The following is a 288,358-nucleotide window of genomic DNA, read 5'->3' on the forward strand; positions in this document are numbered from 1 at the left end:
TTTGTATTTTTTTTTTTTTTTTGATAACGAATCAATACAATACCATAAGTGAAAAAAAAAACGTGAATATCAAAATAAATCGTTTCAGTTAGTTAAATCGTATTAAGGTTTTAGTGTTTTTGCATTCTATTATTATTTATTATGAAATGGCCAACTATATACAGCAATATATTATATTATATTATATTAATGACGTACCACCACCGTCATGCGCCATTATAATTTATAATAATAATATATTGCGTATTGTACTAAATTTCTATTGTACATAGTATTATTACAATATTATATGGTCCATATTCCGTGCAGGTAACCTTATAACATATTATTTAGATACTTATGCATATTATTATAAGTTTTCACAGAAATACTTTAGCACCATTAGGAAAATTTTGCAGTTATCAAATCTTTTGAAAAAAATCTCAACTCCAATTAGGTATACAAGTCTTCCCTTAAACATTATACCAGCTACTTCGTTGCCATATTTATATACATATATAGGTATTAAGACGATTATATGCATATTGTACATTTATATATTTAATGAAAAACTAGAATATCAAAAGAGGATAATTTAATAATATTCTCGTCAAAGGGACTTTGCTCGAGTAGTTTGCAAACATCTTTACACACAGGCGCTGGAATAGGAACGAAAAAAAACCGTAATAATAATAATAATAATTATAACAACGATGACAAGAAGTCGAAACAAATTTCGTTGGAGCTTTTTCCGATTTCGACAAAGTTGTTTTGCGGAATGTTACAAGAATTCCGAAACGGCGTGGAGCAGCTGCAGATGCGATCACGAAGATACCATGCCATAATAATATAATAATATATAGGTATAAATCGGCGGAAATAAAATTCTCGCGGGAGAGCGGATAGTTTTGCAGAAATGCGCCAAAAGGGGTGAACACGAGAAAAAAATACGTGCAGATAATATATAAAATTATAGAACTTTACGGGAACCGTGAATGCGGGAGATGACGCGTGTGGTATAGGTACAACAGCGACGAAAAACGGATAAAACCTACAGGATTATACCATAGCTGGTATCTAATTTTAATAATATTGCGAGGAAACTGCACGTTTGGTCGGACAGGTGGTATTGTTGTTATAATAATAATATTATTGTACGAAGCTCGTAAAATAATTTTTTAAAAAAAAGTAGGTAAACACTATAAATTATAATTATTTATTATGCAATATTATTATTATACATTGCGGATGAGCGGAATAAAAGGCAAGGGGGAACCGTGTAAACATTGCGCAGTGATCCACTATATGCAACTCGTCCGTTCATCTAAATAGTAAATTTTAAATGTTTACAAAAGTATTCTTACGGGGGAATTAGAAAATGTAGATACCTATAGGTAGTCATAAAAAATAAACTAAAAAACCACTGTGATAAAAATTGAGAAAAAATCATATCATATTATTTTTGCAAAAATATATAAATAAATTGATGGAAACAAAAAAAAAAAAAACAAAAATTAACTTAAAAATTTGTCGTACATCTAAATGAATTAATCACCCCAGTGCAGTTATGGTAATATATAGATAGTACGTACCTATGGTCGTCCGCGCTGCAGAAGATATGGACCGTCTGAGCAATTTGTCACTATATCGCGATACCCACTACCGCGTGTCTGGACAATTATTCCCGAATGGTATATAATATTATTATAATATTATGGTGATTGGCTGTTATTTTATTATATAGTAGTTACACTATTTTACAATAAATGCAGTTTTTGTGCAGGCAAAGACGGACCAGTTTTGGCAACCATGGAAAAAGTTGATGATTAAAATCTTGAAAACATATCGTTTTTTTTTTTTTTTGCTATATACTAGTTTTTATAATATGTTTTACTGCAGTGACATTTAACTTTTTTTGACTCATGGCCCATTTTGGTAATAATACTTTTTTTGCAACCAATGTCGCGGGTTTATTGATGAGCAAAAAAATTGCTATTGAAATAAATTTTACATTGGTTTTATTGGAAGACAAATGTGCAAAAAATAAGTCAGAGGAGTGGTTGTCTTCAGCAATTAAGAGTTTATCGAATTGACACACGATTTTCTAAAAATAATTATTTTTAAATTTTTATTGTAGCTTAAAGCAAACTACAATCGTACAATATTATATAAACTGAAACAACATTAATTTATAACAAAATCAACAATTTAACATAAAATAATTAGCAAATTATTAATGACGTCAATGGACTAAATATGTGTATTGTCGAACACACAATTCATCATCAAAATAACATAAACAAAGATTATTAATCAAACACAATGTTTGATACGTTTATTACTTTATTGGTTTAACATTTATTTATATAATTCAACGCTATATAATATTTTGTAAATATGGCAACAATAGACAATTATTAACATATTTTCACAAAATAACTTTGGTTGTATAATTATTGAATAATATGTCCCTTTATTTTTACCCACTGTTTTTTGTTAGTAAAAAAGTACAATATGGCAATACAATTAAATAAATACAAATTTCATATTTTATAAGTATAAACTATCGTAGGTATAATATTTCGATTTTATTTTAAAATGTTTTTTGCATTCAATAGTTTTATTGATATCACAATATCTTTGTATCATTGTAATTTTAAGAATATTTTTTTTTCAATTGATAATAATATTAGGTTTATTGCGACCCGTCGCAGTTGAACACCGCGCATACTGTCATTTGTTATTGTTGTATCGCTGATCTTCTGCGGTGCAATATGTATTATTTTAATATATTATCTTCCTATATACTATACTGCAGTGTCTCCGTAAATAAATTGTTTCCCGTAGCTCATCGTTGGAATTACGGATATTTGTGTTTATTATACAACATCATCATTTATATTATGTATTATAATTTATATATAATTATATTTTACATTTAATATTCGGCGTATCGGTTTGGGCAATAATTTAATTAACATTTGGTGACGTGCAAATAATTTTCTGTTAAAAATCGAAAATGTATTATAATATTATGAATATGTAAATAAAATTCGACCTGCAGAACTCGCATTATTGTGTAATAATAATAATAATAATATAATCAACCGAAATGTACGGAAACCAATTGTGATGATGTGTCATGTATATACACGCCCGGGTGCAGTATGACAAAGACAATACGCTGTGTTGCGGTGTCCTATTAATTTTCTACGTCTTGCGGAATATACTTGAAAATGCGCGATATCAACGTGTCACCGTTGAAGACGTCCTGTAAAATAATTGTCTGTCTCCGAACAACAGCCTATACACAGCAGCAGAATATTATTATTATTATAGTCGTCCACAATTCTATCAGCTAAAGACGGTCGTCGTCACAGTATACTGCTTTTTGATTTCGAATGTCACGCGTATCGTATAATAGTACCTATTATGTTTTCCGTGCAAAAACAATAAACATAATGCAAATTCTGTATCTTCCACCGTATACATAGCTTTTATCGAAGGTACCTAAGGCATATTCGTCGCTGTTTTTTTTTTTGTTTTATTCGTTCAGATTTCTTTAAAACGAGTGGCGGAATGATAATATTGCCAAAATATTATTGTTATTTTTATATTTTATGACAATAATAATAGCCATTTACAATAATTGTGGGCATTAGTCATACTATCCACAATACCGTTTACAGCGGCGATAAGCGAGCGTTCATTTTTCACACTACGCTGACTCGAGAACACTATACAATTGGAAAAATAGGTTAAATATATACATATATATAAATGTGTCAATCTGATGAACATTCATTGGGACATACCGGTGAGTAACTGTTGAAGAAACAATCAACGGCCTAGCTAATAGTTGTCGAGCCTAAAACGGGGCCGTTACACCCACACGTGCTATTACCTATCTCCATCTTACAAACGCACAATATTATATACCAATTTTGCGTCAGCTTATCCGTGTTTCAGTGTTTGGTACATTTATTTTTTACAATATTTCAATCTTTATACGAGTTATCTTCATTTTTAACTTGTAATATTACCACCCATATACATAGGTATAGGTACAACTCATAACTCGCTTAAAACCAAAATGTCGTAAAAAACCAATACGTCTATATTACGTATAATAGATATGCGTTCTTAGTTTCTTACAGTCTTACCATTAAGTTAGACAGGTAAATAATTCACTTTAATAGTTAGGTAATATATATAGCTTACAAAATTGGTTCTGCAGCCTATGTTGTACGTCTGTAAGGAGACAATGTATATACGGGTGAAACACCCTTTGTAGTTCGTTATATAATATTGTGATGATAATTTTTAAAAATGAATGTTAACAAATAATATTTAACAAAAGAAATCTGTATTTAAATGTGAAAGTTCTGTGATGGTTGTTTGGTGGTGTGTGTGTGTGATGGGTTGCGCACGACCTAGTGTGGATCCCTCCTACCTGTACGATAATAATTAATCTTTAAAACACCCTCTTAAAATGATATTCCTAGATATACACGCCTATATAGTATGTTTGCCGTGGTGGTGAGTCGCGCGGTAATGAGACTGTGGCCGAGAGCTATATAATACGTATAAGGGTAGTTGTAGTGCCATATTATAGGAGAATGTCGTACATGGTTAGAGTAAAGGAAAAATGGAAAAAAATAACTCATTTTTACCGGGGGTATCGGTCGGGGGGGGGGGGGGGCGAATGTGGAGCTGTGGCGGTGAAATGAAAAAGAAGAGAAAACGCGTAACGAAAACTGGCTGACGCGAAATGGATGGGCGAAGCGCGCGCGAGGGAGGAAGCGAGACCGTGCAGTCGGTGCGGTTTTCGGGCGTCGCGTCGGCGGCGGCGATAGGCGCCAGTCGAGTCGTCCACGATCCTCTGGCGGCCGGCCGGCACACTACGGCGGCGATGTCGTCGGTGCGACTGCCGGGCTGGCGGGCGAGCGGTCGGCAAGTTATCGCCGGCGATGCGTCGGCGGCGGGTGGCGGGCGCGCCGGCGACGGTGGCGCTCGGCCCGGCGGCGATACCAACCACGGCGGCGGCCGCGTCTCCGCGCCACCGCCCACGCTATACCGCGCGCGCCCGCGACGTCCGCGGCGGCATAATATCGTTTCGTCTGCCCGTCTGCCGCCGCCGTCGTCCGTCCCTCGCCCGCCCGACGCCGATCGCCACGCTCGCTCTATCGCTCCGGCCCTCCCCCCCCGCCGCCGCCATCGCCACAGCCGAAACAACCGCCGCCGCCGCCGCCGCGCCACTCGACGGCGTCGCAACCCGTACACGAGCGCGGACCCGCCACGCAGACCGCGCGACAGTCCGTCGTACGACTACAACTGCAGTAGACCATTGCCACGAGCATTATACCAAGCGCGGTATAACACTGCAGCTCGACGCCGTCGCCGCCGCCGCCGCCGCCGCCACCACCACCACCACACACACACACACACACACACGCCGCCCGTCGCGAGACACCTAGACCGCCGTCGTCCCCACCGCTCCTGGAAGCCCGCCGAATTTGACAGTCATAATTAAAAAAAAAATTTTTTTCCCCGAATAAAATTCGAGTTATCGAAAATTTTGAGAAAATTTTTTTTTTCTCTCAGCTTAAATTTCTTCGACGTCGTTTTTTTTTAGTACGTATATTTTTCATTCCTTCGTCCGCCCGCGAGAACCGGTCCCATTCAGCCGCTGCGGTACTGCATCCCACCGCCGCCACTTTACGACTGCACCGAGCTCGCCCGCACAAGTTATAACATTATATAGGTAAGTACGAAAAGACAATATTTTATTGCATTGTATTAATTATTACGTTATTATTCGTATAATGTAATATTATGAGAAATTTACCTGCACCTAAGACAATATTATTATTCGTTTATTACTGTACACAATATATTATAATCCTATAAACTTGACACGATAGGAGGCACAGCAACCGTGCATAAAATATAATAATTATACGTCTATATTGACTTGTTGTGTAATAACTAATAACCATTATAATAGAATTCAAATTTCCGTCTTATCGCGCGGCACGCTTTGCGTGGGTGTGGGTATGTGTGTATTTGTTTTTATAACATGGATTCTGATAAAAATAAAAAAAATTCCATAATAGTTCTCACGAAACAAACATTAATACCATTTAGAGTCTTAGATAACGCCGCTTCCGATTAGATGAAAAATTGTAGCTTTTTTCGATTTTTCATATCGCTTATTTTTTTTAACGTCTGCAAGTCTATAATTAATTTTTTTATGTGCCAATCGTGGGCCCACGTACGAGTTGACGTGCGCTACTCCACTGTAATAGTCCATCATGGTTATAATGTTACCATACGCACACTGTTCTAATGAGACAAACCGTAAGTCGTTAAAAAATACTGCCTATTTAATTTGAAAATTAAGTCGATAAGAAAATGTATATTGGCACTATTCGAGGGGTCCCTGACTTGTAGATTAGGTATATAGGTAGTGTTTTACTGCATTGGATATAGTGGAATCCTGTACTAATAATATATAACTATTTTAAACCGTGCATAATTTCATCATACACCTTATTAACTTTTATTAGAATATCCCCGTGCAATCCGGTCCACTCATACGCGAATGCGTTTAATGTTACATCCGTATAATCTCAAATATCTAGCTGTGTGAGGTAAAAAATTATTATTTGGTAGTTTTTTTTATTTTAGTGCTAGATTTGGTGCAATCTGTTAAAACATTGTACGCGTATTACACGTTTGTAGTTTAATGTTAACTCGCCAAAATTGTCACTCTCGGCAACTGCATATATATACATTTAGGACACGCACCGTATGCAGCCGAGCACAGCAAATTATTTAGGTACTGCTGCATACAGTCGTACGGTTTGTATGGTCGAGTTTAAAATAGCAGTTAAAAGTTTGAAAAATTACCGGTGACCTATATAGTATTTTATTATTATTAAACATTGGCCGAGTATAGGAAGTTAAGCTCCAGAATATCTATATATACATATAAACTTTATATATCGAGTAATATACATAATGCACAGTGCACACACATACAAACAAACTTATATATAATATGTGTATAGAAAATTATTTAGGCCATTTCAATGCCGGGTGGAGTAACCCCATTTTTTTCTCTTGGTTTTGGCAGTATTAAAAAAGAAACGTTTTAAGAGCGTTCTCAAAATGACGAATTACCATGTTATACCGTAGTAAAATAATTTTTGCGATCTAACTGCGCTTTTTGTGGCACTACGAACATTTAATTATCAAATAATTTATAGAAACACTATTATATGATTATACACTGCAGGGGTTGTTGGTTTTGCTGAATCAGTCGAGTGTACGGTAAAGCTAAAATGTTATAAAATATATAATTGATTGAAATCGTATTGATTAAGATAAAATGTTGACATATTAGATATTATGCATTATTTAAAAATACAGTTTAAAGTCGAGTTTAAAGAGGTTTAATGATAACTAAACAGTCTAGGTAGGTAATTGTATGTTTAATAGGTGGAGGAAACATTTGTTAGTCACTTCATCGCCGTCGCCGCAGCCGGTCTTCGTTTTTACTTCCATCTCTGTATATTCTACCCCCGAAACATTCGCCCCAATTCAAAATTTTGATAATTTAGTATCGCTCACTCCCTCATCAATGTGGTCCCGCGATCCACTTTTCTGATTAATTTCTGAATGGCTGAATTGTCTTAACCGATATCAATCAACAGAATTGATTATGTTGTTAACCCTCGCGGATATTATTGGATGACCAATCGTATTTCGAAGGCGGTTGTGTGTGCATTTAATATGGGAAGGTTATCAGTTTAATGAAACGTGAGCACAAGCTTTTAGCCTCCGCCGATCACCGAATATTTTAACTGTAAAAAAAGAATGAAGCATAATTTATGCGGGTATTAAAATAAATGACACATATGTATACTACAGCAAGACCTGACAATCGTTTTTTTTATTGACCATACTAATAAAGATATCAAATTTAAGTATAGATATAGGTATTTTATAAGATGCCTACCTATATAATTAATGTCAAAAGATAATATTTTTTATACGATAGCTTTAAAATATATAAGTATATATAGGTACTATAGGGCGTGTTTATATAGGAGACCATTGTTTGCTATTTGGTAATTATAATGATACTATAACGAATGATATAATGAATTAATTATAGGTAAAGAATTTGTATGTTATACATTATTATTTCATATTTGTGTGTTCGAACATGAAGAGTGTGTTATTAAAATAAGCTAAGTACCTGTGTTTCATATAATTATATCTAGTCATTTTTAATTCTTTAAACGCATTTGTCGAATAATAACCGTTTTCGTATTATTGTAATACCTAGACTGTGAGTGTTACCGTCATAATTAAATTATTTTTAACATTTTTGGGATGCCATAAGTGTACGTTTTCTGCAGATACTTATTGACTTGTATTTAATATAAACTATACAAGATTTAATCAAATGTATAAATATCTATACATAACTGTATTATGTAAATACCCGAATAATTCAGCCCTTAAAATTCCTTTTTTATCATCCAAGGGCTGGTGGAATTAAAACACTTGATAATATATTAATATATACACAATCATGGAATACGTATATTAAGTAATAAGTATATTATATGAACACAATATTAAGTATAGCTATTTCAAATTGTATACTGAAACATAATATTATATACTATATATGATACCCAGATACCATTTACCAAAATTCACATTAAGTTCTATTATATTATAATGAGTCATCAGTTGTTATCATAATAATATATTATAGACATTTTTTTTTCGATATTAGTATATTAATGCTAACGTGAAACGGAAATTTTAATTATATATAATTTATCACTTATAATTAACTACTTTATAATGATTTGTTATTTAGGATTATTATTTTTTAATGCGGTGATTTAAAACTGATTGGTAAAACGCATAAATTTCCAATAATTGTTTACAAATATTTAAAATAATAGAAACAGTTAAACATCAATTAAGAAACGTATATTTTAGTATTTTTATAGTATTTTAATCATGAAATTCGTTTTATAGCTTACAAAAAGTTGATTTTAAATTTAATTTACTCCGGAATTTACCGAGTGCTTAAACTTCTAATTATATTCGTCAAAGAGAAATCTTTTACTTTATCTTGTCAAACGAAACAGTTGTAAGATAATATTTTAAATTATTTACTAGCTTTTTTAATTAATACTTAACAAACTTGTTATATTATAAAAATACTTATTGGTTTAGTATAACAATATATTATACTAAATATTAATACACCTATGACCTAATATGTGATAAATGGTTGGAAATTTATTAAAGTGTATGTAATATGTATAAATCATCAATAAATGCCAATAACCAGTAGTACAGTAACAGGACGTAAACGTTTACCATATTGTTCCTTAAAAATAAACATTTTAACATGATATGCGGTATACAATTTTATTGATTTAAATTTTAAAAAATTGAACGTTTTTTCATCAGTCTTTGCTTTTTGATTAATTCGAACAATTTACCATACAAATAACTTGAGCACAAAAACCGAAAACTCCATTAGGAAGAACGCAGTAAAACCAAACTTTCCAGTAATATATGTACATAATAATAATATTATTTACGACGTATTTCCAGTGCCGTATAGTTTCATCGTGACTCATAATATAATACATACTCGGCACACACACACACACAATTGTATATTATATTTTGTGTATTTACTATGTATTTTATGCATCGCGTACGCAATGATACGAACAAAATATTATTAAATCGTTTTTAAATCTCTTAAACGGCAGAAATAGAGTTGTCAGCGGCAACCGTCCGCGTCTTATAGCACGATGGGCGTCTGTCCGTCCGTTCTATTCATCGAGGAAAACCATAATTCCTATTGTCCTTGATGAAAGAAATGTTTTATGCGAAACGTTCGAGCGATTTTTAAAATGTAAAATCAAGTCGAACCGTACATTCATATATATATATATATCGGTATAATCGCAGGGCATAGAATAAAATATGGTTAGGCTTCGTTGCCAAGACTGCGCTTCAGTTTAATATGGCATATAATATTACAGCCGAATGCAGTAAAAATAAGCAACGTATCCCGTTTTTGCAAACATTTGCGTTTTATTTATTTCTCCGGTCGTAACCATTTTCCTCCAAATTATAGATACCATTTTCTTACACGGTCGTTTCCTTCTAAAAATCAATAAGACTCGCTTTCGTTTTACCTTCGTGGTTGACGTCCTCCCCCCTCCATTCAAAAAAAAAAAAAAAAAAAAAAAAAAAAACATTGGTAAATTCGGTTTTGCCCAATTTACATAAACTATTTTTCGAATCCTTTAACGATGATTACAAATAATGTCAGAATTTGGAATTTTAATATTTTAGACGTTTCTTTTTTTTTTTGTTTTCCACTCTTGTTTTGAATAATATTATATGATCTCCTGCTGCAGTTGTTGTGTGTAGATAGATATATACAACACGCTGCAGTGTTATAAGACGTATTTAAAACTGCTCTTCATGGGCACCGAATGTAAAGCACATAACGTGAAGACAGTGCTGCATGCGATTATGACGCCCGGCACAGCAGCTGTTGAACACCTAATAATGCCCATTAATGTGAGCGAGAGTCGATAAATAATAATAATGTCATTATTCAATGCTTCTATCGCACGGCGGTAATGGTGAATACGATAAACCCGGTGGCAGGCTGATATAACGGGTGGAGGGGGGGGGGAGAAATACAAAAGCATTTGCTGTTCTTCTCCTTCTCCGCGAAACCATATAAATTACAGTATTCCGTTTTATCGTTTAAATTCTAATAATGTCCTTAACGGCGTTATATTATTATACCGACGCATCTTTAGAGGGAAAAAAAATTCATGAAACACTCGGTTTGTCGGATCGTATGCATACGCTGCGGGATTTATAATATATACCTATGGCTTTGTTTTTCGAGTTAAAAGATTCCGCTGGAGCGGGATGATGCGGTTCGAAAGAGATAGATGGAGAGACAGAGAGAGAGAGAGAGAGAGAGAGAGAGAGAGAAATAACTGACTACTGTGCGTTGCAGTGACACAGAAGGATAAAAAAAAAAAATAAATAAACGACAATAGACCATTTAAAATTCACGAATGTAAAAAAAAAACCTTTATTCAGATTCGAATGGTTGAGGACCGGCTGACCGTCGGTCCGTGGAACGACTCGCGTAAAAAAAAAAAAAGAAAAAAGTAATAATGTATATGTGAAAAAAAAATAAATGAAAAAATAAGTATGCATAAACAAGTTTAATACCTATATTGAGATTGTTACTTATTATGTTATATGTAATATATTATTACACGGAATGCAAATAAAACAAGCGCATATTATTGGAACAAATAAAATAATGTCTTTCGCATCCATATCCGCATTATTACTGTAATATTGCGCTGTTTCCGTTGATGTAGTTTTCTTAGAACAAAATACAATATAAGTAGGTACTTACTAGCTCCTGTAGGTACCTATTGTTTGTTTGAATTACTGCGGTTGTCATTAAAGTCAAAACCGATCAATACTGTCCAAAAAAAAAAAAAAAACAACTATTATACAATATTATTATATTATGTTCGATCGCAGCAGCGAATTGCGACAGTCGTAATGATATGCTTAAATGCCTATATCGTGTTTTCGCGGTAAAGTTTCAAAATACGGCCAATTTAGGTAACCGAGCTTTTTTGCGCGCGCTAATACAGCAGTCGCACGTGATTATTATTTATTATTTATCTCTCTCTCTCTCCCACACCCTCTCTGTATGACTTACCCGTATATATCCAACCCCAATTAATTAACTCGTAGATTCGAATCTGCTTTTGATTCATGAGGCTCGGTGTCGAGATTAAACAACGCTCGCGTTTAATATGATAATAATGATATGATATCTGTTCATCGATTTTGAATAACGGTAAACACGGGAATAATAATAACCCGTTGTTGCACAATTACTGCTACTACTATATATACGATTATTATTATTATTATTATTCGACGTCATCTGCACTTTTACTATAGGTACGTGACATTAGTTTGAAATGAAAATATAAACATTTACACTCATATTATCAATCGTGGTACGTTGTAATTTATATTTGTATTATAATCGTATTATATATATATATATTATAATACACGCCTCGCAAACGACTTGCACCACTCGGCCTTCTCGTTATGTATTGAAAATAATAATATTATGCTTATATTATGATATACATAATATGTATAATATAGACAATAGTCTTTCTTTTTTATTCGCTTCTGTTGTTGTTGTTGATATTATATTATGTTTATTATAGGTAGTACGGTAGTAGATAAGAAACGATATTATGTACATGACTACACGATATAGTTTAATAACAATAAATAATAATGGAACAATATTATAATATGTGTGAAACACATTTTATTGTTTTTTATTAACTCGTTTATCGTACTTTACTGTTGTACACTTTTGTACTACGTTTTGATTTTTAATGATATAATATTGTGCATGACGGTTAAAACATAATACAGTACCGTGTACATTATTGTAAATATTTTAAAACTCGATCGACTTGATAATACCGCCCCCGAGAATTCTTTTAAATTTCCTATTAAATATTGAACCTCTCCGCAAAATCTTCAACTAAATCATTCAAGTACACGTTTTAGCGGATGAAAAAAAATTGTATCGGAAGTTTCAAGTTTGTAGTGCTTTGAGAAGCGTCCTTAACGAGGCGCTCGCGCTGCCTCGTCGATAACAATATAATATAATGCGAAACGGATTATTATTGTATTATTGCCATCACGGTACAGAAGCTTTCCAATCGAACGCTGCACACACACACAATACTCGCATTTATTTAACCGAACGGGATAGGAACTGCATGCACCATCACGGAAATACGACCGATTTCGTACATTATTATTATTATTATTATTATAATGTGACTAAGAAAATATTATATTATGCATTGCCTTTTTTTTCCGTTAGAAAAAATGATAAGAAAAAAAAAACAAACAAACAAAAGTTGAAAAATAATCCGAGAAAACCGTGGGAAATGGCAGTATAGTGAAAATAATATAATGATAAAGACCATACCATTATAATATTGTAGTCTCGCGTTTATTGAATATTATATTATATTTCATATATATATTATACCGCGTACGTATATGTGTGCGCATACCTACTCAATACTTAAGTGCGCGCATAGAATAACACGCGTACCTCCTATATGAGACGGTGTCGTTTGTGTGTTGGCGTTCGAGTGAAACAAAAACGAGCTTAGTGCAAAATGAATTTTATATCTGTACCTTATAATATTATTATATATAATAATACGATATCACACGAACGGGATATAATAGTTAAAAACGACTTTGCCGCGTGCGAAACAGCATTGTACTTTAAGCCTTTTGCGGCGCCGGGATCGTCATAAATCGACGAACGCCGCCCCGGGAGGAGGCGGTTTCGGATTTTTTTTTCATCTCATTTATTTATTCTCTCTTTTCCCCCGACTCCTATTTCTTATCTCTACCGCTGTCTGCGCTAAAATACCGCGCCGCGAGTTGGATAATAATATTATTATGGCCGTGGCGGCGGCGTCATTTCAGCATTTTTCGCCAGAAAATGATATAATATATTATATAAAGTATACATACCACACATTGAGTATACGGTTATACGGTTTTTTTCTCACCGATTGCTTGGCGCAGGGCGATCATTTTGATTGTGATAACATATTGATTTGGTCCGAATACGACCACAACCGTAGACGAGTGGTGCACTGTCGGGTCCGTCATATTATTATATAGGGTGAATAATAAAAAAAATAAATAAAAAATCATCCCCAGTGTGTAAGGGTGAAAAAAGATTTTTCGTTATATATTTTCAATGCCCTGCAAGAAGATATTTTATAATAATTACAACATTATACACGAAGAGATAATATATTTTTGGCTGTTGAAAACAACATCGCACGTGTTGGCTGGTGAAAAAAATTGAAAATTGAAAAATGCGACGTTCGACGAAAATAATATGCTATTCACAACGCGCAATTTGTCAACGGTAAAAAAATAAATGAGTTAAATGTTCCGGAAAAACGAAAACTCTTATCGATTCGGCCAGATATTGATGACGCTAGTAATGAGGAAGAGTAGACGAGAGGACTATAATAGTATTATCGATGAACAGTGTTTATAGTGAATATTATGTAAAATTGTATACAGTTTTTATCATCACGGTTTATAATAATGTTATGGCACTTATTGAAATGACGCGGTGGTCGAGATGATTTTGGGTGCATATGGCCATAGATTTTACGTAGAATTATAACAATTTTGAGTTTCGACCGCACATAATATTATATATACCAACAACGTTGAGAATAATATACACGTGACGACCGTATAAAATGTATATTAGACAACCTGATCAATATCACAAGACGATTAAAAAAAAAAATTCACCATTTAGATAGGCCGCGCGAATGACATCTGAGATGGCCAGATTGGTCGTTCTTTGGGCCATGGTATTTTTACTTCATGAGATTATAGTCTTGATAGTGGAATATATTTTGAATTTTAGATTGGCCGCATGATAACAAACGGTTTTTGATACATGATGGCATTTTGATATTTTACTGCACAGAAAACATGTCGTTCCGACTTCCAAACTTATAACATGGTCTCACACGTCTTAAAAACACGAATCCGTCGATATATTAATTTAAAATTTAAAGTTCAAATTTCTATTGGCTTGACCATTCTTATAGGCATAATTATAATTATTATGTTGTCTTATTGCTCAGTCACGTGGTGTCGTGTATAGTCACATCCTCTTAATCCGTTAGCCTTAGCGCTCACGTTGTTATTATATTATTTTATTATAATGCCTATGATAATAATATCATAATGTGTGTACGTACGGCGTGACGGGTTAGTCAAGAATGAAGTCGTGGTCAACATCGCCACTGTATAGCCTTATACTTGATGATGACTTGGTAGCATTGATACCTGCAGTGGCGTATTCTGAGGGCTGAGAGAGAGAGAGAGAGAAAGAGAGCGATGTGCTCAGATTTAGAGCTATACACGTCGTTATATACACGTTAGGTATATTATATGTGCGTTACATGTAAACGAGCCATAAGCTATTTACCTACCGTTCCATGTCGTTGTCGCCGCCAACGTTGTAGATAGAATAAATGATAACCGTTGATCATAGAGATGATGCTTATATTTTATATAAAACCTTAGTTTACTCACCGTCGCTAACCGACGACAAAAGTGATGTTACTGCAGTAAATTATTTATTTTATCTTTCGGAATCCTTCTCGCTGTTTTTACATGCGTGGTAGACTGAAAACACGGTTAAGGTCATTAATGGGATCAAGAGAGTCGTATAATAAGTGCAGAATCAGCTTTGTCGCACGTATAAAAATCGACAGCAAAAAAAGAGTAGGAAGAGGTTGCAGACTGTATAGGTAGGTATTGTTGTATTAATTGGAATTTAATTCCATTAATGTTATGTTGTTCGGCAGTTAAACATAATATGTTTTCAATTATTGATTAATTAACACTGTCTATTTACCGTCTATTATTAAACATAATAGTAAACAGTGTTCCATTATAGATGTGGCTGACAGAAAAACAGCTAAAGAGGGGTAAGTTTTTACGCTCCCCCCCCCCCCCCGAGAAATTAAGTCCAAATATACTACGCCACACCTACTGATATCTGTATAATATTATATACGCGTAATATGTTTATGTTTTAATGTTATATTGCGATTTAGGATTTCTTTGTACTTGTACCTACGATACCTAAGCCGACGCGACGATTATAATAAAGTAATAATATAATATTATGATAAAGCCACCGTCATAAAATAAAACGCAGTTAACGTCATTTGAATTTCTGACCAATACTTAATTTTTAGTTTATTAAAAAAACACTGCTTTATTTGAAATTTTACCCAATGTGTAATAATTCTTATTTTTAGTTTATATTAATATCGTAAATGTGGTGAAACATAATATTTTACTCTCGAGTAAAATATAATACAATATGTTTAATATCTATGATAATATTGTAATGGACAAATTTATCGAATTCAATTTTTCGGAACACTGCGGCGCAACTTGTGTAAACTTATCTTTATCGTCGTCAGGACAAAATACTGTCGTGTATCTCTCAAAAATCTACCGGAATGAACTCGCGTGGTACGCAACTTGATAAAAAAAAAAAAAAAACCGAGGAACACATTTCCGTGTTTGGACAACAGCTTACTTCGTTTTGCGGTCAAAATATGAAAACCGTCCGCCACGGCGAGCGCAAATGCCAGCTGCAAATGTCGTACCGTTTTTAACGGCGGCGTCGGCGGTCTTGGCACCCGGTGCGAGCAGCCATCGCGTATCCACCGCGCGAGCCGACGATGACGACGAACGTCCTCCTCCCGCTGCGACGACGGTTAAACTGGCGGGGAGGGTAGGTAGGTAGATAGGTAGGTAGGAACTAGGAACATTACTACTGACGGGCGAGCACAAAGGAAGAATATTATTCTATTATCGTGTGCAGAAAAGTTACGACTGCCGAGTACAATGTTACATTATTATTATTGTTGTTGTTGTACTTTCGTCTATTCACAGCTATTATACTATAGTAGTTACTATAATATAATAGTGGTTATCGTGTACCTATATGTTTGACGTAAGACGTTGCGTATATTGTAATTTGTATTTAACGTATAAATATTATGGGATTATTTGTTATTGTTTAACACGTTTTATAAGTGCCGCGGTCGCGACTCGAGTGTTTAATGAAATTCATACACATAATTAAATGAAATTCGGTGTAGGTACCTTATAATAATATTATAAAATAATGGTATATATTATTATAAAACGGCAGGCGGAAAAAAATCGGTACGGTTTCTGGGCGGGGGGGGGGGCTAACGTTTCTTACACCTATAACAGCATCGCGAATAAAACCCAAGAGATTATTAATTAATCATCAAATTATTGATATTTTGGGAGCCTTAGCCCACGCCCCACTCAATTACGCGTAGTATAAACTGTAATAACCGGTGTACGCGTATACTATGTACCTATATAATATATATATATATTTATATGCGTAGGAATATAATATTATTAAAAATGTAAAACCCCGAAGCAGGCTGGGTACCTAAATTATGAATAATTATAACTCGATTAAGTCGAGGCAAAAGGAAATAAACTTAAACAAGTCAAAGAGACAAAGAATAATATTTGATTATATATTTGAAATAATATTGGGTAAGAGTTAATAAATTATGGAATAAAACTTAAATTTACTGAAACGGAGTAATATATTTTGTTCACACTGCATAAATGTTACTATAGTGGGCAGTGATGTTGGGCGGACGGTTACCCCGTCAACACAAACTAAATAAAACATTATTACATTAACACAATACTTAATGCGATAAGCAGAAAATATTTAATTTCTGATTTGTATATACACAATAGTATTTTGTTTAAAACTGTTAAACTTAATAATTTACGCTCTACGGAAGTTTAAAAGTTCTAAAACTCTTTAGAATAATAATTAAACATATGCGTATTATTGATGATAATTTTTTTTTGAAAATTGAATTTAGTCTATAAGAACCGAAAGTTAGGTATACTCATCGTCATAAAAAAGTACGTAAAAAAGTTAAAATTAACAACGTTTCAAGTTGAAATCTCCAACTCGTCGTTTTGTGTGATGAGGATGTATTATAATATATATAATATTCTATTATAAATGGCTATATGAACATGGAGGTAAAAACTATTTTGTTCTTTTTAGGTTAAGTTTTTTTTGGAGTCAACCTCCCTTACTGAAGTATTATAATATAATCGTGCAATACAATGGACATCAACAAAATGATAGACCATGGTGGTGGCTTTAATAGTGTTTCGTTGACTATATAGGCGGAAAGAGTAATAATATTATATTATTTTATTGTACTGGAAAGACAGTCACACAGATTGTATAAACGAGGCTACAGCTGAGCACCGCCACCACCGCTGCCGCCCAGTGACACGTCTTTTTTACGCCGCATTTATTCATAAAGAATACCAAAAGAGGGTATATATTTCGGGATATAAACTCAATTTCAAGGGTGGATTTGAACCTAAAAATTATCCCTAAAATATGACCTTTGTTTTGCACGGCAGCACCTCTGCGGCAGTGTGAATTACGTTATCCTTTGAAACGAGACATTTTTTTTTTCCGTATTCGCTTCACCACTTCTCGTCCCTTTCATTATAACGTAATACTATATATTATGTACATCATAGGTATAAGCACCGTACTGTACCGTGTTTATAGTTTATACCTTCTGACGTATAGAAGAAAAAGCTCCGAAACGCATTAGATATTTACATAATATTGTAATTTATGGTGTATCGATGCAAAAACATTAGTCTTACGTTTTTCCGTCGTGAGTTTAGCGAAATGAATAATATTAGCGAATAGGATTTGGCCGGGGAGTGGGTTAACTTTTTTATTTCAGGTTAAAAAATATATTATAGGAGTCTACCACATTGTATACAACAAAATAACAATATTATATTAATAGAAATGTAGGCACTACTTTTTTTTATAGTTACATAATATAATACATATAAGTAACTAATATTTACAATTTTAATCCTATTTGCCAATTTCCTTTTAATAATATTTACAAAAGATATAGTAAGTGTTTCAGTGTCTGACAGTTTCTGTCAGTTAATGCGTAGACAATGGTCACTCTAGTGTCTAGTGGTTGTCACTATATATTATTCGCGAGTAAAGTTACAAATAGTTGTAAAAGGACAAGTAGATAACAATAATTATTGATCGATACGATTTTGTCTGCTTATAAATTCGAACGTAAAAAATAAATTTGGTATCGATCACAGTGGCACATTTAACGGCCGTTTACTCGACAAATGTACACTTGTAGAAGGGGGGGGGGGGGGTATCAACCAATATTTTGTTTTGGAGCCCACCTAAATTAGAGCGAAAAAGCCAAAGGTTTTGTGATATGCCATGAGCCACGCATAAGTGTTGCGTGAGGCACATCTTATGTTTTTGCCGGCCATCATTTCAATCTCAAATCCAACGCTGATCGATCATAACAATAATACGTCACACTCTTAACAACAACCTAATATTAAACATAAACAATAATAAAATTATTTATTATTATTAATTATTATGTGCAAAAACGTGAAAACAGTGTAATATTATATAATACCGCGTCCACACTCGGACGTTTTAAAATGTGCTCATTATAATTTGTTTGATCGAAGGGACGTCCGTGTGTGGTGTTGGTGTACACATAAAATATATAATATTATATGTTTTCCACCTGCTGTTATTATTATTCTCCCCTGTTATTCGATACTTCAACGCGACTAATTAATCATGAAATTTAATACAATAAGGTACTTTGAGGTCAGACAAAGACTGCTTTTTTTTTCTACATAAATATAAATTAGATAACAGTTCAATACCGTCAAATACCCGTTTCAGACATTAAACGCTCGCACCACGGGATTCATAATTAAATTATTTCCATTCACGACCTCGCGCACCGTTTGAAAGCGAATTGTCAGTATTAATTTGGTGTAATTCCGACCGGCAAAACCGATCAAATTCTCGTTTGACAGAATTTGTCGCCATTTTATTTTATTTTTTTTTTTACAAAATATTTATTAACTATTTCCCGATTAGTCACGTACTTACATCAATTAAAGGGAACGGATGAATATATAATTATACGAAATGTGGCGTGTATAAAAAGATAGCTGCTTCCTGCGTAGGTTTACTTATTCCGAACTCTGTAATTCTGGAATAATAAATAGAAAATTATCCACGTCGATCATTATCTCCTCTGCTCTGTTATTTCATTTTAAACACACAGACAATTCTTCGGCTCTAAAAACTATAAAGTTCGAAGGCACTGCGATATTATTATACATCAGGTATATGTTTAATATTGTTTTCAAAGTTCTCTTTTCGGGGCTGTTTCTATGCAAACAAAAAGAGAGACGCATATTTTAATCTCTGAACGATTTTAATATCTATTGTACTGGAAAAGTTGAAACCATTATTATGTTCTATATATTATTATATACTATATTATACATATATATATGTAATTCAAAACAATATAGATCCTCGAACGTTTGATCTTGGCAGAAGTTTTTTTTTTTTTTAAGAACTATTAAACAAAACACAATGATGTTATATTTGTTAAAATACAATGATTAAAAAAGTATAACTAACTATTCAATATTAGTTATTATACCATGAACTAATGGTTATTAAGATTTTATTGTAGACTTGTACCCGCAGCCATAATCTGGGAGTTTATCAACGGCACACCATAATTTCCAAAACTTTTTGACTCGACAGTAGGTTTTAATTTTTGTTTTTTTAACTTTTATTTTCAGAAATCAGACCTAAACCGTTTTTATATTTTAATTTTAATTTTATTCAACTCGATCATGAATACAAATATATTTTTGTTTCTAAATGCAACTCTTTTTTGTTTGGTAGAACAATAGTCGTGCAAAGTTAAATGCCATTGAAATTACAGAACTTTCGACTTAAAATCACTGTGATGAAAATGAAAAGAAACCCAGATAAAACCTTAAAATTAATTATATAGCGTTAAGGACTATAATTATAGACAGTGTTATAATGTTTATGGCGTTATTATATACAAGCACAAAACAAATGCTCAAGAGATTAAAAAAAAAAAAATGTTTATTTGTAAATTGAAACTTTATATAGCTAGCAGGTGATGTATTTCAATAACGGAAACGTAAATTAAGTTGATATAATAACAATAATATACAGAACCGTATCGGTATAGATGTACAAATAAGTAGAAAAAGGAATTCATTAAATCGCTCTCGTCTCGTGCGATGTAGGTACCTAATAAAAAGCGTGCATAAAAAAAAAATTAAACGTCTCTATATTAGATGATGCGGAGACGGAAACTCGGAAAAGCATCATATAGAACAAAAATATATAATTCAACGCCCTGGCATGGGGCCCTGGATAATAATAGTGTATGCTGTGTGGGTTATAATATTGTGACCCTCGTGCTATGCAAAGGTAGTGAAAAGTGTGCATAAAAAAAATAAAACTATATTAGATGATGGGGACGCGGAAAAGCATCTTATAGAACAAAAATATATAAGTCAACGCCCTGGCTAATAAAGTGTATGCTGCGCGGGTTATAATATTGTAACCCTCGTGCGATGTATAGATAGTGAAAAGTGTGCATAAAAAATAATAAAACTATACTAGACGACGGAGACACGGAAAAGAATCATAAAATAGAACAAAATATACAGAATGATCCATTTAACGTAAGATACTTTATCGCTTAACCATCTACTTTTTGTATAATTATAAGCGTCTTGCGTTAAATGGATCACCCTGTATAAGTCAACGCCCTGGCATGGGGCCCTGGATAATATATTATATGCTACGTGGGTTATATTGTGACCCTCGTTCGATGTATAGGTAATGAAAAGTGTGCATAAAATAGATAAAACTATATTAGATGACGGGGATACGGAATAACATCATATAGAACAAAAATATATAAGTCAACGCCCTGGTGTGGGGCCCTGGCTAATAAAGTATATGCTACGTGGGTTATATTGTGACCCTCGTTCGATGTATAGGTAATGAAAAGTGTGCATAAAAAAATAATCAAACTGTATTAGACGACGGAGACACGGAAAAGCATTTTAATATAGAAAAAAAAAAACAGGATGATCCATTTAACGTAAGATACTTTGTCGCTTAACCATCTACTTTTCGTATAAGTGTCTTGCGTTAAATGGATCACCCTGTATAAGTCAACGCCCTGGCATGGGGCCCTGGATAATATATTATATGCTACGTGGGTTATATTGTGATCCTCGTTCGATGTATAGGTAATGAAAAGTGTGCATAAAAGAATAATCAAACTGTATTAGACGACGGAGACACGGAAAAGAATCTTAATATAGAACAAAATATACAGGGTGATCCATTTAACGTAAGATACTTTATCGCTAACCATCTACTTTTCGTATAAGTGTCTTGCGTTAAATGGATCACACTGTATAGGTAAGTCAACGCCCTGGCGTGGGGCCCTGGCTAATAAAGTATATGCTACGTGAGTTATATTGTGACCCTCGTGCGTTAGATAGGTAGTGAAAAGTGTGCATAGAAAAATAATCAAACTGTATTAGACGACGGAGACACGGGAAAGCATCTTAATATAGAACAAAATATACAGGGTGATCCATTTAACGTAAGATACTTTATCGCTTAACCATCTACTTTTCGTATAAGTGTCTTGCGTTAAATGGATCACCCTGTATAAGTCAACGCCCCGGCGCCTGGGCCCTGGATAATATATTATATGCTGCGCGGGTTGTATCGTGACCCGTAAGTCATCACAAGCATGTATTATGACACATGCCACCTATACATATATATTGAACGCAAAACGTATATAAACGCTATGTCGTTTCCGTCTCACGTAAGGCGAACGAAATTCGATCAACCGAAATAAAACCGCAACAGAGCGGTATTACTGCAGACTCCGCCACGGGGGGGGGGGGGGGGGGCGGTACCTCCCGCGTAAGTCCCGAGTATGTACGACGATCTCGTATAGGTACCCGTGATATGTGTATTTTGTTTTTTTGACCACCGACCACCGTCCAATCATTATTATTTTTACATTAGATTGATTTGAGTTTACATTTTTCTTTTTTTTTGAAAACGCCATATTATACTACTACGTTATAATACGCATTCCCTGTATATTTTTGAAAACGGTCAGTTATATTTTTCTGGTAAGCACCCGCTCGCGATGTGTGGAATTCGTCTCTGGCCTCGCAGTAAAAATTTACAGGAAAGTCGTGCAGGACGACGGCAACGTGTTTATCTCTGACCATATTTTTACACGCTAGAGGTTTAGCCTTTTGATTGGTACATGACGTGTGTGCGTATAATTTAAGCATTTCCGCGCGTATGAGCCCATAATCCTCGTGTGACCATCGAATTCAGAGCATATTTAAAATTTCTTCTTTCTAACCAGCGCGATGTTTGATCGGCCGGGATGGACTATTTTATTTCTCATCTTCGTCCGCAACAGTTTTCCGGTACCCGTGTATTATCATAATAATATCGTTGCTGCAGCGTGCAGCGTATAATATTAGGTACTGTGTTATATTGTATTAAATATATAATTGCATTAACATCATAATAATAATAATAATATATTCACCGCAGACGCGTTCGCATATTTTATACTTTTAACCCCCCCCCCCTCCCCCCCACTTCGCCACCAAACACTCGGACGACTTCCATAAACCATACAATATTATCGTTTTGATTTATGCGCGTACGTCGTATTAAACAATCATCATCCGAACTTAACCGCGTAGAGGAAGCGCGTACGTATAACGTTACTTATATTATATTATACATTACACCGGCGCAGGCAATCGCGTCTATAGCGGGACGAGTATAATAATAATAATATTATAACACTGCGCGGGCATAACTTTTCGTATAATAATTTCCATCCGACTTCGCCTCCGATATGATTTACGGCCACGCTACTATACCTATAGTAATAATATAATGTGTGTCCTCTTATTTCTATATATATATGTAACACGCGTGCGTTACGATATCGTACTCTTTTGGTCTGTGTATAATACCGCTGTATTAGGTAAACCTGTTTGATTAATTCGGGTCTATGTTTTCTGCGTAGTATATTGTACGTATATCGGGGGGAGGGGGGGGGGTGGTGATCGTTGGGACAAAACTGTTACCCGTGGTGTTTACCCGCGATTTAAGCAATTTTATTGTTGGGTCGAAATCGATGATTTTAGACCTCTCTGACAAAAAAGTTTCACGAAAAAAAATCTTTGTAAAAAAAAAAAATTAATTTCGCTATTAATTAATATATTGTGGTTCGATCATGTTCTCGCAAAAAAAATACATTTTTTCAATCAGTTTGTTATTTTAATATAATGATTTTTGCTCAACCATAATTTATATTATAATCGATCTTGTCCCGCTTTCTGCCCTATATATACCTATTATAATGGTATATTATACTCAGCGTCTGAGTCTCATAACCCTGTCGTGTCCGACATCTATGTCGGTCCACTAATCGATTATATCATATTGTACTGTATTTATTTATTTTTCGTGATATACTTTCGTCGTTACCAAGCTTGATTATTATTCGACGGATAAAGTTTATTCCGATTTATTGGTAGATAACATCGTGTTCATTGTGGGTATTCTAATCACTGACTTCAATATGTTTGTAAAATTATTATTAGAGATACGATATATTATTTTTCTTTACATAAGTTAACCGGAAACTTCTTGCTCCAAATGTTTGTTCGTTAACTTGTTTATAATACAATTTTATGTCCACCCGTCTTTACAATTTTAGTTTCGGTACGCTATATAATATATAGTATTTATTATTTACCAATACTGATAAATCAGCAGTATTCGTTTATTTATTTTACATATATTATATTATGCATATACAGCACACTCGCTATTATATTGATAAAAACACATTTTATGTAATAATAATAGTTGATAAGAAATCTGTGCATGAATTCTTTCCATCGAGTTGGTTTCTACTTTGCAATTCGTTATAACATACCTTTAAGTTTTTCCATCTTCAAACGAACTATAATTCTTTTCATGAAAACAGATACATAAAACTGTGAACTGTTTTGAAAAACTTATTTCCTTTACTGAATATGTTAGTAATAATTCTCCTTTACTGAAGGCGACTACAATTTTGTATGCGACTCTTTTTCATTTGATTTATATATCACTATATACCTATTATAAGTATCGACTAAGGTGATTGTATATCCATTGTTAATTATATAGAACGATGTATTATATTCAGATCAACTGCAATAAATAATATGTATAGATGGAAACGAACAAATAAATTTGCAAAAATAAGTTACGCGTAACTATATAATATAGTAGATATACAAGGTATGTATTGACCGGACATTAATATCCTATAGTGCCCAATAAACAAACAACTTTTGTTGAAGCTTCACTAAAACAATATAAGTATAGGTATTATTATTACTATTTATTGGTGACATGCCTCTACGTATAATTCTGTTTAATCAAACACAACTGCACTGGTCACGTACACACTTCCCGAATCAAATCAATATCCGAGATAAAATAAATCAAAAATAATTGAATTATTAATCTATAAAATGCATTATGTTTATTGAAATAATTGAATATTATGGTATACGCACGTTAAATTATATAATATTATAACTAAAGACAATAAATTATTAAAATCGCTAGTTATTGTACCATTTTAATTTAGGTAGGCAACCTATAGTCGCTTACAATTTTCGTTACATAATCTGGAAATCTGACACGCCCAAAGTGTTTATTTTCGTTTCTATACCAAACCCGCGCCGAACAAAGCTCATATCGTGGACGTATTGTCATTTGTCGGTGAATCTATACTACTGTGCAGCAGTCGGCTGTATACAGAAATAATAATAATAATAATAATAATAATGATGGCATTATTTTATGATGGATCAAAAAATGTCAAACACACGCGATTCGAAAAAATCTAATATATAAATCTAATAATATATTGCGCGTGTGTGAACCGGGTATTTCGACCATATTATATTAATGCACGTTGAAATATGTATGAGCTGCGAGAGTTGGCCGATTTGAAATCGTCTAATATAATCCTTTGCGTGGCATAATACCGTTGGTAAACATATGTAGGTACAGGGTGATTTGCCAAACATGCTCACCCCCGTTTAATAACGAGTTTACTCTTTTTGACATTTTTAAATATATACCTATATACTTAGAAAGACCATATATTTTGAATTTCTTGTCATTTTTTAGACTACTTAACAAGTGTGCTGCTGCGGCTGTACAAACTTCAGTTGTTTTCCAGATGAAAACTCCCCTTTTTTACTGAACATTATTTAGTGGATGTGCTTTTTAAAAATGTTGATGTACCTATCTACTTAATTAAAAATTCAAACGAGTATAGTTTCTCAGTTTACATAGGTACTAACACATATTATATTAAAACAGATATGCTTAATATTTGATCGATACAACCTATTTATTATACTTGGGCCATTTTAAAAATTGTAAATATTGAGAGATTAATAATAGTTTTTTGATATTTAATAAATAAAGTTGCTGTAATAGTATTTGACTAAAAGCTAATATAATTAAAAAAAAATAAATAAATAAATAAAGTCTAAATGCTGATTTTTATACGCAGACATATTCAGAAAATTTATCTGCCGAATAATTTATATAATGGAACAGAAGTTTGTATCTCCGCAGGACACTTCTGAAACGGTACAAAAAAATCTCAAGAATTTGAAAATACGTTTTCAAAGTAGGATGTATTAAAATTCCGCAGGTCGAGTTTTGAACAACTGAATTTTTAAAGAAAAAAAAACAGGTGAGCGTGTTTGATGAATCACCCTGTATATTATATATCACGCAAAGCCGTGTAGTAGTCGGCAGGAGTCGGATACAAAACGGTTTCGGTTTTTTGTTTTTATGAATTTATAATATTTAATCTCGCCGGCCGCCGCGTGTGCCGTGCAAATTGTTTTAAAAATGCATCGGTTAAAGCGAAAACGACAAACGGGGTGGGGGGAGGGGGGGGGGGGGAAACAATTCACGTGCTGCCGGTACCTACCTATATTATATTAAAGCGTGCGACCCGTATTGTATGCGATGGTCCATGTGCTGAGATCAATATGTGAATATTATAATAATATGGTCGTAGCGAAACGAAACAGACTTCCACGGACGGGGGTATGCATGATATGTGACGGATGAAGATGACGTGTTGCCGACTGCGACGGTTCTAATAATAAATGTGTAGTCATTAGTTACTGCTCATTACAATATATTATTTACAAACCGCAATAGTGTGTTATTATTATAATAGTTATTAGGTATCAAGAAACGCCGACGGTCGAGTAGAATTTTTTTCCCCGCCCACGCAATATGTTGACAATTTTTTTCATGCGCGTCAAAAGTGTGTTGCCCACTGCTGCAGGCACGGTCACCTATCCTGCGAACACGTCATCGTCGTAGTTGTTTTTTTTTTTTTTCATTTTATTATTATCGTGTATTATTACTGATACTGTCGCTTTATTAAAAAACGTATTTGTGAAAAAAAATATTATCACTGATATAATTATGTGTTTTTCCATGTGGGGATACGTTATAATACATTTCAACGGGCTTAGATAAAGATAGAAAGAATAAACGGATATAAATATTTACATATATTTTACACACGCTTTACGGTCGTCGTCGTTGGGCTCGTCACCATAGGACTGCTATGAAAGTTACAAACAAAATTAGGAAAATTAATGTATGCTTAAAATTATGTATTTTTTTATAATCCTAAAACAGCGAAAACCTTTTCGATTGTAAATTTAAAAACACTATTTTGAACATTTAAACTGATTTTACAATAGTAATAGTCGATAGGTTAAATGGCATAGTATAATATTAAAATATGTAAATATATAATAACATACATCGTTTTTAGTGTTTTTACGGTGTAATAATTATTACTATCATGATATAAATCATTAAATTATTATTTTTACTAAACTATACTATTTTACTATATTATTACTTAACCTATATCATGAATAAATTATTTCCCAAAGAAATATATTGTATCACATGAAAATTTTGAAATACAAATCGAAATTAACTGCATTAAAAACCTTGAAGTTTGATTAAAACAAAAAGTGCAAATTAAAATTGGAGGTATATAATATACACTCGGTAAAAAAATACATAAAACCAATTTGTAACAAATCGAGCATTATGACGTAATTAGTTTTGAAAATCAATGATAACGCGTTTCGATAGAGGTTAAAATTCAATTGACCATATTTAATCTCAGCGTCTAGAAATCGCATCAAACGTTCGGCCATTTCAGTAACTTTCAACTCATAATCGGTCCCCGTAAAACAATATTCGTTCGGTACCAGTTCGGATGACGTTTAAAATTCAATGCAGGGCAATTTAATATTTAATTGTGTAAATTTCTAGTTGAATTTAATTAAGAGAACGCCCGCAAAGTGTAACCACTAAAATGCGTGCAAACAAGTGAAGGTCGGTATTTTCGCTGTATAACCACGTCCGAAATAATAGGCGGTATTCACTTCGCGGATATTTCATCCAAAACACCACGATCGTCGGTCTGTGCATGCACACAATTTGACTCTTCCAATTAAGATTATTATTTTCAATTTACGAAATTACCACCCCTGCCATATTTGCAGTGTACCGCACGCGTGTATGCATGAGAGGAATTCATACAAAACAGATCATAACAATGTGATATAATATAGGGACTATATACCTATAATTTTAGATACAATTATATTTCACTAGTTTTCCAAGTAAACTGATGTTTTTTTGAAAAAAAAAAATAAATATTTTTATACATTTTTCTTCAATACACTAAATATCATATTATATTATCATGCGTAATATGCTTGTGTACTAAAAAATATGGATCAATAATTAGAAACCTACTAAAAATTCAAAAATATGCGAAATTATACAAAATAAACTTTATTTGCAGCTTATGTTTATGACTTGAAAAGTACACAACATTCGTGAACATTTGTAAACAAAATTTATGATGACTGATTAAAAAATTTCGATGTATAAAATACAACTATTAAGATATTGAATAAATAGATTTTTATGGTAAACGTTTAAATAGTTTAGGTGAGTGGAGTAAAATTACCATGAGTCACCCCGGAAAGGCCATGGGTTATCTAAAACTTAAAATGCTTTCAAACAAAGAGCAATCTATTTTCAATAATCTATTTATTAAATATAGGTATATAAAAAAATGTCTTCAAAAGTACAAAAACTGACTTGGACAATTTACAATATTATAAAGTAGCTAGTTAAATGGATCACCCCGTATATACCATACACGCATTGACTACACGTGATATATACATATTATATATTATGTACAGAGTACCTAATTCACAAAGCATGCTCAACCCTATTTTCTCTTTCATAATGAATTTATTCAAATTCTGATTCTTTGAATTTTTTAATACCTATACTGACTTAAAAATTATAATATTTTAAACCCTCGGGATTTTTCGTATCACTAATCACCATAATCCTATATCTCCCAAATACTTAGTATACTAAGTTAAACCACTCAAAAACTACTCGTTTGAATTTTGATTTTGATCCGCGTCAACATTTCCAGAACATCAATAATTTCCGTTAAATAATCTAAAGTATAATTATGGGGGGGGGGGGATCTCATTTGATAAACATGAGTTCGCATCATATCCACAGGCCATTCATCCATAAAACGTACACTTACGGTACGAAAAAATCTCAAGAAATGATTTGGTCTTACTAAGACGTATACATAATATACATATATAAAATAATCGGATTTCGAATATTTGCATTATTGGAGGAGGAAATGGGGGGGGAGGAGCGAACGTGTTTCGTGTATCACCCTGTATGCTTAATCAATTCCATTAGTATATGAGGTTATATACTTATATAGTTTATACGTATATCGATGCGTGTGCGTGCGCATAGCGTGTAATACTCGCCTGTTGTGAGTAACATAATATATCCCTGCCCGGAAGCCTCCCCGCACCACCGTATTCGGGCGCGAGAAACGATCGTAACGTTTTATCACACTCTGCAGCAGCAGGGATACAACAACGCCGCACTGTCGGTGAGTACATAAACGACATAATATATATTATATTATGTGTAGCGTGTGCGCCGTACGTGTTTGCGGGGCGGGTACAGAGTTTTCCCTCGAAAGTCCACAGGGGGTGTTCAACCTACGCCCCTAGGGCCGGTTCCGAGCTCATTCGAACCGGCCCGCCAAGCTGACTGATGTTTTTTTTATTTTTCAGCTCCGAGATCCCATGCGCGCAGTGCTCTATATTTACATAATATTGTATTATTATCCGAGTTGTTGTTGCATTGAGGAAAACGCAGTTAATGTGAAAAGAAAATCATTTACTATGAAATATCGCGTAGTATACGGTGCGGTGAAATAAAACGAGTGTAATAGTTCATCTATCTTTTCAATCTCATTCCGTCTTCCTACATACCGTCTCCCAATACAATTATTTGATCCGCAATTCACTATGTCTCAGGTTCGGTTCACCGTAAAAAAAAAGTCTCCGACCCATGGTCTATGTAACATTATAATACATTGTACAATATAATATATAAATAAGACTCCATTAGAATCTAGAAATACAATTTTTTAATTTGAAAAAATAAAATGGCCTAAAAATGATAGAAATGCTATTGAAAATGGAAATAATTGCATTTAAAAACCATAAGTTCCGATAGAAAATAAAACTCGATGGATCCATATACGACGTGACACGTGAATAAACAGATTTGTAACAAAACGTACACGACGACCACTATAGAGGAAAATGCAAAGTGCATCGAAATCTCAGCCCTAATTTTATGTATATTATATGCCATGTATGTACATGCTGCTGCACACACATTACACGTACCTATATCCGATACCTGTGGAATATTTATATTTTTTTGATAATACGTATTGGACACGTCATTACCTACAATATTATGTCCGTCTATTGCGCAGGTTCTATGGCGGCTGCAGTGCAATGATAATTATTATATAATACGTATAAAACGTATATTTCGTGTTTTCCCTTCAAGAAAAATAACAATATAGTACGCACAACATATGTACACAACAATATATATTAGATACACTATCGCATACCACAATAAATTTATATGCACTCCGAACGACAAGTGACGTGACTATTTTTATATTGTCTCGGGAGATCGTGGTCGAGTACTAACACATATATATATATGTGAGTGGTGTACGTGTATATAAGTCTCGTGTACACGTACAACAACACAATATATATTATTATTATATAGCGAATTCGTATTCTTGTATCCGGAAATTTTAATTTAAAGTTCGATCAAAAAAATATATACTCGGGGGTTTCATATATATATATATATATATAGGTATTACATTATGTACGTACCAGAGATACGTCTTTTGTCGTCCGCAGACCACCACCCACACTCACGCGAGCTTAAAATATATCTGTATACTGTTAGGTATATAATATGTATTGTATCTCGGCGCACTTTTCGCTTGGTTTGATGTGCACGAACCGTATATATTATATTTACTGCGGTGGATCCGAGTCAATCTCCCCTTTGGACACGACGAGATCGACCTACACAGACACACACACAGACATTCCCTCGCTGGTCGCTGTGGCCTACTACACGCGTATAATACCATGTATGTATATATATAATAATATAATAATATAATAGTATAATAGTATAATATTATGTTGCACGGCGACGGTCGTGGACATAATAAGCGACGGGACGAAAACGATTACGAAATAATATTATTATCATAGAGTTCGGCTCGTCGCAATAATTATTAGAACTATGCGGCAGTCCTCCGATCGTCGTACTGTTATTATCATGACCATCGTACCTACATAATATATCATTATTCATTATCGACGTCGTAGCAATTATTTTTTTTATTCGTTTAATTGTTTATTAATTTTCGTTATTTATTATACACCGCTTTCGCCCTCGTGTCTACACCCGCGCCCACCCCCCTTCCAAAACCCTCATCACCCAGTTCGTGACCACCCCTCGCCGCCGCCCCCGTGCACTGTATGATGTGAACCACGCGCGTATTACTCGTCAGTGCTTCGCGAGTGATTTCCGACGATTTTTCTATGGTATTTTTACAGCCCGTCAGTTATTATATACGTTCAGAAATAATATATATAATATATATTATGATTTCAAGAAAGCCTTTTACTCGTTCGCATCCCGTTGGACCGGAAACCCTTTCACACACTTGGCTTTCAATAGAACCCTATGGCGGTCGCCCGCGCGACGGTCCCGTTTTCTTCGCGTAAAACTATTCCGTCTGGAAGGGAAAAAAAAAATGTTACGGCCTCCGTACCGATATAGTATACGCGCGCGGCCTTTGATTTTTTTTCCATCTTTTATTTCGGTCGCACATAATACATCACAAAACGCGACCGTCATTAATAAACGCTTCTTGTATTTCTGCGGGGGAGGAAAAAAAGACCCCCTAGGCCAGAAACAAATCGTCGATTCGAGGTTGCCGTTATTATATATATATATATGCGGTATCGTATATATTATGATTATTATTATTAGTAAATTTTAATAAGTACAACGCGTACCGAAAACGTCACAGCGGCGTAATGGCACTACAATATGGAAAACGTATGTTAAAAAAATGTCATCCGATGGCGACCGATTATGATTCATTTTTTAATTGGATCGAACTAAAGATCAAAAACTTGACGGGTTAAATGTTAATTGTTAACATATTAATGTATTATGAATTACAGTCGATTATCGTGTTTGAACAACTCACCATGGTTGAATGTTGATTGAAAAAAAAAAATTAAACACGTCATCTAAGGTTGAGTTGATTATTTTTGCAAAAAAAAAAAAACACACGACTAAATTGCATTACAGCGGTACGACTTCTTGCGGTAGACGGCCGTCAACACAAATGTAATAATAAAAAAAAAATTCACTTAAGCATAATATTATATTAAAATGATTGATTTTACGTGTCATATATAACGGGGTACCTAACTTGTATAGTTATTTGCACCTTAAGAATTTGTTATTGCCTGTATTAATGATGGCGTCTCACCTGTTCCGTTACCACATAAAATGTCAAATAACCAAATAAATGACACAATGATTGATGATAAAACAGTATCAGTGTGACCGTCTATAATTAAAAGCAAATATCCCTAAAATTCATAATCAAACGACAAACATAATATATAACTACCTATACTATAGTATATATACGACCTACCCTGAAATATTAAATGTTATAAAAAGATGAATTTGAGGCTACGTGAGCAGTACGATTTCTGGCTATGATATAGGTGCCTATAACTTATTTGACATTAAATAATAACTTAAATCGAAATGCGGCATAGCCCGAGTGGAATATAATAACATATAGTTTTTGTTATTGACCATTGATCCCAGCAACTATGGCCATTCGCTGTTTGTTTGTTTGTAGGGGAGGATACTGTTGGTAGATAAACACGTGTGTGTAGTTTTGGCAAATTTTCAAGTGGGCACCCGTAGGTATCTGCCATGCCCGGGTGGGGCATGGTGGCATTTGTTCTCCGGACACCGCGACTTGCCCGAAGAAAAATGCCACCCGTGAACCGAGGTTTGAACCAGCTCCGGCGTGCGTCACAACCGACGCCTTAGTCCTCTCGGCCACTCCGTACCCCTAACATATAGTTTGTTTGCAGCATAATAATATCATAACATAGTCTGGTCGCAGCATAATATTATCATATAGTTTGTAGCTGTTATAACATTACATAATAATAATATAATCAACAGACAGAACGACGGTGTGCCCCCGTGACATACCTACTGCCACGCGTTCTCGCGGTTTGCGGCACGAAAAACTTGCCATCCCCGAAACGACGTCCCCTCTAGAAATGCGACGTGGTCCGACGACAAACATATTATTATACCCTAAAATATTAAATGTTATAAAAATGCGAATTTAAGGCTATGATATAATATAGGTAGGTATAACTCATTCGATTTGCAGATTGACATTAAATAATAATTGTAACCGTAATGCGAGCGTGGAATATAATAACATATAGTTCGTTTGCAGCATAATTATATCATATTATATAGTTTGTAGCTGTTATAACATTATAATATAATATAATCAGCAGACACAACGGCGGCGGTGCGCCCCCGTGACGATGAAATACTGCCGCGCGTTCTCGTGGTTTGCGCCACGGAAGGCCTACCCCGAAACGACGTCCCCTCTAGAAATGCGACGTGGTCCGAGTCGGGTATGAGTTATGTACGTGTATAATACGTCGTCGTCGGCCGGGACGAGTGGCGTGCACGTACGCCACTTTCGGACGGGTGGCTGAAAAAAATGCGGTCTTCTATAGAATTTCCAATTTACCTTTTTAAACTTAATATTATATAGATAGTGGACGGGCGGACCTCACGGGAATTTCCTTTTGTCAGGAGCGCAACGCTCGCCTATACATATAATATATATATATATAAACACACACGTATATTATATTATACTGCAGACGCCTACGACCAACGCCCCTCGAAAGTGGTCCGGGCTCGAATTACGACGTCCCGTGAGCCATACTTATACGCGTTTATTCGTATAATATATTATTATATCGTGCCCTCTAAACATAAATAAAATATACATATTATATACAATTTGTATATATGATGGGTATAGAGGTACATGGCTGATTTTTTTTAACCATTATTTCATTTGCTCGCCGCTAACATTATAATATTAAATATAATCGGCAGTTACGGCCGTTTCCGCCGATTCACTTTTCCGCCTTATGAAAAAATATGTTGGACAGCATTTGAACAATATCCAATGATTAGAGGAGAACAAAAATTCAATACTGTTGTTGTCTACGCATTTTTTATGATTTTTGAAATTTTTAATATACTTAAATTCTATATTTTCAAAATTTAGATTTTTATGACATTTAAAGAATTGGGTGACACACACTTATTTTTATTTTCTCAAATGAAGACCTCCATTTTTTTTTTTTTACTGTAATCAGCTAAGGAGAGCTATTTAGTTAAATAACTCCGATATAATATTTGTCGTCATTTTTATTCGAATGTACTTATGAACATTTTCAAAAAAATTATGTACCTAACAATTATTACAAAAATGAAGGACGGTTCTCGTTTGATAACATAATCGGTTTGTATTGCTACAGCATTCTGCCTGAACTGTACGGAACAAATTCGATTATTTAAAAGTGCGGTCCTTAAGTACATTTGAAAATTCCAAAAATTGGAATTTGAATAAATTCATTACTATACTAAAGGAAAATTGTCCCGTCTCACTACCACATCTTTCGTTCGCTGTGATATGATGAAATAGGATCTCATCGGAGTGGGTACCTAACCATATTGTGCCGGGTTTTCATCGTATTATAATATTGTACAATATAGGTAGAACCTATACCAATACGCTGCAGTGTGCACAAAATATATAACAATATATTATATTGTGCAAATCGATTTTCGCGAATAGACGTACAATGTGTGGCGTACAATACCGGTATTATAATACATATCCCGTTCTGTATCTCAATATATTAATATAACTAACTATACGCGACGATCGACATTGTCAAGAACAGAAGGTTTGCACCGGGCGAAGGCGTGCAATTGTTTTCATACCCGTCAGTCGTCGCATTTTTAGTAGGAATTGGTATAACTACGGGGTCATCAATTTACACATAAAACACGCTGCAAATTATTTCAGAAAACACTAATGATTTTGAAAATATTTATTTTACACGATTTGAAATCGTTACTTATCAATGTCTTTGGACAAAATGATATTTTTTTAAATTTTTTATCGTTATTATTTTTTGAGCGTTTTACACTTTTGAAAGATACCGTCAGACATTTTTAATTTCCTAAGCAGAATATTCGAAAAGATCTGTAAAATCGAATTTTGGACAAATGGTTATTAGTTTTAACTCGCATAGCCTATATATTATGTACTTAAAGTTTTGACGAACGAAGTAGTGGACTTTACATTTTGCGGTGTACCCATCCCTCACTGTAACACTCCAATCGATAAACTTTTAATACTTATATAACTCACAAACTATTCGAAGGAATTTGATAATTATATATCGAAGCACTCGTAAAAATATTCTGCTTTAGAATAAAGACTTTTAAATGCACGATGCCATTATAAACATCTTTTAAGATAATAAAAGTTTTTGAAACACCTAATAAAATATGTCTCGAGTTGAATCATTCCCAACACATGCAGATACAATATAGGTATATTATCTCATCGACGACGATCCGACCGCGGCACGAAACCATATTTAATTCGAGTATAATAATATATATTAAACTTTGACAACTTACACGAAAATCCCGAAACGAAATTTCGATGAACTCTGAATGTGTTTTCATTCTTCTTCCTTATTTTTATCTGCGCTCAAAAATCCGACTGTTTTTTGTCGATAACGCTCGTCCGCTCGCTCTGTAAGTTTTCATATTTTTTTTTCCGTCTCTCGTCAACCCCGCCCCGACGGCCGCATTACCCCGCCAAATATGTGTGCAGCCGCTTAGCACCGTGAAATCTATTCGGTACACACATAAAGTGCATCATACATGTACCCTGGTTGATGTATTATAATAGTATAATAATATATAACCGCCGCCGATTTATATGTTCCGAGTGTGCACACCAACGGATGATCACTAAATATTTCACTTGTAACGTGCGCGCGGGAACTTTAACACTTTTTCGCGTTCACGATCAATGACGGACTTGAAGTACTCGTAACATAAATTTAAAAAAAAAAAAAACGGAAAATACACCAAACGCTTTATAAGGGTTTATTTTCCGTAAAACACATTCGAATGAATATTGAAACAGGGGCGGACGTGCCGCGCGATAAGTCCTGTAAAAATATTGAGGGAAAAAAAACTATGCTCGTAACGCCATTGTGATAAATATATATATATATATAGGCAACGAGGTAGGTGGTAGGCAGGTACTTGGTATAGGTGGTATACATATACGAAGGGCGATTATGCGAATCGCCGGTGTTCGTCGTGCGACCGATACGCGCAGTTTGGAATTGTTATTTTTTACGTCTCTGTATAATATAATGATTATAATAATAATAATAATAATACAAATATAATATATTATACGATATTGTATTACCTACGTATATATTATATATATCGCAGTGCGACTATATACGCGTGTGTGCTACATTATGACTATTTACTGTTGTACCTATACACAAGACCGACGACGATACCGAAAACGGTTTAGGAAAAGTGTTCTGCACAGTAGCAGACACGAACCAAATGGCGCGATAAAAAAAAAAAAAGAAAACACGTGAATTATTGTTTCGTGTAAATACTATATTGTTGTAGGTAGACGTCATAATATTATTTTTACTGCGAGTGCATTATTATATAATATGTTATACGTATGCTATGCAGGCTGCAGGTGACCTATTTCAACTATAAATCTTTTGAGAAAAATGTATACGGATGAACGATGATGCTCATCGGTCGCAGTTCTATTGTCTCGCTCGCTTTGGCGCCATTCAAACTTAGCAGTAGTGTTATATGTTTTTATAGTAATTATATATTATTATCATCGTTATCAATATAAATGCTTTCGAAAAATCAATACACCTACACTGGCATTATTATACTATACACTAGTTATTAAAAAAACCTATTATTTTTTGTGATTCCAAGATGAACCGATTAACTTATCTACCAGTTGGAAAAAATTCGAAATCAAACCAAAAACAAGCACATAATATATTATACACATTGGAAAGTTTAAAAATACCGTCAAAACAATTGTAAAAAGGTTTGAAAACTATAATAATATATTATGATATCACGCCGACTGGAATTAATCAGTTTAATCGATAGAAATGAGTTGTTTTATTTTTAAATTGTAAGATTTAAAATACGTTTTCCCCGCCGGTGGGAAAAAGTCGAACCCTGGACCACCTGCAGCGAATGTGGTTCATCGGGTTTTCGCAATTTTCCGTAAAACTACCGATCGCAGTGATGCTCACTAAAGTACCTACCTACCGCATCTGTGTACGATTTGTTGTATCTGCATTAGAAGGGCTACTTAATGAAACTTTCGGAGCGCTCCTTATTCTACCGGAAGAAAACCGATTACATTCAAAAATGAAAAATAAAACGCATCACTATACCGCGAAACCAATAGATTGCTCCTTTCGCTTTGGATCCAATATATATCCTGTAGCCCGCGGGTGTATATAAACCACATACATATATACATATATACATACATATACTACATATATACATGCATACATACAAACATACATACAGAGGTACGTACGTACACACACATATATTTTTATATTGGGGTCGCGTTCTCCGAGTCCTTTTATTAAAACTACGAATTATTTTTATTACGTCATGCGCAAAACAATAATACGGATACTGGATAGGTATATAACTATGTAAACACGACTCCGAGTATACGCCATATGCCTATAGCCCACATAATATTTGTATAAAATACATTTTAAGACGTGTATGGGCGAAACGCAGCGATATTATTACAAATGCACTTTGCACAATGCACGTCATATAATATCATATTTTCAATAATATATTAATATGTAACAAACTCGTACACGACGATTTACCGATATATTATTATAATATTGTTCCCGCCTATATACCACGGTTACCTATACACGCGACGTGCATCGTAACAATATGCGTACACCATTGTATTACACTGGTTTCGCAAACACTGCGGGCCATAAGTATACATTAATGATATTACATTATGTACCTGCACGCGCGGCGTGTACCTAGGTATATACTTGCTACCGTGGTACACATACATAATATACACGCGTAATACGATTTGTATCGCGTTAATGGCCGAGATGATACTCTCTGCGGAGAGAGCCGAAATTAAATACCGTCAGAAGCGGTGATTCGTGTCCTTTATGGGTACAATTATACCCCGAGATGAACTATAACTCACACGCCGCTCACGTGTACCCACGCGCTTGCAGCGTTTACCCGTAAGCCTTTTAGCTCCGCGTTTACGAACCTCTGCGAAACGGAATAACGCGTATATATACCTACACAATTGTATGTAATGTGATATCAAATGGTCTGGAGGACGGCCGTCTTCTAAAACCGTAATTAAATCCTACGGAATCGAAACTCTTTCCTCACAATAACGCATATTATTGGACCTGACCAACAGTTATTGTTATTTTCCTTTTAAACGGGTTCTTCATATGCTATATATATTATGTCTTGGAAGAGTCTCGTTTTGAGTTCCCTCTTACTCTGTACCCGAAAATAGCTTTCTTTCTCTGTCCCAAGTCCCACTACCATTCATAAGGACATATATATATAACTACACCCTCTACCGCGTGCAAAAACATATATACTAACTGAACAATCTGGATTTTATCATATTGTAACTGCCGATTCCCATTAATTCATCTCCACCCACCCTCACAAAAGAAAAAATGTTATAAAAATAAAAGCTCTAGATATCCCTCCCAAGTCAAATAGCCCCATGCTTTACCCCAAATCAAATCATCAGTGGGAGTAACCAGAAACAACAGTATACATTTATCTTTACACAGTGTCGTATTTTAAAGGGAAACAATAAGGGCATCACCCCTCGGGATATTTTTTTTACTCCTCCGTGCATGATGTATTATAAATTATAAATATACAGTCACAGCATAAGTTTCTTAAACATATTTTTAATAAATAAATGTAAATTTAATCAATTATGTTTGAAAAAATGTTGCCCCCGCCCCCATCACGAAAATAATAGTCAAACTCTCTAATTTTTACATAACTATTATCAATATTGTATCTAGTTTTATTTCCTCCCCTATTGAATTACATCATCAGCCCTCTAATGACACCACATTACCACAGTACTGATAATTAATCTCTTGCCAAATTTCATTGTTCACACTTAATAACCAGTCGAGTAAAGCATTATAATCTCACTTATCGTACGATAATAATAATATTATTATCTTTCTCGGTTTCTTTGCTATTTATCATTTATGTCTTAAGTTGTATATAATTTTATAGTCATAAACATTGTTTTAAATTATATATACTGTATTGTGTTTTATTGTTCCTATTATTTTAATTTTTGGGGGTGAAATAAGCCCCGACGATGAAGTCGCAATAATCAAAAAAAAGTTTGAACCGAATCGCGACATAATACAATGCACCGTCATATTAGCCTTGTTCGCCGTTTTCCGAGGGGATACGATAATTTTCTTTTTCTCGTAACAATTAGCACCGCCACTCGCGCCAATTTCCCGCGATCATATAATAATTAACGCCGTCGGGTCTTAAGTAATGGAAAGGTATATAATATTATATTATATATAGATATAAACACCCGAGTGGATGGATCATGGATTTACGAAATTTCCGGCCGCTTGCGTCCGTCGGCTAATCATAACGCCTGACGACCCGCCTTTCCGGCGTAATCCGTCATCAATTTTCTTCGTCTGTAATTTGTCGACACCCTCTTTTCGGAGGCGGCGGCGGCGGAACTCGTTAGAACAATGGTTTTCATTCGATTTTTTATTTCATTTTTTTACCGAATATTCGCGCCGTTTATGTTTTATACCGTGTTTACGTGCCTCCGCGTCCGCTTACGAACAATATAATATTATTATTACCCGTGTAAACTTCCGCGGAGAGGTGAATTTTTTATTTCGTCGTTTTCGTCCGGTCTCGCACTGTGGCCGGTTCACCCCCAATTTCCCTCCTCCCTTCCACCGATAGTTGACTACGGTATGTTACGCAATAGGGGGGGGGATGGGGGATAACCTCTCCGGTAACTATAGGTATATACCGCGCAGTACAGCGAAGGTAATTCCAACCAATTAACCGAAATCCATTCGTACGGGATTTCTCTCCGAAAATCTGATGGTTTTGTTCTCCCCAGTCTCGAGGCCCCGGTGAGCATTGGACCACACCAAATCCGACACTGTAAGTATAGTGCTACAAGATAGTGCCACCGCCCCGACGAGGCGTCGGACTTACTGTGGATAACCGAATTACTACACGAGCAGCACTCACGCTATATATTGTATAATATTATTGTATATACATACTCGTACCTACGGTCCGTTGCCTTATGTGTCCATACATGTTGATAGTAATATACTCGTGCAACGCAGAGTGGGGCTGTGAAGCGAGAAGCGATTTTAAAATAACTATATATGGCCCGTATAAATCGCTCGTTTCGCTGACCCGCCCTGTATATTTTTGTGCACTGTGGTGCTGTACACTTAATATATTTAGTTACGGCCTCCAGGAAAAGTGGACTATCGGGCAATGTAAACTATGCATACAATCGTTTTAAGATTTATTCAATAAATATATCGTTTATGTAATTATGGCCAAAGAGCTCATTCGGATTATCGTTCTTTATATTTAAATAATCGAAGATACATTTTAACCGTTATATTATAATCAGTGATGAGCCACCTGGAGGACTTTGATTTTCCAGACCTACTCATAATATTATAAAATTACATTTTGCTCATGTATAAGAAATCCCCGCCTCTGCAATTATGCGTGAAAGAATCGTATATACACTCTAAAACACCACCTTTTATTTTCTTTAGGTGGTAAATACATTTCGAAGAATTCAGTCATTATAATCAAACGATTTTTGTATAAACTTATACATTTTAACTGTTTTTTCAAATTTTTACCCAAACATACTATTCAGTTTTACAAATCAAGTACCCGATAAGTGTATGAAATTACCCATACGTTTTATAAAAAAAAATGTCAAAATTACCTAACAAAAACCTAACCTAACCTACGGCGGTATTCTCCCCGACATTATCCATAACATGTGCAAATGTTATATACGCGGATGACAACTCGTACCTTAAGTCCCTACAACGGCCGTGTACTTCGCCACTATACAATGCGCCGCATATAATGTAATGTATATAATATGAAGGTAGCAGCTGAAGCTGTTTATTGCGAATACTTGTTATACATAAATCGGGGCCCGGGGGTGGCAAACGAGTATAATATAAGAGTTTTTCGAGCCGATAAGTGCAATGCGCGAGTGCGGGAGTGCCGAGAAAAATATAAAAACCTCTCTGGAAAATATTAATATTACAGATTGCATGATTTCGTTACATACAACTCACGTCTGTAAATATAGGTCGTCTAACGCGTAACGTAGACGCTTACAACTGCGTGTAACGTGGTGTTGTTTTATACATAATATTATAATGTCGGAAGGAGGAAAGAAAATATTAAATATAGGGAGACGTGCAGATTTACGAATAAAAAAATGATATTGCGGTCGAATCGAACGTTTCGCAGGGTGCGCAGGAATGTCTCCTGTGTATATCTGGAAAGTCAACACAATAATATTGTATGGTTTCCTTCTGTTTGGTTGTCTGTCGACAGTCGACGAGAATAATAAAAAAAAAATTGTCTTATACTAATGAAACGGCCGATTATAATATTATGTTTAAAAAAGATTCGTTCGTCGGTGTGCGTGTGGAGTGTATGAGATGTAACTATGCGGCTGCGAGCGACCGAGAACAAAAGCAATTATGGAAAGGGCCCTGAGAAATTTGTCATTTTCTTGAAGGATACATATTGTATCGTTCTGTGAACTCACTCGTATATATATATATATATAATATGTACGAGAAACATATCGCGTCGTGTACTCGCGTATTTATTATAGACGGTTTGGCGCGGGAGAAAGTTTCGGAAAATCGTGTCGGCGCAGGAGGAAAGGAGAGAAAAAACCGACGAGTGGCGGCCGCGGCAGCTGTCAGTTATATTATATTGTATACGCGTATGCCCGCCTATATATATATATATATATATGCGTGTACACTGTGTTCTAATGAAGTTTTGAAAAATATTATTAAAAAAAAACATTCGGAGCGCCCATATTGTGTTTACGCTGTATAATAATATCATGCGCAGAAAGTTTTTTCGCCCTCCCGAGATGGACCGCACTGTCGGTATATATACCGCGATGCAGATCTGCTGCACCGGGTTAACAGTCCGATTTTATAATGATAAATTACTATCGTAGGTACCTATGTTTAGCCTGACATTCAAGTCATATTATATATTTTTCAAATATTGTTAAACCACGCACATTCAGCAAATTCAGGTAGGATTAGGTATGCCAGGATGACTATTATTATTTCGAGAGATTTTGTTGATTTTTCGTACTATAATTTTATTATGAATTGCGATCTGATAAACGGGTATGATAGAAAATTTATAACGATTATATTATCATAAATATTGTTAACGACATGCTAACTGTACTTTTCTGTTTACCCCGCGGGTTACTGTTTCTTAAAGATCTTTGGATTTGGATTTTTCTAAGAAGGCGGAGATGATCAATGTTTGCCAACCTCCATCATCTTAGAAGAATTATCTTAGATACCTTTCTAGCTAAAAACATGTTTCAATATATCTGATGAATCTAAATGACTGATTTTAGTTTTATATTTTTTAATATTTGTACGACTATGTACCTGCCAGCCATAGGTAGCTATAAGTTTTTAACCATTTTCCATTTGAGAAATGAATGACTTTTAAATTAATCCTTTTACATTTAAGATTTATGTCATAATTATTTACAATATTCAACATTCGTGCGCATTTTATAATCTCATAAATGGTAGGCGTTAGCACAAACTAAAGTTTTTGACAACTTTAGAGGAATATTGAGAAAAACAATTTACGGCGATTTTGAGTTTATAAAGTATGCTTTTTTAGTGCATTATTGTGGGCTTTTCGGACGCAGACATCCTTGTCCTAATTTTCAATACTGCGCATAAACGAGTCAATAAGTAAAACTTAACTTTTTTTTATATTTAATCGTATTAACTCAATTAATTCGCATCAATATTAACATAGCAAACTAGCGATTGTCTTTCAATCAAAGCTTGGTTACGTTCATTTATAAATAATTAAATACTTAATAAATATTATAAAATAACTATATATTATGATATACATAATGGGAAGGTAAACATTTAATTCTTAATAATGTACTTGTTAGTGTTGCCATTCTGCAGGCTAACCCTTCAACAAAAATAAATTACTTTTTGTCGGTGCCTTTTTATTTTCCAAATTTAGTTTACTATATATTATAAGTGTTACAACAAATGCGTACCTATTGCCTGCGTTCATTGATATTTATTATTTCAAACCATCTAAATTATAATGGCAGTTCATAATATATTATTTAAAAAAATGTACTTGACTAATATTGTTAAGTAATATTGTTCATATACATGTTAGGGTTAAAAAAAAAAAGTGAACTATTGACCTCTGTAAACGTTTTATTTATAATAATTTGGTTCTGTCGGCTTAATATTGAACTCGGTTAAAAAAATATCGTTATCTTGCAGCCCAACCTTGCTTATATTTTTACTATGAGCTATCACTCGGTGTCCTGCGAACATTATAACCGTGTATGTCTACTGCAGCGTATCTAGCCCACTCATCGTAGTCGCGTGACGGACTAGCGTATAGGTACACACGATAATACACACATTGGACTTATAATATCATAATATGCAAGTACACTAAGCATATTATTATTATATTGGTGCAAAATACGCCTATGCACAGCCCAAGTCGGAAGTACTCGTTTAATAATATTAATCGTGTGTGTGTGTGATGTGCGTCTGTCGGAATCAGCCCAATAATAATAATAATAATAATAGTGTACCCGACTATGTGGACGTCAAACAACAATAATACTCTGGCAAACACCGTCGCCACGTCCTCACCTCACCACCATTAGCTTTTCAAAACTACAAACGGTTATACGACGCGGGTGAGCTGCACCGGTAACGATGATGATGATAATAATAATAATACATTATCGGACTATAATACCTAAGGCTACTTCAAACAGTTCAAACTGCCACTGCGACGGTGTGCATTATCTATGATTAGCGCGTGTATTATTTGAACGGCGTGTTAGGTACTATACAAACACCATGACTGGTACTGCGTATATAGGTAACCAGCAGCTACCGCGACCACAGATTTACTACCATACTCGTTCTAATATCCCAGCTATTACACTACTATAAACCGGTATACCTATAATATGGATGCTACTCGGCGCCAGAGTTCAAACGGCCGGTGCATGCGTAATACCATCCCAAAACGATTCACTAAAAAATGTATTAATTTTTATACGCACTACCCGCGGCCACCACTATAATACGTATATTATATAACGAAGCAAATATACGTAATTTAAAAAACCGAATTTTAATCATTGAAACAAATTCAAATTTAATAGAAAATTTACTACGCATATCGTATACGAAACACTACTTTGAATTTAATTCACATTTTCCTAGATTAATTACATATTTACGCTCAAAATAAACCAACCATTTTTAATACCTACTCGGTTGTAAAAACATGAAATTAAATTTTATAATAGTGCTTCGCACGATCTATTACACTGTGACACAGCGACTTATTCTATCGACTCTAAATCTTTTTTTCTAATTACAATCGAGCCATAACTTATGACTAACCTGAAAATCGTGCCAAAACTTTAGGCATTTTAGGTTGAACATTTATAGAAATCAGAGAACCCTCCTCAAAGGCTTGAACAATAAAAATGTATTATTACTGTGTACTGGTATTAAAATAATAATAATAACATTTCTACAATGTGATGTACAAATTTGAAAAATCACTATTTTTACGTGATTATTATGATCATCGAAAATAAAATATGTCATGGCCTATAATAATCGTGCGTGTACCGATCCTATACGTTGCACGTTCTGATTTTAAAAAAAAAAACGTATTTAGATGTTCGTCCTGCAACCGCGAACACTAACGTCGTCCCTGATAACTAAGTCGAATTTTAATATTGTCCTTTTATCCTATTATTCCTTTCTCTCGCAATTCCTCGCTCGCTAACGTCGTGAGTTTGAGACGTCTCCAAGTGCAGCAAAATACGCAGCGAAAAAAAAACTGCATTATTTTTACTGCAATACTGCGTCGCAGCAATATATTATTAATTCTCATCACTATTATACTCGTAGGTTTTTATAGTTAATTTTTATTCAGTTCGTTTTGCAGGTTTCCTGTAATTAGTTTGCGGCACAATTATTATTATTATTATCGTATTCACCGTACGGCCATTCATCTGTATCCTGTTCACTGCGGGTGGTTCAAGTGTTTATTTAACTTCCATTCAAATATATTATGTGAATACACGACTGAAATAATTCGCGTCGAACACTCGGCTCTAACGATTTTTTAATAACAGACGCGTTAGTGTCGGCGTATTTGGCAAACAATGCCGTCAGATGCAGCGCCGCAGTGTTTTTTTCGAGTGCCGGCCAGTCGTCCTATTTTGCACACACATTATTGTAAATCGTCTGATAAGAAGCCAAACTCGCTGCACGTCCTGCAATTTTTATCGAAGTCGTTTTACGAGTCCATCGGTGGGTCTTATAACTATTTCAAATGTTATGAACAAAAAATATATTATTCAAGTCTGTAACCGCTGTTTTTCCACCATTTAAAATATCAAATGTTTTCGAATTCAATGAATAAATTGGAAAATGTAAAACTGCTATTATATGCGCGTACGATTTGATGTGTGTGAACGGAAAATACTTAAAGCATCTATTATAATATTGCCGCATCGATATAGTATTATATAAAATATATAATAAATTACGCATAAAATACGATACTCGAGTTCTTTGGATTTGTTTAGGGATAACGTCGCCCAAACGCACAGAGTAAGCCGCGATATTGCCTCGCGGGACACTCGAGAGGTGGAAAAAAATAACAGCAAATCGCGAAATACTTGCTTTGGTTACTTACGAGTACCCGCTGACGAGCTGAGCACACATCGCCTATATATTCATGAATATTCATGTATATAATATGTGGTACTCATCGGTTGACTTTAAACGGTAAACGGTTTTTTTTTCATCCCCCGTGAGGTGGACCCACTCGAGTAGGTATATTTTCCTTTACTTTTTCACACGATTAAACCTATATACACCAGGGGTGGTCAAACTCTTTTCCGGGATAAAGATCTACAGAGAGTATAATATTTTTCCAACGCAGAGATCGGATTCGCGTGTAATTAGAATAAAATAATAAACGCATTCGATCGTAAGAATAAGGGTGCCTTCCATACTACAATTAAGTAAAACGTATTACTGCTCGTTCGAATTTCGAATTAGGTAAATAAAAATTTAAAAATAATGTCTGATTAAAATATTAGCATAAAAGCTTAAATAAAAAAGGGTTTCTCGTTTGAAAAACATAAGTTTTTATTGTACCACCATCACAGGACACTGCAGATTCAATAGTACAAACATATTATTATCTTATGAATTTGAAATCGCGTGGTCTTTATAAGACGTATTATAAATAGATGCGAGTACAATTAAAAATTCCAAAAATCAGAATCCGAATAAATTTCGTTAAACAAAACGGAAAACGGGGGTGAACACTTTGGCTCGGCGAATCGCCCTGTACATATGCCACCTTACACGGAACACACGCGAGTTGTGGGTATACACAATATTAAATAGTGTCACATCCGCCGCGTTTACACTTATCCTATCCGAACCGCCTTTTGTGTTCGCCGGCTCTTTTCGTCGCGTGTTATACGCAAAGGCGTGTGTGTAAATCACATTTTGTACGAGCAAGTTACATTGCAGGTACCCGTTGCATAATATACACTCGCATTGTAATGCGCCAGTAAAGCGATTGACACTTTGCAGGAGTGTGTGTATAGGGTACATACATAATATCATATTATAATACGCGTACGTCGTGACAATGAGAATACCTACGACGTTCTCGCTCCATTCCATTATAATAAATAATCGTCGCCCGGGAATGAAATGAAATGTATTTTTTCAAGTCAGTCACTATTTTCCAAGACATAAATACCGATATGTACAAAAAAAACGACGACGACGAAACTCTGAACGAAAAAGCAACAGAAAAACGCGAAAAAAAAATTCAACCATGTTGTTCACGCAAAAAGATTCGGGGATTGTTTTCAAAATGTAATCCTAATATTGTTGTATAGATACATCGATTTGTGAGAAATTCAAGTAATTATTATAGTTACCTACCTAACATTGATAGTTTAAAAAAAAAAACCGAAATCTTGGTTGATGCGATAATAACGGAATCGGTAGTGTCGTAAATTATATTGAAACGGATTTTTCTTACCTACGCAATAAGCACGAAAACGTGAGAAAATCAAAAAAAAAAAATGGCCTATGCATTATTTTAGCGTATAATCTATAAAGAATTTCCTTATCGAAACGTTGTACTTATACGCCTCTGAGTGGTACAGTCCGTGGACCATTCCTTCTAACCTCTTCCTAACCCCCCCCCCCCCCCTCACCACTCCCCGAAAAACCTCCCTTCCCAGATATCACGGACAAGTGAAAATAAACAAAACAGATCGCGTAGTTGAGCTGTGCACGCGATATTATACGTTCACCGCTTTCGTTGGAAATCTAAAAACAAAATATGCAATCTAATACAATCTCTGCAGATTCGGCAGTCGTGCGCGAGTATCGTATCACAGTAATATTATAATATTATATATATTATATTATATAGGTACGGTGGTACGTTTGCAGGAGTAGAACGTCAGTATAACTTTACTATACGTATAGGTACCTACTGCTCTGCAGAATTGTTTTCATCTTTTTTTTCCATTTTTCCGCACAGTATCGTATCGCATCGTGTTATTATTATTATTATTATTATTATATTATAACAATATGTGTGCGTCGTATATATATATATAAACGTTTTCATCGCGTCTCCGCCCGCTGTCAGCCGCCACAAGTAGCGAGGTATATATACGCGCTGCACCCTCGTCATTTCGTCCGAACTCAGATATAATATTATCATATTATATCATTCTCGCGTAGGTAAATATATATATATATATATATATATATATATATATACTATATAAATTCTAATAAGTCTCCGCGCATATAATATTTATACAATTCGCAGCGAGTTGCAACTGGCGAGCCGAGCTGTATATTATGATAATAATACGCGCGTTGGATATAATATTATTGTATTATACGAAAGTAGCTATAATGTATATACGAACAACGGTTTTTGCGGATTTTTTCCGCACCGTTTACGTCCTATGTATACTTTCGTGTATCATAACCGACGCGCGTAAGAGCACACACTCGTGCATAATAATACAACAATAATAATAATAATAATAATACAATATAAGTATATATATAGGTACACACACACACACATATATATATATGGTTTTGAAAATAAAAACTGGTGCACTCGTACACTGTTGAAAATCAATAGGATTCGTCCGCACTGCGCTGGCGTAAAATACACATGTATATGCTTATGAGTGAGTGTGTGGGTATGTGGGTGTGTGTGTGTGTGTATGTGTGTGTGTGTGTGTGTGTGTGTGTGCACCGTCGGATTCGAGTACCGACGTGAATTTTTTAAAACGCGTCTTAACTCGCGGGCGGGCTTAACGGCCGACGCACGCCCGCCCGAGGATCCACGGGATGAAGAAATTGCGCTTTTTTTTTTATTAGTTTTTTTCATTTTTTTTTTTTTTTTAAACTCACCGCCAGCTTCTCGAAATGAATATTTCAATAATACAAACAATGCGCCACCGTACACGCACCGTGCATAATATGTTGCGCACGTTTGGTCGTTTGTACGCGTGTATGTGGGTGAGTGGGTATGGCTACCTATATTATAATATGCGCAATCTTCGTACAGCGATTTTAGGTTTATTTTTCGATTCGTATATGATGCCTACAACTATTGTACGGCTAAATAGCGGCCGGCGCTATACACATTTCAATTATGTAAAACTATATTACAATACATATAGGTATACCAGCTGGTATATAGATCCATTTAAGTGTCTATAATAACATAATCGTAATTAATCGTAATATAAAAGATATTTCGAAAATCCTCCACCTTTTCGAAAACATTTTTTTCACATAATATATTCGATGTCAGTTCAACACGTATCACGATCTAGGTACCAAAAAAAAAATAAATATTTTCATCGTTATCATTATTGATGTTTTGTCACTTTTTTGAAGACACATATTATTAATATCAGATTCTAAACATTATTCGGAGTATTTCAATCTATAAAAAACAAACTTCGGACAAATAGTTCATTATGGTTTACAAGTGTATAAGTATTTTAAGTTTAGATGAGCGGGATAGAGTGATACACGCAAAATGTTGTCCACTACTCATCTTAACTTTAAATACAATTACAACGATAAAAAAATAGTTACAAAATAAAATCTTTTCTTCCCAGAAATGTTGTTTTGATGTGACATATAATTATATAAAAAAAAACTTTCAAAAAAGTTTAAACTTTTCGAAATAATGAGTGTAGACACTTCAATGGATCACCGGCACATATATAAGTATAATATTACAATGATTTTATTATTATTTATTGACGAATAAAATACGTTGATCGATTAACTTTCGCGAACCTACTTACCTAAGCCGAAAACTTTTTCAATTTTCGAATTCATTTTTGCCGATTTCATTCAACCGTCAATATTGTACTAAAAATACATTCGACTGGAAGAGATTATATAATATATATATATATATATATTGTATTTGAAGAAGATAACAACAATGGTATTATGTAATATCATATATGTTTATTTTGACCCATGTTTTCAAAAAGTTTCTCAGTCCGTATTATATTATATAATATTTATGCCGAATTCAAAACGACTAAAAATTGTTAAAATGGCCAATCGTATTTCATACTTGACAAGGTTTAAGATTGAAATAAATGTATATAATAAATAATGCATATACTACGTATGTCAGTCTGTAGAATATTTAATAAAATAATAATGGTTCGAGAAGTTCGAGTTGTACGAAATTCGTGAGCACCGATATTTAATATTAAAGAAACAGATACGATTGCCACCGAACACACGATTTTATGCACATATCATATTATATATGGCACGGCGTATACCTAAAACACCTTTGGTAACATAATTGTAATATAACAATAATAATACCTATCGGTACGACATGATATCTGTATACCTTCCCAACCTTTTTATGCATTGCATAAAGAATATTTTTTGAGCTGTACTATATTATTATGGCTTGAAGTGTTCGAAGATAATTTTGTAACACGCGAGATTATTGCAATACCATCATAGATTGTGAATCAAAATAAGCGATAATCTATGTACCAGCTATACCTAAGCATCGCGTCGCCAAGGAGAAACCCAACTCTGTAGGATATGTTTACCAGTTTGGTATTGATACAAAAGTTGTAGTGTCATGATTTAATATTATAAATTTGTTTTCGTCCAATAATATATATTATTATTTCAACTGCACCGACAACAATAAAAAATAATCATTATAAACACAAACATTTTGCATCTCACGTGATTTTAACAAGACCAATTTATTCAAATACGTCTTAAAAAACGTAGCTGGTATAGTCTGTAACAATTTATTTTCTCCGAAAGGCAGAAGTTTGAAATTTTTATGTAGTTGCCTTAACGTTGGCACAAGTTTTTGGCACGGCGTCTTTATGACAAAGTTTAAAGGCCAACTTCGCGCATGTATTATTTAACAATATTAAATGCTCGACACTGCAGTTTTCTAACGTAACTAAATGTCAAAAGTTTGATACCCATTTCTAAAATGTATTACAAAGTGTCAATACTAGACAATTTACCTTTTCCGGGGTTCTGGAAAAACGTAACCGAATCTTATTCTAATAATAGCGAATTTGTAGAAAAATGTCGATAACCATTCCAAGACGTATTTGAACAAAGTGCCGGTGCTACGTCATGATAAGTGTATCAATAAACCAACTGCAAGCATATAATATAGCAAAATTTAGCAAATTCGTAGCAAAATATTTATGCATACGCATTGAGGTTGCCAACTTGACGAACGATAATGGAATATGAATGGCCAACTACCTATATAGGTATACATTCAAACGTGGTTAACTCGAACTTCTTCCCCGGTCCCTAGAATTTCCTATGGTTGCATTATCCTTGGATAACTCGAATTCTTGAATAACTCGAACTTTCTGGTCGGTCCCTCCCACTTCGAGTCGATCACGTTCGGCTGTATTATAATATACTACACACGAGATCGGTGTGTACGTCTACGTAGGGAATCGATTGAGCACGGTACAGCTGCTGGCGGGTGACTTCGGTTATATTGCAGCTGCAGAAGACGACTGCAGTCGCCGCCTAGTACAAAAGCACATTATATATATATATTATTATTACTTTACCGTTGCTCTGCAGCGCGTTTCGCAATAATATATTATATTGTCCACGTCTAACGTTAGGTGTGTGTGTGTACACTTATCATATATCATACGGTACGAGCACCGAAGTTAAACGGCGAGACACGCGCGATTCGAGTCGGCTCCGCGAGCCGTCGTATTATTATTATTATTATTATTATATACGATACATTATGTGTGTGTATATATATATGATGTACAATGTATATAGGTACTATATATATACATTATATACACATATTAATATATATTATACAGACGATCGCGTCGGAGAAGAGTATTCTACTGACACGACTATGATACAAAGTATATTGCGCGCGTATACACGTTATACCGTATATGATATTATGTATATATAGGCACGAGACGATGATAAATCAACATCGTCGCGTGATGTACGACGCGGACAATGGAAGGCGACGACATATTGACACTTTATGCGTCTATAATCTATATAGGTATACATAATAGTATATTGTGATATACATTTTGTGGTGCATACTATATAATACTGCGCTGCTGCAGAAGAGCGACGAAAAACGATGTGTACAACGATCGATTTTGGCGACGATGAAGAAAAGGATAATATATATCCTCGGCTTATTTCCTTATGTACGCGTGTCGCGTATACATCCTGCAGGACTCGCCGCCACCCCTGCGCCCGTACTGCACCCCCTCGCACACCCACCGCCGACTTCATCACGTCATCACCGGCTCCCTTAAGGAGGGATGTGCTACTCCTCATCAACCCCCCTCCCCCCGCACCACGAACAAAGCTGTCTACGGACGCACGTATGTAATTTTGAACTCCGCGAATTCGGCGGCATCGTCGTAGTCGGTGGTGGTTAAGGCCGATCAATTCGCGACGACAATCCTCCACTAATAATACGGAGATTAAGTTTTTGCCACCACGCCCGTGCGGTTATTACAGTTTTTCGCTCTTATAATATCCCCGAAAGTCGTATGTCACAAATTTCAAATTTGACAGCGGGATGTTTAAAGTTTTTCATTTTTTTTTAAAACATTATAAATCGTGTTTGACATTTTTTTCCATCGTTATCCGAACTGATTTGTTTATAAAACAACTTCTGAGCTGTCGATACACGTGATATTATAATACATCATTATTATATTAATCATATTGTTATACGAATAATGTTACGATATCACATCGTAACCCATCACGCTCGCGCACGCACTTTCCCGAGACTCTGCTGTGTATATAACCATCGCACGGCATAACAATTTATCAAATTCAAAACGGCGTAAGAACCCATATATACCTATGAGGCAAAATGGTTGAGATATTTTGCGTCTGCATTACTGGTAGTTTTTTTCGTTTATTTATTTATTATTTTTCTGTTGTTGTTGTTGTTGTTGTTGCCCCGCATATAAAACGCTCAACTCAGCCGGTCTGTCCGTCCGTCGCTCGCACGCTTTAAAAACGACTACGCGGCGCGGAAACTTTCGAATACGCGCGGACCACCAGCATAGTTGCCGAAGTAAAAAGTTTAGGAAAATAAAAAATGTGTACACAGTATAGTAAACGACGAGGCTTAAAAAATAAATAAATAAATAAACCATTTTCTGACGGACAAAAAATTAGTGATGCCTATCTATACCTATACAATTTATTATATTATAATAGGATATGGGCTATTGATCGGATATCAACAATTTCCCTCGATATAATATAGGTAATATGTGATATAAAGTTGTTGCCAGATCCGTTTAGTTCGTACGCTAATATAGACTTTACCGCGTGAAATTGGCCAACAGAATTAAGTCACATCCTCCCCCAGAGCCAAGACACGCATTTAGATAGTCGTCGATAGTTCTTTTTTTGAATACAGCGCATCAATTAACAAAAACACAGTGCGGTCCTATCTTATTTTATCAATTATTATAATAATATAATATCAACCGGGCCAGTATTAAAATTGCCAAATTGGGTATGGATGTCGCCGTGTCATAATGATAATAATATTGTATTTTGCTCTTCCCGTTAAGTTTGACCCAATTTTTTGCATTGTAAAATAATAACCGAATATAATATTACTATTATAATCATTACTACCTGGTTACATATTAATTCTTTCGTTGAAACATATACAATAATGACTGCTATAAACGAAACCGCCGACGGTCGTGAAAATAATAAAACGAAACGCGTTTTGCAAATCCCCTGCAGCAATTAATAATATTATATATTATAATAGCAATGCCTACATTGATGCAGTGATATTATTATGAAATATACATCATCCATGATTAAAAAAGCAGCTTTGTCCACATACGCATCGTACGCACATTTGTTATATTATATATTATAACGTGACGTTATCATCTAGGACGTGAATTTCGAAAAGCGAGTTTATTCAAACTGCAAATTTGAATAAACGTTTTATTCGGTGTAAACAATATTATTATATACACTACACTATATAGTACAAGTTGAATAAAACTTTTGATTTCAATTTTAGTACAATCATATTTAACAAATTGCACGCCCACAATAAATGTGAAACGAACGCGGCCTGTATGTGTGTGTATGCGGAAAAAAACAGTGTATTAAAATCGTGATTTATTTCATTAAAACGTCTAAACTTATTTCATCTGAACCTAAAATGTCAGCCATTTTTTTATGTCATATACATAATATATAAGATACATTTTATATATATATATATATATAACGACACAACTGAGCATTTTTTGCGATAGGTGTGACGTCGAAAGTTTTACCCTAATGATCGGAATATATATTTTTTTTCCATCGTCGCGTACGATTTATCATCCGAAGAAACGGATGTTTTTAGACCTTTTTATTCAACGCCTACCTATCGTGTACAATACCTATATATATATACAAGAAGTTACAAAGTTTTTTTTTTGAGGGGGTGTCCTGTTGAGAGTTTTTAAGCCAATTTCCCCTATTGTATAGTAGTTGTCTGTGTCTTTTTATCTTGTACCGCCGCTTTTCTTTATCACTATACTTGATAGGAAAAAAATATGAAAAAAAGGTCAATCATTAAGAATACATTTTTTTTTTATCTACCCATGTATAGTTTAACGAGCTTTTTTTTCTACACTTAACGCGTATATAGTTACCTGACATTATACATTTTCCGTTTGTATATGCTACCTATATATAGCCTTCGTAATATTTATGACGATTTTCAGCGCGCGCAATTATACTGCAGCGACCTACTCATCGTACAATCCATAATAATTAACAATACTACATTATCATCACGTAAAAGATTGCATCAGTGGCAATGTTATATAAATACGGTGGCACATCGCGTGCTGAAAGGGTTTTGGGGTCACTGTAAACATACCCCACAAAAAATAAACCCCCAGGCCATGCTGTACATAATAATATGATCGTATTTATATCGATGTTCGAATTTTTATTCGGCGATAATTTAAATCGTGTAATATATATATACGTATATCCGACCAATTACAATAATCCCCACATAAATCGGTGATTTATCGTTTTGGAACCATCCTGCGCACCACCCCTCCCTCTCGCTATATTTTCTAGTCGTACGTGATATAAAGATATACATTTTTCGACAATCGGTCGGAAAATTATTGTGTTTTGCAGTACGCTCCAGCATACGTCAACCGATGTTGAAAACGTAAATGATAAATATAGGTAATACAATATATACTTTGTATATTACTATATCCCAGACAGCATTTTATAATGATAATATTATAATGACGTTATACTAATATTATTCGTTATTATAATGTTATAATAATATTACTAAACAAAAAATTGCTGTGATAGGGTGATTCACCAACCATGAGCACAACATGTTTTCTTTAATAATGCAATCGTTAAAAATCTAATTTTTGGAATTTTAAAATTTTCTCAAGCTTAATTTTGAAAAAAAATGTGTTATGTGCATCTACATCAATGAATATCAATCAATACATATTATCTTTTCTAGGAGTTTGGATGTAGGACCTTATATCATAAATACACTTCTCATAAAAGGTACAAAATCTCAACTGTTCGATAAAAAAAATTGGTCTTTAAATGTATTTAAAAATTCCAAAAATCAGATTTTGAATAACTGCAGTATTATTATCAACAGGAAAAAGGGTGACCGTGAATCATTCTGTATAATAAATGCGACAATGATGATAATAATAATTATCATTATTACTTCTATAGTGGTTCGGCATGTACCAATCACATAATATTATGATATTACATTATATTCAGCAATGCACTGAAACTTGCGCTCGTATATAATATACGTACTATGCAAACAAGCGAAATGAAATATAAACGGTGCACATTGTACAAATACATGTATAGTCGTATATAGATCAATACACGTGTTTTAGCAGCAAACACTTAATATAACATATTGTGTAGCGCAGTGCTCGTGTGAGTGTTCATTCGATTTTGTGTACCTATGTGCGGAATAATTTAAATTCAAATCGTATTTTAATCCGTTTTCACTTTCGCTCTCCAACGTTTTACCAGTGCAGTGTTGACACTGCGTAGATTGTAGATACTCTTACTCATAATCATTTAATAGGCATTATAACGTGATACATATCATCATTAAACGGGGACAGGCGTGTTATTAGGTTTATTATTATAAACTGCACAGCAAAATCAACTGCACCGCTAGACCGATTCGGAACCGGAACCGAGTGCAATTTATTATTGGTGGCGCTTCTACGGAAGTCTGAACAAAACGCGACCGGAACAGACGAACAATAATCGTTTTTGTGCCCTCGGAGTTGGGCGATTTTAAGACGGACGTCTGGAACTATAATATAATATATTATAAAGTCACGAATGGAACCAAAAAAAAATGCTGTATCTTCCGGTTTATCATCATCGTACTTGCAGTATCAAGTGATAATAAATTGGTAAAGTTAAGATTGTTGATCAATTGTATTGAATCATAATATAATACGTAATATTTTTAACGAATCGGTTGCCCACAATATTGTTATGACGTGTATACGCGTGTCAATTATGTATCTACCTAGGTATATATAGATGTAATGCTTGGCTGACTACAACTATACCATGTTTGCAGTTTTTACTATCGCACATCAATATTATATTGTGGTACTATAATATTATTATGCAGATATTAAAATAGTTCTTAAAAAATGTCGTAAGTGGGACGTCTATGCATACGTACGTTGTTTTTTTTCAAATAATGTAGATAATTATTGTTCGACTTTATTGCTTTCGCACGCAAACTTCCACGAGATGACAATAATAATTACTGTCATCCCGTGGCATGGAATACTGTACCTGTAATAAGTATCAATTGACAGTCGATACATTTTTAACAATTAGAAATAGGTACCTACCTACCTCCTACGTACAAATCGAATTTGAAACCAGAAATAATAATAATTATTATACTTGTTATGAGTAGGTATATTAAAAGTTTAAAATTGATACGAGTGTTGCCTTTATATCGCGTGTATACAAGTGTACAATATATTATACTTTCGATCGAAAAAGTCCGCCGAGAATCTGGCCAATTGCGTTAAGCGAAAAAAGAACCGCCCTGTATACAATTGACAACACAACAATATAGGAATACGACAAAATGCACACAGCGATAACAATAATAAGAATACAATAATAACAGTATAACGACGGTCGTCGTCGGCCACTCGTAATTTTTTCAACGCGTCTTGCGAAGTATTAAACACTATATACGCGTTCCGTTTGTTTGCCCGTAAGCGCCAAACAAACACGACCCCCCGACCACAATATAATATAATAATATGATATCCGCACTATTTATATTGTGTGTGTGTGTGTGTGTGTGTGGCTTATAATATAGTATTATAGTGTAATGTAAATAAATGTGTCCCGGAGAAAAGAGAGTGCGTTTCCTCGTCATATTATATTATTATTACACGGTTGTTTGCGCGGTATAAGTTGTACCGACAACGGCGGCGGCGGCGGCGGCTTCGGCTTTTATATAATATGCTGCGAATAATATTATATTATGTCGTTTCATCGCCGTAATAAAAACAAACGGTCGGCGCGCGCAGCTATTTTATATCGCGGATATTGGCTTTTCGCGAGGGCCGGTCCGGCGGATATCTATATAGTACCTATATATTATATACAGTGTGCATATGTACATAATATATAATATAAATTATAAATTATACACGTTATACACACGCAAACATTTTTTATATGATACATCATTATTGATATTATTAGGTATTATTGTATGTTGGCGGTGGCGGCAAAAGACCCGGGAACGAGACCAGCGATATTTCGGCCCGTCGCCTATTCCGTTCAAATCTCGCGAAAAAATTAATATAGATAAAGACACTCATTACACATACTATATAATGGGGACGGCAGCGCATTGTCCGAAATGTAAAAGATTTATGGTTGGACAAAGCGTAGCGTTCCGTGTTTGTTAACTGTAATTTGTTAATACCACTGCAGGATTTTACTTCTCTACTTTACTAAAAATTGTAATTTTATTTAACTTTAGATTGCTATGATTTTTAAAAAATGTTGATGGTATTAGACGTTTTTTTTTCGTTACTTATTTGACTATTGACACAATAATAAATGCGATCAATGTAATAATAATAATAAACATTATGAATTACGTTTCCAATTTAATAAATATATCTGGCTCTGCGAGAGCAATAATCGTATTTTATTAACGAAAGTGGACAAATCGCGTGCAATATATTATAACGTATCATACCTCTGGAACAGAATTTCCACTCACGGCTGAGTAAACTAAATTGTGATTATATATTTACTGATAATATTGACATATTATACGCATAATATTATCAATTATTCACCTATCTATTATAATATTATATCATACGCAACACTCTTTTATACGGTTGATCCAACATCAATATACTTACGTCATATTATTATTATATTATACCTAATAACTAAAAACTTGGATGTATCCAATATATAATATACTTGTTTAGTTTCGTTTGTTTTTCGGTCCACATGCACCTTCCCCCCTCCTCCCCAATGAGCAAAAGGTCAAGCATATATATAGCCGCCTAATCCAGACAAGGCCGCGGTGCCTCCATTTCACCCCCATTCGCACCAGTGCACGAGAAAAGCGACAACGACCTTACGGGTGTGCACTAAATGTCTAAATAGGAAATACTCTATAATTATATATTATCATCAAGCCTTAAGAATACATAAGCCGTTCTAATAATATATGATACCGGTCCACCTGAAAATTATACCTGAACAGATACTAATACTCCTACGACACGTTATATTACCATTATTCGTTGATGCGAAGCTGCTAGTTCGAAATGTCTGAATCAAGTTAATCTCAACTTTTTAACTCGACCGTTTGGATTTAATTGTTATCAGTTTAAAATTTTTTACTTAGATTATTTTTTATTGCTTTTGACGTATTATAAATAACGAGTTACTTTCAATAATTAAATTATAATTATATGATTATTGATTATCGTCATAATAGAAAATGAAAAATGTAATCCTTAAATTAAGTTTAAACCCAGTTATGGTTTGATATTTAGGGAAAACAAAAATTTTGGTTAAAGATTTTCAAAATTAAATAGGTTATACGTTGCAGTAGCAAATAAGTACCTAGCTCTGTCTCGGTTGATTCCGATTTCCAATATTCACCGGCTCTGATACAATTTATACGCATGACTCGACAAAAATAAAGAAATAGAAAATCGAAACGATTATTGTCGTTGATGTGGAATTAATACTATCAAAATATCGGTTCCGGTTTCTAATATATTTGAACAAGAGTTCCGCTGATTTTCAGACTACAGAACCGGTTCTTTTCGATATATGGTTCCAGTCCCTGTGACCATAACCCCGGTTAATACACTGTGTCTTTAGATGGTCGTCATTCCAGTTTTTCGACCAGAAGCAATCGGCAGGCGTCATAATAATAATTTAGCAGCCCGCGAGGCCGTTGTAACTAATATAGGTAACATCAGCTCTTCTCATCACACGCAACTTGTAATAATAATAATAATAATAATAATAATAATATTTTGTTTCTCTCCAAACTCGTGTCGTGTGGTGGGCGGAGAGTAACGTGGCGTAGGTACCTATTTAATATCAATATTACTCCCGGACGACAACAATAATATTATAAATTCTACTACAAGACCGAATTTCGACATAGCTTGCGCATCTATATTCATCCGAGTTCCATATATAATGGGTATTACAATACTTATAATATAACTACCTACGCGTTCCGGCCCGCGCTGTCTTTCGTTCGTTTAGGTCTAAATTATCATTACTATTATTACTATGTCACTGCAGTATTATTATAGTAGTACGCTCGTCGTAAGTCGTCGTCGTCGATCACTAATATAAACAGACGTTTATGATTGATATAATTATTATTTAAACGACAGTACTATAATAATTGTGTGTGTGTGGTATAATACGATGCGGGCCAATGATCTTACGTGCACTAGAAAATAATAATAACAATATTATTATGCAGGCAAGCTGATGTATATTATTAATAATTTATAATAATATTATTAGGACGATGATACTATACATTATGCGTAATGCACATAATATACTTTACATAATGCGTAATGCGCATGATATAGGTATACGGTGGTGTGCAGATGCAGATCTGCTCTCGGAAAACATGGTATTTCCTGAACGACGATTGATAGTTTCTCGATGGTAATTTTATCGACATTATTGCCGTAAAATATTATTATAAAACCACATCTCGCGTGTTTGAAAGGCAAGTGAAATACGTGTAGTCGTACACCCACCGAGATTCGTCGAGGCCTCTCGGAGGCGGCGGCAGCTGCGGGCCTGTAGCGGGAGCTCGCCCGCGAGTTTAAAAATACTCGACGGCGCCGCCACCGCGAAACGCTAATGTGCGGTGCGTGGCAGCGGGCAGACTCGACAACTTAAATAAATCCCGAGCTTGTGGTGCCAACGCTTCCAAACGAGGTCTGCGTGCAAAATGTGTTGCTGCTGCTGCTGCTGCTGTATCTCCCGTTATGGCCCATAATAGACGTGTGCCGACGGCTCCAGGGAAATATAAAAAAATATATGCGTGCGTAGAAAATTATTATCGCGGCCCTAAAAATAAATATTCTCGCAGAGTCGTTATAATATAATAATATATACATAGGTTAACATAGTGGAGCACCCGAATTGCACACCGATCCTTTGATAATAATATAATATTGTTTTTATAATATTATATATGCCACCGAATGGAAACACGCGGATTCGCGCTATATATAAAACGAAGAATGTATTTAATTTTGTGTAGTAGTTGTGGTCCACGCCGTTGTACAATAATATTATTGTAATGACATCGTACTCGTATTAATTTATATTTTTCGAAACGGTAAACCGAACGCTTAGGGTTTTTGAAATCACTGTCCTACTCCTCGTCCCCAACAATCATTTGCGGAGTAACGATTCACACTGCACTGCGACCGCGGCATGTCAAAAGGGTCGGCCAACACTCGGTGTTGTACCTACCTACCGGTAAAATCCGATTGAGCATATTATTATTATTTATTATATTATATTGTGTTTTTAGCGACGTGATTGGGCATGGAATATTAATTGATGCGACGTTGCCACATTCAAACGAAATTTTGAACAGAAACTAAGACTAGAATATTAATTTAACTCAACACAATTCCATATAATTACAAACAGCTAAATATAATTAAAATATATAAAAGTTTTCAACCAATATTCAAATGGTAAAAATACCGAATCCTTAATATTATGAAACAAAATATATACCAAGGTATAACAATATCGTAATGCATAATATGACCATGAAATCGCGTTAATTTTTTTAACTCATACCATACTTGTAAGTTGTATTATTTTAATATTTATTTAAATTAATATTTGTTGTATAAAACAGCTCATATTATTTTCTAACGCGGCAAATGGCAACACCACATAATTTTTTATCGTGAAGGTTTTATTTGTATTTCTATATCCTTTGATGCGCGCAAAAAGTTTCTCAATCGTGTCGTAAAAAGAGTGTTTTATGCTATATCGTGTGATATCGCCGTAGGTACACGACGTATAGAATATAAAATAAAATCGTACATGCCTTTATTTTTTCTCCGATTTGATTGTGCGGCGACCACACTGACTAATCCCTTGACACCGCCCACGGGCGTAAAGCTTTTAGCCATTCTGTCGCGATTTCTGACGCTAACCCTCCTCACCCCACCCCCCACAAACCCACAACCGCCCAACACCGCGTAAGACTACGCGTTTCTCGGATTTTTATATTAAACCCGAAGCGAGAAAGTTATACTGAGTTCTGTACACACGTAATGAATATTTCGTTGTTCGGAGCAAAGATAATAATAATATATACTTATATAATTTTAGAAGAAACTTTTTCACTTCAAAGTCGCGTATTATATTACATTTAATTCGCGGACGACGTCGATGTCGCGAAACGATCGAAAAGGACCATAAGCGAACAACTCGACGACGATTCACACGTTGCAGTGTAGATTTTCTTTTGAAATCGATTTCCCGGTCACCTTCTGCTGTGCAGCTGCGATCGGCTATAACTCGTATTTTTACGATTTTATCGATACGCGTCCAAAGTTAATAGATATCTACTGCCTCCTAATTAATTTGAAAGAGCGATTTTCCGCGTTTCATTTTATCGAAATATCCGATATCTGTTGGTATTTACTTTCTTTTTGATTTATCAGCCATATAATGTCACTGTAGCGACACAGCGCCTAAAATTAAAACCTTTTCTTACCCGTTGAGATTCGTATGATAAAGACACATCGTCGCCTCAGAATGGGTCGCAAGCGTCGGACGGTAATGTTAATAATATTAAATATTATTATGATATAGATACACGTCATATTTTATTAATAATTATGGTAATAATTCACTTGTTTGCCTTTTTCATACAATCGGCGTACAAATTATTATAATATAGGTAAAGATGCCGCTGTCGACTTAATATTTATAAATTTATTATTTGTAAATTTAGTTTTACGCTTCGACGAAATTCTGATTTGTTTTTTTCCCACATTTAGTTATGTGAATAGTAATACTGGTATAACATCATCATGACATGTATATAATATATGATTATGGTTATTTATTCCAAGACTTTATTCCGTTTTTGTATAATAATGATTATTAATCGCGTCAACTGGCTTATACTAATATTAATTTAATTGTAATACACACTATCGCACATAGAGTTAACAATTTATTTAATTCGTTCGTATGTGCAGGCGTTATGTCTGATCCGTAAAAATGCGCGTTCATAAAGCGGTAAAAGCAATTTAAATATTTGGCAGACAAGTCGCCTCACAGTATAATAATAATATATAAATAAATGTAAATGTACCTACGTTAGTGTGTGTGTTGCGATGTTCAATGTCAACGACGACAAAAAAATAAAAATAATCGTTTCGCGTAAAAACAAGGGAAATCGTATTGTAAAAAATAAGAGTTGCGTTAAATTAAATACGTCTCGACGTCGAGAACAAGAAATGAGAAAAAAAATAAATAGTGAACGATAACAAAATGCTCGTCTCTCTTTACCTACCTACGGTGAAAAGCCCGCTGCTTGTTTTGTGACGTGCGCTGCAATGCACATTATTGTCATTGATATTTTTAAATAATATTTACTAATCACGTGCCTATCTGCCCGCTATTTAGTTTATGTAAAAGAGGTTAAAAACTTAAATTATTTTAATTTGTAAATTGTCAAGGAAGGTAGGTTAGGGTTAGGTATTCGATTAAACCTTCAACAATTGTTGAAAAATTACTTTTGAAATTCAGGCTCTATGATTATACATTTATAATCAATGACATAATATTGGTATAAAAGTTCAAAATTCGAGCGTTTCTTCAGACCCATCATTTTGTAATATTATATTATAGTGTTATCATGTGAAAACAAATTGTTTTACAACATTTTCAACAATGATAATAACGAGGTTTATTAATTTATTATATATACATTATAAATTATAATAATAATATGTAGGTACTACGTCGACGATTTCCTCGATTTATATCAGAGCAAAAAAAAATATCGTCCCACTTACGTTTCAATGATAATGTCACTTATATCATATCATAAAATTACGCAACAGACGAATAATTACCACCTGTAATAATTAGTCCTTTCCATATTAGTTTTATACTTTTATATTATGCTTGAGCGATAAAATATTTTACACACGCGTTACTATAATATTGTCGACGCTATCGTAGGGAAATTTATGATTTTTGAACGGTTGACTACGACAAACGTACCGTACGAATGTAATATGTTATTCACAAACATAATTTACGAACCATAGCTATATAGGGTAGATTGTAATGTTTTTTCTATACGTCACGTCATCGCTCGACCGGAATTTTCTTGCTATCGTTATAATCATGTCCGTTGAATCCAAATCGATTCCCGCGAATTTTCCCGAACCCGGCAATACGTTTCGCTGCGATTGGACGATTTAAATAAACAGGCTATAAATATTGTTTGTATATACGCAATCCAACTAGGACCGGGTGAATGTGAGACCACCCTGCCATCGTAGTCGGCTGTTAGAAAACACTCGACTTAAAATTTTTCCCATTTACTTTAAACATTTTTGTTTTATCTGCAGTATTATCGTGGGATAAGGTCATTACGCAATTTTATTTTAGATTGAAACGTTCAAAACTATTTTGTATGGGCATCATTATAAATATTAAATAGATTAAAAATAATAACATTAAAAATGTTTTCTCTTTATCGAACATAATAATGTTGGAAATATTGAAAATCAATTTATTTTATATTAGATTATACTAAGTGCAAGTTCAATGAAACACATTTTTTTATCTTCACTACACTCTTGCATTAACTTTCTATGTTATTTAAACGGAATATTATGGTTAAATGTCATACCTACATAGTACATAATATATTGAAATGGTCTTATATTTACATAGTATGTTGCTAAATATTAATTCACTAATAATATAAGTAGATATCAGTGCCATAGCTATGATTTTATTTCGAGAGTGCTTCAAAATATTTTTTGTATTTAAGGTTTACATAAAATGTTATTACATTAAATAATTAAATAATGTTAAATATTTAAAAATTGAGTTATTTACCTTTACAAAAGTATTTATGACAGTGACGGTCAAACGGCAGAATGATTCGCTACTACTACGAGTGTGGCAAAAAATATTTTGCATCAATTTATCTGAACAAATAAAATAATAGTATATGATAGTAAGGGAGGGACCGGAAACATGATACAATGGAGAAAAAATATATTTCCTCGTGTAAACGTTTGTTTGTTAATATAATATATATATTATTTACTATATACGAAAAAATTGTTAAAATGTCACCGAAAGAAATCGCACGTCAACTGAAACAATACTTGCATCGATCCTTATCATAATACGCACATAAATACATTAAACATTATCAATATTCTCATTATGGGCTTGTATAATATATAAACAGTTGTAGCTTGAAAACATTTTGGTTCCCTGCAGGAATTTCGGAAATATATGCCTTCACGAGCCGCAACCGATATACACACACACGCACACTATATATATAGTAAACGAAAACATTGCGGTTAAAAAAAAATGGCACTGTTCCAGTTGACGTGATCGCCAGTGAACTGTACCTCATAACCCCTTGCATTGCTCACATCGCGATCGCATTTCGAAAAAAAAAAAAATAGAGATTACCCATTGACAGCTTGCACTCTTCGCGCCCCTCGTCTGCGGTATGTTCGGGCACGCGCTAAGTCCACGAAACGGCAATTGTCACTCTCAAATCTCAAATCTCTCTCTGATCGTCTGCTGCAGCACGCCGAGCATATAGTTACTCCCTCTGCAGCACTTAATATCATATAGAAGACAGCGTTTTTTTCTCAATATATTATACTTTATGAATTGAAACATTTGATTTTCACTGCTTTCATGCGTATAGTGTATACCGAGAGATCCATTTAACCAGACACTAATTATTTCAAGAAATATTGACATTTTTGAAAATATATTTTCACAACATTTTAAGTCGTTAAAGAATAAAATTTTTCTAAAAATAATTATTTTTTTATTATTACAACTCTAACATTTTTTTTTAAGTATTTAACGACAACATGCATTTTTATAATTCTTTATTCCAATGCGAAATATTTTTCGTTGCACTTCGAGTATATATTAATGTAAATAATTATACTTATAAAAATGTAAAATAGCTCTAATATTTCCACCATTGCAGCATATTTAAATTGAAAAAATAAAAAAGCTATTAAAATTCTAGAAATAATAAAACTTAAATTAATCATACTTGTGACTTAATAGTTTTTATTAGTTACAATATATAATATAATTTCGGATTTTCATGAAAAAAATGTTTTAATTATACATATTATATTTAAATGGAATAATATAGCAATTTTATTAAAGAAGTTCGAATAATTTTCAATATTAGTGTTTTTTCTCACCATCAATATTATTAATATAGGTTTTAGGTAATATGATATAATAATAATATGTCTTATAAGTTTTATTATACATTACTTATGTTATTAAATATTAATGTCACAGCACGTGATAAAATAAATTGCACACAAAATATTATAATACCTATAAATACGCATATAAATGATAAACATAATATTATTGTATTAAATAATACTCACTGTTTACCTATTTAATTTGAATTTATTCATTTCCTCGAGATATTAATTTATTCTGAAAATCGATCTAAACGATAAAATCAATCAGGTTTAAAAATATTGCGGGTACTGAGTATATATTTATACTGTTTATATTATATTAGTAAATAATATTATATTATACTTAAGTATAATATAATATTGCACATATTATATTATTGTGCAGTATGCATAAATAATAAATATTTGTATAATACAGTATTAATATATAGTTGTATTACTCAAGACTATACGTTTGAATGATTCTTGGAATGGTTTATTCCTGATAGGATTATATTGGCAAATTTAATTTTATTCTTCCATTGGAAATAAAATTATTTAAAATAAGTAATAAGGTAAATTAAAAAATTATACAAAATATCTATTTTTTTTATACCGTTTTATAGTTTGATGACTATATTTTTAAGAGGACGCTATATACTCATGTATTTAATGTCTCTGCCTTACTCACGTACGACATACCAAATTTTCTTTCCCTAGTTTCAATAGTGTGCTGTTAGTTTTGATATATTACTATATTAGACAGAATTTACTTACTATAAAACTTTTAGGTAAGAATAAGTTATATATTTTATTATATATTTGTGTGTTTAAGCGACGGATTGTATTCGATATTTCAATAATTTTCAAGCAAGATATGAACATATTTAATTTTTGATATTCCCGCATAAGTACCTATCTATATTTTGCTTAAAAATTAAAATATCAAAAATCGTCAGAGCTTATGCATGGATGGTATTCTTACCTAAAAGTTTTATAATAGGTCATTTCACTCTAATATAAAAACTAACGGCACACTATTCAAACCATTGAACGAACATTTGCTGTGTCGTAGGTTCATAAGACGGAGATAACAAATCACGGGTAGCATCCTCTTATATTGCAATTTAAACAAACCAAGTTAATTTGAAGATATGCATTTTATAATCAATTAATAATTTATAATATGTGCAGTCGTTATTATCAATATCGTAGCGTAGGTACATAAAAATATACCTTTAATACAATATATAATATATTTGATAATATGGCGTATTGGCGTTATGCCGTATTGGCAAATGTAACAAAACAATGTTAATGGTTACTAACTTATAAATTTCCAATCTATAAAATTAAAAAACAAAATTCAGCGTTGGACTTGCTCTTTAAATACACGCCAGTCAAAATTAGACTCTCCACCCTTTCTCTGCGTAAGACGTTAGAAACTCGATTTATTGCTTTACATTTTTTAAAGAGCGAACTCTCTTTACCTATAAATTTCATTATTTTAAAACTAACCTAACGGGACTCGATTAACCAAACCTTGCCCAGACATCGAGGATAGTACCTAACGTATATATATTATATAAACCTAGACAGCCACATATTGTTAATTATTGATTACAAATCTTAATAGAACTTAAGATGATGTCAGCGTAGTATAATATCTCTCTCTCTATCACACACGCGAAACATAGCACATTTTACGTTCACAATAATGATTATAACCATATAAAATTCACAAATTAAAGTGAAATGACGTCTTATAAAATGTAAAGGTAAGATTATTATGTAATGCATATCATAGGCATTTTATTATATTTTAATTTTAAAGCGAGTTAAGTTTTACAAACAATTTACAATTTTAAAATAATCATAACTCGCTTTAAAATTAAAATACAGTAAAACGCCCATTCCTAGATAATTATCTTTTCTTTATATTTCATAAGAGGTCAGTTCACTCTAATTTGAGAAATTAATATGATTATAACCATTATTGAGAACTTACAATTTGCTATGTTGCGCGTGGGTTAGAGAAAGAATACAAATAGTTCGCTAACATCTTCTTAACAGATCAATATCTAATAACTTAATCCAAATTTTCTTATTAACCCGTGACTTGGTGTCCGGTTCTAGTTCTTGTCTATCCATAATCACGATATATATACAGAGGGATATACGTAATAGTGATTGGCGCACCAAGAAAATGTTGTCGGTTTAGGTACGCTTAACGGAATAAAAGGTCAGACGATACTCCACGAGACATACTTCATAATTGTTATAAATTGTAACAATACTACTTACCTTTATTATATAAACGTACATAAGTATAATAGTATAATATTATATTATACTCGCGGTGTCCGGTGTGGCACAAAAGCGTCGAATCGGGACAACCGACCGTAAGTGTGCAGTAGGTATACACGACCACAACAATACAATATATTACATTATACACATTGTACAAATTATATAATACGTCATATCATATTAATTTACCCTTTGTAGGTACACCACACGCCTATAGATGACTGTAAGTCAAATTATTACAATACATATTATTATTATAGTTTGTTTTTACACAGCTACGTGTACATAATATTATATATATATTAATTATTATATAAAATTATTTTGCGCGTGCGTGTAAGGCGCAGCTATTATACTAAAAATATACATCAAGCGAACGAAATTAAAACGTTTAGGTTGTCACACACAAGTTCAGAGTTAAATCTAACTAAAAAAAAAAATGTAATTACATGGTGTACGCAGTTTTAAACAAGAGTCCGTACTTATAAGTTATAGTTAGAAACCAGAGGACGGAATCGGCACAATTTTCCGAGCACATCGAATAGAATCGAATAGAATAATATTTTGACGTGTTTCGATGCGTATTAGTGCGTACATTTTCAAAGCATGTGCTTCTAACCAGGGACTGGAACTTTGATGATTTTTACGAGTCCGGTACCTGTTTGGTTCCCAGAAGAACTAAAATTTAGGTTTTGGTTCTTAAAAAATAAAAAAACTGTTACCTGTTTTGGTTTAAAACTTATGTAAAAAAATTTGTAAAGTAAAAGTATTGGTTCCGGTTTTTAAATTAATTGAAATAAGGGCTCTGCTTCCGAAACCGGTTTTTTTTTTTGGTAAGGTTCCAGTCCCTGCTTCCAAACTACAGTTGAACTTTCTGTTATTTACCATAATATACCGAGCAGCGCATATCACTGGAAGACAGACGGTTATTTGAAAATAATTTTTATTGCAATAATTAATTACAAAAATATCGATTACTTACTTATAACTCGAGGCCGATCGTATCCCAGGTATTTATTTATTTTTTCCTTCACCTAAAAATTCTGAATTTCTTATGTTGAAAAATCCATGTTAAGATAAAGACAAGTGTCGATATTTTAAAAAAGTGTGACGATCGATCTCGAATTCACTTCTGAAGAATTTTTTGATATTATTTCGTTTCACATTACTATACCTACAACAGACGACAGTGCGTGTCGGTATGACGAGCGAAATTTAGCTATTTTCTAGACAAAAATACGTTCCGTATTGAAATACTTCGTTTTGTACGTTGGTGTTCTTCGGTTGGTAACACGGCTTCACCTTCTGGACGACAAATAATAATTCAACTCGAATGACCGCGCATTCGTTGCACCTCGCACAAAGCACTATTATGATATAGGCCACAGATTGTATTTTTCCAACAGCGTCGTCGATATCCAAAAAAAGAATGAAAAGCCTATAGTCTAGGTTAGGTAAGAGAGCTGATACATAATAATATAACAATGTATGGGTAACGCTGCGTAGTTTTGTCTCTTTCGAACGGGGGTCAAGTCGTCGTAGCATAGTTTATAAATATTGTAAAAATAAAATATTCAGCAGGTTATTTTTATTCGAATGCCTACCTACCTGCCTTCCGAAAACTACCGTGTCGAGATATTGACATTCTTATTACACACTATTATAAATGTATTTTTTGTCACGAACAGTCGAGTGTTATTATATGAACGATGATTTATGTTATTTTCAGATAAGCGCCGAAAACCGCGTGTGGTGGTCATCTTTGTCGCCTTCACTCGTCTTTACTGCAGGTAAAAATACACTTTAATTCATAAACTAGCTATATATACGTATAATATAATAATAATGTGTGTGTGTGTGTGTATGTGTATACATTCGGCATTGTACTTTTATTACAATATATTACAATATATTATTATGTTTTTTTATTGTACCTTGGTCTACCGGACACCACACGACTCCGTGTTTGTATGCTATTATTGTGTCTGCCGACCACCGAAACGAATTGAAATCCCTCAGTTTTGTATCCACTATAACTGTATAGGCAGTGTACTGTTACAGTGTTACTGCTTCCGCACCTAGTTCGGTCAGTAGTATATAATTATTTGTAGTTTGTACCTAAAATTTAAATCGAATATTTACTCGTTTAGTCTAGTAAACGCGTACCATTCGCGGTAGCTGCAACGGACGCAGGTTTTTTGTTCCACGCATATACACGGCACGCCGGTGGCTTTAAAATTCGAGCAGGCCAATTTATCTTTATCATACACGTGTTATTTGATTATGATTATGGTCGAAGTAATATCTATATTTATTTTGTAATATTTTCATGAATTAAGCAATTGGAAATTTAGAAATAGATTTGTCATAATACATATTGGTGATGACTAGGTGAAAAATGAAATGATTATTGATTACTGCTTATTCAAATACTGGTATAATCAGAATGAATAATAATAATATCAATATGTTTTTTTTTAATAATAGTTAGGTTAGGTTAATACTTCAAAAACAGTGGTAATATGCCTACTTTTAGATTATATAATATAGGTTTATAAGGAAAACAAAATAACTTTTTTTACAATTTTTTTACTTAAGTTTATATTATGGAATAATAAATATAATATTGCTTCCGTGTTTTCTTTGTTAAGTGCGTATTGGAGTGAGGTTGGGTTAATAAAGATTTCTCGTGTATTTTGGGCATTAGGTCACAATATGATTGATCGTATAAGGTATTCCTTACACGTGTCACATATGCTGGGGCCAGTTGTTTGAGAATATGAGGAATATGAATGGGTTAAATGCATAGATCCTATATTCTGACTAGGTTGATTATTATTATATCCATCTCTTTTTTTTTTTTTAAATAATGGGAAATTTCCATTTTTCTAATGGATGGTTTTATATTTTTTTTAATTTGTTTGAAGGTAGTGCATTATTCCAATTGTTCAGCTTTGCTTCCTTTGTTTTGTCATTTTGTAGTTTATAGTATTGAGTGTCTCTGAGAAAGTTGTTAGGTTTATTTGTATAAAATATTTATGGCTTCGTTTGCAACTAAGTTATATCAATAATATACATCTATTAAGAATAAAATAATAACATACATTACCTTCATGTATAATAATATTATATTATATTATACGCATTATGCTTATCATAATATATTTTCATTTTTATGCACCTGAGCCATCGGTGCCTTTGAACTCTATTTTATGACAGGCCAATAAGATTTGCTTATCAGTGGGTAGTTGTTTAGTGAAACAGTCAGACCTGCAAGATTAGTGTGGTATCGATTTTAATTAATTTTGTTGATTCAAATTATATATTTCACCAATTTTGGTCACTACTGTTTTTTACTTGCGTTCAAAATGATGGTGTTAAAATCCATCTGCATGTCCGCATAATGCTTGAAGCCCTTTCCGCGAAGAATCTCAAATAGTTCCGATCATATTATTATTATTATATCACTGGGCGACCGATTCGAGAACGTTCCTAAATTATAAATATATGCATATTATATTCGTTATTAATATCATCAATATTGTCATTATTATTATACATCTTTGCAATTTCCCAATAATATTATTATTATACGCTGCGAATACCAGAGTGATTAATATATAATGAGGTCTCCATGCAGACACGCATTTGGTATAGGTATCATATATTTATACATAACACCTAAATCTATTCAATATGTATTATATTATTAAAACCACGATGTTTTACGAACGGTAAAATCGGTTTGCAACACACAAAGAATATTATATTGTCGTATGTCTGCGGGATAAAGGAACGCGAACGACCGGATAAACACTGCGTGAGCGTCTCGAAAAAATCAAAATATTCGAGGAAACGCACACTTTATCCCCGACGCAGCGCAGAGACAGATATCCGGGCGATTATACTATACACATAGGTATATTATACCATACGTATATTATAATATTATATATATGTAAAAAAAAAAAATAGAGGAAGTCTCCGTGTGTTGTTACATTATATTTATTTTATTTTTTTGCTCCCCCGCGGATAAATCAAATAATATATATACCTACGACGTGTCTACATTGTATTGTATTCTACACGACGTTATTCTTTTCCTCCGTCATAAACGTTGAAAATATTTACTATCGTGAAGTATATAATATACATGTTCAATATTCCGTTGTGAATACCCGTGTTTCTTCGTCCAAACATAATAATTAATAATAATATTGTTTTATTACTTATCAAAACGTCCGTATATATAGGTACTATATCTTACTTATCGAAAGACACGCGGCATTGGTCAACGAATTGGGATTTTTCTTCTCCATATCCTGCGGGATTCGAAAGTTTTTTTTCAATGTCACTAAAGTTGGCCCCCCAACTTTATCATTATTATTATTAAACCACATGTCGTGTTCCATGAGTTTGGTTAATAAGTGAAAAACAATAAAATTAACCTCTACCATATGGTAGCTATTGTTATAACTTGACGTGGTCTTTAATATCCGATTAATAATTCCATATTTTATATAGGTACCTTGAGCGTAATAATGATTTTATTCCCGGCCAACAGACTTTTATTTAATCTTCGCAATTATTGTCGTGTACAAGTTTTCGGGTGGGCTATGAAATTATATTCTGATATCGGAAATTGATTTATAGACCGTAACCAGCTGCAATATATAGCTGGGGGAAAAATAAATTATGTTCGGTCATTTTATATTGTTACCAAAAATATGTTTAACCTATATATATATTATATTATATACACACACGGTGAGTGAGCGAGCGAGAGGAAGTGTGTGTGTGTGCGAAAGAGAGAGAGAGAGAGAGAGAGAGAGAGAGAGAATGAATGAATGATAGAGTGACGAGTATGGTATTATATTATTGTTTATTATCATTGTTGTACAACTAAATGAAAATACTGTCGACAAAGTTTATTATTATTTGTATTTTATTTATATTGGAAACGAAGAAACTGTATTATATTCTATCCTTGCGCACTCAAACAAGGTTTTCATTTGAAGTTATTATAGAAGGTTATTTCCCCTTTCCCCACCACTCATCCCTACGAATTTTGCAACTTACAGATTTCTAGAAAACAACTTAAACTATAATTATTTAAGATCGGAGTACCGTGAAATTTTTTATTCAATTTACTTGGCCCGAGTGTATATTATATATTATTATATCTCATACATATAATATTGTTTATGTGCTGTATGCACTCACATCAGATGACTGTGTAATGAGCATTTAATATTTGAGTCTTTAAATAAAGCTAGTATACTCGCCCATTGAATAAATACGAAAAATTGTATTATTAATCAGTGATTCGCCGTTTAATGATATGATACGAAAATTAATTACATGAGTAATATTATTTACACACGCAAAATGGTATTTCGTTTTTCCCGTTATTATATTATGCATAGGCATATAATATAATATTATTATTATTTCATCACCATAACGTACATCATAACATAATTATTATTCGTCGCCAAACGTTTTCGATTCGTCCGTTCAAGATGTGCAAAAGACACAAAATTTGTGTGCCAGCCTCAGCCACCAATATCATGCGTAAAATGTATAATAATCTATAGTTGGATCTTAAATTCCAAAAATGTCATTATTTGGGTCCCGACCTATTTACTGCAGTCTAGTACGCCTCTAGGGCTAGTGCTTTAAACTATCGGCGTTATCTATCGCGTATAATATACTAACATTACGCCAGTCACTATAAGACCGCGTTTGTTTCAATTATTTAATTGGGTGTATATTATGTGTATGTAACGAGACATTTGGGGTGTGCCACATAATGGGGCGGAGATCAGTCATAAACGGAAAAAACGCTGCCCTCTGAACAAACGCCTCGAAAATCATTTATGTATAATATTATGTGCGATAGTGAGGAGTATCAAAATAATTGTATTATCAAGTGTAATGTAACTAACGTCAAAACGATGCTCAGAGACCTCGAAACCTTCATAGTGTTTGGTTTCATAATTTAATTTTCTTTTTAGATTGTCGATTTTGTTTCTTAAACTTATACAGTTAAAATAATTTCTTGTATATTTACAATATTATATAAACCATACCATTCACCAAAACATCAAAATCTAATATCGCCTAAGACCTGTTTTGATTTTGGTACAGGGAGATAATTAAATATATAAGGGTTCCGTTCAGGTTAGGGTTTCTGAATTATCGGTAATCTTGACTACGGTGCCAATAGCCTCGAATTCGGATAGCGTGTGCAAAAAGCACTTTGTCGAGAATAAAAATAATTCACTACTGTATTAGTTCACTTCACACAGTATGGCGAAAACGGTCTTCAACGGTTTAGCCTTAGAATTGTATATATTATAAACGTAGCATACTGAATGTACGATGTGCATTGTATTTTTGTCTGTCTTCATCGTCTTATTGTATCCCTCGGCCGTAAAATTTAGTCATCGAAACGTTTTAAATATATAATATTAACAGATCGACACATCTCATGATATTAAGTAATTCATTGCAACAATGTAATAACTATATAGGTACTATAATATATCATACGTGTGGTAGTCCCCAAAAACGATCTGTCCGCCTCTTCCGCCCTCCTAATAGAATAAAACCAAAAGGGTTAATTCTACCTACCCTTTATTATACGAAATACCCGGGCCATGGTCATAATATAAAATCACTAAAAATAAATTATTTATTAGCTGTGAAATTTCAATCATATAGTCCTATCTCCATGTAATTTTGTTAGTTGAAAATTTATGATTTTCAAAAGTGGGGCCATTCTCATAATGTCCATGACACGTGTGATCTATATACGGCGTGCACTTGCCCACTCATATCCTCGAAACTATATATAAATGTATTTTATACCTATATAAGCTGTTTGTATACGATGAGTTGTACTTCGACCGTAAAGATAAACACTGATGTGTGTCCTTCGAATCGAGGATTTTAGTATACTAAACGATATAGGTCGATAGTCGATACGGTATATAATTCTCAGATCCACGAGTGGTACGACATGGCCTGGCGTAAAATGTATATAGTATAATATACGTCATTATACGAAACCACGTAAATCCTCTCTAATCACTGCAGGACATACGTATGGAAAAAAAATATTCCGAAAGACCTAAACAATAGTCACTAAGTAACGACTACAAAAAAAAAAAATAATAATAGGCGACGGTGCCGTGACAGGCTTACACAATGCGTAAGCAATAATCATATTATTCGTGTCGTATTCCAACCCGAATCCGTTACTCAATTATTATTATTATCGTCGTCGTTGTTCGTTATACAGAGTTCGTGTAGGTACACTGTTGTAGGTACCTATCTGTACACGCGCACATCACGTTGGATATTTCGTTCAAATTTATTGTCGCTATAATATATTATTGTAACAAATTGTGAAAACTGAAAATAAAAACCGAGTAAAAAATGTATAATAATATTGTAACGCGCGTAATGTCATTTTTGGTCCGCTGGATCACGCCCATTCACCCCCTCCAACCCACCAACCCACCAACAGCGCATGCAAACTGCGGTTCAAAGGACACGGCAATAACAATTTGATATTATTATTATTATTGCAAAACGGCTAGCCCAGCACGTACTTTTTGTCGGTAATGCCGTTTGAATTCGTTAACGTTTTCACGTAAGCTCCCGCTGCATTTGGCCGTTCCTATAGTCGGCCGTACTCTAAACGAATGGTAATTTCCGCGAACTACACTTCATATTATTACTACAATACACAAGTGTGTTCGAGACTTGAATTAAAGAGACATTGAAATAAATCGATTTTAAACGGCACACTAGACGATTCTACCGACGTACACAAATAATATTATGATTATTGTATAATATTAGGTACCCATGATTATAAAATATAATAATAATAATATTATGTATTTGAAAATTTGAATGATATAAAAATTAAAAAGGAAATATATGAAACAACCCGTCTTCGACATAATTACATTTATTATGTACCTAACGATTTGACGTTAAACCTATACCTATATATATATTATATATCGTCATATCGATTGCTGTCGAATTCGCCTGTTTTCGCCTGTTTTATTATTCATTATACGTCTCATCACTGTGTACAGCGCTCGCCTGCCCACCACCGATTATGTAGATTGAGATCATCGGTTGTATAGAAATCCGTTTCTGATAATATAAAATGTCTGGGAAAGCGAGTTGTCGTGCAAGGTTACGGAAATGCTGCTATTTTAGTCAGTTTTTATCGAATTTGTGTATGGCAAAATGCAAAAAGGTCACGAAGCTTATGTGTGTGAAGACGTTAAGTTGTCCCTCCCGTTGTACAAGCACATATGTTACTGGACAAATTCTAAGTATAACCAATTTTGTAGTTTGTACAAAATGAGAGGGGGGGGGGGGGGGTACAAATACTTTATTAAATTAAATTCATATCAATTTGAAAATATTTGTTTTTCTATTTACATTAAAACATTGTTCATGGATGTGTTTAGATTTGGAAAAAAAAGTCGTATAAGTGCGGTTGATGGTGAGACAAATGGCTATTGCAAAAATACAGGGCAGCAGGGAGAGAGTTATACTTACTTTTTTTACCTAATTAGGTAAAGTTATTCTAAAATAAATGTTAACTTGATTAAGCTTTAAAGTTACTATTCAATGTTAATGAAAAAGTAACATAAATTAAATCATTAGTTAAAAGTTTATGTATATATTTTTTAAACTCAATCAAAAACGAAATTAAGCAAATTTGCATTATTTTATAGTTTCCATCACAAACAAAATCTTGCATTAATTCTATATACAAATTCGCTACATGACATTGAATTAATTTGAGTAGGTACCTATATAGAAGAAAATACTTCCTACGTAGCAGGTTAAATTTTAGTAATAAATCAACTTTTTTGAGTAATTTTGTCATCACATTAAAAATAAGTTTACGCCACAAACGGTAATAATTAACTCATCACATAACCGAGTTATAGTGAATTATAGTTGTATTAGTTATAGTGGATCGTAGAAGTAAAAGTCGTTGAAAAATAAAATAACTTTCAACTAAAGCACCTACATTTTGTAATAGGTAATTAAATTTACTCTATAGAAAACGTTCATCCTTACAGAAAATTGTTTTCAACCGTTAGATCATACGACTGTTAAAATAGCTATACAATATAATATATTTTTAATCGGAATAAACGGCAGTGCAGGTATGGCTTAGCGCCATAAAAAAAATAATAATTTGAGTTAATTAAGTTAAGTCTGTGGCTATAAAGTTTATTTATAAATTAATATTTAACAAACAATATATTATTTAACTCTAAAAGTTTTAAGTTCAAAATATGCAGAAAAATATTAACTCAACTGAGTTAAAAAGAAGTTCATTATTTTGTTTTTTTAATTAACACTTGGTGCACAGTGATTATGCTACTTTGAATTTTTTTTTAATAGTAACTAAACATTTTATAAACAATGCATTCTACTATTATTTTTTATTACAAACTAACTGTATATTTGTAGCAGGCTATGTCAATTATTATTATGTGCATTTGTGCCAATTCAATTATTAAATCACGGAATATGTAAATTTGTTTATTTGTATTTAAAATCATTGTGTACAGTGTGATTAAATAAAAAATAACATTAGTTTAATAGTCCGAATTATACATATAACACGTGTTTGACTTGACGTATTTTTTTTCAAATCAACTGGATAAGCCAAGATGGATATAACTTAAATTACATGGTTAAGTTTTTAAGCTAATTAGACAATTAACTAATTATACCTGTAGTATAGTAAATTCAAAATGTTGAAACGTAATCTTTTTAACTATATAGTTGACGATGTCCACTTTTGGAAAGTTTTAGATATCTATCAGAGACATAATATGTAAATATAAATGTCCACTGCGATCGACAGAGTTCGGATTGCCGACGAGTCGTCGGGAACGGTGGTGGAAAAAAGGGGAAAATTTATCGTCGCGCTTACTGTAGATTCCCCTTGGACGGCCATGTGTACGCCGATATTAAAATATTATTTGTTATTAATATTATTGCCAGGTATGTGCGTAAGAGTAAGATATAGAATTTTATTTTTTTTACATGTCACACGGGCGCGGCTCCTTTGCGCACACTTGCTCGTATTTTTTTATAAAATAAAAAACCGCGCGATCAATATAATATGTACGCGCGTGGTGCGCCGCAGCTGCAAGTGGCGCCGATCTATATGTACAACGATTTCGCTTGTAATACGAATTAAATTTTATTATTTCTTCGATTATTTTTCCCCGAACCACTTTCGCATCCGACGTTTTTATTTACATTTTGTCTGCCCCGGCCCATAATAAGATATTGTACATAATATTATATCGGATGTGCAGTCAGCGATTTTTCGGACAAACAACACTGCACCAGTCGTCTGTCTAACTCTATTCTCTCTTTCGGATCCGACGGGTTGTTTATATTTATTATTATTGTTATTATTATTATTATTTTTATTATTATTATTGTTAAGCGGACCGATGCAATAAAATCTAATCGCACACATGCGTACAATAAAACATAATATTTCGAAGGCGCACACGATAAGTACCTAGCTATACACAAACAAAATAAGATAATATATTACTTTCGTCATATATATATATATAATATTATTGTATACATGATGTCATTACCAGCTGTAATAGTAATAATAACATACAGGGTGATTCCGATTTGTTATTTTAACGTGGAATTTTATTTTTATTTTTGGAATTTTTAATTGTATTTAAAGACCATAATACTATATGTTTTCAAAATACTTAGATTTGTTCATACCATTGAGACAAATATTCTGTGGCGACACAAATTTTTTTTTCAAATTTGATTCCCCCTCCTGTTTTTGGAAATTGTTAAACAGATGCTTTTTATGTAAATTTCGATGTATCTAAAAATCTAAATTCAAAAGAGAATAGCTACCAATCTATAATTTTAGTGTCATTCAACTTTTTATACTTTTGTAGGACTAGTATACCTATACATTTCAATAATATAGAATCTACTCGTTCTAATTTAATGAAAGATACTTTGAAAAAATATAATTTGCATAGTAAAAAAAGATTGGTTCTCATTTGAAAAAAAAGTGGTATTCTTAAGTGGTCTTAAAATATATTACAGTCTTAAGTATGTACTTGGAAATTCTAAAACCCAGAATTTGAATAAATTCATTATTATAAAGGGAACATGGGGCAATTCCGCATGGTGAAACATCCTGTATAATATTAATATATATTATATTGTATCGTATCGTATCGTGTCGTATCGCTGTACTCGCGTGCGTATAATATTATCGTGTGTCATCTGTCTGTCCATGTGATAGAAATCTAACGCGAAACAGTTTTCGAATAAATTCTGCGGCAGAGCTGTTGCCGTAGTTCAGCTGACTACAGTCAGATTCCTCTGTACAGACGAGAGAAGTAAAAAAAAAGTTATCCAATCTGTATAATATTATAATGTTATTACACATTTAAATTTTAACGACAAACATCTGCGCCCGTCTAGACCATGATTTAGATGTCATGATACGTGTGACCTACTATTATTACAGCCACTCCGATCCCGTAATTTTTTTTTATTTTTTATTTGAAATAAGCCTCGGCAGCGATGGCCATTGGTTGACATTTGATAATAATTTTCTAGTTATTGCAATAATTTTTGTTTTTACATATTATATATTATATATTAATTGTTTACGATAAATTTTCAATTTGTATTAATTCGAACCCGTCGTCATTCGTCCACAAATCGATGATAAATTCGCGATCACCAAAATACGTTGTTAAAATATTTTGTTGTGTATTATTATAGACCCGTTGTCGCGGTAAATCGACGGTCGAAGAACCAAAAGTTAGACAAGTTTTTTCGTAAGAATATCGTTTTGTGTTCATCGTTGCAGGGGGACGTTTTAAACATCACGGCAAATAATCTGCAACTAATAATTTCTACATTTTTATCTATTCAGTTTACAGGTGCACGTATTTTTTAGTGCAAAATTATAATATTATCCTTGTCGTAAAAAAATATATAAACGGACGCATATATAATGTACATTAAAAAAACAATATAAGAAGTAAACAGCTATATTATAAAGCGCATACACACAACGTCTGCGGACTTGTTAGTTACATCAAAAGCGAAACAACCAATTTTGGGCTTTTTACATAATAATTTACATCATTTGGCGTTGTTGTCGCGAACGTGTTATCGTTATATCATACTAATAATATTATCCTGCATTTATTCATTTGTATTAAAAATATGATATTATTATGTTAGACGTTAGTATAATTTAAATTTATTTGTAGTATGACCATCAACTCATTGTAAGTTGATATCGACTTGGATGACAAAAAATGCACACTTATCACAAATACATTTTATAATTAAAGACAACAAACTTCTAAAAATATTTAAAACGTATTCGGTACCTACCAATAATACACTAATGGTACCTAGTAAATTATATAATCAGTAGTAGGTATATTATGTATTATAGCCGAATCAGTTCGAATAACGAAGTAAAGAAACATTTATACACAAATAGCAATATTACTACTAAATTTCAAATATTTTTAGAATTTTGATTTCTGTAATTTAACTGTAGGTAACTGTACTGGGGTCATAAGCGGGTAGTTTAAATAAAATCATAATTCATTATGATTTCAAAAAAAAAATATGAAATTTTAAATCACTTTACTGTAAAAACTTACGGTTTTCCAATAACATCTTAAATTCTTAACTATCGATATAATGATATATATCTGCCTACATAATAGTATGCACAAAATTTATAATAATATAGCAAGTATAGCAAGTATGCATGTGGACTGTTATATATTATTATTTTTCACTTTGTTCGTCAAGTATTCACGTAGACACCTTTACATATTATTATATATTTCGACGCTTAAGAGTTTTACTTTTAGCCGAGATTTTTAAATACTTTTATATACGTTTTATACTCTTATATACAGTGTTTGTATTCAAAAACACACTGTGAATATAATATGCAATAAATACATATAATATATTGTATCGAATTCCATATAATGCGTTTCCATTGTTCTCCAACAGTAGGCACCACTATATACGTGCGCCGTATTTTTATTTTGGGCGCATTTAATGCGAAGTAGGTAGCATCAATACAATATTATAAAACCATGGAATATTAAAATACTGTAATCGCTGTAGAGCAGTGGCGTGACCCGACTCGGACAGACACTCGAGGATTTTTTTTTTAAATTGTGTACACGTTAATCCCGCCCTCGAAGTGTGTAGGTATACTGCTGATACAATATTATGTGGCCCGTCGTAGATGATCATACGCAATGCATATTTTATTATTACACACGTAGGTACGATATATGTATAATAATACAATATAATGTCCGTTTAACTGGAATCACTATATACAATACTAAGTGTATTGTATAGTCTGAACTCTGAAGTAATATTGCATATATTATTATATCGAATAAATCATTTTTAAATAATTTTTCTGTTTATATATGGGGTACACTTTGATAGGAAAAAAATATACTTTATTGTTTACAATTAAATTCGATATTATGTTACAAATATATACTTTTTTTTCCAAAATCATAAAAACCTACGCAGGCAATATTATTAACGTAGGCTTTGAAATGTCGAACATCCCTACGTCTTGAAATTATTTAATTGATACCAAGAGTACATTATCTGCAATAATATTGCTCGGAAAACTTTTGTATATATCATAGTCAAATGAAACTGTATTAAACCCGATGGGATTTCAAAAAAATTCCAAGCCATGAAAAGACTGCAGTTTTTCGACAGTGTGCATAACGCGTGCTTTGTGAAAAACACATTCGATGTTATATTATATTATATAGTCATACGCGTATAACATAATTTAAGTATATATTTTACAAATACTGCACCAAAGGAGCGTTGTACCCCCTTTTTTCCCCTTCCTGCCATAGGGGTCTGGCTGCATAATATGGCGTTTGCGTGCATATAATAATATTTCGACTGTATAGTGGGTACCTACAACTATTATTAATATTATTATTTTAATGGTTATAGTAATATTATTATTCATTTTTAATAATTAGATCGATATCGGCCCGTGCTGAAATGCGCAAGCGCACTGCCCGTTAACAATAAAATAATTATTATCGTTCGGATGGTGCAGCCCCCCGGGATAATGAAGCTAGTATATTATAGGTACCTACCTACGTTTAATATTATGTATACCTACCTACTAACTACGAACATTGCGTGAGGGTTTGACGATAGCCGTCGGTTCTCTATACACAAATATCGTACCACATATTATATTATAAGTAGATCATTTTATATCAAAAATCTAAATCCATGTGTGTGTGTGTGTGTGTGTGTGTGTGTGTGTGTGTGTGTGTGTGTGTGTGGTGGTGTGTGTGTGTGTGTGTGTGTGTGTGTGTGTGTGTGTGTGTGTGTGATACCAGCCCGCGCAAAGTGCAAAAAAATGGACTTTAAAAATATCTTGCTCTACATGATCGACACGTAATTGATTTATTATTATAGAAATATTAAAATTATCAATTTCAGTAAGTTATAATTATAAGGTAGCATAATATTATTCATAAAGTTTTGGTTTAAGTGATAAATTCTCCTAATATACCTAATATCCTCACAAATAATTTTCTCTTTGGACATCAATGTTGTAAGTATACTTTTTTTTATAAAGTACAATACCGCTGACACAATATTATATAAAGTACCTACCAGGCCGACCCTTGTTGTGCAGTTTACGAGTATTTTTAATTTATGGTATCTATTAACATCATATCACAATAAACTAAATTTAAAGTAGTTTAAGTTTGAGGCTACTATTATAATAGATAGGATGCTTGTAGATATATGTATATATATTAAAAAGTCGTGTAGAGGTATGTTTTTGTCATGACTGCATTATATTATGTTGACACAAGGTTTGATTCGCCGTACATTTCGCAAAATTAATAATATTATCGACCGAGCTTGACTGGTTCAGTTGAATCGTTTAATATTTGTGCACAATAATTATAGCGCACGAAGAGAAGTAGTTGACTGCGGGTATTTTGTTTTTTATTAAATAAAACTTTTAAAAAACTGTATAGTGTATATTATATTAATTGATTAATTAATTGTATACCATTATACGCGGTTCGTATACATACCTGTATCTAATAGGTGTACCCAATGCGCGTGTAATACCCCTGAACTGCTAAAGTGATATAGAATGGATTATAATATTATATTATATTGTGCGTGTCTCGGCCAGAATAAAATAAAAAAATGAAACATCTGTCAATAAAAAAATAATATAATTTATTAAACGCGAGTCGTCGCCGCAGTTTTTCCGATGTATTTTGTTTTTTATATAATATAAACTACCTATAATAACATAGGTACCAATATAGGCGCGCACATCGCAGACGAAATTATCGATTCGGTATTTTATTGTTATATGCAGCACATATATTATGTATATGATATGTATGTAATGATAACGTTATTATTACATGTTGTATATCGATCGCCATATGTTTAGAGTTGTATATAATATTATATACACACTGTACAGAGTGATCAGTTTTCACGGTTACACTAATTTTGTAGAGTAGATAGGTTTACATTAATTTCATATTTGTTTAAGTTTTTGAATTTTTAATGGCAACTCGAATTTATACTTACTTAATCAGATGCAGAATACTTTTTAAAAAAATTTTTTGAGTATGTTGGATAAATATTATTTTTATTTTTGGCAAGCGGCGTTTAAAGTTTGGAAGAGCGTATATCAAAATGGTAAGGTTTATAACCCAAAAAAGTTCTTGTGCTCCACAGTTATTCATATTATTCGATATTAATGCACCAACACTTTTAGAATTCTTAGTTTTTCTTTTAAAAATTCCTATATACGTTGTCATTAAACAAAATATAGTCAACAAAAATAATCGCTATATGATAAGCAATTGTTAGCTGTTAAACATTTTGTTTTTTTGTAAAAATGTAATGTTTAATATTACTATGAATAAAATGGTGACTGTGTAGCTGTGTAAATGCATCACTCCGTATAGTATAATATTGTACAACGCCGCTGTAGACGCCAAGCGCAAGCATAAATCGTTTTGTTTCGTTATTTTTAATAACGCACGCGAGACGAAAAGTTTTCTTTATTTATAGCGCCGATCCTATATATAATAATAATAATAATAATAATAATGTTCTCTAACCCTATATATATATATACACCGGTGCAGTTGTACGTATGTGTGCAAGATAACCGACGCTGCAGAGTGTGTCGCGTCTTCTTTCCCGCGTGGGCGAGATGGTTGTGCAGTATAGCTTTTTAGTTTTTTACGGATTCCTAGTGTCTATAACATCGTTTGTCCGGAAAAGTTTTTTTTTGTTTTCTGTTCGCCGCGGTGGTTGTTTTTTATGGCCAACTCTCTTTTGATGTCCACCTCGCTATATTATTTTTACGCTCACCAGAGATATATACACACACACACTGTACACACATATATATATAATGTATATTGTACGTGTATATAAGTATTATATCTTGTGACCACGTTTGTGGTGTGGTTATAGTCTGATAACGTTGGGATTTGAAAAGAAAACGAAAACTTTACAAAGCATTATTTAATATATATACACACACACATTAGTCGGTTCTTGTTTTTCGCACGCGAAACACCACTGGGGTGTGGTGTTATATTTGAAGTTTTTGTCGTCGTCGTCCGCTGCAGAGTTATAATATAGAGGGATATAGGTAGAATAATACGCGGACGGTATACTCGTATATATATATATTATATGCACCTAGTCGAGCAGAGGTTAAGTACATTATACAGTATATAATATATATATATTACCGAAAATATAAGAACCGCAACGTCTTGTGTGGTTTTCGGCTACTTTCCCACACGCCAACTGCACCCTGCACCGACTCACTTTTCACGCACTATACATATCCCCATACCTACCTACCGTATTATAGGTACCACGCGGTAGGACATATAATAATAATAATAATAATAATAATAATAATATTATACGCAGCGGGTGTATTGTATATTTGTATATATATATATATATATATATTATTCATATACGACGTGCGTAAAATATGTTAGTGCGGTCTATGTGTTGTACGGAATGAGCGGTCATCCCGTAATACATAATATTATTATGTATATAGGTGCACGGGACTACACTATGTGAGTATGTGGTCCTTCTCGGCATATTATAATATATATATTATAGTTTGCCAACCCGGTGGGTCGACAGGTACGGTTTTATATATTATAATATAAAATGTTATATAATATTATGTTTTGCGACTGGATAATAAATATTATTATGGCGTTTTGAGGTTTAGATACGGCACGATGGGTACGGGATGATTTTGTATTTATTGATATTTGTCAATTAGATAAGTTTTGTTTTTCGGTGTGGGGTCGTGGTGTATCGTGTATACTTTTATTTTTATTTTTTTGGTGAATAGATTGTAAATAATATTATGAAGGTGCATCAGCTTTTGAGGAAAAATTAACAAATAAAATTAATAATTTGTTCAAATACATTTTTTAATTCACCTCTTGTTATTCCCATGGGCCATAGCTGTTGGACGGAATCAAAAAACTAATTTTCAAACAAGTTTAAAGGGTTTTTACCTTTGTGCAGTGAACAGTACAAACTGTTTTTAAATTTATAACAAAAAAACCAAAACAAATCATTATTTAACGCATATTAACCTAACCTAACCATTATGGTTCGAATGTGTAAGCCACTTGGGTATAGGACATAGTCACATAGCCCATAAGTAATTGTTTTCATTATCCGAGTTTCTAACAAAAAACTTGTCTCTTTGTAGTATACATAAATAATAACCATATTTAGTTAATAATAAAAACATTCAAGTATTTTATATTATAGCAATAAAATGTGCTTGTTTAAATAACTATTTAGAAAAATATATATTTTGTTTGAAAATTTTAAACAGAACTGACTTTTGGAATAACTTTTGTTCTAATCAATATTTAATTTTTTATATATATATATATAGTTTATAGTCACTTGCGCTACACATATACAATATAAAAAATTATTTTTATTTTTTAACACTGAAAATAAAAATTTAAAATTTGATTTAAATTTTTTGGATACATTCAAAATAGTCAATTTGTGAATCTGATTATAAGAAAAATTTTGATGGTCAAACATTTATCTAAGTCAAGTAGTTTATATTTTAGAATTTTTTTTAAATATCAATATTTTTTTGATTTTATAAATGTGGAACGTAATAATTACTTTTTTCAAAATATTTTTTTGGGGAATTTACTCTCATGAGTATATTTCTTAAATTATTTACTAATCATATAATTTTAACAATTCTTGTTATACGTTTAAGTAGAATCATTTTTTTTTTCGTCAATTCTTTCTGTTACACCTTGTATAGTACCTATATTTTCTAAAATGTTGAATATTGTATTTGGAGTAAACATTAATGTTTTTTTCAAGTATCTTGCCCATCCTGATTTTATGAAAATCGAAAACTTATAATAGGTAATAGTCAGGTATTGGACAATTTCTGTATGTACTAATATAATGAGCTTCGGGGTTGTTGGATGAGTAGGAATACAATTTTTAATTCTTTCGGTTATCAGAATAGCGACGATTATTATATTACTGAAAAAAAAAAGTATCAGTAAGTAAAAATTAATTGCAAACATACATCTGTCGCCAATAATAAAATATACTGCTGCAGTTCAACAAGAAATGTTGTGGAAAAATTTACATATGTGATTATAATATTATTATACCCACTTGCCACCTACCTACCTGCTGCAGCGGTCTACTTTCATACGTATAATGTGTTTTATTATAACATGTACAACCGAATACACGTATACAGTAGTAGCCAGTACAATATAACATAATAATAATAATTTTATGAAGATCATATTATTATTAGATGCTATATGTATGCGAACATTATTAAATTTACATAATATATGATGTTAGTTTATTCTTTGATTCGCGTAAAATGTTATCGTTAAGCCCATACGACGGTATATCATTATTATTATTATTATTATTATTATTCATATACGCGTAGTATATATAATCATACGTATAATACTGTAACAGCTGCGTTGTACACGAAACAATATCTTTTCCGCGTGCAATCCCTCGTATACGCGTGCTTCGCACCACCGCCACCGCAGCCCTCGGTTTTCGTTTCGTCGTAAATATAATATTCAAATGAAATCGTCGTGTATACCGGGTGTTTCCGAATGACATGACATAATAATACCTAAATGAAATTTCAGAGTAATTTGTCCAGACACACTCTGTATATGATGTGTACCCATTTTGTGGGTACCTATGTATAGGCTCACATTTTACAGGTGACGGTATTTGAAACGCCGATCCATACCATAGTACGATTAAAGGTATCAGTGGCGGGGGGAAGGGTGAGAGACACGGAATTCCAATGTCCACCCTCATTGCTACAAGTTTTGAGTTCTACTTTCGTTGGGTGACTAAAACTATATTAAAACTATAATATTATTAACCTAGGTCCCTGTCTATAAAGTAATCATATTATGCGATTTGCAGCTCAAATACAAATTATAAAGATTATACACATTCATTACCTTAAGGAAAACAAGAAAAACGCACAGTTTATATTTTGGACGAAAACAAAACATTTATTTAACAACACATTGATTTATTTATATAATATACCTTAACCTTATAATAATATGATCTTTTGTAGTTCTTGTACGCTTATAGTATAACTATAATTGTTATAGTTGTACTATATTAATATAATATTATTATTTGAAAAACGATTAATTTCTGTAATATTGGAAAAAAAAATCGAAATTCGTCTCAGTCCACGCGGGTATAATATTAAATCGACCGGTCGGCCAATACAATTTTATTACCTACCTACATTTTAATATTGTATGCATCACTCTACAGTATACAAAATAATATATAGCATAATACTGTGACTACGAAAACTCCCACGGCACCAACACGTCATAAGCTCGCGAACAATCATAATTCATACAATATTTTCAGGGATTTATACAGCGATCGTCGGGATGTTGATTGTGAATGATTACGAAACTTTTCTCCCGGCGAAGCGAATAACGCGCACGAGCTATGATTGCACGGGGGTTTGCGACGACTGCGGGATATTTTCACTCGGTTATAGTTATTTGATCATCGCATACTTTTTGGGGGCCACGAAAAACCTTCGTCATGCAGCCCCAGCTCTGCCTTCCCACAGACTGGAATTCGGACACAGATGTCACACGCATAGCACCCGGCTGTAATGGGTTTCGGGAAAATAGAAAAAAACGAGGACAAAAATAATGTTGGCAGAGCCCACCTGCAGCAGTGTCTAACGAAAAGTCAGGCGTGGATATACTGTAAGGGGCGATCGTGCGGGAGCAATAATACCATCATCCCAACGGATTCAAAAAAAAAAATAAATCACCATAGTATATGTTAGACATTTCGGTACAGGACTTATAATATAATTATATAAAATAATATGTCTGAAAGTATTGCGAGAGGAAGATCGCCGCGTATAGTACAATAATGTCTCGTTCGTATACCTATTATTGTTTTTCTGTTGTTGGTATATTATATTCTGAACGTCTTGGATAGATACAATACCTATACCTATGCAATATCATGATATTCAACTATTTATAATTTATTTATACGTATTATGTAGGTATATAATATGTTACGCACATCCGAAACGATTCGATAGAAATATAATATCACTTCGCGTATATAATTGCAGCTTATTAACATACATAATATATTGTATATACGTGGATTCGTTTTAGATTACGACCAGAAGAGGAAACTGTACGAGAATAAAAAAATACCGAAATAAAAAATAAGTATAACGTTATTGGCGCATAAATATATCGATTTCATAAATGAAGCGATTCATTTAAAGGTAACACTCGTATTCTTGAAAATGATTTCGATAAAGTCTTTTAGTCCTTATTTTTGTAAAAAAATATTGTTCACAATTTTTTATCGTTATCATTTTTTTAATGTTTTATTTATTTGAGTGACAGCATATATTTTTAATTTCACATTCCCAAGTGGCATTTTTTCTAAAAATGTCAATGTGTAAAAGTGTTTAAAGTTTAGATGAGTGGAGTGGAATTGCACAGGGAATTGGGACACCACGCAAAATGTCGCTCCACTACAATCGCTTACCTAAACTTTAAATTCTTATAAGTTATAACTTATAACTACCTCATTAACTCTATACACGTTCGTAGTTCGATTTTGATTCATTAAAACTGTAATAAAAATATTTTGCTTTTGAATAGGAATGAAAAATATATGTTGTTGTTCAAAAAATTTAAAAATACACAAATTTAAAATTAGTCAAAATATGTTTTTTTTAAAAATATTTTACTCATTGTTATGACCAAATTATGTAAAAATAATAATTTAATATCAATAAAAACGTTAATATTTGTTGAGAAGATGAGCATCTACCTTTAAAATAATCACCTTTTACCCAACCCGATCTAATAGGTTATCGAAAATAGGTATAAGGCAATCGTTTTATCTGGACCCTCGGAAACGCATCTAATAGTGAAATACAAATATTTTTTTTTATTTATCATTATCAAATACTGATGTCAAGAAAAATGTAAAATAGTACTCGTGTTACTGTTTGAAGTTAAAAAATTCAAAAAATCCCTTATGCTACCCGATAATATTCCGTTGTCAGTCGTGGCAACGACGACAAAAGAATCATCCTTCAGTATATGCTAATATTAAAATATTATATTATATTATTTGAAGCGAGTACGCCGCAGTGGACAACAAACCTACTATAGATGACGTGTAGTATCCACATATCCGCATACGACGACGTGTCCTACAAAGAAAAACGGAAATCGGAAATCGAATGCCTTCAGTGCATATGTGTGTATAGGTTAGGCGGTATACTTCGTATATTACGTTTATCATTGGTATATATACCTATATGACCGTATACCGCGCGCGTCTTGTTATTTTCCTGTATACAGTCGGCGTTCAACCAACCACGGATAGGAACTGATTATCGATTCCTTTGAGTGATACTCGCCTATTTATGTATATATATAATACCTATATATAATATATACACGTGCATTTGAAGGGTATATCTTTTCGACTTGGAATCTCACGCGGCCGCCGTCACAAATAAACGCGTAGGTATATAGTAAAGACACGAGAATACACATCACTGCAACTGTAGGCCGATGTAAGTATTTCGTTCGAGTCGGATAACATGTGGACCGTGAAAGTTATAAGTAAAGCAAATATAAACATAACATGTTTAAACGTGTCTGCGGCCGCGAAACGCTCAAAGCGGCGAAACGGCCGCGCACCTCTCCCGAACATAATATGTCTGTATGTTATAATATAGGTAATATAAAAGATTTCCTGAGCCTGCAGACTTACTAATCAGCCAAAACTAAATGATAACTGCTTTGGAATTTTTATGGTACCTTCATACCACCATTGTATACAGAGGTGCACTAGGAAAGGATTTTTAAAAATTAGAATTTTAAAGATGGACTCACGCAGGGATTTTTTTTAAAAAAAAAGAATAATATTATAATATAATTAGTACAAAATATTAGGGACACGCGTATAATATTATAATCATATACAGTTCGAGTGAATAATACGTAGTCAAACTGAAAAAACCTGCATCGATTTTGAGTTATTTTTAGAGCGTTTTTTTTCGTAAGTCATTTTGGTAAGACTTCTTTATGATAATATTATGTTGTACGTCATCGTGTTTTGGTTTATATGCATATTACGTTAGTCCTACATTGGCGTATTTACGGTTTTATATTTTTATTTAGGTAAAGAGGGTGGTGAGGGGGTGACACAAAAACACAGAATAGTATAGTATAGTAAATCTTAAGTTAAACTTAACAAATAAACTATTTCTATAAAAATCTCGTCACTTATCACGGTCTAAAAAAATTAAAAATTTAGAAATACAAATGACCAGACATTATTACATAATAATAATATATTATTATATGTATTAAATAAATTATTGAACAATAAAAAAGTAAAAATATGAAAGCTCTAGGGAGTGATATATTATTATCACCCTGGTCACCCATTTCGGTACGTCATGGAGCATAATATTATTATCGACAGTAATATATACTTATAGGCTGTACCTGCTATTTTATATATATTATTAATATACCGAATAGTAACTCAGCGTGTTTGATACGATGTTATAGAACGAGCCGATTGCAGAATAAATATTCAATACAATTATTATTTTAAGGGTATACAATGAATGATGACAACAAATAAGTCATGATGATATTATACATTAAATAAAAGAATAATATTTCAAATGTTGTTTAATGGTATATCTGTAAAATTATAAAAATACATTATAATATGTTTTACATGGCTTCCCTTGGTCACACGGACAATATCCGTTCGGAACTCTAATTCATTCCATGCTTATCCGTTTTAATTGACTCGCTAAGTCATTGCTATGGCTACTCCGCAGTTGAAGATAATGGTGATTTCGTATACACAGTATCTACCTATATCTTTAACATAATATCCTAAAAGAAAACGTGTATACCTACTATGGTATATAGTCACTCGGCGTAAGGTCAGGTTTTTCATCATTTCGAGTAACCATACGCACGCGCACTCTGCTATTATATTATATGACTCCGTATAAATCCTGTAATTTGTGCTTGTTCGGCGTGTTTTGCAAAGTCCTTAAAAAATAGACGTGTGCGTGTGGAGGCTCGCGGCTTACACGGACTTCTCCCGTTGTTGCAACCGCTGCAGGACCCTATTTATCCTCCGGTCGAGGGATTTTTATTTTAATTATAATCGTATATTATTATGTCGGTATAATAGATGCATATTCCAGAAGAGCGGGAGGCGGGGGGAGAAAAACGGTCGAGCGTGGCCCATAAACTTTGCAGGAATTTATTCTTTGACGATTTTGTGCTGCAGCGTATTTTTTTTTTCACTGTCCCAACTTCTCCTCCACCTAAGCCGCCGTGAGACAGTTCGCGCACAAAAAATATATACATGAAATATTATATAAACTACGTGCCTGTGCAGCCGGTTGTATAGCTATAGTAAGTACGTATTTCGTGTTAATAATAATATTATTATTATATTTATAGGCCTATACACGAGCCCCCCGGAGAAAAGTTTTTCGATAAACAACAATAGACGATATATTATACACGTATACAATATATTATATTATTATGGTCTGTGATAGGTACCTATACTACCTATATTGTCCATTTCGGCGGACGTTCGATAAATTAAATTGTATACCTTTCGCGCGCGTCCGTTCGCCGCCGGTGATTTGTACTTATTTGCGGGTGGTATATAATATAACTATATTATTGCTATTATAACTTATACGCCCACTCGTGTTAGGTAAGGTACCGCCGTAAATAGTTTTCAATATAATTTTATTGTTTTCTGAACAACTTTGGTAAATAAATAAACAATAATAATAATGTATACATATTAATGTGCATGTGCCTATAGATACATTATAGTTTATAACTATGGCTGGGGATTTAATGGCCTAAAAAAAATGCATTTATGCCTCAAAAATTCAAAATATAGTACTTGAATAATAAAGTTGATACAGTTATTAGCTTCCTAATATATTTTATTATTTTCAACAATTATTGAACCAAATAATATTTCTAATTAAATTCAAATAGAAGTTTTGCCGGACTGCACATTTTCAAGTCTCTTTTACGCGAAAATCTTTTAATACGAAAACAGAATTTATTATTCTATTTCAATTTGTCATCGCTGCTATATCGTATAACCTCGATTTTTATTATCGTTCAAAAAAATACGATTACCTTGTTAACACGTTTCAAAGTCACTTATTTAAGTACAAATCTTAAAATAATCAGATTTTAGTGTCAGACGCCATAAAAACCTACAAAATGCATTAAGTAATGAAAAAAATCACTTTAAAATATAAATTTGTCAATAAACAAAAACTTCTTATTCTGATTAAAAAAATACACGAAGCGCGTGTTATGAGCAAACGAGCATTGTGACCTAACTAGCTTCGTGAAATAACGCAAAGTGCATCATCCCGGCGACTAACTATAACTATAACTATAACCTATAATTATGACATTATGGCAGGCAACCGAAAAACCGACATGACTTTATCAAGTTGATCACAATAATAATTAATAGTAAAATCAATAGGTATGACACAATACAAGTACTCAAAATCGCGCTTACATTATTCTTGGATAGTTGGATATGATGTTATATAGAATATATGTACTCGTTGATGACGGATGATAGACGGAGGTCCAGTGATGGTGGTCGCGGATACAATTCCCCGGTGGGCGCGAGCGTGCAATAAATATTATACAACTGTACCCGTGGAAAAAACGTAATTTAATTTTTCAAACTCAAAGAAAAAAAAAAGAAAATCCATTTATATGTAAAAAAATAATTTCGATTTATTCATTATCGGAACAACGCGAAACAAACGTATGTGAAGCGAATAGGGAATGACCTAACATAATATATAGGTACACTAGTGTTATTAAATAACAATAGTAATAATAAAAATCGTTTTCTGCAAAACCTTAACCCTATATAGAACAATGATACTATTTTATCGCTATAATAATTTATACTCTCTGCAGAACAGATGACTGTCGGCGACCATAATGTTATTTCTATATAATATTATTATATTACCGTCATCGGTGACTCGAAAAAGCCCGTTTGAAACAATTACCTTTACCTATATATATATATATATATATTATACACACCGACAACGGTCGGACGGTACGTTTTTTCATTTTTTTGTGCGTTTTCATCATTGTTTTTATTCATCTCATTTTCGTTTTGTCGCGCTCACATCAATCGCGAATCGGCCGAGCGAGTTGATATAATTATTGTAATAAACCTGCAGCACTTTATATATGTATAATATTGTACGTAGTACCCGGAAAAATTCGGTCGCGGACACTCCGGAAAACGTATTTTTTTTATTCACGGCGAATATTAGGTATACAATGCCTTTACGGCCACCGCGTAGACTATGTAATAATATTATATTTTACACATAAATTTCATCGCCCTAAAACAACAACTACTGCGCTTTTTTTTTTAAATTCCAAACTTTAGGACTTAGGGGTACTGCAGAATATTGGTTGTCGTGTTTTTTGTCCACACAAAAGTTGACCTTGGCTAAAATTATTGGGCTTAGTGCTTTGAAGCTTTTTGTTTTAAGCTCGGTACAACACGGACTATACAGGTCTATACTCTATAGAAATATAATTTAATTGCTGTCAATAGGAGTCGGTAATATTATCATATGGAATAATATCACAATACACTTGTAAACAAATATTATTACAAATACTACTTTATAATACATTGCCTGCAACTGTCAACTATTTTAGCACCCTCGACTTTGTATGCCTACGGTTGCGTCCATTTCATAGTCAGATTATTATGTATTTTACGTGTGTATACAAGTCGGGACTCAAATAATATTATAGTGAAATAGCTCTCATTTTTCAAAGTACACGACTACTTTCAAAAACTTATCTGTGTCGCGAAAATAACGTTACTTAATTAACCAACTTCGTCTTTGGACAGGATTTTCTATCCTTTCGAGAATTTTATGAAACGAATATAACGACTTCGACCACATTTGAATAACAGATTGAGAGGATCAGCGTATACCTATTATATAGGTACGTTTTTTAATGTCATGTTTGAGAGTTATAGTGTTATAGTTAGGAAAATATAGAAATGCGCAGTACAACACGGCATTGATCCAGAAGACTGGACAATATATTTTATGGCTGTCCTGGAAAAAAAATATATAATTACTTTGTGTAACCGTGTCGGTGTGGATTAGGGGCGCAGCATTCAGGGCAAACTACGGTGCAGGTAATGAATGCAAATGATTTTTTTTCCACCCGAAGCGGTACGACCCAGAGGTCGTCGACTCATCGACGGGTGCACCGTGCACATTATCATAATTTGGAAGCGAGCGTCGGTGTACGACACGTCAGATATTATCCCCGGAAAATCAGATTATCGGGTGTATTTCGTTTTCGAAAAACCTAATAATGGGTCCAGGTAATAGGTATTATATTCAACCCGACAGTTCTCGGAACTTTAAAGCTCGTGTATTGCTGAAATACTGCAGGCTGTCCGGATATGATCTGTACTGATACATAATATAAACGCATTACACCGATGTAATCGTCTATAATGGTTTTGGGTGTGTTTTCGTTTGTTTTTTTATCAAAAGGTATTTGCTCAACTTTGCTGTCATTATTTTTATACTTCGGGATGAACATCAAACGATATAATATCTTCTTTAAATTAAATTTCGGGCTTACATGCGCGCAAACAAACATGAACGTTTTGGTTATGATCGTCTTGCACAAAAAAATCTATGGTGTATAGTTATCCACATGCAGGGTTACTTAAACCGTAAGGGTGGAACTAAGAATGAAAAAGAACCGGGACAATGCTAGACACTTCTTATTATAAAAATGATTTAAATTAAATATGTGCGTGGCTGTTAACAAATAGGTGACAAGGCATAACCGCTTTGATGGGGCAGTAGATGTCGAGTATACCTCGTAATTGATTAAGTCACTGTAATATATGTGTTAAATTTGAAGTCAGTGACAACAATATATTATAACAATAGTTATATAACAATCTTCATATCAGCTCTCATATAGCCCACCCCTCGTTGAACGTATAGTATTATATGAGAATATGTTATTAATTACCTACGATATAGTTTTAAATTGTGTAGGTGTACATTTGTCGGTGTCGCGTCTACGTCTCGTTAGGAGTCATTCTTGGAAATCGGAAATATAATTCGGGAATCGCGGACTTTGCGGCACAAACGAGTTATATAATATTATTATTTTGTTTTCGGCGCGTCACGCGGCATATTATCTATCCCCTCGCCCCCTTTCCCACCTTATTACATTACACCGCCGACTTTCGGTGTACTTTACACTATAGACGACTTGCATGTGTGGCTCCCTCTCACGTGCGTACGCACACACACGTATTCGGGCGGCTCTTAATAATTCTCGAGCACGCTTCGCCGCCGCCGACGACGACGACGACGACGCGACCACCACGTCCCTTTTGTAATGATTATATTCTCGTACACACGTTTTCGCCGCAATCTTATAATTCGCGTCACGCTCCTCCCGGTGTGCCACCGACCGCGGTCGCAGCAGTATCCTTCTTCTCCTTCCGTTCCCGCCGTCCCGCGGCGAAGGTCCTTTTCTCGCGGAAAAAAAAAACCCCCGTCGTCACGGTCCGACGCCACCGTCGAAGTTGCTTTTATATATATATACATACTTAGGTATGCGCCGGGGACGGCCAGACCTACCACGTTCCGACTATACACAGGACCGTTTTCAAAACTTAAAAGACTCGTGGGTTGGCGTGAAAAAAAAATGTTCTTTTACCATGTAAAATTAATGAATTATAATATTATTATTATTATTATGCGGACGTATGCATAATACGAGTACCCCCTATAAATTACCAACTTATAATATTATATATGAGACAGTTGTGGTAGGTGTTTCCTAAATGCATAAATACATATTATTTAAATGTCTAAATAACTTTTCGCATAATAAACTTTGTAATAGCCCCGAAGGCGGACGGCGGAAAAATGTGTCCAGTAACTTTTTAATAATAATAATAATAATAGTATTTTTGAATCGAAATTAAGTCCGGACGAAAATGATCGGTTCATATTATAATTTTATGAAGTATACTGTATACCTATCAGCTGCTATTATAATCTGCGCGTGGTGACGATTCGCCACGTCGGTGGACTTCGGTTGCCGCAGCTTTCATCGCAATATAATAATATATAACAACACACCATTGTGATAATAATGAAACGTTTTCTGAGATCTACACAGATGCAGCTGCGTCTCCGAAACAATTTACTCGCCAAAGTGACGATTTGAATCTCGTACAATATTATACATAAGGACACTCGGGAATTCTCGTAAGATCGAAAACTCTGTACAATGCGCATTCGTGCGGTACATTTCGGTCGACTCGGGGGCGAGATCAAGTTTTTATAGCGTTATAATACACGCCACTCGATCTGCGGGGAATAATAAAAACAATGGAAACTTAATGCAAACATTTACGACAGACGATAATTAAAAAAAAGAGATGTTTTATACAGTCAATCGGTATAATAATATATTCTATGGAATCAAAATGACCCGCATAAACGCGAACACGTCATATTAAACGGAACTCGCTTTATATTATACATTATTAGGTAGTCATTATACGATGTTTTAGTAGTTACTTCTACTGCAGTCAAATGGCTTAATTACATCATGGAATATAGACACGAATTATACCTATATATTATATTATACATAGCATGTGCCAGTAATAAGCACGTCCAGCAACAATGTAATAAAAATTAGTGGGGGGATTGTGTATTAGCGTCTTTTTTTATTTATCATAATAATTGACATTAATAGTAAGTTATGGGAGTAAAAAATTACAACGAGTTGTAATTTATAATAGGCACTACTAAGAATCTAAATAAAAACAATATTGTAGAGCACATAATATATTATTATTATAAATTACATAAATGTTATAGTTTCACTAAGATAATTAGTCAACTTATAAAATATCGTTGACATATTATTATACCAATTACCTGGAGTGGTCTTGTCGATGGTGTATACTGCGAAAATCGTTCCAGAGGGTAGTTTAATGGTGTTTTTTAAAAAACAATATATTATTATAATATAGCATAAATAATGTATAAATATGTCTAGAATTCAAATTAATTACACAATTATAATATATTAATATGATATGTTTATAATCTAATCCATATACGAATCGCATAACTTATACTATATCGATATGTTTTGTTGTGTTTTGCAGATCGCGCACGCAGCAGAAGCTACTCGCCGTGTCCATTATAATAATATTATTATTGTACTTACTCGAAGGTTTTTGAGCCTCATCGCATTGTGTACCTACCTGCAGTATAGGTACGACGCCCAGTGAACCGAAAAACCGACGGAGAAAACATCAGACCGGAGAGGGAGGAATCGTAGTTGCCGCTACCACAATACACTGCACCGTTGTCGGCCCAAACGGAGATAAACTACTCATAACGTCCGGCGCGCACAGCAGTCGACATTGTGTGTGCGTACACCGTACACGCGTCGTGTGATCACACCTCATTCATTGCGAGTCTTGCACTGTTCGCGGCAGGTAGTTCCGTCGACCGGATTTTCTTCGTCCGTCCAATAATCGTGCACGTGAAATACACTGCAATACTTATATAATAATTATAATATATTATTATATACGGACGTCCCCGCGGTCCCGATAATCGAATAGATTTTTGTTCCGATCGTACGAAAACCGCGATAACATGGCCGTGGTAAACATGAACAATCTGCTGAACGGCAAAGATTCCAGATGGCTGCAGTTGGAGGTGTGCAGGGAATACCAGCGAAACAAGTGCTCCAGACCCGACACGGATTGCAAGTTTGCGCACCCGGCCGCCAATGTGGAGGTTCAAAACGGCCGCGTTACCGCCTGCTACGACAGCATAAAGGTACTTGAACGTGTGTGTGTGTGTTATTTGTGATAATAGCTAGCGTCTTATTATTATTATTATTATTATCTTTTTTGGGGAAAGAGGAGACTGGGCAGTTTTCTCTCAGGCACGTTGACGTCACTCGAGATCACCTGCATGCTTACTTAATAATATTACGCCTTTTCCATATAATATTATGTATGAAAATTGATCGCGTTATCACAGGCCCATCGGTTTTACCAAAGTTAGGTTAGATATTATTAGAACATCGAGACGTGTTGCGCAAAAAAAATCACCCCGTATGTATTACTCCTACCTACGCATAGGCCCAAACTGCTTTTTTTGCGATCATATTATACAATAGTAGTTTCGTTAATATGCTCGTCCAGGCGCAGCGGCAAATACGTGTCCAGACGATGCGGCATTTTATTTTTGTTTAATATGATTTTAAAAATAATTAAAATGTTAAAAAATATTACTGATACCGAGCGGCTTTGCCGAAAATACGCCTGCTTCGGACGTGCTTCTATCCGTTACGTTTTATGCCGACAACATTATTGCGGGTGACTTGAAAACGGGTATAGAGCGGGACGCCGCCGCAATTGCGCATTTGTACATAAAATATAATATTATACGGTGTTTGATAAGGGAGTTGGAAATGATTATATACGCTATGGAAGGGACCCCGCAATAAATAATATAGTTTTGAAACAGTAATATTGTGTGTTGGGTACAACCATGGCTTAAGATACCTTATACCGTGCCGGGTACAACGCCGTAGTAGAGTATACCTACAAAATACAAATACTGTTTTTGGGCGACACGTGATTAGAAAAAGTAAACCTTATTCCGAATAACTCAGAGTTATATTTCCGGAGCACATGTGCTTGTTTTCCACATCGGGTTTTTTCACTTCTGTTTTTTTGTGGTATAAAGTTTCCAATCCTATGATACGACGTACTATCAGAAACGCATTTCTCGTGAGCGACATTCGTAAATAACCACTAAACGGTTTTATTCAAATCAATATATTGTATATTAATAATATATATATAATTAAATCAAACAAAACGATGTGTGCAGTGAAAACGCTGTGAAAATCCCGATCAATCGATAATGATGTGTGATGGACACTGAACATAGATCGCAATGTTGTATCGGTTCATGGTTGATAAACATAATTTTACAAACAATACACGCATATAGCTATTATCCAGACTATTATTATTTAAACTCCGCGAAAATTCGCACGAAACGCGATAACGCGGGATAACTCGACCAGATCTTGCTGACATTTGTGTACCTACATTATTTTATACTCGTATATGCATACGAAATTACGAATCGTGTGAATCTTTTCACCATAATAGATAGGATTATGTTGTCGATAAATGTGACTGTAAAATACTAATATAAAAGACCGTGCGACACGCGTTAGGGTCAAGCACTCACGTGTCATAACTTAAGCCATATTATATAGCTGTGATGTGTACGGTGCATGTGTATATTATTATGGAATATGGATAGGTACACCACCACTTGGTCTCCACAATGTTCGGCTTTCCTCTGAAAATATATATGTAAAATCCGTCCAGGGTCCCGAAGATTTTAGCACCACCATCGCCAAAAACCCTGTACAATCCGCATTTTTCTCAAAATTTCATGTCAACTCATCGCCCATCTGTCGTATATAATAATATGTAGGTATGTGCAGGTATCAGAAAGGCGTAAAAAATATATAGCATCTATTGTTTTTTTAACAACGAACATTCACAATTTAATTGAGTGAAGTGAAATGGCTATAAGTATTAGATATTAGCTAGTATATTAAACATTTAAAATGTATGTTTAAAAACTCTATAGACTGTATATTGTGCCGAAAATACTGTTAGTTCTAATTGAAATACAAATTAAAAATTAAAGTGTTGTTAACGTTTAGTAAAAACTTAATTTATAATAGTTATTTATTCAGAATTAGTTAGCGAAAATAGTGTAAGTTTATAAATGCAAACTTCAATCAAATTATTTCAAAGTTTTATTTACATTTTCATACGTACTATGTACATGTTAATTAATTGTATTTTTTAATGCTTAAAGTTTAGCACTTTTAACAATTACCTGCAGTACGGATATAATCATATTGCATAAACACAGGGTTGATACACTCAGCCCAAGGCATACTCAAAGGTTTAAGTGACTCAAAATAATTGGAGAGGGAATAATAAAATCCTATTTAAAAAACCATATTTAAAGTCAACTATATATAGGTAAATCCTGATTTTTATATATGCATTTTTTCAAGAAAACCATAATATTAAATTATTAGTTATTTAAAATCACAATTTTTCAGAGAGATATGCGTTGTTTTTTGAAAAATTAGAACCGGCGGAGATAATGACAAATGGGAGCAAAAAAAGTGTAGCTGCGCTGTGCCCATCCCCAACCCCCACTACTCCCCACCACCAAAATTTTATTTCACTGGGCGCTCATTTATGCTTTATATACATATGTGCCCTTATGTATATTTATTATTTATTATAATACCGCTGCGGTATATGATTACACATTCACCATACACACGTACCTATATAATATAATATAATATAATATATACGTAATATGAGTGCGATCGTGTCGTGCAATATATCACATACCTACGTACATATATATATACGTACTCGCACACGTGTATGCGGGTGTACGATAAACCCGCTGTATGTATATATACCGTATTTGGGTGGGTGAACGCACGACGTATATATCCCACAAAAATTTAGTATGCAATAGACGATCCAACCCGCTAATTTATCCGCGAGTCCGCGCCGCAGTTCCAATATACATATATATATATATATATATATTCGGAGCGCGTGTAATCCAATTTTCGAAATTAAAGGCACTGCGACAGGCGAATGGCTTTGGAAAGGAGAGACTTAATGATTAACCAACTAGCTAGGTTATTCGATACCTTTGTAGCGGCGTTTTAATCAGGCGCTTTATTCAGACGGTTTGAATGAGCGTATATATCTTATAATATATACCTATATATACATAATGAAATAAATAAATATATATATATATATATTATATATTATATTGCGGTGGCGAACTGGTGGCAAAGAGTTCAAAAACCATCGACCGACCTTTTTATGTATATTATGTAAACGACATTATTATAATATTATCACAGCGCCGCGGGAAATGGGCGTGCCTATATAGTGGACGAGATCCCATAATATTATATAGCGATCCTATACCGATGGTGGTTTACTTTGAGTTTCGTCCGAAGAAAGATTTAACGTTTTCCGATTTTATAATATTACTGTCACTACACGTCATAATATTATCCGTGCATACACCTTGCACGTGTCGTAGACGCCACACGTGTGAAGGTCGTACGTTTCGTCCAACAACAACTACTATTGGTCCGTAAAATATATTACAGGTACCTATTATTAGGATATTCGGTATGCCGACTACTGAACTATTGAAAATTATATTATTTTATTATATTCCAACACGCTAATATCACGATATTGCCTTTCCTGTATATTCCTATTTTGAATATTGAAAAAAATTTAAATTTAAAAATGTAAATTTGTTGGATACATCATTAACGCGTTCTCATATTGTACAAAGGATAGTGGTATTTTTTTTACATCTTTTTTCGATTAATTTAAACGCAGTAAAAAAAACAAAAGAGTTATCCTTACGTTTATTTTTATTTTTTTTTAATTGACAGTGACTTATTTCCATTTCAAACATATGTGGAATATTAATCATGTTCAGAACGATAATAAATGTAGTGTAGTGTGTTGCCTACACGTTATATAGCTTTGATCATTAATACTCATAAAAATTCTTTTACACGTTATTAATAATAAAAAATGAAATGTATCATAGATATTTTTTTAATTTGAATCGGAATGTTGAATCTTATACCTATTATTATGATTATACAAATACAAGTTGGCATTTTTCATAACTCTATGGGTGGATACAATTAATAAATAACGCCATACAATTTTATCTGCAACGTATTATTTTAAAAACAACCCATATTTTGATGAATAATTGAAGAAACATTAATTTCAATTTCTAGAGCAACTCGGTGATACAATCAGTTATAATGTCCATGATGTATTTTGTATACCCACTTGATTAACATTTTAATGACATTAAAGTCTCATAATAATTTATTGTTTAAGGTTGTTATAAAATCACTGTTAACCCTCGTATATAATCTTCACCTTTTTAAATGCTTTTTTTTCAGAGCGATGGCTTATAATTTAAAATGTTTGCCCAATAGCAAAGTTAACATATCACTTATCAGGTATACAACGCCAGTAAAAAAAATAATTTTTGTATTAGTTTGAGAAATAAGTGAACTAACGATTTATGAAATTATTAAAAAAAATATTATTTTGGTCTGTAGAAAAAATTACCAATTTACTGTTATAATACAAAATTTAATTTAAAGTATATATGTATAGTTTTTAGTTCTTGAAATAATAATGCAGTTACGTATGCAATTAATATAATAAATTATATTATCATTAAATAGCCCATTTGATGGTCATAATTCGCATATTATGCAATTCAAACAGACCCTTTTAAGAGATGGTATGCAATTTGGACTGACCCTTTCAAGGGATGGCATGCTAATCGAATGCAGTCATAACACTGTACTATGTGCAAAATAAACTCGTATTTGTGGATATGTGCATGTCGTGTGAGTGTTTTTGACGTCGAGTTCGTTGAGTTCGTCGTGAACTTTTGTTTTCGAAATATAATAATTAATAAAGCGCAAAAACAGTTGATAATTATTTCAGCGTATAATATTATTATTATTTTTATCATTTTTTTTTTTTTTTAACTAAAATCAGTTGTTCGTTTTGCACGCATCATATAAATATTATATTAAAATAATATGACAAAACTACTTACGTTTTATCAGGAACGTCAGTGATAGACATAATTATTGTAATTTATGGATACTGCAGTTTTCAAAACAATTAGTGGATATACGTCAACTGATCATAAATAATTCATCGCACGACAATCATACGCAATCATTTCATCGAACGACAATAAATTGATCGCAAAATTATTGATGGTAAATCGCCAATCTTGATATATCTCATCTGAGAAAGGCTTTCGCTATCTTTCGTTGTTCGTATACAGATTGCCATAAGTATGCACAAAACCTATTTTTGTGATCTTATGACATGACAAAGGTAGACATCATATATTATTGGCATCGCAAAGCATTTTCAATATAATATTGCAAGCTTAATTGCAAATATAAAATATAGCTGATATTATATTATGCGTGATAACTTATAATAATATAGTAATATTAGTCCAATTGTTTTTATCATTATTATTATTTTTATTCGTGTAATAAGTTATGCTTAATTTTCGTATTGATTATTTATTTATTGATAGTAATGCCTCCTAGGGCAAAGAGTACAGAAGATACATTATATTACATAGGTTAGGGATAACATAATAGTCAACAATGTGTTTAATGTCGTACAACTATCGTCAAAAAAAAAATCAAAGTTGAATAGATGTTCTTTACAGTAGGTAGTGTGAAATTCTATTAATGGGACTATGAGTAACAAAATTACGTCCACTCGGTGCAATATGAAATAGGATGTTGTGTCTGATATTAACCGGTGTGGGGCTCTAATGCCAATAGGACATGATTATATACATATTTTGACTTTTCATACCTAACATCAAAATTAAAATACCTATACTAATATACTATACGATGTAATAAATTGTGTTGAATATAATATAGTTTTGATAAATGTTTATTGGCGGCAAACCTTCATGCGGTAAAATACAATTCACGATGAAATGACGGGACACCGTTTGTGTTATTTTTCGATTTTCGTTTGATTTTTGATTTTCTTTGTAGAGTCGTGGTTACTGCGCAGAATATAGTCACTGCAGTGCGCAGTTTGCCTCGAGAGTTATAATAATATACCTAGCTGATGCTTTTCGTATTCCATTTTTTCCCGATCAAAAACATGTGTTGCACTTATAATTGAATCAATCATATAATATTTCGTTAACTGTTGTTGTTGTTGTTACTTACACCACGCGTTTCATTGACGTTTCGGACACATATTTTGAGTTTTTATCCGTCCGGCGGAGTTCGAAACGGACACGAGTGGAAAGTTTCTATATTGATATCCACTACGTTTAATAAGGAAATTAAAACTAATTTATATAAACGTGGATCTTTCACCACTGCGTCAGTGACATGTTAATACGTTTTTCCGCCACTGTGGTGTTCATTGACGCGATGATAAAATATAATATCATCGCACCACGTGACAGTGTAATTAGGTCAAGGTGTAATTTATTTAAATTATTATTAGGTTCCTGATGCGACACACTTGACGTATAATATTATAAATATATAAATATATATATATATATATGTATATAAACACAATATACGCGATGTTCGCCAAGCGTATATTTATTCCATCAAACATTATTATAATGTTATATATACTGCGTGCGTTATAGGCGGAGGTATGTTATATCTATCAAACCTATACTATATGGTCGTGCGTTTAAATATTCATGACAAAAGTTTCAACATAACCGTAATATTTCTCTTCAGATTCTCTCGATTATCACAATCGCTTACTATGATAATTATTATGATAATGCCTTATTCTCGCGAGCATATATTATTATTATTATTATAATGTAGGTATAGCCGCTGCGGGTACGCGCCGTCAACAGAGACTGATGTAGCTGCGGTAATGTAGGGTAAGGTACCTAACCTATATATATGCGTATATTATTATAATAATATCACTTTTATTATCCAGCGAGGTATTGCTAAACATATTCGTAGGTATACGCCTTACGCAGTTAGGTGACAATGGTAAAAACCTTATCATTAAGTAAAAAAAAAAAAAAAAAATTTTTTCTCGCAACCCTTATTATATTATATATGACTGCAGAGTACGTGCACGTAATACTTTTGCGAAGATATTCCTTTGTGGATATTTATTGTAGTTCTTTTCCAAACTAAAATCGTGAAAACCCAATGAAAAACTTGAAAGAAAAGAAGCCTGCACACATTGATGACACTTTCTAATTTTGGAAACTTATAAATTCAGAAAAACTAAATAAAATTCAATACACTTATAAATAAGTTTATGCAATATACCCCCACGGTAAGAAGTAGATAAGAGGTCTTTCATTCTCAAAATATTTTTTGATTATCACCCAGTATCTACTAAAAACCATTCTTGAGAATATACTATTGAATATTACAAATAATTATAGAATATTTTGTTTTCGTCACTAAAATTCTAATAGCCGTATGTACCAATACCACTGATTTCATTGCTATATTATAATATACGCGTATATATTATATGCTCGGGGTATATCCATCAAGCGCCGCCATTTTATCCTTTAATTATCTCGAGAGTTTACTATGATTTTGACATTCGGGGAGCATTACTAACTTTTTATCACTTTTTTTTTTTACTATAAATTGGTAAGTCGATAATTTTGTAATGTTTGTTGAAAATGTTAACGTTTTTAAATCGTAAATATTCATACGAGTAGATCCCCCGAGCTATTAAAAATTCGCATATACCTACAAATTATATTATTATATTACACTGCATCGATCCGTGTCCGGCCGACGCACTGCAAACGGCAACGTATAACAGAACGTATCACACTACAATAATAATAATAATAGTAATAGAGAACATAATATTATATTGTTCGAAACGGACCGAAAGCCCATCGTTTACGTTGCGCTCCCGTTTGGATTCTATTTTATTACTTATAACTGTCGATTTCTTAACGTTACGTAATAATTGGTGGGTATAATAACATATTATGTATACCGACTAAATCGGATTAGCGGTCGAACACATTGCGCTTCGCGACGACCCTTCTACCGTATATTACTTACACACATACACGTAATAATATATATATATATATAATATAATAGTTTTACGAACCGCGTAATTTGAGTACGGTGACTCGTTTTAAACGCCTACCCGACCGCGCACTGCACTACAAACAGACTTCGTGATAAGAGAATGGGCCTCTTATCACGAAGTCATTTTCCCGGCGAATATGCTGCTGCCCGGAAAACATTTTTTTTCCTTATTTGAAATTATTATTAACACATTATTTCCTTATTTGAATTTGAAATCATTATTAACATGATATTTTTATAGAAAAAAAGTATGTAATGTTTTGCTCTTTTATTATCGCGTTTAAGTTTTTTAATTTTTTACAGTGAACATTTTCGATTTTATATTCTCAGAGACAGAATATTTTTCCGTGGATAACACGACCGTCTTTTAATAATCTGTCTAATCGGTATCAGAAATATTATCTTGTACACAGCTGCTGTTCACCTTCGAAAATGTTGATAGGAACATCATCGTAATATAATACATCACAATAAATATTATTATCATATACCTATTACAATTTACAACAAAACAATACGTCGTATACATATATTTATGTCCAATGTGTCAATCCATACTATTTGCGAATGCAAACATATTTATTCTGAACACATTGATGATATAATTTTATTTTATCCTTTGAAACTAAATCTTCCGGAAACACGATAAATTTGTTCCGTTTACAGTGGGACATTGTTTTATTCGAATTGAAGACTATACATCACAATAAATATTATTATCATATACCTATTACAATTTACAACAAAACAATACGTCGTATACATATATTTATGTCCAATGTGTCAATCCATACTATTTGCGAATGCAAACATATTTATTCTGAACACATTGATGATATAATTTTATTTTATCCTTTGAAACTAAATCTTCCGGAAACACGATAAATTTGTTCCGTTTACAGTGGGACATTGTTTTATTCGAATTGAAGACTATACGTCGTCTGCAGCTACTGATTCATTTACCATTAAGCCATCGAAGTCTGAAAAAAGTGTTACGTCCTCAATCAATATAAATTATCAAATAATGACTCATCCGATTTCAAAAGTTAATATATATTTCGTTTTTTGGTTTAAAGTTTTATACGATACATTAATTAGGTAATAAAAGAAAAATATTTCAAATTTATTTGATGGTACCCATAAAATATTATGTTCTATTTGGCTTCACTTGGTCATACGAACAACATAATCTATATACTATATTATAGTTGGAACTCAAATTATTCATTCCATGCATATCCGTTGTAATTGACTTGGCTATTTTTTAGCTCCTCTGCGGGGTCGATGGTAATGGTGGTACGTACACACAGTATTTTTAATATAGTCCCCAAAAGAAGACGGCATAAGATTGGGAAATATAGGAAGCCAGGTGAAAGAATCGGATGATTCATTTTTAATAACCCTATATCATGTAGTTATACCTATTTCACATAATTAATTGAACAATAAAATTAGAACGAAAACAATTTTATCGCGTGTACACAAATAAAAATAATAGTATAATATATTAGTACTTATGATACAGTATCGTTTGATTGCGAAATAACTCGGGACGTCGAATATATATTATTGCGGTCGTACATTTATAACATTATGGTAGAAGAAAATTGCACGTCAAGTCAAAAGCTAGATAATAATAATTAATCAAAATAGTAAAACTGCTCGTGACGACCTCGACTGGAATTGACTTTGACTCTTATTTACTCGTTATACATTGACCGTCATTGCGCAAGCGCGTTTAATAATATTATTATTATGCGTTCGTATATAATATACTGCAGGAGATAATAACGATCGCGATTGTAATATATTATAATATACATTAAAATAATTATGTGTGGTTGTCGCAAATAAATAAAACGCGCCATCTCACACAACTCGCGTGTACCTACATATTATATAACATAATTTAAAATATAATATGCTAGTGCATACCGAATTGGTTGCAGTTTGGTCGTGGCTGTTTGTCAGCAGTCTACACGACCCGTAATAACCGAACGAAGGGACCAATGAAGATGGATCGCGTTTAAAGTGTACGACGGCAAAAATTATTACAATAATTATACAATATAAATATTACGATGACGATCGTTATATATTATTATTATTATTATATAATTTTTTTTTTCTTTCCGTGCTCCCACGACGGCGTACTCCGCAGCTCTTCTATTATTTGCCGTCGCCATCGCATTGTCGTGCGTTTAAGACATAACAATCGCAAATAGCATAATGATATATTAATACCGTCGTTGTATTGTTGCACTTGACGACGGGAAGAGAACAAACAAAAAATCTTAATGATCTAATCAACTTTTGGGTTCCTCGCTCTACGCACTTTTATTATTTCAATTACTGTCGTCATAGTCTTGTAAGTAGGTACTTGTTGTCACAGTACCTATATAGTATATTGTGTGTGAGTGCGCGTGCGCGTGCGCCTCAATCACCCTGCAGTGCATATCAGGGTTTGAAATCGGAACCAAAATCAATTTTAAATATCTATAGAAAATTGTTAAAAATCTTCTAGAAAATCAAAACTAATATCAAAATCAAATTATTTTAACGATATTATAATTTGTATATACAAATCAATTTACAATTAAAAATATTGCATTTAAATTTAAAACTGATAGCCAACTAGATTATAATATTGTTAATCAGTAGGTTAAAATTTAAAACTAATATATTATTTTATCAAGCCCGTATGTATATTTAATTAAAAATCAACAAACAATTAAATCGATATTGTGCAACGATATAAAAATCCTAAAATTATAAATCAATGTATTTTTTTATATGTATATTAGGTAAAAAACTATAATTATCAATAATCAAAAATTTTCATTTAGATTTTAAACCCTGGTGCATAATATGTTTATACAGTGAAACCTATCTAAATACCGGACACTCTCAGTCGCTGACATTTTGTCCATTATTCAGAAGGATGAGTTTGTATAGTATGTTAAAAAAAATAGCTCTAATTTAAATTATACTATAAGTATACGAAAATATTTGAATCGAATTTATATATATTTTTTAAATCTGTCACATATAACTTCGGTCAGATGTCCATTTTAATACCTATAGCGAAACCAGCACCGACACATCACTGCCGCGTGACGCGTCGAGGCGTATTATTATTCCCATGCGCGTTTTATCCGTTTTCGTATTATTTTATTTTATTATAAAAAAATAATAATGCCTATACATACTTACCCATGTATTATACATTCGCATTCACTTTTAAACATAAATTCCGTAATGTAGGTACTTGCTCAACGAGAGAAAATTCAAAGGCTTTTAGCCTTACTGCACTTATTTAGTTATAACGGTATACCAGATATTATCGGAGGTGTCCGCTACTTAGAGGTGTCCTACTTTAAGGTTTTGCTGTAATAATATTACACACGCGTATAATATAAGTATCTGTATAGAGCACACACGTAAAAGATTTTTTACAATGTTTACCGTCTCTGTTCCCCGCCATCGCCAACTGTGTACGCACATGGGTACTTTGTACGTGTAATAAATGTATTGCCACCTAAAAAAACCCACAGCTAATGTTGGAAAATATTATAAAAAATAATAGCTAAACTTTTAAATGTTAGATTCATATAGTAATATTATATACGCCGATAATTTAAAACCCGAACGAGATCGATATCATACTATTCTTTATGCATTATCGTCATGGAGCTTATTACTGCTGCGAGGAAAAAAAATGTTTAAATAAAAACACGAAACATAATATTTGGTGTGCAAAAGCACGCGTTGAGTTTTACTTTATAATAATGTTTCCTTATTCTGCGCGTAATCAAAGTTTAGGTTTTTTTTAATAAATAGAACACATGTATACTGCTTGGTATGCCGTGGAGGTTTTCTTTTAATAATAAATTCAAAAATAGTTTTCGAAAATAAGTTAATTTTGCTTTACTTTAATTTAACACAATATCTTGTTGCTGGTTAGCGAGTGGGTAGGCGTATATTATAATATAGCTATACTACGACTGCGGACGAAAGAATTGCTTATTTCTGTCACCCCTGCCGTAAAGTTTTGAATAATATTAAAATTTGTGTCTTTCAAAGTTCACACCCGGTGAAAAAACCAATGGTTCTTTTTCGTAAAAAAAACATTTATTTTTTTTTCACAACACATAATATAAATTATACTAGGTAATACGCACACTTGTTGTAGGTATATACGGTGTAATATTTGAAACGAATTTATATATTTATTTTTTAAATCTGTCACATAACTCCGGTCAGATATCCATTTTAGAATAATGAAAACCCGCACCGTCACGTCACTGCCGCGTGACTCGTCGAGGCGTATTATATTATATTATTCCCATGCGCGTTTTATCCGTTTTCGTATATTATTTTATATTATTTTATTACGAAAAAAAAATAATAATATATACGTAGGTTGGTATTCACTTCTATACATAAATTCCGTAATGTACTTACGCCACGAGAGAAAATATAACGCTTTTAGCCTTAAATTTACTTAGCTAACGATATATATATATATACCTGCAGTAATGGTATATGCGGACGTCTGCGCATAGCCGTAGTGTGGCGTGTTAGTGAGTAGTTTGGCTGTCGTTGAGCTAGAAAATATGAGAAAAAATATTATCGATAATAGTAATATAATTGTGTTTACCTGTATGTAATGTTTTTTTATTATTATTATTATTATTATTTTCCCTGCCGGGCACTGTATGGATTTTTTGCAGTGCTGAACGCTATACAGCAACAGTTTTTGTAGGCACGAAAATTCTCGCATTGCGTGTCAGCTGTAATGTATGGTTTACCGTAAAACGGAATATTCAAAAATAATATAAAACTATATTTACGATGACCGTTTGCCCCGCAGCCGCACAAATCATTATTCGACGTGATTGGGTGGTGGTGAAATCAACATGCTCGATTTTTTTTTTCAACACTTAACAGCAGTTTTAATAAAATAGTAATACGCTATGATGTGGTGGTGGTAGCTGTATTATGGCAATATTAATATGATGCATAGATAGATAGTGTATAATACTCTATATTAACTTATAAGTGCATAATGCATAGTAAAATATGTATTATTTATATATTATTAAGTATTTTTTATGGATATTTTTTGGTTCATGTTCATCCTGTATTTATACATGTTTTGAAGAATAGGTTGAACAACGACTATTGATTTATTTTAAACGTTACCGTAATTATTTATTTAGATGATTTTATAGGTGTATCATTTATAGATATAATAATATATAATATTATAACCTACATATTAAATGTGTTGTATATTTTAGTCTAACCTCAAAGTTACGACATACGTGCGCAAACTCATTTATCCTGTGCCACCACTCGTATAACGTTTAACGCAGAGCTCGATAGAAATACGTTTCGTTATAGGTAAGTTTGTAGGTACAAACCTTTCATATTATTTAATAAATGCGAATCGTGATTTTCCATAATTTTTCACAATATTTTGGATATTTCTGTGCAAATGTTTTTTCTTGTTTTTGCATAAAAGTTTACATTATTATTATCAAACAAATGTTTTTCCAAACTTATCTTTATAATCTATTTAGTCGATAAATATAAACGTTTATTTTTCGTTGATTAGTTGCAACTTGTAATGTTTCCAAACAAATGTTATGAACAATTTATAAGGATATTAAAAATAATCCTTTTACATTTTGTCAGAACAAAAATAATCCGATTCTAGAGGATTCTAGCTTATTGAATATAGTTATCATTATAAACCACTAATCATAATTTATTCATAAACATATGATAGGGTTATTCAATTTAACCATAATAGGTAGCTAGGTGAGGCGTATAGTGTATGTCAAGTTGACGTAAACGTATGAATGACGACACGAAAAATCTAACACAACAATATTATTATTATTATTATTATTATTATTATACAGTTAATTATCATATCTCTACTTGTGAAAAATATTTGATGATTATTTATTTTAGGATCATTTATGTATACAATTATATTATGTTCTAATGATTTTCAGGCAACAGATATTGTAGTATGCTTATAATGGTGAATTTCCTCGGTGGTAAATGTAGAGTGTAACCGAGCCCCGAGTGAACGAATAAACATATGTCTACGATGCAATAACAACATGAGTGTAAATATTCCCCTTAATCTGACGTTTTGGTTATTATCAGGCCGCCGAAAACAACTGGCAACCGGGTATAGAGTATGGTAACCTGGGCCGTGTGTTTAAAATATTTATAAACAATCTTAAGACGTAGGTACACACACGGCAACGAGATAAGGCAGCCGCTAATCGTCATAAGCCCTGGCGCTGCAGCCCGTGCATGATTTTCTCATTGATTAATTATTATTATTATTATTTTATTCGCACATACAGCCGTAGTCAAATATTTGAATAGAAAGATAAACATAAAACGTTATAAAAGCTACTCGAAAACGTGTTTTAAACTTGTACCGCGCAGAGCACTTCACACGAGAACCGCCAGCATCGCGATCTGACGGTTTTAGTTAAAAATAGATAAGTGCAGAACGCGTATACATTATAATATATATATTATTATTATTATTATAATTTATAATGTACTAATTTATACTCTTCAGTCTTCGGTCTTCGCCACCCGTATAATATATAGAACGCGTGCACACCGCATATTTTCCCAAAACAAAGTTATTTCAGAGTAGAACTTCTATATTATTATACACCTAACCTATCCCTTTTGCGTGTAAAAGTTAATATATTTTGTTATAAGAAATTTAAAGAGAAAAAGTCGCGCAAAGACATTGTCGCGAAATTGAAAACGCCAAGAAAAAAAAGGTTATAAGAAGGCCGTTTCTTTTTTCTTTTTTTTTTGTACGTATATGCAACGCCTATAGGAAGTTCCTTTACTGGTGTTAGGTAGCTATCTTCCTAATCTCAGTGAAATTGCTTGTGCCATTCATCTTAAAATAAATAAAACGTGAAAATGTATGTCTGTGTCCGCCACTGTGCGTGGTTGTTTTTTCCTTTTCGTTTTATTTTTATTTTTAGAGGGGTAGATATATATGCAATTGACTCAGGTCGACGTTTCTCGTGGGACTTCTGAGAGCACTATGTCCACGTTGACCTTTACAGAATTTCGGATAAATTGGTTTTTGGTCTACACCGAACAATCGCATGTAGTGTGGGCTCACATATATATATAATAAATATCATGTTTTTTTTCAATAAGGGCATATAAAAAATAATAATATACCAACGGAAATAATGCCAATGCTTCTATTTTGATGTACCTACAAAAGGAAATCTTGACGTATATATTTAAGCGGATTTTTCGTCAAAGCATCCATCGAGGTTTTTTTGTTGATATTATTATTAAATTCCCAAATAACATGACGTTGTGCAGTCACTTTAATTTAACGATACTACAAAGTAAGCAATACCTCGAGAAATTTTTGTACGAAATAATAATCTTCTATTCTAAATTTCACCCATTTGATGGATAATAAAGCGTATAAAAATAATATTCTCTTGGCAAAGAATGAACATTATTTTTAGCAATTATTTAAAACTTTACCTTAAACAATACAACGATCAGGGCGAGGTTAACATACATTTATTATATTGCAAGCGAGTACATAATTATTTTCACTTTTAACCATTTCCATATGACCAATTACACGGAAAACATTAAACGTTTGTATCAAATAATAATATATTATAATGTTTATTTTTCTTATCGTTTTAACCTTTTTTTTAATGAGTTAATCGACAATAATATTATATTGATTCATCTTTTAAACTGTATTGTATTATTATTCTTTTCTTATTCGCCAATTACATTATGACGTTATGCACTTGACATTCATTTTCATTGGAAATAATTATAAAAGTAACGATGACGTGTATTTATATATTTGACATTGAACAAAGTTCTTACTTTTTTAATAATCAAAATTAAACTTACTTGGGCCCGAATTACTGTATAAATATTATATGTATTATATTGTGTACTTACAAAATTATTTCACACTCATTCTGCAGGATTTCGATTTGTTTTCATTTCGTCGCATTCATTCCGCTGTTATCTCTTGTTCTCTTATTTAATTCGCTTTATATTTCTACATTTAAACACATACCTCGATATTACGTACACACCCCCAGTGCCTTAATAATGGAGGTATATGTATAACAGCAGCTGATAGGTGAACCATAAAATATTTAAAAAAGTTATATTTTTGTTGTGCGTATAAATAAGTAGAACGTGAATTTGAAAAAATTGTAAATGTTTCGACAAATGCGACAATGGAAATAAATAAACTCCAATTAATGAACAGTTCTGTCTGTTGAAAATACATATAATACGCAGTATATTATTATATAGTATTAAGGGCGGCGAAGTCGAAGAGACAAAAAAATGTATAAGGAAAATATTATTATGTTCGCAGACATACTTTTTATGGTTAGCGCATGAATACATTATTATCATCATCATCGTTGTTATTATTGTAATATTATTGCGCGGGTATGTGTGTGTGGGTATATCATTACGGCGTTGTATTTTTTCTTTTATTTCGGAAAATATTGGTTTCGTCTTTTACTTTTATGGAAATATAAATTTATTCCAGTGCATCGTTAGTTCAGCAGGTATGAAACTCATAATAGGTCTCAAGAGCCCAAATATGATAAGTGTGCGCTGCGGTCCGCACGAGTCACCCCCCGCCCCCACGGCCTCATCTTGTGTTTTTTCTTCTTTTTTTTTTTTTTTGAAATTGGAGAATTCACATTGAATAACATCCCTCGTGAGATGATGATAATAATAATAATAGGTATATATTATAATACATAATATGGTAACCTAACCTGTATACATTATATATTATATATATTATAATATATTTATCGTATCATGCGCACTCGCATCTTATTATAATATCGTCTCTCGCGTCGTCCCTTAATGATACATGCATATTGTGTTTGTATTATTTCCGTTGTTATTATAAAGAGCAGCACTTCTCGTACTCAAAAAATAAATAATTACATCGTCCGTATAATTATTTTCCGGTTTACCGTTAATCGCATTCGACATGCGGCTACGACATTGCACTGCATACAAAATTTCACGTATAATACAATATAATACAAAAGTTTAGGTTATAATATAACGTGCGTATTATATAGTAATCGGGACGCGCAAGAGGAGTCATTATACAAGTATTTACGTATTCAAAGGAGTTTAAAAAAAAATATATTGCGGGTCGTCCTTGTTTAAAAAGTCCTTTTATTTTTTAATATACCTACGTGTATTATACCGCACACAGAATTTATAATATCGTATTCCGCCACGCTTCCAACTTTTCGATTCCTACCTACGGGTTTTCGCCATTCTTTTTCCAAACTTCTGTTGCACGCATTCACATATATTATGTTATATACTTTAATACATATACATATATATATTTTGTATATAAGTTATGTTGAAAATCCAGTAGGTAGTTTTATATTGTATATCTTATAATCGAAAAAAATAATATATAAGGAAATGGGTAGGTAATACATTTGAGTATTTTACATTATATTTCATTTCCAAATTTCCAACGGCATAAAGTTTATGCTTACCGTTAGGCGCAAATCAACTACAAATATTATACTATATTCATATTATTTATATTATTGTATACTATTAATATACAGAGTGTTTCAAAAGTATTCATCCGATTACGAACTGATATAGTTCGGCAACGGTTAATCGCAAGTTAGCAACGCATGTATTAATGCTTGACTGATTAATAAAACTTACCTATTTTAAAAATATATTTTTTTTATTTCACCCTTATATCTTCATTTTTAAAATAAATATAAATTTTTGAAATTGGATGAAGACTTTTGATTTACTCTGTACTATTAATATAGTATAAAGAATACTTAATATGTACATCATGCAACATTGTTTAGGGTATGTGGGTACATATAGGTAAACTTTAATTATTTATTAATGAAAAACAAAACTTTATTAGTCCAATTGTATATTATATTTAATATATTATTTAGAGTGATTCCCCAAGCATGCTCAGTGCTCATATAGTCACATCAAGTTTTTCCTTTCATAATAAATTTATTCAAATTCTGATTTTTGGAGTTTTTAAATACACGTAAAATGTTTCACAAATAATATCCACTGCATACACTCCTTAACTAGTACAAAAAATCTCAAGAACTTGAAAGATATGGCCTTTAAGTAAATTTTAAAATTTAAAACATCAGATTTTAAATAACTGCATTATCAAAGAAACAGGAGGAGAGCATGCTAGGAATTCATCCTGTATAACAATCATATAGTTAAATATTCTGATTCAACCTTTAATGCTATAATATTATATGCGACCAGAAATATTGGATGTGACGTAAAAATTAAGAGCCGATAGGTCGGGATTAACACATATTATTATTACATAACATAATATACCTACGCCATTATATGATTGATCGATAAAACAAAGACAGTATGAAATATTAGAATTGATTGTAACTCACATATATCAAAATAAAAGTTTAAAAAAAAGTAATACTTCCACTGTTAAAATAATTATACTCAATGTATATTATATAGTAAGTACTAAGGATATTTTATAAATATATTTTCTTGAGTAAACCGAAGCCATATTATATATTATGCAAGAATTATTCGAGACAATAATACGCCAAATGTGTATTATACTGTTATATGGTACTCGTGGTAGTTCTGGTTGAGGGAGGTGCAAGTTCTAGAATATTGCTGGTGCAATAACTTTAATGGCACTATGATTACTTGTAACTCGTCACGAAACCACAGGGTATAAAATACGCGGAAATGAGGAAAGTACGGAGAAGTGCAATACAATCAGCACAATTTCAACATAATATTAAAACATAAGCCACAAACGGAAGTGTTCCAGGACATAGGTACTGCGAACTGGGACTTGAGTTGTATTAGCTTTAGTTTTTGCTGTTGCAGGGTGTGCACAATGGGCCTTTAGATAGGCTGAGTGTTAGTGTCTTAGAGCCTCTAGTGGACCCGTCCTAAAACAACAAAAACTAGTACAAATACGACTCGTAGTTTATATAGATATAATAGCAACAAACGGCAAACATCCGCGAAAAGTAACTTTAAGCGTTACCTATTTGTCGCATTTCCCTCTTATTCGATTATTCGCATAATGACGCTTTGAAGTATAATGTTTTAAACATTGCGAAGACGCTTTTCAATCTCGTATTATAATATTATAATATATTGCACCGACACAATACGGTGCGCTATTGTGACGAGATGCAAATAATAATAATAATAATAATATATTTCGTCTGTAAACGGTTTTGCGATCACGTCTCTTCGTATTTCCATTAACGCGATTATTATTATTTTCTCATTTTCGAATGCCACTCGTAACCGGTGACGCATATTATATACTATTAATTCATGCTTCAGTCAGCGATGATCGACGAAACTAGCATACATTTTAGCCCAACTGTCGTGCCCGAATGTGGCTACAATGATTTGACTTGATTTGGTTATTCATTTCGACCTTGAACTGTTCATAAAAGTATAATATTTTATCCAAATTCCAAAGTAAATTCATCGATCGTCCACCATATCTATGAGTTATAACTAGGGTTAGGACATTTATGACCACAATAGTTCTGAAAAATGCTTGCAAACATGTATTCAATTCCTGTTAAGGTTTTCAAAATTTAAGTTTTCGATTTTAAAATGAGTAAAAAATGGTTCTATAGGTTTAGTGTGCAGGTAACAGTGCCACACCCAGGGGGGGGGAGGCTTTGAGGCTGAAGTCTCGGGTATAAGTAACGGGTATCAACATTTCTTTTTGGTTACCGCTAAAGCTAAAGCAGTAATCTATAATTTCGATAACGGTCTCAAGCCCTGATAAAAATAATAATAAAAATTTGAATTTATAAAAACTGAAAACAATAGATCGGTAACGATTTGGAATTCGTAACTACCATAAAATCAAATGCTGGTTAGGTCAGGTTCTGAGTCCCAGATTCCAGTATTTTGAATTACGGTTCCAAGCCCTGACGCAGAAACTACCGGTATAAAACAGTAACAACTGTTATTATTAACTCAAACACACACGGCAAATTAATAATATGCGTTTATTCTTAGACAACGGAATATTATATTATTTTTACGTACCTAGGACAACAATATAATATTGTTGTACGCGATTTCCTTCCCCCCCCCCCTGTAAACCGTTTAAAATCACGTAAACGAATTTGGCCCACGTCTCGGCGTGGGCGTAGTGAGTGCACGCGTGTGTGTGTGTGTCTGAGACCTGAGTGTAATCAAGACGATAGGAGTGCAAAAGTTGCATAAAAAAAAATAAAAACTAGCTAATAGCAGTTGACAGTCGTTGCCAATTATCGCGCAAACTGCACACACCACACGCTCGTTCGCGTTGATGTGTGTAGAATTTCGTTTGAACTGGCACGACTTCTTGCGGGTACGAAAACAAAGAAATAATAACACCTAACGATCGTTGTATAATATTATACGGTGTCTTTTCACAAACGAAATTCCACAAGTATGCCGGCTAATGTGGCGAACGCATAATATATAATGGCATACATTTAGGTGGGTATGCCTTCACGCGAGCAGCGTAAGTTCTTAAGGATCCATTCGTCTTTTAAAGAGCACCGCGGGAAGGGACGGCGGGTTCCATTGTTTTTCAAAAGAATGGCGGCGTGAATTATTATTTCCTTATTTTTACGCAAATATTGTAATTCTTTTTTCCGCTTGAAAATATGTTTTCAAAACGTTGCGATTGACAGCAGAGTATTACGTCTTGCAAGTTTTTGTTCGAAATTTCCAGTCATTTATCTCACCAATCTCATACGATTATCGGTAGATATTTACTAAATTTTAAATAAATACTGATTTAGAATTAGTATTATTTTTACAACGATCTTAATATTTTATTATTTCTTATATTGTTATAAGACGTATTCTATCTCGAATCGAGATAATATAATAAACGCCAGCAATGAATATCCAATAGACCGGAGACGATGACAATGACTGATGATGATATAAAATAGTTACAATTATACCAATATTTACATTTGTATACTTTAAAAATCTCTTTTCACTACTCTTTAATCTTTTATACGAATGTTATGTTCGTATACCTAACAGTTTACACACAAGACGTGATACGAGAATTAATGTAAATTATTTTATTTATTTCATTAGGTTAAATAACATATCAATAATCTATACTTCACCATTTTTTTATGGGGGGGGGGGGGATTAGTAAGGGACGAGAAATAAAACGAGTTCCTTTTAATATTAAAGGGATGGTGAATTGAAAATTTACATTTCTTAGATAAAAATGAACGTTAACGACACTCTGCCTATACACGCGTGATATCGTCTACTGTTGTCGCATTATACGGAATAAAATATAATAGCAGTTACCAGTTTCCACTCGTCAGTTTTTTTTGTCAATGATATTATTTAAAAAAAAAAAATTCTTCTCATCGGTTAAACGCGTGTAGACCAATAAACTATTTTCCTCGACGCCGACCCGACCGGCGTAATATAATAACAATAATAATATGTCACCACCAACGATGATTTGATTTTTTTCATACGCTCTCGGCGGATCAGAAATATACATATGGGAATCGAAACGAAATACGTTAATAAAAAGATCAGTGCAGTACCTATGTTCAAAATATCTAAAGCTCCAAAACCCAAAATTACCTTTTTCATTATTATCATTATCGTTTTCTTTTCTACATACAAATATGAAAACTAGGCAATTTGTAATATGCCTATGTAGTTTGTAACAAGAATAGCTTTGGAGTGAACGCTTCGACGCGAGTATATCTCAAAAATAGGTAAACGGATCTGTTCATAATAACGTGCCTAGAACCTTTTGTGAAAAGTATCGTACTCTCGCCACTATAATATAGTATAATACTAGCTTAATGTGCACTAAAAAAAATTTTTTATTTTTACTATAAACTGAACTCCATAATATTATATATAGGTACGTACACCCAATACCATTCCATTTCCGGTGGAATATGTGAACTTTGATCGGTTAAGAGATTATTCTGTCATCCAGTAGCTGCCAATGGCCGCTTGACCGATCATCTCTGTAAAGCTTAGGTACCTACACGACTCGTAAACGGTTACACCATGAATTACATGTATGTAACTAATCGGAATTGAGTTTAGTTCGTATATGGGGTGCGAATATTATACACCGTGTGATTCAACAACCACTAAATATATTAGCTCTGGGTTGGATGACCTACTTAGATTAAAATAGGGTTTTGGGGAGGTGAAAGAGCTGAGATTGAATCATTTATTTTCAAATTATGTAAAATATTGAACTGTTTTAGTACAATTATGTGAAATATAAACTTACTTTTTTTTAAATGGCAACGGTTATTTTTTTTCTACAGATTGGGATAGGATATTTTTTATAATTCATTACAAAATTAACTAAGTTAAAGTAGATGAGTTGACATTTACGAATAATCACTTTTAACAACATTTTAACCACCTTTATCTTATGCTCACATGTAACGAAAGATTTTGCAAAGTGTTAATATTATCTATTTTTTCTTTCTTACTTTATTTAAGCTTCACTTGTACATACTCGTATTAATGGAAACACGGAGTACCGGACAGGGTCTCACACGCAATCGTGTCTTATAGTATTTTATAAACGTTCCGAGTGGAAAATATCCATCGAATTGTCATAAAACCCAAATGCCATGATAGGTCGGTTCTTGCGGTTCTCTATATATTAAAGTTATATGCTTTCTAATCGATGCCCTCCCCCCTCCGAATATTTTTCCCACGTTCGCCACTATAGGTCCGATATAATTTTTTCGACTAATGAAATTATTTTCATCTTCATTCGTATTTTAAAACTATACAATATACTTTCGAATAAATTTTGGTTAACAAAATCTATTTTTATTAATTTTACATTATAATAGCGATCATTATATACAATTATTGTTGCATGTCTATAATAAAAAGTGTGTGTCACGTCGTTCACGAACAATCTTATAATTTATTCAGTCCGTTCGGGTTTTTTTTTCTACTTTGGGAGATATCGTCTCGAAGGCGTTCACACCATACAACCCGTAAAACAAAAGCTGAAAACTAAAACATAGGTACACATCTATCCTCGGCCTCGGCGTAATTAATATAATGACTGTTTACCTGTGTATAATATTGTAATACGTATTATACGTATAATGATATGCTATATAACCGTATATTATATTGTTTGTACATGAACAAAATAACGAAAAATGCCTTCGCTGTAGAAATGAAATAATAATAATATATTAGAAATGTACAGAATCGTGTTGTCGTGCGGCGTTACCTACATAACCTACTCGTACACATTACACATATTATAATTTAATATTATGTCAGACACGCGGTTTTTATCGAACTCTAAATAAATTCCACACGATAATAATAATATTATAATGTGTAATAATTATTATTGTCCGAAAATATATGACCTGACTGGGCTGACTGCAGTCAGCAACTATCGTGGTGTGTGTTTGTGTCACTGTAACAAGTGTGTGCTGATGATGGGGAGGGGGCAGTGGGGAACTGAGGTTTACTCCGATACATAATATTATAATAGTGGTGCATATCATTACAACCATTTGTAAAAATTCCACTTGAGGCATTACACCAGCAACAGAATATAACTATCATTTTTTTTTTAATTTAAAAAAACGTGTTTTCTTACGGGATATGTATGTAGGAATTTAGTGGGAAAGCCCTAAATTTTAGAACAATTTCGTTTGACTTTTTTAAAAAAAACATATAATTAGATATTTTTTAGTACCGTATCCTTTTTAAAAATGTGTTACTTCATAGTAAAACACGCTTTTCGCGCACTGATTGAATACTGAATAAATGTGAACAGTTCAGAGTTTAAACAATACGATTACAATTAGTAATTTGGTACATTGACACAGAGACGCAATCGTGACATTTATCGTTTTTAGTCTAATTATTATTAAATGTGTATGCGTAGTACAATTGCATAATAATATATTACAATTTAATGACAACATTGGAAAGCGTTTACATTATATTATTCGACAATGTGTTTGATAGTAAATTTTAATGAAAAATGAAAACATTGATCAGTACTCAATGGTCACCCGTGTACAATAATAATTGCACCTATCGTTGATCTGCTCCAAATCAACTCATTATTTTGGAATCATATAGGCGATAAGTAATATCTATACTCGGCGAGCTGATCAATTGCGAACGTACAACAATGTTTTGATTATTGCCAATGTAAGTTATTAGTCTTCTTTCACAGTGTGTAATTCGAATGGAATTCGAAACGTCTACTGTCTTACTCGAATACAACAGAAATTGGATTGTTTTGTGTTTATATTTTTTAGGTGACAGTTGTCTATCATAAGTTAAATTTCCTATTTCCGTTTACTATGTAAGAACGTTTTGATAATAATTCCGAGTCACAAGTTTCGTGCTCATTTCTCTCGTTTGGTTGCAGAAATTGGTTGAATATTTATTTTTAAAATTAATTAATATTGGAAGAAGGAAGTTTCACCCATTTATTCGCTATAATAAATCTCACGCTGACGGTGGACTTTTATTTTATTTTCAAGAAAATATTTATACTTTTAATTTATTTATATTTATGAACATGTTTGGTGAAAAATGTAGGCAGTAAGTTGAAGTTTGAGTCTAATTAGAATTTTGGTAATGGATAAAATGTCAAGTCCCACCCAACGCACACATTAGACCGAATATTAGGGCCAATGATGATCAGAAGGAATGTTAAAGACATCCCAGTTGATAGGTATAGATTTAAATCACCGCACCAATATGTTCAATACAAATGTTTATAATTAGTTTGATGCGTTTTAGTGTTCAAGAAACTTTGTTTTAACTAACACAATACAATTTCATGATAACAATTATGTACAAATTGTTAATACATTTAGTTTGCAGTGGTGCCAGTATTTCACTATACAAATTACAAAGTGAAGAGATCGTTTCGCTTAATAAATTTGGTCAAGATCCTTTAGAACACTTTATCAGATCGATTTGCTTCAAAATATTTTCATTATTTCCGTCTCGATACAATGCCTGTATTTAATCTAACCTAACCTGGGTTTAACAAGGGGCAATCATATCAAGTAACCACTGTGGTGAATGGTTATTTTCACAAATTGTAATTATGGTCACAACTACTATTACAAACATTTTTCACCACAAGTTTTAACTCACCGGGGGCATCAGGTGTGTGATGCTTCCGAGCAGCCTATATTATATAATTGGGTGGGCGACAGAATTCTGAGCTGAGTGGTACTTTATGCAGGCGCTTTACCTAATCAAAATTAAATTCGTTGTTCGTAAGGAACCCGGGTCCGTTAATTTCGTTTGTGTTTGGGGTCGGGGGGAATAATTTGAGGTCACTTGTCGAGCCACTCAACTGAAGTGAACGCCGCGACGTCGGTGGTTTTTTTCATTTATTATTCTAGTACGTACTTATAATATTTAGAATGGCAATCCGTCGAGCGCTACTGTAATAACGTATAATCGGGAAAAAATGTATAATATACACATTCATCGTCTCGGCGATGAAACATAGGACAAGACGTATAAGTGGTATAACATTACGCCAAACCCGAAATTAATGTTGTCGAGAAATCGAGAACTATAAAGAGAGTTTTTTTAACTTTATATTTTTTGTTCATACACTAAAAAATAATGTAGCAATTTTTTCGAGTAACGTAATTCCACGTTACCCGGTAGAAGTGTATCATCTTAAATTTACGTAAATCTGTAACTCAAGGTCACAGATATAGGCCAAAGGGCAAACCTTTTTCTTAATCACTATCATTCCACCACATCATTGCAGGCTTTTTAAACAGTTATTTATTGAACTATTATTATTTATCTATTAATTATTGAACTGTTATTGTGAACTGCATATGTGTTTCCTTGTCAGGTTAGGTCAAGTTCATCGTTCATGATATTACATTTTGTGTTTTTGTTAATCCATTCAAACTCTTGAGTTTATTAAAACATTATTTTCCCAACTTTTCAGAAGGACAATTAAAGTAAAAGTGTGCAGACAAAAACAGCACTTATACGCTAGTAACTAGCTAGTATAACTGTTATACTGTATACTGTATAGGTACCAATAAAAAATATTTTTAATTTATACTTTTTCTAAATGACAGCGCAGACAGATATAAGGACAACAGCAGTAAAAACGATAGATATTATAATAATATTAATCATGATAATTTTTATCCATGTTTATTGTTTATACACAGTTTACGTTGAATTTACAGAAAAACGTATTTATTAATTGTGAACATAATTTCTGGAATATTTTTTAAATATTCCATTTTTGTCAACACGCACTATTAATAAATTTATTTAATTAGGTATTTAATATATTTTTTTATATTGTCCATAACACGAGCTTTGTATCCATATACAAAATCGCTGATGGATCAAAAATTCAAGTGGCCATTTGAACATCGATACAACATCAAATGGACTCAGGAGCGTGCTTAATAAAAATGGGGAGGGGTTCATAGGGTTTGAAATCTATAGGTACATTATCTGTTAAAAAAATATATACATATTTATTTAGCCAAGCACATCGTTTTTAGTCAACTGAAATATTTTTCTAAAAAATCTGAATATTTGATAATAAACACAGCATTATTTAAAATCTTAATTGTATTGAGTTAAATGTAAGTGGAAAGAATTTGTTTGCGTTTTTTTCAGTCAATTAGGCTGGTCAAAACTTTTGCTTCCCTTTTTTAAAACTATAATGTCACCGCTGTGCCACACCCCTCAATAACAAAATATTTAACACACACACTCTCCCAAAGTCCTACCCGGCACCATAGAATATTCCTGAGAACTCGCCTGAATGGGCTACTCAAAATTATAATTATTAATTATAGAGGTCCAAAAGATATCGCGTTCAGGGATCCATGCAAGTTTAATCTTTAATTATGTAACTTGGCATAGTAGTTTAAATAGTTAAATAGTTTTAATATTATTATACCTCCCAAGGAATTCTCGTAGACAGCTCGCCGAGTACCTCTATATACAACCATAGGTATATTAATTTTGATAGCGGCCTTCAGTCCATATATTATAATTTATAATAATATAATAATTAGGTACTTGATATAAATTTATCATCCGAATTTTCTGGAATGAACGTGAAATAAGTAATAACAATGAGATGATGAACACATAGTCACTAGGTATTATAAAAAATTAAAAATATACTATCGTTATATTTTGTATAATGTCGTATTTGTTTGTGTCGATCGTAGGTAGGTAGGTAGGTAGGTAGGTATAATAGTTTTACGTTGACGGGCAAAACCCGTCGCGCCGCGTCGTCGCCGTCATAGATTATTATTATTATAAAATATATTGACGCATTTGATTGGTTTGCTGTGCGTGCAGACTGTCATCGCCGCCGCGACAGTGGCTTAACTTGTCATGCTCACGCGATCATTATTACTATTATTAGTGATATTACCTCTGAGTATTATTTTTTTTTTTTTTTTTTATTCATGGTACAGCATCAACTACTAGGTTATTAGCTTGCAACAAAATTGGTAGTTAGTACATAATAGAGTATAGTTTTACAATAAATTCTTAAATTAAATTATACATGTTAATTTGTTTTAGAAATATGATTATTTTGTTGGTGTTGTCATGTGTAGGGCTGAGGGCTTCAAAGAGGTTGTCGGGCATTTTTAGATTTTTTCTGGTATCTATATGGATGCGGCAGTGGATGAGGAGGTGTTTGACTGTGAGAAGTTCTCCACAGGTTAGGCACATTGCTGGTTCTTCTCTGCGCATAAGATGACCATGGGACATCTTTGAGTGACCTATACGTAATCTATTGATAACTACTTCATCTTTACGATTTGATGTATGGGGTTTAGGCCAGTATTCGGTAGTATTTTTTATTTCTCTCAGTTTGTTATTGGGTGTACGACGCCATTCAGATTCCCATAGATTGGTACAATAGGTGTTGACATTTCTATGGATGTCGATGAGTGAGGAGTACGTGCGTATTTCAGTCAGAGGGTTATTTACTGCTTCACGAGCTGCTTTGTCAGCTTTCTCGTTGCCATCAATTCCGCTGTGGCCAGGTGTCCATATGAACCGTATGTTTTTGTTGGCATTTTCAATGATGTTGCTTATTTTGATTGCTAGGATGCTTGAGTGTAAATTGTATTTCAGATTGTTTAGAGCGCTGAGCGAATCTGTACAAATGTTAATGGTGGAATCGGGTAGTTGAATGGCTAGGTGGACTCCTTCCAGGAGTGCAAAGTATTCCGCCGTATATATACTGTTATGGTCTGGTAATTTGTACGATATGGATTGCTCTCCGTTTATGATAGCGATCGTAACACCTGAGTTTGTTTTTGAGGCATCTGTATAGATTTGTGGTTCAGATGGAAAAGAGTCCATGATTTCATTGAATAAATTTTTATATATAACATTTAACGTTTCTTTTTTACTATGATCCGCTAGGCTGGTGTCCACAAGAAATGTTGGAACCCTCCAAGGGGGCACCACACTGCATTCTCGTTTGATAATTAAATTTGGATCAATATTGGTGTGTGACATTTCATATAACATCCTTTGACCCAGTGGTTTTTTTTAGATTGGGATTGGAGCAAAATGTATTTGCAAAACGATTATGTGTTAAGAATGGTAATGTTGAATTTTCTGGGGAGGATAGGATGCGAGCAATATAATTTAGAGCTAATTTGATTCTACGAATGTGAAGGGGTGGTTCTCCAGAGATAGATAATATACTTGGAATGGGGCTGCTTCGAAAAGCTCCAGTTGCAACTCTTAGACCACTGTTGTGAATTATATCAATTGTTTTAAGAACATTGGGGTTTGCATTGGTATAGCAGATGGACCCATAGTCTAATTTGGACCTAACGAGAGATCTATATAAGTTGATTAATATATTACTTTCAGCTCCCCATTCAGCATGGCTCAACGTTTTTAAGATATTGATACTTTTGGTCGTGGTTGTTTTGGTCTTACTTATATGAGGTTTCCAAGTAAGCTTGCTATCAAACATCAAACCTAGAATTTTTATGTTGTTTACAAAGGGTAAGGGTGTGTTTCCCAAAAATAACTTTGGTTTTGAACTTTGTTTCTTTTTGGTAAACATTATACATTTGGTTTTTTCTGGTGAGAAAATAAAACCTGAGTGGAAGCACCACTTGGACAGATCGTTTAGGCAATCTTGGAGTTGACGTGTCATTGATTTAATGTTTTTCCCTTTGAGATAAATATGTGTGTCATCGGCAAACATAATTGATTTGACAGGATGTGAAATTTCATCAGGTAGATTGTTGATTGCAGCTTGAAAAAGTAGAATGCTCAGGGGGGAACCTTGTGGTACTCCGTTCTCAAGATCAAATTTATCTGACATGTGTTCGTTAATTCTTACATGGAAAGAACGTTCTTTAAGAAAACTTATTATAAATTGTAACATTAGCCCATTAATGTGCCATTTCCTCAGTATATTTAAGACTCTATGTCGCCAGACTGTGTCATAAGCTTTCTGAAGGTCTAGACTAATGAGAATCATGGTTTGTTTGTTGGCATAAGATTCTAGTATTTCTGTTTCAATTTTAACATGACAATCTGAAGTGGAGTGTGATTTCCTGAATCCGTGCTGGTTTGGAGATAACAGATTGAATCTTTGAACATACCAATTAAGCCTGTTAGAAATTATTTTTTCAAGTGTTTTGCTCAGGTTACATAAGACAGAAATAGGGCGATATCCTGAAGGTTTGTGTTTGTCTTGCTCTTTCTTAGGAATAGGGGTAATGCTAGCATTTTTCCATAACGATGGTATAATACCGGATGACCAAACATTGTTATACAACTCGAGGAGTAGAATTTTACCTTTAATGGAGAGGTTCTGGAGAAATAAGAACGGTATGTTGTCTGGTCCGCAACTGTTACTTTTTTTTCCTTCAAGACTAGAGTTAAGTTCTGACATTGTGATAGGATCGTTGAGAATTGAACCTTGACTTGTTGTTGTTGTGGGGCTCGGTAAGGTAATCAATTCCTGCGTTTCTTTAAATTTCAAAAAGTCTGGATTCAAACTAGAGTTACTACTGTTAGAGTAAAAATACTGTCCTATTTGGTTGGTTATCTCTTTAGGATCTGTAAAAACGGTTTGCCCTACCAACAGTGTTTTTATTTGTGTAAAAGGGACTCCTTTTAATGTTTTAATTTTATTCCACATTATGGTTGGGGAAATATGACTGTTTAAACTGGATGTAAAATTTATCCATGACTTTTTTTTTTCACTTTTAATAAGGTATCTGACTAGCGCTTTGTTTTTTTTAAATTGTATAAAATCTTGTAGGTCTAAAGTTCGTTTGTATCTGTTAAAGGCAGACTTTTTTTTCCGTATAGCTTGTTTAATTGTTTTATTCCACCAAGGGACTGGAGGTCTCTTTCCAGAGTAACTGGTTGATTCGAAAACGTCAGAGGCTGTATTTATAATGAGGTCGGTGAATAGTTTTATCTTATCTTCTACATTATTAGTATAAGTCCAAGGAGTTGAATCAATATTTTTATCAATTTCCGTTTGATATATATTCCAGTCGACATTTTTTAATTTCCATTTTTTTTTCCTTGTATAATGATTATAGGAGTTTGTGTGATTTAGCGTCATAATGATAGGAAAGTGATCACTGCTTGATAATTCTGGTATGACATCCCAATCTATGTAGGGAGTGATTGTAGCTGATGAGAATGAAAGGTCGATGGCTGAAAAGTGTCCCGTGCTTGCGCTAACTCTTGTCGCTTGGCCACTGTTTAGTATATTGAGGTCATTATTGCTGTATAGTGTTTGCTCGATTTTTGTTCCTCGTGAGTCAAGAGTGGAGCAGCCCCACAAAGGACTGTGGCTGTTGAAGTCTCCTAAGAGAATATATGGGGAGGGGAGTTGATTAATAATGTTTTGAATATCGGATTGCTCAAAATGTTGAGAGTTTGGTAGATATAAATTGCAGATTGTTATTGAATTTTTGATTAAAACATTTACTGCGACCACTTCTAGATTGGTATTAATGATAATTTCTTCGGAGTGATAATTTGAATTTACATAGATTGCCACACCACCACTGGCTCTGCCAGCATTGGTTCTATTTTTGTAGTATGTTGTGTAGTTTTTTAGGGAGCAGACCTTGTCGTTGATAAAATTAGTTTCTTGTAGACATATTGAGATTGGACAGTATTTGTTTAATAGTAAATTGATTTCGCCTAATTTGGAGTAGAATCCATTTGGATTCCATTGAAGTATTTTAAGACCGTTATTGATTGTCATGATAGGTTTGATATTTAGTTTATTTGGTATGTAGTAGATGAATGGATATCGTACAAGTTAGTAGGTTTCGTCATCATTGCTGTCAGAATAGAAAGTCTGACTAGGATTTATGTTTCGAACTTTTTCGAGTGCTTTTGACAATCTGGTTAGACGGTTTTTAATACTTTTGATTGTTACGACAGGGTAGATGTTTGAAATGATTTGGATTATATTATCTGGAGTAGTATTGTGCTCCATACATAAACTCTCGAGATCGGTGCAACCTTGCGAGTTTTCGAAGAAATCTTTGAATTGATTGAGTGATAGGGACATATTTTGAGGGTTGGAGTTGAACAGATCTTTGGTTGGATTTAACCCTACATCGATATTTGAATAGAAGCTATCATTAGAACTGGTGCTGGTTCTAACTTTCGGTTTTTTGTGTACATTTCCATTTGGGTTTTTTGATGGCTGGGTTTTTCCTTCAGATGCGTTGGGAGGCTTCATTGTTAAAGGCGGGTTGGATGAGTGCGGAGATTTTGGAGATAGTGGTTGAGACGTGGTTGACGGGGCAGGACGTTTAACTTGGTTTGGAGAAGATACGTTGACAATTTTGTTGGATGATGATTTGAGTTTTTCGGCTAGCGAGTTTTTTTTTGGGTTGATCGATAGTGATTAGATCAACATAATCATTTGTTTGGTTTGGTGTTAAAGGAACGTTATTTTGAGTGGAATAAATATTTTGAGCATTAACATTAGCAGGTGGTGAGTGAGATACATTTTTTCCTACATTTGGGGTTGGTGGTAGGTCATTTGTTTCTTCCATGTTGGTTTCGGTCATGTCGGAGATATTGATTTGTTCCGGTATATTTTTACATTGGCTTGAAAAATGACCGGTTTTATGACATTGAAAACAAGTTACGGTGTCATCGGTAATAAATATTCTAAAGGTAGTGTTTTCTAATGTTACTGTGATTGAACTGGGTAGTTTGGATGCACTGTCTTGATTAATGTATACTTGTCTTCTGAAACTTAATATATGCGCGAATTGTTCTGTTGCAAAACCAGCTTTCATATGAGAGATTTGGGAAGTGGTTTTAATTCCTATTTCATGGAGAGCGTTCAGTATAAGGTGATTTGGGATAGTTGGGTAAACATTGGATAGAATGATTCTTTTGGACGCATTTATAAGTCTACGAATTGGGATTTCTATTTCATTGACATAAATTGAAGAGTGGGTTTTGAGTAGATTTTCCATGACGGCTTGACTATTGAAAAATATGCAGAATCTATTGTTTGAAATACGTGATACAAATTGTATATTTTCTGCAGGTATAATTTTACTGATAGCGGTGACGTACTCAATTTGTTTGATATTGTTAATGGAGTTAAATACAATTGCTTGGTTCATTTTTGGTAAAGTAACCTTGGAGGTTATCTCTGCGAATGTTGTAGTATTACGTATATGTTGGGAACCACTGTCAGTGATATTCATATCGTCAGATATGGTGACGGGCTTATCGTCCATCGTTATAGATTTGGGTATTTATTTAATTGGAGTAATTAGGGCGATAATTATAATCGTAATCATATTACCTGCAACGCTGTAGTTTGAACAAACTGGTGTGTTACTGCTATCGATAGCTATAAATGCGATACTATAAGAAACACACGTGTGTCACGGTCGGGCGTTGAACACGAACTGCTGAGTATTATTATAATATATTGTATACTCAATAGTATTACTATTTATATTATTAATATCCGTGCAAGCTGCAAACGCTGTGGCCACGGCGCCAGGTGGTGTGGCGAAAACACAATTAGGTTTTCGTGTTTTTTGCGTTTTCGGTATATAGTTCTGATTATTGGCTTCAAAACGTCTGGGTCGGTATTCCCGGTTAGAACTTAATAATGTGATTTACCCTTTTGAATATCTTATAGGTTTCTCTAATAATTAAAAAAAAAACAATTAATTTTAATATTATAAATACCTAATAATTGCAGTCTAACGCTAATATTCTAAACAGGTTTTTTAGTTATAAACAGCTTAGTAAAAACGTTTATGTTTGAACATATTATCATATCTTATTTTTGTTTGCTTGAAAAAAATTATTTAGTTTATCGTACATATTATATAATTATTATATTATAAGTAGTATAAGACATTTATTTTTAACCGGTGATGTATTATAATAATATTGGGTTTAAGCTGGGTTTAATACCTGACAATTTTCTTTCACTCTACATGGACATCATTATATTCGGGGGCGTGTCATCGAGAGGAAGAAATAGGTATTAGGTAGTCGTGACCAAAATTCATACATTTTGTTCTGTAATTTTTTTTCAAATGTTATTTTCGTTATTTACCAGTATTTACTGATTTATTGATTTGATGTCGTTGTTATGGAATAGGTAATCAATAAGCTAACGAGTTTACTTGTTTTAATTAATGTAAATAACTCTATTACACTATTTTTTTGTGTATTTGAGACATTAAACTAAACTATAAATTAAACTAATAATGATACAATGAGATGTTTAACGTGGATAATAAGTACCTAATAATGATTTTTTTTTATGTTTTGCCAAAAATCGATCAAATATTACAATGTTGAAACAATTCATACATATTTGGTATTTGTGATATTAATTATTTATTTAATTTCGTTATTTTTAATGTGTGGCAAAATCGTAATATTATACCAAAAAGATCACTTTCAAATATACGCTGGGTGCTACTATTCTATACCCATTTTGTGGAAACTTAACCTGTGGGCCGAACACAAGTTATTCACAAAAAGGTATATGTGATGCAATTAGTATTCTCCCCCAAGAGGATTATCGTGTATTTCGTCTGCTCTTTCGATTTTGTTCACAAAATATTAGCCTTCAATGCTGACCGTGCCGCTGTAGTGCTGGATCCGAATGCTATAGATATAAAAGTTGGTTAGCTTCAATTAAATACCCAACAGATATGCCTAATCGATATAAAGTTAACATGGTTACGCGTATTTGCAGGTATCTAACGGTTACTTGAAATGTATCCATACAAAACGCAAGCGATTAAAACAAAGTTTCCTTTGTCCATCATCATTTTTTAATATTAATCGAAACCTCGTAGATTTGTCAATGTTATAACAAATAATTACAATTTCTATATTTCGTATGCATCTTGCGTATTATTATTCAAGTTAATCGAAAATTATATCACCATATATTATAATCCAGATTGCGTGAGTGCCATTGTAAAACTGGAAACTGAAAATAATAATAATTGTTCCAGGTACTTCGCTAATGTTGGCGGACAAATATCCACATGGTATAGCGTGTACCTACCTAGTTTTTTTTATTCTTTATTAAAATTCAATCGTGCATACAATATAAAACTTATACTGTACACTTTTTTATTACATAAATGTTATTCCATAAACTTCAAAATATGTGATGTCGTGAACTTGGTGGAATATAATATATTGTAGGTAACAACTAACCAGTCGTTTAATAATAATGAAATCAAAATAAATGTCACTAACGCGCGCATACATTTCGTCTCATCGAAGACATATTAATATATTTTGCATTTATTTCAATAACCAATCTCTTTGAACAAACTGTATGAATAAAAATACCAGATGAAAGTAGTTATAACACGAAAAACGCTTAATATTGTGTAAGTATTTCTGGAACGACGAAGCCCCCCTGTGTATGATAAGGTAGGTACCCAGGTATAGAGATACCTGTATAACCGGGTTACCTCCTTACAAATTAATATTAAACGTTCGGTTACTCGTTTTTCTCCTCATAACGTTATAATCATCAATCACCATTGTCAACTACACTCATCAAAAGAAATCTCCGTTTTTTTTCCACTTTCGAAAATTTCCGCTCGGCGAATCCATCATCGTACTTACAACGCATATTTGAAAAATCCGGAGGTCTTGAGTGAAGTCTTGAGGAAGTCGAGTGTGTAGAAACCGTGGTGTTTACCTTCGTTTATTATAAGACACGCAATATTTTGCACTGATCTAACTGCTGCTAGATCACGATACGTACAATAATTCTTATCTGTTATGCAGCCTGCAGCGGCGATGTGACGAGATGGTCGGATTTATATTATTATTACAATATAGTTTTGTTGAAACGCGACTGAAATCGTGGTAGATGATACGTATCCCGTTGCGTAAGAACCAGCACGGTTAATTAATATTGATTTAAATTTCTTCGATATAGGTAGTAATGTACCTGGTATACGTACTAGATTGGTAGACAGTATCTTCTTTATTTTTCCTCGCACACTCAAAGAAAAACTACTGAGGAAATCGCTACCGCTTGAAAATATTATTTGGTCACACGATTTTCAACCGATCGATTGTGAGTGGGGGAAGTTGGGTGTCCTCAAATACCCGAAAATTACAGAGTACGCACAGAACATGTTGTATCTTAAAATCAAAATTATACCTCAAACCATGTATAATTATTATTTTAAAACAGTAGGTACCATCGTTCTTGTATAATTTATTGGTGTTTGATGCGGAATCGGGTGTGATTAGTCTTCGGGGCAAAATTATTATTACCCATACCTGTTGCTGTAGGTACATAGTCCGGCGGCGCCACTATACATATAATTTTACATTTACTCATGGCTGGTGATTTTAAAATACATTATATAGACTTGGAGCGGAACGATGAAACAGTTTTAGAGCGAAATCGATTTTCTTTGTTGTAATTAAAAAACGAATAATCATAGATACTTGAAATATTCATCGAATATTTAAACTGTTCACTATTTTTTAGACATGATATAATTTTCAATTTTGGATGTTTTGAGACTCCTACCTATTTACCGTCATTTATAGTTAAAAGTTCATAAAATGGTCAACTAAGTCTAATACGCAAGTCTTGAAAAAATAATAAAATAAGTTTTTAATGTGTTGTTGTATATAGCAACCTAAAAATATCAAAAATACATAGTCACAATTGTTTTTATATAATTAAGTTCATAACTTTTATGAAATTGAATATTCAAACGAAAGGTAACGACTTTAATTATTTTTATGTTATTTAAACAATATTATTCAAAGAAATATGAAACTTTTTGCCATTCCGTTTATTAATATTTTCTATAAATAATGTTATTTTCAACGTATTTAGATTAATATTTTAAGCTTTTTATACCACGAACCTATTTATTCTGTACTACGGTGCGTCGGTATCGACTTAAAAGTTAACAGCAGCTAGGAATATTATATAAAATTATATTATTATTACTATAGAATTTATGCGATTTGTTTTTGGCGAAAGTTAGTCCAAACTACCGTATTAGGTACTAATGAGTAATGGGAATATATTAAATAACTAATAGCAATGTAAATATATAATTAAACATCCTTAGAAATATAGGCTGCCGTTTATCTTGCTTCACCCTACAACATACGCTTATAAATTTTTTTCTTCCGTAATATTACACTATGCCGAGTCGATAAGGTTAGCAGTTAAAATCAGAGGTCGAACTGACATTTTTGTGGAGGTCCCCAGTGGAATAATTGAGATGGAGCTCTTCTAATATTTATTTTTTTTCAAACCCTTACCTACTATAATAGGTATTTTGAAAAACACAATAAACGTCCGCATTACACTAGCAGTATTACCCGACTTAGGTCGGGTTTAAACTAATCTATATTGCATTAAATATATTTGTAAACATTTGTGTGTGCCATATTTTTGCTAATTATTATAGTCATCAGATCTGTGACAAATGGCAACCATTTAAATAACCAAACAAATATTCGATTTCCATGGAAACAAGCTGAATTCATGTGTGAAAGCTACCTAATAGTAATCTGTAAGGTTGTAAAAATAAGCTATGAACACCCTCAGAGTCTCGAGGAATTTATTGAAAAGTACAACTTTTATGGAAATCAGTCCAGTATTTTTTGAGTCTATAGAGGGCAAACAAAGAAACATACATTTTTTAATATATAGATAAGATTATGTTTAGCTTATAATATAATATTATATACATGTAGACGGAATGATACGTGCCTATCTAAAAATTAGGTACAACCTTAGCTGTAGATAACACGTTTAGTTACCTATACAACATATAATAAAATGTGGGAGCGAACATGTAGGTATTATACTATCATCGGTTGCTTAACAACATTACGTATACTTATGATTATTTTTCAAACCGTATAGTGCGTCACCTGTAATATAATAATATAATAAATGTGTTAAAATCGTCTGAAATTATATCACTACAGGTATGAGAGAGTGCAGAGGCCAGAAGACCACTAGCTGCTGTGTATTTCGTCAGTGTTTGCTAGTGGAGGTCTCGATAACGCCTAATAATGTCGATAAATCATATTGCCATAGACTTTATTTTTAGTTCTGCATGTAAAAGTAGGTGGTGATAATTGATCACCCGGTTAACGGTAATCGGTGGTAGGCGCATTGTAAGAAATTAATATTAGGTATCAGTTCTAGACTTCTATAGTTTCGGGAAAGCTGCAAAGGGACTAAGTACCTTTTTTCGAATATTTTAGCGTACTTTAACTTTTGTTTTTTTAAAGTAGATAATGCGTTGGACGGTATGCTATATTCATCTACGAGCTATACTCCTCTCAGATCCAATTATAAAATATTTAAAAAAAAGCTTTTTCCGTTAATTGGTTTATAGAGTTATTAGTTGAATGAACAGGTATAGTATTTAAGTTGTAAGACATATTTTCAAAAAAATTTAATCAACAATTAACTCACTGTTTATTACCAAATACTGCTGTAATATTCTATAGATAAGTATAATTCTGTTACCAACAGAATATAGATAGTGAGAGTAACGTATAGATAACAAATATTATAATAATTAAATAATTTTATATTTTAATAATTTAACGTGGGCGCGTTTGACAATCTTTATTCCGACGGGTCAGACGTTTGTACACGCACCCCGAATACGAATGGGGTTCTTAGTTGCACTGAATTTTCCGAGATATCCCCATAATATTATACGATTGTCGGTGTAGTGCGGTGGAAGGGGAGTTATTGTGAATCGAAACGGTTCAAATTGTCGCAATGTGACTTTTTAGGTTCCGGTCCAAATTTATTACGCGTACTCGTATATAGGCCTTTTTGATCTCGGTTCGAATTCCGTGTGAATCGCATAAACATAATAATATATTACTATTATCATATGCGTAAGTACGTATATGTTTTGATGTAAATCGCGAGCTGCCTCATTTCCATATCATACTGCACCGCCACCAACGTGATCGTCGATGTGAGCAAACATATATGACAATAATAATAATAGTAACAATAATAGTTTTCTCAATATATTCTAGCAGTCGTATATAATTATAATGACTACTAGAGCGTATAATATTATCGTGTCGCATCCACAACCGCCGCAGTTGTTGCAGCAATATTGCATACATCAAGTTCTTCTATACCGTGGATGTTCGTCAACAGCCGTTAAGTTTACGTAAACCTATAGTTTCAAGGAATACCTACGCCACAGTGCGAACTATGTCGAAAAAACGACAAAAAAGTAATGTTTCTTACACAATTTTATATGGGCGGTTTTGGTAGCAGTGACCGGCGGAACAACGCAACAAAATATAATATTTGAAACGGGTTTCGATTTTACCTAAAATTATTATTGTTATCAATTCGTTAATATCCGTGTTAGTGCGTTGAGATTCTGACCATGGTATTAAAATATTCTCGGCCCAGTGTTTCGCATCGGATCAAAGGGTATGCGGGTACTGTGCGTGAGTGGTTTTAAGGGGCACTAAAAAAAAAAAAAAATCGATAATTTTATCATAAACACACGCGTGGATAAAAAAATAGACGTCGTGTTCGAAAAAAGTAGGATACAAATCGTACCTATATATAATAAAGTCACCGGTTTTTATTTTATGGTTCATACGAAATTCAGATTACTGCAGAGATAAGGCTGGGTATATAAAACCGAAAGAATGAAGGAAACGGGTAATTTGTGCTCATGCGATATAATATTGTGTAGTAAAATAATATAATAGTAATAATCGAATCAGATTCGAACGGAATCGTCGAACGAGGTGCAGGGTATGTGGCATCGGTGTGTCTGGAAAGTTTTTAAACAAACCCTATAACCCGACGACCATAAAAACAACCATAACCGATAACTGTCATCGTGTCGTTGTACAGGTACATACTGTTATTATAATGATAACTTGTATTACATTTTTATGAAAATATTAACCGTTTGATTTCTTCTTTAAGATAAAGAAAGTTTTTCTTTTCAGTTTAAATCGTTGCGCTTTGGCACGCGGGTATTATATTATGCTCTATATAATATCGATATAGGTATACGCACAATTATATTCAGGATTTGCAAACTTTCTAGACACGCTCAACTCTGTATCATGTTGTTGCGTTTTGACATAATATTTATATTTTTGTCACAATAATGAAATAATATATATATATGTATGGTATGTACGCGGATGGCGGTTGAAAACTGCATATTTTACCATGACACCGCGTTTGTACTGCAGCAGAGATCGCGATGTTTAAATTTAGAACCAGTAGGATCCAATTTTAATGTAATAGTTAATGTATATTTTTAATACCATTTTTTTTATCTCTGTGTTAAGTTTTATATATAATATAATATAGGATCATTCACCCACCTCTCACTACCGACCAATTATCCTTTAATAATGCATTTATTCAAATTCTGATTTTAGGAATATAATTGTTGAGTATACATTAAGACTATAATTTATTATTTGAGAAGTGTCATCATACATTACCCCCCCATATTATATTTCATGGACTATAATATTATTGTCCTTAACTCAAAAAGTACATAAGAATTACTTACTCCAAAATTTAAAGTAGAAAAGGTCGATTCTTTTTTCATAAAAATAGAAATTTGTATCTCTTCAACGTGCTTTTTAAGTCCTTAAAATATTTGAGAATAGGTATAATAATATTCAATTTTCAGTATGATTAAAAATTCCGAAAATCAAAATTTGAATAAATGCATAGTTATAAGAAAAATCGAGGGTGAGCATACTTGATGAATCACCCAGTACACTGTACATATATTATACAGGGTGGCCACCGAGTTTTCCCGTTAGACGGACGCAATAAAACGGGAAAACGGGCCCACTCTGCAGAATATATTATAATGACGTAGTGTACGAGAACGACGATATGACTAGCGGTTTTTGGGTTGTTTGACTTGAGCGATTTCAATTCGAAAACATCATATCCCCGGTGAATATTGTAATTTATTATAATGTTCAGCTGCAATACTGTACAGTTATTGTGGCTTGTGTATATGGCCGCATAATTTTGTACTTAGATTTCGACACGTTATCATGTGCGCATCGTTTTGTATGCAGAAAAAAAGGTGATAAACGCGCTCGCTGTTAGAAATCGTTTACCATCTGATTACATATGTAATGATATTTAAAATACGGCAGCCATCCAGGACATTAATATATTGGATAATATTATGTTAAACGAATCGGAATCTATTAAAATTGTTGCAAGTTGACCGCTGCTCGAAAAGTGTCCGGTGAGTTCAGCGACGTGTGAATAGAGCTTTTGTGACAGGCGCCGTTTAAACATCTGGCCAAGGACCAGCACAATATACTGCACCTATAATATATTATAATAGCATTTACACGAAACTGAAGTTTATCCGAGTTTTTTTCTTAAACAGCAGACGTGATTCAATTCTTCGTCGAACATTATAATAAGTCATACGGTGCCGACGATCTATATAACTACCCCGTATTATACACGTAAATGTACAAAAAATATATACTTGCATAACATTTTTCCTAAATTTGAATTGATGTACTATTTTACTATTTTAATTTTCATTTGAATTAGGTAGGAAGTTCAAAAAATCATTATTTGGAATACATAATTTGTGATTTTATTTTTAAAAATATAAAAAACCTCAATTTTATTTTCATGCTTAATTATCTACATTTAAGTCTCCACCGAAAAAGATATATTTTATGTACCATATTTCATAGACACATGTTCAAGTATTTTCAAGTATATTTCAATATATTTTTACTTAAATATTTTTTCATTCAAATCTTAAATTACTATTTTAAAATATATATTTTAAAAGTCTTTTGAAAAGCTACAGTTTTTTATAATGATGTTTTAAATACAAAATAGGTAAAAAATTAACAATTATTAAATATTTTATTGAATAGTTATATTCAAAAAGTTATATTATAAAAAATAATAATTAAATGTATTCTTCTATAGAAATGTATGCATACCTATATTTATATTTTGATTAGTGAATTATTGTCTCTATTATTATGTTGTACTTATAACTTATAACTTATAAGAATATGTGCATTTTGACCGTAACGCAGATAGAAGAATTTTTAGAAGAATATGGTTAAAAGTGAATATGAAAATGTATGCTATACAAACCCAGTGATATAGTGTTGCCTGTACCCCGGAAGTAAACTATATACAGTATACACAAAGTTATATATTGTAATAGTTGAACAACTACCGAATACTTTTATCATTTACGAGCACAGTGGCGCCGATCTATATATATATATAACTATAAAATGGGCCGATATAACTTTTTATTCTACTAATATTCCAATGTAAATATTATGCTACTCATATAAAACCGATAACCGATATTATCTTAAAAAACGAACATTTTTGGCAAAAACCATGAACCTATACCTACAGAATATAATATGTGATAACAAGTATATATCAAGTCTATGAACCTTATCAATAAACAATTTGTACACATATATGCGTGCAATGTGCATATAATATATATATACATATATATATATAGAGAGAGAGGGTAAAATGTAATAAATGTTTTAAAATAGTGTATAAAGAGTGATTCACCAAGCATAATCACAAACATTTTCAGTGGGGCCCATTATCTTCTTGAATAATAATTAAAAAAAAAAAAAAAAAATCACCCCTTTATATTCTTCAATGCAGTTATGCAAAATCTGATTTTTGAAATTTAAAAAAATATATACTTAAAGATACATCATATTTTTAAATTCCTGAGATTGTTTGTGCTACTTAAGATTTTTAAATATTACAGCATTTTTGAAATATATCGCGTAGGTATATCTTATAAAAATGTTAGTATATTGATACCATAATATAATAGTGATCACTATATAAGCAATTTCTAAGCACATCGCAAAATCCAATCGACCCTTTAATATAATATATAAACAAACCAGGAAGCTATCAATCCTCAACCAGTGGCAATGAGGAGGGGCATTTTATAAGACATTAAATTGTAGACTTCGTCTTGTATTATAGTTCTTTTTAGCTTCTTACCAAAGTTATTTTTCCTTAGATATATTTTCAAAGCCATAATACTTCATGGCGATTGATTGGTCGTCCTAATATATACCGCCTACGCCGCGCCGCAATTATCATTAGGTATGTTTTTTTTACCGGTCGACAAACGCAAAATTAGTATTCTATATATAATTTCCTTTCGACGCCACACAATTATCGTAAAAGTTTATTATTTGGGTGTGTTTTTTTATTTTTTTTTTTATTTGATCGAAATAGATAAAAATCGTAAATCCCGACACGAATGTCCACCCCTCCTCCACCGCCACTGCAACCACCTGACCCACGCCCTCTCACCGTGTACACGGTGACCCACCCTACACCCCGCTAGGCACTAACCCTTTGAATAATTGTATTTAATCAGTAATCTAACTTTTAAACTATATACACTGCTAATGTTGCCATGGTTATAGACAGCGATATACTGTTTGCCAACGCACTGGCGCCATCAATTCGTTTCCCCTACGTCGTCGTCGCCGGCGCCGCGTCGCCTTTTTCTAGAGAGACCACTCCCTAAGAACAACAGGCATGCGACGACCTTTTGTACTTGTTTTTAACAATCACGTCTAATAAATTGTATATCTTTATTTGGTTTCGTAAATGGAAAAGGAAAAAACTTTGTTAACGGGAAAAGCCCGCCGTGCATGCGACCCACGGGAATTTGTAAAGTGCATTTTCGTATATTATTCGTATACACTACTTACGTATATCCCGAAGGTCCATTTTGCCCCGCCCGTTCTCTAAATATCGACTCGGGTACATTATACGAATTATTACAGTAGGTATAACGGGAGAAAATACGATAACTTTTGATAATAAAATATAATATATTATATTATAATACAAAAAGCCTCACTACCTCAGTAAATTCAACAAATTAACTGTAAGGTACCAGCAAACAAACTATAATCGTTAACATAGGGCCTACAGGGAGGTTTGTCAATTATAGAAAGTTAGTTTATAGATTAACCATCATCGTCATAATAATAATATGACGTTTTTAGTTGTAATAATTTATGTATTTCGCCAGTGCTCTGGCATTTCGTTTAGCGACAAGGCATTTATCGCGGAACATTATAATATTATTATGCATTTATATACCGAGATCGCGACGGTATAGGGCGGTGAGTGAAAATCGGCGCGGATACGGCGGTTATCCGGTAAAAAATTATCCTATATTTGCCTCTGACAATTTTTTTTGAAATTCGACATAATAACATAATGTAGGTAGCACCCCGCCGCTGCAGGACTGTAGAACGGCGGCGGTAATAACAATAATGTATGCACCGAATTGCAGTGTGCGCGTTGTCCAGTGACCGCGTCAAAAAAGGGCCGATAATGTATGAAATATTATGCGTGCGAAACACAATATACTGCATTATTATAGGTAGGTGAATTATTATATATTATTGTCACACTCGATATACGATGTCGTGCGTTTTGCTCTTTTCCGTCCCTCGCCCCCCCCCCCACCCTCTCCCCGATCAATGGTCACACGCGCCACCGGTGCAGTACATCGGCGCCACGTTGCAGTCCGGCGGCAGATGGTGACGAAGCCGCCGCTGCATCTCGTATAATTGAATTTATTACAATACGTCAAAGTTTAATCGCGATCCGAATTATTATTACTATACGATTGCACATGGCACGCTCTTGGCTAATTTATTCGCCACGTACACGCGCTGTGCCAGTCGCAATAATATATTATAAATTATAATAATATATATTATATTATATAATATCGCGCATAAATACCGCATATTATTATACTCTCGTCGGTCATTATTTCACATACGTATATTATATTAGGCTAGCGCGAATTGTATAAACAATAATAATAATAATATGCGCCATGTACGGGTTTGAGGCCGATAGTAGGGCGTCGAGGAATTCGTGTGGAATGGTGTGAACATAATGTCATATAATATATTATTATATTATTGTAATATTACAACGCGCCGGCCGATTATCGTGCGATTGTATTTTTTTTTTTGTTTCTGGATTTTCGTCATAGTCATAATCTTTACGAATCATAATTGTATAGTTATCGAAACTGATGCCAAATTTTTTCTGCGGATAACTACAACAGCGATTACTATAGGTAGTTATAAAGTGATTTTAAAGGAGTAACATCATTTTAAATAGGTAAACGATATTTTGGAGATAATGGCATACCCGTTTTGTTTTAAATTTCAACACGCAGTGTAAAATATTTTGATGGAGATTCAATTTAAATTATTTTGATGTCTATATAAATACTAATCGTATGGGTACAGTTATAATTATTATTACTGAGCACTAAAAATTATCGACATTCGACATAATATGCATTTTTCCAAACAAATTCTTTATGACTATTTTATTATGATTATTTTTGTGTGCTTAGTAATAAGAAATGGTTATAAGAAATATAGGTAAAAATTATGATTAATATTATTTCGTTCGTTAAATTATTTTTAATGATAGTAAGACTAAGACTATACTTTAACTAAGTCAAAAAAAAAAAAAAACGCCGGGACGCAAATTTTTTTTGACCTTTTCTGTACCTTTTTTTTAATTCTAGGACAACTTACTTACTGATTTTAATTTCAAGTAAGTTGTACAACGCCCCACGATGTTCGTATTGAATATTTCCATTGGCAGTTAAAAATGGTAATTTTTTTTATCGATGAAATATTTTTTGAATGCTCTGTTGTCTCTGTTGTCGTATGACTAGTTTCGTGCAAAACGAAAATAGTACTATCTTTTATCACACGTCTTAACTAAAGCATGAATGTGAATAATATTGTGAACTCAACATCGAATTAAATATGCGTGAATTTAATATTTAACAATGATTAATGAAAATAGCTGATAAAATACAGTTGTTTGTGGCATTGAGCCAAAATGTAATATCGTTTTTTTATAAACGCCGAATGACTGTACAGACATTTAAAGTAAAGAGCCACGATTAGTTTACGTATATTATGATGAAATATTTTTATATTTTAAACTTAGGTAATTTTCAACTATAGCATTAATCTACTTTAAATATGATATTTTTTCCCAGCAAAAATGAAATATTTCATAAAATGCATTCTATTTAAATCTCTGTATCGTGGCCGGAGGTGACCTAGTTTACGTATATATATTACGTTTGGGCATGGCAACACACGCCTTAAAAAAAAGTTTAGTGTGGTTAATGGGGTTGTAGCGTGAACTGAACTAAAAGGATTTTAAAAATTGTTCAAATAAAAAGACATTATTTAAATTAGTATTTAGTACGTCGTAGGTATATAATTATACAGGTAGGAATACGGTGCAAAAATTGTTGTAATATATATAATATTATATAATATTGTTAAAGTTTAATTTTTCCAATTAAATAATTAATATAATATAGAGTCTAATACCGCCGAAGACTGAGGTCATGGAAATAGTATAATACAGGTAGTATACGAGATGACGTACCTATACAATTTTCGTATAGACTCAATAGTTAGAGAAAATCGATTTTTTTTTTTTTACATGAACGACGAAGGTTTTTGTTTGTACGGTACCGTTTGGCCACAGAAGAGGTTCTTGATAGTAAAAATAAAAAATACCGATCGCGTCACCAGTGTTTATCCCATTATGTTCCGTCTAGAACGCACTAAAACCGCAGTCTGCTGCAGTGGCGGCGGCTGCTATTCGACGAATTCGATCGTCTCGGTTAACCACCGGCGCCGCACTACAACATAATATACTAAAATATATTATTTTCGACGCAATTCGTTGGGAAAAAATAAACGAAAAAAAAAAAATTGAAAAAAGTCTGTAACATTGTGCGGCTAAATATACAGTAAACAAAAAATAGACGCGCGTGTATTAGTATAGCACGTGTATTAGTGTAGCACGGTGGCGAAAGACAGTGGAGATCCTGCAGCGAGACCGAATCACTTTTTTAATCGAATGCGTCGTCATAAAAATAATATAATACCATGATGATACTCGTCTTAAGGGCCACGGTATAATAATATTATTACCGTAGGTGTCAAAACTTAAAAAAAAATCATTGGGTGGTCTAGGAGAAACCCCTCCCTGCCATCAAAACATAGTGTGTAGAGGCTTTAACCGCCAAGGTAGGCTTTAATATCGCCACTTACATTCTGACCGCAGTCTGTTATTGATGGTTTAAATTCAGTTGGAAATCAGAAATCAAGGTAAATACAGTCAGAGAATTGAATCAATCCCGTCCCTATCGATAATAACAGTCTTCGGGTGCATCCAAATAGTTACCATTTACAATACGTCTTGCTCTGGACATGAGCTTTCAGTTGTTTCGTCCATCATAATATTATCCATTGATCTATTAAATTTGTTTGTAAAACGAAAATATTTTTTTTAAGAAGAAAATTGTCAACATTTTATCACAATTTGATGTGTTGTTTAGGCGCCCCAAACAAATTTCGTTGCGCTCCGTGTACGCGTGGTGCTTATAATTATTTTTGTTCATATTTAATTATTATTATCTTTCATTATATTTTCATTTCATCACGGTATATAATAAACGCGCCGCTTTGATCGTACCCATATGCAATATCCACGCTAGAATATAGTAATTAATTGAGACTTATTTTGAACCGAGTTCGAATCGCACAGCATCAGCGGCGGTAACCGCGGTCGTTCGGTCGCGGGAACCACTCCGGTGGTCGATAATCGCGAGCAGGGCAGCGAAAACGAAACAAACGAGATATAAATTGAACACCCGGCGGAGACGACTTTGTGGTCGGCAATTTAAAAAAATTAAATAACCATTAGACGCAGTGTGTACATTAGAAAAAAAAATGAAAGAAAGAAAAAGAATACCAAAAGCTCCGGTTTGTCGTGGTGGATGTGAGAGGGGGTGGGGGGTGGGGAGGAGAGAGAGCAAACATATTATTTTATATTCATTCGTATATAATATTATAACGATTTTGTACAAATATTTTCTTTTGTATTAAACGATGAATTTTTTTTCCGCTCTAACTTTGCGCCGCTGCAGCTGCGGCTGCGGAAATAATATACAGACAATGACTACTTTTTGTTCACACACAGTATATAATAATAATAATAGTAATAATAATGTTATCATCGACCGCCGACAAATAATTCTAATTGCAACCAGCAAATACGAGCGCGAGAATCCAAATAACACCAAGTATAGGTAGGTATTAACGGTGAAAATATTTAGAAAATAAAATATTTTTTATATTGGCGCCCACACGATTTCAAGTGAACGCACAAGTTCATACAACTGCAGTTATTTTATGGTGGATTTTATAAAATTTCGAGGAGCGAGTGGAAATATTATTGCAGAAGATTAATTTATTATTATCATTTCGATGGTCTGTGCACATAATATTACATTATCACCTACTCCCAAAATTACCAAAAAAAAAAAATTTAAAAAGTTAGATTGTGAACTTTAAAATACGAAAACAGCTCGTAAAATATTATTTTTATTGAATTTTACAATATGACTCGCAGCTATATTTATACAATACCTATACCTATGTTTTACACGACACAATCTATAGACAATTATTTACAACGCAATGTTTGATGGTGGTGCGAATTGCCATTCCGGTCGGATAAAAATGGCGCGACACACACAATGTACCACAGTATTGTTATTTACTTTGTAAGTGGCGCAAATGATCGTCATCGGTCTGATATCATATATTATAATATATTATTATAATAGAGAATATTACAATTTAAACGTACACCATACAGTTACGATGACTATTAAATTATTCATAGGTCTCATTTTGTGATATTATTATAGTTCTATGGTAATGGCGGTTATTTTCAGGGGAAACGTGTAGGCAGATGTTGTTATACTGTTATACGACTTTTTACATATTATTACGTATTTTATAGGCTTTAATACCATAATATATAATACTTTAATATTATTGTTTTAGATTTTGGTACACAATATATATTTATAATCTCCCTATTCGTATATGCATCACGTCACTACATTTTATGTTAAACAATATACTGGCACCGTATACAGGATGATTCACCGAGCATGCTCTCCTCCTTTTTGTCATCAATAATGGCTACTCAAAATTTGATATTTTTAAATATACTTAAAGTGCCTATAAGACCATAATATTTACTAATTCTTGAAATTGTTTGTACTACTCAACGACTGTTGCGATGAAAATGAATCGGTGAATACTTTTCGGGCATGATGTTAGTGAAATATGTACCTATATAAGTATAGTGCTTTATATACCTTGATCAAATGCTGGCCTTACTTGATCATTGTTGAGTATAACGTGTACTTGTTCTGAGAAAAAAAATAGAAAAAGATTTTCTATGGAAAAATAAATGAACGCCGCCTTGTTAGACCTTGTTTCTTTATTGAAACACCGACGCCCTAGATTTCCTATTCGATAACTCCAGGCTAATGGTGCTGTTTATTGAATCATAATGTTTCGAGTGTCACAATACAGTTTTTTATTATTATTTATTTCGTATATATGTACATTTTTGTTTGGACCGAACAATATCAATAAGAACCAAACATTGTGTCAATACTTTTACTCGAATAGGGCAAATCCGAAATAATTTACGTGGTATCGCGTTTTAAACGTAAAAATAAAATATATAAACAAATTTTAGCAAGTATATAGTCGGAATACGAATATGTATATTTTACGGAAAACCAACTAACAGAGTAAGAGAGAAAAAAAAGAGCGAAATATAAATTAAACATATTATTACTATCTTCAATGACATAAACGCATAAAAGCGTTAAATCCATTACAGAATTGCTTATAAAATATTTATAGCTGATGCGACGTCATCTGCAGGTAACTACATAATAATAGATTACCGTATAATTCCGTTCGGGTCGTTTTAGAGCGAACCAGATGCAAATTGCAGGTCGCTTGTTGTGCAAGCCCACAGTAATAATATAATTTAAAATTTATAAAATCTCATGCCAGATATTATTTTGTACTGCTGCAGTTGTTATACGAACTCGCAATCAAAAATCATGGCGTCCGGCGTCCATGCAACCGTAAATATTAGACTTTTATGTTGTGGATGCGAGTGGGTCATTACATTATTATGGGGTTACAAAAGTGAACTTGGCCTGATTATAATTTATTATTTTGATTATAATATTATTATAATAATATATTAATAGTTTATTATTATATTATAGCCTCACATATTATAATCGCATCGGCGCGAATCGCCTAATCCTATAGGCCGATCAGAAGAATCATATATTTTTTTTTTAATCCAACTCCACTATAATTAGGTACCTATTCAATTTATTTATAGGAACTCCGTCAAATATTTGAATTTAATACAATATAATATGTATTACATACTCATTTTTATGCTCCCTTAAATATTGTTTTTATAAGATTTTATTTTACTATTATTTTACCTACTACTAAGTAGGTACAGTACTCACGCGTTCCTTGCTCATGTATATTATTGTTCAGCCCCATAAAATAGGCGTCCACTGATATTTCTATCAAAATATTATATACATATAGTTACATACATTATGCATAAAATATTATGATGAATCGGACTTCTACCGACTCGACGGCCAAATTACATATTTCACACCACTATTTCTGGGCTGAATAAAGCTCATGTGGTATTCATCAGATCACTCTCAATATTCCGCACACGCACGTGCTCGACATAATATATTATACTAAAATGAACTAAAATAATATTCAATACGCCTATTAGTGGAAAATTATTGATGTTAAAGATCCCGAGTGCAGATAGGTAAAGATCATACAGTGTTTTTTTTTTCATGTTTTTGGAAACACTAATATCGTATAGGTACCATAGAAATCATTTAAATAGTTGAGTCATTTTATATTGTGTTTGATGAATAATTCATAAAATCTAAATACAGTTATCCGTAAATGGTAATAATAATAATAATATATTGTTATGACAGTAAAATCTGAATTTTGGAATTAAAAGTAATAAGTTAATAATCATATAACATACGGTAGGCCTATGTAGGTACCTATACCACTGTGAATATATTTTTAAAGTGCAAAAAACCCTACGGTATAACCATTACCAATTTCACTGAGTTTATCCACATTATGCATTTATGCGTTTCGTGTATCATGGCGTACAAAATATAAGTACCTATCTACAATTAATAGTATAATATTGTTTACAATAATATGTACCTACCTCGCAGAGGCGGTTTCAGGATAAAAATGCAGGACAAGCCCGGTTATAAGAAAAATTTGTACCAAATACACATTCTTTTTAAGGGAATTTTTAATGTATTTTTAAAATCTACAGTCAATCATAGTATTAACGGGAATTGTTAGTTTTTTTTTTAAATGTAGGTACAGTCAATCATAATATTATTAACTAATAATTTATATTTTTATATTAATCATTTTTAATTATTTCATATAATATTATGGTTTTTGATAGATCGCGAATACAATGTATGTTTTTCCTAGAAGCGCTTGAGGATCGCCAATTAATTTTATTTACGGATAAATCACACAATATAATCGATTCTCGGCCACCGAAATACGCCGATGTATTCATATTTCACATTCAATGTTCGGTGTGTTAATATAAAAAAATAAATTTTTAATTTCTTGTTTTTAATTTAAAAATGCATATTTTTCTTGCATATTATAAGGGTTCAAAATCGGGGTAGACTGGGGCCTACCAGGCCTACCCGCTGGACACGCCACTGCAGCTACCTAGATAAGTATTTTAAGTTTGGAACAGAACTCGGACGGGCGTCTTTATAATGTGAAAAACGGTGATAAATCATTTCACTCGAAAAGCGGTACCATGTGGATATCAGCAGAGTTAACTAAAAAAAAAAAAACATTAAAAAAACGGTTGATATAATATTACTTTAATGTCTGTTCGCTCTCTTGTCGTGATTTGAAAAAAAAACCATTGGGAAATCCTAAACACGCATGACCCCATTGATGAGTGATAATGTGCGTTCGGTTCTCTGCAATAGTGTGGCTCACAACTAGTGGAACTTAAGTGAATTGCCCGAAAAAAATATGTTATCTCGAGAAATCCGTTAAAATTAAGACGAGAAAATTGTATTGTACAACCGTGCAATAAATGCCGATAATAGCAAAAACACCAACGCACTCGGCTCGATAAACTGCAGATTACAGAAACAATAATTCATAGATGACGCCTTAGGTTTTCTATAATTAATATAATTAATAGTCAGTAGATGTAAGAAACAGATATGTACAAGTAAAATAACCTATACGATGGTATCATAATAATGCCGAAGACCAGCGTGTTGTACAAAATACTTTTGTTTGTTAGGTTACAAGACAAAATGTATTAGCAAATTACTATTTTTTGTTCAACAATCAGTTAATTCTATTTAATTCAGATGTGACTTTTTATTGTTAATTTTATACTATTTGTAATTTTAATATTTTAAATAATTATTTTAAAATGATAAATATTTTTATTGAAAGTCGAAAAACCGAAGTTTGAGGAAAGTATATTGAATACTCCAATACTTACTTATAATATTCAGTATGATCAAATATAGTATTTAAAATGTACACAACTATACTATTGTCAATGGACAGTATTTAAAATATGTATTTAATACCTAAAAAAATATTTGAACTCCTACCTGAACTCGACCTATACTGAATACCTACTTCACAACACTGCCGGGTCGACAAGTTATTGCTATAAATAATATATTATATATTATGGTACCATTATATTATTATGGCAACGGTTTAAATGGTTTTATTAACACTAAATATACCTACCACGGCCAAAATTTGATTAAACACATATCTCTGCACTCGGGCGTTATCTATGTTTTCGACAGATTTTTTTTCCTCGTGTCATTGATCCTCATTTTATCACATTATTATTATCATTGCAGTTGTGTACATGTCCGAACATGTTAACCGACTCCCATAGTAATATATAGGTACGTGACATGGATCACGCATATACTTAGGTTTAAGAAAACGTACAACGATCAGAGATTAATTTTATTATAATATATTATTATGATAATATGTATAAATGTATAATATTACTATATTTATAGTTATATTATTTCAGTTCAGTGCGTCATTGGTCACGTATTACAATCCCCCCCCCCCCCGATTAACGGCTGTAAATTTAACGTTATCAAGCTTTCTAGAGAAACGTTCTACACACAATACTTAAGGTACATGCGTAAATTATGCACTTAAACCATAGTATGGTGATGGATGACGACGATTACCATTTATAATATTTAATACGGTATGATATGACGAATTTTTTGTACAAATAGAGGAAGGTATCAGTTTTGTCATGAATCATGATTTTATGGACGAACCGGAGAGGAAACGACACTGCAGCATTCTTCCTAACAATTATAGTTACATTTTATTCGTATTTTGGCCATCGGATTCAGTATTAATTTTAAGTTTATTGATTTCATTTTTTGACAGAACTATTAGGCTATTTGGCACTATAAATTTGAATCATTTCGGTTTAAAAGAAAAAAGTAGGTACCTACCTATACTATAATTACCCATCAATCTTATTTACTGAGATATTTTGATTATAGCTAGGAATACATACTTGTAAAAATATAACTACAAATGATATTGAAACATTTTGAAAATAATATGTTGAACACGGAAAATTTTAATATACTATGACATAAATTTGTAAACTATATAAATTAGAGGTTTCTCTTTACTTTTTTTAAAAATTGATTATGTAGGTATAATACTGTGCATGCCAGTGTGTATACATCAATTTTTATGCGCATAAGCCTTATAATCCGGTGAGCCTTTGCTGTGCCATTTAACCAATCAACCGTGATTTTGATCTAATAAGACGTAACAAACGTTGGTACGCATTACGCCATAACAAAAAAAAAAAACGTTACAAACAATTAACATTATAACATATTATATTATTAATCATGCAGTAAAGTTGTAATAGGCACACATCAAAGAATTATAGGACTATTATTGTATTATAATATTATCGTAAAAAAATAATATGCCTCAACTCGGGCTGCCCTTTTTAAGGGGTTGGATATAGGCATTTTATAGGAAATTAAAAAAATATCATAAGTTTAAAATTATGAAATAGAATCTCAAAATATTTTACAGGTGGTCCCGTGTCATTGCCGTGGTTCATTGTTGCGTGATTTCCGAAATTATGTAGAGATTCAATAAAAATACTTCGACTCTGGTCGGCCATTATCATATTATATTACTGATTATAGACTAAGATTAGCTAAACACGTCTTATTAGGTGTACATTTGAAAGAAGATAATATTTTGGAAAAAAAATAAATAACATTAATTCGAATATAATAATAATATACACGTACGAATTGAATTTTTAATATAATAATATTATAATACTAATATGCGTCAGGGTATTGTTGTAGCAGACTTGTAACGAATAAATTGTCGAGAAAAAGCAAACCACAAAATAATTGCATTCATAGTCGCACGTGAATCCGATTGATATCTGCTCCAGGTCATTTGCTTGGTTTAGTGTCGTAGATCTCTATATTTAGGTAAATGCTGAAACCGAATTTAAAAAAAAATCATAAAACTATATTCACAACGTAGATACTGCGTCCGCAGTTGATCAGAGTTAGGTACGAAATGCGTTCGGGTATATAATTGTATTGTGTAAAAATATAGTCTTGTGATTGCTTGTGCTGGGCATATTATGAGACATTTTATTATCGTATACAATCTGCAGTTACGAGTTAACTACTAAAGTGATTACACTATTTTAACTTATCTACTAAAATATGTTAAAAGACAAAAAATAAAAGATTGCGTTTTAATAACAACTATTAAATAGATACCTACATACATTTTATATTTTAAAAATATTTTAAATGATTTAGAAGATAATATTCTTAATAAATTAGTCCATGCAATGATTATAATAATTATTAGCACTTTTATTATATTACAAAATCTCGCAAAATATTCGCGTTTCACGCGTTATTATAATGTTTTCTTCATAAACGAAACATACTATTTTACTCAATTACAATGGCAATGATCTATATAGATGGTTTTTTGTGGTCGCGAAATTTTAATAGAAGGAGCCCAATAATTTAACGCCAAATGAAAAAGTATTGTTTAGTATATTATCATATTATATGAAGGGTAATTTTGGTAGGGGGTTGCCCCGTAGAAATAAATAAATTCGGGGGTCGTAGATCAAAAAAAGTCGCACACTCCTGGTCTATGTGATCCAATCAAGAACGTATTCCTATTTTGTCGAATAAATGTCCAAAATGTTCCACATCGGTCGCTTGTGTAGTTGTGTAGAAACCGGTGACCCCGGGGACATTAATAGTGCCTTATTTTTGGAATGAATACAATATCACATGCGCGCCTGCATAATATGTTGCTAAACGCGTGTAAACTGTGTTGCCTACCTTCTTTGATGAAACAGACAAATTATGTGTACACCGTTAAATGTTTTATGTTTACCTCTGTTTAACACAATAAGCGAATGTTCAATACTTAATTTATTTATGTTAATGAATTACAGGGCAGGTGTAACCGAGAGAAACCACCGTGCAAATATTTCCATCCACCACAGCATCTCAAGGACCAGCTGTTGATAAATGGTCGTAACCACTTGGCCCTAAAGAATGCATTAATGCAGCAAATGACTATGGCTGCTAGTCAACAGATAGTACCGGGGCAAGTTCCTACAGCAGTGGTGAGTTCATTAAACTTGTATATTACTTACGTCCTAAACGCATAAATATAATTTCAGTTAAAGTACACGAATTAATTTATACAGGTGTAATAATGACGCCATATAAAATAATATGTCCACGGGGGGCACATTCGCTTTATTAGATCAGAAAATGTTTCTCTTCTCACTTTGTACACACACACACACACACACACACACGCACACACATAACTATAATATGTCCTACATGATATACGAGCACCCTTCAGAAGGATTTACGATTTATTTAATTACATTTTGGTAGTATAAACATTTTTTTATGTAAAACGAACGATTTAACGATAATATCATATAATCTACATAATCCTTCGCTGATTCAGGTGTATAACGACGTATAATCGCAATTTAACGTGCATTAATAATTTAGCTATTATTATTATTATTATTATTGGTGCTTGTAAACGTTCGGAATAAATAACATTTGTTTTCAAATATCCACTAATCGGTTTAACTGTCAATAAATATTATGATGATATTTAGTGAATCGATGCACTGTATGAAATTATTTTTATAGTTACTTGCGTGGCAACTGAGATATATATATACCTATTTGCGTTCATTTTTGTTCTTGCGGATGGTTTGAAATCGAAATTTCGTCGTTGATAATTTAATTGGTCGGTGGTTTTGTGATATAGATAAAACGTACTTTTAGCAATAATAAAAATAACAGTTAGTAGCAGCTGGTGCACGTTAATGCATCATGGAATAAAAAACCAAGGAAAAAATCACAACAAAATCACGGAAAATAAAAACCAAATTTGTATATTTTTCTATTTGGACATACTTTATTATACATTAGATCTAATTTAAATTAGATCTATTGATTAATTATAATTACAAATTATTTAGATCAATAATTATCCAAATGACCTGATTCTCTGGTTATGTATAGGTACTCGTGCTTATATCACAAAGTTAAAAAATAATAGGCAAATTAATGAAATACAGCTAAGGCATAATATGATTATATTATGCTCCAAAACAATTGTATAAAAATTAAATTAAATGTTTCAAGTAGATTTTTGGTAGACAATTGTCAAATAAAAATTTGGTTAATCCAATGAAGTAAAACAATTCAAATAACAAATAAAAATTTGGTCATATAGGTATATAATACATATAACCTATATGTCAACATTTTAATAAAAAAAGACATATTTTTTTAATTATTTAAATGCAACTTTAGAAAAACATAACTTTAATAACAATTATTATCGATCTGAATATTTTTGTTATCAGAACTAGTGTCTAATAAAATATACAAATTTGGTTTGTATTTTCGTGGCTTTTTTGGTTTTTTTTTACGTTTGCCGTGTTGATATTAAGTTGATTTTGTACAATAAGGGTGACAACATTAATACAGCATAATATTACTATCGTATTATCGTGGACGGTTATCAAAAATAATATTGACGGAAACTTTGGGTAGAGCAGAGGACACGGATTTATGACGTCGGGTGCAGGTATAATACCCATGATGTGGGTGGAGTGAAACACCCTGACGTTTAATATTCAATACTATTGTTCGTTTTTTTTCCGTCGCGCGATTGTCGTACATCCAGAGGGTGAAGTATTACAATAATTTTACGTTGGAAATAGTATAAAGGCAACCCCGCTTTGATTTTTAATTAATCAATGACATTTGTTATAAATTATTATCCTGCGTGGTTGCATAATGCATATTGTGCTTCTACATATTATTACTATCGTATGGTTTCAGTACGTGCAGTTTACGGTTCCGAACGCTATAATATTATTATATAGGTAGCACCGATGGTAATAATATATTTTAGTTTTTTCTCGTTCGACATGTCCCAGTTAAATTAATTATTATTCCGTGCGTTTCAGTGGCCATAATTTCATATTTCCCGCTTAAATTTTCAATGTTTTTATTCCATCACTCAGCCTCAAATCATAATACGTTGCCACTCCCGCCGAAATAAAAACATAAATTCGAGTACCTATATTATACTGATACAGCAAAACATTCCTGGGAAATCACACAACCCCTGACCGACAGTTTACCTGCACACCCACAAAAATATTTATTGTGTACAATACTTTTAGTAGGCAACACATTATTTTCTTAAATCGAGAGGATCACGCCCATCGTGCGTTCTATGGCTGTACTTTAAAAGTAGGTTAAGTACTTACTACTTACATAAAAATGCTTGGAAATAATTTTAAATTTCTATTAAGTATCTAAATAGTTGAGTTTAGACAGGTCTACAAAAGATGGGTAGATAAGTATGCACATAGTAGTGGCGGGCGGTTGTGCACGAGTACAATATTAATAAGCTGCATTTATATTAGGATTGTGGGCTCGATCATTTTCCTCCAAAAATTAGGTGCCGATTTCCCCCACTGTTTATTTTTGTCAAAACAAAGAAAAAGAAAGGTAATTTCTACTTTCCTTCACTCATTTGTTTAGACTAGAAACATGTCTATTTTCCTTCAAATATTAAAATCATAATACATTTGTTTTGTAACTATTACATTTATTTATTTTATTGTTATTATGTATAAAGTTAAAACATTTTTATTCTTCTGCATAATATAAGACTCTTATTATTAATTAAATGTTAACTAAAAAAATGTACGATAATTTGTACATTATAATTTAAATTTATTACAAAATATTTAATGTTTGCATAAAAATATGTATAACGCAATATTATTCTTGGCCAGAAAATGACGGGTAACCTATTCAAAGTAATAAGTGGATGCGACATTTTTTTATTTTAATAATGGAGGAAAACGGTCTCGATTTGTCACGGGTTTTTTTTTCCGGAGAAGGAAAATGAACAGTGGAGGAATTTAAGACGCGGCCGCCGCGATGGTGGTTTAGCGATTTATCGTTTTTCGCAGGAACACCGAGTACGATTTATATCGCTATGAATAATACAAAAATAAAGGCGAAATGAAAAATAATATTATATTATAATATTACATTTTACGAGAAGCCTCTGTAGTTCTTCTGTCTGTTCCGGCCAGTACGCGTAATATCAACCGACGTTAATGCGAGTTTGTTGGCGTCCGAGACGAAGGCACGGGGCGACCGATGAGACGTCTTGTCGTTCCGAATCGATGCAAACAAATAACTCGCCAAAATAAGATGAGACGCGCAATCGATATTTTATTTATTTTTTATTATTATTTGTCCCGAAAATTTTGCACCAGCGCCAACCAACTTTGTAAATAATAAAATATATGGGCAGATCGCGAACGTCCAATACGCGTCCTACCGCACTTTACATTTTTCCAGACTTTTTATTCGAGAAAACGTCATACTTCGTGCTTTATTGTTCATAATATAGTCATATGGATGACGTTTGTACACTACAGAAGTGAAACAACAGATTTTTTTTTTAAATTTCGTTTAGTTCGGTCATCCGTATAATATTATAATATATTGTCTTTTAATTGAACTCCCACGGCGTCGTGAAAGTGTGTATTCAATTATTGAATTGTATCGAAGCGTTTAGCTATTGGTGTCAATAATATTAAATTGAATTAAATAAAAAAAAAAAAATTAACAATCATTATATCAATCAATTATTGTTTAATGGCTATGGCATACAACCAATTTCTGAAAAATATTATATATTATTTATTTTAATTATTATAAAAAATAAAAATGAATTGATTGTATTTCTTATAGAGCAACATAAAAGAAATTAAATTTGTAAGAATATATGTATTTTGTGATCTACAAAGTTTAAAACAGTAAACACAATAATCTCAATATTATATTCCATCTGTGTAACTTAAACTCAGAAAATGTTCAATGTATGTTGATATTATCATATTCGACCTATCCATGCCTCCGCTTGAAAAAACAAATGCCAGGACCAATGAGGGGGAGACTTGACCTCTTGGCTATTCCACTGCAGGTTAAAAAAGCAATGAGAACCTCCCTCTTTTTCTGCGAGTTGATAAACAGATGATTTGTTTGAAAATTCTGATGTATTGAAATCGAAATTCAAACGAATAGTTCCTGAATTATTCTGCTACGCGTGTATACTTATAAGATCTAAAGTTTATGGTTTATTGAATATTTGAATATAATATTATAATGTATAGCTTGGTACCTATGAGTAATACATAAAACATAAAATGGATGTTGATCAGTAATTTTTACTCTGCATCAGTATTTGTTTTTTTTTTCAAATAATATGTTTTATGTATAACCCATGTCTGGCTGCGGTCTTGGTGGACGATAATAACAATAGTTATATAAATATAACAATAAATATGGTAACAAAAGCTCAAAAGCTGCCGTATGTGCACGCTTTCCAATATCTCGTCGGTCCAGTCGTGGTATATAGAGGAGGTACTTCTGTCTCACAGCTCATGTTTATTTTATTACAATATGTATTTGAATAGTTGGCATTACGTTATCTTTTTAATGAATATTTTGTCAAATAAACAATAAACAGCTCTAAGTTAATCTTATACGAATTATCTGCTTCATTATAGTCCCGCAGTGTCCAATAAATTCCAGTATACGAAACAAAATGTATTATACATATTAAGTGCACAGGTACTTATCTGACTAAGTAGTCATTATCCCACATATAAATTGAATAAAGTGAAATTCGGAATCTACTCTTCTTGATTTTATTAAGTTTTTACATCAGCGTTTTCAAAAAAAAAAAAAATAAAAATACCCGCCTAATGATTCACAGACAAAAATGAGATCTACATATTTTGGAAAAATGCCACTACAGTTATGTTATACATTTATACCTATGCGGTCTTTTGATGCCGTCACAAATTTAAGTACCTATTTGAAAATCCTGTCTTTGAGTAATTTATATTAGTACCTACCCACTTTATTTGGTCTTTTTATGCGTTGGTACCCACCTACTTAAAATGTCCAAAAATCAGAATTATAATAAATAACGCACAATATTCAAGCATGAGAATGGGGTGAGCTGAATGGTGAGACAAATCACCTCTTATATATACCTACTTGCTACAGAATAAATTATTATAATACATATTACTATACGGCGTCTGATGATAATAATAAATTCGAGTGATGTTTCGCCGGTGGTGGGGGGGGGTGGACCCCGCGGTATATGTACATAATAATAATATGACGAATGTTCGATGAACGCGACTTACGAGGGATCGCCGAATACAAAATACACACCCACACACACACTCACACACCCACACACACACACACACACACACATATATAGGTAATTCACGAAGGAGCTCGTCGAGGAAACGGTCTCCTCGCGCCCGCCGAATCAGACTCCGCCGTCGTACGTGAACAAAATACCGATTTTATTATTACTATTTTTTTTCTTTTACAACGAATAAAACAAACCGGACGTGAGATTCGCCCTTATCGTGGACCGCAATACATAGACGAGCACTGATTACATGATTTTTCACAGACGTCGAACGGGGCGGCGGCGGCGGGATTATACACCCCACGCGCGCCCCATCATCCCGTATAAAATAAAAATTTATCGAATTGTTTGTTTCCGTCTATCGATCCGGCACGTGAAATGAAATGCCAGTATTCAGCGGCACGCCAAACGGGTGTTTCGTGGCTATCTATAGTAGTTGGTCGGTGGCACTATCTGTCTCTTCTTCGTCGCCATCGCCGTAGTCGTTATTCTATATTATTTATTATATTATGTACCTATGACCCGTCCTTTATAATTTGCAACTCGGGAAAATGTTTTATTTCGTTTTTCCATTGTTCCAATATGATTATTTTCATTATTATTTTAGTCGTTTCACAAGACAATAATAATATTCAATGTATAATAATATAATAAAAATACAATATACATTATTATACTCGTGTGACATGGGTATTGCTTGCTGGACACGTATCATCGATGACGATGATATCGGAGCGACGGGCGCGCGTGCCGTGTCACTATAAAATTATTTTTTCTGTTGTCCAAGACAATAATAATGATATTAAAATATTGTCGTTGTCGTTAAAATAATATTATTATTATTGTACCTACGTATAAACAATACTAAAACTTGGCTTATCAAACGTCATCATTATTTCCTCGCTATTTTATTCCTCGATTCATTTTTTTCTGTTTTAAATACAACCTTATGAGATTGGTATAATTTATGTACTGTCTCATACAATCGGTTTGAGCTAAATGTACCTACATGGCGTTTCGAGATCGATCTACAATGGCGTGGGTGGTAAAAAAACGTAGAAATTTATATTGGTGTATAAAGAAAAACAAACGTCCCCTTAGACCCTTTTGCTGCCAAGTTAATATATCGCACGATAAACCTATAACTATAATATTATACGAAACGATGTACGCGTAGTTCATAAACCAAGATTAACCATAGATATCTAGTTTATCTCAATTCGTGACGTAGATTTATTATTTTTCGTCACAGATATACAAACATTGCGTGCATATATAGACACACCATTGTTATGACCGCACAAATGGTGGTTAAGACCATAATAATATTATAGACCATGTACCAGCCTTGTGAATTCAAATCGGATCGACGATATATGGTGGTAGTATAAACTATAAATAACTATATGATAATAATATAATATATAATATCATATAACTCTCCGTGCGTGCATCGGTTAGATTTCGGTCTCTCATCACTTATCCTCCATTCTATCTCGACACATATTATAATGTTAGTAACAGGAACTGGTAATTTTTACGTTTCCGGTTTCTTTTTGGTTCTTAAAAAATAAAAATGTATTACCTGTTTTGGTTTTATATTTATATGTAAAAAATGTGTAAAGTGAAAGTATCGGTTCCAGTAAGGCTCAGGTTTTTAAATTAATTTAAATAAGGATTTCGGTGAGGTTTTGGTTCTCAATATTCAAAGGGTTCTTTTCGGTGAGGTTCCAGTCCCTGGTTAGTAATATAGGCAGGGCTAGTCTTTGAGTCTATAATATGGTCATAGATGGCGTATCTAGAATTTTTTTCTCATGTCGTGCAGCACAAGCTTAATAATACATGGATGTGAAACCAAGTGGGGATTTATGCTATTGAACACAAAGATTTGGAAAAAAATTATTACTCAAAAGAAACCGCCGTCGCAACATCATTGATATCACATTTACACGTCGTCGTGTCTTGTCAAATTTCGCTGCAGGTTGTGCGTGTGCATGATAGATACGACCTGTAGTATAGACACTACACCTATATATATATATGACTATATTAATATGATTATGAGTAATGACTATTATCGTTATTACATTATAATATTTCCTATACGATAGTATTTCTCGTTGAAATTTTAACGACAGTCAAATCGAATGCCATCGTACCTAATAATAATAGTAATAATAATACAGCTCTCGTCGTTTATAGTTTTACGTCGTATGTCGCGGCGATATATCCGGCGATTTCCGTTCACGCATAATTGCACAAAATGTCCTCGCGAATAATAATAATAATAATAATAATTGTATGCGGCTCGTAATCACCGGAGAAGGAATGTGAAGTGAAAGTGTGTGTGTGTGTGTGTGCGTGAGAGAGAGATAGAGACAATGGTCGATGATTTATACGTCCGCCGCGTCACGTGACACGCGACCTTTTAAGCAATGCGTTTTCTGCGCTCGATTTCAGCCGAGTTGGTATTAATTATTTTCGGTTTTAGGTGCTCGGAATGTGTGCACAGTGCACTACCGTATGCACACAGAGGCATACACGCACGCACACTCACATCAATTTCATTATTAAAGTCGGCATACCGTCGCGTTTGTTATTATATTTTTTTTTATATAGACCGTCCGTTGTCGCAGTGGCGCCAGTGGCGGCGCCCGCCGGGTCCACCTTGATAAAATATATTGCATGACTGTATGAAAAATAAAAATAAATGTTGGTTTAGTTAGGTATTATACAAACTATATACCTACTAACATATCAGTTTTAAAATATTATTATATTGTACCTATTCGAAAAGAGCATTTATATGTCAAAGTTCAAAAAAAAAAAATAACTTCAACAACTTCGGGTGCGGCGTTAATAAATTATTACGCAGTGTCGACGGGATATAGACTAAACTAATAACATAATATGAATATAATTCGATGTATCTGTCAACCACCGTTATTGCACTGCGACTCGCTGGTCGCTAAATGCTGAAAATCTGAACAAAATAATATAAAAACGGCGGCGGACGCCTCGAAAAAATAATAAATCGGCCACGGACAAGCGGCCCGCCGCTGCAACTAGGTTACTGCAATAGTTCTGGCGCCGCCACCGACTCCGCCGACGGAGTAATGTATTATTATTATTATTATTATACGATTAAATTGTAACGATTTACGATATAATATTTTATAGTATCACGACACATTCGGCATTGTGTGGCCATAAAAAAATTTATATAAAAAAAATACGCAAAAAACGCACCCGAATCGATTTTCCACCGCAGTACAACGAACGATGGCCGATAACAAACACGATCGTATAATGTAATATTCGCACGCATGTGGGTGTTTTGGGTGGGGTGTGGTTGGGTGGGTGTGTGTATGTTCCTTAACCGGTATTTGAAAAGTTCCTTCTAAAGTGAAACTCATTCCTACCGTAGTAGTGCACTACGCGCGGCATTGTTCACAGGCAGAAAAAAATAGCTAGGTACCTATTCGTCTTTTCGATCCTGTAAATTAAGTTACCGCCGAGACTCGGTATACATATAGCTATTGTACCTACCTACTTTAGGTATATTACATTATGTTGTTTTCGACTGTATAGACGGTCTCGGTGTCTGGGATAGGTTTTTTTCCCCCGATGCAAATCATAAGTATCAACCTACCTATATAGTATTATTATCTATATCCCCGGAAAGCTTGGCGAATTTTCGATAAGACCATTTAAGCTATTCTATATACATCGTTATATACGTCCGTGCAAACAAAACGTTTCTCCGGCATTATTATATAGGTAATACCTACACATTTTTCAGCAGAGTAAAAAAACAGCATTTTTCATCATTCATGAATGTTTTTGGTAAATATATTTTATAAGGTACAATCGAATTTTGATTTGGGAACAAATTTAATTTGCTATCAACTCGAAATGAATCCATGTAACCCCCCACGGAGACTAAAAATGATGTTACTGACTTATAAGATGTATAATAATACATTCAATTCAAAATAGATTCAGACTGTACGTTTTTTATTAAGTAAACATGTATTTGAGTCAATATTTTTTCGATGTAGATATCCTGTAATTTACTATATCGATATTTGAAATAATTATGTCGTTGGCCTCACTAAATCCAACGAAAATACTTAGATATCATTCTGAATATCTACTTTTAAATGTTATTCATAATAAGTATTCATTTTAATACTGAATTATTCTCTAAAATCCTTTCAAATTCAATAAAAATCATATTTAAATTATTATGTTTAGAATAATTGTGATTGATTAATTTACAATGAACTGAATGAAAATACAAGGCTGGACATTAACGAGTTAAAAAGTTAAAGTTAAGTTAAAAAGTTAATTTAATTTTAACTTTTTAACTTAAATACCTAGTTACTTTTGGCTTTTTATTAACTTAACTGTTAACTTACTAAATTTCTTTCCTAACTAACGTGAAATTAACGAGTTAATTTTTCACTTTAAGAAGTAATAGTTAAGTAAATTAATTTTGTTTTGAATTTTATCATATTTCACTATTTTAGTCTATTTCGTTTTCATGTCAAAAAATATGTATCGTAAATTGTTTCAAGTCAAAAATTAATATCATTCGAATCTAACTTATATGGAAATACTGTATGAAGTATAAACACTATATCTTATAATTTAGTTTTGGGTTGGAAAAAATTAAGTACGCTAGCGTTGTATAAACAAATTAACTTTTCTTTAATTTAATAAAAAGTTAACAAAAAGTGTGTATTAACTTTCAACTTAACTGAGTTAAAAAAAATCATTAACTTGCCCAGCCTTGTGAAAATATAATAAATAACTTTATAGATATTAATTTTGTGACTATTTTTGCAGGATAGACCTTAATTGTCTTCCTCATAAAAGATTATATTAAATTATTCTTTTATAAATAGTATGCATTAATACTTATCAATAGTCTTAAAATATGTGTGGTGTATAAAATGTAGTACATAATATACAGTTTAAGTATTTTTATTTGAGCTTTGTTAAATTATATTATTGTTTACTAGTACCTACTTATAAGTACCTACCTACCTTAGCATTTTGATTATTGACTTTTGTCCATTTGTGATCGATTAATTTTAGACAGTGTGGTACTTTCATTAAAATAACAATCGTAATTCACATATTATAGAATATATTATGACGATAAAAGTTCACACTGTCAAAGCTTTATCGAACAGGATTATAATAAATAACAGCTGGTGCGTGTACTTATTAAAAATGAATCAAAGTCTATCGTTTAATATTTTATAACCTATAATACAGTATTTTAAACATATTCACTTATTAAGGATTACCTACCTACTTTACTACAATCATAAAATCAATAAAGCATTTTAAATAATTATTCAGTATATAAACCGCCGCGGCTCAGAATACGATCTCGTGCGCGGTCGAGTCTTATCATTGAATCCGATTTGCAGAAATCCTATTATCATAATAATATTATGTGTACACAATAATATTATACCCAGCCAATAATAATATAATAATATATTGTACCTACATGAGTATAATATTATATTTTATTGTTTTAAACACTTTATAGCGTCGTCCAACAATAACATATTATATTATTTTATAACTTAACCTTAAACATAATACTAATTCGGTTTTTTTTTCATCGTTGTGTTTTTCTCATTCGCAGGCAACGCCAACAGCATATTTGACCGGAATCCCTGGCGCGAGTACCCAGGTCGGCAACACTTACACGCCATACTTTAGCGCCGCCGGCCCGTTGATTGGACCGACCACGATAATCACGTCAGACCCGAACAATCCGCTGGCCATGGCCGTGCAGCAGACAATGGTTACACAACAGAAAATGCCTAGGAACGACCGTCTAGACGTTAGTAAAATATAAAAAGCAAAACCCTTTTTCACATTGCCTACCTACCTAGTCCTATACCTTAGTGACGTCTTTATTAATAATTATTTAGGTTGTAATTACACTACTTTTGGTTTTCCGTCCGATTAACAAAAAAAAAAAAAAAAGCATGACCGCGGGATCAAACTATAATATTATCATTATTATAACTGATCTATTTTAGCTAAACATTTTTTTTTATTTTCGATTCTTACATCTTTTATTAGCTAATACGTTTTCTCACAGTACGTGACGTTGATTTTGTTATTTTGTTATATTATATTTATTAGACTTTAAAATTAATTATTATTACTATATACATATTATTATTATACCGTTATTATTACCTATTATACAGGTACCTATATACTATAATATATTATTATATAGAAGCTTTTTATATATAATATAATATAATTATGTGCATACTTATAATACTTACATACCACTTCTATAGTACGTAGGTACACATAGGTACCTTATATTGATAATTAACACTATATATAGATATTTTCATCGTGCCGCGTGATTGTTGATTATGAAAATTAATAACTTTTGTATCGCTAAACAAACTCGCATCAGCCGATGAACATTTAATTTGTTTGATTATTTTTAATATTATTATTATTATTATTATTATTATTATCATTATCATTATTTTTCAACTTTTAACGTCCACGTAGATTTGTACGATGCCGTTGGCAAAGTTATGTTTCTATTGCTTATCTGATAAAAATCGCATTATCGTTAATGCGACAAAAGTTTTTATATTTAGCGCACACCTTTTTATTTCTTTGTTGTACTACTTTAGAGGTGCATAATATTATTATGACTATACCTACTATTGTTACTGCGACTGTCGTGTGGCTTTTATCTAATTAATTTTTACTTTAACTTACATAATATCACGAGGATCAGAGAAATGTATCATAGACATACAGATTTTATACAATATCAACTTAACTTAACTCTGTGCAATAATCTAATACCATAGTAGGTAATCGTACCAACATCTAAAGTGCGTCTCGATGACTCGATCCTGTTGTTTATTCTTTACACCAATTGTGTCAAAATGATAGGTCCATCCAAAATTCAATAATTTTTCGTTTAGTAATATAATATTGTGTTTTACCTATAGACTATATTATACTGTAATAGATAACAACCTTCATTACTATAATACTATACATGTTTATTTTTTAAGTAAATCTTATCCCGAAAAGCATTTGTGAGGTTATTGTTCTATTTTTATTTTAGTAGAAATATTAATTATCGACATACTTATCCTATTACTTAGATACTATTCTGCACATTAATAATTGTTCATATAAGTTCCATATTTATTCCCCTCTCTTATTTGTCCAAACTTCATAGGAAATTGTTTTCCAACTACAACAATTATTTTAATCTATAAAATATATTCAATAGAGAACATTTTAATATGAACTATACCTAATCGAAGAATATCGAACGTGTTATCCATTAATATTACAGTTACTTGAAGTCACACTATTTGATGACAAGTTGTAGTCCAAAAAATAACTCTGTATATAAAAGTAAATCGATATTTTTCTCATCAAATGACTCGTACGGCGTCATCAAAATGCATTTCCTGTTGACTGCTTTCTCGCCAAAATTTAATTTATTCAATGATCCTGAAATGTATTTCCCCATTTCTAATTATAAATCTCTATACCTATTGTATATTTATCGATAATTAATATAATGCTTATACATAATCAAACGAATTTTGATAAATTTGTAAACCATCATAAACAACAATAACTAAAAATTATTATAAATTGGATCGGTAAATACGAACTAAAATCAATTGCCGTTCTTAAAAAATATCAATATTTTACATTATACAAACAATTTTTAAATGAGTAAATAACGTTATATTGTAGGAAATACCAAAAAAATCAATATTCAATCGCTGTTATCCCCGTGTCGTCACAAAAAACATTATTTTAAAAACACACCATCATCAGTTATATTCGATTAAGCTCGTGAAAATATTTTTAAATATATTACGCCCAATCGTATTACATAATAGGTGACAATAATATAACCGACAACCGTAAATTTGTTTTTTTTTTATCACTTAAACCTAATCGATATCGAACAGAACAAAAAAATAAATTATTAAAAATAATCACAAACGACACGCAATAATATACCTAACGTTTCACACAATATTATATGAAGTTGGCGTTTTGAAATTGTTCGGAGTGTAATATAAAATATATATATTTAATATTATAATACCGCGGAACGGAACAATTTGTAAATTGAAGCCAACAACAATGCAAAAAGTTACTCGCACTTTATATATTATTAATATAGGTAAACCTACACCGACACATCGCGTAACACCCTCCGGCGGCATGAACTCCGGTCCGGCTTATTTACGTGACCCTGGGTATGCCGACTCGATACACGTGATATATAACCCACCAATTTATTTTGGCATTAGTAACTTTTCCCACCCGTAACGTTTGAACTGCACTGCAGCAGATAGGGAGGGTCACGCCGTCGTGGCTGAATCTGTTGCCCGGGCCAACGTCGAGCCACATATAGATATTATTCGTATTGTTATCACCACGTGCTCTTATACCGACCAGAAATCCTATTCCCACCATGCCCGAGTACCAACAACTAATAGTAATTAATCGAAAAACCTCTACGCGCTGATACCTGTGTGTGTGTGTGTGCGTGTGTGTGTGTGTGTGTAGGGGGGAGGGTTATTTTTAAAGCCTCCTCGACACGATTCCTTTCCATTTGGTCGGCTTATAGAATTGTTTCGACCGTGGATTTTCCGATCGCTATAATTGGGCTCGAAAAGGATTTATAAAAACGACTTTTATTATTTTTCTCCTATTAAAAATCAGACATGTGCGTTACTCATATATAAATAAACACCGGGGAAGTCGCGCTGCCGTACAGTCGGTTTGAAATTAATATTGTGTTAAATTTGTATTCGATTTAAAATCTCCCGTTACTTGATGTAATTAGGCTATAAAAAACATTTACAAAACATTAATTTAATCTTATAATTTTTTCAAAAAACATTTTTACGGAAACTTTATTATATTACGATATTTTGTTATAATGAGAAGAAAATATTTCTAAAATATTATTAGTCAAATATTCATTATTCAAACACTTTGAAATATTCACAAAATATTATAAATTCCCGAATGCCGTGTAAGTGAATCTGGTGATCTTATAATAAATATATTTTTTAATTACGGTGATTGATCGAGTGATGAACGTTTTGACCAGAATTTCCATATTAATTATATTTCATATTATTATTATTTAACCACGGTTATCCATTATTCAGTGACCACAATATTATGGTCGTGCTAGGTTAAAGTATAACATTGTAAAAACCTGTCACGCGTTATAAGTTTTCGGCCTTAGCTTGTACATGCAGTGTAATATACAATAGGTATGCCTACCCACGATGTATAAATATATAATATATATATCCATTCACCGTGCAGATGTACAAAATATTATATTATGTTCAATAAACTATAGATAACCGAGTTAACTGATGAGATATTGATCCGTTAAACGATGCAATGTAAAAGGTATAAACGCAAAGCCAATACTGAAAAAAAATATGACAAATCATTAGTGGTGAGTGTCAGTGCGCAAGATGAAATCATAAATTTGGAAACCGAAATGTGAAACGCTATTATTATTAAGTATTTATCGGCTTACATTAATAATAATAATTGGAGAGGGGAAGTTTATAAAATTGAAATAAGAATATATTATATATATATATATATCAGTATAAGAAACATGCGGGGCGGTTAAGGAGCAGGTTAAGGACAAGGACGAGATTTAGTGCACGCGAGTGAGTCGTTGAGGTTTGTAAATAATATATACGAATAATATATCAAAATTAATGGTGGCTTATTGAGATAGTAGGTAACTATACGAAAAAGAAATCCTTCAAAACCTATAGCTCGTGCCGTTGATGACCTAACTTATTTCTGAATCTCGTCCAACCGATTTATCGCTCCGTTACATAAATTTTGTAAAATATAATATTGTATTGTGTATACCATATGACGTGTTAATCGCGTGAGTTCACACCTTCGTATCTGGGCTGAACCGCAGCTGTATATTGTCGTCGTTCTCTCGGCAATTATATTTTTTTCTCGTCCACATAATATATAATACTCACTGCACACGGCGCGGCGTCCATAACACCTACAGCCGCCACATCGGAAAACGCACCGAAATAATATTTTCAAAGCGATTCTATAGTAATAATAATATAATGTGTGCTTGACGTTCGAGTTCAAAATCAACCCTCGACCGCGGAGGTCCTTTGATTTCAGTGGTATAGGCCGAACAAGTGTTGCTGCGCCATAAGTATAATTATGCAATACGCACATAACAAATATAATATTCGCCCAGTGTGGTGCCACATCAAAAATTATCGCACCAAGAGCAAAATACCGTTAAAATAAATATGTATACATACGCACTTGGAGCACTTCCTTTCGTCATTATTATAACACGTGCCTGGCGTTGCATAAACCGTTTAGGTTATAAGAATATTAATAACAAATTAAAAATACCGACGACCATACATAACGCATTATGCGGAAGAACCGTCAACGTCGAGGGTTCCAGAATGTATACACACATACATATAATGTATGAGATGACCAATTAACCCGGGTTTAATTAAAATGCCATCAGATCCTATCCTGAACAAACAACGACAAAAACGACGACGACGACGACGACGACGTACATTGTGTATATACGAACAGACTTGCATAAATCAAATGCGAGTTTAAACTTTAAACCAAAGTGATATTGCTCATACTCACGGTGACGTATTGCAAACACTGAAATAATAGTTTGGGAGTGTCTTAAAAGATATTGTACCTAAATCGTGTATAGGTAGATACAATTAATAAATAATATTATAATACTGACTGTAGACCAATATTATTCAAATCAACCGCAAATGTACCGCCGGAGTCGAGATTTTTAAAAATATAATAAACTAATTATCCTAATACCTAACCATCAGCAATCAATAAGCAAAAGATGATAATATTTTGTTTAAAGAAAAAATTGCAATCTACATAATATTGATTATAGGCTCAAATCTGGCACCTCGAGTTTAACAGTCGAATACAAGAATATTACAATTTTCGTGGTATATGGGGTTAAAAATTATTTAAAATTAAAAGTATAAAAACTTTTAAAACTCATCTTATATAATAATTGTTATATTATAATGTAAATGTAACATTTTATATCTACATCAAAAAAATTGTATCTCGTATACTTAAGTTGAAATGAAGGTTTTCATTTCTCGAAAATCGTATTTAAGAGCCCCTTGTGCCAATAACTCGATAAGTGGAATAAAACAAAAAAATTATAAACCATAGTGATAAGTGGGAAAAATACTTGACACTAAATAAACGCACAGATATACTTTCTCGGAACTGTCGATCCCTCGGAATATTTATTGGTCCGGAACCAGGAGCTTATAATTTGCAATATAAAAACACTATTACGGGGAACTGTTATAATATATTATATATATTATTTTTTTTGGTAAAAATGTCGCTTCTCCTTCATTAGATTAATAATAATTGCAGGAATAATGGAGAAATATCCTGTAGACGTAACTGTAACCGACAACTTCTGAACAGGCATGGAGGATATTTTTTTTTTCGTTACAGAAAAGAGCGAGACAAATAATATTATTGACTATAATTCTAAAATGTTGAAGATTCAGTTTTATCGAGAATTCAGTTTTATATCTATATAGGTCCCCTACCTGATTTTAATTTAAAATAATGTTTTTAAAACATTGATGATTCGGTCGCTCAACAGAGTGAATCTTATTTACCCAATGCTGAAGCATATATTTTCAGCTGTGAAGTATTTCTTACCGAGAACATAAGTATATACACAATACACCTATGGTTGTGTGGCAATAATTCATCACTCGAAAGTAAAATATTATATATTTTGTCACATATATAGGTGTGTGATCTGCGGGTTCACTGTAGCTAATAATAATGTATATAGTGTGGTTATAATGGTATATAATATTATATGTATCCTAAATGAAAATTAATTTAATTCAAACAATTTTGAATGACGTTTAGGAAATTACGAACTCTTAAATACACCAACCGACTATGTTCGTTATAGGTATACAAATAATAATAATAATAATAATAATAATAATATTCAAAAATGTATCAGATACGCGCCTATAGCCATTTCAAATAATAATTTAATATATAACATAAGATATATAGGTACAGTACACTGCAGCAATCAATACTAATAATAATGAATCTGCAGCACAACACGCGGGTTGGAAGTTGGAACCATCAATTTCGTTTTGCGTTCGTAAACTAAATAATTATACGTTTGTATAGGTATAGGTAGTATAATAAAATAATATAATATGCTCAGAAATTCGTAATGATAATAATAATAATAATAATTGTCACCTGCAAAATAACGACTGGTACGAAAATTATTTCAACGATATATAATAATAATAATATTTAGACCTTATACCTTATATAATATAATATACGAAATTAGTATATTATTACGACGTGCAATCCTAAAGTTTTCTCGAGCTTTACATAGAATTTCCGTCTATGTCCAAAGGCCATAAATTAAGCGTGGCCCGCTCTAAGATAGCAATTTTAATATTCAAATGTATTACTCATAAATGTTGATTAGCTAAGTGTATTTTGCGAGGCATCTACTTTTGATTTATAGCATTAATACATTCGAACGAACAATTTTCGGGTTTTCGTGTCCCGTAGCTATTTGAAAAACGAAAATGATCATAAAGCGAATAAAAAAAAATGCAACGAATAACACTGCACACGCGCATAAAGTATAATATAGTTAACGAACGAATCAACTACACATTTTTTTTTCGAGTTTCCTTCAATTTAAATTCTTTATAATTAAAAATTATTAAAAACGAGTAGTTTTTTACAATTAAGAGAATTGAAAAGCGCACGATACGTAGGTAGTCTTTATAAACAACGGCACGTTATATTATATTAGGTAAAGTAGTTCATTCAATAAAATATATATTTGATCGTTGAACATCACTCGGAAGAAAACTATACCGAAAAAATTCAAAAGAAATATGCAGAAAGGAAAAAAATTATCGATTTTATAATATGGAATATTGAAACGCTATGTGCATATTATACGGTGTATCAAAAACAAAGAATTATTGAGAGGTTTTTTTTGTTCAATATTGTTTATTAATTTATTATACAGCTCTGCGTGCTAATACTGTGGCTGAAAAATACGTATATGGGATGCCATATACCATTATCGAGGTACTTAACTCGTGAAAAATATGGTATATACCTAGGTTAGGTTTAAAACTGCAAATGTCGGATTTGTGGTAAAATGATTTTTTTTTGTCACTAAGAGCAGTAATTTTATCAGATAATTTATGTGTTGTTGAAAACATTTTTATTTTTTTTACATAATTTATTATTTAAAGTTATTACAACACAACGTTTTTGAAAAAATATTTCATATTAGAACTATAATATATTTATTGTTTTTATCTTTAGGGTTTTTACTTTTTCATATGATAACAATTAATTTTCCTATTCTTAAGTATAATATTATTTTGAGAATACCAATATCTAAAAACTTTTTTTCGAACCGCAGCAGTTATAATTAGTTAAGACCAAACGTTTCTGTGGTACCCCTACAACACCACTCCATTGCAATAACAAGTATAGCAAGTCTTCAAAAACGTTGTGTTTAAATGACTTCAAATCGTGTAAAAAATAAAAACCAACAAAATTTAGGAAATGTTAACAGTTTTAACATAATTGGTGATCGTGAAAATAATCAGTCTCTATAATATGATGTAGGTACTATATATTATATTATAATACAGCTGAACTTGGTTAACTCATCAATCTACTTTAACTCAAAATAATCATAACCTCATACTTTTTCCAGGTTCTAGAATTTCCTATTATTGTATTTATATACTTACCTATTGGATAACTTGAACTATTTGGCCGGTCTATTCATAACTTCGAGTTACCCAAGCCCGACTGTATTAAATTATAATATTATAGTTCACTGTAGCGGCGTCGTGCGATTTTAATGTTATTCTTAATTTGATCGAAAATAAAATAATCTATGTATTAATCACCTGGATTATATAGGGAATAATTATTACTGTACATAAAAGTGTGAAAATATTAATAATAATTTTTTTTTCATTGAATATTATTATCACCTCCCATTTCCCAGCTCAATGTGTTAAGGTTTACAAATAGTTTATCAACGAGTTATGTGTTTCAGATGGATATGAAAGCCGTTGGAACATTTTATTACGAGAATTTTGTAAGTAAATAACTTGTAAATACTGTTGATATTGTTAATGTGCAATTTTTTTGGTTTCGTAATGACGAAATGCGTTCACGTTCCAATAATATATGCTCTGAAAATGTGTTGTATGCAAAATAACGAAAGATATTAAAATTATCTAACAACGCATTATAGAAATAAAAGGCATTCCGTGCAGCAATAATCAGTCCAAGCTAATTTATTTCATTGCAAATAAAAATTGTATATACGTACCAATTGTTATCGTATGGACTGTTCACACATTAATAATGATAGCTCAATGCAAACATGCGACCATTTTTGTTGCTGTCTATAAATTATAATATTATTATTTATATGCGACTCATCCATTTGCAATCACATCATAGCCATTTTGGAAATCGATACAATGAAAATGCTGCTTAACGTGCCTTATTTATTTTGTTAATTGCTACCATTTGCTTATCTGCTTGAAGCTTACTAACTCGGGGTGGTTGATTTATGTGTTAATAATGTAGTGCAAAAACCACAGTATAACAACGGCTATTTTGGACCTTAATAAATTAACCCTTTCGCCGCCGGACGTTTCCAGCGAAGGAGAGACTCATATTTTTGAAATTTCGGAAAGCGTAATTTTCCACGTTTGACCCCGAGAACCGTTAAAATTTATAGAACTCGGTGCTCAGATGATGAATTCATGAAATACATTTCAAAATAGTCTTGATTACTGCAGTAATCAAATGAGACATTTCATTTTCGTACAGAACTATTTTAGCTTAATACGAACAGCGGTAATTTGTTTACCACACCGTTAAAGAGAGATTAATTCTCATAACTCAAAAGTAATTTTTGTCTCGCAAGTTCGTTTCCATATAAAAGTTTAATATATGTACTACTAAAACCATCATTGATTTACAAATCGATGTTAATATAATAATGAACTTAATGAACTGCTATATACGTAAGATTATATTATATTATATTTATGGATCTTAAGCACAATTGTTGTATATATTCATGGCGATTCACCAATCATCAACTCGCCTCGTTTTGTTTTTCTTTATTAGCAAATATTTTTAAATTGTCCATTTTTGTCATTTTTAAGTGTACATAAGAATCATATTATTTTCAAATCTTTTGATTTATGTAATTTAAGGAGTCATATGTGGTGATACAAACTTTTTTTTTCAAATGAGAATCACCCATTGGTATTCTAATTTGTATCATCACAGAATACCCTCTAAATGTTGAAACATCTAAGTATTTAAATATAATATGGTCTTCAAGTACCTACACTTAAAAATACCAAAAAACATAATTTGAATAAATTCACCGTTAAAGAATAAAAGTGGGGTAAAAGTGGGGTAAAAATGAAAGCTTTGCGAATCCCCTTGTAAATTGTTATATATTATTTTTTCTATATTTTCTCAAGTCCACCTCAGCTGTTTCAGTCCGTCATTAGGAAGTTATTTTCCAAACAACTAGATAGTCACAAATTATTTCAAACAAATCAGTGACGTAGCAATACATTTTAATCGTAGGAAAGCTACTCTCAAGATTTGATTAGATCTCACATGATTGTATATATTTTATCATAGTTAAATGTATTGGTTTCACTGATCATTCAAACAACTGTCATGTAGTTATTTTAATTTATAGAGCAAACCGGGAAGTAGGTTTTAAGCAAAATTTAAATTCAGTATATCCTGTATCCCGAAAATTGAACGGTGAAGTAGGAATAAATCCGTGGCGCCATCTGTCGGGGTTTTCACAGTGATTTTGTAAAATCTTTTTTCACTCACTTGCTGAGTTGTTTACATTTTTTTGTTCATTTTTCCCCGACCACAAGCCTAAACCGATTTGCTCGTGAAGTTATAACGCTTAAACCGAAATACACACAAGCCTGCAGCTGTACCCAATCTACCGCAGGTGAGTTGACCTGCGTCTCGGTCGGATTTGTACCCATCGACTTACCCGTGAACTTAGGTACCTACTCTCAAACTGAAATACAGAGTGTCGTATTTTATGTTGGTTCATTTTTTTCTCGGCCAAAGTCAGGTACCTAATACAGCAGTTACCCATGTATAAATACCTAAGTTTTTTGGTACCTAAAACATATTTTAGTATACATATAAGTAAAAATAAAAGACATAAAAAGGAATTATTAAACAGGTAGGTACTTAACAATTATAACTAATAACTGTGTAATCAGCCAGTACCTATGTATACTATTGTACCTATGTATATATGAGTTTGTAAAATTATAATCAACTGAAAACAATCAAATATATTTTTAAGCACAGCTGTTGGTACTTTAACATTATCCTAATAGATGGGTTTTCCGTTTAAAAGTAAGAATTGTTATGTAGTTAAATTTGTTAACATATTGTAATCTGCAATAATCTTTATTCAAACCATCAATACAATAATTATAAGTAAAGATAAAATGGAGGTCAAAGTTTCTTGGGATTTACAATTAAAACTTCAATTTTGATCAATTTATAATACCATTACATTTAAATACCTTGAAAACAAAGTTTCATAATAATAATTATTAATTGCCTACTATTTCATAAGAAAGACTTAACAAATATTTATTATTTTATACCTGCACTATTCATGACAAAAAAAATCCATGAATTTTTATTTAAACAATCTTGCAAAATATCTGACGGACTTATGTACAATTTACCCTTTTCAAAGCTTAATCTTACATTTGCTTTGTTCGCGTATAGTTTCATCGCTTTTAATAGGCCACAAAAAAACATCACATGTACATGACGTAGGTACAAGCTTATACCACTCTCATATTAAATTCTAAAACCAACAGTTATTTTACAATTTTATAATACTCAATGTAAAAACTTTGAACATAATACTTACTGTTGAATATGTATCTAAAGTTATCAAAAATAAAAAAAACATTTCAACAAATGCGAAACAACGCAATAACATACACCCCACCCAGAAAAGTTGCAGTTATTTACGCGTATACTGCACCCTTTGTTTAAAGTTATCTCCGTTGCTTTAATTTGGAAAGTAGCAAACTATAATACTCCTTCTTTTTTAAAAACATTTCAACGCACCCCTTCTAATTTATCTTAATGACACACAAGTCGATAAATCTTTTGGAAAACAAATTATCAGTACCTATCTATAGGTACAAAAAGTCATTTAACTACTTTTTTTTTCCAATTCAAGCACAGGTCGTCGTGTCTTCAATTTTCAATATATTATAATATAGATGTACCGAATGTAATACAACAATATAGTTCGTACACAATACTGTAGTTATTTGGATGATTTTAACTACATTTCTGCCATGGTTTGAGCTGACTAAACTATGTCATACCAAAAAAAAAATTATACGCATGCTATTAATTTTAAATATTATATTTTCTCGTTTTGTTTAACTACCTAATTTTATAATACTAATATTATATTTTAAAATAGAACTTATATTATAATATTAGGATTATATTTGTTTTGCGTAAAATGTAGACTGCACTGTGTTGTATCAGATCACAATACAAATCTGATACTTCCCTACAAAATTATATAATTTAAACATTTATAATTAGCTTTGTACACTAGAGGTGCTTGATTAAGCCATACTGAGTAAAAATCGTAAAAACGATTGTTTACATTTCGTGTGATGTGATTTAACTTTTCAATAAATTACAGAATGGTTTATATCGACTGTAATTTATAAATAATAATAATCATACTTAAAAATATTTACATAATATTATTATTAATGCAAATATTATATACGTGCGTATGGTGGAACGGTGGGAGGGGAACTATTAAAAATTAATTTTTTTCTTCAAATAAATTATTCATACGTTTCGAAAAATATTCAACAATAATCGATAACAGTAAGTTAATAAAACATATCAATGATCAATACATATGTATATTATCTATAAAAATGTATCAATACAACAGTAGGTGCATTAGTGTTCTTGGTTCTTTATTGTTCTTATAATTAATTATATACATTATACATATATTAGATAGTAAATTTATTTATTCTTATTTATAATTTTTGGTTGAGGATAAACAATTATTTTTTAATTTATGTAAAGTTATTTTCAGTAGGTACTTTTCTCGAAAAATTACATTTTAAAGTAATCTGTATCTATAAAGGGGTTTAACGCAATTTTAATCTTTTTCAACTGGCCTTAAAAGTATAAACTGAAAATAAAAAGTAGGCACACACTTTTTAAAAGCGTTTGAATAATAAACTCATCAAATAAAAGTTTTTAAGTATTTAAAATAAAATTTAATAGTGTTTTCATAAAACGAAAATATTTTTTAATTTCTCCAAAAGAAGCCAGAATTAAAAAAAAAGATCTGAAAATAATTTTTTGACTTAGAAAATAGTGTTTTTTAATTCACTATTCCAAAACACTTATGCTGTATTGTATTTTATAATATATTTAATTTAACAAGTAAATAAATATAAAAAAAAAATTTTATTTAAAGCCAACCAATAATGAACTGACAAATATAAACAGGTTTATTATATTTTTGATTTATTGTTATGGTGATATGAAGGATATATTATTTTAGAGTTGGGTCCCAACTTGTTCACCGAAGCTATATGCGCACGTTTATGAACGCAATGCCATAATAATAATATTATGCACCATCAGCAGAATAATGGCGGCTTAATTTACTAAAAATTAAAAATGAATTTGTATACATTCAGTAATAATATTATGCTAACCTATTTTTCGTTTATTCAGACATCAACCAATTTACATTGTGTGGGTAATAACGACAATATACGAACGACATTTTTTTCAATTATTGTTGTCATTATCTAGCAGTCCTTTAAGTATTGATTATTATTATAAATTGTCGTTATTAATAAATTATAATAAATGTATACATCATACGCGTATACGCGGCGTATCTGGACGGATTATCTAGTCTGACTGCAAGCAAGGCCGTATCCAGGAATTTTTTCAGGGGGGGGGGGTAATTCCCCCTAGACCCCCTGCCCCCCTCAGATACGGCCCTGACTGCAAGTACCTATATACGACTCCCCGTCACATAGCTATTCAAAGTGCAGAAATTCAGTGTTTTATTTTGTTATACAAGACAAATATTAATGGTTTCTAGGCATTTCCGGGAATGATGCAGTACAAACGAGCTGCGGGCGACAAGTCTGGAATGCCGGTGTTTCAACAGAACACGGGAGCTTACCAACAATTGCTTCAGCCGTTCGTGCCAACAGTATCTTGTAAGTCTCTCGTTAAATATTTACGAAACCCGCGATAGGTAGTCTATATACGACGTATATCCTCGTGAATTATCCTCGCCAATATCGTGGAAGATTTGATTAAATCAACAAAGTATAATCTCGGCAAATAAATGAAGGATGTTGGCTGTAAGTCGTGTGTAAGTACAATAATGGTACAGGAAACAGATGTTCCGGAGAGCCGATTTACTACTAAAATATTATTATCCAGTTGCACACGATCACCACGATATCGGAGGCTATTTAAAATTCCACATCGAAAACAATATAATTCAAACCTTTAAATCGTTTTTACAAATATATTCGTATACTATACACCAGATTGGACTACCATAATATTACAATAATATTATTACACAGAACCTGTTTACATTTTACGGCATAATATAATGTATCTACTGCTAAAATCATACTTTTTACTATTTTTTTTATCGAGATAAAGTACTTTTAAGTTTTCAACTTTTTCAAAAGACTGGAAACATTTTAAATGAGTGCATATTCTAGGATGTTGTTTTGAAAATTTAAATGTATAATAATCTAATAGAAAGAAGCAATCACAGAAGTGGACCAACTTTGGCGTGTACCATTAATACTTTAAAATATACTTACAAATAATTAACTAGCAGTTTGAAAATATTATTTTATGCATTGCAATTGTTAAAATAAATATATTCTTATATATATTATATATATGCCAGGCATCGGAACGTAAGATTAAAAATGTATGTTTTAAAAAAGTAAGGAAACTTATTGATGAATTAACGATATAAAAAATAGTAAAAATATAATTTATTTCTTCAAGCATTTCGTTTAGTAGTGACTTTAAAATATTGTGTAAGAAAAATATTTTTAAAAAAAACATTTATACTTTTTGAGATAATAATAGCGTTTACTGTTAAATTAAAGAATCACTGTACAGCGTTTAACGTGGTACATTATAGCTATACATATTATGTGGTTACAGTGGTGGACGGTGGGCAATTTGGGGTTATTATTTTGTTGCCATCATCCCTTCAGTTGTTTACAATGAAATATTATCTCATATTTCTACTCTTAATTATTTTTAAGAATGCAACTCCCCTCTCTCTCAGTAATAATAAACTATAGATATTGTACCGTATAATGTATAATCTTCTTATCACGCTTAAATGTATAATTCAATTAAAAATTCTATTTATTATTATTTTTTTCCCCTGAATATTTGGTTATAATTCATACTTATGGTATTTTAAAAAATGTAATGCCGAGAATTTCCTCCGCGGTCTGGGAGATATTTTTTTGATACTCAAATATCTTTATTCACTTACTATAAATATAATATTATACAATCCCTGGGCATCACTTCCTGACTGGCGCCTGCACGCTAAGCGTCTTTGATCACTTTATGACAAAAGATGGGTAGGTGCACTATATAGTATACGAGCACGTGGGATTATATTTTATAAAAATAACATAATTCACTATTGTAACCTATATGAAATATCGTCGAAGGAAAATAATATTTTTAGTATTGCAACGCCATATATTATATACGACCACCTTGACGATAACTGTAAGTTGTATGATTCGATAGGTACTAATATTACTGTTTATTTTGTATTAGTTGCTGCACCACCGGGCATCCCGAGGTATTAACATAACGACTGCAATCCAGAAATCAACCTGTGGTACAACATGCATCCATTGTAAGTAACTAGTATATACATAAAAGTTGTATTCTCAATATTAAATTACCGTTCAAATTTTTAAAGTTTTTGGTGACAAAAAGCATTTTTCTTTCATTCGAACACGCAAACGACAATATTGTTCGAGAAACTTTTATGATAAATTCAAATTTGACAAACAATAAGGTTATAATGTAGGTAACGAAGATTCTACTGTAATTTTAAATTTAAATCAAATTAAATGTTCACATTGTGCTTTTTACACAATACGCGTGATATACCTACCTAACTAATATAAGTATAGTATTATTCAGGTTAAATTATTCTAATAATCACGTCTGATGGTAACAAGTAAAATAGATAACTCGTCAACTTTTATTTTGTTTTATCGACGTCCGATATGTTTCGACACGGATACGTACACTCGGGTAGACATGGGATTTTTTGTATTATACAATAATAATCAATAGTTTCATATCACGTTTGAGTTTTCCTCTTTTTGGTTGTTCTGATAAAATACAAGAGTGGATTTTACTTATTACCATTCTGGCGTTTCTAAAAAAAAAAAATAAGGTCAAATGATGTTCATAAACAAATAAAAATTAACGATAAAAAAAATTACAAACCAATTTTATAAGTAGATATCCACTGACTAGTATTGTTTTTTAAAGATCTTTTATAAATTTAATGTTTTTTTTTTTTTTTTGTTCACAGGAATGTATGGTTGTGGCCTAATAATTATTAACAAAATCACGTTCGATTCAAGTCATCAGTTAAATACACAGTACATTTTTTTTTTATAGTGTATTACATTACATATATAATTCATAAATAATATTGTAGAATACGAATTGAATAATATTGAACAATTAAATTAGATTGTTTAAGTTTCCTTTATCCAATATTTAAAATAGGTCGGAAACTAATGTCAATGATAATTTATTAATCTTACTAGAGACGATGCACTTTGTATTTTGTTAACAAAAGTAAACTATTTTACTTAGAGAAATGTTAAAATACTATTGGACTATTTGAATTGTATACAATCAGGTTGGTTACTCACTATATGTAAAACCCTTCATATTATTTAAAGTCATTATTTTACTCAAAATATAACTAATTATATTACCAACATATAATATATAAATATTAATCTTGTTATTATATTTTAACGCACCAATGATTTTTTTTTTGATTTTTTTTTTATGCTATTTGATTGTAGGTAGCTATTATACATTATATTATTATATATTTAACAATATTTTTAGATTAGGTACTTAAAATTAAGTTAAGGAAAATTTTATAGGTACTCTTAATTTATGTACTAATAATAATAAAAATGTATGACATCGAGTATAGATTAGAAAACAAAATTCGAAATATAAGTAATTTATAAAATTAAAATAATCCTTCTCCTATATACAATAATAAATATGATATAACATGTATGTTTATATATATATATATTTATATATATATATTATATATTATCTATGCATACAATAAGATATTATTAATCAAATACTTGACATGATATAAATACGTTTTCAATAAATTGTTATATAAAAAAAAAAATACAAGATTTAACATGTTATGACTAATTGTGTGAAATATTATAATAACAATAATATTATATGTGTTCAAATGTTTAACCTCAGTATAAACGTATATATATATATATATTATATATTAATATATTATCTATCCAATTATATATATATCCAACGATTGACCGGCGTAATAATACAAAACGATTGACATCGGCGAACGTCCGTACGGTAAAAACTATAATATTATTATTATTCGGATGGTTTTGGTCGCATATATTATATACCTATACAATAATATATATATATATAGGTACGAATTTCGCATTATGAACCCGAAGGGATATAATTTACCTGGTGATATTTATTATTATGGTATACTATTATAGGTTATCATAATATATATATATATTATAGATGCACCGAGTGCAATATAAAGGCTATACGGTAAAACGTTATTCGGACGTGCGCCCTTGGATTTACTTCTCGTAATCAAACTTCGACTACAACACTACTCTACTATAATAATATGCTCTATACCGCTATTACCACTATACGCATACCACCCCATTACCGCCACTACCATCACTACCACTACAACTACAACATAGATACTATAATTATTCTCATTAGTAGATGTTACGATGCGCAATTTTTGGTTAAATTTTATAATAATATGTTTGAAATAATAATAATAATAATAATAATAATAATAACTAGTTAATTAAAAATGAAAAACATACTACTCAAAGTATTTCAAAGCCGATCCGTAATCGTAGGAAATAAGAAATTTAGGAAGGTCCATTGGTTCGCCCTTAACTACAACACTATTACACATTTCAATGCTTCCCAACTATAACCGCAATGCTAGTTCTTTGCTACCTACCATACAAAAACGAAAAACAATTAATTTGTTTGTTGATTTTATTCGAAAAAAAATCTATATAATATTTTGAATTGTTCTCAACTCGTCTTTAGCCAACCTAATACCTTATACCTTATATAATATATACTTATGTGTGCATATTTAGTTTTAAAATATAAATATATATTTACACACACACACACACACACACACACACACACACACACACACACACACACACACACACACACACACACACACACACACTTACACACGAAACGTGTATATAATAATATAATGATAAATTTATATTAATTATTATTTATAGTCTATTATATTATGTAGAGTAGTCTTACAAAACATATATACGAATATAATCCAAGTAAACACTCAGAATATTTTAAGTACCTATTTTAAGTCATTATCATTACCCTAATATTTTAAGTATATTAAAATACTTCTTATAAGAGTGTTTTGTTTGGCATCATTACAAAATATTATCTAATACCAATCTATATGTTTATGCAGGCTCATCACCGAAATTCATTAAAACCCTCGAATATCAAAATATAAAGACAGGTACAAAACCACATATTTTCATCAACACTTGCGACAAATAGGTATACAGACTTAAAATCAGCGTTTTCATATAGGCGTTTAGAGTTCACTATAATTTACTCGATATTGAAGGTTTTCATTGCGATCGTACAATATACTTTCGATAACGAAATCCGACAAAGGATATTTTTATAAGATTTCTATGGGTGCGGTCTTAGAATTTTCAAACAGGTTTAGTTCATAATATATAATATTGTCGGTTGTTCTATAATTCTCTATACACGTCATGATACATAGGTAGGTTAGGCTAGGTTACCTTACATAGGTACCTTATATAAAAAAAAAAAAAAAAAATGAAAAAAAAGATAAATTTCCCGGGAAGATATATTATTTGAAAATGTGCGACTTTTTGGGCCATCCTGTATAAATTTAAATTTTAAACTATTAGCACTAAACTAAGTTGCATAAATACATTTTTACCAGAATGTAATTTTATAGTTACTTTTAATTAGTTAACCTTTTTAACATACATAATAGGATTTGTTTTATTTAAAAATGTTTAAAGTTTCTATTTTTGTTCCTCTTTTTATTTATTTGTGTTTTTTTTTTTTTTTGTTAATGTTTTTTTTTATTATAATTATAATTATTATCTAATATTACGAATGCAAGTCTATCATGAGTACGGCGAGACGTAATGTTTGTCCTCATTTGGATATAGTTAACAAAATAACAAGTTGTGCCAAAATAATTATTTTTTTCACTCGACATTTTTAAAGTTGTACCCAATTTAATAACCGAACTTCATTAGTTGTAAAACCGAGAATAGTACACATAATAATTTAACAAGGCAAAAATCAACAATAAATTGTTTGACAAGAAGATTCGTAATTAATTACATTTTTAACTTAAGTAATTCTATTCACATTTACAAATACCAAAATTCTTATGTTTTCGCTATAGCCATTATAATATTTTAGAACACACACTGTTTTCGTTACCTACCTCTAATGACGGACAGACATTTCTCTAAACGTCTTAATTTTTTTTTATTATTATTATTATTATATAAACTCCCTGTATACATAATAATATTGTTATTTTTAACTACCAATATTTAACTTATAATTATTACAATATATTTTTTGTAACATAAAATAAAAATGTAAGAAAATGTTGTATTAAGTTTTTACGTCAACTCTTTGGATATTATTATGAAATATTATATACCTACAATTATTTTTCATTTTAAACATATAAGCAACAACATAAAAACAGACAATCAGAATTATATTGACATTTTAATTTGATCTTGACTCACACACAATGACGATTGTTTAATAATTCAAAACGGACTTAATAATAATTATTTCGTATTATGTTTATTTGCTTGATTTGTTTTTTTTTTTTTCATTTAGTTCATTCTTTTATTATATTATTATATAGAGAACAATTAATTAATTCAACATACAATATAAACTTAATTTGATATATATATAGAGAGAGAGAGAGTTTAACCTTTACCTTACTTAAAATTATAAAATTAAAATATTTATCCGTAACATATTTGTAAAATAATATGCACAACACTTCACACACACACCCACACACATATATATAATGTATGTATAATATAGGTACATACATTATGCATATGAATATAATAAACATATATATTTGTATATGTATAATATTGTAAGCTTATATTTATACGTATATTTTTTAAGGATAGTTTTTTTTTTTTTTAAACTTCATTATGATTTTCGTGATATTTTTTTACTATAGTTAGATAAGAAATGTTTGTTATTGATGTGCCTATTTATTTTTAGTGATTATTATTATATTATACATTTTTTTTTTTTTTTTGATTTTCGAGAATTCTCAAGTTCAATGACAATTTTTAAAAGATCATAACATTTATTATTGGTGTATATTTAAGACAAAATAAAAACATATTTACATTCTAAAAAAAAAAAATATATATATAACTATTATGCTTTTTCTTTCGATAGGTACCTACTATTTGAACCTATAATACCTCTGTGCATAATACTACTGAAGTCCTTCATATTAATAAAGTTAAAAATTATTATAAACTAACGTTTCTGCCTATAGTCTGCAGCCGATAGACTCGGAGGCGGAACTAGGATTTTTGACGCCTGTGGAATATGTTAACATTACGCCCAATCATAGAACAAGAAGACTGAAGTACCCTTCCTACAATCGTTTTCAACTAAAAAGCATAATTTGCACAGTTAAATGTATTTATTCTTATGTTATTTAGTAATCGCATTGACCAATTTTCTATCAGCGATTAATTTTAAATATGTTAATTCCAATTGTATTAAAATGCTGTGTGAGATTTTATTTTGAAGTAAAACTATCCCTTCTTAAACTTCTTTGTGAACATAAGTACCTACCTACTAAAATAGAAAAAACCGTTTAATTCTTAATCATCCGTGGTCTGTGCATATTATAATACCTATATAATTATGCGTTAATTGATACTTATTGTGAATCAAACATTTTAACGAAAACTCGGCATAAATACACGCCTGGTTTCGCTTATAATGTACCTTTATGTGAATCGATACATATTATAATCTTATTGGAACTTTCACTGATGCAGTGATTGATGCCTGGATAACCTGCAAATGACGAATCCGGAATCACAATCACGAGTTATTTGTTATTTATTACTGTAGGATACGAACGACGAACATCAGATGACAAAATACGAAATACTACATCTATGGTTCATCATTGTTGTAATGTGTACAGTTTTTACTACGCGGTTTAGTAATTAATATAAGAATGTCGATTATTATTTTACGATGTACGCATGTGTCTATAATATGATTTTATATTTTTCTTTCCTTCAAATGTGGTCATCACCACATCATAAACAGTTAATGTGAAATATAAATAGTGTCAACTTCTAACACAAAAGTCTTAACACGTGGTCATAAAAAAAATTACGGCCACGAAAATTGGGACGCATGTATAAGCTCGGAAAGTATTCTCGCGGACTGTAGAATTCCGGAATGTAAATTGGCGGACCGTATTGTCGCGGATCGTATAAATCTGGAAAGTATACTCCCGGCCCGCATTCTCGCGGAAAAAAAATTACGTACACCGTCGCGGAATTTCAAAATATGCGGACTGTATTGTCACGGACCATATAAATCTGGAAAGTATACTCCCGGACCGTATTCTCGCGGAAAAAAAATTACGTACACCGTATAGTCGCGGAATTTCAAAATATGCGGACCGTATAAATCTGGAAAGTATAGTCCCAGACAGTATTCTCGAGGAAAAAAAATTACGTACACCGTCGCGGAATTTTAAAATATGCCGACAGTATTGTCACGGACCGTATAAATCTGGAAAGTATACTCCCGGAAAAAAAAATAAGTACACCGTATAGTCGCGGACCGTATAAATGCGGAATGAAATATTTTTCGAACCGTATTATGCCGGACCGTGTAGTAGCAGAATTTTAAAATTATGCCGACTGTATTGTCACGGACCGTATAAATCTGAAAAGTATACTCCCGGACCGTATTCTCGCGGAAAAAAAATTACGTACACCGTATAGTCGCGGAATTTCAAAATATACGGACCGTATAAATCTGGAAAGTATAGTCCCAGACAGTATTCTCGAGGAAAAAAAATTACGTACACCGTCGCGGAATTTTAAAATATGCCGACAGTATTGTCACGGACCGTATAAACCTGGAAAGTATACTCCCGGAAAAAAAAATAAGTACACCGTATAGTCGCGGACCGTATAAATGCGGAATGAAATATTTTTCGAACCGTATTATGCCGGACCGTATAGTAGCAGAATTTTAAAATTATGCCGACTGTATTGTCACGGACCGTATAAATCTGAAAAGTATACTCCCGGACCGTATTCTCGCGGAAAAAAAATTACGTACACCGTATAGTCGCGGAATTTCAAAATATACGGACCGTATAAATCTGGAAAGTATAGTCCCAGACAGTATTCTCGAGGAAAAAAAATTACGTACACCGTCGCGGAATTTTAAAATATGCCGACAGTATTGTCACGGACCGTATAAATCTGGAAAGTATACTCCCGGAAAAAAAAATAAGTACACCGTATATAGTCGCGGACCGTATAAATGCGGAATGAAATATTTTTCGAACCGTATTATGCCGGACCGTATAGTAGCAGAATTTTAAAATTATGCCGACTGTATTGTCACGGACCGTATAAATCTGAAAAGTATACTCCCGGACCGTATTCTCGCGGAAAAAAAATTACGTACACCGTATAGTCGCGGAATTTCAAAATATACGGACCGTATAAATCTGGAAAGTATAGTCCCAGACAGTATTCTCGAGGAAAAAAAATTACGTACACCGTCGCGGAATTTTAAAATATGCCGACAGTATTGTCACGGACCGTATAAATCTGGAAAGTATACTCCCGGAAAAAAAAATAAGTACACCGTATAGTCGCGGACCGTATAAATGCGGAATGAAATATTTTTCGAACCGTATTATGCCGGACCGTATAGTAGCAGAATTTTAAAATTATGCCGACTGTATTGTCACGGACCGTATAAATCTGAAAAGTATACTCCCGGACCGTATTCTCGCGGAAAAAAAATTACGTACACCGTATAGTCGCGGAATTTCAAAATATGCGGACCGTATAAATCTGGAAAGTATAGTCCCAGACCGTATTCTCGAGGAAAAAAAATTACGTACACCGTCGCGGAATTTTAAAATATGCGGACCGTATAAATCTGGAAAGTACACTCCCAGACCGTATTTCCCAGGAAAAAAAAATACACACATACAAATCCTGACTCGCGCAATCTATTAGTCTATAAGTCTACTATTATTCTTAGCCGCATTCATACCCCCGTGTTAAGGGGTTTGATATAGGCAATTTTATATTAATTATTTGGAATGGGATTATTTTACACGAGCACCACCGATTCCATAACATTTTTTTTAGAAACGTTAATATCTGGACTGACAAAATTGAAAATGACATATTAATGATATTTATTATTTTAAATTATATTATGTAGGAAAAATATGATTAGGAACTGTCTATGTTTGTTACTTGGAATCCGCATAGTTTTGAAAATTAATAATTAATCTGAAACACGTATTATTATGAGTCAATTGGAAATACATATGTATATTGTAACTATATTATGCAACTCGGTAACTTTTGTAAATTGTAACAAGTTACTCATTTTCAATTTAACTTGTACCTTGTAACTAGTCACAAATTTTCCTATAACTTTATATGAAAGTTACAAGTTACGTTGTTCTTTTTGTGCTTTGATAATTCATAAGTGGGTATAATTCGTTTGTACAATTATGGTTGGTATATATTTTTGTAACGAGTTACAATAAATTTAGGAACTTGCCCAACCCTGCAAACATCTATATGTTAACTGCAGGACTATACAATATACGAATTCATATAAGACTTAAAGTCCGGATTTATAATCTCCTAAAACATCTAAAATATGATGCTAATATTCTATAAAAAAACCAACAAAATATATTATCCTTATATTATCTGAAAAATAAGAAAAATATGCAAAAAATATCTATTATCATAATAATTTATTATACCTATTTTTATGCTACAATATGCAATTTTTTTTAAATTTTTTTTTACAATACCTAGTGAAGTATACACTTCTATAATGGAATAACTCCGCTATAGAAACAGTTAAAATAGTGTTCCAAAATTTAAGTTTCCAATAAACATAATATGTTCCATTCCATAATTTGTTCGAAAATTGTTTTTCCTGGTTAAAGTATTTTCCATACAATTGTATTTAAAAAAAAAAATCATTCTATAAAACTAGATTTTCAACATGTGATAACATTTTTATCTTTCAACGGTATTGTTTTACATGACAAGAATGTTCAATTATTATAGGCCTCCACCAATATTTATTTTTGTCAACGAGAGCACACGCGTTTAAGGACAAGTGGACTGTTTATTTGACGTGTAAGTACGCGTGTACCACGGAGGCCTATCGAAATAAATATTGAATTCATCTGGACGGAGCTGCTCCTAGTTCAAAAAGTATTATTCTCATAACATGTATTCTCTCCAAGTCTCTCATACATGTATTCTAAATATGTTTTGAACGTAAATTACTTTTACATATATTTTAATAGTAGCAAGAGCTTCAGTTTAAACAATAATAATGAAGGGTCCGGTGCAATAACAAGGTATCTCCACTTTTTTTCGATATGCATGTTTTAACATATTCTAATAGTGGAAAAATTTGTCTACATTTCGGTGCAATAACGATATATCTCCGACTATTGAATACGCTAATATCATACAAAAGGAGATATCTGGTTTTAAATGTTCTGGGCAAGAACCAGGTATCTCCGGAGATATATGGTTTTTGTTCCGAAAGATGTCAACACTGAACTTTAAGCATTTTCTGGGCAAGAACCGGATATCTCCGGAAATACCTTGTTTATGCTCCGAAAGTTGTCAACACAGTCATTACACATTTACCCACCAGCAAGACATTGATATTATTTTGCAGTTACTAGGTTACTTATGAACCAGATGTAAAAAAATCTATATTTTCAGCGATAACTGCAGCTCTCAAAATAAAAATATAGGATTAGTTCAATTTTTTTATGCAATAGTTCAATCCAAATGTTTTGGTTTGGAGAGCATTCATCATCGCTACCCAGAACCTGGCCACAGCTTTCTCCAATGTGATAGATATTTTGGAAGAATTGAAAAAAATAAAATAAAAGTCGAAAGAATATTTATTCCAGAAACTTATAAAGATATTATCCGAGAAACCTCACACAAATTCCATGTGATTGATGTATCACAAGATAAAAAAAATGATAACTCATCAAATAATTATTACTTTTAATCTATTAATTAAGTATTAATTTTTATGTTTTTATGTACACAAATATTTGGTGTCAACTAATACTACATTATAAATTTATAAGATCTTAATATTATGTTTCAACTGTTAAAAAGATTATTATTATGTTTATGTTTTTATTTGTTTATATACTCAAGGTTTATGCTCAAGGTGTTTTGTTATTTTCAATTTGTTTCTTTTTGATTTATTATATTATGTTGTGAGTAACAACAAATACATTTTTATCATTTTAAGATATATTTTCTATTTATTTATTATGAGTTCATTAATAGGTATTAATATATGCTCATGATTATATTCTAAAATGAAATATCCTACCAAAGTAGTTTTGTTAAATTTTTTCTTAGTCGTAAAGGATATCAAAGCTACATTGATAAATGCATAAACCAAAGTTTTACTTATATTTTGGGTCAAAAAACCAGGTATCTCCTTAAAACACATAGTTACTCAATTTAATCATTATAAAAGGTTGTGATAGGTTGGATGATTTTGATTATAGGTATAAATTACACATTGTAAAAGTTTTTTGAGATTATTCAATACATATGATGAAAGAATTTCTGAGATTAAAAAAAAACAAAAACATGGATTTTAATTTTGGGGCAAAAACCCATATATCTCCACTAAATTAAACTTGAATTAATTAATTAAAATTTTTCAAATTTATTTAAAAGTAATAAGGCTTTATGGAATGTTATATATACATCCAAAGCATAAAAATCAGTTTTTGAAACAGTAACATGATGAAAGGTGGGTCAGTAAAAACATTTTTTATGTCTCCTGAACAATTTCAAAAAGTGGAGATACCTTGTTATTGCACCGGACCCCCCTTCAATTGTCCAACCTTCCTTCAAAAAAATTTTTCTTACTCTATTTTTATATTTATAAAAATGGAAATACTACTGAAAAATACACTAAAATGATGGTTATACCCGGAAAAAAGTCATCAAGGGTCTCTCAATCCCTCCGCCACGAATACGACGCTGCTATGTAGCTATAATGAATTACATTTACTTACCTGCCCATTTCTTATTAATTAATTCATATATATATTTATATATTTATATATATCTTTTTAACTACCTATTATCTTGATAGTATAAACCGGCCTCGTAAAAATGTAATTAATGACTTATGTGTTATTTTTTACTCCAAACTTTCTTTTAAATATCATGTTGATACCATAAAAAATAAATCGTATATTCAAATTTACACGTTTTACATAAGAAAAAGCACCGGACATGCGACGGCACATACCTACCAATTACCATTCTATCCGCCGAAGACGGATTGCTCATTTTGGTTTCGTCTTAGACGGCGGTGACTGACTTGCTTCACACTTAAACATAAAGGTTGAACATGCAGGTGATCCTGAAGATCGTATCCAGCCTATCCATTTCTAACGTTCGTGACGGATTGCTAGACGTTCGAACTTTTAAAAATTCCCGCCACAGCGCCAAGCCTTATCTCCAATCCATATCACTAATCCTTATCACAAATCCTACACTTTCGTCTTACAGCCTATGCGACTTTTATAATTCCAACGACATTGTCTCTAAAATCGGTACCCACTCTCAGCGAGTCCAACCCTCCCCGAGGTTCACTTAGAGCTAGTATATATATATAATTGAATGTTTATGTGCATACATATAAAAAATTCTTTATAAAACCTGAATAGTTAATAGGATCGTATAAAACTTAGTCTTCCACACAAGCTATTCATAGGAAACCTATTTAAAGGAATCAAATTAAATAATAAATTTAATAAACTGTTTCGTGATTTAGGTGCAATTTGACATGTCAAATTTCAAAACCATCGAAAACTGAAATGTGGCGAGTTAAAATTAAATGTATATAAATATCAGATTTAGCATAAGATAATACCCGCATTATAGACAAACATGTTTTTTTGAATTCGCAATAGTCAGGTGTAGGTACTTAATAATTCGAAACTGTAACGCGTTATTCTATAGAAATTACTTTTCAAAAGTAATTTACATTACATTTTCGTTACTTGGAAATAATTCTAATGAAATTACCTACGTAACACGTTACTGGCAAAGTAACGCCGCCGTTACAATAACGCGCCGTTACAATAACGCGTTACTGTCGTTACGTTACTACCCAACACTGGATATAGGTTAGTAAATTTGATTTTATATTTTGATTCAGGATTCAGGATTCAGGCCATAAGCAATTAAAATCATAACAATTTATGTCATTACGAGGTATTTTGGCATAATTTTCATTTTTCTTTTGGATGTACAGTTTTATTTCCAGAACTGCATTATTATTTATACCACCAACCAATTTTCAAATATTAATACTACCTAACTGAAGTTTAAAATAATAAATATTGTTAAAATGTTAGTTCAACATTTGGTGTTTAATTTTATTACAACTAACACATCCAGAAATATGTTGAGGTATTAAATAACATTTTCTTAGATAATAAAACAGAATGAGAAAAAAATTATACAATGCTTGAGTCATAGCTAAGTTTTAAATTTGCACAAACGCGTTTTAGATAACACAAAAAAACAAATAATTAGGTACATCTTAAGATTACTTAATATTATTAAAACAATACTGTAGGTATGTATGTATTTTATATAAATTACTATCACGAAACAAAAATAACACTAAAAATTAAAAAAAATATATTAAGTTACAATATTGTAAGCGTTGACAAGAAGGTTACTAAAGATATTACGGTGCTGCTTATTTTGAAAAATAATTTAAATATTTATGCCGGATTGCATAAAAAAATGTAATAACCAACCATGGTCCACTAAACTATGTTAAATACCATTAGCTCACTGTTGAACGGTTACATCGCTCTCTGGGCAAGCAACTGTTTAGATGGCGAGTATGGCAAGCCTACTCCTGGACATAGCCTCATATGCAAAAAAAAAAATGTTTAGCGATTTTGTATGCAATCCGGCGTTACACTAATATTAGCTAGTTAATAAAAAACCAAAAAAAAAATTTTCTAGGACATTATATATTAATTAAACTAAACAATACAATTACTATTAATGTAAAACAAAAATTTCATGATTTAGTAAGACACATAAAGTGTGTATGTTTCACTATACTGAAATCCTCCAAAAATGGAATGTAGAAAATTGTTTGCATATAAATACCAAAATGGCTCATTAGATACACGTTAACTTAAAAGTTAATTTTTCATACAATTATTCATTTATATGTACTCAAAAGAAAAAAAAATATAAAATTATAATATATACAATATATTGTATAAATTTTATTTGTATCAATAATAATCATTATCTAGTAAAGTATTATTGGTTATATTTCAGTATGAAAAAAAAAACATTTTATAATTTTATTTATGTGCAATAAAGATTGTCCTGAAATAAACAACAATTCGAGTTCATTTGATAATACATATATTTAAAATGGAATAAACACATTTTATGCTTACAATACAAGAAGACCATAGATGAAAGCAATCATTATCACATTAAACTTATGATTAATATTTTGTTGGTTTTTGTAAATAGTGACTGGAAATTATCACTGGATCAAGTTAAGATACCGTGTAGCACCTGTATATTTGTTACACATTTATAACATTGCTCGATATACATTCCATTTCTATGAAAAACATTAAGGAATCTATTAAGTATTTGTTCATTTACTCCTATGATTTTTTTTTTTTTTTTTTAATAGGAACAATGGGTCCCTAATTTAATATGTGCATGTGTTGTCATGCTAAGAGGTACCACTATTTCAGGCGGATAATATTAGATTGAAACAGGGATTTCGGGAGCATTAAATTTACATTCCTACTAACCTGACCTTATTGGTTAGCAACACCATTTTATTTCTACAGTTTCGGACAGACAAATTTTTATACACAAAATGTGTAAATTACCAAATTGACAATATTAGAGTTGAACTTTATGAAAAATTCCAGTTTTTTTTTTTACAAAACGATGGTGTTAAATATTACTATTTGTACACAAATTTGTAAATTAACCTTATACTGCATGATTTTTTGTATTTAAAAAAAATATCGTTATTTTCAAATAAAACCATTATGTAGCCAAATGTAAACTATGCAGTGTAGGGTTAATTACTATTGTATATATAACCAAATCTTTAATTAAAAATTTCTAGTTAAATTTTGTTATCATAAATTATTCTTTATATTGTTGTATGAATGAGTAAAATAAAATTGGAGTAAAACAAAGATGTGTTACCAACAGATAAACAAATTATTCAATTTACTCTAAATTAGTTAATTTTGTAATATAAAAAAAACTTTATACAAAAATTGTTTATCCAAGTCTGTAAGACTTTAATTCAATTAAAGGCCATCCTGCTGAAATAATAAATGGTATATCTTAGCGTGAACACCAGTATAATATTCAGTTGTCAATTTTTACATAGGAAGACTTAATATACAATTTTAAATACATATTTTATGCAACATAAAGATAAGTTTTCCTATCTTCTGCTGATCTTGCAAGGTATTCTCTTTCAATCAGTCCTTCAATTCTTTTTTTGATAATAACCGGAGAAGGTAAGAATCTGACTTTGAGTTGTTCTACAACTTCCAACACAAGTGTATTATGCTAAAAAAATAGACATAATTGCTTAAGTAAATATTTCACAACAAACAATGAATTGCATTTCAAAATTACAATCAATTTTTTCCGAGATTTCATAACGCGTACAATTGCAGCTTCAATTTCATGCTTACGGTCCTCATCTATCTTGCTTCTAGTTTCTTTTCTTTCTGGTTCAGTTTCCCCTTTAGCTGCGACTGTTTGGATTTTCACTCTAAAATAAACAGATATTTAGTAACATGAATTCAAATAAAAATATATCGTTTACCTATGCAATTTCGATGTAAATAACTCATTAACACAGAATTCATGAGATAATTCTATTTCTTTACATTTGGGAGTCTTCAAAAGTATACGCTGTGAGGGTTTTCCTAATGCTAAAGATTGTAATGCTCTAATCAAATCTTTGTCAGGAATATCAGTTTCACTTCGTATGTCCTAAAATTTTATTTTTGACACGTTAACATTCACAATAATTTATAATTCTTATATATAAAATAAAGTTTGAATGAATATAATGTTTAATAGTTTACTTCAAAAGTTAATTTTTCATGAGTATTGAACATTAAAAGAATACACATCTGATAAGTCGACACTTGAATTATGTGTTTTCGCACGGAAGATGAGCTGAGGGAATTAGCTGAAATTGATACACTTGTCGATAATTCATTGTCTGGTCGTCTTGAACCATAGAATACAGCATTCAAATCAGCTGACCCAAGTTGTGGTTGCAATGTTAGTTGTCGTCCGTTATGTTTCCCCAGATAAAATCTGTTATGAAATAATTGTTTTAAATTACTAAACATAAATATGTTATTAAATAATAAGCTTTTAATATTAAAGGTTCCACTTGTGTTCAGGCATTTCTAATGTGAAAATCCTACTCAATGTTTTCTATTTTCACCAGCTCATATTCGACCCATTCACTTATTGTACTCACTTGTATGGATTGTAAATTGTCGTAAAATAAAGGAATTTAAAAAAAAATTTAAGTTAGTATTTTTCATTCATATTTAAAATTTTTTATCAAACTTTATTAACTGTAATAATATATTATCTAGTAGATAATCTCTGATAGCTTAGAAATATAAAATTGATAACCTATTTATGATATGATAGAAGTTTTTTTTTATCAACAATGGAAGTTGTCTATTATGTTTGATAATTTTTATATCCTAAGCTGGATAATGTAAACAGTATAAACATTTTTATCCAGTTAACAAATGAGTCTTGACATGTAAACTTTTTAAGCGAATAATTAAATAATGAATATTGATTGTGTTACGTGTTAAACAATTGTTCAAGTTAATAAATCAATCTAATCAAATTAGTTCAATGTGTATTAGAAAAGACATTAAAATAAAATTGTTTTATCTATTTAAAACTAGAATAATTGAAGTTTAGAAAATACAGTGAAACCTTGATAACTCGAATGTCTATAAGTTGAATTTCCGATAACTTGAAGGGATAACTTCGCCCCTGTATTTCAATAAGTACACACAATTTTTTCAATAACATAAATTTTAGATAACTCAAATTTTTTTCGCCCCTAACCGATTCGAGTTATCAAGGTTTTACTGTATATTTATGTTAGAAGAAAATAATAATAAATTAATATTTAAAAATCTATATTCAATTGTGGGCATTATGTGTAAAAAGTTAGTCAATAACTAAATATGAATTATTAAATAGTTATACGATGCTATAAATATTTACAATTTATCATAAAAAACTATAAATATAACAATCTTTATAATATATAATATGTACATGGTATGATATTGTAACAGTTAAGATTTATTGAATGAAGGCTAAACCATGATATAGAACTTATATTGAGATATAAATATATACATTTATGATAAAGTTTATAAAACAATTCTCGACATTCATGTTATTTATATGCGCTAAGCGTCTTCGGCCAGAATATAGGTATTCATGTTATAAATATTATCATTATTATAGTACACTCACTTTCGATATTCTGCAAAAGCACTCCTAGGAACTAACGGCACATTGCATTTTGATAATGCATGGGTAGGCCAAAACCCCGTGGTTAATACTCTCACAGTAAGATCCACAGCATGTAAAAACGGCTAAAATAAGATTTTTTAAGAATAAGTTGGTTAGTTGTATACAAAAAATGAATGGGAGAAATAAGGATGGTAATAGTAATAAAAGATAAAGATAACAAATTTTTTGACTTTATTATGAGTAATCATAAGTTTATTTAAGAAACAATGTTTATTGATAAAAATTGACATTTAATTAACTATAATTGTGAATCCTAGATAAAGTATACCATAAAAATAATTTAGATAAATTGAGAAATGGGTATAAACTAATATAATTAGAAATATGTTTATAGTATTGTATAATATCTAAATAGGTATTATACACAGAAACTCAATAATTTGAAATGCAGAGAACCAAAATCAAATTTTAATTTAAGGAGGTCTTTGATTTTGCAAATTTGAATTTTGGAGAAAAAATAATTAATTTGAATAAAATAAAATTGGATTACATTTACATTATTTAAATAGGTAACCACGTGTTAATTATTTAATTTACTTTGTATTTATTATTTATTGTAGATACGTTATATTTCATAAAAAATGAATAAAAATATTTGAAGTTATTCGTGATGGTTTGTGTACCATTTATATATCAATGAATATTGAAATGTTACATGGTTCATCATTTATGCAGTTTAAAACTGAATGTATAACTTTCCTACGATACATAATTTAAACGTATTTTATTATTCTACCGGATGGAGGGTTAAAGTGGTATTGGGTGGTAAAATAAAGGATAAATAATTTTAGGATTATTTAAAATATGTCCTTTAGCTTGTGCAACATATGATATTATTATATTTATACTACTTACATTATTAGACTTAGCAGCGTATTCCTTAAATTCTTCCATTATAGTGTTAGATATGGACATATCTTTAAACATACCTTCCAGTTTTGAAGTGAATTGACAGCCACACTCAGTCTATATAGAAATTATATAATCATTTGATTTAAAAGTTTTCACAAAATAAATTAAAACTTACCTTGAGTTTTGAGATCATATTCTTTTCATTGTCATTACTGACAGATTTATTTAAAAGTAATCTCTTGGCTAAATGCTGTTTATAATACCTTTCAAATACATCTTTTTCTTGAAGAAAGCGGAAAATAACCATAGATTTGTCCAAGACTATCTCTACATCATTTTCAGATAACTGTAATAATATATTATTAAATTGTTAAATGTGCACTTTTAAATGTACGAATTAAAAATTAAATGTTAAATGTTAAGACAATTTTTAAAGAATAGTATGTCATCCTCATAAATTTATAATAATCCCATATAAAATTATAAGCTATAAAATAGGTATCAATAAAAATAAATAACTTTAGATATGAAATATATCAATTCATAAAATGTGCGATGACTTTCAAGATTCATCGACGTCAATTTATTAAATCCAAATATATTAGTTATTTTTAATAAAAAATTCATAGTCAAGTTTTAATTTAATTTTAATGATAAAATAAAAGTATTCATTATTGTGATATATGATAAACTAATATTAATAAATTAATTCATATTGGTCATACACATGGTTAATACGTAACAACAAATTTGTTTATTAGAACAATAAATTGTGATACTTTACAATTTTTAAAAAGAAGAATGTCATCATTTTTTAAGAAGTCTTGTTTACTACACATATATCCCCTCATTCAAGGTAAACAAATTAAAAATTATACTATTAATGTCTTTTTGAAAATTAATTTTTACAATAGTTATAAGTCATGAAACTTTTTTGAAACAATTGTTTATTTTTACAATTTTTTTATCATTTTTACAATTTTTTTATCATTTTTATTTTTTTTTTAGTATTTTAGTTTTACGAATAGCAACATACATTTTAATTTCATATTTCGGAGAAAATATATTCTGTTTTACATTCAGTATTAAAAATGAATATTGTCATTATAAAATGTAAAAGAAAACCTAAAAACTATAATGAAAAGGAATAGAAAAATGTTTATTATTTACAAAATTGTTGTTACAACTTATAATAATGTTAAAATATTTTCAAAAACGTTAATGTTTTAAAATAATGTGTGTTCTTTGATAAAAGAATCACAAAAACTAGCCAAAGCAGAACTTTTTAATTTATTTAAAAAGTATTGTTAGCTGATAAGTATTATAATACATTTATGCATTTGTTTCTAAAAAAATAAATAACTGTTAATAACTGTTAACAAGTAAACAAATATTATTATTACCCCACGCACTCCCTTTTTCAATTTCTCATCCACAAATAAAGATAGATATTCTGGTGACTTAGAATTGATGTTGAAAAAATATTCAAAATCAGCAGCAATCATTTGTTTAAACATCTTGTCATTGTTAAAAGAATGAACCAAAAAAAAATCAAATCTGTCTTTCAGATCCAACAAACTCTGAAAAAAAAATATTTGCAGAAATATTAATAAAATCAATTATATATAGTGGAAATCGAATATAACAACATTGACTATAATGCCAGCACTGATAAAGTGACTAAAGTATGTCAGTGGCCAATATTTTCCTACTATTTTAATGTTAAAGCATATGGTTATAAGAATTACGCTATAATGACTATCCTACTATAGTATCATAAGGCAATAATATAACTATTATTGTGTATAACATCTATAATCCGGTCAGTATAATTTTATAATGTAGACTAGTTGAATAACCCGGCGTTACCCGGGAAAAAAATTGTGGTTAATTAACTCCTTTTAGGTGTAATTTGCTCTGCGTAGGTATGGAAGCAAAATCATATTATATTTTAATTTTTAGCCATCCCATGTGGCGTTGCCCGTGAGTTTCGCTTATGGTTATACGAACAGTATATTATCAGGTAGGAAATCTACCTGTGGTAGATAGCGGACACAGCGAGATGAGAAATAAAATATAGCCTATATATTAGTAAAACTTTGTAGTTGAAAAAAAATTTGTATACAGTGTACCTAAAATAGTATTGAAGTCATAGTTGATCATACCGGATTTTTAGGAGTATTTAATATTTATATATTAATATATTTTGGGGGGTTATTTTATCAATAAAAATATAATTGGAGTATTGGTGTACGCGCGATGCATGAGATTATTTTTATCGATAAACTTCTGGGAACAATTCTTATTATAGACCTTCGGACAAAAAGATAGGTTGCAGGTAGCTGAAGACCTGCGGGCCGTGCAGCACAATATGTATTGGCGGTGAACAATTATAATAAATTGTTAATTACTCCACTAAAACGCAACATTTTTGAAAATCCTTTCTTATTGCACAGTGAAAATATGAGAAGAACATCTATTCCAAATTTCAAGTTCGTACGTTGTGTAGTTTTTGAGTTACAGGGATCAGTGGTATTTGGATTTTATATGTATAGATAATAGTAAATAAAATAATGCAATTGATGTAACTCTTCCTTTTTTTTTTAAATCTAATTTTAGGTTAGTCAAGTCAATTTGTAAACGTTAAATTAATTAACAGAAAGCATTTAGTATTGGAAAAAAATTACTTATTTTAATTAAAAACAATGTTGACATTGCGAATTATTATTAATATTTACTTAATATTCATATGATATGTTAACTTATAACTTTCAAATAAAATAAATGTTGATGTATCCAAAATGTTAGTTTCTATGTTTTCAAATCTAGTTTCTTTTATTATGACAAATTTCCCTGGTTCATAGAAAGTCATTACAACCGATTTCCACTAAACTTAATATTATATAAGTTAAGACTTATTTTTATCATTATAATTTGAGATATTATATTAATGCGTTAAAATTTTTAATAACCTGAATATAGTTTACTGCATTAGTATTAATATCTTCTCCTTGCACAAGTGATTTTCCTAATTCCCGTAGATACAAACTAACACTATCAGACATGGTTTTTAAACCTTCAGAAACACGAGATAATAACTTGTACATGCATGCTAAATCATCAATTTTGTTGTTCTTCAACATGTATACAACACCAGAATTTTCCATCTTAAAGAAAAACATACAATTATTAAAATAATTTAAGAGATAAGCACATAAATTAATTAAATTTCAGTTTAAAATAATTGAACTGGGATATTTACCTCAACAATTGTTTTCATGTTTCTTTTAATTAGTTCTACTTCAATAACCTCAACAATTCGACTTTCAGTTGAATCATCTAGGTAATGTTTTGCTCGATCTGATTCTTCTATAATTCTAGATTCAACTTTCCTAATATAAATACATGCACTGTTTTCATCTAAAAACTTTTGACTTTCCATCTGTAAATATGAAATATTAAGGTTTCAGTGTTATTATAAATCTATAAATATTAAAGTTCATAGATACTTTATAAAATTCAGCAGATTGTTCCAAAAATGGTTTTTCAAAATCTTCTTCATAAACAATGCGCCCAGTAATTCCCAGAATCATTAACATTTGACATGCATTTTTAATGGCTATTCGATCAACTACTTCACCTTTTCTTTCAAGTCTTATCAAATTCAACAGAGTCATCCGAAGATGATCACGAATATACCCATAGCGAACAATCTTATAGAACAAATAATAATATATATTTTGCATTTAAAAATATATTCATAAATCTTTAAACGTACGTAATCACTTATTTAATATATTATAGTAAGAGAAATAACAAAAACATTTAGGTAATAAACTCTATTCATGTTAAGAAGGAACCTTGGCTAGTAACTTGTTGTCACAGCTTGCAGCCGTACAGATAGTTGACGCAGTAGGGAAGACAAAAGGAAGGTGGTCATGTCACAAAGTTGATAGTCAGATTAAAACTGGTCACTGCTGAGGTACCTTCTTAACGTAAATGTAGTGTAGTAAACTATTTAAATTATAAATAATGTATAGTATTTTTATTTTTAATCTTAGTTAGATAATAATATTAATATAAATTTAAATTTGTATAACTTACTAGATCACGAAACAAAACGAGACCCAAATTATAAACATTGTCAACTTCATTATGCTTAACATAAACTCGATCCATGTACATCAATATGTCACGTATCATCACCATAGAAGTTTGATGGTCATTCCAAGCAACATTTAAAACTTGTAAAAAATTGTTATTTAATGCCTTTAGAACATCTTCTCTGACCTAAAAAATAATAATTGTTTTATAAATTTGATTATAATACCTTTTTATATGTGATATGTTATTTTAAAATAATTTTACCTTATTTTCTAAATGGTTTATTACAGCTTCCTTCATGCCAGTATACAATTTCTCACCATGTTTCAGCAATACCATGGTATAGGCATTTCGGTACAGTTCTTCAAAACTTAGACCAGAATTGTTTTTCTTTTGAATTTCTTGAATAGCATTTTTCAATAACACCCAAATATTATCAATTAATTGATCATCCATTGACATCTGAAATAATATAAATATTAAATATTATTATACTCCAAACTAAATAAATGAAAACCTTCAAAATCAATAGTTGTATCATTAATAAAAAAAAATGTTCATAGAATATGTTATTCTATGAATTATTTCTATAGTTTGGTAATCATTGAAATTTAAGTTGATATGCATTTTAATAAAAAAAAAGAACATACGTATGATCTTGCTAATGATAAATTAAAAAAAAACAATACAAATAAAAGAACAATTGTAAAAATTACTAGACACCGATTAATTTAAATAACATTATAGTAGAGACCACAAAGTTAGAATATAAGGTTCGAAGACTGGTCCGTATCAGTTATCCTCTTAGTGAGCCAGATTTAGTTCTAATTTTACTCACGAGTGCTGCAGGTTATAATTATTTGAGTTTATAATTTTATAAACCATTTTGGACAAAGATAAAGATTCCATCAAAATCTAAAATCAACCATTGAACCGCAAATGTTATGAAAATAGTATTAATATTTTCACATAATCTGTGGTTGAACCATGACAAAATAAATTCAATAAATAAATTTTGATTGCTCCGTTAGTGTTCATATGTGTTGGTCGTCGGGAAAAGTTGAGTTTATGTTTCGTTTTATTTTTTTGTCCTGTGTGGTCCTGGCATTTAGTTTTAACATTTTAACTATCACATTATATAACCTCATATAAGTATTACCTGCAGTACCAGGGAGCAGAGTTAAATTTGAAGTAAAACTGCCTCAACAAGTGGATATCAATTACCATTTAGGTATTTAAAAGGTGGGTGGGCGATAGTCGTCAGAACTTATCTTCTAAGGACCACAGACTAAGATTAACAGGACTGGAAACGAATAATATTGAACTCTAATGGGAAATGATCTCCATCTGTTGCGGATTGTCAATGAGCGATTGGGTCGCTATGTTTTAATAATTATTAGGTATAAGGATGTCCTAGGCCTAATCATGTATCTATCTTCTATGGTTTCTATTGGATGAGAGAAACAAAATATAACTACCCCCCCCCCCCCCCCAAGTCATGAATAAAAAATAAACAATAGTTGGTTTCTCTCTGGTTGATTTTTAAAGACTTAAAAAGAATTAAAATAAAGATTTTTAAATTAATATTTATTTCATTTGAAATTATTAAAGTGTACATACCTTATAGGTAAATATTAATTTTTACATTTTAAATGCAATATTTACTAACAGACAGTCAAAAAAAAATTACCTATATATTATAAAATAATAAGTCCACAGAAATCTGTTATTATGATACTTTACTCTAATTATATAAACTATATTTCTATATTATGTACATAATATTATCATATTTTTTCTATTATATTCACTACAAAGGTAATATAATTTGAGTAAATCGTGATTAAAAATTATGTCGAAAAGTGTAAATTTATTAACAATTGGTACCTACTAATACAATTAATAGGATATGATATAAATATTTAGAATGTATCAAATATTTATCCATACTGAATTTAGAATTTGAATAAAATAAAATACTATAATTATCTAGGTACCTATTGTAATTTTTTTTGTAAATAATAAAATATTTTTTGGTATATCTGTATGATGGTGTTAGAACTTTAGCTGTCGCAATACTGGTGTAAACAAAAAAACAGACAATAATAGAAAAAAATATATTGGGAACGTTAAACATGTGAGCCCGCAAGGACATAAGTTTGAGTTTTTTATTAATCAGTAAAAATAAAAGCATGGAGGATCTAAAACTGTTGTAACATCATCATAAATTACATTGTAAACCGTTAACAATTGATTTTGACACCAGGAGTGGGCTACAATTCTCATTAAAATGCGCGTTATCATTTGGTGAATCCAAAATACTCTTTTATGAAAGGGAAAGCTAAAAATATATATATTAAATTGAGTTCAAATAAATATTACATAACAGCTACCTACCTAAAATAATTTTTATTTGGTGAAATATTTATCCAATTTGTTTAAAGCTAATATAAACAGTACAATAGTACAGATTGTTCAGATATTCTTATAAAATACTAACACGTACTAATAAAAATATAATTACAACATATAATTTATTTAAGCATCAAGTATCATAATTCATAATATACCTATTAATACCTTTTACATCAATAGATTAGGGAAATAAGTATATTAAATAAAATATTTTATAAAATCGAATACAGTTAGATCCTTGGTTAGGTCCCTAACCTAACTTAGAATTTAAATTCTTAATACATGACATGTGTTTTAAGGAAATAACTTCACTTTGGTGAAATAATTATTTACTTCCTATTTACCTAACAAGTTAACTATTTATTATTTATTTTTATATAAACCTAGTCCCTACCCTTATGTGCCAATATCTGAGTTGATTCTTGTGCATCAAGAAAAGAAAAAATTCAGTAGTTACTTTATACAAAACAATATATAAGTAGCTAACCGTCTATTTATTAAATTATGTATTGATACTAAATTTTACCGGAAATTAAAATGCATTAGTAGGTACCTACTTATTTTTAAAAATTAAACCATAAAATAAAAACTATAAGTAGGTACCTAATCAGCAATCTTGTACCCAATAATAATATACAATTAAGACTTAACATAAGTCATGAGTGGCAAATACAAATCTTGCGTTGTATGAAGTTTATTTAATTTTAGTTGTGTTAGGTGAATGCGAGGGTAATATTGTCAATATACATTTTATCTGTACTGTTTATACAGAAAATTCAAATAGTAAAATTGGTAAAAAGTACTTACCTACATAATAATTATAAGAGCATTTAAAGACGTTTATTAAAAAAAAAAAAAACTGTAGGTACCTATATTATTATTTACCTTGAATATTTAAATAAATGTAGATTGTATTGTATCCTGGCAAACACTTACATTAGAATTTAAAATAAATTTAAATGGAATTTGAGGTTGGTATTTTATTTATAAATTAAAATATATTTTGTAGGTATGATGATTGCAATTATATAACAGAAAGAAAGATTAAATATTAAGTTAATATGGTTTTTATCTCGGTTTTTATTTGTGTGCTTATAGTCATTACTAATTAGTATATTTCTAATATAAACAAAAATTTTTTAGATGGATGTAAATTGGATGTAATTAATAAGGTAATAATATACATTTGTAATTTGAATCACTTATGAATCATGATTTTATAACAACTAATATCTATATTTCAATTTTTAAGCAAATCCGTTGAGTACTTATAAGTTACGATAAAAATGTTTTTAAAAATATGAACACACATTTTGCTTGTTATGTTACCACTTTGGTACATTTACTTATGGTGATACATAATCTGTATCATATTTCAAATCGCTAAGTTTTTGTTGAGGTTTTTATCTAATATCTGTTACTTTAATTTTGGGCGACGAGCAAAACTCGTATATTCATAATATACCTAATTGTATTTTTTTTTTAGTCATATATACCTACCCAAGTTATTACAGTACAATATATAGGACATAGGTGTAACAACCCCCGAGGGAATGGCCTTATACTCCCCGTCACACAGACGGTAATGAATATAGGACATAGGTATTCTATTAACTACCGATGTATTTGTTAAGTATGTTTATACCGAGGTTCATACTTACTTAAATATGGATTTTTTTAATATGTTATAGCTCGTGTAATAGGTAATTTGACCTTTTTAAATTTTATAGGAAAGTTAAATGTGTAAATATATCATTTAATGATTTGATTTTATTTTCATGTTATTAAAAATAAGTGTAATTTGAGTGGGGTGGTCTTATACATTTACCCAATCTTCACTTCTAAAACCATCTAAAACAGCTATCATGGTACTTATATTTCAAAACACTCAATATAATGTACAATACCTATAGCTTTATTTGAATAATTATTTTACTATAAATATGTGGTTGATTTAATAATGCTAATATAGAAAGCCTGTCTAATTATAAATAAAAAGGTAAATTATTATTGTCTTCATTAAAATGTATTTAATCTAGTCAAAACTATAATTATGCCAAACAACATTTGGTTTTTCAAACATAAAATACCAAACAACTGATAAAAACTATAGGCAGGGTTCAAAATATTGACTCCAACCCATTAAAACCCACTGGGGTTTTAATAGGTTGGACCCAGTTATAAAACCCAGTGAAAATAAACCCAACAAACAAAAAAAACTGCATAAAAACTTTAAGCTGCATATTTATTTTTATTACTTTTTAGTAACAATAAAAACAAAAATATGTAAGCAAAAACATTAAATAGGTATTATAATTTTCTTAATTATAATTAATTTTAAAGTTTAAAACTCATAACAATAAACAATACAAATTAAGTAATAATAATAAAACAAATAAACTGTATAATTTTATATAGGTAGGCACACCAAAATTTTTTATATTTCTTTACCTATAAGTTTCTTAAATATAATAGTTATAACCTTGGTTATAACTTATAGGTAATAAGTTATATTTAATTTTAAATAAGCAATAGGTATATGTTTTAAGTTTTAATGTTCAGGGAACTGCCCTAATAAAAAAGTGTCAGGAATTGGCATTCATTTGAAAATTATTAAAACCCATTATTACTCATTAAAATCCATTTAAACCCAACTGGATCGGGGATTTTTGATCCCTGACTATAGGTATTTTATAGAGTCTATATAATCTTATATAAGGACAGTCAGGACAGCTATACGCATACGTAAATACCCACTTCATGTAAAAATAGGTAGGTAAGATAACTATATAAAAATGAACAGTGAAAATGTTCAAAATAAATTCAGTTGCAAGGATATAACTATTAGGTAGATGGGTAGATACTATAAAGATTAAATACCTATGGGACAACCAACATGGCTATGTGTGTCATGACAGCAATAATACTATCTGAGTAACAGAGAATCTTGACGATAATGTTGATGGACTCACCGGGAAAGCTTTGATGCGCAAGTTGGTACGTTTCTTTGGTACACCGTTCATCATTCTGTGTTTGATGTGGTGGGCATTGAAGTGGAGCAGCGAGAGTCTACAATAAGACTGTTGACGTGGTTTGTCAGGCGGTTATTGTAGAACTGATCGAGCTCACACTCATTCCCGCGCGACCGTAGCAACGAAAATCATGTCAACAGAGGGATGGGTGGTAAACCCAAAGATCGACTTGGGCACGACAGGGAAGAGGTGGCGGAAAAAAAGCAAAATAAAAGACTCCGTTCGCACCTCGCACTGGACTCGCAGTTGGTGACGCTCGGCGACGCACTTCAACGGCGGCAGTGAGGAGGTGGCAGTCTCGGGACTGGTCTCGCGCAGACGAAAAACACACCGAAAATTCAATTAAATGTTATCGGAACTAGGACGTAAAGTAACGCTAAAGCGCACTCACGCACACTAACACTGTTTCTCACAAATCGCAATCACTCCACGCGCACACACATACACACACACACACCTCTGTGATCGCGTAGACTGTGGGTGGAGGTGGAAAACTGACACTGGCGGCTACGTATTATAGGTACGATAGGTACTACGTGTGTATTGAAAATATTTATTGCTACCTAATATAGTTAACTATTACTGTAATATTGCCGTGAATCGCGATGATAAGCGAGTAGAGGTAATCATAATTTACTATAAATCTGTCCGTGTTCGATTCGCAGCGGCGGTGGTCGAGTTTTGCGCACTGTTCGTCTGCAACTGTGCTGTCTAGTCCGGCGATAAATGCTGATCGTTGGCGCTTGTGCGATTTCGGCGACGGACTATCACGCGGCGAGAGTGAAAGCTGAAGTGTGAAGACTACGGATTAATGATTACTATAAACTATTACTATTATTATTATTATTATTATTATTATTATTATTAATTTCGTGTACAAACGACAATGACGGTAACGGTACAGAATGTAGATAGTGGGTAACAGTCGAGTTGCTTATCAATATTAGAAAATTAATGGTAAAAAAAAAAAAAAAAAATGAAAATGCGAGTCGAGTAGTCGGCGCGGTTACGTTAACGAGTACAGGAGAACCCAGCCATAAAATATTCTTCTTAATAATATGTTTCTAAGTAGTAGTTCTTCTTACTTCCGTCGGCGGCGGCGTCGGCCCCGTTCCAATGATGAATTTTATTTGTATAGAATATAATATTATTATTATTATTATTATTGTCTACGCGTCGACTACGACGACGAACCGCTACTGTGCGTGTGTACTAATGTACTTTGTTAGCCGCGGTATGCGATGCGCGTACGGATTTGCCTAGACCACAGCTGCAGCTGCTCTTGCGCTGAAATTTCGCGTTTGTGCGCGCTTATCAGTTCTTATCGGACGGTCCGCAAGATGAGATGACGTAACGTTACGCATCGGCTGCTGCGGCGCCGGTCGAGCTTACGCCAAGAAAAAATATTATAATTGGACGTCAGTGACGGACCGAGATATTTTACTTCATTATACCTACTCGGCTACTCATCTACATTCCACTATTATATCCCTACACGGCTACACACCAACCATTATTATAGTCGATACCCGTACCCACACACACCCGCCCATTGATTTGCGTCCCGTGACTAAAAAACTGCCTTTGCGCTGACACTGGTTTTAGGTATACTTCAATAGTTAAAAGTACATTTCAAAATTTGTAATATAGCTATAATATGAATATATATACCTATAGGCTTTATGGAGTATTACATAGGTACTAATTTGTAATTCAAGTTTTATAAATCTATATACTCTACATGCAGTACCTAATAGGTAACTACTAACTTATTACCTTTTTTGGCGATGTTTATTTTTGATCAATAATAATAAAAAAAAAAATTAATAGGTAGGTCGTAGCCGTAGGTATAATAATATAATATAATCATGTTAGATACGTAGTTCGACAATAATAAAATCGGATTCCGATGATGAGTTTTTCTTGGATTGTTGTATCATCTACCAAGGCCCGAAGCTTAAAATTAAATCTTCGAGAAGATTTTGATCTTTGACGACTGATTTTAAATTCCGTTTTAAATAGGTGTCTAATGTTACCTAGATATACTATCTGGGTAGGTATTGTTAACGATTATAAACATAAATATTAAAATATATAGGTACCTATTAAAGCATACAAAATTATCTAGGTGACTAGGAGTATAAGTACTATACATAATATTTATTGTGATTGTGTAGGCATAATAGGCATATATAATTAATTATAAATAAATTACCTATATAAATTATAAATACCTATCTGAATAATTTTTTAATTCTTTTTAAAATCACTTAAAAATTAAAATATTATATAAAAACCCACAAAAAAGAATAGATAATGTTTTTACTTTGAATTCATTTTTGCAAAAACATTGTATTTGCATACCAATTTTCTCAAAATAATCAGTAATTTTTTGGTATTTTTGTATTGAAGACCTTGTATTAAATTGTCAAGCCATAGCTATACACATTTAATATCTTATGCATTTTGAACTACAAATTAATTGTAATAATTTGAACTTTAAACACTTATAAAAATATATCATTAATATTTTTAAATAGCTTAAATATAAAAACGTATGAGGAACCTTGTATTCAATTTTTAAGCTTTTTTACCGAACAAATAATTATTTATCGACATTTTTAGGAAAACACTAAAAGGCATCAAATACAATACAAGCGATTAGCGAAGACTGTTAATAATTTTATGTACGTCTGAAGAACGATATAGATATAAATATATAATTCGGTGTAGACACTCGGCTTCGAAAAGTAAGTCGTATTTTGACGGCGTTTAATACGGAAATTGTCCGCCAGCGGTCCAGGAGCGATAATTCTATATACGCATTAAAACTTTAGGAACGAATGTAGTTTACTTCCAAACGATTTTTTGGAACTTTTTTTTGGAAATGTTAGTATTTTATTCTTAACGTGTTGATGAAATAAAAATTTACCTGTCTTCAGTGGCGGATTCAGGGGAGGGAAATAGGGGGCACGTGCCCCCTGTAAATTTTCTATCGACAATTTTTTTTATGTAAATATGTAACTACAAGTATCATATAAATGAAAAATTAAGTTAATAAGAATAATACTACCAACTAGGTATTAATTATTATTTATTATTGCAATCAGGGCCGGATCTTAGCTTTTTAACACCCTGGGAAAATTAAAAAAAATACGCCCATCTCAGGGAGATTACCAGAATTTGTATTTTACGAAAAATCAAGCACACTCACACAGTATTGTGAGAACCAACATGTACAAAACCTTTTGCAATATACTGGACCAATAATTTATTTACTACAAATAATTTAAACAATTTTAACATAAAAATGAAACATTTTAAATATTAAACTAATCAAGTAATAGTTTAGAAGCACTTCTTAATGGTGTATTTAAAGCTAAAATCTGTGGTCAATATTTCCAAGTTTCAGGCTTAGAATAAATAATATTGATAATAATAACATGTATGAATTATTTATTAACAAATCTAAATTAGGTATCCATTGCTTAATATAAAAAGTTTTATGTAAAAGAACAATATTTAATTTACAACATAACAGTTTGTAATAAAAAAAACATAACCAAATAGAATATAAATTTCCTTTTAAATTATTTTAATATGATATGTAAAACATAATTTTCAATCTGACTTGGGCTACATATCAATAGGATACTATTTTTGTTTTAATTATTTAATTATGTTGTACTTTTGTACTATCAAGTTTATCAAGAAAATTAATAGTTGTATACTTGTATTTAAAAAGCAAAGACAAATAATAAATTATATTCAATTTTGTGTTTTTTTTCATTTATCTAGTGGTCATGGTGATATTTATAAAAAAGTTCAGTTTATAAAAAGGCATTTGTTAAATATAAAGACTTTTATAAACCTACAAACATGTAATTTAATAAATAATCTGTAACATTTTATGTAGTACATAATTGTATGCAGTATCTATTTGAAAAAAAATATAGTTATTAATTTAAAATTACATAACAATGAATTACAATTAATAGTGCCATTTTTAAGATTAAGTATAACTATCTACATAATAATATTATATTATATGCAAGAAAACGATGTCATTTACCATACTTTATTAAGTCATTAATTGGAGAGTGTAATCTATGATAGACTAAGGCGTGTACACTCTCGCCGACAGTGTTGCGGACGCGTATTTCCACGGCACTGCATACCTATTTCATATTTGTCCTTTTTAATTTTTAAATCAATGTTATTAGATATTACTTATCTCGATTAAAAATAAAATTATTTTATCTTATTCGTATACCCAATATTACACATTTTCTGTAAAATATTATTTGTACCAAGTTAAAAATACGCCCACGAAAATTATACGCCCGGGGATAAATCCCTGACTTACCCCCCCCCCCTCCTAGATCCGGCCCTGATTGTCATTATTTGTATTCAAACTGATAAAACAGGGTTAACAGTTTGAGTGCCTTATCAATACCTATTTATAATTATAACTAGGGTTCGGATTTAAAGGTAATAATATAATCAATAAAAAAAGCATTTAAAATGCGAAAAAGGCAAAAAAAAAATTAATTTATATAAAAAAGCAATTACAAAAAAAATTTACTAAGAAATTTAATAGTTTGTATACCTATATTATATATTTAACTAGTTTATATTAAAAAAAAATTCAATGCCATGTATTTAGATAAACCGTCTTCGGTAAAACGTTGACGGTTTGGGCTTAAAATATTTTTGTACATAGAAAATCATCTTTCTACGTCCACGGAAGTTATCGGGGTGAACTGCCAAACAATTTTGAATCTAGTTTAGTAGTATCAACGCATTATGAACATATTTTAATCTATAGATAGGTAGTATGGGTGCTTTTATAAACGTTCAATTAAAAAAAATCTATATAAACTGTATTTAAAGGTTATTGAATTAATCATATTAATTACAATAATTATTATTAGTCAATGCGCTATGATGACCATGTTCATAGTATATTTTAACCCTGGCTAAAGAAAATGGGCAAAATCTGGCTCGTGTAATGTATTACGGTAGTTTAGTAGTTACTGCTCAGCTTTTTTTTTTACCTAGCTTCGCGCCACTACCGTCGCGTTGGATATACAATTTGATATAATAGGTAGGTTACCGCTACCTGTTATTATTATAGCTATATTTTGTACCGTTATTGATCGTCAACGAATTTTCCAATTAATTTTTTTTGTAATTAAATTACTAATATAAAATATATTTGAGTGTTTTCAGGCCAATGCCAAATCAGTGTTTGACAAGTTTCTTATAAAAAGGAATTCGTTCCTTTGTTGTTCTTTTGGAAAATTAATCAGTTTCTTTTTTAGTTCCAAATAAAATAAAAATTCTTATTTAATCACTTAGGTATGTTTTTTCTCATAAGCATATTTCTTTAATTTGTAATTATAATATATAACTACTATTAGTTGCATATTTTATAATTCTATTTTGAGATTTTCTTCAAAATTAAATTGTTGGCCAACATATGTTGATTGTCTTAATGTCGATACTCGATAAAGATCAATAACTTGCAATATACATTATACACATAAAAATAATAAATCTTAATTTCAATAATTTACATAATAAAATTATCTGTGTAAATTATTGGAACTAGAAAGGAACGAACAATTTTGTTATTTTTCCTTGAAAAAAAAGAACTAGTTAATTTTCTCGTTCTTTTCTTATAAAAAGGAATTCGTTCCAGGAATCCGTTCCTTCGAAACACTGTGCCAAATAGCTATGAAGAATTGGTATACCATCATGATTTTCGTCAATAACTACCGGTGTCCTAAGAAAACCACATGACCACACGGGCCACTAGGGCCGGCACTGCGTATTCCAGAAAAGAATAATAAAAGGTTAGGTTATAATACGAGGTAATTAGTAATTACCGATGCCGTCACTAAAATATAATAATAATAATAATAATAATAATAATAATAGTGTCATTCGCCAAAGTAAGTTATCTGTTATCGTTCGTATTAGAAAAATTTGATAAATAAAATTACATACGGGGAATATTATTACTTATTATAATTCTAAGTGTACAATTCAATGAACCAATGCAATCAAATTACTAACTCTCAGTTATAATTATTTATTTAATTCTTACCTTTTGGTAGTAGCCGTGTCTCGTTGCTGTAATGGCGTCAAACTGTCAAAGTAGGCAGTAGCTAACACTGGAGTTTTAAAAATTTGTTTAATTAATGAGTTTTTAAACTATTCACTGTGATTATTTTCGTTTTTATTATTAATAATACTTGTACACTGAGGATTTCACATGGCCATTAATTTAGATATTTATTGGAACACCGAAATTAATATTTCGTTCATTTTAAATTTCTGTACTTTGAAAACTTATAATTGTTAATAGAAATACACATTTTACAGCGACGCGTATAATACAATATAATTGTTATTTCGTAATCCATATTTCTGTACTCGCTGTACCTACGAGAGAATAGTCGAAACTAAAATTGAAAAATTACGTTGCTATTTCAAAACTGGAACAGTAAGTTACAACAGTTTATCGACGGGTCATAAATATTAATAAAGTTTATCGAATTAATATCAGACCATTGTCTGCGTCTAAAGATCGATTACCCATATAATAGTGATTTCTCATGCATTTATATTTTATTTTGAAATATCATGGTCTACAGTGTAGACTCTACACATATGTATAATTCGTGTATGTAATATGTACGTATAATCATAGGTTTAGCATATTATTATTGTGTTAACGAGAGGTCCCTTTTACAATATATTATGTTGTGTGCAATCTACTGGTTCCTATTATAATATGTTGTGCGCAATCGAGCTCATTTTTAACCAGGGTTTAAATTTAAAATAAATATATCGTTTTTACGTTTTCGGATCGTTTAATGTTATTGTAATTACTTTCAAACGTTATTTGATTTTTTTTCCGTTTACCGTTATTTTAATTTTTTGTTTTCTGTTTATAGTTTAATGTTTTTTTTTATATAAATTATATTGTCAGTACAGATGGGTTATCTATCTATACTGTTAATTATCTAATTATTAGAATTTGTTGTCCAGGATATAGGTCATTTTCAATCATCCTAGGGTTTTTACTTTTTTAGTAAATAGCTTATAGGCAAAGTTAATGGCAGTAACCTGGCAAGTTAATGTAGGGGGAATGACGGACACCTAAGCGAGAGCACGTGTATCTCCGGTAATAAAAATCCAAATGTTTTACTATCGCTTACATTAGAACTATAAAGTTGTTAGCTACTACATATATAAATTTCAAATTTTAGATTCTGAGCGAAGCGATGAATGTATTGATTTTACAATGATGTGTGTTTTTTTTTTTATTTTTTTTTATTTTTGTGTCTGTCATTACCTTTTAGGACAGTAAAAGTGCTTGGATTTTCTTCAACAGTACTTTTTATGATAGGAAAGTGAATTTAGTTGGTACTTGGGGGGGGGGGGGGTCAAAAGTAAAAATTTCCCAGTAATTTTCAAAAGCGACGTGAAAAACAAAAGAAAAATTAAGGAAAAACGGGAATTTTTACGCATAATCTGTTTTCGAAAAAATCGATTTTGGTTTTTGGTTTAACTCTAAAACAAATGACCGTAGGGACATACAATTTTGACTGAATGTTTATAATTGTATTTCCTATACACCATAACATTATTTTGAGCTGCTTACGGACATTGTCAATTTCCATTTTTTTTAGTTTTTTTTTCTATAAATATCAATAAAATTTTATCTGTTGAGTAAAAAAGCTTGAAAATTTAATAGAAGGCTCCTAGGTTAAGATTTCAATGGCAGATGAAAAAAATTAAAAATTCTTAGTCACAGTTTTTATTTATAAGCATTTAAAGTTCAAATTTTGACAAATTACGGAAAATACACGAAAATTAGCAAATTATTTTGAGTTGAGAATTCATAAAAATTTTTCTTTTTAAATCTAAGATTTGAAAATGTAATACAAGATTATCTATAAGTTTGTCTACCTTTATCAAAAAAATAATGTCTACAAGAAACTTAAATTACATTTTTATGAGCGTCTGAAATTTATATTTTTAAAACATTTGATATTCACTGGATTTCTCATGTAACAATTTTCTTATTTTATTGTAATTAAAAAACGAATAACTGTAGATACTTGAAAATTTTACTGAATGTTTATATTAGCATTTTCTATACACGATAAAATGTTGAAAATAATTTGACTCTTTTTGAGCTGTTTACGGATATTGTCAGTTTTCAATTTTTTAGTTTTTTTTTTTCTATAAATATCAATAAAATTTTATCTGTTGAGTAAAAAAGCTTGAAAATTTAATATAAGGCTCCTGATATATCGTTCTAATAACAGTTGAAAAATATTAAAAATACATAGGCACAATTTTTTTTTATAAGCATTTAAAGTTCAAATTTTGACAAAATTTATCAAATTTATAATTTATTAATTATTTTGTGGTTAAAAATTTATAAAATGTTTAACTTTTATGGCTAAGGATTGAAAATTTAAAACAAGGCTCCACGTAAATAGGTTATATATAAATTACTTTATTCACAATAATATCATCAAATATACTTGGTAATATCATAGGCTGACTGACCTTTTCACTCAGAATCGTTTTTCTTATACAATGATATTATATCATTGAATTAAAATTTAACACCATCCATTACAGTGACCCACTTGTAACCTACTGAACAGCAGAGCAACATCCACATACTCACCTTTTTTTAGTTTTTTTTTCTATAAATGTCAATAAAATTGTATTTGTTGGTAAAAAAGCTTGACAATTTAATACAAAGCTCTTAATATATTGTTAGAATGACGTTTGAGAAATATTAAAAATCCATAGTCACAATTTTTTTTTTATAAGCATTTAAAGTTCGGATTTTAAGAAGAGCGAAATATCCGACCGACTGCTGACCGCGAACACTGCACGTTCTATCCCGATACGGGCGATACGCCGATACGAAACACGAATTTGTCGGAAATGATTAGGTATTTTATATTTATTTTAAAGTCACTGGCAGTATTTTTTGAAAAAAAATGTTTGTCATTTTATAAAGTAATATGACATGCTGTGACATGTGCATACGCGTTGGTAAAATGATAGACGTATTATGATGCCACTATACAACGTGATCGGTACTACGAATACATTCACAAGACCTTACTTGAAAGATAAAATGCCTAGTTTTTACTCCTTAGAATGGATTACGCTCCAGTTCCCTTAAGAGATGAGTTTACAGACTTTTTTGTGAAAATTATGACTACATTGAACATAATTCTGGTAACGTATAACAGTTGCGGATATATTCTAGTTCTGGGGGGAGGGGGGGGGGGTGAATTTCATCTATACTAATATTATAAAGAGGAAAGATTTGATTGCTTGTATTTAATAGGCTCCGAAACTACTGAACCGATTTAAATGAAATTTGGTACATAGATAGTTTAGACACTGAGAAAAAACATAGGCTACTTTTTAATACTAAAAAATGGCTGTAAGGGACTGAAAGGGGGTGTAAGGGGCTATACTGGTTCGAATTGAAAAATTATTTTTTTGTTGGATAGTCCATTCATCGAGGAAGGCTATAGGCTATATAACATCACGCTACGATAAATTAATAGAAGTGCTCACTCAAACAGGGATTTTGAGATTTACGATGGAAATATTTGTTTATAAATGGTTGCTATTGATGGTTATAGGAGAAATAATTAATTGAAATAGTATTTATTTATTATTGGTTGCTATTGGTTAATCGGGCAGATCAGGTACAAGCATGCATCAAATCGAATTTTCACACATTACCTACCAGGGTGGCTGAGTAGCACTTACTGCATTGAGTTACACCAAAAAGGAGTTGAACAATCACAATTTGATTAAGAGTTGTCATTTTTTACGGGCCACAAAGTGCGCAGGATCAGCTTAGCCTATATTATATATAAATTAATGTTTGTGTGCAGATTTCTGGGAAGAAGATAGGCTAATTTAAAAAGGGTTTTTTTATTCATCGGAATTTAGTACGGTTGGGTTAGGTTAGGATTATGTATTAATTGATTACATTAATCCACCGTATTATATCTAAAGTTTAAATAAACTTGGTATAACTTTGATACTTTAGAGTTAAATCATACACTTACGTACAAACCGCATTCGGTCCGCGATCTACCGCAGGTAGATTGCCTACTTGATAATATACTGCTGCGAATCAGAATTTTTATTCCAGGCAACAGAAAAGTTAAGATAAATTTTGAACACCGTACACCAAACATTAAATAACGAATTGAACAAAGTTTGAGTCATATAAATTGGTACATTTAACGGGCAACGAAGTGCACAGGATCAGCTAGTTTTAAATATTTATAATAAATCAGGAAAATTAACAAATTATTTTGAGTTGAGAATTCATAAAAATTTTCTTTTTAAATCTAAGATTTGAAAATGTAATATAAGATTACTCATAAGTTTGTCTACCTTTATCAAAAAAAAAAATGTCTACAAGAAACTTTATGAGCGTCTGAAATTTATATTTTTACAACATTTGATATTCACTCGATTTCTCATGTTATCAAAAATACTACACAACCCTTCACATACGCCGGAACTTCATAGTTCAACTAGTATACAAACAGAACCTAAACCTAATTCGCTTAAATTTTAGAGCTTTTAACATATGTTACTTAATTAAATAATTAAACATTACTTACCTTGATTTATACGGCTGTAAGTAGTCAAGTTGTTTGCATTCGTGTGTATACGCTTGAATAAATTGATAATAATAACAAAAGGATAAATTAGTGATGCCAGCCGATACAATACTAAATTTCTTAAATATGGCCCAAGTTGGCCATACTGTGTCCCAACCCAAGTAACAATGAAATGTATTTTACACGTTTAATAAATATTAAAACATTTCAAAAATAATGTTTTTAAAAAATATATTTTTTTTATATTAAAAAAATGTTAGATTTAAAAGATTTTTAATAAAAGATTAATTACATATCAAAGTGATGTTTATTATTCAATATGTATTTCTATACATTTTAAAATAATAAAATAATATTAAGTAAAAATATTTATTTTCTATAGGTATCATTTTTATCACATTTAAATAGTCTAATATCTGCAATATTATAATATACCTAATATTATAGCGCGCGTGTATATGAAACAAATTGTTGTTTAATATATAATACAGAGTAGATTTTGGGGGTTCACAACCCCTCCAAAAAAAAATAATTAATTAATAGTTGTATAGTTTACTAATTTGTTTTGGTGTACTATACGTGCTTGCACTCATATCATATAATAGATACACAATATTATATTTAAAATATAAAAATGAGAAAGTCTTTGTCCTCTACTCAGTATACTGGACTATTTTTGCAAAATCAATTATATTATATATAATTTCTTCAGACTCTAAAGTAATAGGTATAATATATTGTTATTGTATATTTTTTCAACCTCTATATATATTTATATATATTTATATTATATAGGTTTGTAATAGATTAGTTCACACATACATGCAATTAATTTAGTTTTGGCTCAAAAAATTGAGTTGGTTTTTTTTTTATTAATAAAATGGTTGCCATAATAATATGTATTGTATGTTACAGATTATATTATTTACTATTATCATTGATTATGCATAGTCGTAAATTAGTAGAAATACATGATTATGGCATACATAATTGGTGCTAGTTCTTAGAGCATTGAATTTTTATTTAGATATGACCGATTTAAGACTATGTGTGTAGTGAATTTGATATTTTAGGGACTAATATTTATTAATCTATAATTTAGTGTACTATTTAAAAATAATTTTTTTATTCTAACAAATATTATTATGTTGATTAATATCTAGGTATCAATTTTTAAATAATTTAGTAAATGTTTGTACATCTTAAAAAACTCCTAACTCACTTAAAAATTAAAATATAATAAAATGCTCTAATAATAAACCTAAAAGATGCCGAAGATAATAATGTTCCCTTTCAATTTTATAAGTGGTCATTTCACTGTAATTTGAGAAATTAATATGGTTATAATCACTATTGTGAACGTAAACTTTTTTATGTTGCACATAGGTCAGAGAGAGATGACAAATACTACGCTGACATCCTCTTAATTACTTAATTTGGAATATACCTACCTAATTTGTTAAAAATTGAATTTTTAGTATCTGTTCATTTTAGATTCTGAGCGAAGCGATGAATGTATTGATTTTACAATGATGTGTGTTTTTTTTTTTTTTTTTAATTTTTTTTTTTATTTTTGTGTCTGTCATCACCTTTTAGGACAGTAAAAGTGCTTGGATTTTCTTCAACAGTAACTTTTCTGATAGGAAAGTGAATCTAGTTGGTACTTTGGGGGATCAAAAGTAAAAATTTTCCAGTAGTTTTCACAAGCGTCGTGAAAAACAAAAGAAAAATTAAGGAAAAACGGGAATTTTTACGCAAAATCTGTTTTCGAGAAAATCGATTTTGGTTTTAACTCTAAAACAAATGACCGTAGGGACATGAAATTTTGACTGAATGTTTATATTAGCATTTTCTATACACGATAAAATTTTGAAAATATTTTGACACTTTTTGAGCTGTTTACGGACGTTATCAGTTTTAAATTTTTTCCTTAAACAATTCGATTAAATACATGTTTGTACAGTGATAATGATCGAAAAACATGACGTATCGTGATTATATAAATAGTATATCAAAACGTAATCAACCGAAATACAAATTCAATCCTTGTGGTGAGTATTAAATTTAGTTCCTTGGACTTCAAATTATAGGGGCGTGTGCATTTATCCATTTTGAAAACATTTACATTATATCTATACGTAAAATGATTAGCTAATAACTATATGATTATTATTATAATTTATAATACAAAACGTCATTCAAATGTATGATAAGTATATGATATATAATTTATGTTTTGTTACATTTAGAACAAGCATACGAACTGGTTTTGAATGCACAAAAGCAAATTTAGAATCTTTTAGCAAATTGGATCAAGATGGTACTTTAGATAGGTCGTTTTCGATTTTTCTCATTAGTTATTTAATGCCTGGGAATAACTACTGACAAATTCCGAAAAACCGCTTAAAATGGGATTTTAATTTCTAATGATTTTTTTATCATCGTAGCAACAAATAAAAAATTATAATATTAAAATATTAATTTAACTTAAAATTCCCAATAATTTTTAAAAACGCCGGGAAAAACAACATAAAAATTAAGGAAAACGACAATTTCTACTCAAAATAGTTTTGGTTTTTAGTGTAACTCTAAAACAAACGAACCTATATACATGCAAATTTCACTGGCAGTACATATTAGAATTTTCTATACATGATAAAATTATCAAAATATTTTGATTTGTTTTGAACTGTTTAGGAACATTTTCTGTTTCCAATTTTATTAGTCTATTTTGTCTATGAATGTCAATAAAACTTTATTTGTTTGGTAAAAAAGCTTGAAAGTTTAATACAAGGCTCCTTCTAAAAATACGGTTCTGAGCGAAAACGGTCAGTCAGCCTATGATATTACCAAGTATATTTGATGATATTATTGTGAATAAAGTAATATATAAATTTACCTATTTACGTGGAGCCTTGTTTTAAATTTTCTATCCTTAGCTATAAAAGTTGAACATTTAATAAATTTTTAACTACAAAATAATCACTAAATTATTAATTTTAAAAATTAAATTTTGTCAAAATTTGAACTATAAATGCTTATACAAAAAATTGTGCCAATGTATTTATAATATTTTTTAACTGCTATTAGAACGATATATCAGGAGCCTTATATTACATTTTCACGTTTTTTTACCCTACAAATAAAATTTTTTGATATTTATTAAACAGCTCAAAAACAGTCAAATTATTTTGAAAACGTTATCGTGTATAGAAAATGCTAATACAAACATTCAGTAAAATTTTCAAGTATCTACAGTCATACTTTTTTAATTACAACAAAAAAAGAAAATCGTTACATGAGATATCGAGTCAATATCAAATGTTGTAAAAATATGAATTTCAAACGCTCATAAAAATTGAATTTGACTTTATTGTAAACATTTTTAGATTCTGAGCGAAGCGATGAAAGTATTAATTTTACAATGATGTGTGTTTTTTTATTTTTGTGTCTGTCATCACCTTTTAGGACAGTAAAAGTGCTTGGATTTTCTTCAACAGCATTTTCTATACACCATAAAATTTACAAAATATTTTGACTCTTTTTGAGTTGTTTACGGCCATTGTCAGTTTTCAATTTTTTTAGTTTTTTTTTTTATAAATATCAATGAAATTTTATCTGTTGAGTAAAAAAGCTTGAAAATGTAATATAAGGCTCCTGATATATCGTTCTAATAACAGTTGAAAAAAATTAAAAATCCTTAATCACAGTTTTTTTTTATAAGCATTTAAAGTTCAAATTTTGACAAAATAAGGAAAAATCACGAAAATTAGCAAATTTTTTTGAGTTGAGAATTCATAAAAATTTTTCTTTTTAAATCTAAGATTTTAAAATGTAATATAAGATTACTCATAAGTTTGTCTACCTTTATCAAAAAAAAATGTCTACAAGAAACTTAAATTAAATTTTAATGAGCGTCTGAAATTTATATTTTTACAACATTTAATATTCACTTGATTTCTCATGTAACAAATTTTTTTATTTTATTGTAATTTAAAAACGAATGACTGTAGATACTTGAAAATTTCACTGAATGTTTATATTAGCATTTTCTATACACCATAAAATTTGAAAATATTTTGACTCTTTTTGAGCTGTTTACGGATATTGTCAGTTTTCAATATTTTTAGTTTTTTTTCTATAAATAACAATAAAATTTAACTGTTGAGTAAAAAAGCTTAAAATTTAATATAAGGATCCTGATGTATCGTTTTAATAGCAGTTGAAAAATATTAAAAATACATGAGCACAGTTTTTTTTATAAGCATTTAAAGTTCAAATGTTGAGAACATTTATCAAATTTATAATTTATTAATTATTTTGTAGTTAAAAATGTATAAAATGTTTAACTTTTATGGCTAAGGATTGAACATTTAAAACAAGGCTCCACGTAAATAGGTTATATATAAATTACTTTATTCACAATAATATCATCAAATATACTTGGTAATATCATAGGCTGACTGACCGTTTTCACTCAGAATCGTTTTTCTCATACAATGATATAATATCATTGAATTCAAATTTAACACCATCCATTACAGTGACCCACTTGTAACATACTGTACAGCAGAGCGACATCCATTTACCCACCTTTTTTTAAATTTTTTAAATTTTTTTTTTGTGTCTGTTATTACCTTTTAGGACAGTGAAAGTGCTTGGATTTTCTTCAACGGTAACTTTTCTGATAGGAAAGTGAATCTATTTGGTAATTTGGGGGGGTCAAAAGTAAAAATATCCATGTAGTTTTCGAAAGCGACGTGAAAAACTAAAGAAAAATTAAGGAAAAACGGGAATTTTTACGCAAAGTCTGTTTTCTTTTTGAGCTGTTTATGGACATTTTCAGTTTCCATTTTTTAGTTTTTTTTTCTATAAATATCAATAAAATGTTATTTGTTGGGTAAAAAAAATTGAAAATCCTTAGTCAGAGTTTTTATTTGTAAGCATTTAAAGTTAAAATCTTGACAAGATACGGAAAAATCACGTAAATTAGCAAATTATTTTGAGTTGAGAATTCATGGAAAATTTTTTTTTTAAATCTAAGATTTCAAAATGTAATACAAGCTTATCCATAAATTTGTCTACCTTTATAAAAAAAAAAGGTGGATAAGTGGATGTCGCTCTGCTGTACAGTAGGTTACAAGTGGGCCTTATATTACATTTTCACGCTTTTTTACCCAACAAATAAAATTTTATTGATATTTATAGAAAAAAAAAATTAAAAAAATTGAAAACTGACCATGTCCGTAAACAGTCAAAATATTTTCAAAATTTTATGGTGTATACTGTATAGAAAATGCTAATATAAACATTCAGTGAAATTTTCAAGTATCTACAGTCATTTGTTTTTAAATTACAATAAAATAAAAAAATTTGTTACATGAGAAATCAAGTGAATATTAAATGTTGTAAAAATATAAATTTCGGACGCTCATTAAAATTTAATTTAAGTTTCTTGTAGACATTTTTTTTTGATAAAGGTAGACAAACTTATGAGTAATCTTATATTACATTTTAAAATCTTAGATTTAAAAAGAAAAATTTTTATGAATTCTCAACTCAAAAAAATTTGCTAATTTTCGTGATTTTTCCGTATTTTGTCAAAATTTGAACTTTAAATGCTTATAAAAAAAAACTGTGATTAAGGATTTTTAATTTTTTTCAACTGTTATTAGAACGATATATCAGGAGCCTTATATTACATTTTCAAGCTTTTTTACTCAACAGATAAAATTTTATTGATATTTATAAAAAAAAAAACTAAAAAAATTGAAAACTGACAATGGCCGTAAACAACTCAAAAAGAGTCAAAATATTTTGTAAATTTTATGGTGTATAGAAAATGCTGTTGAAGAAAATCCAAGCACTTTTACTGTCCTAAAAGGTGATGACAGACACAAAAATAAAAAAACACACATCATTGTAAAATTAATACTTTCATCGCTTCGCTCAGAATCTAAAAATGTTTACAATAAAGTCAAATTCAATTTTTATGAGCGTTTGAAATTCATATTTTTACAACATTTGATATTGACTCGATATCTCATGTAACGATTTTCTTTTTTTGTTGTAATTAAAAAAGTATGACTGTAGATACTTGAAAATTTTACTGAATGTTTGTATTAGCATTTTCTATACACGATAACGTTTTCAAAATAATTTGACTGTTTTTGAGCTGTTTAATAAATATCAATAAAATTTTATTTGTAGGGTAAAAAAACGTGAAAATGTAATATAAGGCTCCTGATATATCGTTCTAATAGCAGTTAAAAAATATTATAAATACATTGGCACAATTTTTTGTATAAGCATTTATAGTTCAAATTTTGACAAAATTTAATTTTTAAAATTAATAATTTAGTGATTATTTTGTAGTTAAAAATTTATTAAATGTTCAACTTTTATAGCTAAGGATAGAAAATTTAAAACAAGGCTCGTTTTTCCTTAATTTTTCTTTAGTTTTTCACGTCGCTTTCGAAAACTACATGGATATTTTTACTTTTGACCCCCCCAAATTACCAAATAGATTCACTTTCCTATCAGAAAAGTTACCGTTGAAGAAAATCCAAGCACTTTCACTGTCCTAAAAGGTAATAACAGACACAAAAAAAAAATTTAAAAAATTTAAAAAAAGGTGGGTAAATGGATGTCGCTCTGCTGTACAGTATGTTACAAGTGGGTCACTGTAATGGATGGTGTTAAATTTGAATTCAATGATATTATATCATTGTATGAGAAAAACGATTCTGAGTGAAAACGGTCAGTCAGCCTATGATATTACCAAGTATATTTGATGATATTATTGTGAATAAAGTAATTTATATATAACCTATTTACGTGGAGCCTTGTTTTAAATGTTCAATCCTTAGCCATAAAAGTTAAACATTTTATACATTTTTAACTACAAAATAATTAATAAATTATAAATTTGATAAATGTTCTCAACATTTGAACTTTAAATGCTTATAAAAAAAACTGTGCTCATGTATTTTTAATATTTTTCAACTGCTATTAAAACGATACATCAGGATCCTTATATTAAATTTTAAGCTTTTTTACTCAACAGTTAAATTTTATTGTTATTTATAGAAAAAAAACTAAAAATATTGAAAACTGACAATATCCGTAAACAGCTCAAAAAGAGTCAAAATATTTTCAAATTTTATGGTGTATAGAAAATGCTAATATAAACATTCAGTGAAATTTTCAAGTATCTACAGTCATTCGTTTTTAAATTACAATAAAATAAAAAAATTTGTTACATGAGAAATCAAGTGAATATTAAATGTTGTAAAAATATAAATTTCAGACGCTCATTAAAATTTAATTTAAGTTTCTTGTAGACATTTTTTTTTGATAAAGGTAGACAAACTTATGAGTAATCTTATATTACATTTTAAAATCTTAGATTTAAAAAGAAAAATTTTTATGAATTCTCAACTCAAAAAAATTTGCTAATTTTCGTGATTTTTCCTTATTTTGTCAAAATTTGAACTTTAAATGCTTATAAAAAAAAACTGTGATTAAGGATTTTTAATTTTTTTCAACTGTTATTAGAACGATATATCAGGAGCCTTATATTAAATTTTCAAGCTTTTTTACTCAACAGATAAAATTTCATTGATATTTATAAAAAAAAAAACTAAAAAAATTGAAAACTGACAATGGCCGTAAACAACTCAAAAAGAGTCAAAATATTTTGTAAATTTTATGGTGTATAGAAAATGCTGTTGAAGAAAATCCAAGCACTTTTACTGTCCTAAAAGGTGATGACAGACACAAAAATAAAAAAACACACATCATTGTAAAATTAATACTTTCATCGCTTCGCTCAGAATCTAAAAATGTTTACAATAAAGTCAAATTCAATTTTTATGAGCGTTTGAAATTCATATTTTTACAACATTTGATATTGACTCGATATCTCATGTAACGATTTTCTTTTTTTGTTGTAATTAAAAAAGTATGACTGTAGATACTTGAAAATTTTACTGAATGTTTGTATTAGCATTTTCTATACACGATAACGTTTTCAAAATAATTTGACTGTTTTTGAGCTGTTTAATAAATATCAATAAAATTTTATTTGTAGGGTAAAAAAACGTGAAAATGTAATATAAGGCTCCTGATATATCGTTCTAATAGCAGTTAAAAAATATTATAAATACATTGGCACAATTTTTTGTATAAGCATTTATAGTTCAAATTTTGACAAAATTTAATTTTTAAAATTAATAATTTAGTGATTATTTTGTAGTTAAAAATTTATTAAATGTTCAACTTTTATAGCTAAGGATAGAAAATTTAAAACAAGGCTCCACGTAAATAGGTAAATTTATATATTACTTTATTCACAATAATATCATCAAATATACTTGGTAATATCATAGGCTGACTGACCGTTTTCGCTCAGAACCGTTTTTCTTATACAATGATATTATATCATTGAATTTAAATTTAACACCATCTATTACAGTGACCCCACTTGTAACCTACTGTACAGCAGAGTGACATCCACTTACCCACCTTTTTTACTATTTTAAGTATGGTGTCTTGTAAGTTGTAAATATTGTGTATAAAATCAAAGTTTTTTTTATTTGATAAGTGCACACAGTGACGTATTTATAGGCAGGCACTATAGCCAATAGGTAAACGTATACTTGTCCATCAGTAGGCAACGGCACAATATGCTAGGACTATAATTCTAATATCAAAAAATTGCTAGGAATTGCTAGATTTTGCTAGGTCGTTTTCAGAATTTGCTAGTATGTTATTTAAGTGTATATCAAAATTCAAATCGGCACATTTTCTGATCGGCTCGAAAGTGGTATCAAAATATTGCTAGTGATTTTATAGACCTTTGATAAAGCTAAGTGGTTATTGGAATTTGCTATATTTTGGTTTTTCCAGTTACTTATGTATAGGTACAAAAGTATGTTTAAAAAGTGCGTAAGTGGATAAAAGTCAGCCTATAATAATACTTAGTATATTTGATGATATTAATGTAAATAAAGTAATTTATATATTTACCTATTTACGTGGAATCTTGTTTAAAATTTTCAATCCTTAGCTATAAAAGTTGAACATTTTATACATTTTTAACTACAGAATAATTATTAAATTTTAAATTTGATAAATTTTGACAAAATTCAAACTTTAAATGCTTATAAAAAAAATTGTGCCTATATATTTTCAATATTTTTTAACTACTATTGTAACGAAATATATCATGGGCCTTGCATTAAATGTTCACGCTTTTTCACCCAACAAATAAAATTTTATTGATATTTATAGAGAAAAAAAACCAAAAAAAAAATTAAAAACTGACAATGTCCGTAAACAACTCAAAAAGAGTCAAAATATTTTCAAAATTTTATGGTGTATAGAAAAAGCTAATATAAACATTCTGTGAAATTTTCAAGTATCTACAGTCATTCGTTTTTTAATTACAACAAAATAAGAAAATCGTTACACGAGAAATCCAGTGAATATAAAATGTTGTAATTATATGAATTTCAAACGCTCATAAAAATTTAATTTGTACTGCTTGTAGACATTGTTTTTGATAATGGTAGATAAATTTATGAGGAATCTTGTATTACATTTTCAAATCATAGATTTAAAAAGAAAATTTTTATGAATTCTCAATTCAAAATAATTTGTTAATTTTCCTGATTTTTCCGTATTTTGTATTTTTCCGTATTTTTAGAAGGAGCCTTGTATTAAACTTTCAAGCTTTTTTACCAAACAAATAAAGTTTTATTGACATTCATAGACAAAATAGACTAATAAAATTGGAAACAGAAAATGTTCCTAAACAGTTCAAAACAAATCAAAATATTTTGATAATTTTATCATGTATAGAAAATTCTAATATGTACTGCCAGTGAAATTTGCATGTATATAGGTTCGTTTGTTTTAGAGTTACACTAAAAACCAAAACTATTTTGAGTAGAAATTGTCGTTTTCCTTAATTTTTATGTTGTTTTTCCCGGCGTTTTTAAAAATTATTGGGAATTTTAAGTTAAATTAATATTTTAATATTATAATTTTTTATTTGTTGCTACGATGATAAAAAAATCATTAGAAATTAAAATCCCATTTTAAGCGGTTTTTCGGAATTTGTCAGTAGTTATTCCCAGGCATTAAATAACTAATGAGAAAAATCGAAAACGACCTATCTAAAGTACCATCTTGATCCAATTTGCTAAAAGATTCTAAATTTGCTTTTGTGCATTCAAAACCAGTTCGTATGCTTGTTCTAAATGTAACAAAACATAAATTATATATCATATACTTATCATACATTTGAATGACGTTTTGTATTATAAATTATAATAATAATCATATAGTTATTAGCTAATCATTTTACGTATAGATATAATGTAAATGTTTTCAAAATGGATAAATGCACACGCCCCTATAATTTGAAGTCCAAGGAACTAAATTTAATACTCACCACAAGGATTGAATTTGTATTTCGGTTGATTACGTTTTGATATACTATTTATATAATCACGATACGTCATGTTTTTCGATCATTATCACTGTACAAACATGTATTTAATCGAATTTTTTAAGGAAAAAGTAGACGGACAGGTACTGTCAGAATATAACGTCCATGTCACCAGCCTCCTCCTCCTCACCAACAACAAATAATAATAATATAGAAATTGTTTACGTAATTTGTATTCATTGTTGTTAAATGCTTATAAATAAAAACTGTGATTAAGGATTTTTAATTTTTTTCATCTGCCTTTGAAACAATAGCCTAGGAGCCTTCTATTAAATGTTCAAGCTTTTTTACTCAACAGATAAAATTTTATTGATATTTATAGAAAAAAAACTAAAAAAATTTAAAACTGACAATGGCCGTAAACAGCTCAAAAAGAGTCAAAATATTTTGTAAATTTTATGGTGTATAGAAAATGCTGTTGAAGAAAATCCAAGCACTTTTACTGTCCTAAAAGGTGATGACAGACACAAAAATAAAAAAACACACATCATTGTAAAATTAATACTTTCATCGCTTCGCTCAGAATCTAAAAATGTTTACAATAAAGTCAAATTCAATTTTTATGAGCGTTTGAAATTCATATTTTTACAACATTTGATATTGACTCGATATCTCATGTAACGATTTTCTTTTTTTGTTGTAATTAAAAAAGTATGACTGTAGATACTTGAAAATTTTACTGAATGTTTGTATTAGCATTTTCTATACACGATAACGTTTTCAAAATAATTTGACTGTTTTTGAGCTGTTTAATAAATATCAATAAAATTTTATTTGTAGGGTAAAAAAACGTGAAAATGTAATATAAGGCTCCTGATATATCGTTCTAATAGCAGTTAAAAAATATTATAAATACATTGGCACAATTTTTTGTATAAGCATTTATAGTTCAAATTTTGACAAAATTTAATTTTTAAAATTAATAATTTAGTGATTATTTTGTAGTTAAAAATTTATTAAATGTTCAACTTTTATAGCTAAGGATAGAAAATTTAAAACAAGGCTCGTTTTTCCTTAATTTTTCTTTAGTTTTTCACGTCGCTTTCGAAAACTACATGGATATTTTTACTTTTGACCCCCCCAAATTACCAAATAGATTCACTTTCCTATCAGAAAAGTTACCGTTGAAGAAAATCCAAGCACTTTCACTGTCCTAAAAGGTAATAACAGACACAAAAAAAAAATTTAAAAAATTTAAAAAAAGGTGGGTAAATGGATGTCGCTCTGCTGTACAGTATGTTACAAGTGGGTCACTGTAATGGATGGTGTTAAATTTGAATTCAATGATATTATATCATTGTATGAGAAAAACGATTCTGAGTGAAAACGGTCAGTCAGCCTATGATATTACCAAGTATATTTGATGATATTATTGTGAATAAAGTAATTTATATATAACCTATTTACGTGGAGCCTTGTTTTAAATGTTCAATCCTTAGCCATAAAAGTTAAACATTTTATACATTTTTAACTACAAAATAATTAATAAATTATAAATTTGATAAATGTTCTCAACATTTGAACTTTAAATGCTTATAAAAAAAACTGTGCTCATGTATTTTTAATATTTTTCAACTGCTATTAAAACGATACATCAGGATCCTTATATTAAATTTTAAGCTTTTTTACTCAACAGTTAAATTTTATTGTTATTTATAGAAAAAAAACTAAAAATATTGAAAACTGACAATATCCGTAAACAGCTCAAAAAGAGTCAAAATATTTTCAAATTTTATGGTGTATAGAAAATGCTAATATAAACATTCAGTGAAATTTTCAAGTATCTACAGTCATTCGTTTTTAAATTACAATAAAATAAAAAAATTTGTTACATGAGAAATCAAGTGAATATTAAATGTTGTAAAAATATAAATTTCAGACGCTCATTAAAATTTAATTTAAGTTTCTTGTAGACATTTTTTTTTGATAAAGGTAGACAAACTTATGAGTAATCTTATATTACATTTTAAAATCTTAGATTTAAAAAGAAAAATTTTTATGAATTCTCAACTCAAAAAAATTTGCTAATTTTCGTGATTTTTCCTTATTTTGTCAAAATTTGAACTTTAAATGCTTATAAAAAAAAACTGTGATTAAGGATTTTTAATTTTTTTCAACTGTTATTAGAACGATATATCAGGAGCCTTATATTAAATTTTCAAGCTTTTTTACTCAACAGATAAAATTTCATTGATATTTATAAAAAAAAAAACTAAAAAAATTGAAAACTGACAATGGCCGTAAACAACTCAAAAAGAGTCAAAATATTTTGTAAATTTTATGGTGTATAGAAAATGCTGTTGAAGAAAATCCAAGCACTTTTACTGTCCTAAAAGGTGATGACAGACACAAAAATAAAAAAACACACATCATTGTAAAATTAATACTTTCATCGCTTCGCTCAGAATCTAAAAATGTTTACAATAAAGTCAAATTCAATTTTTATGAGCGTTTGAAATTCATATTTTTACAACATTTGATATTGACTCGATATCTCATGTAACGATTTTCTTTTTTTGTTGTAATTAAAAAAGTATGACTGTAGATACTTGAAAATTTTACTGAATGTTTGTATTAGCATTTTCTATACACGATAACGTTTTCAAAATAATTTGACTGTTTTTGAGCTGTTTAATAAATATCAATAAAATTTTATTTGTAGGGTAAAAAAACGTGAAAATGTAATATAAGGCTCCTGATATATCGTTCTAATAGCAGTTAAAAAATATTATAAATACATTGGCACAATTTTTTGTATAAGCATTTATAGTTCAAATTTTGACAAAATTTAATTTTTAAAATTAATAATTTAGTGATTATTTTGTAGTTAAAAATTTATTAAATGTTCAACTTTTATAGCTAAGGATAGAAAATTTAAAACAAGGCTCCACGTAAATAGGTAAATTTATATATTACTTTATTCACAATAATATCATCAAATATACTTGGTAATATCATAGGCTGACTGACCGTTTTCGCTCAGAACCGTTTTTCTTATACAATGATATTATATCATTGAATTTAAATTTAACACCATCTATTACAGTGACCCCACTTGTAACCTACTGTACAGCAGAGTGACATCCACTTACCCACCTTTTTTACTATTTTAAGTATGGTGTCTTGTAAGTTGTAAATATTGTGTATAAAATCAAAGTTTTTTTTATTTGATAAGTGCACACAGTGACGTATTTATAGGCAGGCACTATAGCCAATAGGTAAACGTATACTTGTCCATCAGTAGGCAACGGCACAATATGCTAGGACTATAATTCTAATATCAAAAAATTGCTAGGAATTGCTAGATTTTGCTAGGTCGTTTTCAGAATTTGCTAGTATGTTATTTAAGTGTATATCAAAATTCAAATCGGCACATTTTCTGATCGGCTCGAAAGTGGTATCAAAATATTGCTAGTGATTTTATAGACCTTTGATAAAGCTAAGTGGTTATTGGAATTTGCTATATTTTGGTTTTTCCAGTTACTTATGTATAGGTACAAAAGTATGTTTAAAAAGTGCGTAAGTGGATAAAAGTCAGCCTATAATAATACTTAGTATATTTGATGATATTAATGTAAATAAAGTAATTTATATATTTACCTATTTACGTGGAATCTTGTTTAAAATTTTCAATCCTTAGCTATAAAAGTTGAACATTTTATACATTTTTAACTACAGAATAATTATTAAATTTTAAATTTGATAAATTTTGACAAAATTCAAACTTTAAATGCTTATAAAAAAAATTGTGCCTATATATTTTCAATATTTTTTAACTACTATTGTAACGAAATATATCATGGGCCTTGCATTAAATGTTCACGCTTTTTCACCCAACAAATAAAATTTTATTGATATTTATAGAGAAAAAAAACCAAAAAAAAAATTAAAAACTGACAATGTCCGTAAACAACTCAAAAAGAGTCAAAATATTTTCAAAATTTTATGGTGTATAGAAAAAGCTAATATAAACATTCTGTGAAATTTTCAAGTATCTACAGTCATTCGTTTTTTAATTACAACAAAATAAGAAAATCGTTACACGAGAAATCCAGTGAATATAAAATGTTGTAATTATATGAATTTCAAACGCTCATAAAAATTTAATTTGTACTGCTTGTAGACATTGTTTTTGATAATGGTAGATAAATTTATGAGGAATCTTGTATTACATTTTCAAATCATAGATTTAAAAAGAAAATTTTTATGAATTCTCAATTCAAAATAATTTGTTAATTTTCCTGATTTTTCCGTATTTTGTATTTTTCCGTATTTTTAGAAGGAGCCTTGTATTAAACTTTCAAGCTTTTTTACCAAACAAATAAAGTTTTATTGACATTCATAGACAAAATAGACTAATAAAATTGGAAACAGAAAATGTTCCTAAACAGTTCAAAACAAATCAAAATATTTTGATAATTTTATCATGTATAGAAAATTCTAATATGTACTGCCAGTGAAATTTGCATGTATATAGGTTCGTTTGTTTTAGAGTTACACTAAAAACCAAAACTATTTTGAGTAGAAATTGTCGTTTTCCTTAATTTTTATGTTGTTTTTCCCGGCGTTTTTAAAAATTATTGGGAATTTTAAGTTAAATTAATATTTTAATATTATAATTTTTTATTTGTTGCTACGATGATAAAAAAATCATTAGAAATTAAAATCCCATTTTAAGCGGTTTTTCGGAATTTGTCAGTAGTTATTCCCAGGCATTAAATAACTAATGAGAAAAATCGAAAACGACCTATCTAAAGTACCATCTTGATCCAATTTGCTAAAAGATTCTAAATTTGCTTTTGTGCATTCAAAACCAGTTCGTATGCTTGTTCTAAATGTAACAAAACATAAATTATATATCATATACTTATCATACATTTGAATGACGTTTTGTATTATAAATTATAATAATAATCATATAGTTATTAGCTAATCATTTTACGTATAGATATAATGTAAATGTTTTCAAAATGGATAAATGCACACGCCCCTATAATTTGAAGTCCAAGGAACTAAATTTAATACTCACCACAAGGATTGAATTTGTATTTCGGTTGATTACGTTTTGATATACTATTTATATAATCACGATACGTCATGTTTTTCGATCATTATCACTGTACAAACATGTATTTAATCGAATTTTTTAAGGAAAAAGTAGACGGACAGGTACTGTCAGAATATAACGTCCATGTCACCAGCCTCCTCCTCCTCACCAACAACAAATAATAATAATATAGAAATTGTTTACGTAATTTGTATTCATTGTTGTTAAATGCTTATAAATAAAAACTGTGATTAAGGATTTTTAATTTTTTTCATCTGCCTTTGAAACAATAGCCTAGGAGCCTTCTATTAAATGTTCAAGCTTTTTTACTCAACAGATAAAATTTTATTGATATTTATAGAAAAAAAACTAAAAAAATTTAAAACTGACAATGGCCGTAAACAGCTCAAAAAGAGTCAAAATATTTTGTAAATTTTATGGTGTATAGAAAATGCTGTTGAAGAAAATCCAAGCACTTTTACTGTCCTAAAAGGTGATGACAGACACAAAAATAAAAAAACACACATCATTGTAAAATTAATACTTTCATCGCTTCGCTCAGAATCTAAAAATGTTTACAATAAAGTCAAATTCAATTTTTATGAGCGTTTGAAATTCATATTTTTACAACATTTGATATTGACTCGATATCTCATGTAACGATTTTCTTTTTTTGTTGTAATTAAAAAAGTATGACTGTAGATACTTGAAAATTTTACTGAATGTTTGTATTAGCATTTTCTATACACGATAACGTTTTCAAAATAATTTGACTGTTTTTGAGCTGTTTAATAAATATCAAAAAATTTTATTTGTAGGGTAAAAAAACGTGAAAATGTAATATAAGGCTCCTGATATATCGTTCTAATAGCAGTTAAAAAATATTATAAATACATTGGCACAATTTTTTGTATAAGCATTTATAGTTCAAATTTTGACAAAATTTAATTTTTAAAATTAATAATATAGTGATTATTTTGTAGTTAAAAATTTATTAAATGTTCAACTTTTATAGCTAAGGATAGAAAATTTAAAACAAGGCTCCACGTAAATAGGTAAATTTATATATTACTTTATTCACAATAATATCATCAAATATACTTGGTAATATCATAGGCTGACTGACCGTTTTCGCTCAGAACCGTATTTTTAGAAGGAGCCTTGTATTAAACTTTCAAGCTTTTTTACCAAACAAATAAAGTTTTATTGACATTCATAGACAAAATAGACTAATAAAATTGGAAACAGAAAATGTTCCTAAACAGTTCAAAACAAATCAAAATATTTTGATAATTTTATCATGTATAGAAAATTCTAATATGTACTGCCAGTGAAATTTGCATGTATATAGGTTCGTTTGTTTTAGAGTTACACTAAAAACCAAAACTATTTTGAGTAGAAATTGTCGTTTTCCTTAATTTTTATGTTGTTTTTCCCGGCGTTTTTAAAAATTATTGGGAATTTTAAGTTAAATTAATATTTTAATATTATAATTTTTTATTTGTTGCTACGATGATAAAAAAATCATTAGAAATTAAAATCCCATTTTAAGCGGTTTTTCGGAATTTGTCAGTAGTTATTCCCAGGCATTAAATAACTAATGAGAAAAATCGAAAACGACCTATCTAAAGTACCATCTTGATCCAATTTGCTAAAAGATTCTAAATTTGCTTTTGTGCATTCAAAACCAGTTCGTATGCTTGTTCTAAATGTAACAAAACATAAATTATATATCATATACTTATCATACATTTGAATGACGTTTTGTATTATAAATTATAATAATAATCATATAGTTATTAGCTAATCATTTTACGTATAGATATAATGTAAATGTTTTCAAAATGGATAAATGCACACGCCCCTATAATTTGAAGTCCAAGGAACTAAATTTAATACTCACCACAAGGATTGAATTTGTATTTCGGTTGATTACGTTTTGATATACTATTTATATAATCACGATACGTCATGTTTTTCGATCATTATCACTGTACAAACATGTATTTAATCGAATTTTTTAAGGAAAAAGTAGACGGACAGGTACTGTCAGAATATAACGTCCATGTCACCAGCCTCCTCCTCCTCACCAACAACAAATAATAATAATATAGAAATTGTTTACGTAATTTGTATTCATTGTTGTTAAATGCTTATAAATAAAAACTGTGATTAAGGATTTTTAATTTTTTTCATCTGCCTTTGAAACAATAGCCTAGGAGCCTTCTATTAAATGTTCAAGCTTTTTTACTCAACAGATAAAATTTTATTGATATTTATAGAAAAAAAACTAAAAAAATTTAAAACTGACAATGGCCGTAAACAGCTCAAAAAGAGTCAAAATATTTTGTAAATTTTATGGTGTATAGAAAATGCTGTTGAAGAAAATCCAAGCACTTTTACTGTCCTAAAAGGTGATGACAGACACAAAAATAAAAAAACACACATCATTGTAAAATTAATACTTTCATCGCATCGCTCAGAATCTAAAAATGTTTACAATAAAGTCAAATTCAATTTTTATGAGCGTTTGAAATTCATATTTTTACAACATTTGATATTGACTCGATATCTCATGTAACGATTTTCTTTTTTTGTTGTAATTAAAAAAGTATGACTGTAGATAATTGAAAATTTTACTGAATGTTTGTATTAGCATTTTCTATACACGATAACATTTTCAAAATAATTTGACTGTTTTTGAGCTGTTTAATAAATATCAATGAAATTTTATCTGTTGAGTAAAAAAGCTTGAAAATTTAATATAAGGCTCCTGATATATCGTTCTAATAACAGTTGAAAAAAATTAAAAATCCTTAATCACAGTTTTTTTTTATAAGCATTTAAAGTTCAAATTTTGACAAAATACGGAAAAATCACGAAAATTAGCAAATTTTTTTGAGTTGAGAATTCATAAAAATTTTTCTTTTTAAATCTAAGATTTTAAAATGTAATATAAGATTACTCATAAGTTTGTCTACCTTTATCAAAAAAAAATGTCTACAAGAAACTTAAATTAAATTTTAATGAGCGTCTGAAATTTATATTTTTACAACATTTAATATTCACTTGATTTCTCATGTAACAAATTTTTTTATTTTATTGTAATATAAAAACGAATGACTGTAGATACTTGAAAATTTCACTGAATGTTTATATTAGCATTTTCTATACACCATAAAATTTGAAAATATTTTGACTCTTTTTGAGCTGTTTACGGACGTTGTCAGTTTTCAATTTTTTTAGTTTTTTTTCTATAAATAACAATAAAATTTAACTGTTGAGTAAAAAAGCTTAAAATTTAATATAAGGATCCTGATGTATCGTTTTAATAGCAGTTGAAAAATATTAAAAATACATGAGCACAGTTTTTTTTATAAGCATTTAAAGTTCAAATGTTGAGAACATTTATCAAATTTATAATTTATTAATTATTTTGTAGTTAAAAATGTATAAAATGTTTAACTTTTATGGCTAAGGATTGAACATTTAAAACAAGGCTCCACGTAAATAGGTTATATATAAATTACTTTATTCACAATAATATCATCAAATATACTTGGTAATATCATAGGCTGACTGACCGTTTTCACTCAGAATCGTTTTTCTCATACAATGATATAATATCATTGAATTCAAATTTAACACCATCCATTACAGTGACCCACTTGTAACATACTGTACAGCAGAGCGACATCCATTTACCCACCTTTTTTTAAATTTTTTAAATTTTTTTTTTGTGTCTGTTATTACCTTTTAGGACAGTGAAAGTGCTTGGATTTTCTTCAACGGTAACTTTTCTGATAGGAAAGTGAATCTATTTGGTAATTTGGGGGGGGTCAAAAGTAAAAATATCCATGTAGTTTTCGAAAGCGACGTGAAAAACTAAAGAAAAATTAAGGAAAAACGGGAATTTTTACGCAAAGTCTGTTTTCTTTTTGAGCTGTTTATGGACATTTTCAGTTTCCATTTTTTAGTTTTTTTTTCTATAAATATCAATAAAATGTTATTTGTTGGGTAAAAAAAATTGAAAATCCTTAGTCAGAGTTTTTATTTATAAGCATTTAAAGTTAAAATCTTGACAAGATACGGAAAAATCACGTAAATTAGCAAATTATTTTGAGTTGAGAATTCATGGAAAATTTTTTTTTTAAATCTAAGATTTCAAAATGTAATACAAGCTTATCCATAAATTTGTCTACCTTTATAAAAAAAAAAGGTGGATAAGTGGATGTCGCTCTGCTGTACAGTAGGTTACAAGTGGGCCTTATATTACATTTTCACGCTTTTTTACCCAACAAATAAAATTTTATTGATATTTATAGAAAAAAAAAATTAAAAAAATTGAAAACTGACAATGTCCGTAAACAGTTAAAATATTTTCAAAATTTTATGGTGTATAGAAAATGCTAATTAATAATAAGACAAAAAACTACTTATATGGCCTTTGTAGACCTAGAAAATGCGTTCGATAGCATAAATTGGAAAAGCCTCTTCAAAATTTTGGAAGAAGCAGAGATAGACTTTAAAGACAGACGTATTCTGTACAAGATTTAAGAAGAACAAGAAACCATTATTAACATTAATGCAACAATAGTGACTGCCAAAATCCAAAAAGGAGTGAGACAAAGGTGTCCACTTCCACCTGCATTGTTTAATGTATTTGTTGAAAAGGCAATAAACATCATAAAGCTTCGGTTAGAACGAGAAGAAATTGGAGTGAAAATAGGAGGGGTACTAATAACAATGCTTCGCTTTGCTGATGATATAGTCGTTCTTGCATCATCTGAGGAAGACTTACAAGCGGCATTAAATGTAATGAATACTACGTTCAAAGAATATAGTCTGAAAATAAACGCAGCAAAGACCAAAGCCCTTGTATGCTACAAGAAAAATATACCATCTATATTCTATAAACATAACATTAAAAAACAAAGAAATTATCCAAGTAGACTACTTTAAATACTTAGGCAACATTATAACAGACGACGGGAAATCAACCAAGGAAATCAAAAACAGGATAGGTCAAGCAAAGAATATATTCTTTAAAAAGAACATCAAAAAATATGAACATAGTATTGATGATTCAGATCATAAAAACATACATCTGGAGTGTGGCATTATACGGAAGTGATCTTAACTTTTTAACACCCGGGGAAAATGAAAATAATACGCACATTTCAGGGAGATTACCAGAATTAGTATTTTTTTTTTTGAAAAATCAAGCACACAGTATATTGGAAGGACCAACCTTTTACAAAGCCGTTCGCAATATAATAATTATTTACCACAGATAATTTAAACGATTTAAACTTCAAATTTCAATTTTAAACTAGGTAATCAAGTAATGTAGTTTTAGAAGCATTTCTTAATGGTGTATTTAAAGCTAAAATTTTTAATATTAGTTACAATCAAAACTTAATATGTATCTAGGTATACGGTAAAAATACAATGAAACAAAAATGTAACTAAGTACCTATTAGTGGCCAGTAAATATACAAATTCAATAACTCAATTTGTACAAAATCATATAGATATCGTATAGTATAGTTGTACGAAGGACAAATTGCGATAACTGTCGTGTAAAATGTAAATGAATACAAATTACGTAAACAATTTCTATATTATTATTATTTGTTGTTGGTGAGGAGGAGGAGGAGGCTGGTGACATGGACGTTATATTCTGACAGTACCTGTCCGTCTACTTTTTCCTTAAAAAATTCGATTAAATACATGTTTGTACAGTGATAATGATCGAAAAACATGACGTATCGTGATTATATAAATAGTATATCAAAACGTAATCAACCGAAATACAAATTCAATCCTTGTGGTGAGTATTAAATTTAGTTCCTTGGACTTCAAATTATAGGGGCGTGTGCATTTATCCATTTTGAAAACATTTACATTATATCTATACGTAAAATGATTAGCTAATAACTATATGATTATTATTATAATTTATAATACAAAACGTCATTCAAATGTATGATAAGTATATGATATATAATTTATGTTTTGTTACATTTAGAACAAGCATACGAACTGGTTTTGAATGCACAAAAGCAAATTTAGAATCTTTTAGCAAATTGGATCAAGATGGTACTTTAGATAGGTCGTTTTCGATTTTTCTCATTAGTTATTTAATGCCTGGGAATAACTACTGACAAATTCCGAAAAACCGCTTAAAATGGGATTTTAATTTCTAATGATTTTTTTATCATCGTAGCAACAAATAAAAAATTATAATATTAAAATATTAATTTAACTTAAAATTCCCAATATATTTATAAAAACGCTGGGAAAAACAACATAAAAATTAAGGAAAACGACAATTTCTACTCAAAATAGTTTTGGTTTTTAGTGTAACTCTAAAACAAACGAACCTATATACATGCAAATTTCACTGGCAGTACATATTAGAATTTTCTATACATGATAAAATTATCAAAATATTTTGATTTGTTTTGAACTGTTTAGGAACATTTTCTGTTTCCAATTTTATTAGTCTATTTTGTCTATGAATGTCAATAAAACTTTATTTGTTTGGTAAAAAAGCTTGAAAGTTTAATACAAGGCTCCTTCTAAAAATACGGTTCTGAGCGAAAACGGTCAGTCAGCCTATGATATTACCAAGTATATTTGATGATATTATTGTGAATAAAGTAATATATAAATTTACCTATTTACGTGGAGCCTTGTTTTAAATTTTCTATCCTTAGCTATAAAAGTTGAACATTTAATAAATTTTTAACTACAAAATAATCACTAAATTATTAATTTTAAAAATTAAATTTTGTCAAAATTTGAACTATAAATGCTTATACAAAAAATTGTGCCAATGTATTTATAATATTTTTTAACTGCTATTAGAACGATATATCAGGAGCCTTATATTACATTTTCACGTTTTTTTACCCTACAAATAAAATTTTTTGATATTTATTAAACAGCTCAAAAACAGTCAAATTATTTTGAAAACGTTATCGTGTATAGAAAATGCTAATACAAACATTCAGTAAAATTTTCAAGTATCTACAGTCATACTTTTTTAATTACAACAAAAAAAGAAAATCGTTACATGAGATATCGAGTCAATATCAAATGTTGTAAAAATATGAATTTCAAACGCTCATAAAAATTGAATTTGACTTTATTGTAAACATTTTTAGATTCTGAGCGAAGCGATGAAAGTATTAATTTTACAATGATGTGTGTTTTTTTATTTTTGTGTCTGTCATCACCTTTTAGGACAGTAAAAGTGCTTGGATTTTCTTCAACAGCATTTTCTATACACCATAAAATTTACAAAATATTTTGACTCTTTTTGAGTTGTTTACGGCCATTGTCAGTTTTCAATTTTTTTAGTTTTTTTTTTTATAAATATCAATGAAATTTTATCTGTTGAGTAAAAAAGCTTGAAAATTTAATATAAGGCTCCTGATATATCGTTCTGATAACAGTTGAAAAAAATTAAAAATCCTTAATCATAGTTTTTTTTTATAAGCATTTAAAGTTCAAATTTTGACAAAATAAGGAAAAATCACGAAAATTAGCAAATTTTTTTGAGTTGAGAATTCATAAAAATTTTTCTTTTTAAATCTAAGATTTTAAAATGTAATATAAGATTACTCATAAGTTTGTCTACCTTTATCAAAAAAAAAATGTCTACAAGAAACTTAAATTAAATTTTAATGAGCGTCTGAAATTTATATTTTTACAACATTTAATATTCACTTGATTTCTCATGTAACAAATTTTTTTATTTTATTGTAATTTAAAAACGAATGACTGTAGATACTTGAAAATTTCACTGAATGTTTATATTAGCATTTTCTATACACCATAAAATTTGAAAATATTTTGACTCTTTTTGAGCTGTTTACGGATATTGTCAGTTTTCAATATTTTTAGTTTTTTTTCTATAAATAACAATAAAATTTAACTGTTGAGTAAAAAAGCTTAAAATTTAATATAAGGATCCTGATGTATCGTTTTAATAGCAGTTGAAAAATATTAAAAATACATGAGCACAGTTTTTTTTATAAGCATTTAAAGTTCAAATGTTGAGAACATTTATCAAATTTATAATTTATTAATTATTTTGTAGTTAAAAATGTATAAAATGTTTAACTTTTATGGCTAAGGATTGAACATTTAAAACAAGGCTCCACGTAAATAGGTTATATATAAATTACTTTATTCACAATAATATCATCAAATATACTTGGTAATATCATAGGCTGACTGACCGTTTTCACTCAGAATCGTTTTTCTCATACAATGATATAATATCATTGAATTCAAATTTAACACCATCCATTACAGTGACCCACTTGTAACATACTGTACAGCAGAGCGACATCCATTTACCCACCTTTTTTTAAATTTTTTAAATTTTTTTTTTTGTGTCTGTTATTACCTTTTAGGACAGTGAAAGTGCTTGGGATTTTCTTCAACGGTAACTTTTCTGATAGGAAAGTGAATCTATTTGGTAATTTGGGGGGGGTCAAAAGTAAAAAATATCCATGTAGTTTTCGAAAGCGACGTGAAAAACTAAAGAAAAATTAAGGAAAAACGGGAATTTTTACGCAAAGTCTGTTTTCTTTTTTGAGCTGGTTTTATGGACATTTTCAGTTTCCATTTTTTAGTTTTTTTTTCTAAAAATATCAATAAAATGTTATTTGTTGGGTAAAAAAAAATTGAAAATCCTTAGTCAGAGTTTTTATTTGTAAGCATTTAAAGTTAAAATCTTGACAAGATACGGAAAAATCACGTAAATTAGCAAATTATTTTGAGTTGAGAATTCAATAGGAAAATTTTTTTTTTAAATTCAAAATGTAATACAAGCTTATCCATAAATTTGTCTACCTTTATAAAAAAAAAAGGTGGATAAGTGGATGTCGCTCTGCTGTACAGTAGGTTACAAGTGGGCCTTATATTACATTTTCACGCTTTTTTACCCAACAAATAAAATTTTATTGATATTTATAGAAAAAAAAAATTAAAAAAAATTGAAAACTGACCATGTCCGTAAACAGTCAAAATATTTTCAAAATTTTATGGTGTATACTGTATAGAAAATGCTAATATAAACATTCAGTGAAATTTTCAAGTATCTACAGTCATTTGTTTTTAAATTACAATAAAATAAAAAAATTTGTTACATGAGAAATCAAGTGAATATTAAATGTTGTAAAAATATAAATTTCGGACGCTCATTAAAATTTAATTTAAGTTTCTTGTAGACATTTTTTTTTGATAAAGGTAGACAAACTTATGAGTAATCTTATATTACATTTTAAAATCTTAGATTTAAAAAGAAAAATTTTTATGAATTCTCAACTCAAAAAAATTTGCTAATTTTCGTGATTTTTCCGTATTTTGTCAAAATTTGAACTTTAAATGCTTATAAAAAAAAACTGTGATTAAGGATTTTTAATTTTTTTCAACTGTTATTAGAACGATATATCAGGAGCCTTATATTACATTTTCAAGCTTTTTTACTCAACAGATAAAATTTTATTGATATTTATAAAAAAAAAAACTAAAAAAATTGAAAACTGACAATGGCCGTAAACAACTCAAAAAGAGTCAAAATATTTTGTAAATTTTATGGTGTATAGAAAATGCTGTTGAAGAAAATCCAAGCACTTTTACTGTCCTAAAAGGTGATGACAGACACAAAAATAAAAAAACACACATCATTGTAAAATTAATACTTTCATCGCTTCGCTCAGAATCTAAAAATGTTTACAATAAAGTCAAATTCAATTTTTATGAGCGTTTGAAATTCATATTTTTACAACATTTGATATTGACTCGATATCTCATGTAACGATTTTCTTTTTTTGTTGTAATTAAAAAAGTATGACTGTAGATACTTGAAAATTTTACTGAATGTTTGTATTAGCATTTTCTATACACGATAACGTTTTCAAAATAATTTGACTGTTTTTGAGCTGTTTAATAAATATCAATAAAATTTTATTTGTAGGGTAAAAAAACGTGAAAATGTAATATAAGGCTCCTGATATATCGTTCTAATAGCAGTTAAAAAATATTATAAATACATTGGCACAATTTTTTGTATAAGCATTTATAGTTCAAATTTTGACAAAATTTAATTTTTAAAATTAATAATTTAGTGATTATTTTGTAGTTAAAAATTTATTAAATGTTCAACTTTTATAGCTAAGGATAGAAAATTTAAAACAAGGCTCGTTTTTCCTTAATTTTTCTTTAGTTTTTCACGTCGCTTTCGAAAACTACATGGATATTTTTACTTTTGACCCCCCCAAATTACCAAATAGATTCACTTTCCTATCAGAAAAGTTACCGTTGAAGAAAATCCAAGCACTTTCACTGTCCTAAAAGGTAATAACAGACACAAAAAAAAAATTTAAAAAATTTAAAAAAAGGTGGGTAAATGGATGTCGCTCTGCTGTACAGTATGTTACAAGTGGGTCACTGTAATGGATGGTGTTAAATTTGAATTCAATGATATTATATCATTGTATGAGAAAAACGATTCTGAGTGAAAACGGTCAGTCAGCCTATGATATTACCAAGTATATTTGATGATATTATTGTGAATAAAGTAATTTATATATAACCTATTTACGTGGAGCCTTGTTTTAAATGTTCAATCCTTAGCCATAAAAGTTAAACATTTTATACATTTTTAACTACAAAATAATTAATAAATTATAAATTTGATAAATGTTCTCAACATTTGAACTTTAAATGCTTATAAAAAAAACTGTGCTCATGTATTTTTAATATTTTTCAACTGCTATTAAAACGATACATCAGGATCCTTATATTAAATTTTAAGCTTTTTTACTCAACAGTTAAATTTTATTGTTATTTATAGAAAAAAAACTAAAAATATTGAAAACTGACAATATCCGTAAACAGCTCAAAAAGAGTCAAAATATTTTCAAATTTTATGGTGTATAGAAAATGCTAATATAAACATTCAGTGAAATTTTCAAGTATCTACAGTCATTCGTTTTTAAATTACAATAAAATAAAAAAATTTGTTACATGAGAAATCAAGTGAATATTAAATGTTGTAAAAATATAAATTTCAGACGCTCATTAAAATTTAATTTAAGTTTCTTGTAGACATTTTTTTTTGATAAAGGTAGACAAACTTATGAGTAATCTTATATTACATTTTAAAATCTTAGATTTAAAAAGAAAAATTTTTATGAATTCTCAACTCAAAAAAATTTGCTAATTTTCGTGATTTTTCCTTATTTTGTCAAAATTTGAACTTTAAATGCTTATAAAAAAAAACTGTGATTAAGGATTTTTAATTTTTTTCAACTGTTATTAGAACGATATATCAGGAGCCTTATATTAAATTTTCAAGCTTTTTTACTCAACAGATAAAATTTCATTGATATTTATAAAAAAAAAAACTAAAAAAATTGAAAACTGACAATGGCCGTAAACAACTCAAAAAGAGTCAAAATATTTTGTAAATTTTATGGTGTATAGAAAATGCTGTTGAAGAAAATCCAAGCACTTTTACTGTCCTAAAAGGTGATGACAGACACAAAAATAAAAAAACACACATCATTGTAAAATTAATACTTTCATCGCTTCGCTCAGAATCTAAAAATGTTTACAATAAAGTCAAATTCAATTTTTATGAGCGTTTGAAATTCATATTTTTACAACATTTGATATTGACTCGATATCTCATGTAACGATTTTCTTTTTTTGTTGTAATTAAAAAAGTATGACTGTAGATACTTGAAAATTTTACTGAATGTTTGTATTAGCATTTTCTATACACGATAACGTTTTCAAAATAATTTGACTGTTTTTGAGCTGTTTAATAAATATCAATAAAATTTTATTTGTAGGGTAAAAAAACGTGAAAATGTAATATAAGGCTCCTGATATATCGTTCTAATAGCAGTTAAAAAATATTATAAATACATTGGCACAATTTTTTGTATAAGCATTTATAGTTCAAATTTTGACAAAATTTAATTTTTAAAATTAATAATTTAGTGATTATTTTGTAGTTAAAAATTTATTAAATGTTCAACTTTTATAGCTAAGGATAGAAAATTTAAAACAAGGCTCCACGTAAATAGGTAAATTTATATATTACTTTATTCACAATAATATCATCAAATATACTTGGTAATATCATAGGCTGACTGACCGTTTTCGCTCAGAACCGTTTTTCTTATACAATGATATTATATCATTGAATTTAAATTTAACACCATCTATTACAGTGACCCCACTTGTAACCTACTGTACAGCAGAGTGACATCCACTTACCCACCTTTTTTACTATTTTAAGTATGGTGTCTTGTAAGTTGTAAATATTGTGTATAAAATCAAAGTTTTTTTTATTTGATAAGTGCACACAGTGACGTATTTATAGGCAGGCACTATAGCCAATAGGTAAACGTATACTTGTCCATCAGTAGGCAACGGCACAATATGCTAGGACTATAATTCTAATATCAAAAAATTGCTAGGAATTGCTAGATTTTGCTAGGTCGTTTTCAGAATTTGCTAGTATGTTATTTAAGTGTATATCAAAATTCAAATCGGCACATTTTCTGATCGGCTCGAAAGTGGTATCAAAATATTGCTAGTGATTTTATAGACCTTTGATAAAGCTAAGTGGTTATTGGAATTTGCTATATTTTGGTTTTTCCAGTTACTTATGTATAGGTACAAAAGTATGTTTAAAAAGTGCGTAAGTGGATAAAAGTCAGCCTATAATAATACTTAGTATATTTGATGATATTAATGTAAATAAAGTAATTTATATATTTACCTATTTACGTGGAATCTTGTTTAAAATTTTCAATCCTTAGCTATAAAAGTTGAACATTTTATACATTTTTAACTACAGAATAATTATTAAATTTTAAATTTGATAAATTTTGACAAAATTCAAACTTTAAATGCTTATAAAAAAAATTGTGCCTATATATTTTCAATATTTTTTAACTACTATTGTAACGAAATATATCATGGGCCTTGCATTAAATGTTCACGCTTTTTCACCCAACAAATAAAATTTTATTGATATTTATAGAGAAAAAAAACCAAAAAAAAAATTAAAAACTGACAATGTCCGTAAACAACTCAAAAAGAGTCAAAATATTTTCAAAATTTTATGGTGTATAGAAAAAGCTAATATAAACATTCTGTGAAATTTTCAAGTATCTACAGTCATTCGTTTTTTAATTACAACAAAATAAGAAAATCGTTACACGAGAAATCCAGTGAATATAAAATGTTGTAATTATATGAATTTCAAACGCTCATAAAAATTTAATTTGTACTGCTTGTAGACATTGTTTTTGATAATGGTAGATAAATTTATGAGGAATCTTGTATTACATTTTCAAATCATAGATTTAAAAAGAAAATTTTTATGAATTCTCAATTCAAAATAATTTGTTAATTTTCCTGATTTTTCCGTATTTTGTATTTTTCCGTATTTTTAGAAGGAGCCTTGTATTAAACTTTCAAGCTTTTTTACCAAACAAATAAAGTTTTATTGACATTCATAGACAAAATAGACTAATAAAATTGGAAACAGAAAATGTTCCTAAACAGTTCAAAACAAATCAAAATATTTTGATAATTTTATCATGTATAGAAAATTCTAATATGTACTGCCAGTGAAATTTGCATGTATATAGGTTCGTTTGTTTTAGAGTTACACTAAAAACCAAAACTATTTTGAGTAGAAATTGTCGTTTTCCTTAATTTTTATGTTGTTTTTCCCGGCGTTTTTAAAAATTATTGGGAATTTTAAGTTAAATTAATATTTTAATATTATAATTTTTTATTTGTTGCTACGATGATAAAAAAATCATTAGAAATTAAAATCCCATTTTAAGCGGTTTTTCGGAATTTGTCAGTAGTTATTCCCAGGCATTAAATAACTAATGAGAAAAATCGAAAACGACCTATCTAAAGTACCATCTTGATCCAATTTGCTAAAAGATTCTAAATTTGCTTTTGTGCATTCAAAACCAGTTCGTATGCTTGTTCTAAATGTAACAAAACATAAATTATATATCATATACTTATCATACATTTGAATGACGTTTTGTATTATAAATTATAATAATAATCATATAGTTATTAGCTAATCATTTTACGTATAGATATAATGTAAATGTTTTCAAAATGGATAAATGCACACGCCCCTATAATTTGAAGTCCAAGGAACTAAATTTAATACTCACCACAAGGATTGAATTTGTATTTCGGTTGATTACGTTTTGATATACTATTTATATAATCACGATACGTCATGTTTTTCGATCATTATCACTGTACAAACATGTATTTAATCGAATTTTTTAAGGAAAAAGTAGACGGACAGGTACTGTCAGAATATAACGTCCATGTCACCAGCCTCCTCCTCCTCACCAACAACAAATAATAATAATATAGAAATTGTTTACGTAATTTGTATTCATTGTTGTTAAATGCTTATAAATAAAAACTGTGATTAAGGATTTTTAATTTTTTTCATCTGCCTTTGAAACAATAGCCTAGGAGCCTTCTATTAAATGTTCAAGCTTTTTTACTCAACAGATAAAATTTTATTGATATTTATAGAAAAAAAACTAAAAAAATTTAAAACTGACAATGGCCGTAAACAGCTCAAAAAGAGTCAAAATATTTTGTAAATTGTATGGTGTATAGAAAATGCTGTTGAAGAAAATCCAAGCACTTTTACTGTCCTAAAAGGTGATGACAGACACAAAAATAAAAAAACACACATCATTGTAAAATTAATACTTTCATCGCTTCGCTCAGAATCTAAAAATGTTTACAATAAAGTCAAATTCAATTTTTATGAGCGTTTGAAATTCATATTTTTACAACATTTGATATTGACTCGATATCTCATGTAACGATTTTCTTTTTTTGTTGTAATTAAAAAAGTATGACTGTAGATACTTGAAAATTTTACTGAATGTTTGTATTAGCATTTTCTATACACGATAACGTTTTCAAAATAATTTGACTGTTTTTGAGCTGTTTAATAAATATCAAAAAATTTTATTTGTAGGGTAAAAAAACGTGAAAATGTAATATAAGGCTCCTGATATATCGTTCTAATAGCAGTTAAAAAATATTATAAATACATTGGCACAATTTTTTGTATAAGCATTTATAGTTCAAATTTTGACAAAATTTAATTTTTAAAATTAATAATATAGTGATTATTTTGTAGTTAAAAATTTATTAAATGTTCAACTTTTATAGCTAAGGATAGAAAATTTAAAACAAGGCTCCACGTAAATAGGTAAATTTATATATTACTTTATTCACAATAATATCATCAAATATACTTGGTAATATCATAGGCTGACTGACCGTTTTCGCTCAGAACCGTATTTTTAGAAGGAGCCTTGTATTAAACTTTCAAGCTTTTTTACCAAACAAATAAAGTTTTATTGACATTCATAGACAAAATAGACTAATAAAATTGGAAACAGAAAATGTTCCTAAACAGTTCAAAACAAATCAAAATATTTTGATAATTTTATCATGTATAGAAAATTCTAATATGTACTGCCAGTGAAATTTGCATGTATATAGGTTCGTTTGTTTTAGAGTTACACTAAAAACCAAAACTATTTTGAGTAGAAATTGTCGTTTTCCTTAATTTTTATGTTGTTTTTCCCGGCGTTTTTAAAAATTATTGGGAATTTTAAGTTAAATTAATATTTTAATATTATAATTTTTTATTTGTTGCTACGATGATAAAAAAATCATTAGAAATTAAAATCCCATTTTAAGCGGTTTTTCGGAATTTGTCAGTAGTTATTCCCAGGCATTAAATAACTAATGAGAAAAATCGAAAACGACCTATCTAAAGTACCATCTTGATCCAATTTGCTAAAAGATTCTAAATTTGCTTTTGTGCATTCAAAACCAGTTCGTATGCTTGTTCTAAATGTAACAAAACATAAATTATATATCATATACTTATCATACATTTGAATGACGTTTTGTATTATAAATTATAATAATAATCATATAGTTATTAGCTAATCATTTTACGTATAGATATAATGTAAATGTTTTCAAAATGGATAAATGCACACGCCCCTATAATTTGAAGTCCAAGGAACTAAATTTAATACTCACCACAAGGATTGAATTTGTATTTCGGTTGATTACGTTTTGATATACTATTTATATAATCACGATACGTCATGTTTTTCGATCATTATCACTGTACAAACATGTATTTAATCGAATTTTTTAAGGAAAAAGTAGACGGACAGGTACTGTCAGAATATAACGTCCATGTCACCAGCCTCCTCCTCCTCCTCACCAACAACAAATAATAATAATATAGAAATTGTTTACGTAATTTGTATTCATTGTTGTTAAATGCTTATAAATAAAAACTGTGATTAAGGATTTTTAATTTTTTTCATCTGCCTTTGAAACAATAGCCTAGGAGCCTTCTATTAAATGTTCAAGCTTTTTTACTCAACAGATAAAATTTTATTGATATTTATAGAAAAAAAACTAAAAAAATTTAAAACTGACAATGGCCGTAAACAGCTCAAAAAGAGTCAAAATATTTTGTAAATTTTATGGTGTATAGAAAATGCTGTTGAAGAAAATCCAAGCACTTTTACTGTCCTAAAAGGTGATGACAGACACAAAAATAAAAAAACACACATCATTGTAAAATTAATACTTTCATCGCATCGCTCAGAATCTAAAAATGTTTACAATAAAGTCAAATTCAATTTTTATGAGCGTTTGAAATTCATATTTTTACAACATTTGATATTGACTCGATATCTCATGTAACGATTTTCTTTTTTTGTTGTAATTAAAAAAGTATGACTGTAGATACTTGAAAATTTTACTGAATGATAGGCAAAAAAAATTTTGATTTTATTAGTTTTTTTTAAAAATATTGTCCATTAAAATGTTTTGTGAGGTCAAAAAACTTAAAAAAATTAATACGAGGTTTCTCATAAGTTGTTGGTAGTAGATATTAACCAAAAAGTTAAGCGTCAATCCACAATATTATTTTATGATGGTTTAGTAAACCGACGTTTTTGCATAAAAATATAAAGTACAAGCGGTTACTACAACATCACGTCACTTAATCAGGCCACCCCTGATGCTACCCCTCTTTGGCTTAGTGCTGAGCTACAGTACTACACACATATTCTATGACGTCAATCATCCTCTCCCTAGTCACGGAACGTCCCATAAAATAGACGCCCCTTTTCACAAAAGGCTAGATAGGATCAAGATTTGAAGCTTCTATCTAGATAACCTATTTAGAGAAATTTGGCTAAAGCATAACACTGCTTTGGAAATAGTTAGCTCATTACCCAATCTTTTCAGTAATTGTGTGGGTCGCAGATTGTAACAGCCGCATTACCGCCTACATTAAGTATAATAATCCCGGTGATAGTGTAAATACTTACTCTCCGGTAGAATATATATTACTATTCTGTTAAAGCACTTTATTTCATAATAATTATTTTATTTTGTTTTGTAAGATTAATAAACAGTTTAACTTAACTAATTGTGTCAAATAACTTATTTCTAAATTCAAACCTATTCCGATCCTATTCCGAATTAATGTTCGTGCCTTCGTCGTAAAGCGACCAGGCGGTGAAAGTGACTGGTTACTACATAAAATCTGGAGTCTGGTGTGGGGTTATACTTCATTAATAGCTAACATTATATGGCTAGTGTTTTATGTTGTACCAGTTAGTAACTAGTAAGTAATATGATATTATCTTAATATAGATATCTTGACATAGAAACAATTATACAAATCACAAATGTACAATTCTCAAGAACATATTATAAAATATTTTCGCCATAAATAAGTTATTTATTTATTTATAAATCAAAAGATTGTATTTATTCGGCATTTTCAATTTCGTATGCTTTTGGTGCCTAGTACATAATATTCTATTAATTCAATAGGGTACCTAATCATTTAATTCTATGTATAGAAAAGCTATTGGCTATTTCCTGTGTTCAATAATATTTATGATTTTTATTATTTTAAACCATATTACTGGGTGGGTATTTATATAGATATTAAAAAAATAATAATAATAATAAGTTAATTGAAAATGTTCACATAACTTTTAAGCTTAACTGAGTTAAAAAAAGAATAGGTTAACTGTTAACTTTTTAAAATGTTTTCCATCAACTTAACTTAACTCAGTTAAAAATTATCATAAACTTGCCCAGGCTTGGTCCTATGACCTATTTAACCTAGCTGTGATATAAATTAGATTTGTTATGTCCTGGATTTTTAAGACATCGTTGACTTCTGTAATGATATATTGATATGCTCACACGTCATTATAATAAATAAACTAAAATTTAACAGATTAATAAATAATACGGCCAGACAGTCGCACGTGGAAATCGGTCACATCCAATAAAATCATTATCAACTACAAAAAGAGACGGTCCGTATGATACGACTACGGATTAAGAAATCGGCACGCACTTATATGAAACGCCGTAACGGTAAAACGTAGGGTGTACGACTTAATTATATGCGGCCAGACTGCCAGACAGAAGGAAATGCAAAAAAGGGTATTATTGCTGCTAAAGAATAATAATCCATATAGTTACCAGGCTCACGATAACCTTTTGATAAAGGCGCCTACCACTCTCTGGTCAGCATGTCTGTGTCGTCCCTTGAACCAGTGCATGAGCACTAGCCACTGAGTAACAACCTTTCAAATTACAATACCGAATTCTACGAGTAACAACTGGACTGTTATTTCAATTTGTGTATATTTTGAAGTATTACTTCGTATTCGTGTCACTTAAAACTCCTACAACATAATCCACAAACAACTGCGAATCAGGTAAGGCATTTAATATAATATTTTGTATTGATTGCAGTTATTACATTATATGTGCTTTTTACAATTTTACATAAAAATATATTGTACGGTGCGTTTGATCTAATTCTCGAATACACGACCTCGAGAGCCCTCCGAAAGTCCGAACACCTGTAGGAAGGTAATGGCGTAATTTTACTATTTTAACATCCGATTTTAATATAACTATCGACATGAGTCGTTTTTATATTTATCGTATGTTTACGCCATTATACTTCGTTAGAACCGATTCAGTAATAGTATAAATATCGTGACTAAATAAATTATACAATTTTATTTAGCCATCATAAATATAGGTATTATATATTTTATATTCCAGATGGATTATGGATAAATGGAAATTTAAGGCTTTAGCTTAGTAAGCGGTAAGTATAGATGTCATGCGGCAGACAAACAATCGTAATTCGTTGGCAGTGACAGTAAATCGTAATAAAACGCATGCATTGATATTATATATATATTAGGTACCTACCCATAATAGGCATGTATATAAAATTCGAATGTAAAACAATTATATATTTTTGTCTAGAAGCCGTATAGTATTGGAAACACATATTATATTCGATTTAGGACATGTTGGTCTTAAAAAACGTTACATACCTAACAATTATTCTTAAGTTTCGCCATTTAGATTATAATAATGAAAAATCAATGCACTATGCCGTAGTGGCGTAGTGCCTACATCACGAATATAGATAGTATTAGATACTATGTTTGCACGACGGCCTGCATTGCATCACAGCTGCGTGCCTGCGTTGAGCGGCGCCGAAAGTTTTTATCAAATCTGACAAAAAGTCGCGTCCTACTAGCGCCCTCTACAGCCACTATAGTACAGACTACAGGTTGGATGCGAGAATTCCGTTTTTTCGCTTCGTCCAGCCGTGTTCGCCGTCCTTCCTCCAATGTAATCCGTTGTTCGTCTTTCTATGTTACCGTAATTTTCCTATCGTTTCTAATTGGTTGTACCTATACAATTCGGTGTTCGTCCATTACGGAAAATACGGTGTGGAAGTTCGGCAGTGTGACAGTACAGCGGACACAAAACTTAAACAACTTACTTGTTTTTTGACCTTTCAACGGTATGGATTTGTCTGCCTGTGGTTTTTGTTTTTTTTTTTTTTAATTAACTAATTAATGTTTTAAAAAATGTATGTATTTTATTTGAAAAAAATGTTTTGTGATCTGGTAAATATTGTGTAAAACATAAATTATTATTTACTATTGTGTATTAATTATTCATTAATCATTACCCATAGGGTACACGAGTAGTCGGCTATTAGGGTATTTAGTGTGTTGTTTAACACGTGTGTTTGCTCTCTTGTGTGACCAGGAAGTTGCCTACTGTTCACTTGACTGCCTGTCTTCATGTTATTTGTTTGTGAGTATATGCATTGTCTGTGGCGTCTGGTCAATTAATGCTTTGTATTGTAAATTTAGTTGATCAAATTTCATTTTTGTATTGGATGTTTGAAGAATTTATTATCCATAAATGTATTAACTCATTTAACTGCAAATGCCTAATAATTAATTTTGTCAAAAGATATAATATTTAGGACTTTAATTTGGCTGTAACTTGGAATTATCTCCATATTATACATAGGTAGTTTAATAATTAAGTTGTCTTAGGTATATCATTTTTAAAATTTATAAAATATAATTACACTTCATACATTGAGGAAAGTCTATCTCTCTTTATACTTATTTATAATGCAATATGGTAGGATAATCTGGGGTTGTGCCTATAAACATGTTCTTAATTCCTTAAAGATACAACAAAATAATATTATTTGTAAATTATTTGTCTATGTTTAAAGAAAGACAATCTCATTGTGTCATAGTCTACTTACTCAAACTATAAATAATTTTACATGTTCCACAGTTCCACTTGAACTGCCCTTTAAAAAAAATAACGCCTTAATGTTTGTATACAAAAGATTTGGTTTTTTCTTCTGCAGAACGAATGACAAACTTATAAGGAAAAAAAAGATTATTTAATATAAAAGTAGTAGGTATACACAATACCTAGTTATAAGTGTTGGTTAATTTAAAAGAAAATTTCCTATTTTAATTAATGAAATTAACTTTTCAAAGTTGAAATCAAATTAATTAGTTTTTAGGTATATATTATAATTTGTTTTGATTGTTAGTATATTGTATCTCCATACCCTGCCACAAGCTCAGGCCTCAGGTTAAAGGAGTTAGTATAATTTTGTTATATAATAAAAATTAGAACATTGTTTTGTATTTTGTATTAAAATGTTTCATAAAAAGAAAATGACTAAATAAAGAAACAAAACTTTAGGATGTAGGATAAATTATTTATTATTTACTTAATTCCCCGCCACAAGCTTATCAGGTTAAAGGAGTTGGTATAATTTTGTTATATAATAGAAATTAGAACATTGTTTTGTATTTTAATAAAAAGAAAATGACCAAATAAAGAAACAACAATTTAGGATGTAGGATAAATTATTTATTATCTACTTATTTTTATGCTACATGCAATTCGTTTTATTTATAATAATATTATTTTTATATTATAATATTTACATTGTATTCTTATTATTACAAGACTACTGAATCAAATTTTGATTATATACATTGGTAGGCACTAGTCATAGGTAATATTATTTTTATTGTAGCATAATCATTGTTCTAACGCTAAATGCATAAATTGAATAACGTTTAAATTTTTAAAAAGTTTAAACACATAATTTGAATAGGTAGGTATTTATTATAATGATAAACAGCCTTTCGATCATAACGTTTAATATTCATACAATAGTAAACGGTATTTTTTTTTTATTCAAGCCCTGAAAATAACTATAAGTGGGGTTATGTTCCAAGGATGGAATTCTGAAACTTCAAATGTAATCGTCCATTTTTATTTTACAGCGCTGTGTGGTTAGGTTATCAAATCATGAACAATTGTTGAATATAAAGCCATGGAGAGATCGATAAATGATATTGTTCTAAGCCCTGTAAGTATTTCTTTTATTATATTATTGTTAAAACGTATTAAACTAACTGATCATATATATTGCAGATAGGTACTACTTACACTACAGTAGATTTGTTTAAATTTATTGATTTTTATTAAATATATAACTTATTTCAACTTTAAACATGGTATAAAATATCCCTCACCTTGTAAGCTTTTACAAGTTCAAAAAAAAAAAAAAATTCTGGGAATTTAAAAAGTGAATTTATGCCAAATATATTATAATATTGTATTGGTACTAAATTGTGTAGAATTTTAAAGCAAAATTATCGATTTTGTGTGTATATTAGTTTAAGGATTTTGATAAAATAGTACTTATTTCCACCTACCACTCACCACTGTACTTGAAAATTTAGTATTTATTTTATTTATTTTTATATTTAGCTTTTAATAGCCGCATTGAAAAAAATGAACGTTTGCAGGTTGCGCAAGGCGCAACTAACAGGTATACTGAAAATTACTTGTACCAATTTATATAAATTTGGGCACACATCTTTAGTAATTACTTGTTTAATATCATTAATATCAAAATGTTATTTAATTTTATCTAGGCAATATTTAGCAACAAGCTATTTTTCTTATCACCAAAAATCATAAATCATAACAAATTGATAAAATAATTTTTAAAAAAAATGTGAACAAATTTGAGTTTATTTTTAGTTAAAAAAATTTCACAATTTCTACAACGAATAAAAAATTGTTATAGAAAAAAGACAAATTTTTCAAAATGACATAAAACCCAAATTCGATGACATTTAAAAAAAAAATTATTTCATTAATTCAATATTTTGATATTCAGTGATGAGAAAATAGGCTTGTTGCCAAAAGTTCCTAATTTTTGATATTTATGATATTAAACATGATGGATGAAGACACAAATTATGTGAAGATTTAATAAATATTTGGGGAGGGGGGGGGGGGGGGGAGACTAGCCCCCTAACCCCGCCTAATTGTGCATATGTAAATAATGTGTCAATGTATATGAAGTAATAATTTGAACTATTAATGTAAAACAAGTTATTAATCCTATCCTATCTTTAGTTAAAAATTGTTCTATTATAATTTATTATTGTTATTTGGTTTTAGAAAGATGTTGCATATATTTGTGTGTTGTTGTCCGAATTAAGATCTGATGAACTACAAATGATTTTAGAAGGTATTAACCAAAACAAATTTGGTCCCAATCATAATGTAAAAAAACAGATTTTAGACCTATTTAAAGGTCCTCGTACAACATTAAAGCAAGAGTTGGAACAACAAGTTCTACACATCCATTTATCAAAACAAAGTAAAATGCAACAACCGCAGCAGGGACGGGTTAAAAAAATAAAGAAACTTTTACAAAAATATCGACATAATTCTATACTATCTATTGAAACTACAAATCAAAAGATAAGTTTTGCACATAATTTACCATTCTTTAGGACAATACATTCATTATCAAATCCTATTCACTGCAAGGGTAATAATATTTGTACTTTCAACTTAACTAAGCTCTATCGTAAAATAAAAAATATTCCAAATTATATTGAAAAATCATGGGATTCTGAAAGAAAAGAATATAAAATTCAAATAATTTTAAGATTGGAACAAGTTGGAGATACAACAATTGTTAATGGACGTTTACCTTCTAATATTCATGTTTCAGTAAATAATTTTGATTGTAAGTTACCTAAGTTAATCTTTCCAGAAACTGGTGACCTCACTCCATGGAGATTGAATGTTCCTATAGATATAACTAAACAAATCAATTTTAAAAAAAAGAAACAAAACACATTAAAAATCAAGTGGTCAAATGATCCACATACTTATGTAGCTGGTGTTTTTTTGTCCGAAAAATTAACATCCGAAGATCTGCTTAAAGAGATTAAAAAAAGATATTTACGTAGATCTGATGTAACTAAAGAATTCATTAAAAATTCCCTAAAAAATAATGAGGATATGAGTGTAGACTCCTTCACTGTTACTCTTAAAGATCCATTAACCACAAAAAGAATGAAAGTGCCGGCAAGAGGTAAAGAATGTAAACATTTGCAGTGTTTTGATGCAAAAAAATTCTTACAGATGAATGAACAAAAGCAAACATGGGAATGCCCAATATGTAAGGAACACGTTAAATATGAAAACATAGAAATTGATGAATATTTTTATAGAATAGTTCAAAGTTCAAAATTAAGTAAAGGAAGTGAAAATATTATTTTACTTAATGATGGCACATGGACTGTGAGTAAACCTATATATACATCTTTAAATGACAAAGAAATAATATGGATAGATTCTGATGAAGATAATATTAATGAAAATGTTGAGAATGAAGAGATAGAACCAAAATCTAAACGTTTTAAATATAATCCACCAGAAGAAAAAAAACCTAAACATATTGCAGAAACTTTAGAGATTATAAAAACAAGTGTTAACAGTTCTATTAAATGTGACATTATTAAAAATGGTTTAACACCATCACCTTCTGATAATTCAATTATTATGTTAAATGACATACCTGGACCATCATCAATAATAGAACCAAACTGTATATTGAATAATTTTAGCCTTCCAAACAATACAAACTCGGTTAATATCGATGACTCTCTTGAGAGTAAAGGTAAAAATATTCAAGAAAAAGTTAAATCAGTGTTATGTGTTATAACATTAGATTGAATCATTTATTTAATTTATTATTAATCTTAAATTGTGTACTATACATAACCATTTTTGCTTAGATTTTTTCATGTTAAAATGTATGTTTAATTAAGTATTTCAAAATAATAATAAATTAAAATAATATTTATTAGTTTAGGTTGTACATATTTTGTTAAAAAATAAAACTTAATATACTACCTAAAGATTTAATTTAATGCATCACTTAAGTATTCTTTAAATTCTGCTTTGTATAGTAAGTTGTAAGCATAGTAATTTGTATTTAACTAGAATTTTTTTATTTTACATTTTAAATATCTAGTTAATCCTGCAATGCAATGTTTGTACTTACTTATTGTAGATAATTGATTTTCCAATAAAATGTTCACCAATTTATTTTATTATTATTATTATTTAATTAATTATTTAATGTTGAATCAATTTACATATTTTATCCATTTATAAATCATAAACGTTAAGGATAAAAAAATTATATAAATTAATAATAATACAAATGATTTTATATATTTTTATTTTATTTTATAATATATGAGACGTGAGTAATGAGTATACTATTCTATACAACAGATAACTGTCATACTGCACTTGAACTCTGTAATACAGTTGTACATCATAAATTATAATAAATAGAATATAATTTATTTACAGTTACCTGTAGGTATACAAGATTATTAGTTGTTAAGTACTCGTATACTCGTAGTGCTAGTATAAATTTAATCAATTATGATTTGAGTCACACATACATAATAATAATAGAGCGGCTACCTCAGTGCCGCATTTAGACATTTTGCGCCCTGGTACAAAAAAAAAATTGGCGCCCCCCTAAGGGGCCTACCCACGGAAAATATAGGAGATAGATCCTCATTAACCTTTTAAATTTTGAGCAAAGAAAAGAATATTTATTTTACAATGTGTGCTTTTTTTTAAAAATATTAAGTAATTGCTCGATCCTTTCTCCGCAAAGATACATTTTTTTTTTTTTATAAACGCCGAAATGGCAATTTTACATATTATTACATATAGGTATGGTATAAGTACAGTAAGGTAAAATACATAAATAATTTAGATAAAAGTATAAATATTTCAGAGTATACATGTTATAATATAGATAAATAGTATAATTATAAAGGTAGAAGTATAATTAGTGGCCTAAGGATTATTGGTTGTTCACAGCTCTGAGCATGCGGTGTAGAGTGTGGTTGTGCCCATACGAGGTCTTGTGGGTTGGGACATAAAATTGTGATTGGTTTCTGGAAGAATGAGAAGGAACTCTGAATGGTATGGTTGCAAGGAGATCAGGAACGTCCAAAGAACCACTTAGAATTGAATTTAGAAAGTCTAAGTCTGCTTTTGCACGACGAGAGGTAAAAGTTGGGATGTTCAAAACTTGCCTTATGTTGGAATAATCATGATTTTCGTGATAAATGTTCATTTTGAAGGCAATAAAGTTAAGAAATGTATTTTAGACGCGTTCAAGTCGTAGCTGGTCTTTGACTAAATGTGGTTGCCAGATCACAGATCCAAATTCAAGAAGAGAGCGGACAAGGGCATAGTATAAAGTACAAAGGCATCCAACCGACTTAAATAATTTAGTATTATGTATGATGAACCCGAGGACTTTAAGTGCTCTATTAACCATCAAATTTATGTGAATTTATGTCACTTAAACCTTGCTTATAATTCATCATATAAGTTGTTTTTTTTTAAACATATTTAAGTAGGTACTTCATTAATAAATAAAATAAAATTATATAATACTATGCAAATTAATATTTTATATTTTTTTGTACATAGTGTTTTATAAAAATAATGTAACTACAGTCAACTCGCGATATACCGAATTTCAAGGGACTGAGAAAAAAGTTTAGTATATTGAAAGTTCGTTACACCGAAATTCGTTATATCAAAAGCATATATCAACAAAATTTGTTTAAACGAGATTTAAAAGAAAATAAATCTAGGTTTTATTAGATTTGTATAATTACATACATACATATTACCTAGATATTATCACATATTTTATTAAATACATACATACATATTATTTATTAATTAATTAAAATTTATTTTTAGTTTATTACATATATAGACACATTTATTTTTTTTAAAAATCGGTTATTTTTTTTTGTTTGTTGTTACTTGCGCTTATGCGGTCAATAGTGTTCTTCAAATTTGACACAACAACGAAACTAAACTACAACGTTAACGACATAACGTAGAGGTTACAATAACGTTGTAGAGTCATTTATTTTATCGCATGATAATCGCTGAAATAAATTCCGTTATAGCTAAATTTATATTGACGTCATAGGCGCACATTCAGTCTTAAACTTGGGAGTGCTAAAAAATTTTATAGCACAAAGTGACACGTGGGGGGCTTTGCCCCCCACACCCCCCTAAACAGTAATACATACCAACAAAATATTAAATCAATTAACTACAATTTTTACTAATAAATACACTGTATATTTATATACAATATAGGTAACATTAATGTATGACATACCTAAATATTATTATAGTATAGGAATATAAAAAAGAATTACAAACAAATTATATTAAGTCTAATCTTCTAGATTTTTTAGCAAACTTGTCTATTATACATTCATTTTTTAACCCGTTTGTTAGTTCTCTTTCTATATATTATAAAGATGACAGATTAGTAAATCTACTCTACACCATACTGGTGCGTAACCAATTCTTAATGCGGCGCATTGACGAAAATGACCTTTCACATGTTGCCGATGAAATTGGTATGGTTAACGCAACTTTCATTAATTTGTACAGGTTCGGATATACTTCTGGATTACATGCTCTTATGAGATCTTCCAGTAAATAATTATTAACTAGACTATTTTTTAATACCATCATCTCTGCTTTTGAAGTTCCTAAAACATCCTGAAAATATAAAGTATGCATAAAAAGCATAATATTTAATATTTATATCAACTAAACATTAATTACATAGTATTATACATTTATACCAACAATCAACATACCTTATATCTGTTAATAAAAAATAAACTATCATTTATATTCAAATTAAAAAAATTATCAATAGATGTAGCTAATTCTAGATTTTCATCTGAAAATCTTTTATTTAAATTTGAAATCACATCATCAATAATTCTGAAGTATACAGTTCTTCGCCAATAAATATCAACAGATACACATACATTTTCATTAATATTATATGCAGCCCCTGTTGGAGTAGTTAAAGCATAATCTTGAAGTGCCACAAGTTCTCTTCTTTTACGTTTTTGACTTTGAACTTAGAACAAAAAAAAAATAATAAAAGTAATAAATAAAATTATATTTTATATTTATAATTATATTCTATTATTAATGAAATTATTATAGTTAAGATAATAAGATCTAAAAAAAATGATGTTAATTTAATTATATGTTTAACTAACCTCCTCCTGTAGATGGTGTTGTTAATACTATATCATTCTCATCACAAAAATCTTTTACTTTAATCCAGAATACAGAGAATGCATTGTACGGAACGTAAATTGTTAAAAGACAATATAACACTTTTTATGACATTTACAGATTTACCCAAAGTAGCTGATTTGCTTTGAAGCTGCTGACTTAACACATTTATGATTGATAAAACTTAATAAAGTACGAATACAATGACAACAAAATCACTGTTTTGTATTGAATTTAAAATACCTATAAATTAACATATAATTTTTCATGAATAAAATGTATAAATTCTATACAATACCAATTGCTTGCACTACATCTTTGTCATATTGATCTTCAACTTCTTTTTGGAGAGAAGTAACAATTGCTTTATAATTATAAATAATTGCTTCACAGTTCTTATAACGACAAATCCAACGTGTATCACAAATTCTCATTACTTGACCTTTTTTAAGACCAAGTTGTTTTTGGATATCAAGTAGTTCAGCATTTTTAGATGGTCGAGAAAAATGAACATAAGTTGCTTCTAATATATTGAATACCTTTTGTGCACTCTATAAAAAAAATATACTTCATTTACAATATTTAATACTCACTTTCTTTTAAAATTAATTACCTTTATTGATTTACATAAATCTAAAACAACTAAATTAAGGGGATTCGATACCGTGATATTCTGTTATTGTCTAACACACGCGCGACATAGTATTTTAGACGTGTTTTTTGCCAAACATTCCAACTGATCTATTGAAGCGATAAGAATTCTGAAAACAGATTTGAATTCGTCGTCAAGTCTACTTGAAATCGACTTTCCCACATTTTTGATATTATCCCCCAAATTCCAGAAAACGTCATATTAAAAAAGAGTATTTAAATATTTTTGTATTTCAATTTTTGGAGAAGCTAAAATCAAACAATCAAAATTGTGAGAAAGTCGATTTCAAGTAGACTTGACAACGAATTCAAATCTTTTTTCAGAATTCTGATCACTTCATTAGATCAATTGATATGTTTGGCAAAGAATCCGTCAAAAATCCTATATCGCGCGTGTGTTAGACAAAAACAGAAAATCACGGTGTGGAATCCCCTTAAGTTGATGCGCCATACAGTGTGTATATATGGCTGCTGGATATTGCTTTTGCACTTTAGCTTGTACTCCGTTTAGATGACCGGACATGACACTAGCTCCATCGTAAGATTGAGCAACTATATGAACGATTTCCATGTTTATATTTTGTTCTTCAAAGTAATGCATTATAGCTGAATAAATTTGAGTTGCATTTTGGCCACTGGAAACGTCTATGAAACCCAAAAATCTTTCAAAAACATTCAATCCTACAGCATAACGTACACATAATGAGAGCTGTTCTTCTTTATAACTCCTAAGAACATAATTGAAAATTATTAATTACATAACCCTTTATTGTTTTAAAACATGTATTTTCATTTTTTAGACAAAAATGAACATAATATTATGTAATTCTGTATTATACAATTATTATTAGTTCACAAAAAGAATTACAATTTGGTTTCCTTAGATTTATAGATTATTAAAATACCAACCTAGCTTCATCACACATAATAGCAAAGAAACCAATGGTTGAAATTTCATTAAGTATGATTTCTTTTATGGAACTAGCACAAATATCAATAAGTTCATTTTGTATTCTCCAACTACTATAATTAGTATCTTTAAAATACATATTTTCAAAATCTGGTACAGATTTAGCATACAATTTGCACAACTTTTTAAAATTTCCTAAAACACAAAATCTACTGATAATATAAACTTTAGTAATATTTATTATAATATTATGAAGAATATACCTTGATTAATTGATTCATTATTTTCATAATGCCCTATAAAGGCAACATCTTGTTTTTCTAAAAACAACACTATGTCGATTAGATGTGAAATGTACAGACGATTTTTTCTAATTTGTTCTTTGTGTGCAGACGACAATTGAGCTACAACAGATCCTTTTGATTTACTTGAATAAAATGATGACAATTGTATTTTAATAATTATCGATCGCTGATAGCTATATTGCTATAAATACATTGGTTGTTTAAATAATAAATTTCAAACAGCATAAAACTATATATATTACTAAATTATATTATATAATACTGTTATTAAAATAATTAAAATTATAAAATTTTAATAATTCACAAGTAAACAAATTTCTGACCACACAATTTTGGCACCCCCAAAATACTGGCGCCCGGGGCAGTTGTACCCAGCGCCCCCCCTCTAAATGCGGCCCTGGGCTACCCTACATTAATATACAATGAGCAAGCATAAATGTGATTGCATGATTTTGCGGACCACATGAAGAAATTGTATTTACTAGAATTTATTATGTCAATAGTGTTCTTAAGTATATAAGCTTTTTTATCACGGGAGTCATAAATCAAAATCACTTCAATGATTGATCTTATCTGGATAAGAATATATTTTGTTAAAATTTCTATCAATATAATAAAATAGTTAAAACAATCTAATTTATAAGACTGAAAAAAAGTGTAAAAATTAATGTTTTTAGTTAGGAAATTTAAATCACTTAATTTCTTCAAAATGGTCCAACGTTTTGGTATACTAGTCATTACTTTTCCTACTACCATTAATGCAATTGTTAAATATTACATTATCATTATAATAATTATATTATACAATTATTTAATAATAATAACATTTAATTAACATTTTAAAATGAGTAATAAAAAAAAAATAGATGTAAATAATCTAGTACCTACCTAATCATTATTTAAGACATGTGATCAAATGTAGAAAACTTTTATTTTTTACCTCTATTTTGAATAGGAAAAAATTTTAAAATATAATGTTTTTTTTAAGATCTTCAAAAACTTTTAAATATATATTATTAATAAGGTCAAATATTACATTATCTAATAATAAAAACATTATATATTATATATTTTTTACGTTTAGCAGCTTATTGAAATTATTAAATTGAACATATATAAGATTACATATTCATCTATAAATTTGAAATATTTCTACTTACTTCACAATAAACTTTTAATCTATGGAAGGATCATAGGCCACATCACATAACTAGTAAAGGGGTTTAAAAACCATTAACTAATAACATTCTGAGCTTATTAAAAGACTATAAAACAAGACGTTACAATATTATATTATTTAAGATTGCTTATAAGTTAACATAATACTAACAATAAAATATGAGGAAAAATTAAGCTCCTTAACTAAACCTGAACCACTCTGTGGATAAATATTTTTAAGATGTCAATTTTGTACACAAAATATAATTTAATCTAAAACTATATTGTTTCATTAAGCAATATATAAATAGGATAGAGGTAAAATAAAGTTTTAAAACCTTACCTTATAAGTTTATTTTATAAATTAATAAATACAAATGATAGTTTTTGTAAAAATAATAAATGATTTTAAAACCAAACCAGAATAATAAAATTACATTTTATGCAGCCAGTCAATTTAAGATAAATATGATTCCTAGTATTTCTATTTAATATTATCTGAATTTCTTCTAGTCATAACAGTATTCAAGTAAGTGTTCATTAATTAACATACCTACCCAAAGAATTATAAAACTTTTAATATATTTTAAATTTTAAATTACTTTAAAAAATAGTATATTTCAAAGATACAAATCATTTGTTTGAATGACAAATACTATTATATATTTATATACACATATATTATATATAAAAGAATGATTAATTAAAATAGTTCAATAATTATGTCAAATATAATATAATATTAGGTTTGTTGTTTAATTAATTTAATAATTTATAATAATGATTAAAATTATTATATTTCCTATTTCCCATGCTGCCTATTAAATTACCCTATATTTGGTTGCCACAAAACTATAAGTCTTAAATTATTATTTTTATTAATTGTCTTGTGACGTTCTAAAAAAATTATTATTATTATTTACTTGTGCACCTTGCCATCATAAATAATAAAGAATTTCTACAAATCTCATGGTTGCCTAAACTCACATTTTATTATTTTACATTATTATTTAAAGTGTCACCTTTGTTCTACATATTATTATTTAAAAGTGTACTAAGCCCATGGCTTCTACCCACTTGTCTTCACAGACTACACGCGGTGCAGGACATGGGTCAATGCATAAGTGTTCTCCTCTCCTTATGTGTTGAGTGGAAAGTAGGCCACTAAAAATTCTGAAATCTCAGAATACTACATCTAATATTACATATTATAGTTTATATTTTTGTAAAACCATATTTAAGAATTATTATCCTCAGTATGAACGTTTTAATAAGATCCATGTCGCTGGCACCCCCCATTTCGAATTTGGGGTCAAAATGGGGCGATCGTTTGTGCTTCGTTAGTGCTTTTTATCCCATCGTTAATGCTTAAAATAAAAATATACCGACTATGGCATTGGCAAGATTTCAGAGATTGGCAGTTTTCTTGGCGGAATTTCAGTAGGTACAAACTTGAGTATATTAAAGCCTAAAGGAAACGATAATTGTACGTAGGATTTACTTTCAAGATTACCAATTAAGGGAAAATATGCCATTTCGGTTGATAGTGAACCGCAAAGCACATTTATCGCATTTATAGAATTCGAATATTTTCCGATAAACCATAACACAATTACATTACAAACTAATAGAGATAAAATTTATTATTAGTACATTTTATTATTATGTGACTCATGGATCGCCAAAATCGATTAGCGATGATCAGTGTTTGGCAAGTTCCTTATAAAAAGGAATTCGTTCCGTTCCTCGTTCTTTTTTTAAAAAAGGAACGGATTTCTAGAACGAATTCCTTTTTAAAGAACGGCACGATGAACGAATTCCTTTTTATAAAAAAAGAACGAGGAAATGAACTAGTTCTTTTTTTCAAGGAAAAATAACAAAATTGTTCGTTCCTTTCTAGTTCCAATAATTTACCCAGATAATTATGTAAATAATTGAAATTAAGAATTTTTTTTTAATGTGTATAATGTATATTGCTAATTAGTGATCGTTATCGAGTATCTACGTTAAGACAATCGACATACGTTGGCCAACAATTTAATTTTGAAGAAAATCTCAAAATAGATTTATAAAATATGTACCTATACTTTTAGTTATACATTATAATTAAAAATTAAAGAAGTATGCATATGAAAAAAAAACATAAGTGATTAAATAAGAATTTTTATTTTATTTGGAACTAAAAAAGGAACTCGTTCATTTTCCAAAGAAACGACAAAGGAACGAATTCTTTTTTTTTTAAGGAACAAGGAACGGAACGAATTCCTTTTTATAAGGAACTTGCCAAACACTGGGTGTTTATCATATAGAAACGGACCTTCACCCGATCCGCCTGAATATCGATGTTGAATTTCAAGTGAATCGGACTTGGTAGTTATCAAGATTACGAGTGCGGAATAAAACGACATTCATTTTTAAAATGCAATAAATAAAATAAAATAATATATGTAAATATATATATAGATTATAGATTAATATATTGTAAATATTATAATCTTTTTTATAAGATCTTACAAATCTTTTAAATATAAATTATTAATAAATTCATATCACTTTCTCTAATGAAAAAAATTAACTTGTAAGCTGCTTAAGGACATTTTCAGTTTCCAATTTTTTTAATTTTTTTTCTATAAATGTCAATTAAATTTTATTTGTTGGGTCAAAAAGCTTGAAAATGTAATACAAGGCCCTTAATATAATATTATGTATTAAAATTCAGGGATTCAAAACGTTTTTAGAGTATAACCTTAAACAATTCATAAAACGATTGAAATCGATAGGAAAACATATCGGTAAACGATAAACGATTGAAAACAGATAACGAAACAGAAAAGATAAACGATTGAAACATATAACTGCCTGAAAAAAAAATTTATATAATTATAACTAGGGAACGGATTTTATTGTAATAAAAAAATCAAAATATGTACATAAGTATGTACTTATTTTTAATGAAATATGTAAAAAAAAAATTAAAATATGTAATAACTGCTTAACAAAAAAAATAATATAAAAAACAATATATATATATAAAAAATTATCTCTTATCTAATTCTTAAAACAATGTGAAACTACATATTCTCTAAGATTTAAAAATGTAAAATGGCGGCGATTTGGACGTAAAATGTTTTTGTACTGACTAAATGAACGTTCCACATCGACTGACGTAATGCTAGCATACTTCATATTAACTATATCAAGTGGTGTGAGTTCGACATCTAATAATTCTGTTGGATTTAGTCCTTGGAGTATATCTCTAATTATTTTTAAATTTTTCAGTCCTTGATTTTTTTCTATCACATTTTTACATTTTTCTCTAACTACATTTCCTATGTGACCTTGACATTTTTCTAATTTCTTTTGCGATTCTTGAACAATGCATAAACTTTCTGATAAGGGCATATTTCGAGTTTCCAGTTGTTTTATAGTATGAATTAAAAAACCAAAATTAGCAGAAATGTATTTTAAATTATTTTTTAAATTATTATTTTCCATCATATTATTTGCTTTACCGATAGTGGTGGCAGTTTCAGTATTTAGACTTGAAATTATATTTTTAATTTTTTCAAAATGTTCACAATAATACAGAGCTGCTTCTAACCACGTACCCCATCTCGTTAAAATAGGCTCTGGAGGTAAATTGAGATTGGGGTACAAATCTTTAAATTTTAAAACTCGACTTGGTGCTTTAAGAAATATTTTCTTAACCGTTGCTATTAATTGGTCTACGTCAGGGTAACTTGATCTTATTGTTTCTGCCACCCGATGAAAACCATGTGCTAAACAAGTGACATGTATTAGTTTAGGGAAAAATGCATTCAGAACATTACCTGCTTTACACATATATGGAGCGGCATCGGACAAAAATAAAAATACATTTTCATATTTTACTCCTTCGGGCCATAATAAATTCATTGAATCGTTAAACAACTTAGCAATGGTTTTATGATTGCATTTATCTAACTACTCACAATTTAAAAGAAACGAATTACAAGGCTCAGAACTAAGTTTACTAACAATAACATTACCCACATATCTACCATCCGCATCAGTCGACTCATCAATAGAAACCCAAATGGGTCCATCCTGTATAATTTGTCTAATTGATGTTAAAGTCTCCTCATAAATTACATTCACATATTTTTTCCTTATTGTACTTTCTTCTGGAATTGTTTTGCCAGTATATTGTTCTAAAAAATCCTTCAATGCTGGATTTTTTAGTTTAAAAATTGGAATGTCAGCACGAATAAATGCTCGGCATAAATCAGTATAAAATGTTGACGAATTATCATCAGAAGATGTAGAAGGCGAAGATGTTAAAAATTGTTGCTTAAATTTATTTTGACGCTCTTTATTTTGTTTGTGTTTAGTGGTAGAAATATGTTGACTTACTTGAAAGCGCTGGTCTATTGATACCGATTTTTCACATTTACAGTATACAACTTTACCATCGCTTTGAAATGTTTCATTCGGAAATTCTTTTAAATATGCGGCTACTTTATTATTGATTGAACTTGCAGCTTTAGGCATTCTAAACAATTTTGCAAAAAAAAAACAACAACATTTCGATGTAGGTACAAAGAAAAAAACAGCTACGATACAAATAATTACATTAGATCAGTAACTAAACATACACCGAAGACTGAAGAGTGAAACCGTAACATTGAATAAACACGTTATCTACCCACTTGTCCACGGTGTATAAAGTACGTAAGTCCATTTATATAATGTAGATAATGTTTATTGTATTATACAACTTCCTTATTTTATACCTACATCGTCCGGTATTTCCAAGATCGACAAAAAATGAATTAGTTCTAATATATATAATATAGTGGCATGCGGCGTACCGAAAATAGGTACGTAAATGTCATTTAGATAACGTATAATATTTGGTCGTCGGAAGGAAAAGATCAAAAATTACTAAAATATGTATAAAATATGTATTTATTTACCAAATATGTAAAAATATGTATTTATACCAAAATATGTAAAAATATGTAAAGTAAATTTAGGTTTATTTTAATTAGAATATTCTAAATCGTACACATTTTTTATCAGATTAAAAATATCTCATTTCAATAAAAATATGTATTTACAATAAAATCCGTTCCCTAATTATAACTATCAGTAAAATATATATTATGGTTATTTTTGTAATATTATATTTTTCAATCACTATGTTTTGTGTAGGAAACAAGCTATACTGCTTATGAGGATATTTTCACGGGACAGCACGTACATTTTGAATATAAAAAAAAATTTAGTTTGATATCACTTATTATTTGATTTCTCACTTCTCATATGACTTTTAAAGATATTTATCGATATTTATAATCGATTTCAAGCCTTGGTATTTATACATTATAGTGATCGTAAATCGTTGATCGGAATTTGTCCGAATTAGATATGATGGGCACTAAGCTGTAGTGCTGTACTTGTTCTGAGATTTGTAATAATATTTAGTGTTTGAAAATGTCATGAAATTTAAAAAAATGAAATATTTCAGTATTTTAATAAATTTTGTTTTATTTTTAAATAGGTTTTATAATTACATATAATTGACATAAATTACCTTAATAATTGAATGGTACCTATATGGCTGTATACCTAACCTTTGGTATTATACATTTAAAATGGCATACAATATTTTAGATTCTGAGCGAAGCAATGAATGTATTAATTTTACAATGATGTGTGTTTTTTTTTATTTTTTTTTTTTGAGCTGTTTACGGACATTGTCAGTGTTCAATTTTAGATTCTGAACGAAGCGATGAATGTATTGATATTACAATGATGTGTGTTTTTTTTATTTTTTTTTTATTTTTGTGTCTGTCATCACCTTTTAGGACAATAAAAGTGCTTGGATTTTCTTCAATAGTAACTTTTCTGATAGGAAAGTGAATCTAGTTGGTAGTCAAAAGTAAAAAATTCCCAGTAGTTTTTACAAGCGACGTGAAAAACAAAAGAAAAATTAAGAAAAAACGGGAATTTTTACGCAAAATCTGTATTGGAGAAAATCGATTTTGGTTTTTGGTGTAACTCTAAAACAAATGACCGTAGGGACATGAAATTTTGACTGAATGTTTATATTAGCATTTTCTATGCACCATACAATTTTGAAAATATTTTGACTCTTTTTGAGCTGTTCACGGACGTTGTCAGTTTTAAATTTTTTTAGTTTCTTTTTCTATAAATATCAATAAAATTTTATCTGTTGAGTAAAAAATCTTGAAAATTTAATAGAAAGCTCCAAGGTTATTGTTTCAAAGGCAGGTGAAAAAAATTAAAAATCCTTAGTCACAGTTTTTATTTATAAGCATTTAAAGTTCAAATTTTGACAAAATACAGAAAAATCACGAAAATTAGCAAACTATTTTGAGTTGAGAATTCATAAAAATTTTTCTTTTTAAATCTAAGAGTTGAAAACGTAATATAAGATTACTCATAAGTTTGTCTACCTTTATCAAAAAAAAAATGTCTACAAGAAACTTAAATTAAATTTTTATGAGCGTCTGAAATTTATATTTTACAACATTTGATATTCACTCGATTTCTCATGTAACAATTTTCTTATTTTATTGTAATTAAAAACAAATGACTGTAGATACTTGAAAATTTCACTGAATGTTTATATTAGCATTTTCTATACACGATACAATTTTGAAAATAATTTGACTCTTTTTGAGCTGTTTACGGACGTTGTCAGTTTTACATTTTTTTAGTTTTTTTTTCTATAAATATCAATAAAGTTTTATCTGTTGAGTAAAAAAGCTTGAAAAATTAATAGAAAGCTCCAAGGTTATTGTTTCAAAGGCAGGTGAAAAAAATTAAAAATCCTTAGTCACAGTTTTTATTTATAAGCATTTAAAGTTCAAATTTTGACGAAATACAGAATAATCACGAAAATTAGCAAATTATTTTGAGTTGAGAATTCATAAAAATTTTTCTTTTTAAATCTAAGAGTTGAAAACGTAATATAAGATTACTCATAAGTTTGTCTACCTTTATCAAAAAAAAAATGTCTACAAGAAACTTAAATTAAATTTTTATGAGCGTCTGAAATTTATATTTTACAACATTTGATATTCACTCGATTTCTCATGTAACAATTTTCTTATTTTATTGTAATTAAAATACAAATGTCTGTAGATACTTGAAAATTTCACTGAATGTTTATATTAGCATTTTCTATACACGATACAATTTTGAAAATATTTTGACTCTTTTTGAGCTGTTTACGGACGTTGTCAGTTTTAAATTTTTTTAGTTTTTTTTTCTATAAATATCAATAAAATTTTATCTGTTGAGTAAAAAATCTTGAAAATTTAATAGAAAGCTCCAAGGTTATTGTTTCAAAGGCAGGTGAAAAAAATTAAAAATCCTTAGTCACAGTTTTTATTTATAAGCATTTAAAGTTCAAATTTTGACAACATTTATCAAATTTATAATTTATTAATTATTTTGTAGTTAAAAATGTATAAAATGTTTAACTTTTATAGCTGAGGATAGAAAATTTAAAACAAGGCTCCACGTAAATAGGTTATATATATATTACTTTATTCACAATAATATCATCAAATATACTTGGTAACATCATAGGCTGACTGACCGTTTTCGCTCAGAATCGTTTTTCTTATACAATGATATTATATCATTAAATTCAAATTTAACACCATCCATTACAGTGACCCACTTGTAACCTACTGTACAGCAGAGTGACATTCACTTATCCACCTTTTTAAATATTTTAATGTTTAAATGATACAAGTAGGTACACAATATTATACATGTATATTGTATACCTACTGAATTCTTACATTAGAATTTAGAACACTGAACATAATATTGCGTTAAAAAAATAAAATAAATTGTGTTTTCATTTGTGTTAAAAAAAATTTCAATGTTTCACGTTTTTGTGAAATATTTCATACTTCAAACACTAACAATATTAGTAAATACTCGGAAATAGTAGCTGTTCCGCTGTTGAAGCGTCAAGTCGCTGCTAAACACGATAATATGACTGCAAACCGTGTTTCGTATAGAATTTAGAAATAATAAATAATGTTCTATAATTTAATTTGAACTTGAAAAAAATTCAACTGTCGTATAACAATGTTTTATTCATATACTCCGATAGTCTGATATCTGATATAACAAGCTGTTTTTGGTTTTTTTTTGTAAGCTGAAGTTTTGATACATTATTAGTAAATACCGAAAATGTATGAGGGTGTTAATTTTAAAATTGGGAATGCTAATACCCTTTAAGCCCTCCTCCCTAATTGCCTCTATATGCGACATGAGTTGGGATAAAAATATATATACTACTAATAATAATATATGAATAGATATATTATAATAAAATATAAAAACTGTAACAGGTCCCTTTGGACACGATTGTTTTTGTTTTTTGAGTTTACCTACACTAATTATAATATAATAAATATTTTTTTTTTATTATTGGTTTTCATATAATACTATGTTGTAGGTACACATCGCAGGAATACTCAGAAGAAATTTTTTTCTTCCACAACCACCATTTACACATACATTGTATTGTTCGATTCTTTGTAAAAGGTCCGGTGGTGCGCGCGCATCAAAACCACACCACGCACTCCATGTTTTTAATGCATCAACCCCTCTCTGACTTGTCTGCATTCTTTCGGCCGGATAACGGATGATGGTCCCTTAAACAGTTGTTTGATCACCACATTTTCGAAACGAGTTTTTATACCGAGTGAATCGGTATAGGTACCTATTGGACGTTTAGCAGCCCAGACGTTAAGCAGCCAGTCTCCACTACTGTTGACGAAGTATACAGGGTGTTCCACTGTCACGTGCAATTTGGAACACCCTGTACACCACGTCTATAGTTTATATTATAAATTACTGCGTGTAGAATAGGTAAATGTTTTGGTTCATTATTTTCATGCCGTCCCGGTAGTTATAAAAAACTGAAAATGTCGAATAATGTAATAACATCCTTTTTATTTCATTATTATTAGATTCAAGGATATAGATATCGTCGTGGAGGGTAAGGGGATCGGCTGATTTTTACAACTGTCAGGGTAACGCTGTTCACAAACGCTTTGATGCCATACAAAACTACAATCAATTAATTATAAAGGTAAGTTTTACATTATAATGTAATATTAAAATATTGTATAAAATATACTTTGCTTTAATTACTAGCATCCCATAAATGATTTATTCGTCTAAATTATTTTTCGGTTACTATATTTGCGTTTCTCGTCACGTTAGTGGTCACCTATGTACACGCGGAAAGTATTCGAACGATTTTAAGTTACATAACCTACTAAATATTTTATTTTATTTATTTATTTTTTTTTATTAATTAACCCACGGCAACTTAGGCCATTCGGTGGTTTTAACTGTGGGAGAGGGTACTGTAGGTTTTGTAAATACGTGTGTTTTAGTTTGGCAGAATTTTCAAGTGGGCACCCGTAGGTATCTACCATGCCCGTGTGTGGGATGGCGGCCTCTCTCCAGACACCATAACTTCCCGGAGAGAAGTGCCACCCGTGACCGAGATTCGAACCGGCGACGGTGCGCGTCGTAACCGACGTCTTAGTCTGCTCGGTCACTCCGTCCCCACCCTAATTAATATAGTAAAATGTATTAATGTGTATTGTACTATTGTGTGTAGGGTTATCACCAGCTACACTATTATTATAATTATTTTAGAAACTTAATGATAATAATATTTATATTTTTTCACAAAGCATTAAACTGCAATAATTGTTTTTCACAAATATCTGGGCCAAATACGTACGAACTTGAAATTTGGAATAGTAGTTTCTCTAATGATCTATAATATTATGTGTGATAAGAAATAATTTTCCGAAATCCTCATTTTACATTGGTCCTCAACAACAACAATTTTGAGATTCACGATGTAAATCTAATATTTTTTTGTTTATTTAAATTATTTTAAGCTGTTGCAGATTACTAATATTAATATTATAGGCTTCTTCAACGATATATTTCTAAATATCTATATCGTTTTGTTTGATAATATATTGAATCGCGATATCGAAAAAAATGTAGGTATCGATATATCGATATTCTGAATTATCGATAACTCGAACGAATTGTTTTTAAAATATAGTATACAAGTTCTTTGGCGTTAAAATCAGTTGGATTCCGGTAACTCGATACCCCCCAATGACCGGGGGCCAGTAATTAAAAATCATAAATTAATTTCGATTGCGATATAATATTTAATATTGTACCTTATACTTCAAGTATCGACATATCGTAAGATATATACGATTATCAATATTTAAATTTCCGAAAAAAGTTCGTGATATCGATATCGATATCGTTAAAGAAGCCTAATTAATAATTATAATAGAAATTCGTAGGAATAATCATTTTTTTGTGAGTGACATTACTAATTTACAAAATATGTTATCTCTCCGTCGCCGTTCCGCACGTATAATGTTGTGTTTAAGTGGATTATCAATTAATAATATTTTCCCGCCAATTCGGTACCGCCCTTATTTTTAGTATGTACCCGAATATCTCGATAATTATTCAACGAGCTTTAGTACAGTGAACACTAATGGATTGGTCGAGTCTCGGAGAATGCATTGATGTATACAATACGTCTTAAAAAAGTTATTAGGATTACCGTAAATTACGAAGTAATCTTGTATTATATTTTCAAATCTTAATTTTAGACATTCAAATAAAAAATATTGTTTATAAATTATAATAATTATAATATTATAAAATATTATATAATACTACGTTAATCGATTATGTATATTATATATTATATATTACAGTGTGTCCTTGCCAGTGGCGCACTCAGATATTTTAAATGGGAGGGGTTGTATAAAACAATTATTATAATTTGTAAATGTAGGTATATAATATATATGTTACAGTAAAAGATGTTAAATTTATATTTACGTTATTAACTAGCAATTATCGTTAATAGATAATAACAAATATTTTACAAGGCTTATAACGTTAATAACTAAGGATTTACGTTAATTCCAAACAATTTTAGTTAATCATGTTATTTGTATTTAAATTGTTATATTATTATTTATTTTCACATGACAATGAACTGTGACATTTTGAATTGCATAATTTTCCAACTAATCGACAGGTGCATTTATTTGTTTTACACTTCATTTTACAGTGACATCTTTGATAGCCTTGTGTGCCCACAAGACTACTACATCCTGCTGCTTCTCGAAGTGTTGTCTCTTTTTCTTTAGATGATTCAACCAGGGTTTTGAGATCAAGCAACATTTCTCTTTGCATGGCACAAGTTGATATCTCGTATACTTGTGCTTAAGAAAACCATTTTCGGTACCTAATTCAAATATAAATACATGAATACCTATAAATTTCAATTTTTTATTTTATTTTACTTACATAATTTATAAAAGCCGTTGTCAAAATTAGCAATAACTGCTAATAAATTGCGTGGGGATCCACGGGCTCTGTCAACGTCAGGTATGGAAATACGAACAGTTGTTCCGACTTCCAACTCTTGATATTTTTTATTTGATTGTATCGTCATCCTTTCGGCTTGCTTTTTTAAACATTGAATTGAATTACTTCTTTCATTTGTAATATTTTCTTGACGTTTGTTGACTGAAATAAAACGTAATACCTTAATACCTATTTAAAATAATTATAAAATGACCGAAATGCAGGGGTCGGGTGAAGTAAAATTTATAATTATTATTTATTACCTACTCGTACTTTTTTTTTTCAAACGAGCAATAAATAGTTTTATTTTGCATTATTTTGAATCTATTTTTACATCTGGCCACATGGAATGAAGCTCAATAATTATTGAATTAACAAATTCTCGGCCATTGTCTGAATGTAGAATGGCCGGTGCCCCGAAAGTTGTATAAATATCCAACAAATTGTGCGCGATCTCTTCCGCACGTTTACTCGATAAAGCTCTAAGTAATACGAATTTCGTAAGATGGTCTTGATAATTTAAAATGAAGCGGAATCCATTAATATGTTGTGATTGCATATCAATTAAATCAATTTGAGCTCTTGAATTGAAAGTGGAATGTAAAATAGGTTTTGAAACTAAGCCTCTTTTAGGATTTGATGACTTTTTTGGCAATGTGTGCATAGATTTAAATATGCCATAATAGTTTCGTTCGTGATATTGCAATATTATGATTTTAATTCAGAATCCATTCTACATCTTCCGCCATGGCCAATAGTAGAATGAGTCGAATGCAAAATATTGAACAACTCGTCAATTGTAACGTAATAGAGTATAGTATCATCGTGTATAGGTTTAATAAGACGCTCTTTATTATTTATTGTTAAAATATCATATTTACGTACCATTCGATAATCTTTCATAGACTTTTTTTCTCCTGGTGTTTTCAACACAAATTTTGAATGTTTTAATTGTTCAATACGAATATTGTACTCATCAACAGTTAGAAAGGAGTTATTATCACTACGTTTTTTTTTAACTATATCAGAAATAATGTTATTAAATTTGTTTTTCATTTCAAGTTCGTCCATATTGAATTTTATTAATAATACGTCAATACAACTTAAAGAAAATGAACACAATGTTGTACGAATATTTTAACATACAAAATAGTATGCCGTTATAACGGCGTTGTCGATTCTACGCGTACCGTGAAGGACTGACAAAAATATTATCTATAATAGTCATTATAGTTACAATAAGCTAGTCAGATAATCTTAGTCAAAAGTTCTATCTACTACGGCTGTAATACTATCTTAGTAACTAATACCATTATGATAACATTATATAACAACATTTTCCATCGTGTGTAGAAATTATCGATAATCAAACCAAAAAAATAATAAACCACGATAATCTCTAGCTAATTAGGTAATTATTGTTATTTACTAGAAAATAACGTTATTTTGATGTTTAACATCATTTACTGTAACATATATATATATATATACTAGCCGACCCGTTACAGCTTCGCCCGTGATTGGTTGTTTATTTTATTTTCGGACGATGATATGTATAATGTTTTATTTAAATTTTATCGTTTAATGTGATCGGCAAGTGAATATAAAAAACGGTTAATGAAAACGTATTGAAATGTTTCTAGCGGTATTAATGGTAAATTATTTTTAATACTTTAATAGCACTTCATTACCCGTAAAAAACGCAAATCTTAAAAAAATTGATTGTTCAACTACTTTTGGGTGTAACATGCTGCAGCCTGCAGTAAGTGCAACTCAGCCACTCTGCAGGTAGGCAATTCGACTACGTCGGATCGCGGACAAAGGGCAACTCTTTCACCAATCACCTTGGTAGGCAATTTTCAATAATTCGATTTGATGCAAGTTTGTACTTGATCTGTCCAAAAAACCAATGACAACCGATAATAAATAAACACAAATAATTTTTACTGTTGACTGTAACCAATGGGAACTGTTAATAAATAAAAATAAAATTTCCAATGTAAACTTCAATGTCCCTGTTTGAGCACCTCTTTAAAATGCGAATTTTGGCAAATCCTTTCTTATTGCACGGTGAAAATATAAGAAGAACCTCTATACCAAATTTCACGTTCGTACGTTGCGTAGTTATTGAGTTATAGCGATCAATGACTGAGTGGTAATTTGATTTTATATGTATAGATATCAAAATATTTTTTAAATGTTATTAATTATACATACATCTATAGATTTTGAAAAAAAAATCACAAGGTTTTGAACTCATCCCCCCTCCTATGTGTTTACGCCACTGGTCTACGAACCGATCTATCTAGTCACATTTTGTGCGTTCACTGCGGTATTTAGAAAACATTTTAAATATCGTATAAACGCCTTAAGCTTCATCTCGCTATTATGCTAGGCTAATTGGGCGGTGTGTGATATGTTAATATAATATTAAGATGTATACCGATTAGTGATTATTAACAATAACACGTATCTATTTTGTGTGTTTACAGATCAAAGTTCTGGTAGCGATCGAAAATATTATCTTGCAATTAATATCACGGAAGCAGCTTTAAGAAGTATAAATATCCCCTAACGGTATTATACGATGACACGAAACAATGCAATATACTAATTATGTTATCTTCGACACTGCAGAGTAACAGATGATGATATTCTTTTTGCAATTAACTGTGTTGACCTTGACACGTCATCTGATGATGGATGATCCGCATCCGTTAACGTGGTTCTGGATGATGACGACAGGACGACAGGTGGTCTAACGTATCACTACGGATGGCATGTATTAGTTACAGCAGACGCCTTTCCAACCCCCTGTGCTTAACGATAACGCGTTGACACTATTGGCTGCCCCTGGTTCAGCAGGCCGAACGGACGCCTTGCGAATCAAGAAGTGTAGAGAGGCGGTGCTGTGTATCTGTTGCCAACGAAAGTAAAATGTAGTTTTTCCGCTCACCAGTGAGCTGTCCGCGCCGTGAAGTATATTGAGTCACGTACGAGTTTGATGCCTATCGGCCATAGTTTAGTTTTAAAACATATGACGCACGATGCCACGTACCTACAGGTTAGATGAAATTATTAATTGCTCAGGGTGACTTTGTTAAATAAATACTGATTTTCTCAAAAATATTAAACATTTTAACTATTTTAGATTCAGGGCGAAGCGCGATTAATGTAATGATTTTAAAATTATGTATGTTATATTTTTTATGTATTTAATTTAAGTCTGAAGTTATTATTTAGAGTAGTAAATTTGCGTTGATTTTTAACTTTGAGTGAGGATTTAGGTATCAAATTGGTTCCAGCTTGTTCTTTTAAACTGGGTCAAAAGTTAAAAATGATCAATACTCTTCAAATGTTATAAGTAATATTACTAAGTATATTTTATGATATTATTGTGATTAAATTAATATTAGTACAACAGTAGGTTAAATTCATTTTTGCCAAAAAAATTTCTTTTCAAAATGTCATTGTGTGTATAAAATATAATAATATACTCTAAAAGTTTCATATACCTACCCACGAAAAATATTTTTAAATTACAACAATATAACTAAAATCGTTATTCTTGTTTTTAATATATAATTTCGTCCAAATTTCAACTTAAAATATCTATAAAAAATAACGGTATAATGTGTGTTTTTTTTTTATTTTTTGGTTAGAGTATGATTTATTTATGAAAATCGTTATATTACATTTTCAATCCTTGGATATGAAAATTGAACATTTTATAATTATTTACTACAGTAAATTTTTAAATTTTTAAAATTTTGATCAATGTTCTCAAATTTTGAACTTGGTGCCTATAAATCTTTAATATTTATCAAAAGATATTACAACAACTTATAAGGAACCTTGTATTGAATTGTAAAGCTTTTTGACCCAACAAATATAATTGTACTGAATTTTTTAGAATAAAAAACTAATTAAATAGTAAATGTCTATAAATAACTCAAAACGAGTCAAAATATTTTGAAAATTTTATCATGTATAGAAAAGGATAAAATTAACATTTGATGATAAGATAAATAGTTTTTGAATAACCACGATCTTTGAATAAGAATTTGTTAATTTATGGGTGAATATCCAATGTCTAACTTCAAACGGTCGTAAAAAATTAATTTGACTTGCCGGTAAACTTTTTTTTTTGTTAAATGTAGGAAAACTTAAAGGGACTCTTTTTATGAATTTCTAACTCGAAATAATTTGAAAATGTTTGTGATTTTGATGAATTTTGTAAAAGTTATAACGCAGATAAAATTATATTAGATATTGAAAAAAATATAAAAAAGACAGCTGCGCTTTGTTAGACATTTGAACCGATCGATTTTGGGGACACATTGAGGCTACTTTATTTATGATCTCGTCCAACCAGCACTAGGCATCGTACGTTTTATGTTCAGGCCATGGCCAAGGCTAAGATCAGTTTACACATTCGAAACGCACTCAAACGTGGCATTCATTCACGGTGCGCATGGACAGGTCGCTGTTGAGAGGCAAAACTACATTTAACTTTGGTGGGCGACTGGTTCCCAGTACTTCTTGTCTACATTCTTTGATTAACAAAGCATTTGTTTGGCCTGAAAAATCTGGGGCAGAGAGTGGTGTTCTTCATTGTCCGGTACAAACATTCAAAATTTCAATGTATATAGTTTTTTTTTTAATTTATAACTTAATTTAAGTAAATCTAAATATTTTATATTATATATTAATAAAATGAACTATATTTTTCTGACCATTTCATTGTAAACCTTTAGAGCATACCTACATAATATGTAATTGTATGGGAGCGCTTAAAGGGAGGTGATAGTATTAAATATCTTGGTGTGATATTCGATTATAGACTTCCATTTAAGGATCATAATATGTTATATTATGCATTATGTAAATAATTTAGTTAGGAAAATATTTATTAAGCTTAACATTTTTACGATATATTTTAAATTTAAGTACCCTACAAATATCATATTATTGAGCAAGGCTGGGCAAGTTAACTATTTTTTTTAACTCGTTAAGTTAAGTTAATTTGGAAAAATTTAAGTTAAGTTTAAAGTTAAAACTGACATTCATAGTTCCATTAACTATAAGCATTGTTTAAATATACAGTAACTATAATATTATAGTATATTTAATCAATGGTGATCTCTACTTGTATTTAAATACGTTATTTTAAAATCCAGACATAGTGCAGAACACTTCGACAGTCTATAATATTTAAAATACTCGATACCTACATAATAAACATAATAATATATAGCAGAATAATTTATATTTAACATAATAATTATTGTTATTATCATTTTTTTTTTTATTACACAAAATGCTATAGTAAATCTTTGGGGTTCATACAAAGAAAAAAAATAACTTAACGTGACTATAAAATAAATTAACTCGTTAAGATAGAATTTACTTCTTAGAAAAAAAGTAGCTCGTTAAGTAACTTAGTTAAAAGTAACTTAACTTTAACTTTTTAACTCGTTAATGCCCAACCTTGTTATTTAGCTTTTGCACAATCTATGTTTACTTATGGTTCTTTGGTGTGTGGTTACAATATAATATTCTTATTAATGTGTTAATGGTACCTAACTACCTATCAATTAAGTTTTTGATTAAAATTATTTAGTTTAAACAAAGAAGTTATTCTACAAATTTAATATGGGTATAATTAATTTAATGTTTGTTCATGTAAATTTTCAAGATTGATTTGTTTATTGTAATTTATTAAATATTATGCTTAAAATTAATTTTAAAGATCAATGTATAAAACATAATAATAGTAATAAATTAAAGCAAAATTGTATTGTAAATGCTCCAATTTGTGCTACCGTTTTTGGTTTAAAAAGTCCAATACTTTGAATGGCATTTTTTTTGTTTAAGTAAATATAATATTACAACTGAGAACTCTACATTACTTATATATAATAGAAAAACTATATCAACTTTATTAAAATAAAATAAAAAATGATATACCTACGTCCTACGTATACTTAATTTATGAACATTCTTTATTTTACTTTTTTTGTTTTTAGTAATATATATAATGTAGTTATATTTATAATTACTACTTTATTATTATTATAATTGTTTATTTCTAGATACTTGAACTAAATCCATCTGTGTACAAGCTTTGCTTTTTTGATAGGTTTTGTATCTGTTTTTTTATTATTTTCTATTTTTTTGTTAAATATTTTTTTGCAAAAAATAAAAATATTATGATTATTATTATTTATAATTATAATTTAACTTAAATTATTGAAGTATACTCAAATATTGTTGTATTTTATTAATACCTAGTGTAATATAATAATTTATTACGTCACAAATGTGTAAAATAATTATAGACACATGCGAGTAGGCATTGTTCCAATCAAAAATTCTATGGAAAAAAGTTTGATTGTTACTACAGTAGGTAAATATAACAAAATACCAACTGAAAAAAATATAAAAGGAAATTAAAAAATTAAAATATATATTATTATTGTATGTTTAATATAAACAGACACACCATGTAGAAGAAAAACTGATAGTTTTGTAAAAGTGCAAAACTATTTGGTTCTTTGAAATAAAATATTAAATAAATTCAACCACCTCTAAATATTATATTATTATATTTGACATAATTATCAAACTGTTTTCATTTATTAATCGTTTGTATAAATGTATATCATAGTATTTACAATTCATACAAATGAATTTTTGAAAAATACTATTTATAAAAGTAAGTATTTTAATTAGAATAATATAATAAAAAATGTAAATAAAAATTATATTATTATCATGGTAAATTTCTGAACAAGTTGTTTTTAAAAATATTTTAAATAACAATCGCTATAAACATTTTAGAATATTATAACTATGAATTTATTAACTAGCATTAGTATGGGCATAAAGTATGTAAAATATGCTAACATTTATTAGGCTGCATCCAAGTCAGGTCCCGAATTAAAAATTTGCTATACTAGTTGGGTCCCGAATTATTTTAGATATTTCACTATACTTGGGTGCTTAATAGTTTTTAGTGATTTCTATACTATACTAACATTATTCTTCCTATTTTAACAGACAGGACTCTCTATGACATATTTAGAGCGTATTGACTAAAGGTATGGTTAAAATAATTTTAAACCTTTTTTTTTTGTTCTTTTGCCATTGTTTTATAAATCATAAAAAATTTTTAACTTATGTGATAAAAATGTAGGTACAATACCAAGAAAAAATATTATACATATTAAAAAATATATTATATAAAAAAAATACGTATTAGATAGGCTACCTATTATATTATACAAATAAAAACAAAATATGTTGTTTAAAATTACCACTTTTGTGTTGGTAAAAATATACATGACATTAATTTTTGGCATTGTAGGTACTCATATTTGTATTATATATTATATCATAATTTGTAAAATTCAAATAATTTAGATTTTTAATAACAATGAAACTAAAAAAAGGTGGATAAGTGGATGTCGCTCTGCTGTACAGTAGGTTACAAGTGGGTCACTGTAATGGATGGTGTTAAATTTGAATTCAATGATATAATATCATTGTATAAGAAAAACGATTCTGAGCGAAAACGGTCAGTCAGCCTATGATTTTACCAAGTATATTTGATGATATTATTGTGAATAAAGTAATTTATATATAACCTATTTACTAGGAGCCTTGTTTTAAATTTTCAATCTTTAGCCATAAAAGTTAAACATTTTATACATTTTTAACCACAAAATAATTAATAAATTATAAATTTGATAAATTTTGTCAAAATTTGAACTTTAAATGCTAATAAAAAAAAATTGTGCCTATGTATTTTTAATATTTTTCAACTGCTATTAGAACGATATATCAGGAGCCTTATATTAAATTTTCACGCTTTTTTACCCAACAAATAAAAATTTATTGATATTTATAGAAAAAAAAACTAAAAAAATTGAAAACTGACAATGTCCGTAAACAGCTCAAAAAGAGTCAAAATATTTTCAACATTTTATGGTCTATAGAAAATGCTAATATGAATATTCAGTGAAATTTTCAAGTATCTACAGTCATTCGTTTTTTCATGAGAAATCGAGTAAATATCAAATGTTGTAAAAATATAAATTTCAGATGCTCATAAAAATTTAATTTAAGTTTCTTGTAGACATTTTTTTTTTATAAAGGTAGACAAACTTATGAGTAATCTTATATTACATTTTCAAATCTTAGATTTAAAAAGAAAAATTTTTATGAATTCTCAACTCAAAATAATTTGCTATTTTTCGTGATTTTTCCGTATTTTGTCAAAATTTAAACTTTAAATACTTATAATTAAAAACTGTGACTAAGGATTTTTAATTTTTTTCATCTGCCTTTGAAACAATAACCTAGGAGCCTTCTATTAAATTTTCAAGCTTTTTTAATCAACAGATAAAATTTTATTGATATTTATAGAAAAAAAAACTAAAAAAATTGAAAACTGACAATGTCCGTAAACAGCTCAAAAAGAGTCAAAATATTTTGTAAATTTTATGGTGTATAGAAAATGCTAATATAAACATTCAGTCAAAATTTCATGTCCCTACGGTCATTTGTTTTAGAGTTACACCAAAAACCAAAATCTATTTTCTCGAAAACAAATTCCCGTTTTTCCTTAATTTTTCTTTTGTTTTTCACGTCACTTGTGAAAACTACTGGGAAATTTTTACTTTTGACCCCCCCCCCCCCCCCAAGTACCAACTAGATTCACTTTCCTATCAGAAAAGTTACTATTGAAGAAAATCCAAGCACTTTTACTGTCCTAAAAGGTGATAACAGACACAAAAATAAAAAAAAACAAAAAAAAAAATAAAAAAAAAACACACATCATTGTATCGAAAACAGATTTTGCGTAAAAATTCCCGTTTTTTCTTAATTTTTCTTTTGTTTTTCATGTCGCTTGTGAAAGCTACTGGGAAATTTTTACTTTTGACCCCCCAAGGTACCAACTAGATTCACTTTCCTATCAGAAAAGTTACTATTGAAGAAAATCCAAGCACTTTTACTGTCCTAAAAGGTGATGACAGACACAAAAATAAAAAAAAATAAAAAAAATAAAAAAATAAAAAAAAAAGCACACATCATTGTAGAATCAATACATTCATCGTTTCGCTCAGAATCTAAAAAAACAGTAAAAAATTATTTTTAAACATAGATTTGGTTTAAATAGACTTCTGAGTCTGTTAAAATGTTAGTATATTGTAGTAAGTGTACACAGTGTAGTAACTGAGAAAGTCCAGGACCTAACAAGTGTAGTACTTAAAATAATCCCGGACCCAACTAGTGTAGTACCTAAGATTTGCACCTAGTACTTGGGACCCAACTTGGATGCGTCGATTTATTATACTAGGTAGGTAGTTTTTTCAATACTTTGATCTTTGTATGGAACTATGGAAGACATTTTCACGATCATGGACTAGTTTATACTAGTGATGACTATGGAAGGAATTTGGACCTTTAGATAACATTGCAGCTTTCTCATTTGAAAATTATTTAATTCTTTTTCTCGTTGCGTGATAACAATTATGTAGTGGGTATAATATACTGTATAATAAAATTAATATATAAAGAATTTTGAAAAAGTCAGATAGATGGTCAATGGTGGTGATCCCGTGGCGCGATCACCACCAGACGCTGGTTAATAATAAAAGTGCTTTTAATATTTTTTTTTATTTTTTTGTATTGTTTAAATTATATATCATATACTTATCATACATTTGAATGACGTTTTGTATTATAAATTATAATAATAATCATATAGTTATTAGCAAATCATTTTATGGATAGTTATAATGTAAATGTTTTCAAAATGGATAAATGCACACTCCCCTATAATTTGAAGTCCAAGATTTTGGATTCAGATTTAGTGGAAAACCGATTTTGCGTAAAAATTCCCGTTTTTTCTTAATTTTTATGTTGTTTTTCTCGGCGCTTTTGAAAACTATAGGGAATTTTAAAATTTGACCTCCTGAACGCACCAAAAATATTCACTTTACCATCAAACAAGATACTGAAGTTGAAAATCGAAAATTAATTTGACTAGTTATCGTGTACACAGACACCCACAAAAACAAAATCACATCATTGTAAAATCAATACATTCTTCGTTCCACTCAGAATCTAAAAAAAAAAATATATTACATATTATATTATCTTATATATATATATATATATGTCGATATACCTATTTATCTTTAGTTCCATCATGTTTTTTTTCTGTCTATACAAATTATTAACTTTTTAGTAATGTAGGGATTATACCTAGCTCATAAATATACCGAAATATTTTATACAATGCAACGTTTAACCTATATAACTTAACCTGTATTTTTTACCTATATCATAATTAACTACACACGTATCTATCAATATTGGGAAATTATAGTTCTATAATACTTCTATTGAAATAATAATTAATACTGATAATAGTTATTTTTTTTTATTCTATTATTCTACGTAGTAGGTACTACTTATAAATATGTAATATATTATAATGTTACTATAGTATAGCAAATTCGGGACAGAAATTTAATAATATATTATATCATTAAACGATTTTTTAATTTTGTTTTAATTTATGCGCATATTACCTATAGGTATATATAGTTCTTGAAACAGTACTTTCACCAAATGTTCGTATTATGTATCATTTCCTACACAATATGATATAATTTTCTAAATAATGTGAATGTTTCATGTGAGGAAATGCACAAATTACACAAACAGGATATCCAAAATATGTATGTAACTGTATCATCTAAATGTATACCTAGTATTAAAATAGGTTCTAACAAATACACTGATCAAATCTTAAACCGTCCGGATCGACACGTCACAGTCCACCATT

The 288,358-nt window shown here is 30.6% G+C and overlaps 4 protein-coding genes and 1 pseudogene across 9 annotated transcripts; 2 read left to right on the plus strand and 3 right to left on the minus strand.

Moving 5' to 3' along the window:
- Positions 1–5,276: 5,276 nt before the first annotated feature.
- On the plus strand, positions 5,277–184,457 carry LOC132953812 (protein muscleblind). Its single transcript, XM_061026148.1, has 9 exons — positions 5,277–5,743; positions 70,807–70,867; positions 99,174–99,858; positions 155,205–155,378; positions 166,233–166,433; positions 174,822–174,863; positions 179,976–180,096; positions 181,718–181,799; positions 182,493–184,457. The coding sequence occupies exons 3-8, from the start codon at positions 99,673–99,675 to the stop codon at positions 181,747–181,749; spliced, it is 756 nt and encodes a 251-aa protein (XP_060882131.1). The 5' UTR covers positions 5,277–5,743; positions 70,807–70,867; positions 99,174–99,672; the 3' UTR covers positions 181,750–181,799; positions 182,493–184,457.
- A 10,175-nt stretch (positions 184,458–194,632) lies between these two features.
- LOC132934224 (cullin-3-B-like) lies at positions 194,633–209,996 on the minus strand. 3 transcript variants are annotated; one of them, XM_061000503.1, is made up of 15 exons: positions 209,798–209,996; positions 208,653–209,499; positions 203,530–203,727; positions 203,266–203,451; positions 202,671–202,874; positions 202,424–202,603; positions 202,134–202,328; positions 200,565–200,741; positions 199,337–199,507; positions 199,165–199,275; positions 198,250–198,371; positions 196,809–197,046; positions 196,544–196,713; positions 196,351–196,489; positions 194,633–196,281 (listed from the first exon to the last, which is right to left on the minus strand). In XM_061000503.1, exons 2-15 carry the CDS (start codon positions 208,704–208,706, stop codon positions 196,129–196,131), a joined length of 2,298 nt encoding a protein of 765 aa, XP_060856486.1. In that variant the 5' UTR covers positions 208,707–209,499; positions 209,798–209,996; the 3' UTR covers positions 194,633–196,128. The 3 variants fall into 3 exon arrangements, with proteins under 3 accessions (XP_060856486.1, XP_060856487.1, XP_060856485.1); XM_061000504.1 differs by having other exon boundaries at positions 209,350–209,996; XM_061000502.1 differs by having other exon boundaries at positions 208,653–209,996.
- A 43,736-nt stretch (positions 209,997–253,732) lies between these two features.
- LOC132934897 (E3 SUMO-protein ligase gei-17-like) lies at positions 253,733–259,929 on the plus strand. Of its 4 annotated transcripts, XM_061001302.1 has the most exons (4): positions 253,733–253,871; positions 254,227–254,272; positions 256,803–256,888; positions 257,995–259,929. In XM_061001302.1, the coding sequence occupies exons 3-4, from the start codon at positions 256,853–256,855 to the stop codon at positions 259,564–259,566; spliced, it is 1,608 nt and encodes a 535-aa protein (XP_060857285.1). In that variant the 5' UTR covers positions 253,733–253,871; positions 254,227–254,272; positions 256,803–256,852; the 3' UTR covers positions 259,567–259,929. The 4 variants fall into 4 exon arrangements, with proteins under 4 accessions (XP_060857285.1, XP_060857284.1, XP_060857287.1 ...); XM_061001301.1 differs by lacking the exons at positions 253,733–253,871; positions 254,227–254,272 and adding an exon at positions 254,759–254,986; XM_061001304.1 differs by lacking the exons at positions 253,733–253,871; positions 254,227–254,272 and adding an exon at positions 254,759–254,986 and having other exon boundaries at positions 257,999–259,929.
- A 3,661-nt stretch (positions 259,930–263,590) lies between these two features.
- On the minus strand, positions 263,591–264,701 carry LOC132933789 (zinc finger MYM-type protein 1-like). The gene is made up of 3 exons (XM_061000064.1): positions 264,562–264,701; positions 264,092–264,380; positions 263,591–263,653 (listed from the first exon to the last, which is right to left on the minus strand). Exons 1-3 carry the CDS (start codon positions 264,699–264,701, stop codon positions 263,591–263,593), a joined length of 492 nt encoding a protein of 163 aa, XP_060856047.1.
- A 12,397-nt stretch (positions 264,702–277,098) lies between these two features.
- Positions 277,099–278,161, minus strand: LOC132953717 (uncharacterized; annotated as a pseudogene).
- Between the last annotated feature and the right edge of the window lie 10,197 nt (positions 278,162–288,358).

The sequence above is a fragment of the Metopolophium dirhodum genome, chromosome 1, assembly GCF_019925205.1.
Source record: "Metopolophium dirhodum isolate CAU chromosome 1, ASM1992520v1, whole genome shotgun sequence".
NCBI lineage: Eukaryota > Metazoa > Arthropoda > Insecta > Hemiptera > Aphididae > Metopolophium > Metopolophium dirhodum.

Coding starts and splice junctions, on each gene's coding strand:
- LOC132933789 (XM_061000064.1), bottom strand. CDS start 264,701: ATGTATTTTAAAGATACTAATTATAGTAGTTGGAGAATACAAAATGAA. Junction 264,381..264,561: donor ATTATGTGTGATGAAGCTAG/GTTGGTATTTTA, acceptor TTATGTTCTTAG/GAGTTATAAAGAAGAACAGC. Junction 263,654..264,091: donor CACACTGTATGGCGCATCAA/CTTAAGGGGATT, acceptor GTATCGAATCCC/CTTAATTTAGTTGTTTTAGA.
- LOC132953812 (XM_061026148.1), top strand. CDS start 99,673: ATGGCCGTGGTAAACATGAACAATCTGCTGAACGGCAAAGATTCCAGA. Junction 99,859..155,204: donor CCTGCTACGACAGCATAAAG/GTACTTGAACGT, acceptor AATGAATTACAG/GGCAGGTGTAACCGAGAGAA. Junction 155,379..166,232: donor GGCAAGTTCCTACAGCAGTG/GTGAGTTCATTA, acceptor TCTCATTCGCAG/GCAACGCCAACAGCATATTT.
- LOC132934224 (XM_061000503.1), bottom strand. CDS start 208,706: ATGATGAACGGTGTACCAAAGAAACGTACCAACTTGCGCATCAAAGCT. Junction 200,742..202,133: donor ATGCAGTAAACTATATTCAG/GTTATTAAAAAT, acceptor TTTTTTTTTCAG/AGTTTGTTGGATCTGAAAGA. Junction 197,047..198,249: donor GCTTTTGCAGAATATCGAAA/GTGAGTGTACTA, acceptor ATTTCATAACAG/ATTTTATCTGGGGAAACATA.
- LOC132934897 (XM_061001302.1), top strand. CDS start 256,853: ATGGAGAGATCGATAAATGATATTGTTCTAAGCCCT. Junction 256,889..257,994: donor ATGATATTGTTCTAAGCCCT/GTAAGTATTTCT, acceptor ATTTGGTTTTAG/AAAGATGTTGCATATATTTG.